Consider the following 205,000-nt stretch of genomic DNA (forward strand, 5'->3'; position numbering starts at 1 on the left):
AAAACGAGCTCCTCGGTCAGAGCAAGACGTTTATCCGTCGTGTTTACAGAACCTTTTGTGGTCCACTGAACAGAATTGTGGGATGGCCTACACGGCGAACGGGGGACGCGGGCCGAATAACGCGCATCCCCCTGCGTTTTCTGTTGAAGCCCAGCTCACACACCGCTCTCTCTCCTCCCTGCAGATTACCTGGTCCCACTGCTGTGTGTGCTGTTCTCCGTGTTGTGGATCTCCTGCACGGTGGTGTGTGTCTGCTGGTTCCGCAAGCGCAGGAAAGACCGAGAACGCGTCGACGCGCCGGTGGAGGAGAGCATCAATAACCAGCGAGGGGCGTTCCTGAGAATCCAGTCCTCTTGCAGGGAGGACAGGAGGAGCGTGACGTATCCGCTGGACCGGATCGGAGACGGAGCGGAGAAACAGGACGAAGACGAGGAGGAGGACGACGACAGAGAGGAGGACTGCAGCCCAGGGCTGGTGGTGGATAAGTGCCCCTCCTTAACGTACGCTAAAGGGGAGGTAGTGTACAGCGTTTGCACCGCAGCCCCGCCACATCCTTTAAGGACGCACTACAGCACCAAAGACAACCGTTGCAAAGACGTGAACCGGAGTGAGCGAATCAACGATCGCTACGTATGAGCAGAACCGTCTGGAGCTAGTCCGGATCCTTCACCCTCTTCTGTTTCTGTTTACACTTGCCTTATTGTTTGTTTTCTTTTTTTTTTGTAAAAATAAAGGACCTGTCTTTAGGGGCGCGACGGGGAATTTGGTCGGAGGTGAATCTAGAGACGGCAGCTCGGATCTCGATTAGTAGTTTTGGGTTTTCTTTGAGTCGTGACGTGCGTGAAACGTGCGTCATACGACACGTGACGTCGGCGTATATCCCGGACGATAAGATGCGTTTATTCCTCTGCTGGTGCAACACTTACAGCAAAGTCATGTTTATATTGTTATTTTTACCGTTAAATCGAACTACAGTGAAACGCAACGTTTTATTATCCATTCATCCTTTATTTCATAAACTGCAGATCGAAGATTTTATCTTCCGTTCTTATGTCGATTTTTTTTCCCCCTCCAAGGTGGCAACATCTGTATTCTCGCAAATATGTTCTTTAAAAAGAAACAACACTGTCTTAAGGGGGGTGGGGTGGGGTGGGGTGGGGCGGGGGGGACAAACAAAACAAATATTTCCAGCTGTAAACAATGACTCGAATGTTTGGTCAGTTTAAGCAATTAAACTTCAAATAAAAAGTCGTTTTACTAAGTTTAGGGGGTTTTTTTTTGTTTTTTTTTCCCCCCTCTATAAAACTGACAAAAAAAAATTCCCAGCGATATAAAGTGACACCAATTTCTAAATTAAACAATTAAAACAATCATAAAACTTTAATAAGAAACTGAAGGCCTAAAAAAAAAAAAAAAAGAAAAAAAAAAGATCTGTAATAGAGAACCGTACAAAACATTACTGTGTGGTTTATTTGTGTGTGTGATTGTTTTTTTTTTTTTTTTTTAAAGTAACAGAAGGTTGTTTAGGGGGTGTAGAAGAATCATCGCCGCATTAGGTTTAGGAAAATGGTTCGTGGGGTTGTAATATTGATGCATCGTCGCATCGTCTTCCACCGAGCGGTGAGTCGGGTGAAATCAGACGCTTCAGTAATCATGACGACTGCAAAAAAAAAAAAAAAAAATTTTTTAAAATACAGAAATCACCAAACTGAATCGAGATCGGTAAAACAGGAGTTAAACGCAGTCCGTTTCTACACTGTATCACGTTTCGTTTCTTTTCTCTTTTTTTCCCCACGTTCGCCGCCGGTTTTGACAGGAAGTGGAAAACCTTTCCACTTCTTTACAGATTCACAGAGAATTCAAAGAGACTAACGAAGAGACTAAGAGTATTAGAGACTAAATAAATGTCAAAAAATAGAAAAAGTCTTTAAAAAAAAAGAAAAAAAGAAAAAAAAAATGTGTACATGTGTAAATAGGAAAGAGTTATAGCTGTGTATATTTGAGTTTAGTAACTTAAAGAGACTTTTATTTGTATTATTATTATTATTAATAATAATAATATTAATAATAATAATAATAATATTGCTGTCAAATATTTGTTGCTCCATTTTTCTTTTTTTAATATTGTCATTCCTATTATTTATGTTGGCTCGATGCTTTTTATTTTGAAATTGATATATAAACCCCTGGAGCGCTTACGAGCATGAAGTTTGTGTTCTTTGTTTTGCTCTGATGTCCGTAGGACTTTTACTTCACACATCAGTCTGTTTCCTGTTTTCACAGGATGTATTGCTTCGAGTCAGTGATGACTTCTTTTTACTCCTGGGCGGGTGACTTTTTTTTTTTCTTCTTCTTCTTCTTCTAGAAACGATGGAGCTGTTGGGGTTTACTTTTTTATTTTGTAAGACATTTTGGAACCATAAGTGGATCCGCCATGACGTGACATTAAAAGAGCTTGTAATAATAATAAAGACAGGCAGAATTTTCTTTCTACACACACACACACACACACACACACACACACACACACACACACACACACACACACACCTGAGTTTGTACAAGATGATGGGTAAAACATCTCAAACCTAAATTCCTTTTTAAAAAATGCAAATAAAAATGTTACAGAATGATTTTAGTTGTTTTTGTGATTTGATTTTAGCTGTATTTAAAATATACAGTATATTATTTAAAAAAAAGAAAAGAAAAAAAAAGAATAATAATACTGCCATTACAGCAGTAAGCAATGAAAATGATCATAATTAGAGTGGCAGGCAATATTATAAAATATATTTTTCTTCTTTTTCTTTTGCTTCTTCTTCTTCTTCTTATTATTATTATTATTATTATTATTATTATGGAGCAGATTTCTTTCTTGCATGATGAGTTTTTAGCACATTTTAGTTTGTTACAGTTCGGTGATTTTCCTGCTCTCGCGCAGCTAATTCACTCCATCAGTTCATGAGCAGGTTTAGTAAGTGTGCTAGAGCAGTAGTGTTGATGCTTGGATAATGTGGCTCAGTGGTTTGCACATTTGGCTCGCACCGCCAGGGGCGGGGGTTCGATTCCCGCCTCCGCTGGGTGCACGGAGTTTGCGTGTTCTCCCTGTGCTTCAGGGTTTTCCTCCAGGTACTCAGGTTTCCTCCCTCAGTTCAAAGACGTGCCTTGACCGGCATCGCTAAATTGTCCGTAGTGTGTGTGCGTGTGTTTGGTCGCGCCCCGCCTTGTGCCCCGAGTTCCTTGGGATAGGCTCCGGTCTCCCTGTGTAAAGGTGCAGAAACTGGCTGGATGCATGGATAATGTGGGTTGTGATTTCCACCACTGTAACAAGATAATATTTCTTTAAAAAAAGAAAAAAAGTCTTGCCTGAATGCTTCACGGACCCCTGGGGGTTCCCGGGAACCTCTGAGAACTTCTCTGCCTGTGCTAAACTTTCTAAAAGTGACTCCTCGAACCGTAAGAACGAATACATATCCGTATGATCCACTTTTACGCTAACGATGTCCGTAATGTGAATGGAGACGGGAGCGGTCTCTGGTTAGGCTGAGTGTGTGTGTTTTTCTGACTGGATGTTTTATTCGCCTTAACGTTAAGTGCATGTGGGATGTTTAAAAGCGTAATCCCCTTTCCCCCTGGAGTTATGAACAGGATTTTCCCCCCCGGAGTCTGGGATTCTTCAGAAAGCTCTTCCATTCCATCACTGAGTCTGGCCTTGCAGTGGGATTCGTGACTCAACCGTTACTTTGAAGGATTAAACAACGACCCAGAAAGGTTGACGTAAGCACTTTTAAAGTGCCACCTTCTCACGGGGAGCTCGCATCACATTTACGTCCACTCATTTGGCTTCGTACACGTCAGGCAGAATGCGACCCAGCCGTACGAGTTACGGGTTTACCGCAAGGACCTCGAGGGTCTTATCGCCGGACTTCGTTACGAGACCCTTCTTAATAAACGACGGTTCACTTCAATTTATACCACAATTCTGCTGACACAGGTTCATATTCACCGGCTCGTTCTGAGGCATTCTCGTATCTAATCTAAGCCTATTAATAAACCGATTAAAAACACGTGTAGTTGTTGATATGAAGTTTCCTGTGAAGAGGCGTTCATGTGAACATTTACAGAAGGGGTCTTGAGCGTCGGTGCTTTGTGACGGTCGGAGGTAAAGCTTTAACTTTACGTTTCCCGCCACGGGAATGTCTTCAGGGCGAAAGCATTTACGCTTTGTGGTTTCTTGGTAAGCGGTGCGTTTGTTATGAACTTCAAGAGAGAGGGAAAAAAAGAGGCTGGTGAAGGAACGACTGTTTATAGGTGCTATAATCTAAGGGATAACTTGTTTCGTGTACGTTCCACGATGAATGTAACCATAAACAGATAAAAAAAAAAAAAGACATGTCCTTTAATGATTGGAAATTTCCTGTGGTGTAAGAGAAATAAAACACTACAGGATGGGACGTTATAGGAAAATAATCAACGTGCGGATGATAAGTCATTCTGCTTCATTACACAGAGCGGTTTATTCCTTACATAACATACTGACAAAAAAAAAACTTCATATAGGGGGACGGAGCGGGGCAGAAATATTTGGACGAACCCGTTCGTCAGCTTTTAGAAAACACATGGCTCCTCTAAAGTGTTCTTTAACAAAGAAGCTTTCTGTAAGGAGATTTATTTATTTATTTTGTTTGTTTATTTATAGCACACTCACTTGTCCCGTTCACAGGTAAAGCTGTAACTCCTGACACAGGAGAGTCATCAAGACAGACGGGTGTATGGGTTGTGGTTTCTTGGTAAGCTTTTTTTCTTTTATGCGTGTGTGTGTGTATTGTTTAAAAAATAAAAATAAAAATCCAACGCAGAGAGCAAGAGTTTAGTGAGGAATCGAACGTCGGTAGCTGCTATAACGTAAGCGAGAACCGGAACTAACGCGTCGTTTCGTGGACGTTCCACAGCATTAAATGTAAAGACGTATGACACGTCCAACTTGAATAAATAGAAAACTCTCATCCCTGGCAAATTTCTGTGGTATAAGAGGAACAAAAGCAGGTCCTGGAGTGTTTCATTCCTCTTATACCACAGCGCCGACTGGTCACGAGGTGTTGGTTATTTTTCTTTAACAGCACCCTGCTGAAAAGAAAACAAACAGCGGGAACCATCAGAGAATTGGTAATGGTTTTAATGCGTATAATTCGAATTGTATTGGTTTTTAATGGAAACTCTAAAAGTCCCTGTGGGTCTCTACTGGTAATTTGTTGCCGGTATATTAGTGGCATGTTATGTCTAGTGGACACCATCACTGACCAATGATAGTAATGGCTTTAATGCTTAGCTGATGGTTTGTAATGACATTCGTAGTGGAAACCGTTCGAATTTCATGTTAAGAAGACAGATTTGTAATGGAGGAAGAAGAAGACAGGCAGAAAGCCGGCAGCTAAAGAAAATGAGTGGGCGGAGAAAATGAGTGGGCGGAGAAAATGAGTGGGCGGAGCCTCGGGCGAGTAGGTTGTTCGAGTCTGTGGAGTGAGCGTCGATGCTAACCGGGCTAGCTGTGCGTCAAATGGATATCGGGGGAAATATATGTAATAAAACTAACGCCGCGGTGAAATGCAAGTCGACAGTTTCCCTTCAGCAATCGGGGGAGAAAAAAAGAAAGAAAGAAAAAAAAAAGTCCGGGGAGTTACCACACACCCGAAGTTTTCCTCTCCATCTCACCCACTATCACAAGTCCGCCATTTTCTTTTCCCTATCACCCGTCCGCCATTTTACCTTCCCTCTCACCCGCCGAACAGGCTCCTCCAGCCTCAAACTCCTCTCACAGGTCAGAAAAGTTTGTTTTCCTCTCTCTGCACATTGTAATATATCACATGGACCAGTAATACAGTCTTCCTTTTAATCCAGAGTTGATTGGAAGGGTCTTAACGGCGGTGAAGTGGGATAATTAGACAGCATGTGGCGTTAATCCGCTGTAGGTCTCAGTGACACGTCTGTAGGTTAAATGCTAATCTCCGAGGGCAATGTTTATGATTTAAGTATACCTAAAACCCTGAACCAAGCCGAGTTGTGTACGGTCGAGTTCTGTTGTGCTGTTTTTCGCACTTTCCGACATGTCCGTGAGTGTAGGCCAAGACCTGTAGAAATCTCTAAATAAATAAATAAACATTTTTCTGCTATTTATTTATTTATTTATTATCTGTACTGCACTTTGGCTATTTAGAGTCACAGTTCTGTGTAGGGGCAGACTATTTTCAGGGGAAAGTAATTAGTTTGCTTGGAAAGTGAGGAGCAGTCACCAAGTGACGTCACGCGTGTAGATGATATATTTGCATATTCATCGATCTTTCATGGTCATTTGCATATCGAAGCCAGGGAAAGGCTGATGCCGAGCTCTCGGGGCGGATACGTCAAACGGAAATCCTAATTTTGTTACCTCAAACTCGCTTTGACGGACGTTTGTGCTTACGCCCGAGCCGATCTCCGAATCGCGCTGATCGACGGTGTACGAACGTACGGCGCGGTGATTTTCTTTCATCGCCGGTTTATCGTCTGTCGCGAGACTGGACCGCGATCTCGTACGGTCTTGAACGACGACCGATAGCACGCAGTGTCCCTGCAAGGGGCTTTCTGTTTCCACGAGGCTCCGCGTGTTACGGCGTTGAACGGAGTTTGGACATGCAGAGACTAAAGAATCTGCAGAGAGCGGCTTTTGAAAAGAATTCGGCCGTGCAGCCGTGCTTCTGCCGGTTCAGCTTATCACACCTAAATCCAGATGTGCGTGTGTTCGTGCAGGAATCTGTACTTCACAGAGAAAGAAAGAGAGAGAGAACACACCTCGATCCTAACAGTAAATCTTCCTGAGCCTGTCGAGCTGATGTACAGGAAAAATATACGTGTGTGTGTGTGTGTAGTTTTTTTTGAAGCTGTAGCTTTAAACCTGTAATGATAGACTCGTGACTTGCGCGACCCGCTCTCGCTGGATCTCTGTGGATTTCCTGTTATCTCCTGCTACACAGATGAATCAGCCTTTTTCCCTCCGCTCCAACAACACTGCAGCCTCTCAGTGCGTTAATCGTGGAAGGAAACAGCTGCTGAGCGCAGCATCTGTAGGATTAAGAAACCCGGCTTGTGTTGACATTTGCTCCCGTAGCGAATAAATGCCGGCGGTGTGTAAACGCCGAACAGCTGCTTAGCAACGGGAACTAACCATGCGTTTTTGATGTTTGGTTTATATATCCGCGAGTAAAACTGCGAATGGAAGATCCGAATACGCCACAAAAATCGAACGGTGTTCGTTTGCATTCGCCGTTCTGTCGCAGATCTGTCGTGTGGGCGGGGCTAAACAGCGATTTACTCTCATTGACTGGCGAGATTTGGATGGACGCACCTCGTGGCTTTATTTAATAGACTTCACGGCGCTGCACTCGGTAGCTACAGGCACGTGAAGCGACTCTCTCAGGAAGTGAGCATGCTAATCAGCGATTACAAGCCACGTTTTTCGCATAACTAAAGAAGTGAAACGTGCGTCTTGCCGTATCCTCACGCTAGGCCTGACTCAACGGCTTCTGACATGGTTTTCGCCGTCATTTCCTCTCTCTCGCCTCCTAGTCGATGCCGTTATGTTTATTGTGTGGAAAGTGAAAGCCTCGAGTGGAAAAAAAAACCCCAAAAATGGGCATGTTGTGATCTGCCTCGCCACACACACACACACCGCCCACGCCAATGTAACTGCACACACACACTCTGTACTCACGACACACACATCTGCTACGCCGCGCACCCTGTCAGTCAGTTTTACTGCGGATAATCTCTGTTTAGAAATGATTAGGATTAATATCTAACAACGTCTGATGTGTATTTTTCCTGACTCCTATAAGCGAGCTCTTAGTTTGGGTAAAGAAAACCCCGAGCCGCTGCTTTATAATTACAATAACACAGTTATTTTCATCCGCATAACCGAATATTTAAATACGTGTGAGCATATATTTATTTACCAGCCCCTGCAGAATTTTTATTCCTGAACCTTCCGTCATTATTTATACTTGGCGACCCGTTCGGTGTCTGTTGCTCAGTACACCAGCGGTTTCTTTCTTTTCCAGGGCGTTCCAGATTGTTCTGTTTGCCCTACCTGACGTTTGTGCAACGCCCCTGATTGATTCTCGCTCTTCTCTCAGCTTCGGAACGGCTCGCTTTTCTCCCGTAGACAGCTCTCTGATCTTCATGTTGGTTTATCCTTTTTAACAACGAATGCCGTGTGCACGGCTGAAACTGAAGGCTCAGACCGAGAGTAGATGTTCAGAGCTGTTTATTCTTTAAACAGTCAATCTACCAGGACACACCTGGGGAAGAAGAAACCCGTCGTTTAACACGTCTACATATAAATACCAGGAAATTATAGACTCTCTTCTCGTATTCATCAAACCCAGATGTCTTCAGTCTACAGCGAAAAAAAACCCACCAAATGAGTTGGGTTTGCAGTTCCGGTACTTTCGGAGGGGACTGTGCACAGTGCTGTAGGATCTGACAAATGATTTTTGAAAAAATATTTGTTTATGTTTTTAGATCATACAGTCAAGTGTAAGAGAAACAAGTCTGTTAGAATGAACAGGACTTTTAGGACTTCACACCGTGTGTGTGTGTGTGTGTGTGTGTGTGTGTGTGTGTGTGTGTATGAGTGTAATGCGAGACTCATGGTGTCACATGATTTCCATGCATGTGCACACACATGCACACAAAAACACACACACAAGGTATTAAGACTCTGTGCTACAAGAGAGAACTATTCAGGCACCACTGGAGATTTTCCCTTTGATGTCTGGGACGTGAAAAAGCCTGCGTGTTTAACACACACACACACACACACATCTGTGCATTCCTACACAAACACACTCGCGCACACACATACACATATGTGTGTTTACACACACACACACACATATACACGTGTACACACACATATACACGTGTACACACGCACATACACGTGTACACACACACACTCATACATGTGTGTTCCCACATACACACACATACATGCACATATATACATGTGTGTGTTCCCACACACACTCATGCACACACACACACACATATATACATATATACATATATATATATACATATACATATACGTGTGTTCCCACACACACAATGTAAGGGTTCACTGATATAAAGGATATTATGACCTGAATTCTTCAAGTGTGGATCCATTGTGATAAGGTCACTGTGACCCGTGTGTGTGTGTGTGAGTGTGTGTGTGTGTGAGTGTGTGTGTGTGTGAGTGTGGGTCCAGGTCAGGGTTGTGTGCAGGACCAGTTGCTGTTCCTCAGACAACTGTCCGAATCTGGGTTGGCAGCTGTCGCTACGCAGCTATCAATGAGGCATTACACTTCTGGTTAAACAGAATTGTGTGTGTGTGTGTGCGTGTGTGTGTGTGTGTGTGTGTGTGTGTGTGTGTGTGTGCGCGCTTCTTCTTTAGTTTTGCACTGGCGCGATGATGTAATGAGAAGTTTACGTGGATTATTTTCTGTTCTAGAGGCGGCCATCTTGGACAATCGCGTTCTCTTCTCACTCGGAGCACTTTGCCGTCATCTGACCGCCTCTAGAGCTTAAAAGAGGCTCTGCGGCGACAAGCGCTACCGTCGTTCGTCCTTCAAAACATAATTGATGCTTCTCAGAGCTCCTCTTGACTAAGCGCTCGATCGTGGTCAGGGCCGAGGTGAAGTGTTTTTATTATACGCACTTTAAACCCAGTAATTCTGACTCTGTAATATTCAGATCAGGTCTGAGCCTCGCTCAGAGAAGCTCTCATTAAATGACCAGGACCGTAATGCACTGTGTGTGTGTGTGTGTGTGTGTGTGGTGGTGTTCGGACGCGTGTGTCCGAGGCCGACGTGGTGTTTACGCGTCCTGGGGTTAATCAGCGCTATGGTGATACGTACACGCGCTGTAATTGTAGTTAGATGCCGTGATCAGGTGTCTCGATTTACTAAGGGAGCCAACGGTGTCGCCAACGAATAATGTGAGTCATGTAAATGGAGGTGCGCTCGAAAGTTTACGCCTTGCAGACTCGGCGAAATGTTAATCGCGCCTATTAAAAAAAAGGTGCAAACGTCGCCCGATGCCCGTGAAGGCGACGCCAGGGGGTTGAGAGCCAGGGGGTGTAAACTTTTGAGCAGGACGATAGGTGTCGACTATTTTGTTTGGAGATCTTTTTTCCGTTCAGTGCTGCCCTTCAGAAGTTCCCCAAAAGACAAAATAATAACAATTATTATAACACCGATCGCCCTGTTTAAAAGTTTACACCCCCCCCCCCAAGAGTTTCACCAGTTTTATCCCTCAGCGTGATTGTTTTCCTTAAAACCCCCCCCCCCCCCCCCCCCCGCCGTCTAATTCTGACTCTCCTGATGATCGCTGACGTCTTGACATTAACATTCGTGAAAGATCATCGTCACGATTCCTCCATATTTAACCGCCCCGCTCGTCCTTTGATCTGTTTAACTCCGTTTTTCCGGCTGCCGGTTGCCTTGAACGGGATTAACCAATCAGGAGCGTGCGTCGTTTTCCTCATCTGTGTTCGAGAGCTGCGTTATCGATCCGGCGGGAAAATCGGCAGAACCGGGAAGCAAGAAAATTTACTGGAAACCGTTCACCCGGTGTTGTTCTGTTGGGAAAAACCTGTGGGGTGGGGGCAGCTTTTTATTTATCGGTTAAATGAAACGGATTAACACGGAATTAAATCCGAGTCCGTCCCACAGCTGGAGCCTACAGTCCCCGGTGATAACGACCGGGAACGTGCGCGTTAGGACCCTCTGTGTCTCACGTGCCCGTGTACGCGTGAAACACGCCGCCTTTTGCGAACGCGTCGATTTAAACACGCGTCTAAATCCCGCAGCGTTTCCACGATGAAGGCGAGACGCGCCGGAGTCTGCAGTGCGTTATGGGAATTTTCCCGAGCAGCTGTTGCTGAGATTTGGGGATCGGCTCGCGAGGAAAATAAGCAAACACTTTGTCTTACGCAAATAAATATCTTGAAGTCGGCGGGTCAGTGGGTTGAGTTTGCTTTTCCGAGCAGAAAAAAGACTGAAGTGTGAAGCATCGTCGTGTTTGCAGGTAGAAATGACGACTAGTTAATTCAGCATTCATTAAACATCACTAGCGGTTTAACGTTAACCTTGTTGTCTGCGGCCTGGCCGGGGTTCTCGCCGTTTCTCTCGCTCTGATGTAACAGCTAGGGCACACACACACACACACACACACACACACCCCGTCGCGTCTCAAAGTGTTTCCACAGCTGTCGCAAACAGTTGCTTGTGGTGTTTTGTTTTCTCGCGGCTCACGCTTTCAGCGCCTTGGGGACTGACCACGGTCACGGACACAGCCGCCTCCTGGCCTCCAGAGACTAATACCGATCTCTGTGTGTGTGTGTGTGTAGTACAATATTCTATGGCCAGTACAGGAATCCTTGCGATTGCGTTTTCGCCAGTTCGAGTAGTTTCCACTAAATGAATGAATAAATAAATAAATAAATAAATAGGCACAAACTCGGCAAGTCGCTTCGAAAATTTTTGAAAAAACGCCGCAGCAAAATCGAGCGTCTTTGGCCGCAGCTCCGCGCAATCCTGTACGGATAACGTCTTTCGACTTCATGCTTATAAATATGGACGATAAAAAAAAAAAAAAGCACGTATTTCTGAACGTAAGCGAAATTGGTGAGAGGGAAAAAGATTATTCAGACGCCACAGATGACCGACTTTAGTACTTTGTCGTGAAGCTGTTGTCGGCGAGTGCAGCTCCAAGACGCCTACGGTAAGACGTAATTAGCTTTTTTTTCCCGCGGCATCGCGGTACGGTTTTGTCCCGCTCCTCACGGCAAAAAAGGTTGAAGAGGAGATCCCTCTGATGGAATTTCAACATCCTCCGAGTCAGACGATGGGCTAGACCCCTGCAAGGCTTTCTTGAGTTGTTTTGGGTGTACGTTTGGGATCTCTGTCTCGTTGAGAAGTCCGTCTCGTCCTCAGTTTCTTGACCGACGAGATGAGATCCTCCTCGATTGTATCCTGGTACGTCTCTCCACTCGCGTCTCCTTTCGGTTACGTTCCCGTCCCCTGCGCCTCCATGAAGCGGCTCCATGACGGTGATGCTCCCACCACCGCGCTTCACTGCGCTACGGTCACTTCTGTCTTGTGTTGCAAAACATACACGATCCGTCTAAATCTCCGTGCTGTAGAAACCTCCACCTGCGTGTCATCGGACCGTCCGTCCCGACGAGGTCTTCGTCACGCCTTTGACCGAGTAAAGGATTTTTCGGGTCGGTTTTGCGCGTACATGTTGTTCTGCTTCTGCACCTCCAGGAGCGTTTCTCCTTTCACCACGTCGTCATTTACACACCTTTTCAGTCAGTAGGTGCGACGGCGTGTTATTGTGAACGCACAGCCTGTGGAATGCCCCGGCTTTGGATCCTCTTGCCAGATCGCACCCGCATGGTGCACACGCATCCCCCGGAGAGACTCCAAGAGGTCATGTCTGGACTCGCAGAGTCCCATTAAAACACACGCAGCTCTTTAGGTGTGTGTCTATTCAAGGCTGAAGGCTGCAAATCCAGGTAGAATCTCCCGGGATCACGAGCTCCGTGTGCATGTGTGTGTGTGCGCGCGTTTGTGTGTGTGTGTGTGTGTGTGTTTGTGGCTCCGAAAGAAACGCAACGTGGAAGTTTTTTGTCATAACTGCTTTGGATAATTTTGGCAAGTCGTGAATACTAGGATAGGGTTTATTTTGTGTGTGTGTGTGTGTGGATGTATGTGGGTGGCTGGTTGTGTGTGTGTGTGTGTGTGTGTGTGTGTGAGAGAGAGAGAGAGAGGAAGAAAACCTTAGCCATTAATCAATGTCTCAGACTGTCATAAACAAGAATTATTCAGCTGAAGACTGTACTTACACAAGGTCCAGTTTTGTGTGTGTGTGTGTGTGTGTGTGTGTGTGTTCTTTCCCCACCCGATAATAAACTTTAGAGAGGCCCTTGGGCTGTGCTTTTCTCCTTCGCTGATGAACAAGGACAGCTGAGTGTTTCATCTCTCTCGCCGTGATTGTCGCTGACACCAGCGCCCCCCGGTGGACAAAATAACAGCAGGCTACAGTAGACACGCTGACCGTGAAAACTGCAGAGCTTTAAACTGTGACATGAGCTTTACAACTGCACAAACAGGAATTTGGAAGAAAGTCGGCGTTCGGGTCAAACGATAACGCCTCCATGACGTGTCTATACGTTTGAGCGGCTGCATATCGTGGAGCCGTAATACGTTTAAAGCGTTTGATGGTTTATCAGACGTGATACGTTTGACAGAACGTTGTAGCGGGATTAGAGTTACCCCTGCCGGAGTTGATTATTTTCCTAGAACAGCGCAGCGTGAAAGTGTTTTATTTTCTCTTATGGTTAAAGAACGACGTGTAATATTTTTGTCACATTTGACGTTACTGCTAGTTCTGACTTACCTTATAGCAGCTGTAAACAGTCCTTCTTTCGCTCTTTTTTCCCTGTAAGGCAAAACATCGATACATAAATACTCAAGGTCGCCGAAACTGTCGCCTATCCGCGCTAATCCACACCGATGAGGAGGAGGAGGGTCCGCTGTCGTCATCCAGTACGAGAGCGGCCTCTAGAGGCGAAATAAAAACCATCGCTGAGTAATTTTGTCGTGTTATTTGAAGTGTTTTTTGATTCATTTTGGGCGTCTCTGTTTTTATTTGTTATCCGGAGCGTTAATTTTTGGTTCACTTTGAATGTGTGTATTTTATTTATTCATAGTTAATATATATTAATGTTTTTCATTAAAAAAAAAAAAAGTACAGTACATTTTCATGGTACGGTCAGGACTGTTTATTTTTGTAGTAAAGTTCAGCAGTGTATTATTTTGAGTGTTATGTTTTAAATTTGTATCAACTTTAAAAAGTATCGTTGATTAATCGGTACGTCTCGACGTCGGCGTCGGCGACCGTTATATCTGCAGCGGCCAAAAGCACCATTCACAGATCGGCGCTGAAGCAACCGTAGACGAACGTACCGTAGCGTTTGTTAGCTTTAGGACAGGACTCTAGAAGCAAATGTTTGACAGCGAGCCTGTCTGTGCTCGTCAGATCCATTTCGAGTAAAAGAGATGTGTAAGTTTTTAAAGCGTTTCCCTTTCAAGTGTAAACCGCCGACAGGTCTTTGACGATGATTTATTGCGGTCGGGTGGATTTACACAAGTCCGAGCCAGAAAGAGCCAGCCTGAGAGACCTGGTGGCGTCATCAGAGATTTATTAACGATCTCCGCGGCGTTTGTTGTCCTCCTGATCGTTCTGAGCGTTCAGCGGCGCAGTAAATCAGCAGCTCTGCTACTGTAGCGTCTGCACTTCACTTCCCTCTGCTCCGCAACCACAGCACACTTTCCTTTAACACGCGCTGAACTCGGTCCTCAGGCGTCGGGAAATATCGCCCACACACACACACACACACACACACACACACACACACACACACACACACAGACTCGCTACTGAACACACATACCTGAATGCAGGTGTGGATCACACATCACACACACACGTTCTTCTTGGTTTAATTGATATCAGATGCAGTGTGACGACAGCGCTGGGGTTTCATACACTGTCTGTCTGTCTGTCTGACATTATCTATCTGTCTGACACTATCTATCTGTCTGTCTGTCTGACACCATCTGTATCTATCTGTCTGTCTGTCTCACTGACACTTTCTGTATCTATCTATATGTCTGTCTGTCTATTTATCTGACACTTTCTATATCTATCTATCTATCTATCCATATGTCTTTCTGTCTGTCTATTTATCTGTCTGTCTATCTGACACTTTCTATATCTGTCTGTCTATCTATCTATCCATATGTCTTTGTCTGTCTATCTGTCTGTCTATCTATCTGACACTGTCTCTATCTGTCTATCCATATGTCTTTCTATTTATCTGTCTATCTGTCTGTCTATCTATCTATCCATATGTCTGTCTGTCTATTTATCTGTCTGTCTATCTGTCTGTCTATCTGTCTGACACTGTCTATATCTGTCTATCTATCTATCTATCTATCTATCTATCTATCTATCCATATGTCTTTGTCTGTCTATTTATCTGTCTCTGTCTGTCTATCTGTCTGACACTGTCTATATCTGTCTATCTATCCATATGTCTTTCTGTCTATTTTTCTGTCTGTCTGACACTTTCTCTATCTATCTATCTATCTATCTATCTATCTATGTCTTTCTGTCTGTCTATCTATCTGACAGTGTCTATATCTATCTATCTATCTATCTATCTGTCTGACACTTTCTATATCTGTCTATCTATCTATCCATATGTCTTTCTGTCTGTCTATTTATCTGTCTATCTGTCTGACAGTGTCTATATCTATCTGTCTATCTATCTGTCTGACAGTGTCTATATCTGTCTATCTGTCTGTGACACTTTCTGTATCGTCTGTCTCTCTCTCTGTCTCAGTGAACAATCAGTGAATATAAATATTAATTCAAGTTTTTAAAATGTATTTATTAATTGATTTACAGGCAGTATTTCTAGGTTGTGTGTGTATGATGTGTGTCTGAGTGTGTGAGTGTGTGTGTGTGTTCTGTTGAGAGTTCTTAGGTGAGTTTAGTTTGGGTTAACTGGATTATTATTATTATTATTATTGTTATTATTGTTATTGTTATGATCACACAGCCCTGCGGTCCGGATTGTGTTATTCCGCATAAACCGACGTTTTTTATTTGTTACCGATCGACAGGTCATGCTCTATAACTGTTTCTCATAAAGATTTAATGTTGTGGAAACGTTGCTGAATTGTAAAATAAAAACGTCGACCCCGTTACGGTCGGTCTGATTCCTGGCCGCAGGACTCTGGGGTTTTTAACCGCGCCGATCATTTCCCTTTATTTACCGTGAGAGGTGTTTGTTTCAGCTGGACCGAGGGAGCGTGCGCTGGAACGCACCGCGGCGTGTCTGGGCCATTATTCCCGTGTCGATTGTTCCTCTGCTTCCGACGGAGCGTAATACGCCGGTTTCTAATAACGCTCTCTTTGTTTTATAAGCACGAGCCGCTTTATAATAATGAGTTTCTCTTTTTCTGACGTCTGCAGGGATTAAAGCCCGTTTGCGTGTAAGTTATTAAATCCGAGAGAGAGGAACAAATAACACCAGGTCGCGAATCACTGTGATGAGAAGAGAATCGTTTTATTTAACGAGGGTTTTAGTCTCAATATGAGGAGAAAAGATCAAACGGGAAAGTTCATCATGGAAACTTCACGCAGTTTTCTGACATTTGACTGCAGTGACATTTGAATTTATTATAATGTTGTTGTTTTTTTTTTTCTTTCTTTCTGTTGATCTATTCGCTTTTATTTTATTTTGGTGGAAGCTTTGATTCCTGTAGATCTGGTGAATTTACAGTTTCTGAGTTTTTACTGTAAACGTTCCACACGCTGTTTTAAACCACCAACAGGTGGTGCTGATGCTCTGTGATGAGGATTTAGAACTGCATCGACAGCGAAACACACCGTACGCTGCGTGTGTGTGTGTGTTCGGTTGTGCGTCCTGTGGTGGTGGTGATGTAGATCAGGCACTGCGAGGAGCGACGGTTCCTTGGAGGGTTCCTCCAGAGCTCTGTGTCGGCTGTTAGTCCCCGAGATGCTTCCACGGTCCTGCTGCTAATAGACCTGTGGTGTATTATACAGGGCTGTGCTTTCAGGACGTTGTATCAAAAGCTAAAATCACATATAATAATAATAATAATAATAATAATAATAATAATAATAATTTGCACAAATTCTAAACCTTATTACAGTGCTTATTTGTAATCCATGACAAAGTTTAAAAAACACGTCTTGTACTTATCCGTCTATCTCTCTGTCTGTCTGTCTGTCTGTCTGTCTGTCTGTCTGCCTGCCTGTCTGCCTGCCTGTCTGTCGATTTATCTGTCTATCTAGATCTCTGTCTGTGTATAGCTTTCTATAGATTTCAGTGAAAACAAAAACATCTTGCATTGATCTGTTTCTCTCTGTTTGTCTGTCTGTCTCTCCATCTGTCTCTCTCTCTCAATCGATTTGTCTGTCTGTCTGTCTGTCTGTCTCTCGATTGATCCGTTTGTCTAACTCTTTAATTCATTCTGTCTGTCTAACTCTGTTTTTGTCTCTGTCTAAATCTTTCTGTCTGTCTCTGTTTATCTGTCTGTCTAACTCGTTCTGTCTGTCTGTCTGTCTGTCTGTCTGTCTATTAATCTATCTGTCTAACTCTTTGTTTTTTCTGTGCGTCTGTCTCTATGCATCCATCTCTCTATCTTGCTCGGTTTGTCTGTCTATCGATCTATCTGTCTAACTCTTTCTGTCTGTCTGTCAGCCAGTCTGTCTGTCTATCTATGTTACTCTGTCTGTCTGTCTGTCTGTCTCTCTCCGGGTCAGTGACTGTAATCCGTGAAGTGATGATTCCAGATGAATGGTGCTCAGGTCAGTAGTGAACTTATTTCAGTGTGTGATTAAAAACGGTCCGTTCTTTTTGCTGGAACAAACTCGTACCTATGAAATCCCTAACTGTGATGTCAGGAGATCTAACTTTAGCTCCGCCCCCTTACTGACCCAGCGTCACCCGGCAAAATCAGGACGTTGGCAAACCCTTTTGAAAAATAAATTAAAAACACAGGAAATTGAAACTCGGATGAGGACCGAAACTCTCCGGCGACCAAATTAATGTGTTGTTATTATTATTATTATTATTATTATTTTTTTTTTTTAAAAGACGCAAATTTACAGGAAGAAGAAAGAAGTCAAAATTGCGAAAGTGGAAGATGCCGAGGTCCGTTTTCTCTCCCAGCCTTTTGTGTTCGGTGTGATTTATGATTACAACATCTGGCCTGCAGAAAGAAGCTCGTACAAGGATGATGGAGAGGAGATAAAAGGAGATGAGGAGGAAGGGAGAGAGATGGAGAGAGAGAGAGCAACAAAAGAGAGCGGGATAATCTGGAACATTTTGCTGGCTTGTATTAACCTTTTTCCTCATCGGGTATTGTCGCCATGATGGAGAGATGAAAAGAGGTGGGAGGAGGAGAAACCCATTAGAGTGTCACCTGATCTCCCTCTCGCTCTCTCTCTCTCTCTCTCTCTCTCTCTCTCTCTCATACACACGCTTTCACTCCCTTATACTCTCTCTCTCTCTCTCTCTCTCTCTCTCTCTCACTCTCTCTCATACACACGCTTTCACTCCCTTATACTCTCTCTCTCTCTCTCTCTCTCTCTCTCTCACTCTCTCTCTCTCTCTCTCTCTCGTACACACGCTTTCACTCCCTTATACTCTCTCTCTCTCTCTCTCTCTCTCTCACTCTCTCTCTCTCTCTCTCTCTCATACACACGCTTTCACTCCCTTATACTCTCTCTCTCTCTCTCTCTCTCTCTCTCTCTCTCTCTCTCTCTCATACACACGCTTTCACTCCCTTATACTCTCTCTCTCTCTCACTCTCTCTCTCTCTCTCTCTCTCTCTCTCTCTCACTCTCTCTCTCTCTCTCTCTCTCTCTCTCATACACACGCTTTCACTCCCTTATACTCTCTCTCTCTCTCTCTCTCTCTCTCTCTCTCTCTCTCTCTCGTACACACGCTTTCACTCCCTTATACTCTCTCTCTCTCTCTCTCACTCTCTCTCTCTCTCTCTCTCTCTCTCTCTCATACACACGCTTTCACTCCCTTATACTCTCTCTCTCACTCTCTCTCTCTCTCTCTCTCTCTCTCTCTCTCTCTCATACACACACACGCTTTCACTCCCTTATACTCTCTCTCTCTCTCTCTCTCTCTCTCACTCTCTCTCTCTCTCTCACTCTCTCTCTCTCTCTCTCTCTCTCATACACACGCTTTCACTCCCTTATACTCTCTCTCTCTCTCTCTCTCTCTCTCTCTCTCTCTCGTACACACGCTTTCACTCCCTTATACTCTCTCTCTCTCTCTCTCTCTCTCTCACTCTCTCTCTCTCTCTCTCGTACACACGCTTTCACTCCCTTATACTCTCTCTCTCTCTGTCTCTCTCTCTCTCTCTCTCTCTTACACTCTCTCTCGCTCTCTCTTGTACACACGCTTTCACTCCCTTACACTCTCTCTCTTACACTCTCTCTCTCTCTCTCTCTCTCTCTCTCTCTCTCATACACACGCTTTCACTCCCTTATACACTCTCTCTCTCTCTCTCTCTCTCTCTCTCTCTCATACACGCTTACACTCCCTTATACACTTTCTCTATCTCTCTTACTCTCTCTCTCGTACACTCTCTCTGTCTCTCTCTCGTACACTCTCTCTATCTCTTTGTCTCGTACACACACTCACTCTCATACACTTTATCTCTCTTGTACACTCTCTCTATCTCTCTCTCTCTCTCTCTCTCTCTCTCGTACACTCACTTTCACTCTCTTACACACTTTCTCCATCTCTTACACTCTCTCTCTGTCTGCCTTTCTCCCTCTCTCTGTCTTTCTCTCTCTCTATTCTTGCTTTCACTCTTCTTTACACTTATGCACAGACACACACTCTGTGCTCTCTCTCTCTCGCTCTCTCTCTCTCTCTCTCACACACACACACGCACCCTCTCTCGTGTCTTTTCTTCACTGTCGTTTGTCAGAACTGAAGATCCGAGCACGCCTCCTCCCTTCGTGTCTGTGTGTAAATGTGACCTCGCCACTTTTTATCCTCTTCAGACGATCAAACGGAGGGAAAAGATCATTTCCTCCATTTCAGGTGTGAATCGTGTCATAAGTGTTCAAGCAGATGAAGGAAGGAAAGAGAAGAATGAGCATTGAGAGAGAGAGAGAGAGAGAGAGAGAGAGAGACGCGTATGATAGCCTCCCGCTTTAAATCATGTTCTCTCTCTCTCACACACACACACACACACACACACACACACACTCCTCCCTGTTACACAGTGTTCTCAGGGCAGTAAACATTCTAAATGACGCTGATGAGGAAACCGTTCCATTCTCACCTCCTCTCGCTCTCTCTCTCTCTCTCTCGCTCTCTCTCTCTCTCTCTGACATTACTGCGGCTCATCAAAGCCTCAGACTCGCACCCTCTTTGTCCTGTTCCTCAAACCGTTCCTGAGCAATTTTGTCAGTGTGTAAGGGAGCATTATCCTGTGGAAAGAGGCCACTGCCGTTAGGGAACACCAGTGCTCTGAAGGTGTGTACTCCGGTTTCGGCAGGTGGTACGTGTCGAAGTAAAATCCACATGAGTGCCAGGACCCAGGGCTTCCCAGCAGAACATGTCCACATGATGTAAAAGAAAACCTGACTCATCAGACCAGGCGACCTTCTTCCATTGCTCCACGGTCCGGTTCCGATGCTCACGTGCCCAATAATGCGCGGGCGCTCTGACCGGTCTGCAGCTACGCAGCTCCATGCGCAGCTCCATGCGCAGCAAGCTGTGATGCTCTGTGAGTTCCGACTTGTTTTTATCCGAGCCAGCGTGAGCTTTTTCAGCAGTCTGTGTTACAGGAGCTCTTCTGTAAGATCGGACCAGACGCTCTAGCCTTCTCTCCGCACGTGCATCAAAAGCCTCGGGTGCCCACGAACCCTGTCTCCGGTTCACCGGTCGTCCTTCCATGGACACCTTTTGGTAGGTACTAACCCCTGCGCACCGGGAACACCCTGAACACCGGGAGCTCTGACCCAGACGTCTAGACATCACAATTTGTCCCTTGTCAAAGTCGCTGAGATCCTCACGCTTGCCCATTGTTCCTGCTTCCGGCACGTCAACTTCGAGGCCTGGCTGGCATCATCTGGAGCCGATCTTTCAAGTACATTATGTGCTAGAATAACGTGTAATTAACACACACACACACACACACACACACACACACACACACACTATCAGTGTTTATTGGGTGTGTATCTTTTGTTAATATTTGAGAACAAATAGGATATTAAATTTTTTTGCCGTTCACGTTCAAGGACAGTGGGAGAAGGAGGTGTGTGTGATGAGGTGTGTGTGCATGCAAAGGTGTGTCTCTGTGCGCGTGTGACGATGATTTAATCTCGAGCAGATGCAACCGACATGAGGGTGTAATTACTTTTGGCACACCTCGGGTGCACACGACCCTTTCGCCGGTCGTTCTTCCTTGGACCATTTTTGGTAGGTACCAACCCCTGCACACCGGGAACACCCCACAAGACCTGCGCTTTTTGCAGACTCTCTGACCCAGTCGTCTAGACATCCCAGTCTGGCGCCGGTCAGAGTCACTCAGATCCTCGCGCTTGCCCGTTTTTCCCTGCTTCCAACACGTCGACTCCCAGAACTGACCTTTCACCCGCTGCCTCAATACACAGCGCTGGGTCCGAGTCCACCTCCGTCGGCCTCGGATCGAGACCGAGTCCCCAACCAGTCGGGTCCGAGTCCGAACGGGGAATTCAGGATGTAAACGGATTTTTAAAAGAGTGGTTAATAAGGAATAATTCAACCTTCACAAACCAATGGCAACGTCACCGTGACGAGAATCCCCACGGTTACATCTCGCCGTCGCCGTTCGATGTTTTCATATCGACTAGTTTGAGCAGGTTTATTACACTGCTGTCGCTTCAAGACCGAACACACACATCCAATATACTGTACTGGCACACCTCCCTTTTCCCCCCACTGTTTACACTCACTTAAGACATAACCCACTGTGTTGGCGTGAAAAGTCAGCCAGGCCTGCATTTCGACATGATGTGGGTGTAGTGTGTGCGTGTGTGTGCGTGTTTATTTATTTGACTGCCCAGGCGTAATACACCACCAAAGAGAACTCGGTAGTCTCTACGCACGAATGCTGCTTATGTGTTTCCAGTAGAATCTCAGCCAGCGACTGACGTTACTCAGTGCTCACGTTGTCATGGGCCGGAGGAGGAGGAGGAGGAGGAGGAGGATGATGAGGAGGAGGAGGAGGAGGAGGAGGATGATGAGGAGGAGGAGGAGGAGGAGGAGGAGGAGGAGGATGATGAGGAGGAGGATGATGAGGAGGAGGATGATGAGGAGGAGGATGATGATGATGATGATGATGAGGAGGAGGATGATGAGGAGGAGGAGGAGGAGGATGATGATGAGGAGGAGGAGGAGGAGGAGGAGGAGGATGCAAGTGCAGGTCATTTATTGTATAAAGTCAATTTTAATTCTATAAATAAACACAAGTAACGCAAAAGAAGGGTACGAAGTGACGGAATCAGAGACACGGGTAGATTCGCTAGTCCTGTGTATGTTATATAGCATATATATACATAACATATAGCCTTCTGAGTTGTTGATTTAACTCGAAATATATCATTCGAAGCACTTCTCGTCCTTACCGTCGGGCGTAACCGCGGACTGCCTCACACGGCGGTTAACGTCGTCCGGGGTAATCTCTCATAAACAGCGAGTGTAATATCTTCACACGGATATCGCCCGTAGCGAAAACGGCTTCCGGCGCGGCGCCGGATGTGACCGAGCCGGCCGAGACGAGACACGGACGCGGGCGTGGGACGCGGGTTACTTAAAAAAAATAAAAAATAAATAAGAATTCTTTCTGTTCACGTTACGCATGACGCAGGCTCGACCGTACTCGGGAAAGGTTCCGAGTCCAAAACGTCCGAGTCCTGGTCTAGTTTGGGTACAAAATTACCCGAGTTCATTCATAATTGGACTGGGGTCCGGGTTCAAGTACCCTAACTCTACTAATATATCTCACCCCTTGACAGGTTTCCACTGTAACAAGATCATCAGCGTTATTCACGTCACCTGTCAGTGGTTTTAATCTTATGGCTGATTGGTGTGTGTGTGTGTGTGTGTGTGTGTGTGTGTGTGTGTGTGTGTGTGTGTGTGTGTGTGTGTGTGAGACTTTACTGTCTTCTAAATGTTTTTTTCTTTGTGTTTTTTTTTTTTTTTTAGGATGATTAAAAGCACAAATTGTCTACGGCTACAGAAAGCCGAAACACTGGTAAGTACAATGCACACACACACACACACACACGAGCATCTTAAATACTCTGTAAAAACTCCACACACACACTTTATACACACTCCGCTCATCCTTCTCAGAGATCAGGTTGAGTTTCAAGGTCGGATCAGTCTCGGTCACGTGACCTCCGCAGTCCAGGTAAACAACATGCATGTTGCCATGGCAGCAAGGTCCCTGTTTCCGCGTAAACAACGTCCATGTTGCCATGGTAGAGAGGTCCTTGTGTCCGGGGGCACACACTGTGGACACGGGGGCACCCAGAGTCGCCGCAAAAGAACGAGCAGACGTGTTCAGAAATTTAGTAAACAGCCAAAAACTTCACCAACAGTTTCACTCGCAAACAAGAGGGTTTTTTTTTTTTCAGTAATAAATTCAACACATTCGCAAGCTTTGTGCACATTTTGGGGGAGAAAAAACATCTCTCTCTCCCTCTCTCTCTCTCTCTCTCTCTCTGAATGAAACTTTAAAAAAAAAAAAAAAAAAAAGTTTTTCATTTAACACAAAGTATGTCCCAGTGAGTCAACTCTGCGGTTTGAGTGCAGCCGTAAATAGCGCAATTTTTTTTCTCGAACGGATTGAAAGTGTTTACACAGAAGCGAGGAAAGAGAACTTTCCGGAAAATCATCCAGTAAATCGTACCCAAAAAAAAAAAGGTTACCAGAATGTTCCCTAAAAGGCGCATCTAATCCGATTTGTGAGACAGTGGTGGTGACTCTTCAGTAATAATAATAATAATAATAATGCTAACGATGGGCCTCATTCATCCGTCTTTTAGAAAAGTTGTGCGTAAACCGGATGACACAACCCTCTGCGGGATTTTATAAGCGTGCGTAAATATGTCGACGAGCGCCGCTCGCTTGTAAATTACCGGGCGTGTGCAGAGCACGGCTGATTTGCATGTGGTGACGCCCAGAAATCTCCACGAAGGAAAAGCTTTAGCGAGACTTTCTCGGAGGTAGAAGTGAAAGTTATTTAGACTCACGTGGATGCCAATTAAAACGCTAATATTTATCTAACAGGGTAGCAACGTCTAGGCCGGAAATCCCTCGTGTGATCTTTGATGCCGCCTTAGAAAAGCAGAGGGGCGTGTTCCAATTAATCAGATTTTTTGCGCCATCTTGGATTTTTTGTCATAGACTGGGCCAACAAATCTCACAGCGAAGTGAGGCTGTGTCTCGGCAACGACCTTGTGCACTGATCTCGGTAGGCGGCTTCAGGACCGTGACCTGAGGTTACGCAACCAGATTTCACGACAGCGGCACCTACTGGTCAAAAGTTACAATAACATGCCTAAAATGTGCCCTTTTTTTTTTTTTTTTTTTTTTTTTTTTTTGCTGCTCCTTCTTTCCGATCTTCACCAAATTTGCCACACGTCATCTTGAGACCTGTCTGAGCAAAAGTCATCAAAAGAACTCTGATATTCAAAACGGTTCTCCAGCGACATACTGGCGAATACGTGAGACTACAAATCATCCGTGAGCCCCTTTGCCTGTGATCACGGCTCTGCTTTCCTCTCATTGCTTATGCAAGAGTTGTAGCGTGTCCGTGAGCGTGCGCGTCACTGGGTCCGGGTGCTTGGCCCCCGAAAATGCTGCTTGCACCTTTAATTATTATTATTACTGTTTTTATTTATTATTACATGAATGTCAGCGCATCTACAGTTTATCTGATGGCCTTGTGCCCACTTTGTGTAAAATCCGCACCTTGCAAAGCCGTCGTGTCTCTCTGAGTGTTTTCTTTTTCAGAGTTACTTCGATTTATTTATTTATTTATTTTTAAACAGCCCTGTGCTCAGATTGGATTCTGCCTCACTTACTCCATTACTTTTGATAAAAGAGCACATCAAGTGAATTAATGTACTTGAATGGAGCGGTGAAAGTGGTCAGGACACCATTCGCCCTGTTCCTTGGCAACTGACTGCGGAAAGAAAACGTCGGGAATACCGACACATTCCTTCAGACGTGTCGGTCGGTCACTAGCGAGCAGTATTTCAGGTGTCCGTTTGTTTAACGCTAGCGAGCCTGCCGGCGAACGTGACCCGCAGTGCCGGTTTAAAGACCCGCAAATGCCGAAAAGGTAACGTTGCTGATAGCCGGCGGATGCTAGCGCGGTGATGTCAATGCTGTGCACAGCGCTAGATAACGTCCGTGAGCTCCTCCGAGTCATCCATTTCACGCCGGCACCTGTAGTTCGGATCAGATTTGATCAGCGTTCGAGTCGGAAATGTTCACGCCGTCATGGAGCGAAGGTGCGCTCTTCGCAGCAGCCAGAAGACACTCGGTTCACGGCCGCTTGCTTCAGCCTCGATTAATCCTCCCGTCCTCGGTACACGACCGAAAGTATCTTCCTGTCTGAAAGAAGAAGCAGGACTGCTTCAGGCTATTACGGTCTGTAATGGATGTTACTCACGTCACAGCGTTGATGGTCACTGAACCCGGAGAGGAAGACGAATGGAATCGCTAATGCTGCAGTAATTATTCTGAACGTTCCGTCCAAAAGAGCAAAGTCTACTGCTTTCATTGATCAGATTTACAGACGGAGGAAAGGAGCGATGAGATGGAGCAAGACAGAAACAGAGCGTAAGATGGCTGTATATATATCCATCTTATATATATATATATACACACACACACACACACATATATATATATATATATATATAGATGGATAGATAGAGAGAAAGAGAAGCGCAGTCTTGACTCCTTGGAGGCTGTTTATTTCCTCCTCGTAGCCTTCATGTCGCCTTCAAGGATTGTGGGAAATCCATTCAGACTAGTTAGCTGGAATCAAAGAGGGGAAATCTCTAATGTGTGCATGAGAACGAGAGAGTGTTTTGTCAGTTCAGTTCAGAATTGAATTGACAGCAATGGGGAGTGACGGGAGACAGAGGTAGAGAATGAGAGGGGGGACCGAGAGAGGGAAAACGGGGGGCGGGGGACTGAGAGAGAGAGAGATGGGAGGAAGGAAATCGTGATGTTTGTGCGTGCGAGAGAGCGGGAGAGAGATTTCAGTCTTGAAATGTCGGAATCGGATTGACGGAGATGGAGGAAGAGACGGAGAAGGAAAGACGAAAAGGGAGAGGGGGAGAGAGGGAGAGAACGAGAGAAAAATAAACGTTACAGCTCGACCGTTAGGACGCGCCGACACTGGAGACTCCTTCTGCAAGTGCTAAATGAGCGCCTCCTGACAAAACGTCAACGAATGCACGCGTTTCTTTTTAAATCCGTCCCCGTCCCCGTGACTCGGCTGTTGCCATAGAAACGATAACGCGTTAGGGAAAACGAATCGCCCGCTGCTGACCGGGCTTCTGAAAGGAGCAGAGATCAGCTTGGAAGTGAAAAATTGAGCTCTCCCTCGAGTGACTGTACAGGCGTTCGGCCTGCTGGCTCTGATTTTTCGGTTTTAGGGAGCTTATTTCCCCTGAAATCCTTTCCAGGAAGTGCTTTCCAATCCTCTGGAGGCCTGTTAGGAAAAAAGCACGTTCTACATCAGGCTTTTTTTTCTTTCTTTTTTTTCCCCTCTTTCAAAAGTCATTCTTCTACATGATGGGGGGAAAAAAGCATTTCTCAAAGAAAAAGAGAGTCAAAAAGGCCTCGCAGTCAGAGATTTTTCAGCCACCTCTTTACTTCTTTCCCTTTGTCACATCCAGAAAGCTGCAGGTCTAAATCTAAAGTCCTCACCAAATCAAAATGGAAGTTTTGTGTGTTTTTTTTTTTAGCGTGAATACGTCCGTCTTAAGCTTATCTATAAGCTACTGCGCTCCAAAACAATGTAGATGATACACGCATTCAAAATGTACAGTCTTTCTCTACCACCGATACGGATCGACAGTTTTGATGACATCATTCTGCACTTCAGCTTCTCTTCACGTTTCCCGTCCAATCAAACGCTCGCTAGAATCCGAAGCGTCCCGCCTCCGACGTTGTAATAATCCGCGGTACTAACCGTCAAGTACGGCTTAGCGCGGGCTGTGAGGTAAGCTTCGACAGGGGGAGGAGCCACTCGAAATGTCCCGCCCTGACTTCCTGTTTCGGTGGAAATCACGTCAACACACGGGGACTTTAAACGCTATGCCGTAGTCGTATCATTTTCGCAGGGATGTCGAGTTTAGCGCTGTCAGGAAACCGGTTTGGAGCTTTGAGTGAATGCGTGACTGCGCTAGCTAGCTAGCTGAGATTAGCTTAAATTAAGCCGGAAGTAGAAGATTGTCAAATCCCTCCCTCTGACCTTAAACCTTCTGTCAATCACGGTATATTAAACAAGTGGTCAGAAGAATGGGATACATGTATAAACAACAAATCACATGGAATCCATCTTAAAATCCCCAACAGGCTAAAAGTGAAATCTCTTCTAAAGCACGATTCGATGTCACTCAAGAAGTCGTGCATTTCTGCAAGTCCCCACGTTCAATACATTAAAGGGATTTTATTGGACTGTCCTGCTTTTAATGCAAGTAGACAACTTTTTTTTTTTTTTTTTTTTTTTTTATGTAGGAAGCTCACTTAAGGACTTTTTTAGTATGTAAATATAAAACATCTCGTATAATCTTAACGGCTGTATTTTCCTTTCGTTTGGTTTTTACTTTTATTGTATTTATGCGACGCTTGTAATTTTCGTAAGTCCGTTTTTGCCTTGAAGATAGCCACAGATGCGGACATGGCGTTAAGAGCTAAACTCCTACGACGACGACGACTACTGACGTTAGCTTATCCATCATGCTAGTTAAAGTAATAAGAACGAGAAGCTGATGTAACCTACCAAATGAAACAATTTTTTTTTTTTGCAGAGAAAGTCTCCAGGATTTTCATCTTCAGTAAGTTCTGCCTGTGGAGTTGGTGTAAAAAGCGGCGATTAGCTAACCTTACCAAGCTGTTTCCAGTGTTCGCTGTCTAACTGTAGATCTACTGTTACCTGCCTGGGTTTAATGCCGTCACTTCGTTTACTCACGTTGGTTTGCTAGTTATGACATCAGTATCACAGCGAGCTAGCTTACACATCAAAATGTGCAAACCACCCCCCCCCCCCCCCCAAAAAAAAAAAAAAAAAAAACAACAAACAGCTCCTTGTTTAGGGTCTGTTTACACAGACGAGTTCACGGAAGAACCAGACGTGGCTCAGCTACAGAAATGTCAAGAGTTTTAGGTGCGTGTTGGAAAACGCGCACACGTCCACGAGGCTCGACTGTCCTGAACGAAACCGTCAATCCTCTCATCGACAAAGCGTCGAATCACTCCCGTGAAACACGACGGAACGCCGTAGCCGGAAACAATCTGTCGAGATGTAACTTTAAGTCTCTCTCGTTTTCTGTTTACGCTAACGCGCGAATGGCCGGGGTTAATATTGTACCGCAGTCAGCCACTAGAGGGACTCTGGGACATTTTGGCTTCACTTTTCAATCCCTCTTATTTCACACAGAGTCCGCTCTGGTAATCGATCCAACGCAACTGTCAAGATTTTCAGTGCAAAATAAACGTTGAGGGGAAAAACGTTGTGCTTGTTTTCAGGTGCTCACAGGACGTGACTTTAGTACTGATCGTGTTGTCTTTGTGCTCAAAATACTCAACACGACCCCGGTGAACTGAAGCCCTCAACTTTTTTGTTTGCAGGCAGAGCGTGGATGAGTGAACACTCGGAACACCCAGTCCAGGTCAAAGTCTACACCTAGCACCAGACATGCCCTTTGGATACGGTGTGGCAAGCAGGCGCACGTTTAAATACGCCATAAATCCGCTCCAGCACGCACAGAGTTAATATTCAATTGATTAAAGCCGTCCCGTAGGGTGAAGTACAGTTACACCACTCCGTGCTGGCTGTCCTGCGCTGGATTGACCGTTCGTTCGCTTTCTGTAACAGAGGTGCTGGCCGTAAGTCAAATCGCAGGTCGACGCTAACGCGCCCGCTCTGACGCGTTATCGTTTCTATAGCGACAACTCGTTCGCGCACGTGATCTCGGGCTGATTGTACGCCGGTTTAAAAATGTCTCACTTAACGAAGAGGAACGTGCGTGCAAGTAAGTGTCGCCGCGGTGACGTTTTCAGTAAGGAGATGTTTGTTTAACGTTTTTACGGAAAGAAGGAGTCTCCAGTGTCAGCACGTTCTTTTCATGACGAGCTGCGTTTTTTTTTTTCTTTTCTTTTTCTTATTAATGTCGAGAGAGAGAGGAAAAACGCCAGCTGGTGAGGGAAGAGTGTTTATACTGTAGCTGCTACGACGTGACTTGTGTCGCGGACCTTCTACAGCAACGATGAACTGTAACTATAAGCGGATAAAAAGTATGATGTGAAATACTCAACTTCAGGGCGGTAAGAGTTGATTCATTTCCTGTAACGGCATGTCAGAGGTTTTTTAGTCCTTACACACGGTACAGAGAGTCGCCAGGTTATTCGGAACACCTACGTTTTTGCGGTGCAAAAAAGTATTGGCGCCCTCTCTACTCTATTAGAGCTTACTACTGAGCAGGTTATATGCGGTCCTGTCGCAGACAGGTTTATATAAATTGCGACTCCAAACTACGGAAAGCCAACTGGCATCACAAATCGTGATGTTTAGACTCGTGATGTTTAGAATTGGGAGCCTTAAAAAATGTTTTCAACCTCCTTCAGCACCGTTTCCTCCCGTAGGCACATGCTGTTCTTGTTTGTTCTCACTATCGGGCCGTATCTGAAAACATCTTCTTCCTAACGCTAACGCTCGAAACGGCTTACTCCGTCTCGACCCGTCACGCTCGCACGCTGTTGTGAGAAGCCGTGCTGTTTTTGAGGAAAAGAGGGGGGGGGATGAAAAAGTTTTCAACATCAAGTTTAGCGCGAGCGTTTAAATGTCAAATCTGGTGTTGAGAAACACCATGCAGTCGGTCTCTCGAACGTCGGATCCCTGCTATGAAGCGTGTGTTTCTGAGGGCCGGCGATTAAAGTGCGCGCTCGTCCCGGCTTTTAGTGGAGTTCACCGGGAACGAGGTTCGTTTGAGTCAGGGCGCTTTTACGATTCGTCAGCGGAGCAGTAAACAGATAGTCATCCTATTTTCACCGCCGGGGAAGACGGATTCTCATCAGGGGAGAGATTAGCGCACACTGAGCTCTGAAAATGCGCACTTAAAGCCCTTTCAGTTTGACCGCTCCAGCAGGGAGGTGTAGACCCGGCCGCAAAGTGGGAACGTGCGAATGCGTAGAATTATGGAGGAGCGCACTGGAAGAGCACACGGCCATGTATAATTTCACATAATTCTGGCTGACCGGCAGGTCGACTAGATCCACACTTCCGGACTGGAGAATATTATTTACCGTGCGATGATTCAGATGGCTCTCTTCTATCACTCGAAATCTTTCATTATCTTTAAAATAAAATAATAAAAAAATTTAATAGGTGCGAATTAATGTAAAATAAATGTGTTAAAATTCAATACATATATTTTAAGCTTATTCTATTGTTTATGTTTTTACTTTCTGTGTATTAAACAGATGAATTATTTTAAAAAGATGACCGCATCCAGTAATATGTTGTTGTATGTATTCAGTGCGTGTTTCTGTGGCAACGGTGGGTCGAATAACCGGACTAACCTTTATAATATCAGTCTAAAACTGGATTTAAAGAGAAGCGAATCAGTAAATGAATCACATGAAAATGAATCACATGAAAATGAATCACATGGAAATGCATCACTCGAATAACCGGACTAACCAGCGGAGCGTTGTCCTGAAATGTCAGAGCCGAAGTCTATCATCGAAATGATTTGATATAATTACGACCCGGAAGCGCCTCGCACGATTCCTTTCCCAAATATCAGGCCAGTTTCCCCGGAAGTGACGATTTTGTCGAAACGGTGCTCTATTCGCAAATGTTTTACGCGATATTCCAATTTTTCACGTAAGTTAAATTCCCAACTTGGATGGAAACGTAGCTACTGTGTGCTTCCGGCGTTCTGTACGATATGACCCCGGTAAAACCCTGCCGGAATTCAATAACAGGCCGTACTGTGCCGTTAGTGTCCGATTATACAACGGAGATCCTAGACTTGCGATTAAAGAAAATCGCTACGTCCTGCTGTACGCGGTACGCGGCCATGCGGCACGGGTTTGTAGCTCCTCGAGTAGAAAGCCTGAAATTGTTTCACGTTGTTATAATCGTAAATACACTCGGCGAACAGGGCGTCTGCGTGGAAATGACCTGAAAGCTGTAAATCATCCTCTAGCTTCTTTCCATCACAATTCACCCTTCAATAAACCTCTCTTCTTTTAAATCTGAAGAATGTATATATAGATGAGCGTATCTGTAGCTATCCTGTCCAAGACCGCCGCCGATCTCGACTCCCGACCAAAGGCTAAAATCGGGCTGAAAAATGCAGTGTTAAGCTGGCATTATACATTTTATAATTGCATGAACTATTTACATGCTGTATTACTAAACATGTACTAAGCAATACACAATTCTCTCTCTCTCTCTCTCTCTCTCTCGCTCTCTCTCTCTCTCTCTCTCTCATACGTAGCCTAACTTGTACTTTAAAGTTCTAAACAAGGGACAACCTTCCCCACAAGGACAGTTACTCTGTAAGAGCATGATAATGACCTCCACATTTATAAGAAATTAAAAAAAAACAACAATGTACTTTGCCTGTTTAAAAAAAAAGAAAAGAAAAAAAACATCCGACTGGAACATGGTATAACAAACAGCTAGGGAGAAGCTGGCAACTTTTTAAAAAAAAAACCCCTTGAGGCTTAAAATATATAACTGATAACATGAGTAAAGAAAAAAACATTATACATACATTATTATTATTTTTTTTTTTTTACATTATTTACAAATAATTAATTTTAATAGTAATTGCTGTACAAAATGTATGCAGTTTAGGATTGTTGCATCATACAGGCTGATTTTAGAGGTACAAATTTATCTCCAATAAAAAGCTAGTTTTAAAAACAGCCAAGACGTATTTCTTTCATTTGGGATTTTGTAGACACCTGACCATCACACACACACTCGTTTGTTCTTTTTGAACATCCCAGTCCAATGGTGTTGAGGTAAGGACTCAGTGTAGGACACACAAGTTCTTCCAGTTCATGCTGGAACAGGTTTGGGTATCTTGGTTCTCAGTGAAGAGAAATTGTCATGCTACAGCACACGGAGACATTCTATACAAGTGTGTGCGTCCAGCTTTGTGGTAACAGTTTGGGGAAGAAGCACGTCTGGGTGTGATGGTCAGGGGTGCACATACTTTTGGCTTTATAGTATATGGTGCACATAGTGGGAGTTGCAGATAGACTAGAGAGCACTTAAACAGCACCCCGTCATAATCTAAATAATTATTACATATAATTCATTAATAATTTATTAACACGCCGTCCATATCACGGTAAAGAAGGTGGTACGGTGTACAGCGCGCTCCCGCCGTGCGCGCTCTCGCCGCGCAGGGCACGTCGCCCCGCCCCCTTCTGCTGTCCTCTCCTGTCCACGAGCGCGCGCCCGCTCTCTCGCAAATCAGCAGTTGATCAGAGTAGAAGAGTGAAACCCGCACGCGCGTCTGTTCCCATTTACCGGGTGAGTCTCGATAAATAATTTCGCGTTTTTAAATTAACATTAAAAAAAAAATCCTCATTGGTTTTTATTAACACAGATTACCTCGCTTTATTTCAGTTTTTAACTTATTTCCGAAAGTTACTGATACGAATACGTTTTGTGAGCGGGGTTTATTTTTTTTTCTGTGCAGTCGCGCGCACCAGCCGTTAAACTGTCACCTTCTGACTGAGATTCTGAGGCGAGGGAGAGAAAACAAAACTTTAGCATCGATGCTAACTCATTCACGAGATACTTATAACTCGTGTTCAGAACAAAACAACAACAAATTTTTGTACATGTAAAACATGGACTAATTAACTTAATTATGCTCAAGTAAAATATGATTTTGTTCTAATTGACTAATAGCCTACAATTACCCTAATGAATATGGCTCATCGTGACGTCACGTGCAAATACTGACTTGAATACAGTTTTGTAGTGTTTATAAATCTTTGACAGTGTTCCCCCTCCACCCCAACCAAAAAAATATCAATTTTAAGCATATTTGATATAATTGTATTTTATTGGATTTGCTCCAAATTTGCCAGATTATTTATATATATATATATATATATATATATATATATATATATATATATATATATATACATACACACTTTTTGTTTCCTTGCAAAAACATCAGTGTTGTGGTGCTGTGTACAGCAAACAAGCTTCCCAAATAAAGAAAATGTAATCATAAATATGACATAATGTCATGAACGTATCGTAAAATGCGATAAGACGGCCAGGAATTGTCGTGATTTGATAATTAGTTATCTCGTAAGTATTATGCACGGTCTTGACGATCGATTAAAGGTACGAGGTCGTTAACAGCTTTGAAATGGCGGTGTATGGGTTGTTGTTTTGTTATTTTGTTGTAGTAAGTAATTGTAGTTTTAAATAAAACATGTAAAACTGGTCAATCTGGTAGTCAGGGAGCGGACGGTTATGTTCTGGATCACGAAATAGGAATTTCAAACAATTGCCGATAATTAGCTAAACACCTGTTGTTGTTGTTGTTATTATTGTGGATGCTTCAGAGTGTCTGATAGAGACACACACACTCCCTCTCCCTCTCTCTGAGGGATAACCGTAACGAGTGCAGCAGGCGGAGTGTGAGCGTTCAGGAGATACACACTTATCACTCGGTGATAAAGGACGAGGTGATAAAGAGGAGAAGGAAGAGGTTAAATGCAGTAAAGCCCTCGGTGCTGGATTAACACACACACACACACACACACACCTAGACATCATGCATGTGTGAAAGTTGTTCGTCTTTAGGTGGCAGAATGTTAACGTTTCGGTGTATGTTGTGGCTTTGATGTCTCTGTGCTGTGTGTGTAAACAGGTGTAGTGTGTTATTAGTAAGGAAGAACACATGACGGACCACGCTGTTATATGAAAGTAATGCACGTCGGCGTGGTGTGATGTGGCACGACACGCGGCGGAGTGCTGCTACCCCTATAAGTAGTGTGTTATTTTCGTCAGTATGGAGTGTGTTGTTCCACTTATACCGCAGTGATTTACCACGATTACAGCATTTCAGTTATTAATGAGTGACACGTCGCACATTTTAACAGTTTATAGTTAGAGGTAATCTTGTGGAACAAGAGACAAGTTAGTTTCTTCCTCAATCGCGATAAACGTTCGTTCGCTCGCCTATCTCCTCTGTCCTGAAGACGTACCCAGGCTGAGAAACTGTGTCTGAAACTGGAGACGCCTTCCATAAACTTTAAATAAATAAATGTTTCCTAAAAAAAAAAAAAAAAAAAAGTCATGTGCATCATAGATTATAGGTTTTACTGTGTTAAACACCACCGGGTTTTAATTTTTTTTAATTTATTATTATTTTAGGATTATGTGGAGCGTCCTCTGTACATTTCCCCGTGTATGAGCTGTTACTATAGAAACAATAATGTAACCTGACGTCCATGTTACAGCCGGACCGTTGTATTTAAAAAATGATGCGCACTTTCTGACCAGTCAGATTCCAGAATTCAAACACACAGTGGTATAAAATATATTTGATGTCCGTTGTTTTATATGCTGCTATCCAAAGCCATATATATATATATATATATATATATATATATATATATATATGTGTGTGTGTGTGTGTGTGTGTGTATATATGTATATGTGTATATATATATGTATATGTGTGTGTGTATGTATGTATGTATGTATGTGTATATATATATGTATATGTGTGTATGTATGTATGTGTATGTGTATATATGTATATATATATATATATATATATATATATATATATAAAGGGTATTCACTTATTTATTAATGCACCATTATTTATTATTATAAAGTTTCCTTTGGCAGGGTGCATTTTCTCTCTCTATCTTTCCAGAATCCTGATTTGTAAAAGATATTAATTTGGGCTGAGAAAATGAGATTATCTCACATGATAGTTAATGGTCTGTGTGTGATTGGTCGTCTTCCACGTCAGTCACATTGTATTTTTACATGAAAGTAGGCGGGTCTTGGCCGTACTTATTAAAGAAACATACTGAGACTAATAGTCCAGTCTATGAACAGCGCTAGGTGGCGGAGAGTGATTTCTCTCTCTCTCTCTCTCTCTCTCTTTCTCTCTCTCACACTTGTTTTTCACTCTATATTCGTCCTGTTCTGTTATATCAGTATATCTCTCTCGCCGTCTTCCTCTATCTGTCCGTTTTTTTGTGCTTATTTAAAAATATATATATATATTTCTGTCAGCAGGACACCCATTTCACCTCCTTCTTCATCTCGGGGCTTTTTTTCTCCCTCTTTTTTGTCCTTCTCATCTTCTTTTACCTCGTCACCCACAAAGAGACAGGCGCCTTCTCAAGTGCTGCTCTCGTGCCTTAATTAAGAGAGAGGGACAGAACCGGGCCAAGGACTGGACAGATTAAGTGTGAAAGGGGAAAAGCTGAGTAAACGTGTGTGTGAGAGAGAGAGAGAGAGAGAGAGAGTTTTATGTGCTTGTATCTATGTATAAGTAGGGACTGTAAGGAACAGTATTGTTGAATCGCCCTTGAGTTTGTAATGAGGCCTTATTAGGATGGTGTGTGTGTGTGTGTGTGTAGGGGCTCTTCATCCTGTCCTTGGCCCCTTGTTCACCGCTGGCATGCGTATCTGGCGTCCCAGTCTGTTTTTTTTTATTATTATTATTCAATTAAAGGAAATGTGCTCATAAAATAAAGTCTGTCTGTTATTTTAGACACAAGCGAAGATGGTCTGATCAAAGGGATAAAGGAGAGGATGTAGCTCTCGCGTATCACGATACTTCTCCACGTTTGTGTGATTAGCTTTTAGCTTCGCTAAGTCATAAAGTGCTGCATTAAAACGGCAGAAAAGGAGAATGGTTAAAGCAAGTTTGATGATGCGTTTACGCAACGCTTACGAAAGCTACTTTTGTTCAGTGTGGTTGAAGTCAGGGTTCTGCTCAGGGTCCTTCTGACCTCCGTCGGTTTCCTGGAAGAAACGTGTGCAGCGTCGTTACTCGAAGAGTCGCACCGCCGTCAAGTTTAAACATCGCAAACGCAACAATAGTTAAAGGTGGTGTGTGTGTGCGCGGTTGAATTCATGACCCTGATCGGTCAGGAGGTGCGGATTAATCCTATATAACCGCACGGCTCTAACCGTATAACGACAGTTCAAATTACGTTATTGTTTCTGTGGTAACAGATCATAAACAAGGGCTTGCGCAGTGTGCGCGCTACTTAATCTAAGACTAGATAATAATGGCTTTGTGGTGTCCTGAGTGTTCAAGGTGTCAATCAAGTGTGGCCTTAGGCCACGCTCGTCCCGATTATTTTTAGCTGCGTTGGATAAAAAAAAGTGTCCGAAAAAGTAAAGCGTGCATTATGATAGATGGGTTTTAACTGTAACATGCAGAATAAACTGCTTCCTCGCAAATTAATAATCATCATAATAATAAAATATCATAAAGTAATAGTGTTTAGTCATGTGGAATGTGTTCAGGCGTCAACTCCGTGCCGTGAGCGAAGAAGATGCCTTGGCTGTATCTTCCAGCGCTGTACACAGGTAGGTAGGGGTGTGTGTGTGTGCGTGTTTTGTGTGTGCATGCTCCACTTTAAAGGAACAGCTTGTCTCGGATACCGTCTCATTAACAGAGTTGGCAGCGAGCCCTTTCACCTTTACCTCTGCTGTATTTGCCATGGCAACCATCCAGGACACACACAGACAAATCAAAGAACACCGACACACTAAGCTGTTTGTGTTTCAAAACTGTACTAAAGATGCTGCATCGTTTAATATTTATTTTTGTGTCGTGAAAGAAGAGTTTGTTGAGAACGTAACTTTAGGGACAAGTCAGTTTTTATTCTATTACAGTAAACTAAAATGGACGCTAACGAAGAGCGACGAGAAAAATACCTTTTAATAAAAATCAGAACAAAGCGAAAGTTGGATTGAGATCAGAAACGAAAAATAGAGTGAGATGATGAATATATTTTTAAAAACGTTTATGCGGACGAGCGATACGTCAGAATGTACCGTTTTGTTGTCTGTAGCACGTTTATCCTCTTTGGTGTTTTGAAACTAGTGTGAAAAATTTCAGTCTAAAAAAAACAAAAACAAAAGACGCATCAGGACTAAACAATTCCCCTGAAAGTCGACTCGAGCTAAACAGCGTTTCACTGGGACCATGAGTAGAATATTATAAAGCTGTGAAGATGATGACGGTAAACACGAGGAAGAAGGAAAGGAGGATAAAAAGATGGCGTTGGGGCTTAAAAAAGGAGGAAATGATGAAATTGTAAGGAAAATAAATCTGTGATACAGAACTAGAAATTTCTTGGCAGGTCTTTGTGTGTTCTGCTTGCCACGATGATGTCGGGGGAATTTAACAGCGCTCTGTAATGGTAGCAGTCGTGTGTGTGTGTGTCTGTCCCTATTTATTTATTTATTTATTTATTTATTTATTTAACCTTAGTTTCCTCTTCTGCTTTTGGTCACGGCCAGTTCTGAACTCGTGTAATGAGATTTGATTGTCCGGCGTGTTAACAAATTTAAGAGTGGAAAAGCACCTTTACAACCTTGAAAGAAAACGACTGCAGACTCCCATGATTCACCTCTAGCAGTTATACGTTTCAGTTTGTACTGCAGAGCCCGTGTTCGGTTTTCTATTTTAAAAATAAACAACTAAATAAATCTGCGTGTTCTCCGGATGTTTGCACCCAGGCTTTTTAATCTGATATTTTCAGTGAAAAGGTCAAAGATACTGCGAGATTTCAGACTCTTTTCTTCTCGCTCATTAATCAAAACTGTAAACTCCTTGCGCGTAATTAAAAAGAAACTCATTAAAGAAAAATTCTTTGTATCAAGTGAGAGCACTTTTAATGTGGTGATATTCACGTCTTGTGTTCTTGATACAATGAGTTAATAATATCATTCATATTTAACGTAACATGACGTCTTAATATTAACGAACGTTTCTTTTAACCGTTGAACGGTGTGGTGTTGTTATAGTGGATTCAGAAAGTATTCATACCCCTTCAGGTTTTAATCGATTTAATATAAAATGGATTCAATCGACTGAAAAGCACTCCAGATTGAGCTCAGGTCCAATAATGTTTTCAGATGTCTGTAGAACTTGACCGGAGTCTACCTGTGGCACATTCCGTTGATGATTAAGACATGATTAGGGATGGCACACACCTTTGTGTTGAAAGTTTGACCGTGCACGTGAGACCAAAATCCAAACCGTGAAGGATCCCAGAGAAACTCTGCGTAGACCTCAGAGATCTGGGCGAGGGTACAAAACCACTTCTGAAGCTGTCCTTGTTCCCAGGAACACGACAGAGTGCACTGTGAGGTAGAAAAACCACCAGGACCCTGCCTGGGCCAGAAAGGCCTAGAAGCTACTCTTAGTCCCTGTTCTACCGAACCAACAATCATGAGGATGCGCTTTCAATGGAGACTGGAGCTTCTGAAAGGTGGCGCTAGACTCGTCTATCTTTGTAAACATCTGGAATATGGTCAGGTTGGTGACCGAGAACCCAGCGGGCGCACTCTAACAGAACTTCAGAAGTCCTCCACGGAGATAGGAGAACCCGCCAGAAAGGACGACCATCTCAGGAGTCCTCCATCTTTATGGTACAGCGGCTAGACAGATCAGTAAAAGGCACTTGGAGAGCATGAGAAAACAACATTCTGGTCTAATGAGAGAAAAATGGAAGACTTTGGCCTGGTCGGCAGCAGAAGGTCGGTCAAACTTGACAGAAGGACACGCTTAATACATCTGGTTAAAATTGTCGGCTAACTTATCATGCTTTATTGGGTTATAATTAGTGGTGTAACGATACACGGGATTGAAATCCTGTACCATACGTAACGAGGAGGAGGCGTGGCCTTGATTAAGTTTAAACGCTTTTCACATCACGCTACACTGTCACGTTATAATGCGTGCGTTGGCGTGTGTATGACTCAAATCATCAGCTTCTCAACAAGCCCATACTGAATTATTCTGACGTGTGTGTGTTTGGACAAATGTGAAACTCAGTCAGAGCTCCAAATCCAAGGTCACTTGGCTCGAGTGGCTTTCCTGGGCTGCTGACGTGTCTCTTCTCTCCGTTTCCTCTTTTTTTTTTACTTTCTTCCCTCTGCTGTCTCACATCATCTTCACACTCGGTGTTCAGAACGGTCTTTTCACGCACACTGAATTTCACATCCAATTTAGAAAGGAACACCCCCCCCCCCCCCCCCCCCGATTCTCAAGGTTAGTTTCAGATCATTCTCCTCCAGTCGTAGGATCTGCAGTCTTCTCACGAATTTAGCGATGTTATTGTACTCATAAGCACAACGGTGACGTTTCTGTTTCTTTCAGACGTTAATAACACGCCGGTCGTGTGCTCGCTTTGATCTTTTACGAGACTTAGAACGCCTTTATCTCCTATATAAGGAAGTGGAAAAAAGTCTAAGGAAGGAAACTCACGGGGGATGAGAGTGCAGATGCGGTGACGGGAAAACGTTTATCAGATGCTTTGACGTCCTCTGAAAGTGTATTTTATTTAAACACTACGGTAAGTAAAGACGTGATGTTTCGTCCCCAGTCTTTCAGACTGACGTGATTAGTGCCATAGCAGCTAATTTACGCGAGACTTTACCTAACTTAATTCCTAGCCTTGGTCTTGTCTTTGCTGTTAGAGCTTTCTTCACGTTCTCAGGTCGTGGAGACGTAAATCATGACGATGAAGGAAGGCAGCAGAGCTCAGCGGGAGCAGCGTATTGAGTACTTTTCCATTCCTCCTTCAGTAAGCTCTTTATCCTGGTCAGGGTCACGTTAATGTTTTCGAGTCTTTTTACCGAAACGATACGTTCGAGTCTCGGTGTCACTTTACAGACCTCTCCTGTTTCCCCGCCACTCAGAGGAGACACGATGATATTCCAGCGTCTGTTTGTAATAATAGCGTTATACACACGGACGGCATTTTGCGGTTTACGGCCGTGCTATTTTTTGCCGTTTTTAATTGAATGGATAAGACCGTGGAGTAAATCCGAGGCAGAACGTCCCCCGGGTTCTCTCGGTAACCCCGTGAATCTGACTCTGTGCACGAACATGACCGCAGAGCCCAATGATCCGCCTCGACTGGCTCTGCCAGGATTACACGCTCGACTACGTGCCTGTCGTTAAAAAGGTCAGGAATGATTTTTCGCAACAGGTGGATGGATGTGAGAAAAGGCGGCTCTGTCCAGAAGATCTTTAAAAGAATCGCTCAGACCAGACTTTATCCAGCAGTCGATAGAGGAGAGTAGTCGTGTATTTCCGCAGGGTGTCCCAGAAGTCTCGGAACGTGGGGGGCGGTGTTCTCCGGCACCACGGCGGTTGTGCCTTCGTCAGAGGATGTTTGTGGACGTCCACGACGCTCACAGAATTTGTTAACAAGTTGTGCAGCAGTTTCGTGTGATGTTCTCGCCGTGTTTACCGTGGAAGTCCAGCGGAACGTTCTCCAGTACGTTCTTCTTTTGTCAAAGGCGTTCAGAAAATATATATAATATAAACTAAGTTTGAAAAATCTCAGAAGACGTTTTGCTAAGAAGTTTTTCTCCTTTTGGGACACGCTGTATCTCGTAGTCTTGTGCGATACTTTGTGAAAGATTTAATAATCCAGTCATCGAATTCAAAAAATTCGAAGCGTTCTCCATGTACACTAACCTTCTCCAGGTACACCAACCTTCTACAACCTTCTCCGTGTACACTAACCTTCTCCACATACACTAACCTTCTCCAACCTTCTCCACGTGCACTAACCTTCTCCAGGTACACCAACCTTCTACAACCTTCTCCACGTACACTAACGTTCTCCAACCTTCTCCATGTACACTAATCTTCTCCAACCTTCTCCACGTACACTAACCTTCTCCATGTACACCAACCTTCTACAACCTTCTCCACGTACACTAACGTTCTCCAACCTTCTCCATGTACACTAATCTTCTCCAACCTTCTCCATGTACACTAACCTTCTCCATGTACACTAACCTTCTCCAACCTTCTCCACGTACACTAACCTTCTCCATGTACACTAACCTTCTCCAACCTTCTCCACGTACACTAACCTTCTCCATGTACACTAACCTTCTCCAACCTTCTCCACGTACACTAATCTTCTCCAACCTTCTCCATGTACACTAACCTTCTCCGTGTACACTAACGTTCTCCATGTACACTAATCTTCTCCACCCTTCTCCATGTACACTAACCTTCTCCAACCTTGTCCGTGTACACGAACCTTCTCCACGTACACTAACTTTCTCCCAACGTTCTCCACGTACACTAACCTTCTCCAACGTTCTCCACGTACACTAACCTTCTGCACATACACCAACCTTCTCCATGTACACCAACCTTCTCCATGTACATTAACCCTCTCCAACATCCTCCAACTACACTAATGTTCTCCAACGTTCTCCATGTACACTGACCTTCTCCATGTACACTGACAGAAAGCGACACCTAGGCTATCTTGTATATTTTGGCAGATTCACAGCAAGAGCTTTGTTCCTGAAGTATGTTTCGGTAGGAATAGGGAGCTTTTTCACTTTTAGAGAGGGTCGATGTCCCAAAGCAACTTTAAAACAAATAATAAACATCTGGGAGAGATTTTCATTTCTTTAAAAAAAAAAAAGAACCAAAAAAAAAAATCCAGCACATGGTTCATGCTGTAAAACCTCAACTGAATAAACGATACAGTCAGTAGTTACTTCTGCCCAGTTATTTCTGGAATAAGACACAGAAATTTGAGAACTTTTTTTTATATTATTTATTTATTTTTTTAAAATCCATACACGTGTTATTTATTTCTGGGTTTGACTCCTAAATCTCTTCCTATGAGAATCTTTTAGCCAAAAACAGTAATTTATTGGGCTGGGGAAAAAAAAGTAGTATCTTGGCCAACTGGGTATGAGGGAATTATAAAATAATAATAAAAATACTCCCATTGGAAATTGATTAGTGTTTGTTGGACTTGAGTGGGTCTGAAAACAATTTCAGGCATGTAGTGTGCTTCCACAGAGAAGGCGGCGAATTCTTTGCGTTTTAAAACTTGTTTTTTTTGTAACGTTCGTACCGCGGGCCAAAAGGGAAACTAAAACACGCTGCAACTCAAACATCTTTAGCAGCGTGAGACTAATTGCTCGTTTCTACTCCACCGGGTTCAGCTCGTGAGGCAGCGTGCAGGGAAAAGTCTCCGATTGCATCAAGCGTCGGAACACGTGACCGTTGATACGCTGCTTTCGTTTAACGCAAAAAAAAAAAAAAAAAGTGCATGGATGCGTGAGTGTAGGCAGTCAACATGACCTGTGGGGGTTTCACACCTGATCTGAGAACATGGCGGTCCGACCGACCTGAACTGAACTGGAAATCACTTATTAAAAGGTTTGATCAATGAATCAGATATTTACAGAACTCGATGCGTCCACCTTTTTTTCCCCTCAATACGTCGATTCGTCTTTGTGGAATTATTTGGATTCTTGGTTCTTCCTTGCTTTCCGTGCTCGGATACATCACGTCAGTTATAGAATATAAACACGTACGTCAGCGTTATGATGCTGGACTTGGGTGGATGGTGTTCATTCGGTATCGAGTGTTAGTCAGCAAGAAGCAGCATCAATGGTTACGTTTCCGTACAGAGTTTTGGTTACGAACGTTACAATCAACATAGCGAGACTTTTGTGCCGAGACTTTTGTACAGGAATAGACGGATCATAAATTCTTCATGTTCCGCTTTATACTGCGGCGATTTACTGACGATTACCGGGTTCGGTTTGTTAATGAACAACACGACGCTTATTTTAACGGTTCGTAGTCAGTCGTGGAACGTCCGAGACACCAGATCGTCCCTGCTCTCGCTCCAGACTCTCTCACGAGTATCCGTTAACAGGTGAAGATCTTCCATTACGCCAAAGTCCAATATCTCCGAGGCATATTTCATCGGACTGTGATGGTGTGGTCTCCTCTCGGACGCTTTTTATTCAGTCGATTCTTAACGAAGCGAGGCCAGGTTTAGTTTTCATTTGTACTGTGTGTTAATGTTAACTGTGTTGTTGTGCTTAGCCTCACAGAAACAAAGACATTTCTACGCACACACACACACACAGTCTGGCTCTCTCGGAGTGTTTCCCAGATATAGACAGATCGTTCTTCTTCATTCCATGCTTTGTTGTGTTCTGCTCCGGATTGTGATAAGTGCGGTTCAGTTTGTTCTTTCTGTCACAGGCCCGTAGCGGTGTTGACCCTCGGCCTACGTGTCCGTGTCTGTTGACACTGTTACGCAAAAATGCAAAAAAAATTTTATAAATAGCCAGGACCTTTAGCAAAGTTTTTTTGTGTGTGTTTTTTTCCCCCTCCTCGTAGTTCAAGGACATTATCTCATCCGTCTAATGAAAGCGTCACGTCTCTCGTCGACGTGCTGGCATTTTAAAGACAGGGAAAAAGTCCAGTGATGGATTCTAAAATGTTCAGGGGGAAAAAAAAGAGAAAAGATTATATCTATCGATCTGGGACTCGATAGTAGTAAATGGACTTCAGACCACGTCGACGCGACATAACAAGCGGTGAAATAAGTGTGTTATCGACCAGTTATCCTGTCTGGGACAGATTTTCTCTGAAAAAGAGCACTTAAAGTAACGGTAATCTTTCGAGGATACGTCCACCCAGGATCCGTTTCACAGAACTACCCCGAGACCTGAAACAAAAAGTAGCACTCGTCATTATCGTTATTATTATTATTATTTTAACTGAGATGACGGCGCTTGTGTGTCATTTTTATTTCAGCAGGGAAAGGCAGCATTCGGTTTATTCATTGCACGTTTTTATCAGTCTCTCCTACTGGAGAAGGAATTTGGGGGCAAGGGGAACTTTTACAGAACCGTCTGCCTTTACTGCCAAAGAGAAGAGACTGGAGATATGAGGCTAACGTTTTTCCAACTGCGTTTCTTATCGTGCAAATCCGTGGCGTTGACATTTAAATTATTCTATCCTTCAAGCCTCCCCAGCATTCGGTCTTCGTCGGTGAACGCGCCAGGGGTTGTAGAAGACAGCCGCTCCAGCTCATTTACACCCCGCGTTCACGTCCTCGACCCTGTTGACAATTCCGTCCCGAATATCGGGATTATATCGGGATACGGATTAGCGGCGTAAAAAAGCGTAAAGGCACACGAGATTCGTTTAGCTTTTTGCTCTCTTGGACCGTATAATAATAGTGATTTCTGTATGACTTTATACCACGTTTCAGGTCATTTTAATTCAGACCATGCTGTATATGTTTATTGCATAAAAATGAATCATAATGAATATTTGTGTTTATGATTTTTCAGCTCCGTGATGGTTACAGGCTCTTAAGGACCTGGTTTGAATTCTCCACCCCACGATGAGCTCCTCGTTGTCCCCAACCCTGCAGACAGTAAACGGCATGGATCAGGACGAGCCGTTGCCACTCTTTCCATCCCACTATCCTACGGCTCTAGGGGTGGACCGAGGAACCGTCTGTATCCCTTCTCCGTACGCAGATAACGGCCACGCCGAGATGTCCTTCTGCGGTCCGTCTGCGCCTGAGAACCCGGCCATCGCACCTCCGCTCAGCCCGTCGCTCTTCTGGTCCTCGCACAACCCCCACGCCATGCCCGCTCTGCCCCTGCATTGCCCGCCTGCTCTGCCATACAGCGAGCCACATATACACACCGCCTGGGTCGACACCAAGCCACACACCTCGGGCCGCCACAGGTGAAGGGGGCGGGGCTTAATGAATTGTCCATTTTCCTTTTCTTACATCACAGGAATTCTCATCAGTTCAGAATGTTTCCTGTTTGAATTTATACCACAGCGTTGTATGAGTTCTCGAACCCGATTGGCCGGAAGGTGTTGATTAGTGTTATATAGCGTTACCATTTCCATAGTAACAGCCCATTCACCGGGAAGTACAGTATACACACAGTGGTGAAGTTTATGGAAGGAAGTTTTCCATCTTCTTTCTTTTTTTTTTTTATGGACAGGGGAGTTTACGCTTTTTTGCGGTTTCTCGGTAAACGGATAAAATTACGGATTGTAATGGCTGATGAATTGCTGTGGTGTAAGAGGAATAAAACACTCATGGACCTGCTGTCGCAGGAAAATAATCGATATCGGAGCGGTAACCGTGACTCCGTCGTCGATTATTTTCCTGTAGGTCTGCGTTTCATGTGACGCTTTCTGTCTCTCCACAGCTCTTTCCTGTCTCGTCCGAAGTTGTTTGGAAAGCGGCCGGAAGACGGCGACGGCGACGAAGCTCTGGACGACGACGACTCCTCTTCGTCGTCGTCAGGCGCCGTGGTCAAACGCGACATGCACTTCTGTGTGGTGTGTCACGACTACGCGTCAGGCTACCACTACGGCGTCTGGTCCTGTGAGGGCTGTAAGGCTTTCTTCAAGAGGAGCATTCAAGGTACCGAAATTTTCTACCATTTCCTACCCATCTTTTCCAACGGTCTGCATTTGACCCATTTAAACACCCACACACTTTGAGAAATTGCAGGTCCTCATTGAGTGCATGCTGTTCTCTGCTGAGTTTACAGCCCGCCTGTGTCGTGATATTGTGACGTTCTACTCAATTAGGCGAAACAACAATAAGTGACTCACCTTAGGTGCTTGTTTTGTTATATAAATGGATATTATTACTTTTCTCTGATTCCACGTTTTCACCCTAATTTACTTCTTTACTAGAGGCATAGTGATCTAATCTATTTTTATTTTTACATTATTTAAGTGTGTTTTTATATATATATATATATATATATATATATATATATATATATATATATATATACTGAAATAATGTAAAAATAATTAGATCACGATGCCGCCACATGTACTTGACCTATTCGAGCTATGGATAGCTGCTTACACTCATTTTTAATGATTTTACACGAAATTTCTGCGTTTTCTGCGAATCGCATCGCCATAAATGAACTTTAAACTTCAGCCAATGAAATTCTGTCTCCTGTTCTGGATCAGCCCGTAGTTTCTCAATACTAGTGACCGCTAGAAAGGAAATGAGCGTGTTTAGACCAGCTGTCATGACTCTAGAGGAAACGAGCGTTCCAATGATGCCAAACGTTATTTCTTTTTGTTCCTCGTCGGAGACCCTGAAACCAAATCGTTTCCAAACATCTGAAACAGTTTTATCTTTCTTGTCGACCAAAGGCTCTTTCCATCATTTTGGCTCGAGCTGAATTAGAAACTCCACAGCCTGGCGCGAAGCGAGTTTGGCATTCAAAGCTGTAAAGAAAAATGGCGCGCGGTTTTTAAAAAGACAAAGACGAGACGGATTTTTTTTGCGAAACAGAATGCGGCACAATGATCGCTTTATCTCGATTATTTTGTTTTCGTAATCGAATTGAAAATGCGATCAATCACGCAGTCCTAACTCTCACTCGCGCGCGAAATCCGCGAGTATCTTCAAGTAGAACTGCGAAATGTTTCGCTACTTTATCTACACTGAACCACGTTAAACACGCCCACGAGCTCTGTCCGTCTGTCTTTATCGCTTTCCGCAGTCGTCGAGATTGTTGTCATGAGCCGCGTCTGGAACAGAAATCTCGCGTTCAGAAGTAGCCAATTCAGACGACCGGTCCGCACAGCGGAGTGTTCAGTAGGTTTTGAAGGTGACGCGGGAGGTTTTTAAAATTCAAACGCTAACCGTAACAGGAAACCTGTAACAGGTTAGCGTTAAGATACTCCAGGGCGGCATGTCGGGAGAGTGAAACGGGCTAAAGTGTCGCTCTGTATTCACTTCAGGACACAACGACTACATCTGTCCTGCCACCAACCAGTGCACGATCGACAAGAACCGCCGCAAGAGCTGCCAAGCCTGCCGTCTACGCAAGTGCTACGAGATGGGCATGATGAAGTGCGGTAGGCGGTGCCAAATTTTATTTGCACACTTGTGATGTTTTGGCCAGTGTTTGAAAGCGGTACTCACGCAGGGCTTTGTTTCTTTCTTTCTTTTTTATTAAAAAAAAATCGCAGGTGCACGACGTGAGCGATGTGGATATCGAGCCTCCCGCCGGACCGCCCCGATGAGAGATGGCTCGGCCAGGCCTGTTGGTGTCAGAGGTCAGTCCCAGAGACTTCCTCACACCCCGCTCCATGTCTCGCTCTCCATCCCGGTCTCCAGAGCGTCGGCGGAGAGCGGGTTTTCGGGTTTGTCCCCCGAGCAGCTGGTGTACTGCATCCTAGAGGCAGAGCCGCCGCAGATCTACCTGAAGCAGCAGATGAAGAAACCGTACACAGAGAGCACGGTGATGATGTCACTCACGCAGCTCGCCGACAAGGAGCTCGTCCTCATGATCAGCTGGGCCAAGAAGATCCCAGGTCTGTCCGTGTGTGTGTGTGAGAATACTACAGGATGCGTGCACTGAACGTGATATCTGTGGATGGTAACCTGCTGTGTGTGTGTGTGTGCGCGCTCATCAGGTTTCGTGGAGCTGAGCTTGGCCCATCAGGTACAGCTGTTAGAGTGCTGCTGGTTGGAGGTGCTCATGCTGGGCCTGATGTGGAGGTCTATCGATCATCCTGGAAAACTCATCTTCTCTCTGGACCTCAAACTCAACAGGTAGACGTTCTGCTTACAGAAAACTTCACCGTGTCAAGCATCACACACATTCACCAACACCTTCTGACCAATCAGAATCCAGAATTCAGTAGTGCTGTGGTTTAAAGCATTTTATTATCTAGTTCACAGATATTGTAGTAATTGTAAAAAAACAAACAAAAACCCCCACAGCTTCACTCTTTAACGGTACTCTTGATGTGTGTGTGTGTGTGGTTGGAATTTAATCCCACACTTCCACGGTGATTATCGCTAAGGTCTTAACTAACCTTGGAATGTTCCCATAACACGGGCTTATTTGCCAACACTACTCTTAGTGTACTTTCATAGTTAGTGTACTCCTATCAATGTGTGTGTGTGTGTGTGTGGTTTGGAGGATTTTCAATGCCACAATGGAAATAGAGCTGTTTTATATAGAAACCTGTGGACCTTCTGTGTAAATGTTGCAGTGTGTATCAGCCTTGAAGTTTAAAAAAATTTTTTTTTTTTTAAATGTTAATTGGTTTCTTGATATTTCTTAACAATAAAGTCTGACTCACACACTGCACATGAGTTTTTCTAAATTTACAGCCAAATTAACATAGATATAATATTCCCTTTCTTTTTCTGTCTCTCCTTCTCCCTCTGTCTCTCTAAATTTATATCTGTCTATGTACATATATATTCTGTCTTGTTTTTCCTCCGTTTTTCTTAATCTGTCTCTATATTTATATCTCTCTCTTTCCATCTGTCTCTCCTCCCTGTCCTTCTCAAACGTTCTCTTTCGCTCTCATACTTTCTCTCTTTCTCCGTCTGTTCTCTCCCTCAGGGATGAGGGAAACTGTGTTGAGGGGATCATGGAGATCTTTGATATGCTCCTGGCAGGCTCCTCCAGGTTCAGAGAGCTGAAGCTACAGAAGGAAGAGTACGTGTGTCTCAAAGCGCTCATCCTGCTCAACTCCAGTATGTGTGAGTGTGTGTACGTGTGTTGGGGTTTTGTACCTGCACGTCGGGGGCAGTGACTGATTGGTCTCGGTGCCGACTCGGGTCAGTTCTGAGCTATGTCGATCAAGCATGCTCATTATAATATTAGGCCACACCCACCAGATCAGAGAGCTCAAGTGTATTTTCAGATTTTTTTATTATTTAAACAGAACATTTTTACTGGTCATGCTGCCGCAGCTGTGCGTGCCGTGTCTTAATTATTTAAAAGTCAGACATCTAGCTTTCGATCCTCTTTTTTTGTTTTAAAATGAAAACCCCTTCAGGACTCCAAACAGGAAAGTAGTAGAAAGTATTGTTTCTATAGTAACAGCTCCATTCACAGGGACTGTTTTTTTTTTTTCTTTTCCCCAAGGAGACATTTATTTAACATTTATGGAAGGAATGTGTGTTCCTCCTCAGACATGACGTCATCGGCGTGTGAGAAGGACCTGGAGAGCAGGACGAAGTTGCTGCGTCTGCTGGACGCCGTGACGGACGCGCTGGTGTGGGCCATCTCGCGAACGGGTTTATCCACGCAGCAGCAGTCCACTCGCCTCGCTCACCTACTCATGCTGCTCTCGCATATTCGACATCTCAGGTACTGCCAAACACCGGTTCAAGATCCTAATCAGATGTGTCGTCGTAGTACTGTCCCAAGTTAAATCCTTTAGACAGCCTTGTGTGTGTGTGTGTTACCCATAATCCTCTCTGCCCCGCAGTAACAAAGGCATGGAGCACCTTTCCAGTATGAAGCGGAAGAACGTGGTGCTGCTGTATGACCTGTTGCTGGAGATGCTTGACGCCAACACGGCTCAAAGCAGGCACGTGTCCACTAGTGTATGCACCGACCCCGTGACCCCAGCGACCTCACCAAACACACCCCTGCCCCCTCAGCTCCACAGTCCCGTCGCTCATCATGTCACACAGGTGAACGAGTCACAGTGCAGCCAGGAGTGAGTCCTTTCCCAGTCTCTCTCTCTCTCACACACAGACTCATCCACGGATACACACATCCCTCTGGCTACCAGAACAATTTGACATTTAAGTTGCCAAAGTTTACTCCATCAGCAAACCTAGTGAGATTAGGTGACCCAGAATGCATTTCCTTTTCACACTGTGGTGAAGGTTCTTCACAGTTACTGTATTTTCCAGACTATAAGATATGGAAATTTCGTCGTGGCAGTAGAACAGCTGTAACCTACCTGGTGTTGACAGTACGCATGCTACTCTAGCACCTATGCTAGATTGGCCAATAATAATAATAATAATAATAATAATAAAAAATAGTAGCGCAGCAACAACAAATCGATTATTATCGTTGTCAACGAATCTCATTATGGATTAGTCGTTCTGCGCACGGTAAATTTACTCATTACGTTACTTCTGAGTAAGTACTAAAGTTGTGTCCCAAATGATGTACACTATGCACTGTGTACTCTACCGTCTACTGTGTGGATTTTAGAAAGTTAATATCATCTCAAATATAACACTAGCGTTTTTTTTTACTATCCCGAAGTTTAAGCTGCTTCTAGGTGACGGTGCATGACGTCATATGCACGCTAGCATTAGCAAACACCCAGAGGCACCCATAATGACTTTCTTCAGTCTACTGTTTATCAACGTTACCTTTAAATCCCAACGTGGCCTCAGTCTCCATCAGACTGAGGAAGAAAGTCCTCTAAGGCAGGGAGCCTTTTATATTAAACACGCGGAGATCAAACTGATGCACGAGCACAAAATGCACTGTGTGTACGGGAAACTGGTGCGAGTTGCTTAAAAGGTTTAGTTTAATTTAAGTTTCTTGTCATTATATGTTGTATTTGCGCGCTTGCAGTGTAAATTCTGTAGTTTATTAGAACGGAAGCGATGTGTTAGTAACGAGGCCGCGTTGCCGATCACACCTGTTTTAATTAGACGTTACAGATCTTACTCAGGCTACACTCTGTATCAGCGCAAGTAAGATCTGTAACGACTAATTAAAACACTGTGATCAAAAGTAAACCAGTGAAATAATATGTCTGAAGACAGCGAGTAACACAAACCATAAGGTGCAGTGAAAGGGAGTTTTTATTATTCATTTAGGACTGTACATTAATTCAGTGCTTTTTGTGCAGCCATAAAAAATAATGCATAAATACTTATAAGTATTTATGCATGCACTGAATTAATGTACAGTCCTAAATTAATAATATATATTATTGTATGTGTGTGTGTATTGGGTTCTTTTCTGTTTTGGACAAACAGATGTGTAAAGTTTTAGCCTGAATTCATATTTGTAACATTCGGTTTGTGGATTTTATTGTAAATAAAGAAAAAAAATAACGGTGCTGAAAGTTTGCCCCGCCCCCATCCGATTAATCGTTTATGAAAATAACGGTTAGTTGCAGCCCTAGTAAATAGTATTGAAGACTTGAAGATTTTTATCTAATAGGCATATTTTGATCAATTAATTATGACTGAAAAGTATTTCATGTCGTGCACTTTAAACATATCAAAGCACAATGTCCGTCAGAAGCAGTTGAATCCTATTGGAGCTAACCCCCCCCTTAAAATTTTTACACAATTTATCTGAACATAAATACATATGCACATTGTTTGTGCGTCCATAGTGAGAAAGCAGGTGGAGTAATGAGAACCCTATTTATTATTATTATTATTAGTAGTTGTATCTTAAAGCTCAGGAAACAATACAGCGATGAACTTACTGCAACACTAACGGGACAAAAGCTAAGCTACAGCGGTATTACACCATTATATAGAGAAGGACTTATTTGGGTGTGTCTGGTAGTCCAGAAAATACAGTACAACCTTCTACAATCCAAATACCTACACCCTGTGTATTTCTGACTTGCACTACTAATCCCTCCATCCCTTCTTCTTCTCCTGCCCTGTGGTGCTGCGTACGTCTGAACTGAGAGGACACGTGTTTAACCAAAAAAAAAAAAAAACAGTGCTAAATACAAGCGGACTCTTTGAACTGTTCGCTTCCTGCGCCAACTACGGAAACCCCGGAACGACCCCGGACTTTATATGGACATTACGTCTGAGGTAATGCACAACTTTTTCAGGCGTCACGGTTTCACTCAGTAGATCATGACCAAGTCTCAAAATATTCATAAAAATAAAAGGGTTTTTTGTGTTAAATTTCTAAAGCCAAGGTACGGAAATGTCAACACCAAATCAGTGATGACTTTTTTTTTTTGTGATTGTGCTGCCGTCTCATCCTCTGTAAATGACCTGATTGTATCGCAGAATTCGTTGATGCAGCGAAAACAAACATAAATGCAATGAAGACTTGTATAGTTTTCACATCTTTCCTGTTTTTTTTTTTTTTTTAAATGGTTGTTTGTTTATTTTTGCAAACTTGCACAGGAGCATGCGAAACGTTTTAAGTCCTTGATCCCGATGTATTTTCTGTCTTTCTTAATCTGTCCTTATCAAACTTTCTCTCATTCTCCGAAGTTAATCCACATTAGAACAACATTTCGTGTACATGATTTAACATACGGCAGTGTTAAAACAGTAAAGAACTAAATTTACTCTCGGGTTGTTAACGTAATGCCAGCTACGAGGTGGTACTCTAACGAGCTCGTTTATTACTCTGTGTAGAACTAATCAAATGCGTAAATTCATTTCAGGTACCCTAGTTCAGTCAGAGGCAGAGAGCTTGAAATGAAACTAGCCGACACTTATTGTTCCACGAGTCGTTTGTCGACATGTAATTCACCGTGTTGTAAAAAATACCAGTTGTTTAACACACTTCAGGCAAACCGCTTTATTTGTCAAGAAGTACAAATCGACTTTAAACTATACATCGTGAACATAAATAACACTCTCTTCGTGTGTGCGTCTGTACTATGGCTTTTGTTAGGTGCCAGAAATAAATAAAATATAATAATTTTTGAATTATTGTTAAATAAGTCTATAACAAGCAGACAGTTTAACGACGACCCTCGTGTGTGGATTATCCTACACAGTATCCAAATATATTCTTCATCTAATAAACGCAAACCGGTTCACAGAGTACGCCAAGTCAGGAGTTTGTACAGGATTTTAAAATATCACTCATCAAACTGAAAATCGACGCAACGTTAATTTAATGGCTTCTGTGATTAAAGACGATACCATAACGAGGTTAGCGACTGTGAGGTTGTGTTTAAATCCCACAGGGCCTCCACACTGAGCGACGTTGTTTTTTTTTTTTTACTGGTTCTTTTTGAAAATAGGGGACAAAAAATTCCTTCTTCATAGATTAAACCCAAGTGTGTGTGTAAATAGTTTTTTTTGTATGCTGACTCACAAAATGACTGAGCAGTGCAGAGATGTTAAAGATCACAAGGGTTGGTGGCAGCTCATGTAGGAGGAGGGCCATTGGTGTAGCGCAGCATGGGGTAGAAGGAGCGGGCGAAGTTGTTGGAGAGGGCACAGCTGTAATCGTCCTCGGATGCGGGAACCAGGCAGGTCAGCGCCAACAGCAGCAGGAAGAGCAGGTGCAGGGGAAACGCGGCTCGCAGAACCCGGTACAGGAACCGCCTGCCTCCGGAAACTTCTCTGCAAAAAAAAAAAAAGTGTGTTTGACGCGCTAGCTCTTTGTAAGTATTAGCAAATTATGCTTAAATGTTTAGGACAGGTTGATTTATTTTTTCTAATCAGATCTGTGACACTTAACAGGTTGTCCTTTTACTTGTTACATACTTAGCGCTCGCGGAAGGTCTTCTCTTGACAGCTCCCGGCCCCTACAGGTAAAAGGTAAGGGAGTGAAAATCAGCAATGTTTGTTTTTTTAAACAGAAAGCAGCTGTGTGTTTATGCTCTGCACTGTTACCTTGTCTGTTAGTGACTGACAGTCTGCTGAAGAACCTTCGCTCTTCTGCAGTGTGGAGAGAAATTTCAGCAGCTGAGTTATTAGGTTATTTAAAAAAAGACACTGAATGCTTCCTGAGTCCAAGAGCGGAGAAAATGCTCATTTCTGTAGGACAGGGTAAGTAAGGGGGTGGGGGGTGTACCTATGCTGTACACACACACCCTGTGTGTGTGTGTGTACAGCATAGGTACAAAAGCCTTTTTCCACCCCCTAGGGGTGGAGGGGGTGTATAATAGATAAGGGAGGGGCACCCCATGCCTGTTCCCATTAGGTGTGGGATGGGTGGGAGATTACAGGTGTCTAAATATGTGAGAAACACAGTTGAACCCTCGACATCCCACCCGTCCAGCGGGTGGGAAGAGGTGCGTTTTGACTGAGTTTTTATGCAGATGTCAAACCTGTCCATGCCCACCCGTGCAGAAGTTAACAAAAGCTACATCCCACCCCCTCCTCTTATGTATGCCTACACACAGGTGGGTGTGTATATACACTTGTGTGCTTAGACACACATGGGTAAGCCCATGTGTGTCTAAACACACAAGTGAACATAGACACCCAACCTACAAAATAGAAAGGCTTGTACTTACCAGTCTGGTCTTCAGAGTGTTGAGGTCATGGCTGATCTGTCTGAGAAGGAGGCGGAGCTTGTTGTTAATGACGTGCACCTTCTCTTTGGCCTCCATGCTCTCCTCACCCTGATGCACATGCAGGACATGGGAGGAGATCTGCTGCAGTGACTGCACTTCTGTTTCCCTGGCCAGGAGCTCGTGCTGCACTGCCTGTACACACACACACATACACACTTACTTCATGTCCACTTTGTCAAATAAAAGAAAGAACGAAAGCGTTTGCACACACCTCAAGTGAATCTCTGTGCTCCTGCAGTACATCAACATCCACATCAAGGTTATGAATGTTCACCATGTAGCGCTGGCTCTCCACTTGAGCCAACCACAGCAATAGAGAGTGCAGCGTCTCATGGAACTCCTGAAAGAGGGGTTAAGGGTCAGTTATAAGAAGTTTTTATAGCTTGTGTATTTTTATATAACGTGTGTGTTATGTCTGTCCACCTGACACCGCAAGAGCTCAAGGTGCAATCGGTTCTCCCAGGAGTCCAGCACAGCACAGGCACGTGCCCATTTCTGATTGGCTGCCTGCAGCTCTGTCTGCATTTCTCCTTGGGGGAGGCTCCACCCATTCAGGTTCACACCAATCATCAGAGCCTTGTAGCTACAGAATGTCCTCTGGATCTCCTTTGGAGTTAAAGAAAAAAACATTCACACAATCGTCTTTCCTTTCTACATCCAGGTTGGGGAAAAATGTCACAGTCGTCACCTTGAGCTTGCGGATGCTGCTTTCTACATCTTGAATGCTCGGGCGGTCATCCTTCCCTCTCTGAAGCCTCTCCAGTTCTGGAAGCACACAGTCGAGCCAGGTCGTGAGCTCCCCAAGGTCAGAGGTCAGCTTGCGCTGAGCACCGTGAGCCTGGAGGATCTCCCATCTCTCAATCACAGCTAATAAAAGGAGCATGTGTTATTTTTATGAACTAAGAGCAACATTTCTACTGAAACGGCTTGAGACACACACACACACCTGTCTGTCTGTCTGCAGACGAAAGTACGGTCAGACCCTCACAGTCAAGCATCTCATCGCGGCTCAGGATGTGCTCGACTCGCTTCAAGTCGTCTATGCTCTCCGTGCACTCAGACATGAGCTTAGCCTGCGAACGCAAAAGACGTGGAATCAAACATCGCACACGTGTCTGAGATAGCTGCATGTTCCTCACAGAGATGTGAACATTCTGTAATACTAACTGATAAAGAGGAGTGTGTGTGTGTTCTCGAATATCCTCTCAAGTTAACTCCCGTTATACAAACACAGGAAGCGTCACTACGATAAAATCCTGATTAAAGATGATGAGCACTCATGGAATCTAAGGCCCTGCTGTTTGTGTGTGTACGTACATATCCCCCAGGATGATGAGAAGCACCCGTGTGTGTAGGTGTGGAGGTCAGGCTGTGGATGATGCGTTTCCTGTCCTGCCAGCTGGGCTCCGTCACTGAGAGAGGCGAGATACGTTACCGTTAATGAATGACACACAATTCCCTGGGTGCATTAACAAACACACGGAAAGCATGCGAAACAAAAACGCTCACCACAGTCGAGTCGATCAGCCCAGAGGTTTCCTAGTCTTGCACCAAGCTAATAATCAGCATTCGGGTGAGACTCTGATGCGTTAGATTAAATTTGAACTCCTGCTGTCATATGTGTTGCTTAGCCAAATAATGTCAGCTGACAATTTCAAGCCTGATGCTAACTGGTGGTCATAAACACCTTTACTTGTTTTGTTAGCCGCATAGAGCACAGTGCTCTAAACTATAGAAGCACCTTGGCAGATTGACTCTGTTATTAAACAAACAACTTAAACAGGATACACTGAGGGCTTGCAGGTTATAAATCAGACATAATTCATGCCTAACACTCAGAAGCACGTGTGTGTGTGTGTGTGTAGCATGCAGCAGGCTGGAGCCTACCGGACACAGCACTCAGAGCTCGAGCTGTAGCTTTAATAAAGGACTCGGAGCTCTCAGTGACCTCTACATCTGTAACAGAGGAGCGGCACAGACCCGGTCCGGTCACAAAGACCTTTAAACCTTTACACACTACTGCGGCGTAATTCAGGAGATAATCTGCTGTTTCAGCACAAAAACATAGTGATGCACTCAGAGGACCGCTTTTAAATGCATCTTTCTCATCATAACATTATCATGATGATTCAGTACACTACAGGTCAAAAGTTTGTGGACACGTGACTGAAATATTCTGAAAAGCAGATAAGTGTGCAGCATTACATATGAACTCCTTTAATACTGTTAAAAAACTGAATGGATTTATCATCACATGATTTGCATTACTCCAGAGTTTGATGACTTTATTATTATTGTAAAATGTGGGGAAAATAATGAGTGAGGGTGTAAACTTTTGACCAGTAGTACATGTAATTATTTGGGGGTTTCTCTTTTCACATTTCTAAAAAGGTTTCCACATATCTAAATGATCATCTAGTATATTTACAGAATTGTGCGTTTTTTTTAAGTTTAAAAAGTCGTAAATGGTTGTAAACAGAGCGCGGTCACTGTACCTGAGAGCGCGCTGTAGTACGTGGCCTCGTCTTCGTCCTCGGGCGATGAAGATCCACCCACGTCCACCGTGTGGTCCCACTCCAGCGGTATGGAGTCCACGCTGACCGGCGTCTCTCGGCCAGACGGCTCCAGTGAAGGAGGCAGCAGGAGACACGCCGAGGGCTGGACGGACACCAGCGTCACCGCGTCCTCTTCTCTCTCCCACACGCCGGACAGCTCTAACGAGTCCTCCATATCCGGGTCTCTGTCTGAGAAATCGCGCTCGTCGTCCAAGACCTGACCGAGGAAACACGGAAGGTTAAAACAGAGAAACACGTCTCGCGTGTATCATACCGCCTGAGACGTGCGAGACGGACCGGTCGCGTGTAGACGAGGCGATGGTGGAAGCGTGCGACTCGGCTGAACACCTCCTGGCAGTAAGAGTGCAACTCCTCCAGCTCGTCCTCGATCAGCACAGCGTCCAGCGGCGAACTCTTCTGGATCAGTTTCTCTCCAAACACGATCAGAGAATCGATCTTATTGGTGTTGAGCGTGATCTCCTGCTGGAACGCCTACGCGGACAGGGACGCAAACTCCTCAGTATAGCGCATGGTATCTGCAGGTACCAGCACTTCAAATCACCATACTCGACACCTAACGCGTCCATTTCTGGGTTTAAGTGAACTATCGCAGAGTAAACATCCTTTCTGCACTGACATTTGTTCCAACAGTGAAAGAATAAAATCCATTATTTCCTTCACACGACTTTCCAAGAGCAGAAAAAAAATGTCATTTACCCTCAGCAGCTCTATTAGAAATCCCCTCACAGCAGTGTCTTATTTGGGGTACAAATAGTAATATATTTCTGACTTGATTCACTTCTTGTTACCAATCTGGTGAAATGTTGTAAATCTGGGTTTACCATATCACAGCAACGAGCGAAAATAAAATCGTAAATCTGCTTTACGTTGTGGTTTCAGTGATGTGATATTTAACTAAGAAGGTAAAGTGTGTGTGTGTGTGACTCTGAGCGCTGACCTTGAGTTGTCTCATCTTGTCGTGGACGTCACTTTCGGAGAAGTGCTCGACGTTGGTGAGCTGCAGGTCCATCTCGGTGAGCCACACCAGAACGGCGTCCCTCGTTCCCTCAAACTCCTCCCTCTGAGACGTGAAGTGCTGCGGAGAGCAGAACGGAGACGGGTCAGCAGACCGCGTTACGTTAACAGACATCTGGTATTATAAGATATTACGTGTTGAAATTGGCACCTTGAGTCTGCGGATGATGGCGCTGACTCTCCTGTGCAGCTCGTCCCAGCGCCGGTTCCCTTCGTTCACCATCGTCTTTAGTTTGCAGGCGGCGTCCGTGCGGTTCTCACGGGCCAGGCGGCGGTACTGTTTGTTCACCAGCTCCAGCTGCGTCAGGCGCTCATGAACCTGCCGTTGGAACGCCTGCGCGTGTGTGTGAGAGAGACGAGAACTGATCTACGACACTGCTCGTTAGTAAAATAAATTCACCTCATCAAACCGATAACGTGAGTAAAGTGAGTCCGACACTCACCTCGAACTTTTTGAGCTCCTCCTTGGCGCATGTGTAGAGGACGTCTGTGCTGGCCGGGTTCGCCGCCTTGCGCTCTGCGGTGCTCAGCCAGTCCTCGAAAGCGGAGTAATCTTCCAGAAACTTACACCAGAGACGCCATGTCTCCTCGATCCTGCAGGGGGCGACACACACAGCATTAGTAAAATAACTGATGGGAAGGCAGTTTCAGAACCTCACTCTGTACGTGTGTGAAACACTCCCTCACTTCATCCTCCTCTCCATGGACAAGGCGCAGATGTTTCTCCAGCGGCGGTCCAGGCTGTGTGTGGTCTGTTGGATGGAGTCATTCTCCACGTCGCTGCTGCAGGCGTCGGCGTCGTGCAGTAACATGTCGCACAGCGTGAGCACCGACGCCACGCCCTCCGTGTGTTGCTCGATGTCCTTCTGCAGCTCCTGGACAATCGGATATAAATCAGACACGGTTTGGCCGTGACAAGTTTATGAAATCAGGAAGAGAGGTGTGTGTGTGTACCTGGTGTTCGGTGAGTTTGCACTGGATTTCGTCATCGTGACACACTCCGAACACTATGGGTTTGGTGAGCTCCCCCTCGATACGCGACAGCCACGTACGCAGGTTGCTCATGTTCTTGTCCAGCTGCTGCACCATCACCAGAGTCTCCTTCAGCTTCCTCACCCTGAAACATCAATCAAATCGTTTATAGAAAAGGAAGAAGACTTGGTGTGTGGCTGTGGGACGCTGCAACAGCTGAGAGTGTACGGATAATTGGTGATGACTGACACACGAGGAAAATATCTAACTATTCGAAAGTGTTTACATTCGACAGTTAAACACTCTCACTCTTTTCAAAAATGATTTACACTGTGTGTGTGGTGGGATATCACGTAGGTGCTCCTCGGTCACCTGACTCCACTTATTGGCTGATTCTCAAACACTTAATGAGCTGAAGCAGGAGGAAATTAAGCTGCAACAAAAGCCTCTCGCTGCTCGCATCACGAGTCCGTTCACAGTCGCGGCTCAAAGCCGTACGGTGTCTGAACTCCAGTCGAGTCGAGACGTCACGTCACGAGGAACCAAAACAAATCAATGTTTATGTGGGGGGGAACAAAACCATCAGTAATACTGCAGGAAATCTTGTGCAACAGAATCAGCAATCAAACTGACTCCATGTGCATGCACTTACAATGCACTGAAATTTTTATTTTTTTGGTTTCCTGGTGCACAGCAACATCCTCTTTGCCTCATACATGCTAGTACACCATTAAGCTCTGAGGTTAGCATTAGCCAGCTTGTTGAGTGTGTGTGGGGCTGCTGTTAAAAAAAAAAACCCACACACAACACATCCCCCCACCCAAGTACACCCTGCTGATGCCGCATATATAAGTCATGATGGCGAGCAGGTGGTACGTACTCACAGACCGATGAGGCAACATCATGGCTCTCTCTCGTGAGCGTTAGCATTTTCTGGACAATCTGCTGCAGATGGTCTGTCACTTTCCCTCTCTCTCTCCCTCCCTCCCTCTCTGTGTGCAGTGTGTTCAAGAATGCGTAAGGAAGCATACGTCATCTTTTTAAAAGCGTGCACGGATTCTCACACACACACACACACACAGCTCTGTATGGATGAAACCACTAAAGTGTGCAGCGGGTTTAAGACGCATATCCAATCCAGTTTGTAAATCCGGCGGGTAAAAAGACAAAAACAACACACTTCTGCTTCTACACATCTGTATATGCACACAATAGTAGTAAGAGCTCAGGGGTCATGTTACTTAGTACAATAAAAAAAAAAAAAATTTAGGACTGAAACAGTTAAAATGAATAAATAAATCCAAGCCAACTGTTCAGTGTGTGTGTGTGTGTGTGTGTGTGAGAGAGAAAGACTGTGGTGAGCAGATGGCCTTACCACAACATCTGCCTCACTCCAATAATGATGAATAAAGTGTGCTGGACACCCCAGGTTCACAACGGCTGCTCCGCCTCAACCAATAAGAGGAGAGTTTTAAAACACAACAACGAAGCCGATTGGTGGAGAGACACAATGGTGTTAGACAAGAGGACTTACGGGACACGGGGTGGACACAAAAGCCCGAGGCAGCTGCCCGGTGTGTCACAGACATTCACTGTGATTTGAGGTGACAAAAGAAGCCAACAGGAATGAGTCAAGTCCTCTAATCCAAACACACGGGTCAGATATGTCCGGTCTGTACACACTACCACGCAGAGAGGAGTCCAGCGACTCAACAACAAATTCAGAGTAAATCAAACTCTCTCGTAAGCTCGAGTGCTGTAGAGTAGTAAAATAGGACGGGTGGGTTTTGTTTTGTTTCGTTTTCATTTCAGATATGTAGCTCTAACCGACCGACCGACCTGCTTTCACTAGATTACACCGCTGCAGAGAACGATGGGGAAGGACGAGCGTTCGCTCCCGGGTCACGTGCCGCCTCACCCGCTGATCCACAAAGCTACTTTTAACTTCTCTCTGCACCGGGAAAGCCTGCGTTAAGGTCCTACGACTAAAACAAACAAAAAAAAAAACGTGACCAGATTCGTCTGCGCCTCTTTCGGGTAGAGGATCAGCAGGTCACACGTTCGGACGCAGTTCCCCCGGCTGATCCGGGACACACTGCACACTCTTAACTATGAGCAATAGAAGAAGAATTACCCGTCTGAAATACTTCCCTGACTTACCTTTTCCCTCTCTTTGTCCTGCTTTTGTTTGAATGTGTGCGTTCTGTGACCCCGAGTCTCAGAAAGGCGCTATATAAATAGAAGAAATGATCATTTTACATTTTTTGAGTTACTATTTCCTGTAATATGACTCTTATTACACCCCTAATATGAAACCTGCTGGGTTTAATAGTGGTTACATGTTTATTTACAAAGCCCGGTTGTACAGGATTTATGGTGCACTGTGGAAACGAGGACTTGTCTCAGTATCGCATGTGCGATGCTGAACTTCACGTCTCCACGCAATACTGCATAACGGCATGATCACGACTGTACGACAACGTTTAGAAAGCCTTCTGTGACATTTTAAAGGATTAATGATGATCTCCGGCAGACGTTTTCTGTCGTGTTATTACACAAACGAAACGCTCCAAGAGAATTAAGTTGTACTGAGGTTACAAACCTCAGCTCTGAGAGCCCAAGTGTTATAAATAAACAGGATGAAGAAAGAAAGATGGGTGAGGTCTGTTGAGACAGACTTCTACACTGAGCCAAGGCGCAAAAAAAAAAAAAAAGAGCAAGGGTAAAGCTGAGGGAACAATTCAGATCAGCCTCTGGATGTTAAAACTTAATTAAAGTGATTTTAATGGATTGATTTTTTTGTGGTCAGGGTTCTGGTACTTTTCTATTACACGATTGAGGGGCGGTTCCAGTTTGTCCCTCTGGATTCTACAAAGAAACTTTAACTTATAACTTACTCTTTAAATAGTAAAGCAGAAGAAGGACGAGGAGGTTTAATGGTGGTGGTAGACGTTAATGACCCGCTGCACATGTTGGTTATATCACGCTTAATACATGGCCGTACACAAGCCTGTTATATCATGTAGGAAAACTTGATGCAGTGGAACAGCTAAGCTTGAGAACAGCCATTTCAGCTTTTCCTACTGGGTGTGTGTGTACGACGGGGATTAGTCGAGTTAACGTGTTCACTCCTCCCACAGATACGTATTTCTTCCGACACTCTTTCAAAAGTTATACTGAGGACACGATGATGTAGTGTTATAAAGGGATGAACTATTCAAATCGATTCCCTTCTTCCTAACCTTTAGTCGCTAATCCCGACCCTGCACCGTCAGGACAACGCCGCAGCTCACTGACACAGGGAAAGGACTGGGTGACTTAATGAGTTTATGCTTCCACTCTCGATCTGTGTCCTGAGTTGCACCCTGTTCACCAGCTCAGCCAGATGAACATCGCTAATGTCTCAGCTTCATCACCTGACTGTGAGAGAGAGACAGGAGTACAGGTGCATCCCCTCTCACCTGGCCTTGATGAGATAGTATCTATAGTAATAGCAGTAATGGCAGTAATAACAGTAGTAGTAACCATAGTAATAGCTGTAGTAGTAGGCATAGTAGTAACTAGAGTAATAGCAGTAGTAATAAGCATAGTAATAACAGTTGTAGTAGTAGGCATAGTAGTAACCATAGTAATAGGCATAGTAGTAGCAGTAGTAATGGTGTCGTACACCGTACACAAGCCTGTTATATCATGTAGGAAAACTTGATGCAGTGGAACAGCTAAGCTTGACAACAGCCATTTCAGCTTTTCCTACTGGGTGTGTTTGTATGAAGGGGATTAGTCGAGTTAACGTGTTCACTCCTCCCACAGATACACATTTCTTCTGACACATTTTCATTTTCAGTAGCATATAGGGATGAACTTATTCAAAATCATTCCCTACTCCCGAATCCTTAGTCCTATCTAGAAATGAAGCAAGACCTCGGCCAGAGAGTTAAAACTTCGTCACAACTGGGTCTTCCAGCAGGACGACGATCCTAAACACATACGTAAAGTTATTTTAAAGAAACGCTTAAAGACAACAAAACAAAGTGAAAGTACTGGAGTGGAAATCACAAAGCCCTGACCTGAATCCTGTTGTGGGATTAGTTGTGGCCTGAGCAAGAGGCTCACTGACCAAGTTACACCAGTTCTGTCAGGAGCAAAGGGCAAGGATTCCGGCAAAGTATCCCAAGTAGCTTGTGGAAGGCTACGCCAAGGGTTTGATTCAAATTCAAGCATTTAAAAAAAAAAAAAAAAAGCTAATGCGACTAAATACTAACAAGGGGTATGTAAACTTTCGTCCCACTGAAAATCCAATATAGGAAATAAAATCTGAAACAAATTTGCTATTATTTTAAATTAACCATTCTTTTAAAAATGACCTCGTGGAAAAAACAGATACACTACTTGACTTAACACAAGAAACATGTGGAGTTGGGGGAAAAAACGGTGTCTGTAAAAATTGTAGTAATAGCATTAGTCGTAACCATAGTGATAACTGTAGTAGCAGGAGTGGAAATGCTGGTAGTAGTAGTAGTAGGATGAGGAGGTTTAAAGGGTGGTGGTTGTAGTCACTATAGTAGTAGTTGTAATGGTGGTGGTGGTGGTGGTTGTAATACTAGTACTAGGTTTAACGGTGGTAGTATCAGCAGCAATAGTACCAGTAAGTCTACTAGCAGGATTAGCAGTGGTAGTAATGGTGTCGGTGGTAGTAGAAGAAGGACGAGGAGGTTTAATGGTGGTAGTAGACGTTAATGACCCGCTGCACATGTTGGTTATATCACGCTTAATACATGGCCGTACACAAGCCTGTTATATCATGTAGGAAAACTTGATGCAGTGGAACAGCTAACCTTGAGAACAGCCATTTCAGCTTTTCCTACTGTGTGTGTGTGTGTGTGTGTGTGTGTGTGTGTGGATGACGTATAGTATTATATAGGGATAAACTTTTCAAAATGATTCCCTAATCCTTAGTCTCTAATCCCTACCCTGCACAATCAGGACAACTCTGTAGCACAACACAATGTGTGTGTGAGAGAGCGAGAGAGCCTGATCGAGATATAGGCGTGTCCTCTCTCACCTGGCCTCGATGTGGTTGAACAGGTGCTGCCAGCGTTCGTTGATGCCCTTGATCTTGTCATTGATCTCGCTCTCCTTGGTCTTGTTGCTGGCCGTGATGAGCTGCTCTCCCAGCTGCTTCAGGTGAGTCTTGTTCTCACTGAACAGGTTGATCTCCTCCATGCAGTCCTACACAGACAGGGGGACGGAAAAGACGCAAATTCAGCATCGCTTGACTTTTTAGACGGCGTCCTCTGGATTCAACAAAAACCTCGTAGTCCGCTTTGGAACGTTTATAAAAAAAATATTTAAAAAAGTGAAATAGACCCATGAATTACTATGAAAACCGATCAACAGAACACTTCAGCGATGTCGTGTCGTTATGTAGCCTCTAATACGATATTATTATATTGAGGTTTTTGGGAGGAAAAATAACCAATGAATAGGGGGGGGGGGGGGTTATTTTATTTTTTTAAAGTGTACATCTAATGAATGTTTTTTTTCCCTCTTGACTTAAACGAGCTTTTGATGCCAAGTTCTCACTGGGATACAAGCTTCACATGGGCTTTCTCATGACGCTGGCCAAATGCTCCCCTGTGGTGTGGGTCGGGCAAGTGTGAGAATCAAATCCCATCTTGCTTCTTTAACATTTTTTTTTTTTTTTTTTTTAAAGAAGCGTCCACAAAAAAAATGACTGCACTTCATCCTTTTCTTCTACATCATCTGTTATTATTATTATTAGTAGTAGTAGTAGTAGGTTCATACATGTACCATTTCTACTGTAATTGGTGTTCACTTTATTGGCTGTGCTTTTCAATAAACACTGACGAATCAGCATGGTTTTGGTTCGAGGTCAGCAGCATTTACAGGCCTGCTGTTGTTTACTTTCCAAAAGTAAACACGTACCAGTGAAACACATTTCACTTCCACAATGCCTGTTCACTAATCGAGTCAGCAAGCATTCCAAAGCTTCTGACCCGAGTCTGAGGGCAGTGTGTATGTGCATATGTGTGTGTGTGTGTGTGTGTGTGTGTGTGAGAGAAAGAGAGAGAGATTGTGCAAATAACGACGAACCCGGCAGGAGTCCTTGGGGTCTGGTTACACTTTGCTCCTTTTTCATCACAGAAGACAAACCAAGAATGATTTATGCAGAGTTCGTTCATGAACTCACACACACTCTCACACACACATTTTGAAGTAATAGCAATGTGATATTCAGTCAAATATTGCTATAAGCTCTATTTAACTAAAGACAAACTGTTTTAGGAGCGTTTCAGTGTCTCGTACAGACTTGCTGGTGTTTTCCGACTCCTTATGAATCACCTCAGCGCAATCTGGGGGCGTGGCCTCGAGTTTGAAGGTGGAATTGTAAATAAACCGGTAGCTATAAGCCACCACTGCCTATTAGCTTCAGTATACCCTGGTATATGATGACAGAATAACCAAAATTCTGACACTAAACAAGGCTCGGCTCGACAGACTAAAATTAGGCTTAAGGTTAGTTACGACTCCGTAATTACTACGTAGTTAACAACTCCAAATGTAATTACTGAGTAATTAACTAATATTCCTCAGTAGTTAATAGTAATAACTATTAGTGAGTGTTGATGAAGGGCTCTTCATTTATTCCTGCTTAGTGCATGCACACTCGGTTATCAGATACATTGTTCTAAATTGTTACCCGACGTGTACATTATTACTCCCTTACATTTAGGTTATTAACCCCTTGCTCCCTTCTATACACCAAAAAGAAACGACACATAAACTGTGTACTCTCCGTAATAGTTCATGCTGATTTTCTAGTAGGACTGACTGAAAAACATAAATGAATAAAAAAAAGAAACACAGCGTACAGTCTCTATTTTAAAAAAGGGGGCATTTTTTCCCCGATGATTAAACGTATCAAAGGGCCAAAGTGGACATGGACCTCTGAGGGTTAATAGAGTCCATCTGATCCTCAGTGCTACATTACTACATTGCACTGTTCTCAGTTACTATCGTCAGTTTCTCTCGTTAGACCTTGAGCATTTAAATAAAAACATCACTCTGTCCCCGTGCCCCAGAAATAAATCGGACGTTTACGTTTCAGGCAGCGAGGCGCTGGAACAGGCCGAGTACATTAGATAGTAGATCTCGAGAAGGAAATGAAAGCTTAATAAGGCTTTTAGGAATTAATGTCCATGTGAACAGTAATTAATCAGTAGTTACTACTGAACTACTCCAGCCATGCTTACTGAATAATTAACTAGTATTCCTTAGTAATTAATAGTAAGCCATGTGTTCTTCATCTGAAGAGCTATTATTCTGATCCTGCTTATTACATTTTGGTTTCATTACCCCCTCAAGGCGGCGCGTGTGTGTCTTTAGGACCGTAGTGTGAATGTGTTTAAGACCGGAGCGTCTATTTACCTTCTTCAGCTTCTCCACCATCTCCTCGATGCTGAGCTCGGCACTGTGCGCCATCTTGTTCTCCATCTGCGTAAGCCACTCACACAGCTCCTTGTTCTTCTCATTGAAGATGATCCACGCATTCAGCCGGTCAGCGATCTCCTGTTTACGCAGCGAGACCTGCACACACACACGCACGCACAGATTTTTCTATTAGTACCTTCATTAGGGCTGGACAATACGAAGGTATGATTATTGCGATATATTAGCATCATGATACGTTCTTCTTCACCGTATTACGGATGTTGTCAGGTGTTTCTTTCTCTTTCAATCTGTTATTGTATTTGAACATCTTGTAAAACAGTGGTGCTTTCATTAGCGAAAACTTGGCGAAAGTAAATCTCTAAAGTTTGCAATTATAAGATCCTGAGCCTTAGAGACTTCATTTTTTTCACCCTCGATGAGGTCGAAGCACATCCCAATTTATTTATTTATTTATTTATTTATGATACTTTTACTCAGTATTTTGCAGTAAAACCTCCACAACTTCAGTGGGAGGAAAATAAGATATTTATAACCAGCACATCAGCACATCATAAAATATCGCCCAGCCCTAATCTTCATATGGTATTTCCACCGGTGTGTGTGTGTGTGTGTAGCTGTATAATGCTATATCTGAGCCTGAGCTAATACAAAAAAAAATATTATTATGATTTTTTTTTAAGTATCACACTTGATATGCTTTCTAATCTCAGTGCTCTTAACAGTTTATAATTAGGACTCGATTCTAAAATTTATGAATCATTCTGATATATGTGTGTGTGTGTAATTGCTCACTTGCTCAAGCGCCTCTTTAAATTGAATCACTCATCTGTGCACCTCAAGACATTCGACATTTTGTCTTTAGAGTAAAATCGCCTCTTTCGGTTTATCTTCCAGACAAACGCCTCCACGTGGAGCATTTACTCCTATCCTTATAAGTTTCAACAACACCGAAACTCCAAAGCGCTACATCAATACACCACTTTCAAACTTGTTTGTGTGTGTGTTGCCTAGCAACGCCCCCCCCCCCCCACACACACACACACGCGCACGCTCACACACTTCGGTGTGCAGCGGCGACTCAGAGTGTGTGATTTCCTACACAAAAGGGCTGTGAACTCCTGCCCCTATTCATCCCTCTCTCCTACTTTATGAGTCTTTCTAACTCTCTCCGTACCATCTGTTCGTCCATTGCGATGCTAATGACTCCTCCCCCTCGCCGTCGGGCCCCAAACACACAACCTGCCGTGTCTCTCGATAACTCAAATCTATTCGTAGCAAAAAGTTATGAATTTTTGTGCATTTTTTTGTGCTTATGAGAAAAGTTAGACTTGGAAAGAACAGGGGGGGGGGGGGGGGGGGGGGGTGAAATGTTTTTGATGTGTATAATAAAAATAGAAAATAAAAAATTCTCCTCAGCTATAATGAGTTGAGGCTTAGAGCACACACACACTTCATCAAAAAGTTATCTAACATGCATTCCATTGTTTCCAAGGCAAAAGAAAATCATGGCCTGCATCTCCTTTTCTCTGTAACATCTATCATCTTCCTCATGCAGTTACACACACACACACACACACACACACGAACAAGTCCTGTCATGTTGTAGTCCTGTGTATCCCCCCATTTTAGACATGAGAGAGATTAGTGAGACATACAGAGAGAGATGGATGTAAATTTAACTGTGCCGTAAGCCACAGTGTGTGTGTGTGTGTGTGTGTGTGTGTGTGTGTGTGTGTGTGTGTGCATGTCTCACCTTAAGGCACAGTTCCTCCCACTGGCTGTGCAGATGCTCCTCTTGCTCCTGTAGCATCAGCACGTCCTCGGTGATGATGTACTGAGACACGTCCGTCTTCATGCTGCTCGCTTCACACAGACTCACAGCCCAGTCCTCCAGAGAGTCCTGCAGCTCCTGCATAACATCACACACCACTTAGCTCGGGCAACAACTTGCGTCCACGCTCGATCGGGCTCTCTCTCGCACTCACTCACTCACACTCTTTCACACGGACTCACTGCTGCCGGCCCTCTCTCGCTAATCCCCTCCTCCATCACTCTGCCTCTCTCTCTCTCTCTCTCTCTCTCTCTCAGGATTAAAGGTTCCCAGACAGTTGGGGGAGGAGAACAGTACTGAGACAGCAAGAGATTAGCGTGCTATATTTATATACATATATAAAATTAGGGCCTGGTGGGATGACGACTTTATGGCTGACCTGAGACCAGTGTTGCATTTCTGCTCACTCTGGTTAAGACTGTGACACCTGATGAAACTGGTCCTGAATCAGTTTACAGTTCATAAAAAGTTTCTAAAGTGTGCAAATTTTAATTACGACAAAATACAAATGCTGAGCCGTCGATTGATTTGAAGCCTTCTTTTCATTCAGCTATAGAAGGAATTATAGCGTTGTCTCACCAGCTAACATTTATCCATTGTTTAACATTTTCGAAGCACGTTACTGCTAGTTACTAAACCTGCTTCGGCTTTAGATACAAAGCACCGCAGCGAGACAGGAAGGAGGGTCAGATTTTATCAGCTGTTCCACCAGCCCAGCTGATTTTAACAGACTGACTTACTAACCCTCCACACACACACACACACACACACACACACACACCAATCGTCTGAGCTTCACAGTTCCCCTTTATACTCATATGACTTCTCAGCAGGTAAATCAAATTCACACCCTTTACCCCAAATGTTCTGGAGCTATGACGCTAAAGTATCTAAGCAATTCATAAATAACATCTTTTCAGTATATACAGGCCCAGATCTTCTCAAACAGGGGTCAGAGAGAATGCAGATAAAACTCAATTACAGACGAGTATAATAGGGTTTAATAGGAAAGGGCATTCGTGTGAATACTGTAAATTTATATCTAAAAAAATCCGGCGTCACCCGCAAGAGTTCCTTGTTGCTGTTGTCTGCCACCTCCTCGTTGTTCCTAATCACTGTCACCTCTGAATTGCTCACTAGGGATCTTAATCTACATCTAGATTTCTGCAAAGCTGCTTGCACTACACAAAACACAGCGTTTAATTCAGTCACTAAGGCAAACTTCAAACCCATGGATGCTGCATCTGTTAATATCTTAACGTCACTCATAGTCGCACAAAAAGTAAAAAAAAAATAGCTAGTTAGCCTAAATAAACACCTACGTTCCCTCTAAAAACAAACATCACACTAGGATGGCCTTTATACTCGCCCCAAATGCCTAAAATCTCTCAGTTTTAAGTTAAAAGTATGACTTTTCCCACATCCAGCTTTGGTATGCGGGGCCTAAGGAGGAACCGATGTGCTGAAAGATTATTATACGATTAAACGTTGGCTCATTAGTTAGTTAAGAACTTCCTGGATAATGTTCACTATCTGGTTGTGTGAAGAAATGTCTTGTTTGGTGGGGAAAAGAAAAGAAAAAAAGTGTAATAAGGAGAAAAGCGTCCAGGACGGCCACCTCGATAACCTTCCAAAATCCTCATAGCTCCAGTGTAAAAAGCAAACTTCAGACACCGGACACATCTGGAGTTCGGTGCGTACGTTTTTAATATCAATAAAAAAGATATGCTTTTTATTTACTATTTAATTACCTTGATCAGCACTTCCTCCATCTCCTGGATCGGCTGCTTTTCCAGTCTGACCTTGAGTTCCTCCAGACGCTGTGCCAGATCGGCTAGCCGGCTCGTACAGCTCTCCCACGTCTGAGACACAGACAGGGTCAGTACGACACGCATTTAAAAATAAATAAATAAATAAAGATCATGTAGTCGTGGTATAGAAAGGGTCAAAGCACAGGCAGACACAATGTGTGTGTGTGTGTGGGGGGGGGGGGGGGGGGGGGGATCCATAATCCAAGGTCTAAACTCAGGGTATCAGAGTGAACACCATAAACACAACTAAAAAAAAAAAAACACAGGGAGAGAGTTTGGACCGAGGCAAAAAAGACAAACCAAGCTAAACCACAGAGCACGTGACCACACGCTAACGAGGATTACACCACGCTCCGTTTGAATCCTCAAATCTGATCGCTCCAAAGGTGTTACGAAGTTATAAAGTGATTAAAAAGTGCACGTGTTGTTCCTTCATCATTTCATAATTAATATTTCTCACTTGCTGCAGTCACTGGAGGGTTTTTCATAACCTGCCTTCTCAGAAATCTGCTTGTAGACGTTGACAGCTTCCTTTTTCTGCCCAGTTCAGGTATTTCATACATTTTCTGCCCCTAGCCAGTTCAGGTATTTCATGTGTTCCAGCTCAAGCGCACCTTCTGCAGCTAATGAAGCCCTTGATTAGTTGCGTCAGGCGTGCTTGAGACAACACCTGTTCTGCATATTTGAGCTGTCGTGAGGGACTCTATTCGGGGGGTCATTATAAGTTGCATTTTCAGTTGAATTTGGGGAAACCACGTGAAGATTTCGTCGTGTTGAACTATTTCAGTCGCTTTTGTTTGATGTGTTCATCGCAAACAGCTGAAAGTCTGTACGTTTTGACAATAAAACTGATTTGCAATGTGGGTCGAATCATTTCGATTGCAACTGTACTTTTTTTTTTTTTTTTTTTAATCTACAAATACAAAAAAAAAAATCGTCGCACATCTTTAGAAGATTATTATACAGCAAATCTAAGATTAAACCCATTTCTAGACATTTTCACTCATTTCAAGCTTAAAAATGGCCTGTTCTTGGGGCAGACATTTTTTTGTTATATGAAGCATTTATTTCTGCTTAATAGAACAAAACAATTTTTGGACTAAAATTAGAAACAACATCTATAAATAGGCTTAATGAGCTTAGATCTGTTGCATCATAATGTAAGAAAGATGAAAGAAATATTAACTAAAAGTGACTTTAGTTACAAGGATATACGCACACCTGTCAGCCAATCAGAAAGAAGGATCAGTTGTGGCTGGGGTTCATATAGATTATACACTATAATAAGTATATAAATCATTACTTTTGTCATTTGTTTTTCCGACGCATTACTACAGGAGATTGATAATGTAGTAAGCTACGCTGTTGTAGAATGCTGGATTGAGATTTTCCATGTCTGACCTCATCAGAGGTCGGATAAACGGCAGGAGAGATTACCCCTAATCTGGTGATCTAATTTCTCAGAAATCTGCTCTCTATAAGCTGTTGACTGGAAATATTGGTGTCTTTATTTGGCATACAGCTACTAGAGCTTTCCAGGGAAAGAGACACTTGAGATACTGAAAAACATTTGCATCCCACGTTTCACTCCTGAGTTTGTGTAAATTTAACACGAACCTCAACTGGCTGGCTTCAAATGATATAACCGATGATGAGTTACTATGATTTACAAGTATAAATCCAAACAAAGCGAGTCGAGACGCGCTGCAGCGGCACAAGCCGAGCTTAGGAGGAGCTCTTTCGCCGTTTAGTCGTCAGTTTGTCATTTTCAGCTCTCTGAGACATTGCCTTTTATGGTGTTTTTGGGGGCGTGTCTAAATGTGAATCAGCTGATCTGTGAATATGCTTAATGACTTACGGTTGATTGGCATTGAACATGCAGTACACACACGAGCACAAAGACTATCGGCACAACTTTAACTTTATTAAATGATCGATAATTAAATGACCCCCGATGATTGGGAACACTCGGCCCACAGTGGGTCATCGTAGCATGAGCGTTGGATATATATTTAATAAAGCAATAGTGGAGGATTTTTGAAAGGATTATGTCAAAACCTGTGTAAGAAATGTTTTTCTGAAGTATGTTGTTTTGTAGGAACAACCCTTAATTATCATAAAGTCTGTTTTTGACTGTAGACCATGTACTTATCCTAAAGTTATTATTTTGTCTTTAGTAGCATCACATTCATAAAGGACTGAGAAATTTCCTACAAAGTGTACACCTGACATTTTAGCAGCTGTATTTCCTGCATTTACCTCCGACACGAACGCGGACGTGAAGGCTTTTCAGCTCAAGTGCTGTTAGTTTTGCCCACCTTGATGACGCCGACAGTGAGAGTCCTCCTTTTACCCAGCATGCACTGGGAGCGCTCCCAGTCCTCCTGCAGGGTGGCGAGGTCCGTCTGTAGCCTCGTCTGCGTTTCCTCATCGCTGACGGAGAAGAGCTGACGACCCACGTCCAACAGGAGCAGGTAGGAGGAGTGGGACCTTTGGAAGAGAAGGTCGGTGTGCTGGAGAGAGAGAGAGAGAGGGAGGGTAAAATATATATGTACACACAGGGGGAAAGAGAGAGACCGAAAAACAATTAGCCATGACGAGACAGAGAAAGACCAAAGATGACAGATAAGATGTAGAGTGAAGTAAACAAGTCAACATTCAAAAAGAGAAAACAAAAAAGAAAGATAAAATCATGTGAACATGGGGAGAGAGAGAGAAGTCAATGCGAACTTATTAAACAGCACGACTAATGAATGTGGTTATAAATATAGGACTCGTGGTGGTCTAATACACACACACACCTCAAGCTGTTTGAGCGAGCGGCGGAGCTGTGTCACGCTGTAGTGCGTGAGGCTGGCCGGAGACAGGAGTGTGTGCGCGAGTGTGAGCAGTGTGTTGAGTTTGCGCAGTGTGTGTGTGTAAAGGTGCCAGTGGCGTATCAGCCCGTCCACCAGGGTGCGCCGCTGAGCCGCTCTCTGTACAGCGCCCTGCCAGTGCTCTCTGAGCTGAGCCAGCTTCAACAGGAAATCACTCCTGAACACACACACACAGATGATTTGTACACAAAACAGAACAATTCCTCTTCATCACTGTCTTATTATTATTATTATTATTATTACCTGTCCTCCACCTCTCCCCTCTGTAACAGGTGCAGAGCCTCTGTGATCACCGAGTGTAGAATCTGATGGCCGAGAGACAGCTCGGCCTGGAACCTCTGAGAGAGAGAGAGGTAGCGGGTTAATCGTTAGGGTTAGGAGTGTGTATCTCACCTTCTGAGACAACATGATCCAGCACTCCGTGTGTTTGTGTGTGTGTCGTACCTGGTGTGTGCGTAGCTGCTCTCGGAGACCGGGGTAAGTGGATGCTATCTCTCCCGCTAGACTGTCCTCCATCCTCTGCAGGAACGACATCCACGTCTCACACCTCTCCTCAAACACCTGCTGCTGGAGAGACACGCCCTGCAGCTCACTACACACACACACACACACACACGGTAGGACATAGAAGAAACAGTAGGACATACATACATTAGAAACAGTAGGACATACACGTGCGTAGAGCCGGACAGAAAACTCTAGCCTCTAACCTGCATCTATCCTGAGCGTGTGCAGACGCCTGAGCCCACTTCCTGTTCAGGCTCTGCAGTCTTCGGGTCACGGGGTCACTCAGGGTCAACCTGTAACCGAGTTCATTCAGCATCTCCACATCAGCCGAGCAACGGCTCAACTCCAGCGGATCAGACTGCAGAGAAACACACACCGAACACCACTTACTTATTTACGTTAAACATAATAAATAAACATAATAAATAATTAACAATTAGAAATGAAGGTAATTTCCCCCCCTATTCAAGACATGAAACTAATAAATAAATAAATAAATAAATACATAAAACTAACGGGACAAAAATACGCCTAATAAAAACAATTATTCATATTTTTAAGTGCAAAAAATGAGTAAACTGAGAAAATTAATATTACTGTTGTATGTTATTTAAAATATCATTTTTAATAGATACAGAAACGTAAAATAATAAAAATTTTAAGAAAGACAAACGAAATGAAACTAATCCTAATTTTAAAATGTCATTAAACGTAACGAGAACGATATAAATAAATCTTACTCGGAAAACTGAAAGTGAAAAGAATAAAACCTATTACAAATAAAAACATGTAGAAGAAAGATTTAAAATAATTTTTCTTATTAACATTCTTCTTCGTGTGTGTGTGTGTCTGACCTTTGATACGTCCGTGTCTGCGAGTCTCTGGCGGCTCGTCCACTCCTTTAAGTGCGTCTCTAGCGATTCCAGAAGCTGCTCGAACTCCTGAAGCTGCCTGACGTCCTCCTACACACACACGACTCGGACTTTAGTCCCCTACACTGCTTCATTTAACCCCGTCACACACATTTACTTCACACCTCGTACCTGCACCTCTCCCAGCTTCCTCTTCACGGCCTGCTCGAACTGATGAAGCCCACGTATCAGCATCCGACACTCTGACTGGACGAAGGCGGCTGCCGTCGGCTCCGTCTGTCCGATCAGCTCTCTGGAAGCCTCGAGCGCTCGTTCCGAGTCCGTCCGGAGAGTGTGTGTGTTCTCCAGTAGGTCCTGAACATCAGGTTGAGAGTCGTGGTCAACAGTGAAATGCGACTGGGCCATGTGACGAAATAATACTGAGACTGTGATAAAGTATGTGCAATGTGGGTATAACCTAATATAATATTATATGTACTGAATCACTTTATTTATGTCTTTAAAATGGATTTCTGTACAAGTATGAACGTAAGAACTGGAGCATCACTGCTCTTTTATTCAACTTCTGCTAGAATTTTACTAATAAATTCATTGTGAGTGCACAATTATAATGGACTGTTTATGTGTTTATCATAAACTTGGATAAAAACATTTTGTAAATGTTCATTTACACTAAAGCTACGTGGAACCCGCCATCATTTTAAACAGCAGCACAGGACTATCAGTGTTGCCATGACAGCAAGAGTACCGAAGGCATTTGATTAGCATGCTAGCTGACTTTCCGGTCGACTTACTTATCTCACACACTTGCCGTTTCCCCCTCATTAGCCAGTGCATGTTTTACATGTAGTACTAAAACAAAAGACGTTTTATTTCAGGTTTTTTGGTCAATAATAATTTTTTTTTTAAAAAAAAAGCTTCAACGTTTCAGACACGCGAGTGACTGCACGCGCACGGAAGCGGGAAAATTCAAAATGGAGGACAGAAAGTCGGTGGAGAAAATAGTTTCATTAGGGGGCGAATACACGGAGGTTCACGAGTATCAGAGATACTTCAACGCGGAACACAAACCTTCCTCGACACGCTCACGATAAATACCAAGAAACGAGTTTAATATCAGCTTTTCCGCTAAAGTTTGATAGATATTCTAGCTAATTAGCCTCTACATCCTTGCTCCGTTAACAGGGCGCGCGTCACGTGACCACGAGGGAGGGGGGAGGTTATCGTTCCCTAAAAACAAATAATAATAATAAAAAACTTTAGGAGAACTTTTACTTTTCTTTTTAAAAATCAGTTTATATTGCAATAATAATAATAAAGAGAGTAATTAAAATACATTGTATACGAAACAAAATCTTTCGAAATTAAAGGTTGTTATGGTAACACGGTGCATCACCTGACCACAAAGAGCGAAAAGTATATTTACTTTTCATTCAAAATGAAATCTTTACAATTATGAGAATTAATGAAGAAATTGTTCATTTTAAAAATATATTTTATTCATTAAAATCATCTTTTTAAAAAATAAACCACTGTGGTTATCATGGTAACAATGTGCTCATCACACGACCACCATCACTGTTTGTTATTAGAAATATTATCAACATCGTCGCAAATTATTCTACTCTAAACAAATACTGAAAGTCCACACAGAAATTTAAGATCGATAAATACATTTTCAATAAAGGGGTGGGTAGAAAGAATTCAGCCCCAGAGTCTTCTTCAGACCATTCGGTGTATTTTTATTTTTAACGACTGCTTCTTCTTCTTCTATTTGTTTTAATGGCGGTTGGCAAACCACTAAAGGTGCCACATTACCGCCACCTACTGGACTGGAGTGTGGGCCGTAGATTGGCAGGAAAATCAATCAATCAATTAATTAAATAAAATAAAAATAAAAAAAACTAATAATAATAATAACACCAAAACAATAATACATAAATACAAGAAAATAAAGAGATAAATAACTATATACTAGATATTCCTACTAGATTACTTAAGTCTCTCACTTATTCCAGCATTTTTTAGATAGTTTAATAGGGGGCGGTGCATTTTCCCAGATGTTTTCCCCAGTAAGTTCTCTAGTGTCATGTTTTGTTTTCCAATCTGCATCTCTAGCTCCAGTTCTTTCCTCCTCATACCTTTTGCAGTCTAACAGAATGTGTTTTACCGTCTCTTGCTGTTTGCATTGTTCAACAGCAATCTAGTTTAAGACGTCTGTGGACTACTGGCAATGTTTCCGATTGTGAAAGTAATCTGAGCGAAAGGTAGAAAATGGTAATCTCTGTGAAACGGCCACGCATTTGGCATCACATTTACAGGAAGTTGTAATAGTTTGAACCATCTCAGTCAAAAAGGGAACACATTACAATATGTTTTGCATACAGATCATAAGAGTGGTGATATGAGTGGGTAGACAGGGTTCAGTCTCGCACGTGCTTTGTTATTCCTTTTGCTTTATCTCTTAGAATTCACATGGAAATTATTAGCCTATTTAACAGATTATTAATCTGATTAGATTACATTACATTTAGATTACAAAAGCAAAAATGTGTTCGACTACACTTGAGGCGAATGGAATATTGCGTACAGGCTGTTTCTTGACATGACTCACGTGTAAACGCTGTACACAGGTCGCGAGGGTTTCCGTGTCGTGGTGGTGCTCGGACGCCGTCTTCGAGACGTCACGGAGTCGATCCTTCTCCTGTTGTAGCTTCTCTGAGCAGGAAGACAACAAATCCGAGTACCGTTTCCATGCCTGCAGCAGAGAGTGTAACCTCACTGAGGTGTGTGTGAGATCTTGCTTCACCTCAGACCACCTGGATAACAATACATACACACACACGCGCGTGCACTGTATGAGCTTCATGGTTCTTTGGTTTAGTGTGGGTTTGTTTTTCAGGTAATCAGTGACATCAGACTGACCGTAATCTCTCCTTCTCCAGCTGTTCAGATAATAAGTGGGAGGTGCCTGTATGGATCCAACCATTAAGACTGGAGAATGCCTGGTTAAGCTCCTCCCACTTTGTGTCTACTTCCTCAGATTCGGATTGCAATGCCTGAGAAATACAATTAGCCATTTGACATAGTCACAATGAAAGTGTATAGATGTGTAACCCAATCGTTTATAAATGAAAGCAGGGTCCAAAAATCTTATTTTACAGAATGTAAAATAATTTGCGCACTGATGTTGACCATTTAATTGTAAATAAAGTACCTGTAGCTTATCGATGCTCTTCTGGAGCGCTGTGAAGGAGGTGTGAGGGGCGTGGCAACGTACAAGGGATTGACATATTTCCAAGGTGCTTTGAGCAACTTGACTCCGCCCACTTTCGAACGCCGCCCACAAATCCCCTGCGTGCTGCAGAGTTTGTTTCAGAGCGCAGTTCTGCAGTAAATAAATAACATTAGCCTTGAAAATTTTAAATGAGAAATTAATATTTCAACTGCACATAATAATTCGTAAATAAAAAGCCATTAATAGTAAAAAAGTAGTGGATGCTGTTTGACCAATCAGAATTTAATCATGCTGCGCTATAATAGCTATTATACGGTAATGTTCTGTGACGTGTGTGTACCTGCTCGGTTAAAGCGGTTAATGCCTGGGAGGTGGTGTTAACGTGACTGATGAAGCCTGTCTCTGTGTGTTCTTCATCGTCGCTCAGCCTCGTCTTCCTCAACTCGTTCAGCTTAGCGGTCTTGGCCTTTAGCTCCTCCTCCAATTCCTGAGAAAGGGAAAACGGAAGAGATAAAATATATAACGCAACAGAGCACTCGGGCCGCAGCAGAGGAGCAGCAAATCCGTAACTATGCTCTGACCTCGCAATCTTTCAGGTGCTTTTCTGCTGCGCTTTGACTGACGGGCCTCTCAGCCAGTCGCATCCATGCCTCGTGACCTTTGACCCAGGCACGCAGGAGTCGCAGTTTGCCGTCTCGATCTGCGCAGACGCTCAGCCGCTGCTCGACGTACCGCGTCTACGAGAAATATGCGGGTTTTACGCTCTCACATCTTTACGTGTGTACTTGCGTAAGTGTGTATGAGAGGAAGAATGTGTGTGTGTGTGTGTGTGTGTGTGTTTACCTGTGTGTAGAGGTGTGTTTGCAGCGTGGTCCAGCGCAGGTTCATCTCCCCGAGCTGTTCGGCGAATGCTGTGTTTTTGTACCTGAGGTACGGCTCGGTGTGTTTCAGCAGCGTCCGGTTCAGGAAGTCCACTGACATCTGCACACACACCTGTGATCGTTTCAGCTTCTACACAAACACACACACAATTACTTGTTAATGCAGAAACAATAATGTATGAATTAAATGAATTAAGTAAAAACGAATTACTCAGAATCCAGAATCCAGTAAAATGCCAGTGTGTGTACCTTGTACGTGTCGAGTTGGTGCGTGAGCTGTGCTGCTGTGTTTGAGGACCGAACGTTTTTCTCTGCATCCTGCAGGCTTCCTTCAGCTCCACTGATCCATTTGCACACCTCTGAGAGCAGGGACTGAGGACACACACTCTCCACCACGCGCTAGAGAGAGAGAGAGAGAGAGAGACAATCATTGTGAAATACGGAGAGAGAATCACAAAACTCCAGTGTAGAGATACAGAAGGATAAAAAGAGATGAGCGGGGAATACAATTTCAGTTTGATTTAATTCAACTGCATCGTGTCAGTTTAAAATTCTAATAAAAGTGTGAACATTTAGATTCGCACAGATTTTAAACCCAGGTTGAAGAGGCACATTGCGGAAGGAGAAAAGGGTCAGAATCTGGGTGGATGTGACAGCGGGGTGTTCGAGACGTTAATGATGTTTTGAGAAATGGGATTAATAAATAAAAGCATATTGTGACGTTTGGAAGGAGACATACGGCAAAAAACACTGGTGTTTTTTTTTTTTTACCTGATGTAGCTTCTGTTGTACTGCAGCGATGTCGGCGTGCAGCTCCACCCAGCTATTCTCCACCTCAGTCAGGTGATCTTTCAGAGCGAGCAGGACAGGAGGCAACGCCGTCACCTGGACCATATTGCTGGCATCCTCTGACGTCTCCGCGGAAGCGTTTCCATTCGGAGGAACGTCAGACGAGCTGCTGGCTTCAAACATTTCGTCAGGAGACTCATCCTGGACGTTAGCATCGCCCCCATTCCACAGGTCCGAGCGTGTGCTTTCAGGAGGGAGAGCTTCGTTGTTCGAGGAATCTTCTTCCTTAACTTCGGCACCGGGATCATCCTTAACTGAAGAAGCATCTCCGCGGGTGGCCTTCTCTTCTGACTGCGAGTTATGATGAGTGGATCCGGATGATGGCATGTGTGTGTCTGCGTGTTCTCTCTCGCTTAGCACCAGGATCTCAGTGCTGGCGCTGATCACCGAAGCCTTCAGCGCTGATTTTACCTCCATCTCTTTACACAGCTCCTGAAAACAACAAGATCGAGTTCATGGATGTCAGCAGGGACGAGTGGCAATTTTTTCCCACTAATTAATTTTCTGACACAGACAGACATAGACAAACGCAAAGAAGTAAAAGAAGAGTTTAATTTCTATTGTCCATGTGGTCAAGGTTGATACGGATTTTAAGAAGTAATTAGTAATGATTAATGCAATTACTTTACAAACAGAAAAAAATTAGACGGTAATTCAAATAAAATGTTGCCGATATAATTAGTCATTAGTAATTCATTAACTCGTGCAACACTGCTCCTGGGGGTGGTTTCATATTAATGAACGGGTTGACAGAAAGATAGGAGTGTTGATGAAAACATACACTGTTTTTAATTCCATCATTTTATCACAAACTTTTATGAGTTTGGTTAAGTTACACAGAAATAATAAGCGGCACTATTTTTTTTTTTTTACTGACAACAGCTCCGCCCACTGGTTTCCTATTGTCTCACGATTACAGTCATGAATTTGCATGTCAAAGCGGTATGAACTCACTATAAACTCGTTGAGGTCAGAGATGACTTGCCCAGAGGTGGTCATGTGACCTTTCCAGCCGTTCAGACGTTCTCTGGCTTTGTTCATCCACTCCGTCGTCGCTGTGGAGTCACGACGATACCTGTGGAGGGTATTCTCTCCATCATCCACTCTTTCAGTTTTACCGCCGTCGTCTACTTACATTTTTTTGTACTTCTAATCTAAAAATTATTACGAACTGTATTTAAGACATTTGTCTAGTTTTACCTCTTCCAGAGTTTTATCAGGTGGTGGGCGGAGTCTCGTCCGTTTTCCATTTTCCTTCGCAGAGCAGCTAAACGCCGTTTAAGCCTCAGATTAGCCACGCCCACTCTGCACACAAGACCATCCATCGAGTGACCGGACACGCCCACCTTCCGCAATCTGCTGGCCTGATCTAAAACCAGACCGATCTGCGCACCATTCGCCTCCAGAGTCGCCTGCAGTGTCTGACAGAAAGGAAATGTTTTGAAAAAACTGGACTATTTGCAATATATATCGTAATAATGATATGCATCATGGACACTCTTTGAGATATTATATTTATGTAATAAGTACTGTGCGAGAGTTATCGCTACACTTTGGCTGTTCAACTCGACGTACTTCATAGGTCGAGAGACTCCTCTGTAGCGCCTCCTCCGTTTGCTCCTCCGAGTGCATGCTGGGAAGCCGATGTTCCAGACCTTGGAGAAGGTTCTCCAACCAGGACTGACCCTCCTCCCACTGAGTCCACACCTTAAACATACACGTTATTAACACTTAACACCACAACGCTGCTGATTTCTCGATTCTAACTGCACCTCTGAAAGTAGCGCAGCTTCAAATCACAGGTTTATAATAAAGCGCCCGTTCCAAAACGTTATCCTTTTTTAAAAAAAAAAAAAATATATATATATATATATACAGTATCGAACTGTATGCTGGATGCTCAATGTAAACAAATAAAAAAAAATATATATATATATATATAAAGAGTCTGTGTGTTATGATTTATTTCACATCTGTGGAAAGAGTCTCAAATGTCAGTGCTTTGTAACATCCAGAGATAAAGCTGTTACTCTGAGTTGGTGAGGGAACGACGGTTTATAGCTGCTATAACGTAAGCGAGAACGGGTACTGACTTGTCCCGTGGGCTGTAAATTATAAACTAGGTGAGGAGCGATATGACAAAACTATCGTATCACGACTCTCGAAGCCATTTCTACAGTGTGCTGTATGCATCACAATGTGTTGCATTCGATCACTTATTTAATACCTGCAAACATTTTTATATTGTTTATATATTAAAAAAAACAAATATGTTTATCCCCGTATAGCCATAAAAATGTTCACTATATTATAATTTAATAAAAAGATATCATGATATCCACAATATCTCCAGTAACTACAAAGGAAATAAATACATTTTTGGCAAATCGCTGTGGTGTAAGTGGAGCAAAACACTTCGTGATGTGATGTTACAGGTGTGTGTGCTCCTACCTGTAGTGTCACCTGCAAAGCAGTTCCAGTCTTCTGAGCCTGACACTGAAGCTCATCCACCTGATCCTCTACCTCTGACAAAGCAGTGCCCCACCTACAGAGGGCGCCATCGGGCATCCGGGCAGTCAGACGCTGCAGAGCTTGCAGGTGAGAGTCCAGAGACAGGAAGAACTTCTGCAAATATAGAGGAGATATAACATTTATTATATCCTCTCTGACCCTGTCCTACTGAACATTATATTCTATACACCATCTGTCCTGCCCTTTACTTCCCTTATATGGTCAATGTTTCCTGTTTTTGCTGTCATTTGTCATAAATGCTCTTCAAGCCTGTCTGTCTGTCTGTCTGTCTGACAGGGTTGCATGTATATATAATGCAGTAATCATCCATCCATCCATCTCTAACATTAGTTGCATCACCGTGTGTGTGCTGAGGAGTGTGTGTAGCTGTTCCGTGGTGTGCGGCTCCAGTTGTGTGGTGTGTGTGAGTCTCTGTTTGCCGAGCTCCAGCAGGTCCTGCAGTCCTTTCAGTACGCGCTCACACTGCTGCTGCTGCTCCACACTGCACTGCAGATCAGCAGCACGCTGACCCACACCGCCGTACACGCTGTCCAACACACTCTACACACACAAAGAGAGAGAGAGTGTTACAAACACACACCACCGTACACACTGTCCAACACACTCTACACAGAGAGTGAGAGAGTAACACACACACTGCTGTATACACACTCCAAGACACACACACACCTCCAGCGTGGTGACGTCCTGCGGTAACCCCGTCACTCGACCCTGTCTCTCTGTCTCGTCTCTCAGCTCGGCCAGCTCTCTCTCTCGCTGCTGAAGCTCCTGCTGTAACCCGGCAACAGCCTGCCCAGGTAACCATGGAGACAAAAAGGGTCGGAGGTCAGAAATCGCAAGTCCAAAGTCATGATGAGTCCTGCCTTCAGACCTTTAGTGCACAGTGTATGGTGTACGTGTGTGTAGACATTTTAACTCTGTTTTAGGATGATATACACATCACAACAATCTGGGGGGGGAAAAAAAGAAGACAGGACTGGATCATCAGGATATCAATGAAGTGTTTACCTGTAGCTGTGCATGAGGATCGCAGCGTGAATCGTCATTAGTCAGTGTTTTCAGGGTTGAGGTGTTAGCAAGCAAGGCAGCATGCATGTGTTTAATCCTGCTCTGTGAGAAACACACACACACACAGGAAGTTTATTCGACAAATCATCAAAATGTAAAAACGTAGCATAAAGGCTGATGTAGTCTGTTTTGACGTCTGTCAAAAACTGCAAGCGTGTTCGACACTTGCGAGGGCGAGAAGTTCGAGGTGTCGGCGGAGGACGACAAAATGCTGACAAGTTCCCGCCATCGTCGTTTAGCACGAGCCAAGAGAGCGCTAAACATGTTTATACCACAGCGCTGCGGAGTGCTCAAATATGATTGGTCAGAACTTTCTATAACAGCAGCCCTGGCAGTAGCACAGTAATGCGCTCGTTATAATACGTTACGGTTGCTATAGTAACAGCTCATTCACTCGGTGCTTTGTAACAGTCAGAGGTAAAGCTGTAGCTTTACGTCTTTCGACAAGGGTGAGTCTTCGCGGTTTCTCGGTAACACGTCAGGCTGGGTTTTTTCGTCTTCTTAACTTCAAGAAAGAGAAAAAGTTAGAAATACCAGGAACTCACTTGTTTCACAGTCGTCCCACGACATTACATGTAACTATAAACGGATAAAAAAGAGCGATGCGGTGTTCTTTAACGAATAAAAAAAATTGCAATTATTGGTAAACGACTGTGTTATAAGGGGAATAAATTTCAGGACGTGTTGTTATAGGAAAATCATCAACGCCGGGTTGGTAACACTAACTCCGCTTCATGACGCCATCCTGTCATTGATTATTTTCCTACATCAGCATGACACAGTGTTTTATTCCTTAAATATATTAATATCACTCTCGTTAGTTTCAAATGGAAAAAAAAAAGACTGAGATTATGCAATTTTGTATAAATATTTTGTTCTCATATATTCATATTAACTTGTAGAAGTGTATAGACATATGTTGTCTGTGTGTGTGTGTGTGTGTGTGTGTGTGAGTGAGAGAGAGAATAAATGTACACATTCCTCTGTGTTCTCTCGCTGACCTCTTTCTGCAGAGTATGATCCAGCTGTTTCTGCAGCTGCTTCTGTTTCTCTGAGAGAACGTTCTGGAGCTCGCACACACGGTCCTGCAGGAGATCCACACACACACCGGCTGCAGGAGCCACGGAACCTAACGACCTGACGACCTCTGACCCCTGAGAGGTCAACTCGGCACTCAAAGAGCTGAGCTCTGCAGACAGACTCTACCAATCACACACAGACAGGAAGTGGGGAACGAGTTAATCTACAGGAATTAGTAGGATGGATAAATCAATATGGATGAACGGATGGATGACGTATGGATGCTTGGTAGTGTTGTGGATTGATGGATGGAAGGATGAATGGATGAATAGATGGATGGATGGATACATGAATAGGAATGATAGATGGATTGTTAGATGGTTCGTGATGGATGAATGAGTGGAGGGATCAGAGGTCAATACTGATGGATGGATGGATAAACCAATAGGATGGATGTATGGATTAGTGGGTCTATGCATAAGTCAACAGAACGATGGATAGATGGTTGGTTGGGTTGTGGCTGGATGGATGGAAGGATGGATGGATGGATGGACAAACAGATGGCTACTGTAAATCTGATATGATTTTGATAGGACTGATTGGATGAGTGAATGGATGGATAGACGGATGGATGAATCAGTAGGATGGATGGATGAGTGGATGTATGCATAAGTCAACAGAAATGATGTAGAGATGGTTGGAGCAACGGGATGATGGATTGGATGGAAGAATCGGTAGGAACGATAGATCGATATGTGGATGGATGGATGAGTTGATTAATGGATGGATGGATGGATGGATGGATGTGTACCTGTAGCTGCTGGGTGTGTGCGTCGGTGTGTAACCCTCCTGGCTGAGAGACGAGTGTGTGTGAGAGAGTGGAGAGAGAGAGTGTGATTCCACTCAGCACCTCAAACAAACCCTCATCCACCGCCTGCACGTCCTGCAAAGGAGGGAGAGGGAGAGAGAATGCGACACTTAGAGCATTAGCATGAGTGTGTGTGTGTGTGATCATGTGTGTAAGATACTCACAGGTGCTGACGTTGCTGTGTGTCCCAGCTCTCGCAGGTGTGTGAGGTGGGACTGGAGCTCCTGTAGACACGCAGCTCCATCAGTGCTGCTCCATACACAGACAGGTGGAGGAGATATCTGCAAAAAAAAACACACACACACACACACACTTATAAACTGACAATATATTTAATATATTATATAATTTGCCATTAATATAAGTTTAGTTGTGCAGGAACCTCCTCTTCCTGGTGCTCTTCTGCTCTCTGGCTGAGTCGCCTGTGGAGGTGAGTCCACTTCCTGTGCACTGACTCCGCCCCTTCCTGTCTCTGCTCCTCCACTGTCAACGCTACTGCAGGTACAAGGAGCCTGAAGAAAACGTTCAGAGACGTTCAAAAACTCAGGCATGATTTCACCGGACGGACCAGGGCTGATTCTCATTCACGGATGAATGGGAGGAACCTTTACGGGAACCTTTTTTTTTTTTCTTTTTTTTTACGGATCTCAAGAACCTTAGCTGCGTTACGACCGGAAGACCCAGGGCTGATTTTATTTCCTGAGCCGTAGTTACAGGGAAGCTTTGAGCTCCTGCTAAATGAGATATTTTTCTGTGCAGGAGGAACTACTGAGGAAAAAACTTGCTGTACTGCACATCAGAAATGTTCAAATGTAAATTTTAACGCCTTCCGCAACACACCGAAATGTCATATTTACTTTTAAATAACAAGAACTTGTTAGTGCCTCATTCCCGAAGAGGATGTGTAACTCCAGAAGGGGAAGTGTGTGTGTGTGTGTGTGTGTATGTGTGTGTTACCTCATGTGTTCCTCTGCAGTTTGACTTTGCAGTCTGACTCTGCTTCCCCGTGCTGCAATGACCTTCATCAGATCTCTCTGTTCGATTAGACCCTGCTCCAACTCCTACAATACACACAGAGAGAGAGAAATCTAAAACCCGAAAGGGATGTCTTTATTTTGCACCTTTTGGTGATAATCTCAGATGTAATGACATTATTACACCCCCCCCCTTTCCCACCCCCCTTCCCGAGTGCAGGTAAAACCTAGATGGAACCATAACAAATCTCACATCTTATGTAGTTCGCTTATGTGGCTATCTAGCCTGTGAGGTTGTGCTCTGAGCTAGTTTATATTATTATTTAGCAAACAAGTACTACAAAAGCTAGTCTAGATTAGATTTCATCATCGAGTAAACCAGGCAATGAACTAGTGATGATAAACAGACACACGGTGCGCTACAAGCTGACACGCAGAAATCTATATCTGATGACGTCCTTTTTCCATTTACGGCATTTTGGCGTACGCGCTTACCCAGAGCGACATACAGAAGGCTTTTATCATTTCCGTTATAAAATGCTGCCCAATGAGAGTGGATGCAACTTCACAGCTATTGTAACTGAAAGTGTGTGTAGGTGTGTGTGTTGCCTTCTGCTGTTGCAGGCTGCTCTGTCTGAAGAGTTTGACCCTCCTTGAGCTCAGCATCTCTTGCACACTGGCGCTGCGCTTCAGCCGAGCCTGCAGGGGGCGCTCGCTCTCCGCACACACCTGCAATCCACAGGTATAACGTTAAAACGCATCACTACACGACTGCTGATAAACGTACAATCTTCGCTAAGTCCTCGTCAAAAGTGAGGAGAGGTTTGTTGAACGTTCATGGAAGGAGTCTCCAGTGTCAGCGCTTTGTAACAGTGTATCTTTAAGTTTTACGACACCTGCAGGACAGAGGAGTTTTTTTTTGCTTTTGCGGGTTTCTTGGCAACATGACAAGCTTCGTTTTATTAAATTCAAGAGAGAGAAGAGAGAGAGAGAGAGAGAGAGAGAGGGAGAGAGAGAGAGATGCTGATGAAGCACAGCGACTGTTTGTAGCCACTGAGAATGAGAACAGGAACGATAATAAATGGATTAAAAGTACAAGGTGTCATTCTTTAATTATGAGTAAATCGCCAAATCACTGTGGTGTAAGGGGGATAACACACTCGGGGACATGCTGTTATAGGAAAATAATCACACACACACACACACACACACATTCAACAGTTTGCTACTGGACAGCTGTTGATGGCAAAGAAAAGTTTGAGACATTTAGCTGGTTAAATGATCTGTTATAACAATCTGCTGTGTGTTTCTGCTGAATACGTGAATGTGTGTGTGTGTGTGTGTGTGTGTGTGTGCGTGTGTACCTTCTCCTCGCTGTGTCTCTCCTGCAGCAGGACCTGAAAGGTCACCAGCCTGTTCTTCAGGAGCTGCAGTTTGGCGCGGAGTGCTTTCTGCTCCTCTTCATCATGACCTGGTGCAGACACACTGGCCACCTTCTGCTCAATCTCCATAAACATCTCCTGGTCTCACACACACACACACACACACACACACACGGATAAATAGAAAGCTTACCTCGGTTCACCTAATTTGCATATGCAAATTTTCACCTGAGCTGCTTACTGTACATTCACTTTCTATGAGCAACACACACACACACACACACACACACAATTCTAACATAACATAAATAAATAAATAATATTACACCTGAGTGACCCGAGTTATGCCTTGAAGTCAACTAAGTGAAGAATAACAGATCGAATGTTTTTAAAAAAATTTAAGTTAAAGGGAAAAAAAAACCCTTTTTATTTATCGCTGAATGGAAGGGAGAAAAAGATCAGAGTCCACTCTGAAGATTTATACAAAGTCACGTATGGCACGCACCGTGTGTGTGTGTGTATGTATGTGTGTGTGAATAAACTCTCACTTTCTCACTGCTCAGTGAAGTGAACGTATAAAAGCTTTCTCACTGCTCTCTGTTGGCTTTTGAGTCATCATAACCCGGGTCACCAGGTCACCTGATCTTTATCCACCATCTCAAACTTTAATGCAGGTGTCAGATTACACACACACGCACACACAAGCCACTTCCACTTACACAATGATTATACCCTATACCTAAACCTGCTCCTAACTCTAACCTCAGTAAAGAGAAGAAAATGTTTTTGCTCTGTAGTTTTTCCTAATAAAAGTTGCAAGATTTATTTTATGAGGACCAGGTGACTGTGACACTCCCCTATCATTACGAGGACTTTTAGGTCCTCACAAAGAGCTAAACACATGGTCACACATCCACAAAAAAAGGTCTATAGTCTAATATACTGTACTAGGACACACACACACACACACAGGAGAAGTGCACTAGTACTGTAAGTAAATGTCTATAGTGTAATATACAAGGACGCGCACGCTCTCTCACACGCACACACACGGAATGCCTATATAGTGCAAAACACAGGAACGTGTGCACACACTTCTGAGAAAAGGAAAGTATATACTGAATGTACTGAGTGTTTATGGTGTACTTCTCGAGTGATAAAAATGACCCGCGTGAACGTGTACTAATTTTAAGCCCACTTTGAAACTTACTGAAAAACAATTCGCTCACACTCAACAATTACTGAACAGATTTATAACCTTATAAAAGAAAACGACAAGACTACACATTCAGTTGCCTTGGTTACGGCCGCTCGAAGTTATTTACAAAACGTAAACAGTCTACCGTCAGAAGTAAACAAAATCAGAAATGCACTCTCTCACGGCTACTGTTATGCCGTTTTAAAGTACACTATGTATTCACACACACACAGAGTACATTTTATCCAACAGTAATAAGATTTATAAGGTGTGCTAGCATTCTTCCCATCACTGTTTAATGAGGACGCGTGTTAGAGGATTGGAGAGCTTCGTATTCTCCCATCACGCAAACAAACATCCTGTAACGCAAAACCAGCTTTTACTCACCCGTAAATCTGAGATTACGAGTAAGTTTCGATTCAGAAGCTACACACTCAACACGCGGCCACACACTCATCACATCAATGTGGTGGTGAGCGTAAGAGGACAGAGGAAGTGTCTGTTTCCTTCACATTACAGAGAGTTTCTCAATGCACTGACTCACTCGTTTCTTCACAGCTATTGATTATGTGTGTGTGTGTGTGTGTTGTATATATTCTATGATTGTGTGTTGTGTGTGTGTGTGTGTGTGTGTGTTGTATGTACTGTGTGTGTGGCAGGTGAGAAAGAGAGGCAGAGACATGTCACTGTTGCACTCTGAAGACAGACAGCAAATCCACAATAGCGTGTCCATTATGTCTTAATCCATCCAGGAAACCTCTGGTGCTGAACTTACTCTTACACTACTGAGTTAACCCTTACAGTGCTGAACTTACTCTTACACTACTGAATTAACCCTTACAGTGCTGAACTTACTCTTACACTACTGAGTTAACCCTTACAGTGCTGAACTTACTCTTACACTACTGAGTTAACCCTTACAGTGCTGAACTTACTCTTACACTACTGAGTTAACCCTTACAGTGCTGAACTTACTCTTACACTACTGAGTTAACCCTTACAGTGCTGAACTTACTCTTACACTACTGAGTTAACCCTTACAGTGCTGAACTTACTCTTACACTACTGAGTTAACCCTTACAGTGCTGAACTTACTCTTACACTACTGAGTTAACCCTTACAGTGCTGAACTTACTCTTACACTACTGAATTAACCCTTACAGTGCTGAACTTACTCTTACACTACTGAGTTAACCCTTACAGTGCTGAACTTACTCTTACACTACTGAGTTAACCCTTACAGTGCTGAACTTACTCTTACACTACTGAGTTAACCCTTACAGTGCTGAACTTACTCTTACACTACTGAGTTAACCCTTACAGTGCTGAACTTACTCTTACACTACTGAGTTAACCCTTACAGTGCTGAACTTACTCTTACACTACTGAGTTAACCCTTACAGTGCTGAACTTACTCTTACACTACTGAGTTAACCCTTACAGTGCTGAACTTACTCTTACACTACTGAGTTAACCCTTACAGTGCTGAACTTACTCTTACACTACTGAATTAACCCTTACAGTGCTGAACTTACTCTTACACTACTGAGTTAACCCTTACAGTGCTGAACTTACTCTCACACTACTGAATTATGTCTTACAGTGCTGAACTTACTCTTACACTACTGAATTATGTCTTGCAGGGCTGAAACCTTTTACCCCACTGATGAACTCTTACAGTACTGAATTAACTCAATATAACCCCCCCCGCCTAAAACCTTCACCACACGCATATTTCCGCTCTGCTGGATTCGTTTTCTCTGTGAACGAGTGGTTAGTATATAAACAATGACACATTAAAACGATGGCGTTAATATAAAGGTGCGGCCGGAACTATCGTCTGAACTGCTGTTCTAGAAAATAAATAATCATCTTCAACATCTTCTGACCAATCAGAAAGGAAAACAACACATTATAACCTGCAAGACCAGAGCCGGATCTATTTACCGACTGTGTGTTAAAGAACTGTTTGCACTAATAACTCTTGTCAACACATCCGAATCTGATCAAACACACACACACACACCTGTCTACAGACTACGAGCTCATACTTCCACATCACAACTGCTCCAGATTTTAATAGTATGCACTGTGATTATTTTGTGAGATTAAACTCAATATGAGTTCTTTTATTAATACGATTGCACGTCACTTTATGAATAAAAATAAATAAATAAACGAATCTGCCAGCAAGAAACTATACTTCTGGCCCCCCTGGGTTGTTTATATACAAGCCGTCAAAGGAAAAAATGAAATATCCTGTAACACAGGGGACAGAAGACGTCCTCTTGAAAGCACCGACCCAGAGGCAAATATTTGCTCTTGAAATGTGTTCTTTCCTACTAACCAGTAAGTATGAGAACTCATTTATATCGCTTTTTTTTTTTGTCCTCGTCATAAACCCGGCCACTGGGTCACGGCTCCGGAACACTAAAATACTCAGCCCCAAATCTGATTATCAAGCTGAAAGCTGCTGGATAATCATCAACCAAAAACTGGCAATCAGCCACCACTAACAACAATTTAAAAGGTTATATGGGAAGGTACACCTTTGTAATTTTTTTTTGCTAAAACAGCTTTCCACTGTAGGCTATTTACAACCTCGGGAGAAAAAAAACAAACCCAGAAACACTTAAAAGCTCAAATCTGAAAAAAACTATTAAGAAAGTGAAAATAAACAAAAAGTTGTAATAAATAAACAAACAAACAAACAAACAAACAAACAGATAAATATATATAAATAAGCATGCAAGCAACAAAAAAACAAAACAAAATGGAAAAAACCCAACAACATTTAAACAAATGTGCATGAACGAATAAATCACGAGCATAAAAAAACAAACGAGCGAATAAATAAAAAGACCAAGAAATGAAAAAAATAAATAAAATAAAATCACCAAAAGAAATACAAAAGGTAAAATGTTTAAAATGTGAATGAAAGAAGAAATAAATTATAAAATGATAATGATAATAAATACAGTACATCAATTAAGAAACAAGATAAATAAATAAGAATTAATCTAAAGGTGTGACTGGGCTACTCTGGAAACTATTCGTATGCCACCAGTAATTTTCATAAAAACTGAGCGGAAATTAAACGAGCGACACAGTTTTAGTTCATCATTAACATGTATATCGGAATGTAAGGGAAAAAAACTGCAATATCCTCTTTTCTTTGACAGTATCTGTGAAATCTGCAGGATTTCGAGTTGTGCAGACACACGCACACGGAATGTAAGGCGGTAGCAATATATGAGTGAAACGTGTAAGAGGCTGGAACGGAGCCAAACCCAGGCGCCAGTGTTAAACGCCACAACACACTTTAACTAGCTGAAGTTTCCCCAGAACCTGTACGAGGTAACGTGCGTCTCGGCCGCTCACCTGGCAGGTGTGCAGCTGTTCCTCTACGCTGTGCTGCACGTCGCTGTGCAGACTCAGCTGGGCTTTTTCCAGCCAGAGCTCCATCTGCGTGGCTCGCTCATGGCAGGAATGGAGCGACCCATCCGGGGGAGGAGTTTCACCCGAGTGACAGGATCCACCTGCAGCCTAGAGGGTCGGACACGACAGGTAATGTACAGAAAGAGGGTGAGAGAAGAGAGAGAAGGCGAGAGGCGAGGCAGGAAACACAGGTAGTTTGTGCGTGTGTGTAGAAATGTCTAAACCACTGGGTGTGTCTCTTGACCCTGAGAGGACCAGAAATACTGCTTCGTACTTGCTCCTAGAGCTTGAGTTAAGATTAGCGCACACACACACACACACACAAGTGTTAGCCCTAGTCTAGTCTAGTGTCTGTCTCTCTGGTCCACACAATGAATGACGGTGTTCCTAATCGGTCCTCAGTGACTGACATATATATATACCAACACACAAACACATACATACGCAGTCCTTACATCTCTCTCGTTCTCCCTCATGTTTTGACTCTTTCACTTATGCTGTCTCTCTTTTCACCCCCTCAGCATGCCCCGCCCACCTGTGGCTAAAATTACTTCCTGAAAGCGGCAGTCGGGTTTTACAGTCAGATCGAGTGACAAGGAAGGAAGAAAAAAAAAAAAAACACACACACACACACACACACACACACACACACACACACACACACCTAACCCTGGGCAAATAAAAAAGTCTATTGTGCGTGCGAGAAGTTTTCACTTCTCCAATTTGCCAACATCCTCATAGAATTTTGCACCATCCCTGAATTACTCCACACATTTTTCTCATCATGTACAATTTCATAATATATTGTTATATGAATTAGACCCATTAGAGTGTGAGTTGATTCAGGAACTAAGGCTCTAATGTTTTAACCCGATGAGTCTATAGGATTAGTTCCAAAACCAATGCTGGAAGGGGAATAATGGTTAACAATTAATAAAACGATTGGCACAAAGGGCATTCCCGGTTCATGGGACTACACGTGAATACACTCCTGAGGAAAAAGGGTTCACGCACAGGGTGAAAGATCTGGCTAGGTGAACTGCTGGAGTACTCCATCGAACAGATTATGAATATAAATGTAAAAACAACTTGCGTCAAAATCTACACGACAATAGAACGGTGCTAACGGTGTGTCGTGTTACGACGAAGAGATGATGATACTCTGAGCACTGGTTCCGGCTGGTAAAAATCATCCTGATACATGCAAGCTTTCATGTTTTACTCCTTTGTACCTTCTCAGAAGCTCGAGCGTGTTGAGATGTCTAAAATAGAAGACCCGGCCGTAACGGCGAAAAGGTTCCTGACGTTTACAGCGGTGCCGCTGTGAGATATTTCCGACGCGAGGCCAGAACCGATCCCTCACCCCCAATCAAGCGGCGCCTGTGCTGTATCGCCAGCTTAAGAAGCTGCCCGAGACGTCATGCCCATGCTGTATCTTGACCCTGAGGAGGTGATCCTAGTTTGAGCCCACCTAAAATATTCCAGAATGGTTCCAAACGCTTATTCGTGGGTGTTTAACACGGCACACGTAATTATCAATGCGTCAAACATCATGTTCTGCGTAGTAACTATGATGATGTTCAGTGAAGGTCATCCAAGTCATTAAGATGGTTCCTTTGTATTTATTCACCCCCAACATCAAACGAGCGCATACCTTAGCTCGTTTACATTTTATTGGTTTTACAAGGTAAGATATTTTTTCCATTGTTATTTTAACCGTTTTGAAATATCGTCTTGGTCTTAAAGCTTGGCCTTTAAGGATTTGACGGTTTTCAATCCCGACCTTGATTCATCTGGAGCTGTTCTGCATTCCTTACCACTCCGTATTGACTTGATCTCGCCTATTCAAGGTTTTGACCTTATCCTAGACTTGACGACGGCGGTCTTGCCTACAGCCTAACGTTTTCAGTGGACATGTCATCAAGTTAACGTCATAAACATGTCAGGATTGTTCGACAGTAGAGAGAAATTTGGATCACCGCTCCTACTTCTGTAAAAATGCACGAGCGCGTAGCATTTACAGACATAATTGAACATTATTCATAAATAATGATATTGTCTCATCCTGCCCTGAAATTAATTCATGACTACACCCTTAAACACCCCCCTGGACAATGACACCGATAAGGCGACGCCCATGTCACATCATGGTACACGTTGATTATAGTCCTAAACTCCCAGACTTTCATTCCTCACTGTCAGCGGCTGCGGCTTATGATACTAATAATGACATAACCTCAAACAAAGCAGTGAGAAATCGAGTCGAGAGGCAATCACACTGGACTTATGCGTTTGGCTACTCTCTAGTTGTTTTGAGTGCGTTTAGACGCGCCTTTGTTCAACTGTGCTCGAGGTGATCGCGTTAACCAGGGTTGCCAGATAAATCTCAAAAACTACACTGAAATGTGGCTACAAATTTGCACTGGAAAAGGGAGACATCCCCCCCCAACGTATTTCTGACGTACGGATGTTCTCCACTCCATAATCCCCCTTTCCCTTTACCAATCTTTGCAATATATCTTGCGCAAGAAACGGTCTAGTAAATCATAGACACACTGTCTATGCTTACACTTTGCCTGTTTGCTTAAAAGTATTCGACATTGTCAAACATTGTCCGTCATGCCTGCTGCTCCTCCCCCGAGCATGGAGCGCCGTCATTCCTTCCCCAACGGGGCTTCGGTTAGTGCTTGTTATACTGTACTTTGACCACTAGTTGCAATAAAAGGTCAACAGAAACTAAGTGGGGCCACAGTGAGAAATCAATAGATCATTGCCTTACGAGATGTTTTTAAAAGCTGCCTCTATAAATTTCACTGTAGTAACCTTTAGCAGTAATTGATCATCATCATCATATGCGTTACGATGAATAAGTTGCGATTTTAAGGGGTTAACGGATCTGGCGGCTTATTCCTAGTTTAATTTTTGTTTTTTTCCAGCGTGGGGCTTAGTCGTGTCTCTGAGTTACGGTCACCGCTAAACTGGATCGAGGAAGCATAACGAAAGTGAAAGCGTGTGAGATTCACACTCGTCTTTTTCCAGGGTAATTAAGGGTAATAAAGTAGTGTTCACACTTTGACCTCGTACAGGGCTGTAAAGTGTTAGCATGTGAGTTGAACATGTGAGTATGGTAGGTTTTGGAGGAGATACACGGGGTGAGATTCTGGGGACTACACACTGAGAACGAAGACACCTGCTTACCAGGTTGTCGGCTGTCTTCTCACGACGCCGTGTAAACGTCGGCCTTAACGCCGGAGCAGAAAGGACTGGCGTCTGTGGCCCCTGATCTGACCTTATAACACCGTGTGTATCTTTGGAGCCCGAGACGGGAGACGTTAACTCCTCTCGCCTGAACGCCTCCTCGGCTGAATTGCTCATGACCTGGAGTGGAGTTACGGTTTCCTGAGAGTCTGTGGTTTCTACGTGTGTGTGTGTGACCTCTCTAAACATGGGCGGTGTGCTGCAGGTGTGTGTCTTCAGCCTCTCTGACTCGATTTGCTTCCCCTTCCACGCACCACGCTCCTGACACACAGAAAGAGAAAAAGAGACGACGGAGGGGTAGATTTTAAGGGGGTTTATTTTTTATTTGTTTCTTTTTTAAAAAATTCTTTCATTTATTTATTCATTTCTTCAAAATCAGACAGAATCGTTCACAAAAGGTAAGAGATGGGATGAAGAAACAGAGAGCATGCGCAGTGTTAAGAGCTACATCAGTGCATTTACATGGAAAAGAGATGAGAATAAAAAGGATAAATTTAAAAAAAAAAAAAAAAAAAACTACAACAAAAAAAAAAAGCACTTTATTCTTCTGAATGCATTTCAGAAAAAAAGAGAATGTGTAATTGTACACTAGGCACATTGAAGTAGTTCGTTATGTAAACACGTTCTGGTGGGGGGGGGGGGGGGGGGTGTCAATACTTTAACTTTCATCAGCATCAGGCAACGTGAGGAAATTTTTACCTCACAGAAATTCTCATATAATACACACTGCTGTATTATACTTCACATAATACAATCTGTAACTCTAGTCATGGTCTTAGTACATCTTAAGCGAAACACAAAAGTAAAACACATGCTATAGAATGGATTTAGGAGAGCACTGACAATGTGTTTAGTAAACTGAACACAATGCTCAAAGTAGCATGCAATTATGTCAGACTTTCCCTGCTGGAGTCTCACACATCATCAAAATCAAGGCACGTGCCTACCTATAAATATTCTGTATGTGTCACACAGGTCAATGCATTATTAGCTTGATAAAGTGCTTAGGAAGCATAAAATTATCCAAAATGTGGCAACAAAGAGGCATTGATATTTCCAAAATCCGTTTGAATATTTTCTCAGGTTCAGTATAATTTAAGGAGTTTAAAACAAGTGTTAAATATTAATTCAAAACATTTAAAATGTCCAAAAATCCAATTTGGGGAAATTAAGTATTTTTTATACCACAGCGTTGGTGATGGCTCTATTCTGATTGGTCAGAAGGGTGTTGATTAATTTTCTATAACAGTAGCTCTGAGAGTAGAGCAGCTGAAAATGAGTGGTTTGTATGGAAGGGGTCTCCGTGTCGGGGCTCTGTTTAAGTTAAAGAGAAAGGCTGGTGAGGGAACGACTCTTTATAGCTGCTATAACATAAGCTAGTTTCACAGATACGCCACAATTTAACTTTAAATGGGTTAAAAAAATTATTTTTTTTAAAAAGTACAAGGTGTCATTCATTAAATTAGGAGGATCAAAAATGATCAAAATCATTGGCACATTGCTGTGGTATAAGAGGAATAAAACACTCCAACAAAAAGATTATGAGAATGTCCAGGATGTAAACATGTCAGAAATAAATCCTTGGCTCTGTTCGATTTTCATAAGCGTCATTAATAATACCGCCGATTTAAAGAGAAAAAATAATTAAAAAAAAAAAAGAATTTCCAAAGGCTCCATGTAAATGCACTGCACTTAAAAGCCATTAGGGTCCTAATTCTAGAACGTTTCAGGTGTACAGGTTCTGGAAGGCGAGTCTCGTTCTAGAACGTTTCAGGTGTACGGGTTCTAGAAGGCGAGTCTCGTTCTAGAACGTTTCAGGTGTACAGGTTCTAGAAGGCGAGTTTAGTTCTCGAAGGGCGAGAAGTCCCGTAAAACGGGAGCTCTAGCACTAGGAGACCACACACTTCTGCTGGCCTCTGGGAGGAGACTTGGAGAGTTCTCTAACGAACGGGGTTTTGGTTACCAGCTCTCTGGGGGGAGACTGCGTTCTCACAGTGGCCGCCGGTTTAGACGAGGCGTCGGGATCGCTCGGCTCCTGGGTGACACGCTCGCCTTGGCCCGCCTGGAAAAAGCAACAGGGAAAAAGTTAGCCACGGCCAGAAGGAATTCTGTTTTCTTTTCCGCCGTCGCGCGTTACGTCCACGACGAAGCATCACACCACTCAGCCGTCACTCGACGCTAAAACTGTCCGTGTGCTGGTTTTGATGATCACGAAATTAATTAGCAATGGCTCACACAAATGACGTTCCAGACCTTTTTTCTCCCCATTAATTAGGTAAATTTACCCACTTAGACATACACAAGCACTTCACGACACCAGTAATGTCAACTTGGCATCAAAATAAAAGCCAGTAATCTGGAAACTGTTGCAAAGTGACTTCGTAAGTGTTTATATACGCTTATGGTAGGCGTCATGAAAGGCTTATGTAGGTATAATGTACAGCATAGCTATATACTTATCGCTATTTATAATCGATTTATTTGTCATACTAGCTATTGAAATTATTTAGTTCTGTCACTCCTGATGCTTTTGCAGCACATTGGTTAAATTATTTTTTACTCTACTTTTTTTTTTTTTTTTTTTTAATGATACAAGGACAAACCCAAGTGAATACTTTTATGCTTAGGTTTTAAAGGGTTACCTCTGTGTCCGATTCGTTCCTATCCCGCTCTGCCGAGTCAGCAGCAGCAGTCGGTCCTCCGCTCTCTGTGCCCTGCGCAATAAAACACGAGTCAGTATGAAGTTTGGATTTCTAATTCAGAGAAGGGTTAAAAACCCAGCAGGCTCGGTGGGCAAATATACACGAGCTTTATTTGCATGTGCATTTCAAAGCTCTCGAGTACACACTGCAACCGTGAGGGTGGGGGGTGTGTGTGTGTGGGGGGGGGGGGGGGGGGGGGGGGGGGCTGTGGAGTGAGCAGTCACCGAGACAGAGGATGACGCCGAGAGTGTGACTACGGCGCCACCTACAGGCGGAAGAGAAAACACATGCACACGGGTAGCGCAGAAAACCAAAAAATCTCAAATCTGTGCTTCCAAATGTGAAAGGACCCAAAAAAAACCCCCATTTCTGTTAAGAAAGCTGGCATTAAGTGAGCAAACATTAAACAAAAATAAAACACCAGATCCAAGCAGAGGAGACACGAGAAGACGTGATGAAGAGCGAGAAAGAAGAGGTGAACTCCAGCGAATAAAGTCGAACGGAAAAGGATGGACCGAAGCAAACAGAGATGACTAATCTTTTGACTGATGTCCAGATCGCGACCCCTTAAGGTTGGGTTGATAATATAATTTTACCCAGACGCAAAATCACCACCAGAATCGGTGCACGCATGAAAAACCTGCATTTCTTCTTCTTTTATTAATCGTGATTAAATGCTAGTTAAATATCATGCTAGCAACTGCGTAATACAGCTAGGCAACATAAGCAGTGGAAAGGATGCGGTTTAGCCAAAGACTAAATTACACCAATAATAAACTTAATATATAACAATAAACCTTTTTTGTTGTTGTTTGTTTTTAATCCAGAATGTTCACTTGGATAATGCATCAATTATTAATATCTCTCTTTCTTCCTGTGAACATTTAAAGGTATGGGGAGACGTTACGTCTTAAACATGATTAAAGGCAGGTTCTTCATATTCATGGTTTTGGATCCTATCATTATAATCTTTCAAAAGGCTAAAAGTGTCACGTTTAAGTGTTTAAAAACAAACAAACAAACAAACAAACAACAACAACAACCAAAAAACCCTAATTCTAGAAAGTCCCATTACAAAAGAACAATTTCACAGTCTTAGAAGTATAAATGTTAAACAACTGATCATAGATTTTGATCGTTTAAACGTTCTAACTTTCTCGGTTAGTCCGCAGGAAATCGGTTAGTTGCTCTTTATTAGTGACAACAGCAATAAAGACAGAAGACAGGAAGTGGTCTAGAGCGAGACGGTGCTCTGGATGGAGAAATGCGTGATGAGGAATACGGGATAAAGAATCGTAAGGCGATGAAGAAGCGGCGTTGAGAGGAGACACGGAAGGAGAACGAACGGGTGAGGAGAAATGGAAGAGGATTATTTTCTTTCCTCCTGGAGAATCCATCTTTTACCTCCATGTTACAACTCATCGCTCTCTCACAGCCTGCAGCGCCAGGAGATCCTCTCACCCCTGCACTGTCTTCCCTTGCATCTTCATAGCAATCATCGTCAATGTCTTCTCTTACATCCACATATATTTCCTCCTGCTCCTCCTCCTCCTCCTCTTCATCACACCCTAGCTGCTGTCATGTTAAACACACACATACAGTACACAGACATACAAGAACAACAAGAACACCCTGTGCTTGTTTTTATACAGGTTTTTTAAATTAAAACCTAGGAAACTCAACACAAACCGAAATCCTTCTGAGATGCTCCTCTATTCATATTAGGGCATCGTTTTGTTTTGGGGGGTTTTTCCCAGGAGGAATTCCTCATGAGATTCTCACACATTTCACTTTCATCCCAAAGTACACTACGGGTCAAAAGTTTGCAGACACTCGACTGAAATGATTCTCATGATCGTCAGACCATTTTGACCTGAAGGTGTGTGATTAAACGTTTGATATCGGTGTGAACTCCTTTAATACTGTTTAAAAATCATCTCAGGGAAATTCCTCAAGAAATCGCGCGAGAAAAACGCCAAGAATACATTCCTGGAAATTCTCTGCAAAAAAGGGGGGCCTACTTTAAAGATGCTAAAATATTAAATTACTTTTTGCTTTGTTTTGGATTCTTTTTTTTTTTTATCACAACATAATTCCCATAGTCCCATTTGTATTACTACAGAGTTTTGATGACTTTAGTATTATTCTAAAATGTGGGGGAAATAATAAAAATAAAGGATGAGTGTGCCTAAACTTTTGACTGGTTGGTGTACATCCTGTTTGAAGATGGTGATTAATGAGATGGTGAGTTATCAGGTATCGAAAAAGATATGAGAGTGTGAATATCTCGGATAAAGATTAAAAATGCTTGGGTGATACGTGATATGATCGAACACTGGATCGGGATCAGTATTTAAGGAGTAAAGTTAACTTTTTAATATAAAATGCCCTTTTAAATAAAAGTCAGTAAAACCGGATATGAGCTGTTTTGTGTTTATCTTAAATATAAGTGTTGGATGTGTTAGATTTGAAATTAAATGTTACACACACACACACACACTACAGTTAATATAATTAACCTTAACATTACCATACAATATGAACACACCCACCTGTATATGCACAATACTAACACATTTAAAAGCAGATAAAAGCAGACACTGTTGACAATTCATCTGATTTAATGCAAATTTGTATGTCAAGGTGTGTGTGTGTGTTGTAACCTGTGTGTGGGCTGGTGATTCGAGTCTCTGCTCCAGCGTCGCTTCCGTTATGGTCATCAGCATGGCTCCAGATCGCGTCAACACGTCCTCCGTAATGCGGGCGATCTCCACCTGCCCCTGATCCAAAACACTGTCCTAAACACACACACACACACACACACCTTTGTTCTTTTTATTTGTTCTTGAAATAAATGACTTTTTTCTGCACATACACAGATATTTTTAATTGTCAAAAAATGTGTAATTATGATGATTTACTGTAATTATTATCATAATTATTTATCATGTGCAATCACGTATTTTTTTATTCTTTATTCAGTCTGTGCTACACTTAATACTAATTTGTTTAATTTGGTTCTTTCTTGAGGTAAATTAAATGACAAGGCGATTTTTTAAAAATCTTCCTGCACATATAAATCTTTTAAATACTGAAATAATACTGAATTATAATCACAGTTTAGTTATTTTTCATTCTGTACTTAGTTTGTTCTATACATTATGCATTATATATACACACAGGTTATACATTTTATATATACATTGATCTGATTTCACTCTCGAGTTCTTTAAATAAAATGAAAATAACCAATAATAAAAAATTAAACAGTTAGTTCTTCAAACAAAAATAACAAACCTTAAAAAAAAACAACTTATTTTTAATGATCAAAAGTCTATAATTATTAGAACACTCCCCCCCCCCCATTTATTTATTCAGTTAGGTTCTTTTTCTTTTTAAAATAAAAAACGTTAAAAAATTAAACCAAAGATGCATTTCCTGAATTTTTTTTTTTTTTTTTTTTTAAACGATCGAAGAACCTAAAATTTTAATATCACTCCCGAGTTACGTTTTATTCTTTATTTACTCTGTACTAAGGAAGCGTAACCCCTGTGTTGGTACCTGAGGCTCTTCTTCTGTGATGGTAGGAGGAACGCGGAGCGCGGAGGACGTCTCGCACGGCTCTGATACCACAACGGCGTGCTCCAGCGCCAGCTAGTAGGAGAAACGGCGAATCACCGCAAAGTTAAACCTTAGTGGAGAGGGACACTGTGTGCATGTGTGCACTTCTCTGGGCACAAGCTTCAGAATCCTCAACTCGCTGAAATTCGCCATATCAGTCAATTTAGACCTTTCTGTGAAAGCAGGCAGGTTTCTGGCCACGAAAAATTCTTCTAACATCCCACACTCTTTGGACCACACCCTCGCTGACCCACAGATCACAAAATCGGGAGGTGTGTATGTACGTGTGTGTCAGTGTGTGCTTACCTGCTCTAGCTCCAACAGTTTATTCAGTAGCGAGTCAGCGTTACTGAACACGGCGAGTGTGTTTTCTGCTCCTTCTGGCAAACGCAGTCCGGCCTTGCAGCTCTTCAGTTCGTCCACTGTCCTCTTCATCAGCTCGATCCTGTTTTCAGCAGCCTGATTAAAATAAATTAAAATAAATACAGATACTGAAATGGTGATTGTGCACTTTTCATTTCAACAGGAAAAGCCTTCTATAATAACAAACTTAAAAACACCCACACACCCTGAATTTGTCCTGGCTGATGCCTTGCTTTGAGGTGAGCGCTGATCTGAGCTCAGTCACGTCCTTCTCCATGATCCTCAGCTCAGACTCCATGGCATCCACTTCCTGTGGAGGAAGTACGGCAGCAGAGCTTTACACACATCATATGAGGAAAAAATATACATTAACCGTATGAAGCCTGTAGATAGCAAGCAAGGGAAGCTTATAGTACAGTTTAGCTTAAACAGTGTGTGTATTTCTGACATTGTGGGTTACTAATGCTTCTGGAATGCACTTTGCGCAGTGCTAAACTAACAGTTAAACTAAAGTGCACTTAATTCTATCTATATTAAAGACCCTCTGCTGCTCTGAAACTCACAGCTGCAGCATGCTCTAACGTTTTTAGAGGCTCCAGCAGGCCGCTCTGCATGTCCGCCACGTGCCGGTCCGCTTCACACAGCTCCTGCTGAAGCCCGCTCACATCACACACACTCGCCATCTCCTTCAACGCGCTCTCAAATCCCTGCAAAGTCCGGCGAATCTGCTCCGAGTCGTCAAGAACCAACTGCAAAAGGACATTATGGCTAATTAATAACAAATAAAATGGAAGCTTGGCATATTATAACTGTGTGGGGTTGCTAGAATTTTAACAGTCATGGTATAGCTACAGGATGTAGCATTGTCAGTTCTGAAATCCTGCATGGGATAGGAAATGCGGACCGATAATGGAAATTGTTAAAAAAAAAATAATTTAAGATTAAAACGATGATAAATGAGTCAGAAGGTAGCGAGCATTGAGTCTAGTATATTGCAATACAATACATATATATATATAGCTTTATGAATAGTCCTAGTTGTAATTATAACATTAATTTAAGACCCTCATTATTAATCATTATTAAATAAATATATATCATCATTATATGATCATAAAATAACCATTATTCGGCAGGCTATAAAATAGCACTTGATCCAGCACATCATGTTATTTGTCAGTAACAGTTACTTGTGTGTTTAACAGAGTCGTGAGATGCTACAAAGTAAAAATGGTAACGTGGGATGTGTGTCTGTTTGTAGATATCTCCCAGTCATTAGTGTGTTCTTTAATCTCGAAAAAAAAATCTACAAATGAGCGTTAAACTGCGAAGGTGTAGAAGACCCAGTCCTTTCATAATCTGTTAGGATTACAAAGTATAGTAGCGCATCCAGTGCTTCACCTGCAGCGCGTTAGCATGGCTGTCCAGACATTTCGCAGTAGTGTAGGTGTATGGTGCGGTCAACCATGACTGAGATTCAGTAATCCAGCTCTCAGATCCTTTCACCATCTCCTCATGCTCCTGCAGCCAACCATGTATCTACACACACACACACAGGAAAACACACCAAGATCAGAATAAAAACCAGTGTGCATTATACGTACAGTTCCCTCCGAAACTATTGGAACGGCCAGGTCAATTTGTTTCTATTTGCTGTAGACTGAAAACATCTGAGTTGCAGATCAAAAGATGAATACGAGAGTTTTCAGCTTTGTACCAGATCGGAATTTTTAAGGCGAGCAAAAACACTGGAACACGTGACTGACAGGTGTTTCTTGTTACCCAGGTGTGCCCTGGTAGATTGATTGTTTAAATACTAAACAGCTCTGAACATCTACTCTCGGTCTGAGCCTTCAGTTTCAGCCGTACAGACGGCATTCGTTGTTAAAAAGGATAAACCAACATGAAGATCAGAGAGCTGTCTACGGGAGAATAGCGAGCCGTTCCGAAGCTGAGAAAAGAGGGGAAAATCAATCAGAGGCTTTTCACAAACGTCGGGTATAGCAAATAGAACAATCTGGAACGTCCTGGAAAAGAAAGAAACCGCTGTTGTACCGAGCAACAGACACCGAACGGGTCGGCCAAGCTTTCGGTTTTTACTTTTTATTCATTTTTTTTCCCCTCACTGTTTATTGTATCGGGGTTACTGTGTTATCTGGTCTATTTTTTTGTTGTTGCTGTTTTAGGGGTCTTTAACAACATAGAAATGGAACAAACATGAATGTACAGTTCATATAGAATTAGCTCATTTTTTATTTAATGTTGCTACACTATTTTTTTTTGTTGTTGGTCTAATTCAAATGATAACACACACACACACACAAAAATCAGGTACTTCACAATTGACACCTGATACTGAGTACATTAGTACTCACACTAGTTTTAAAAAAACAACAACTAATGTGTACTTCTGTGAGTCAGGCTGGATAAGAGTGTCTGTTGAATACTGTAAATGTAAACTCATATCAGCCGTGCCTTGTTGAGGAAGGCTGTTCTGTCCTCGGCTTGTTTGGAAAGGCGTGTGTGCAGTAGCTGGGTCTGAGAAAGTTTCTCCGCGAGAGCCTGCGCCTCCTCCGGTTTCCCCTCACTGAAGGCCTGGAGCTCCACCTCGACCGCTGCGAGACGCGAACGTAAGCCGTCCAACTCGTCCCACACACGCTACAGGAGAAGATACGCGTGTTCAAGCACAGCAAATTACAATCACTAGACTAGCCTTGTGTTTTTAAGTGTTTAATTGCGTAACTACTTCACCCTAGGGTAGCGAAGTCAGAAAAAAAGCAACAAGTGATTCAAGCATGTTATAAGCAGTACTGGAACAGCGCCTTAAAGATATTCATCTATTTGACTTTGAATCATTCTGAATGCAGGACCTCCTCTCTATATACTGACAGATCTGGAATAAAAACGACAAAGTGCTCTTTATGCCAGGACTGCATGACAACGGTTAAAATAACAGCAGCAGAAGGTTTTCTCAGTTTTAAAATCATGATTATTTATCACAAATATTCAGCTGATTTAGGAACAAAATACTTTGCACTTTTAACTAAACTCATATTGTGCATTACATGCCGTTGGATCAAAATGACATATAACTATATTTAGACTTTATTATTATAGATATTATTCGGACAGGAAGTTGCGATATAATGAGTCAATAAACACTGACATCTAATCTCAACCTGATTGTGATTAAATTATGATGAATTGTGGAGTGTGAGTGTATATGTGTGTGTGTCTGAAATCTCTCCGCAGTCCCAGTGAGTGAGTCGAACCTTCTGTACGCTCTCGGCTTCAGCGACGTTAGGACACTTTTTATTTAGTCTGCCCTGTACGCCATCCAGACCTGTGTTGATCTCTGAAAGTTGAGCATCTAGCCTGTGTAACGGCCCGCTCTTCTGCACGGCCACCTCCACCTGGCAGAGGGAGGGGGGGTGATCAGTAAAAACGTATGTATGTAGGTAAAAAATAAAATATTCAAATGCAACATTTTTCATCACATAGTTTCCTCAAAGCCAGGTGTGGAATTAACCCTTTTTCCTCCAGTCTTATTATTTATATTCATCGTAAAGCAGGTTGTTTGGTAATTAGGGTAAATAATTCAATAAATAGAATGAGATTTAAAAGTAAAGATACATAGTTACAATGATTATGTTCCTCGTGTCGTATATGAGGATTACATTTCTGAACTCGACTCAGGCAAGGCTGGATTTAAAAGCTTCAAATTTTCCCTGGAGACCCATTTTCTACTAATTTAGTAGGGCAACAGGTGGTGGAAGTGCAGAGATAAGGAGTAACTCTCTCACACACACACACACACACACACACACACACACAGACACACACACAGCCACTAGTAGCATGAACTGCAGGAGGTCCAAGCCATAATGAGCACGATGGAGCGTACAAGCTGCAGGTGGCTAATCTAACACATCTAGTGTCTGTGTGTGTGTGTGTGTGTGTGTGTGTGTGTGTGTGTGACAGCAGGTACAAGGACCTGCCTGTTTATGAGTGAGAAGCCCCTGCCTCTAATTCAGCAGTCACGAAAAACAACATTAGAGAACTTCAGTGACCTTTCAAAGTTTCAAAGGCTTATCAAGATACGTGTCTTGTTACTTAAAGTAAATTAACTAATTGTTACTTAAAGTAATAATGTAAAGTAACGCAAAAGTAAATTGACTTCACTCCAAGCATACAGATGAGATATGGACACACCGATATGAAAATAAATAAATAAATAAATTAAGGTTTGTAAATACTCCACACCTGCTTTACCACTTCCTGTAGTGAGAGAGAGACTTCCTGTAGTGGGCCGTCTATCTCCACGGGAACCAGAGTGTACATATCTGAATATTTCATCCTAAGGCCCTCCATGATGCGCTGCAGCAAAGCCTTCTGGGTACACAGTTCGGAATGAAGCTCCTACAGGGACAAGGACAGGATCTATTTATTTATTTCGGTCATTATTAATTGAATGATCTACGAGACGACACGCTGAATCTTTGGAAGCTGATCTGTCTGAGCAGAGTGTACAGATGAGAGAACTGGACAAATAAAGGACTAAAGCGCTGTTGCATCACTCGCGTTAGAATCAAAGGCTAAATCCAACTGCACCGCGATCACTATTCTATTTTTTTCTTGAAATCAGGCCTTGTTTTCAGTTCTGACACAGACATAATTATATACACATGATTTCATAATCCGACATGCAGACAGTACATGTGGGACGTGTTTTCTACGTTACTATTCGACTTAATTTTATTTGTATATAGCTTCGCTTCCCCCTCCATCTTCTCAACTTGGTCTTGGCCGATTCCCACGCACCAGCCGACTTTCCCCTATCATACGACAGCTACCAGCTGGGAATGGTGCTTCCTCTGGGTCACGTAAAGCCACACAACTGCATCTTTACAAACTGTTGCACATGCTGAGTCACAGGGCAATGCAACATACTCTGAAGGAAGTGCTAGCTACCCTCTTCCACATACATGAGCTCACAGACGCCCGTGATTGAAAGAGAGACAGTATGCCCCTCCCACTCAGAGAGCACGGCCAATTTGGCTCTCTTGGGCACCTGCGTCCTGGTTGGGATTCGAACACGCATTCGCCTGACAATTTGTGTTATGCCACTCGGGAAGCTCTACAGAAATCCAGCTCTAGATGTAATGTAGTAATATTTATACCAGTGTGGGTAGAGAAACAAACCAAAAATTACCGGTTCAATCATAGTGTAATTTAGAAAGAAAAAAAAAAACCTGCACGGATGATATCGAGGAAACAAAAAGGTTAGGATGCTGCAAACATATTTAATGACAGATCTGGCGAAATAAGTCAAAATTAAGTCTGAAACAAACAGCACTGCAATTTTTCATCCTTCATTTAACCGTTGAAGATCATCTAATCTCAGTCTGTGCTGGTGCGTCTTACCGGTTTAGCCGCTTAGCCGTTTACAGTTTTCCTTGCAGACCCTCCACAGGAATGAATCCCACGCAGTGTACTCTAAACCGCTCTGCGTTTCCCTTTCTCTGCGCTGCTAAGCATCAACCCGCTTCACCTTTCAGCCCCCGGGCAGCAGATAATACTCGGCTCCCTCTATTCATATTGTAATGAGTTATCTGAGTCCGAGTCGGAAATAAAGGATACGAGACACAAACGGTTATATCACTGTATTCCCATGGCGGATTTTCGGCCATGAATGATAAAAGACACGTCAAGTGTACGTTAGATCCGTTTGGACGTGTGTAAGGATGACGACATCACTCTCGGCCTTAGGGTCAGGCTTGAAAATCCGCTTGTAAGGTAAAACACAAAGGTGTGGGAGATAGTGTGTGTGTGGATACCGATCTCTAATATTTGTAACGGCTCATTCTTGGTGCACATGAAGGGAACAGTGAGAACATAACGACCAGGCTGTTTAGCCTGTGGGACTTAGGAAGGAACTTTGAGAGGGGGATAGACTGGGAACGAAACTGTGACAGACAGCGAGACAGAGAGGACTGAGACGTGAGTAGGGGGAAGAAACGCAAGGAAATTAAATACAAAGTTGCGTATTTCTGCTGCCGGTGAGGTGATCATCGTGACCAGAGCTGGCATGCAGCCTAAGAGTCAGAATAACCTTTACTTGAAAACAAGCAAGCCCTACTCAGACCAAACAACGCCTCGGCCATTACTGAAACCGTGAAACGTAAAACTAACTGCGACGATGGCTTCCAGGAGCACGTCTCCAAACAAGCTAAATGTCAGAAGCAGTATGAATGTTCCTTTCAATTCGGTTTTACCTGTTCAGTGCTTAGATATCGCTAGGAAGCAGCTTTACAGAAAAACCGTCCTGAGATGACACAAGGAAGAAGCCAGATTCAAAACATTCAGTGTGAGCAGATACGAGTGAATAAGAGTCCTACAGTATACAGGTGAAGTAAGGGTGAGACTTGGGCCTGTTTTTTTGTGAAGTGCAAATCTTTAGAGTACAGCAACAATGAAAAAGAAGTAAATTATAGCAGATTTAGGATATTCTAACCCCAACTTCTGGATATTGGGTGCTAGCTTTTTTTTTTCTTTTTTTTTAAAGAAAAAAACAAAACATTGTGCCCACTTCCGTCTCTCCTCAGTAGCGTTATTCCAGGTAACACCGGAAAAGATGGAAGTTGCCAACCTAACAGATGGCCTTACTTTATTACTCATTCAACTGCTGCTAACAGCTTTTTTTTTTTTTTTTTTGGAGATAAACCCACCTGGAGCCGTTCTGTGCCGGGCGCTTGCTCCAGCTCTGACAGCACAGTCCCTGCAGCTACGAGCCATTTCCGGATCCCCTGCAGCTCCTCACACACCTTCGTCCTCTCTTCCATCTCCGCCTGAACTACCTTACGGCCCTGGGTACTCCTGGACTTTAGTCTGCAAGACGTAAAGGTCAAAGGTTTTTCAATACCTGGGAAGATTCTCTCAGAACACACCTGGCTAAATTTGGCAGTGTGACTGGAGCTTGGTGCGTGCATTTGAGTTTGGTGCATGCGTTACTATTGTCCTAGTGGGCAAGACAGTAAAGAAAACCAAAGTAACTAATTTTTTTTACCAACCAAAGTAACCACAGCCAAACCCAACTGGTTTCTACTGGCTCAAGTTCGACACTATTGAATCTTCCAAAAAAAAAACCTGTCACAGAGATAAAGTCGGCATGAAGTGACGCAAATGCACATCTTTTTTAGCCCCCCTCGTCCTTTCCCCTTCAGTGAATCAATTTTTTTCCTCAAGGAAAATATTACTGATGTTTGCTCCAACCAGTGCTTTAACTGAAAAAATCAGGTTTTCAGGTGTCTCCCGTATCGCCTAGCAAGTAATAAATCTAAACCATACGTTAGCACCTCTCCCTTTGTGTAGGGGTAATATACCACACATCAGAACCCTCATCCTAAAAGCGTACATATCAGAATGTTTCAAAACAGATAATAGAGTATGTAGAGAAGAACAGCATCATCATTTTGGATAAAAACAGAATTTACATTGAAATTAAAAACATTAAAAAAAAAGAAAGACACAAACCCATACTTACACAGCCACACTAACTGCAACCGAGTCCTCGTTTGTTCCCTCTGGAATGTAATAACGAGGTCCGAATCTGACCCAGTTTTGACCGTTAAGCCCAGAGTGGCAGTAATTTCACGACATGAACTTCGCAGGACGTGAAAAAATATTTCTACCGCTCTACAACGAGTAAACCAACCGTGCGGTGAATAAATCCGATAATATTATTAACAACACATAAAATGGATGGAGACCTCTAACCTGTGATAGCGCTCTTGCATGGTTTGCAGCTCCTGGCACAGTGGAATGGGCGGGGCTTGTTCCAAGTGGGAGGGGACTCTCAGAAGCCTAGCGACTCGCAGTTCCAGTGCAGACAGAGCTCGATGCTCGCAGTCCAGTCTGTCCTGGTATGGTGACCAGAACTGCAGCAGTTCCTGAAGCTCCTCAGCAGTAGCCTTCTCTCTGCTGCTCTCTGGCAACTCAGCCTCCATCTGCTCCAGGACAGACGATGCTTCCTCCATCTGTGAGGCAAAAATCCAGCGTACAAGCTCACAGGCAAACTCGTTATTGGTCCTTGTTTTACGTAAATGCGAATTAATAAAATGTGGGAACGAATTCTTAATTCGTGGCCACGATATTATAGTTAATTTTACCCGCTTGTCACGTGCAGGGCACCCGGTTTAAAAGGTTTTTGCCATATATTTTGTATAATGTCAATAAATATATTGCAGTAACAAGTTTATGAACTTATATACAGTCGTGTGAAAAAATAAGTAAACCCAATGAAAATGTTCGGCTTTTTTGACATATTTAGTCGAACAAACCTTTGATAGAATGTACCACCTTTATTAATAGGCATTGTTTCAAAGAGGGTCAAATGTTTGCTTGCCCGAATACATTAAAAAAATTTTTTTTTTTAAAAATCAACAATCTCCATGAGGTGTACTTGTTTTTTTCACATGACTGTGCATATTGTTATGAACACCGTATACTATACAAATATTCCAAAGGCTAAGGCTTAGGAGAAGGGGGATACATTTGTAACTTCCTTGTATCAAATCACATTAAAGCCGGTCGAGATGCGATGTAACTTACACTCTTCCCGATGCGTATCCATTCCTCTCCCCTCCACACCGAGTGTGCGAGCAGATCTCTGGCGCATTGCCGCAGTCTGGCCGCCTGACCCCAGAGCGAGTTTACAGCATCGTCCCTGTTGCCACGGCAACCCTGTACTGGACACCACTCTCTCAGCTCATCCAGTTTGCCAGGCAGGGTGTCGATCTCTTTAACCAGTGTCTGAACAACCAAGGGGATAAAACTCGTTTGCTTTTTAACACCAAAATAATACCTTACCTACAGGATGCATGCCGTAAACACTTTCCTTACTCTAAGTTTCTCTTGCTGGTCACGGCAGTCCGTCTGAGAGGTGATTTTTTTAGAGGCGCACTCCGCCAGGGTTGTTTCCGAGTCCCGGACACGTCGGCACAGCTCTTCGTAGCGCACACGGGTGTTTCTCTGGCTGTTTACACACCTTAGGGAGGCGGGAACAATTACAATAACTGTATAAACTACTGATCGAGGACAAAAAAAAAAAAAGAACCGTTTCAATGACTACGTACCTCTCTAAAGCTTCCAGTCTCAGCTGGGCCTGGGCTTTAAGAGTGGACATCCGAACCAAGAGGCAACCTAGAATCTTAACTTGTAATTCTTCAACCTTCTGCACCGAAAATAAGGGACTGAAGGGCGCAAGAGTCTGAATTTCGGCAAGATGGGATTGGAACTCTTTGTGCGAAGTTAACAGGGCGTGTTGGACGTCCTTCAGCCTTTCTGAACAGCTCCTCGGTGAGCAGAGAGACGGGAGAAGAACGGATTCAGTCCTCTGGAGGAACTCACCGGCACTTCTGACTCCTCTAGAATAGTTTTTCAACGACTCCTTTGCTTTGGACAGGTCCACCTAGGAAGAGAACGTGAAAATTAACTTACAATTCATATTTCAAATTCGTATAGTTTGGATTCTGTACAGTTCTTACTTACTAATCTTCGTTCACAGTTGTCTAAGACCATTTTAGCCAAGTCTGCAATGTCCTTAGCATGTCGAGAGCCCTGCTGGTGTCCGTTTCTGATTTCCAAAACCTCCAGAACCTGCATTCTAGCTTCGATGTTCTTCTTAACTTTAAGGAACTTTCTGAGCTCGTCTTCAACGGCTCCCTGGTTAGACTCCACCTCATAAGTCTTCTCCAGCACCTGATTAACCTCTTTGAGGAAACGGCGTACCACTCTTTGCTCCGAGAGGTAATTTATTTCTTTCAGAATGTCCCATTCCACAATGTGAAGGTTATTTCGGATAGCCGTCTCCCAAGCGTTAAGACTGTCAAGGTTTTGTTTGAGCCTCTCTTGTTCGGTAGTTAGCTGAGACGGATAAAGGTCCTTTGAGATGTTTGTAAGCTCATCCGAGGCCTCCTTGTACATAAGTTTGATTAGAGGAATCTGGATAAGAAGAGACTGACAGATCTTATAGCGTTCCTCTTTGCCAATGCTTTCATCTTTCGTCTTTGGGACGTAGACCTCGACGTTTTCCCGAAGATCCTCCGCACGCTGCTTGAGGCTGAGGAACCTTTCGTGGATTTGAGATTTAATATGAAAAGCCTTCATTTTATGATGAAGCTCAGAGATCACACATAGCAGCTCTCTCCTCTTGCCTTCTGCAGAGGTGTTTATTTGTTCAAGCTGAAACTTGTGCTCTACGAGCACGCGTTTGATTGGCTCAATGGCAGACAGAGTGTCCTTAGTGATGGGAAATGTGTGTCCATTCATGTCCATCATTATCTCTCTCAGTTTCTGCTCCAAAGAAGCCATTTTCTGTTCTGATGACTCCTGGGTCTGTAATATATCTGTTATCTCCAGGATGGAGGATTTCTCATAACTGATGACGCCCTTTATATCTTCCTCAAGCTTGGTGAGTTTCTCATACAGCCATGCGTTCTCAGAGATACTAAGCTCAGAGGTAATGTCTTTACTCTTCATCAGCAAAGCCTCCACGATCCCGGAGTGTTTTTCCGCCTCACCGAGTGTATCCTGACTCTGCCGTAACCTTCGATCGAGATCTGCTGCGCTCAAGCTTTGGAAATCCTCTCGGATCAGAGATTCCTTATGGAGGTGGCGCAGAATCCAGGAATCCACATCAGCTATCTGCTCCGAAATCTTCTCCCGAGTCTGAAGACTCAACTGTATTTCTTCCATAGCAGTGGCTAGTTTTTCTGCTGTCGATTTCGACAAACCTGCCAACAGTTCCAAAAAGGAAGTGACCACAGGAACATCCGGCTCGTCAAGATCCGGGATCAACTCGGTTACCTCCTCGGTCAGAGTGGTTAACTGTATCTGCTTAGAGGTCACCTCTGAATGCAGCTTCTTCAAATCCTTGATTTGTCGATGGACTTCTTCTGGAAGCAGAGAAACCTTCCTTTGCCTATTATTAATGTCGTACTCCGTCTTCTTGGCCCAAGCTAGGGCTTCCGTTATCACGTTGATGATTCTGACCATAGCTGGGCTGTTGCTGGTCGGGATTGAAAAAGCCAACTCCTCACCAATCAGATCCAGGTGATCTTTGATACTCCATAAGCCCCGCTGTATGTTATACACCTCACTGACGAAATGACATCCTTGGGAGAAAGCTTCAAAGCTTTGCTGGAGATCAGAATATCTTTGTTTGGCAGCTGTGAGCTCAGCGCAGAGTTTAATCGTCTCTTGCGCTCTCTTGCCATCCCAACCAGCAGACGAAATCCGAGGTGATCCCAAGATCTTATGGAAGTTCTCCATATGATCTTTTAAGGTATCGATATCCTCTAGAAGGTCGAAACTCTCTCTGGTGTAAGCGCTGACATTATGCAAGGTTCTCTCAGCAGATCTCTGCAGCGCCTTCCATTCGCACTGAAAGATGCTCTGTTGCGACTGTGCTGCTGCTCCCTCAGGCTGGCTGAGGTGCGGTGATAGCTGGGAATGTATTTGGATCAGCTCTCCAAGAACCGTCCTCTCCTGTTCCATAGTCCTCAGGAAGGAGCGCAGTCTCTGCTCCTCAACAAAGCTGCTTTCGACCGGACACCTTCAGATGTACGGTACGAAAGGAGAAAACAATTAGGAAGTTCAGTAATGTTTGGGCCAAAATGAAATGATGTAATGAAGGTGAATTCCAATGGAGAATAAAACAAAAGAAAAGATAAGGTAGCTTCATACGTCTCAGTTGGTAGCTGTCGTTTGAATGCATAGAGCTAGGCTAGTACGAGTGAATACATAACATTATATAGAAAGCAACTAAAGCGCTTCTCGAATACTTACATTTTCAAGGAGTCCAGTTCACTTGCCAGTTTCTCAAGAGTAGCTTTGGCTTTCTCCATTTGTCTGTCATAGTCAATCACCAGCTGCAATTGTGCCTCCTTGGTGTATACAGTGCCAGATGCATCCCACAATGCCTCTGTCCACTGGCAGCTCAGTCGCTGCATAGACTCAGGGTCGTTGGATGAGCCAGCGGCAAGAGCGCTAACATCACCGTTAACGTGATCTTGCTTTGAGATTGAGGAAACTTGCTTCTGAGCACTCTGCCTGCAAGACTGATCAATAAAACGTTTCATTTAGAGACCACGTCCAAGTATGTGAATTAAAAAAAAAGACTTTCTTGCTAACTCACCTCAGCCTCTTCTACTTGTTTGGCCATATCTGTGGGGTTGAGCACTGCAGGACAGTTACGGCAGCTCAGTATACAGAACGCCAATCTGTTCAACTGGGCCTCAAGGTCGGCATCAGAGGTGTTGAGAATGTCCAGAGGATCTACATAAGGCCTGCTCTGTGGTCACAAAAAACATAGAGGCAGGGTTACGTGGCTGACTCTGAAAGTGATCGGATTGCATACGTGTAATATTAGTTGGGTGGTCTTGTCGATCCACCAATTACACAAATATAGCAGCTCTGAGTAGTACCTCAATCAGCAGGCTATTTGGTCGTGTCTTAGACATCTTTTCAATCTCAGTGAAAATATTATTCATCGTAGCACCAAGTGGTTCTTCTTCTTCTTTTTCTTCTAACGCCTCGGACACGTGAATACTTTTGGGAACTGAAGCATCCTGACTGGGGACTTCTGATTTGTCTGCATCTTGTACTTGTGCCTACAATTTAAAGATACGACGTGTTAAAAACCATGCAGTGATTGGTGAACTTGTGCAACACTGTTGACGATGTTTAGGCTTAGTTAGTCACTAAATAGAACTCATTCAAGACATTCAAACGCCGGGTATTGTGGTATTCTAGCTATGCCGAAGGTGCCCCAAAATTAGAAAAATTGATTTCTTTTAAAGGGATCAAGAATTAATAGATAGAGAAGCTCATCCATTTTTGCCAGTGGGTTTCCTAAGGCCTGCTCTCTCAACATGTCCCCTATCTGTCTGCCCAAACATCTTGAGCGATCGTCATCTATCCGTGACCTCGGCCACTTGCTATGCCATCGAACCTCATTAAATAGCATTTTAATCCAATTCCTGGACATTAATATCTTATACAAGACTTTGGTGCCCTTCAAGAAGGCTCAAGATTGGTGGGTAGGCTTTGGTCGCTGGGACTCTATAAAAGAAATGGTCATACAGGCACTACTGAACCTATTTCAGACTAAAAACATTGCATGCGTTATATAAATATATTCACAACGAAATCCTACCAGATTCCAGAGTATGTTTATATTCACATGGAACACTAAGCGATGTGATTTAACAGTCTCATCGCAAATATCTCAACTACACTCCTTGAATCTTTGGTAAAGGATATCTATTTATGTTACTAAATCTGTGGTAAACATCATGCAGAATATGTGCATCATGCAACAAAGTCAAGTAGATCTTTCACAGACAAGCGATTTCCTGTTACCTCAGCAAAACTGATGCTTTCAATCCCAATCAAGCCCTCTGTAGATTCCATGCAGAGAGCAGCGCATGGCTCTTTCTCAGGCTGATCAACTTTAATGATTGGTTGGCTCTCAGCACTCTTCGTTTTTTCTATGTTCCCGGTTGGTGGGATTGGTTGGATCAGTGGCTCTTCTATTTTAATTGGAATGATATCAAGATCAGTTGTAGTTGTATCCTTCTGGCCTATTGGTGTGGTTGGTTTAGGTAGAGCTTCATCAGGTTCTATGCTAAGAGATGATACTTTGATACTTTCACGCTCTACTTCGCTATCACCTTCTCTCAGAGTTGGTTCAATCATACCCCCCTCCTGTACATCAGATTGAGAAACTTCAGTAACTGTATCACTCTTAATTTTGCTACCTGTCCTATTTGGAGGTGTGGGCTTCACCGGTATTTCCTCTGGCTCCTGGGGTTTGGAAACCACCGAAGAAATGTCGCTTTCAGCTTGGCTTGCTTCTTGCCCCACTGGAGTACTCGGTTTTATAAGATCCTCCACATCAGCCCTCTCTTGTGTCATGGTCTTGTCCAAATGAGTGCTACTTGGGAATTCACCCTCTGTTTGTTTAGGTACTATTTCATCCACATTTCTGCTATCTCTCCTGCATGTCGGCGGTGTGAGCTTCACCGGTGCTTCTTTTGGCTCCTGGGGTTTGGAAACCACCGAAGAAATGTCGCCTTCAGCTTGGCTTGCTTCTCGTCCCACCGGAGGAGTCGGTTTTACAAGATCCTCCACATCAGCACTCTCTTGCATCATGGTATTAGCCAAATCAGTACTGCTGGAAATTTCATTCTCCATTTGTTTAGGTACAGCTTCCTGAACATTTATGCTATCTCTCCTTCTTGTTGGAGGTGTGGGTTTTACCGGTGTCTCCTCTATTTTTTGTGCTTTATCTATGATGGAAGAGTCACTTTCAGCTTGGCTTGCTTCTTGTCCCACTGGAGGAGTCGGTTTTACAAGATCCTCCACATCAGCCCTCTCTTGTGACATGGTATTGTCCAAATGAGTGCTACTTGGGAATTCACCCTCTGTTTGTTGAGGTACTATTTCATCCACATTTCTGCCATCTCTCCTGCATGTCGGAGGTGTGGTCTTCACCAGTGCTTCTTTTGGCTCCTGGGGTTTGAAAACCACTGAAGAAATGTCACTTTCAGCTTGGCTTAGTTCTTGTCCCAACGGAGGAGTCGGTTTTACAAGATCCTCCACATCAGCACTCTCATGTGTCACGGTCTTGTCCAAATCAGAGCTACTTGGGAATTCACTCTCCATTTGTTTAGGTACTATTTCATCCACGTTTCTGCTATCTCCCGCTCTTGTTGGAGTCGTAGGTTTTACTGGTGTCTCCTCTATTTCTTGGGTTTTATCTATGATGGAAGAGTCACTTTCAGCTTGGCTTGCTTCTTGTCCCAACTGAGGAGTCGGTTTTACAAGAACCTCCACATCAGCCCTCTCTTGTGTCGCAGTCTTGTCCAAATCAGTGCTACTTGAAAATTCACCCTCTATTTGTCTAGGTACAATTTCATCAACATTTCTGCTATCCCTCCTGCGTGTCGGAGGTGTGGGTTTCACCAGTGATTCCTCTGGTGGAGGTGGTTTTACAAGAGCCTCTTCGGCAGCTCTGTCTCGTGCCACAGACTTCTCCGAATCACTGCTGACAAAAATGTCACAGGCCACTGAGTCACTCACATTTCTGCCATCTCTTCTTGTTGTTGGAGGTGTGGGTTCCACCAAAGTCTCCTCCATTTCTTGGGTTTTAAAAACCATGGAACGGTCACTTTCGACTGGGCTTGTTTTTCGTCTCACTGGTTGAGTTGGTTTAATAAGGGGCTCCTCAAGAGATTTCTCTTGCGTCAACTGATTCTCCAAATCAGTGCTGCTGGAAATTTTGATGGCTACGTCACTCACATTCCTGCTATCTCTCCTTCTTGATGGAGGTGTGGGTTTCACTGAAGTCTCCTCCATTTCTTTGATTTTATCAACAATGGAAATGTCGCTTTCAGCTTGACTTGTTTTTCTTCTCATTGGTGGAGTTGGTTTTACAAGAGTCTCTTCAGCAGCTCTTTCTGGTGTCACCACAGATGAATTCTCCAAATCACAGCTGCCAGAGATTCTACTGACCGCTGTGTCAGTCATATTTCCACTACTTCTCCTTCTTACCGGTGGTGTGGGTTTCAACAGCGTAGCCTCTATTTCTTGGGCTTTTGACCCCAATGAGATAACATTGATTTCAACTTGACTTGCTTTTCGTCTCCCTGGTGGAGTTGGTTTTACAAGAGGCTCCGCAAGAGCTTTCTCTTGTGTAAGTGTCTTCTCCAAATCAGCGCTGCTGGAAATGTTGATGGCTACCGGGTCGCTCACATTTCTGCTATCTCTCCTTCTTGCCGGAGGTGTGGGTTTCACTACATTTTCCCCGACTTCTTGGATTTTAGAAAGCACCGAAACGACGTCACTTTCAATTTGACCTGACACTTTTCGTCTCACTGGTGGAGTCGATTTAATAATTGACTCCTCAAGAGCTCTCTCTTGTGTCACTGTCTTCTCCAAATCAGTGCTACTGGAAATTCGGCTGGCGAATTCTTCATAGGCCCCATCACTGACATTTCTCTCTCTCCTTCTTGTTGGAGGTGTGGGTTTCACTAATTTCTCCTCCATTTCTTGGATTTGACTTATTTGGCTCCCTTTTCGTCTTACTGGTGGGGTTGGTTTTACAAAAAGTTCCTCAACAGCTCTCCCTTGCATCACTGTGTTTTCCAATTCAGCGCTCTTAGAAATTTGACATTCCATTTCTTTAGATATGGTGTCTCTTACACTTCTGCTATCTTTTCTCCTTGTTGGAGGTGTGGGCTTCACCGGTAAATCCTCTGTTCCTTGGGGTTTGGAGACCAGTGGAGTGATGAAGGGACTTACATCTGAGCTTGTTTTTCGTCTCACAGGTGGAGTTGGTTTTTCAAGAGATTCCTCAAGAGCTATTTCTTTTGTCATTGTTTTGTCCAAATCACTGCTGTCAGACACCGGGTCAGTCAAAGTTTTGCTATCTCTCCTTCTTGTTGGAGGTGTGGGTTTCACCAGTGTCTCCTCCACTTTTTGGGTTTTGGAAACCACTGAGGTGCTGTCACTTATAACCTGACTTTCTTTTCGCCTGACTGGTGGAGTTGATTTTACATGAGGTTCCTCGACAGATGTTGTTTTACTCGCCTTCTCCTGTTCAAGTTGTTGATTCTCTGCCTTCTCTTTTTGTCTTCTTTCTGGTGGGGGTGGAGAATCGAGATCCAGGGAAAGCCTTTCATCTCCTAACTTGTCCTTATGTCTTCTGTTCGGGAGAGTTGGAAGAACCTCTGTAGGTGGTAATTGGGTTCGATCATGTTTGTATTGCTGACTGGTTGGTATGGGAAGATTAGGGGAAGATTCTTCAGACTGGACCTCTGAACTGACTGATAACCTTTCACTTTCCTGAGATTGTCTGGTTGGTGGGGTTGGTTTAGTCTCACCTTTCACTGTTGTCGTTTTTGTGCTCTCAACTTCCAGAATTACTTTACCCACTTCATCCACTAGCTTGTCTTCACTACTGAAGGATAACCTCTCTAGTTTCCTTCTAGCTGGTGGAGCTGGTAATGTCCTTGTGATCTCTAATGTCTCAGATTGTTTCTCTGCATTCAATACTACGCTCTGTGTGTCTTCAGTTTCAACTGATTTTTTACCAACTTCTTGTTCAACGTTTTCTGCAACTTCAAGTTCAGAAACGTCGGTTGCTACTCTGCCAGGTTTACTTGTAGCAGCATCAAGTGCTGGAACGTTTGTCTCGGCAACTGGTTCTCGACGGATCTCTAGTCCTCCTTGTCTTTCCAGAATGATGCATCTATGTTGGATTTCTCGAGGACCATTATTTACATTCCAGTGTTCAAGTGGTTCCATCACTCTCTGGACCTCCTGTGGACCATTGTTTGTTGTCCAGGTTCCTTCTCTCTCAACGTGTGTGGTATTTGGTTCACTGTTCCTGGTGAAGATTTGGGTCTCAGATGTTTGCCCAGAGATTAATAGAGTTCTATCAGTGTTTTCCTCAGAGGGTTGACTTGATTTAGGGGAATCGACATTCCCAGCATTTTCCAGTTCTTTTTGATCGGGAGAGAGACTGCCAAATTGTTTTCTCATTTCTTCTGATGTATCCAACCTTTCCATTTGTTGAGACCAAGTGATATCATAGCCAGTGGTTGAAGCAGAATCAATTCTCCCTGCATTATGCTCAATTGAACCAGGGACCACAGTAGTATGAATACGTACTGTGTCTGCATCCAGAATTAGTGCAGCTATTTTCTTTTGTGGCATTTTACTATCTTCGCTCACGAGTTCACAGGTATCAGAAGTCAATGACCGCTTCCTATGTGCTTCATCAACTGCATCAGATTCTCCTTCAAGACTCTGAACATATATCATCCTCTTGTCGCTTCCAATTGAGTCCTTATGTTTTCCTTCCACGGATATCTCGGCATCAAGGAGTTCGTCACACGAGGCAGGTAGTACCTTTTCCCTTCCCTTCATCTGAATTTTCCCTTCACCGTCTGCTGGACCAATTGCAAATTCATCAACTTCTGGTACTCTGTCAGACCGCACAGGTAACGCTGTGGTAGACAAACCATCAGTTTTAAGTTCACTTGAGTCGAAATGCAGGGCTGCCAGTGACCAGTCTGCTGTTGGAAAGTCTATCACTTCTGAAATCTCCTCAGTGAGTTCTGTAGGTATCTCTCTGTCAATGATTGTGGAGACAGGTGTGTTCAGTGGAAGTGCTCTTTCCTCCAACTCTTCACATGGTTTTATTCTCTCTGTGACAGCTTCTAAGACATGAAGATCAGCATGAAGAGACTGAATCTCTGTTTCAGATACAGTGACATCAGTGGGTTCTTCTTGTTTAGGGGTTATAGATAATGTTGTGGCTGGGAGATCATCGGTTTTGAATTCAGCCCGGTACTCATCTACCGCAGACACCAGCGGTGGTTCTGCAGTTGGAGATTCTGGCAAGAATTCCTCATTAACCGTCATGGAAACCTCAAAGACTCCTGATTTTTGTTCGGATGCCGTAGTCAGAGTGTCATCTGAGTCATCGTCAGCTAGAACATCATCTTGCACTAACGTTTCCAGTGGCTGTTCTGCCTTTGCTGGAGTCTCTTCAATAATTGTCATGGCAACATCTCTATGCATCATTTCAAAAGGCTCAACCACTGAACTTTCAGCACTGGCCACCGGAGCAGAGGAAATATCTTGAGGCTTTGACCGATCAAACTCAACCTTTTTGGTAGCATCCAGTGTGCTGGGCCATTCACAGGAAACCTGCCAGGATGCCATGACAAAGAGAAAGCTTAAAACAAAGACTAAACGTTTAAATAATGACCCTGATCCTGGCAATTTAAGACGAAGAAGCTACAGAAGTCAAAGCTAGACAAGTTAAAGACCAAAAATGCATGAACATCTAATTGCATAATTTGTTCTGTGAAACTAATCGTCAAATGAGTTTTCATAAAAGAAGGAGGAAATCATGCTGTTTTACCTCTGGGACCACATGACTGGGTTGCGTTTCCAGTGAGAATGTAAGAGCTTTGTTTTTCATCCTTTCCTCCTCAAGATCCTGAGTCGCAAGAAGTAAGATAAGTGAATCATACACACTTACAATGATACTTAAAGTTATCATTATAAACCAGAATAAAAGACTGATAACACTTCCTATGAATTCTATATCCATGATGTATTACGTTATACGGCACACATTATGCTTTATGATGCCTAATGTAAGGCTGTATAATTGTTCATAAGTAGTTAGTTAATTAATTACACCCATAACCGTGCATGAACCTTGCACATGACTTCATAAACTTAAGTGTATAGCATTCCGAAATCGGTTCACAAAAGCGCTATACACACTCGTGTCGTAGTGCATCGTTTCTGTACCCAAAGTTGTAATGCATTATAATGCATCATAACATGCACATTTACAATATGTTTAAAAAGTTCCCTTCACTTAAATCTGTAATGACTCGGCACAGTGCACTTTTACGGCATGCGATGTACGGCATGACGACCTGTGTGAGACGTAACATACACGTCTCGGTTATAGAGCATCACAACATTAGCGACCACAATATTCTTATGAACAGATACTATGATATGTTGTGCAACCTGATATTATGAAGTCATGTACTCACGCTTAGTAAAATGTTACGCAAGTACAATTACATACAAGTGTATTCCAGGAATTATGAGATATTCTGCATTCTATATTGCACAGTATGATGACCTGTGATTACAGAATTTACATTACAACACTATGAATAGAAATTATAATGTGTTAACGCACCTTATATTATGAGATCACATACATATGCCAGGAATTATTAGATATTATGCTTGCTACAGTATTTAAGACATTATAACCTGTCGTACAGACACTATAGCTTATGCTATAGTGCATGTGAGCATTTATGCACATGCATCCCAGGCATTACAAGAAGTTGCCTATAGTATGCAAGACTTTATAATGAATTATAACCTATGGTAGAGATGCTATACTAGAGCATCTGGTATAGTGTTTGCAACTATAAATGCATATGAGTATTTATACAAGTGTATGCCAGGTATAATAAGGTATTATGTATGCTATATAACATTATAAATGCACTGTGTATACCTGATTCATTAATCAAACTGAATTCAAATCGTCACCTGCAGTCTCTGCTGAAGTTGATTAACGAGCGTCTCTGCATCCTTTAACGCATTCGATCCGTCTTTCTCCAGCTTGTCGGCGAGTTCTTGACCCAGACAGTCTCTGAGCAGCTGCTTGTGTGACACTGCCACCTGCAGGTTCTTATGCAGCACTGCACCTTCATCTAGCATCGCCTGAGGAAAAATGACATGAAATGTCTTGGACCTTTTTAATTACGAAACATCCTAGCTCCGAAGCAGCGTAGTGTAGCGCACAAACCGCGCGTACGAACCTGAACGGCGGAAGCCGAGTCGGAAGGAGGTTGTGCGTGTGTTGACTGGGCCCAGGAACGCAGGGCCTGCAGTGTATCTCTCAAACACCGCACAGCGCTATCAGAACAGACGTCCTGTCGTTCAGACAGCTTGGACTGCGATCTAAAAGTGAAGCGAAACAAAATTATACACATTTTTTTGTATATGGTACAATAAGATGACTGGAAAACGAATTCTTGTACCTGCAGTACTGCTGGGTCACTGTGTCTACGAGAGAAATGATATTAGAAGGAAGATTCTCATCAGGGGGAATCATGCGGATGGCCTGGCCCAGATCACAAACTTTGACCTCTATTGCCTCGAGCTCCTTCTCACAGGTCTTATAAAAAAATAAAAATAAAAAATAAAAAAAAAGCAATGAAGGTGAGACTTTTAAGAAAAAAAAGAAAAAAAAAAGGTTTATTGTAATATCGATAAATGCTAAGATATATTCAGTACCTTCAGGATATTCCAGTTTTCCTGTAGTTGGCTAATATTCTTGCTTCCTTCTACAAATCCTAGATATTCATGTGCTCTGAGATCATTCAGAATGCACTCAGCCTGTGCTCGGAGTCTCTCTGCTCTTTCAGCTATCTTCAAGTCGATGTCAGTCAATCTAGTCTCACACACAACAAGCCTCTCCTTTATTTCCCTCTCAGAGGCGGCACAAAGGTCATGGAGGTGGCCGGTTTCTAAAGACAGAGCATCACGTCCACCTGGGGTGCACAAGTTGATCAGGGCGTCCTTAGCCGCGTCTAGCTCTCTCATTTCTCTCTCCTCCCGCTCCACCGTCTGAAGAAGAGCCTGAAGACACAGAATCATGATCTTTCATTAAAAACATAGCAGTTTAGTGTGTCAAAATGGATGAAAAATTAAATGGAAAAAAAAAAAAAAATAGTAATAACCAACTCTGAATTACTTGTTCATGGACAAGTTTTTCTATTTTCACGACAACAGATTTCTACATTACCCACAATGCCATTTGACTGCTTATAGTCAATTATGTTTATAAGTGTTCTCCTATTAAGTACCAATGTAACTGCACAAGCAATAACAATGACAATAACAATGTCCCCTGTGACTTCAGCAAGATACACAACAGCTAACTTCATACAGGAAAATCAAACGAACATTAGAAACAACAGATACCAACAACGCTTTTGATAACAAGCGTAAACATATTTAAAGATTTGTGGCGTAACCTTTGATCTTCCCTACATTTTCATCTTATACAAACCTTTAAAGTATTAATAGATCCCTGTAAGCCATGGCGATCACTGGGCAGGTCTCCAAAACCTTTGATTTGCTCTCTCAGCCAGTCCTGTGCGGCACTGTGCTGCTCCACCAGCTGAGCGCAGTTTCTTTCTATGCGGATGCCCTCCTCTAGGCGCTCGCACAATTCCTGTACGTACAAAAAACCCAAACAACAAATTGTTCTCAACGACACAGACACAGTCAACTAAACGCTTCACGAAACTTACCGTTAAATCTTTGATTAACCCCGGGACGCACTCCTCGATGGTTTGCCAAGACGGATCCGTCCAGCTCGGGTCCCGTGTGAGCTGGCTCATCTCTCGGCCCAGGGCTCTGAGAGCGGACAGGGTAGGGCTCAGAGACCTCGCCTTGTCCAGAAGAGCCGTAGCCTGCTCCACTGCATGCCTGCGGTCCCCGAATCCGGGCCAGGGGAAGTGGTGAGGAAGCGCTGCCGTCTGTTGCATCAGTTGCTCCACACGAGACTGGGTCTGCTGTCTTTGGCACTGACACGAAACCAGACGCTCCACTACGCTCCTCAAGAGACTGAAGGCATATATTAAACAATACGTATTTAAAACAAAAACTGATGGACATTTTAAAGAAAGGTACTCTGCATTTTTTAAATAAATATTTAAAACATTAATAAAACCTCAACAGCGCTTAGAAAACAGAAAACATTATGTCTGTCCCAGGTCACTACAATTAGAACTGGTATGGGGGCGTGCCAGTACCCATGGTATGGGGGTGTGTCAGTGCCCATGGCATGGGTAACTTGCACATCTGTGAGGGCATCATTAATGCAGAAAGATATGTACACATTTTGGAGCAATGCATGCTGCCATCCAGAGCAGGACAACACCAAACCACTGCGCGGATTACAAGCGCACGGTTGCGTAAGCAGAGAGTGCGGGTGCTAGCATGGCCTGCTGCAGTGCTGACCTGTCTCCCGTTGAGAACGTGTGGCGCATTTCAAATGACTCTCTGTGGTTTTTTGCATTTTCAATACTGTCCCAACTTTTTTCGGAATTGGGGTTATAAATCAATATAACATCCTTAATGTCATCATGAAGTTAGCACAGATGCTAGTCAACCACGTTTTTTTTTATTATTATTATTATTTGCTAGTTATGTGCTAAATACTCAATCGTGATAGTCATTTAAGAGCAAAATGCAGCCATCGTTCTGTCTGAAGTGGATATTTTGAATGCATAAATGCATGTTTTCTTAGATTTGATGTTAAAAAGTTATGAAAGAAAAATAAGGTAAAAATAAATTACATGCCACCCTAGACGTGGAATCATACACATATTTTATATAATTATTAATGTGTGCTTTTGGTTTGCAGACCTGTGTAGCTCTTGGGCATTCTGGAGAACTCCTTTCCATTCTTCTTCTAAGGACTTCTGGTTCTGCACAAGAGCGCGTCTTATTTGTCCATCAAGATCTTCCTGACCGCACAGACTCTCTGCTTTTCTTTTTAAGGAGGACATCTTGGAGTTTCCTTCAGTTCGAAGGCTCAGAACAGCCTGAGAGATATTAGAGATATATCAGTCGATATTACTCTGAGACAATCTGCTCACGATTTATCGTGTTTAACCGAGACATATCCAGTGCACACTCACTTGAGCTTTGTTGAGCCGTTCCTCTATTTGCTCTTGGGTGCCATGAGTGCTTCTGCCCAGTGAAACCAAGTCTTGCTTTAACTCTTCAACCCAGGACCGTATCATCTTTTCCTCCGACTGGAAAGCTTGAAGCTCCTTGGAGAGAGAATCCTGGAGCTCGGCCTGATTTCTGTGCTCTTGGGCGATTTCCATCAATGTTCTCAGTTTCTCCTGAACATCCGTGAGGATCTGCCGGATCGATTCCTTCCTGCTTTCATCCAGCTTTGTGGACAGATTCTCTCCTTTACTCTTCAGAGCAGCCATCTTCAAGTCTGCCTCTGGCTGCAAGTTCAAGACGGTCTGACGGTAACGATAAAAAAAGAAACTCGAGTGAAACTATACATTTCGGACCTCAGTGTACTTCCTGTAACATCCACTGTACATTACCTGTGATATAACAAGCATCTCCTGTAGAGGAGCGTCTTTGTCCAGAGGTTCAAACAGCTTCTGATGATCCATGACCCAGGTTCGAAAGATTTCTTCTTGGGAATTAAAATCCTGAAGCTCCTTATCAAGAGCGACCTGGATTTCCGCTTCGTTCCTCAGGATTTGAGCAAAATCAAGCACTTCTCTCCAGTCTTGCTCTAAGGCTCGCTGAGTTTGCTGGATGGACTGCCTTGTGTCTTCTTCAAGCCCTTCACGAGTACACACACACTCACCTGTATGCTTAAGAGCAGCAAGTTTTGAGTCACCCTCTGGACCATGGACCAAGACAGTCTGCGTTTTATAAAAATAAAAAAAATTAAAAATCGACTATTTATCTCTTTCGTGTATCGAGTTTTAAACATATAAACAACATAGAAAAAGTTGAAGATGCAAAATATATTTAATAATATATTAAATCCTTTCTTTACCTGAGCCTGGGTAATTATCTCCTCAGCTGGAGAGGCTTTATCCATGGACTGCAGGGTCACTTTCAGCTTTCTAATCCAAACTTGTGTGCTTTCCAGCTGGTCTTGGAAGCGCTTTAGTTCCTTGGAGAGAGAATCTTCACGCTCAATCTGGTTCGTCATCTCCCATGCAGTTTGCAGAACCCTTGCCCACTCCTCCTCCAACTCTCTCTGTCTTTCTTCAACGCTGTGTCTCTTCCTCTCCTTACGAGCACATATGCTCTCTCCCTTTTTTCTTAAAGTCGCCATTTTTGATTCGCCTTCACGTTTCAGACTCAGGACCTCCTGAATAAAATAGAGAGTAGGCATTCCGAACTTCCAGATATCTCGAACATCTTCAGTCACCCTATGATTTCAGACTTTGAACCTACCTGCAGCTGCTTGTGTCTTTCCTGTACCGAAGTGTCTTTGTCCAGGAAGTCCAACTTTCGCATTTGTTCATCTACCCATGACCGGGTATTCGTCACATCATCTTGGAGAGCTTCTAGCTCCTTGAAAAGAGTTCGCTGGAGCTCGGCCTGAGCTTTAAGCTGCCGCGCCGAATCCAGAACTCTTCTCCATTCGTCGTCTAGATTCCTCAGGGTACGGATTATTTCCTGCCGCACGCTTTCCTCCAACTCTTCACGAGCACACAGGCTCTCGCCATCCATCTTCAAAGCGGCCATCCTGGAGTCGCCCTCGCCGTGCAGGTCTAAAACGACCTGGTAACACAACACGAATTTATCTACATGTTCTACACGAGATTTCAGTAGATGCCGGACCTCAGATATCGAACAACTGCGTTTATATACCTGAATCTTCGGGAACTTTTCCTCTGTTGGAATGTCTTCGTCTTTGTCCAGTGTTTCCAGACCGTGTTTTACGTTTCTCACCCACGTCCTGGTGTTTTCCTCCTCAATATGGAACGTTTCTACCGCCTTCTCCAAGGATTTATAGATTTGAGACTGATTCTCCAGACGAATTCCAAGACTGTGGTACTGGTCCACCAGGGACTCGCTGTCTCTTAGCAAGGGGTCTCCTCTTAAGCCTTTCAATCTTACAGAAGCTAGCAAGTCACTGAACGCCTCAACACGTCCACTAGACAGGAAAGAAGTATGGTGTAAGATGTCTAGAAAGGTATATTACTGCGCTTAGTAATACTTGTTAAAGTACTGATGAATTACTTTTTTTAAATGCTGTAAATCCTTCTCCTGATATTTTCAGATATTTAAATTGATCGATTAAATTGAAAAAAGAAATTCGATAGGTAAATTGAGTTACCTTTCTTTAAGAAAATCCTCATGGAGGTGTCTCAGCTTTTCCCTTCGCTCTGGTAGCTTCTCTCTCCGTCGTAACCAATCTTGGAAATGGTCATGCTCAGCTTGCAAGCTGTTTTAAAAAAAAAAAAAGTTATTTAAAGCAATTTTATTTCATGGAATTACTGAACGACAGACAGAAATGGTAAGAACCTGACCTGTTGAGTTTGCTTAGGATGTCCTCCAGCTGTTTGTGGCGTCCTTGGCTGTGAGCTCGGAGGGCCGTCAGCTCTGCCTCCTGCTCCTGCTGCCAGCCACAAAGTTCAGCCTGGGTTTCGGCAGGGACTTCCTCCTGATCTCTCTTCTCCAACGCCTTCTTCACCTGGGCAAGTTGCTGCTCACCTTCTTCAGAAGCTAGGAAATCCTGCACAACACACACGTGGAATTATTATTATTTTTAATTATATCATGAATCTGATTGGTCAGACAGCGTTGATTAATTTTCTATAACATCAGCTCTGACAGCAGTTTCAGCTGTAAGGCGAATCGCAGGTTTGCTCACTTGAAGCCTCTGCATGGACGCCTCCACATCCTCCCTTGTCTCCGGGTTCTCAAAGCACTCGTTGACAGCAAGCTGCGCATCCTGTAGCCAGTCCTCAAACATCTGGCACTCATCTGAAAGGAAAGGACAGGAAAGGAAGATGATAATAATAATTTAAAAAAAAAAGAAAATACCCATCACTCAAAATAAATATAAATAACGTGCACCTTTAATTGACTGGACGAGAACGCTTTTCTCTCCCTGTTCTTTCTTTTGACCAATGAGCTCCCGAGTCACCTCGATGCTATATTTGAGGCGCTTGCTTTTATTGGACGGTTCCTCTAGGGCCTCGGGTGCAGCAGTCACACTGGACATGAGCTCGACTTCCTTCATCAGAGAGTCAGCCTCTTCTTCCTGATCCAGCAACTGATCAGAAAGATCCTAGAGTAACAGAGAAGAGTAACAAAGGTTGAATAGTAACAGTCTATAGCTATACGGTTAGGGCTTCTGTGTAGATGGTTCAAACCAGCTAAAATTAACCTTGGAGAAAAGAAGACCACGTGGCTAGAGTTTCTATTCTCAAAAAATTGGACACTTAACCCTCTAATTCCCCTTCCACCCAGAAAGGATTATAAATAAAAATGTAATCCAAATGCATTTGAAAGAAAGATAGAAAGAAAGAAAGACAAACATGATACTTTGAGAAAACTCTACTAAGTTCTCAGTCAATAATTTGCTTAGGATTTTACTGAATGAAGCAGACGAATCAAATCAAAACCGAAATCAAATTCGATATATCCGGAGACTAGAAAAGTGTGCATAAATTCCACTACCTGTAGATGCTGCTGCAGCAGATCTTTGCTGTCAGGACAGAGCATTCTCACTGAGGAGTGTATTCTCTGGATGGATGTTTGACAGGTGTCAATCCTCTGCAGGAGGTGGGCTCGGACACTCAGCAGCTCCCGGAAGACTTCGGTGCGGCTGTCGAAAAGCTCCTTCACCTGCTCCATCTTCTTCTTCAGAACAGTCTCCACGACCTTGAGGACACGTATGAGAAACAGTAATGACAAGTGGCAAGGCAAGATACCGAGCACCAAGAGAAGAAAAAAAATATTAGGAAGACTCCGGAAGGACGAATAACCTGTAGCTCCAGTGGAGCCTCTTTGCTCTGCAGCAGCTCCTGGATCTCCAGCGTCTTCCTGCCGAACTGTTCGACGCTCCGTTCCTGATTCTGGATCTCATCCTGACGCCATTGAAACCCAAAAACAACGTTAAAAAAGTATTAGTGACGAATGCGTTACCGTAAACAATTTCCCTCAACAGGAAGTAGATCTCCAAACCTTCATTTCGAAGACCTCTTTCTCGCTGCTGAACGGGTGAGACTCGGCGAAAATACCGAGTTTAGCGGCAGCCCAAACGTCCAACTCTTCACCAAGCATCAGCTGCTTCTCCCACACTTCCAAACCCAGGCGCAGGCTGTCCACATAGCTGTCTGTCTTCTCTGAGACCTTTGAAGGCAGCAGGGTACACACAAAAAACACTCGGGAAAATTCATTAAGGACTGCGGAGACTTTCACATATTCTAAATTTTAATATTTAACTATCTAGAGAGAGAGAGAAAGAGAGAGAGAGAGAGAGAGAACTGTAAAGGAAAACAGACTTGTGTTAAAAGCCTCTTACATCCAGCCAGGAGTCCACCAGAGCATCTGCCTCGGCTTCAAATGGAGTTTCTGAGCAGTCTGGGAGTTTCTTTAGTTGAGACTGCAGCTGCCTGCACACAGCCCTGAACTCCTCGATCTTAGGTCCGAGGCCATTCAGGTCCTCCTTTATCCCGTAAACCTGATATGAGCAAATAAAATTATTCCATTTATTAGTCCACACACCTGGTTATGAGCCTGAACACAACCTGCTTATGTATGATTTTTCTTATTTAACTGATTTAAAACGTATGAAATGATGGCACGACCAACATGTTAAACAAGTATATTATAGATTATTTAAAGCTTAATTTGTGCTTTTAATGAGGAAAAAAAAAATAGGGGTAAGGTAAACATAGTATTATACGTTAATTATATAAAAAAGACCAGCCTCTGCGAATGCTGACCCACCCTGGCTATGAGGCGTTGGAGGTTGTCTTTACTCATGTACGAGGCCTGCTCGCTGATGGTTTGCTCCGCCCTCTGGAGGATGTTGCCCAGGAAAGCACGGCAGCTCTGAAACTTCTTCAGCAGTTCCATTAGAGTGCTGCACTGCTCTTGCCTGTCACACACACACAAACACACAACATGTGCCAGCTGTCAGGGGATCGTTCGCTTCGCACTGCACATTCAGAAGTAATAAACCTTTCTCTAGCTCCCTCCTCTTTTAAGGGTTTAAGGAGTAACTTTTTTTCCATACCACCACAAATTACTTGTTCTACCTGTTTTACGTCTGGAATAAAACATTCCAGGTCATGCCGTTATAGCGGAATGATCAACGATGGGGCGGTGTGAAGAGGTGGTTTTACTGTCACCGCCCCAAAGTTAATTATTTTCCTATAACAGAATGTCCCCAAGTGTTTATACCTCTTATATCACAGCAGTTTGCCAACTTTTTTACTTTAATTTCTTTACTTATTATATATTTTTTTTACTTGTTTGTAGTTACATTTAAAGTTGTGGAACTTCCATGGAACAAATCGGATTTGTATGGCGGATGCACCATAAAATCTAAGGCAAAAAAAAAAAAAAAAATCATTTATGGAAGGAGTCTCCAGCGTGAGCACTTTATAACAAGTCAGTGGTAAAGCTGTAACATGACAAGCCGCGCTTTTTTCTCATTAATTTCAAGATCCATAAAAAGAGGCTGATGGGTGAACAACTGTTTATAGCTGTAAATAACGATGTAAATAACGACGCGATGTTGGTTAATGAAATCGCTGGCAAAATGCTGGAGGAAAATAATCAACTTTGTGGTATTAAGATATTCCTTACATTTTAGATGAACATCTATCGGTTGCCTACTGACATTTAAACCCTTAAATTGCAGGTCATTGTTATTAAACTGTAAACAGAATTTACGCTAGTTATTGAGTCGTTCCTCGTCACTACGTCATTGGTGTCACCTTTCAGCAACGGCTCTCTCGGTCTCCTCCCAAACGGACTCCACCTCATCACGCCGCTCTGTGACTGTAGAAAGCTTTGAAGCGGTTTCTCTGATACTCTCGTACTCCGGACGCAGCGAGCTCATCTGCGTCTCCAGATCCGACAAGGCGCGAATCCTACCGAATGCACCAAACAAACATGAGGCGCATGCTTAGATTGATAAAACCATAAACATCTTCATAAACAGCCTACATATGTAGTCCTCACCTGTGCTGCACAGACGGCATGGTGGGTTCCTTGAGGCCCTGCTTCTCTGCCACACCCTTCACCTTCCTCAGCTCCGCCAGCAGAGTCTTCTTCCTCATCCCGAGTCCCTTGCTCTGCTGCTCTTTCTGAAGCTCTTCCTGTCTGATAATGAGCTTGTCGTCGGCGTCTTCCACCTTCCGCACCAGCACCTCCACCATATCCAGACACGTCACAGAGCTTCCCTCTTCGGTCACCTCCATCTTGGCTCCACCAAGGAGCTGATCCAACTGTGGTGCTTTATCGCTCAGGCTTGCTGCTCCCTTCCTGATCAGAGCTAGCTTGGACCTGCTGTCTTGCAGCGCAGTCACGTCGGCGCAGGGGGCGCTCTGCGCAAACAAGACATCCTGATCCAAAGTGCGCAGTGAGACGAGGAAGCGGTCCAGGGCACGAGCTGCCGCCTCGCTCTTGCGGACTTGCTGCCGGAGCCGATCCAGGCTGGATCGGTGCTTCATTACCAGCTGGGTGAGAGGAGAGCGGTCACGCAGGTCCAGGTGGCTCGGTTCCGAGTCAAACCGAGAGAGGTGGTCCATCTGCGTTTGGATGCCCTCATCCAAGTCCTATTGAAAAACACAATTACACAACATTCTCAGTAGATCGTCAGTTAGATCCACCAGCAACGTGCAGTGATTCGAGCTTTTCTTAAAAATAAATATGAAAAGCTCTAAGTGTCCAAGTCTCAACTCATTTCCTACCTTAACATCTTTCAGGATGTTTGCATCGATCAGCGTGTATGCTCGAACATCTTTGGGTTCCTTGATGAACTTGTCGAGACGCTCGGAAATCTCTGCAACGCGGCGCTCGACGGAATCCATGAGCTCCAGAGCCGAGCCGAGAGAATCGACCCTGAGACAGAAACAAAGCGCAGGCACATGATGCGTGCAGCAAAGCACGGTTCTGGAGGCAAAACTTCGAGGACTGAAATAATGTTGAAAATGACAGTTTCTCATGCACTCTTTAAAAATAGGACGGAAGAACATAAAAACTTTTGACCGAAACGTGTGGGTCAGAAAGTAATTTATATATTATTGCTGGTGATGATTTTAAAGTGTTATATATCTACCATGCATACTAAATCCACCCATGGAGATTATAACTACAACAGCACTAAACATTAATCACTAGTCTACATAGTAGTTTTTCTGCGACTACAAGATTAAAGAAATGACGATTAAATCTGTATGCACTGAAATATTTTGCGTGCACCTCCTCTGTAGCTGCGCTCTCTGCTCATTCCACTTGACCGTGAGCTCGGCTCGGTCTTGCTCCACCGATCTCTCGTTGATCTGAGAACACTGTGCGCACTGCACCTCGTACTCCGACCATAAAGACTCCGTCTCGTCCTGCAAAGCCTGAAACGTCAAAACACACACGGCGAGGCGCTGCGTTTGAGTCGTCGTAATTTGGCATAATCATGAGAGTTATGTCTCACCGCTACTCCTTTGCTGTATGAACACTGTATGAACATTCTTTTCTCTGATACTATGTGTGTTTTCATAGAGCGCTTACGATTACGCATGCTAGCATAAACCGTAGACGCATCTGCCATCCGGCTGGCAGTTGGCTAGCGTTAGCTTCAAAACAGACAGGGTACAAGCTAATGCTAACATTTAAGCACCAACACACTCACCGTATTTTTGCAAAAAGAAAATTCCATGTATTACTGTGCGTACAAAATGAAGAGTCACACTCTTGGACACTGCTAGTACGAGCATCTAATTTATGTTTGCTATTTATTTTTTTAATGTTTCAAGTTCGCCACGACGAACACCAATCCACCCAGGCCTGATAAGATAAATAAGTGTATGTGATTAGATAAGGATCTGCTAAAAGTTCGCTGAAATCCCGAACCTCGGCTCGCCACTTGACGACCCCTGGTGAACGGCGACTCTACCTTTAGCTCTCGGAGCCTCTTTTGCAGGTCTGTGGCCGTGGCTGACCCAGAGGGACGATCTCCCAGCATGTTCTGCTCGTTCCTATTCAGCTGAGCTTGCAGGGCGAACCTTGAACTTCTGTACCTGAAAGAAAAAATAAATAAATATATAAAGGATCTTTTTGACACATCTTCAATGTGTTAATTAGATATTTTCATCTTTTGATGATGTGACCAGTAACAAATTGCCCATGGCAAATTAAATATATATATATATATATATATATATATATATATATATATATATATATATATATCACACACACACACATACACATACAATCCACCACTACTAATCTAAGTGTATTGATTCATCAAGATGAACAAATGACACCAAGAACATCTAATCAACTTCGAAGTAAACGTCAAAGGATTCACTTGGATCTACCTGTCCTCCTCCGTGCTTATCTGCTTTAGTATCTCTTTCTTCTCCACGGTTTTTGGCCGGTGAGCTGTGACAGGGGAGGTCTACAACACAAACATGTTTCTACAGTATGTTTAAGTACACTTGGGGGAATTCATCCACGATGAGGTATAATATGGAGTTAGCAAACAGAGTCTCCAATATAAAGACCAAAACACTACAAATCTATCGTACACTTAGGCAGCATCCAACATTATCATCTCTTCACACGTACCTCTGTAGTGATTTCCACAGGTTTCTCTGGATGGGCAGTTTTCTGTAGTGATGTCTCTTTTGCCTGCTCTACAAGCACACTAATGAATCGTAGGAGAGAATACAATGTCATGGAGAAACATGCAAATAAATGAAAGAATGTCAGCTCAGCAATTTTCATGAAAAAAATCTAATCTGAATGATACTGCCAATATGAAAGATTAAAAAAAATTAATTCTCTGTTCCCTTCTAGATCCCTCGTATTAAATCCCTTGTTTTTCTTACCCAGAGTCTGTTGGTGTCATTTCACCATCTCCACTGGACTGACGCTGGATGGCAGCGAGTGTCGTCTCACATTCCTGGAGCTGAGCCCGTTCCAGCCTGTTGGCATCTTCTGGACTCAACGTCTCACACAGCTGCTTTAGGGCGTCCAGCTGCTGGTCAGCCGGAACGAGAATGTTCTCAGAGAAGCAGGCCTGGAGGTGTGGTGGTACAAACAAATAACTTCAACACAAGAGTGTAAAGTCATCTGATGAAGAACTTCTTCTGCATGTAATGTGCTAGAAGTGATTAAAAAAAAAAGACGAATAAAATTCTATTCTAAACGGCTTCCCCCCGGGTCATAAGTGGAATATAACAATTTGGGATGTTACTGGAAACAGGTCATTGGAAAATAATCAACACTGCGGTGGTAACTGTAACTTTGTTTTTTTTTTGTTGTTTTTTTTAAACATCACACTCCCAAGTGTTTTATTACTTTGTGAATTCCCAGAAACAGGTTAGTTAGAGTAAAAGTTTTAGAGTTGAGGTTGTTGTTTGTTAAAATGTGCTGGTTCCCACGGCTGTGAAATGTGGTTAGAGTGCGGGTAATTCTTTTACACACCAGGCAATTTAATACTTTACATTATAAAGGCTAATAAAAGTATCATGAAGTATAACCTAATCCTGGCATTAAATTAACAAAATCGATATCACGGTGCAAACACTAAGGATAATTAAATTGCATTTTTCACACCATTACATTGTATAGATGTAATGCTAAACTGTATACAGAAGACAAAAGTGCACCCTACCTCCCACTGAGTTCTGACAGACTGGGTAAGGAGCTCCATGTCTCGGAGCTGAGATGGGGTGCAGAAAGCCTCCATTCCTTGTACAGCCATCAGGAATTCTTTCAGGAGTTCAAGATCCACAGATTCCTAGAAATCATTTATACACGTCATTCAAGATCTGGTCCACAAGTGCATGAAGGATGAATCACATATACATGTTGGCATGCAACTGTATTGTAACTGCAATCGGTATTATTCTGATGTTGGGATAAACGCAATGTGTCTCAAACCTAATCAACCTCTTTCATTTAAGGATGGTCTATAAAACATACTTCTTTGAAAAGCAGCTGGTCCTGAGTTATCTTCTTGCTCTTTAATATGTTGATAGTCTCTAGAATGCGCTCTTGAAGGCAGTGCTTGGCATCCTCAAACTTTTTCCTTGCCAGGGAAGGATCCTGGGCCTGAGCTGGAGGTTTGAGCTGAGCAACTAAGTTCTGTTGGAGTTGCTCCTGCACCGGGGACTGTGGCTTTTCTAAAACCTCTACCTGAGGCTGTGTATGAGGAGTTTGGCTCTGAATCTGAACTTGATATGGAGCCTCAGATCTTTTTTGTGGGCACTGCTGCTGTTGAGTTTGTGGTTGTTGTGAAGCAGAACCTTGAAGTATGACAAGAGCCTGAGCTGGTGGTTTGACTTGAGCAAGTGACTGCTGTCGGGGTTGCTCCTGTTCTGGTGACTGTGGCGTTTGTAAAACCTGGAATTGAGGCTGTGTCTGAAGAACTGAACTCTGAATCTGGCTCTGAATCTGAACTTGAAATGGGGCCTCAGTCCTGTCTTGTGGCCATTGTTGCTGTTGAGTTGGGGGCTGCTGTTGAGCAGGGCCTTGGGGTCTTACTGGAGCAAGGGATGAAGGTTTGACCTGAGCAACTGACTGCGGTTGGGGTTGCTCCTGTTCTGGCGACTGTGGCTTTTGCAAAACTTGGAACTGAGACGGTGACTGCAATGTTTGGCTCTGAATCTGAACTTGAAATCGAACCTCGGGCTTGTTTTGTGGCCACTGCTGCTGTTGAGTTTGGGGCTGCTGTGGAGCAGGACCTTGAGGGCTTACTGGGGCTTGGGATGGTGGTTGGAAACAATGTGTGTTGGTTGGTTGAGAAACCATTTTCAGAAATGCAACTTTGGATTGTGGTTCTGGCTGCGTAAGCCATTGCTGAGGAGGGCTCTGCGGTCTTGGAGTGACTTGATGTTGGACTTGTGGGTATTCAGACATCTGCAGCTGCAGGTAACTGTGTCTGACCATGTCAGATTGTCTTACTGGTTGCCAGTGCTGTGATGGTACAAATGACTGAACTGGGCTTTGAGGGCTTATTTGTGAATAAGGCTGCACTGTTGGTTCAGATCTAAATTGGCCCCACTGCTGACTCTGTGGCTGGGGACTGGGGTAACCCTGAGACTGGGCATAAGACTGAACATGATATGAACCCTGGACATTGGGGTAATTCTGTGTCACCAGACCTCCTCCTAATGGCGCCCATTGCTGAGGCTGGGTTTGGGAGACACCTTCTGAACGTGGATGGCTCTGGCTCTGAAACTGCACCTGGGGTGACATATGGTATGGCATGAAAGCCTGGTGGAGGGTCTCATGATAACCTTGTGTCGTTATGTCAGGCATGACTGGTCTCCACTGAGGCTGCTGGATGTGGGGTTGTGGTCTTAGCTGAATGTTGTCATGAGTTTGACCCATGCCCATACCCTGAGGTGGGGATTGAGGTGATTTATAGAATTGTGGTTGATTCTGGGGCATGGTGATTATTCGTGGTTGGATAGGAGCTGTACTTTTGGGCTGGGCTGGTGTTATTGAAACACCTTGAGATTGATTGGGAGATACTGCTTGCTGGGGTGGAGACTGGGCTGCAACTGGGTGTGGCTGCCTTTGAGTTATTATTTGAGCATAGAGTGGTGTTGGGGGATGTCTCATGGGTTGACTTTCTTCCTGCATAGCTGGCAGATATTGAGAGGTTTGAGACATAATTGGGGGTTGAGCCTGAGCCATAACCGGTCGTTGCATTAGAGTCATGACTGGTGGTTGCATTTGAGTCATGACTGGTGGCTGCATCTCTGATTGCTTTGTTGGTGGCTGAGTAATTGTGGTGGCTGTGAATAGTCGTGGATGCTGTTGGACAGTCGGAGCCTGAGGTTGTTTTTGTGAAGTAACTGGCACCATAGCTCCTACTGGTTCTTTTGCTGGTATTTGGGAGAGAGGGGCTTGTTGGTGTACTTTACCCAAATTAACGTGCGTTACAGGCTGCTGTTGTCGGACCTGGCCCACTTTGGTTTCTATCACTTGTTGGGTATGACCCATTTTGGCTTGCAAGACAGACTGCTTTTGCTGTACTTGAATCACTTGGAATTGTGTCTGTACGACACTCTTTGGTTCAGACTGGACTGGGTCCAGTGCAGATACCGTAGGTTTAGATGCAACATTGGCAGTGAACGTCGTAGGCTGTTGTTGCTGGGCCTGAATCACTTTGGCATGTGTCTGTGTAACCCTCTCGGCTTGGTTTGTGTCTGTTGTAGAAACCTGAGTTTGAGATACAACAGTGGCAGTAACAGTGATAGGCTGCTGTTGCTCGATCCAAGTCACTCTGGCTTGTGCCTGGAGTGTGTCTGATGTAGACACCGGAGGTTGAGACACAGCAGTGGCAATAACCTTTGGCTGTGTCGGTACTTCTGAACTTACTTTACCCGATTGTTCAGAGGCCAAAACGTCTGCTTGGGCATTCTGTTGTAGCCAAGGCCTATTCTCTGCACGTTTCTGAAATTTCCTTACCTTTACTGACTGTTGAAATAAGGTTTGCTGTTGGCTTGTACCTTGTTTCTGTATTTGCACCTGCTGCTGAGTTTGTTGCTGAGTGTCTAATTGCAAATGTAGTTGTGTTGGTTCCTGTTGCACAGACAGAGGTTGTTGCCTTGTGGGTGCTTGCTGAATTTGCTCTGGTGTTTGTTTCGTATCCAGATGATGTGGCTGAGATTCCATGGTTTCTTTATCGTCACCTCTTTTTTGTCTCTTCGGTTCCCCCAGTGCCACAACACCTACCAGATCACCCTGTGGCTCGACTTCAGGTAGAACCTGTGGTTGTGCAAGTTCTTCAGGTTTACTCTGGGGTGGACGGTCTCCTACCGATTCGTTCTTTAACCGTGGTTCTGCTACTGCTTGGATTTGACTCTTCTCCAATTGGTATTCCTGCACAACAATCATAGGCACTGGCTGAGGTTGCGTTCCGGGTTTCGAAACCTCTCGTTCCTGGACGAAGACCTTTTGTGGAGGCTGATGTCCTGTAGGGCTTCGCTCTCTGCGAGCGCCCAAGGAGCTGAGCATCCCAACGGCTTCCTACAGAAAAACGTACATGAACGATGGTATATTTTATCTCTCATAATCAGTTACGAAGGGACATTTTAGAAGTGACGTATTGGATGGCTTAAAGTAAAACTTCAAAGAACTAAACACAAAATAATGCAAAGTGCTAAAAGACCTGTGATTGTGCGACAGTGGCACGGACTCTGTCCTGCATGGTAGAGGCAATGAGGTACTGCAGAGGTGAGTTCTTCTGACGTGACATCACCATCTCCTGAAGGTCTTGCTCCTCCATCACCACCTGGCCTTCTAACTGCAGACCTCTAGAAATCAGTGACTACAGGGGAGGAAAAGAAAAGAAAGAAATATATGAACAGTTTATTCACTCAGTTTCCAAATAAAACAGAGATGATGTCTGTGAGGGAAAAAAACAAAACAACACAGAAAATGTGAAATCATAATAACTACCCGGGTCCTAGAGTCCTGCCCCCTTTGGTGTCGGTGTGATTTTTCCTTTAGGAGGTCATAAAACTCTCTGACTTCAGTCTCCCAGTGTATAAGTTCGGCCAGACGACCATCCAGGCCCGAAACGCTCTCTTGCAATTCTTCACACACTTGCACGGCCTCGCCGAGTGTCTCCAGCACCTGTTCATGCAAATATCAACACAATCATGCTCAAAAACAGATAAATACATATCACAAATTAATTTTTTTAAAAAAGATTTAAAAAGTTCTGTCACTGGTGTGTGATTGTTTGAAAGATGCCATGCCGTCATCACCTCTGGAACGGCCTGTTTGAGTTTATTTAGCGTTTCAGCTGAGCACTCAAGTGTTGGAGAGAGAGAATCCAGATCGACATCTTGTATTTTCTTCATCACAAACTAAGTATCAAACAGTTTTGGATCAATATTTCAACAACGACTGACAGACACTGAGAGACTACAATTCCATAATTATTGTATAACGACAGGCGATAAAAGTTGGAAATATTACAAATAGATGATTAATCGTACCTGCAGTCTCTTCCTGTACGTATGAAGTGATCCTGATACCACCTCCACTGGTTCTGTCAGAAGCTGTGTGGCCTCTCTAATCAAACCCTGGAGAGTCTGAGGACTCGGTGGAGTTACACTCTGCTCTTCAACGAGTTCCTAGGACAGGGACCATGATATAAAACATCTTTGTTACCATCAATGATATTTTTCTAAATAGCCTGACTAGGTTATGTCGGACGCTTGAAAAGCGACTCACAAACTGGGCTCTTCTGACGAAGTCAGCCCACATCAGATTAATCCTGCAGAGATCGTCAGAAACCGAGCGACTGGTCTGTGGATCCGTGACGTCCTTCAGATAGCTTCCGACTTCGTTCAGACGCTCCCTGCAAGAGCTCCACTCGGACATCATCCCTATCGTCACCTAGAGCGAGAGGCCACGTAATCACATCCGGAATAATAATCATAATCAATAATGCGAAATACGCAGTGTTTTTGAACACGTGACATGTGGCAAGCTGTAGATGTGTACTTCAGCTCGCTGTCCGTGTCTGGTCGTCTGAGTTCCCTGCTCCAGCCAGGCGTGTAGCGAGCTGTAAGTGTCGCAGTAGGACTCCCATGCGGTCAGCGTGCGCGATATAGTGCCTTTTACCATCTTCACCTCCTCGAGTATCGCCGCAGTCTCGGCCTCCGTTTCCTTCATCTGAGTACTGACACGGTTTGAGTCACCCGCTGGCACAGAGGAGGGGAAAGCAATTATCAAACACCCGCACGTTTAGTGGTTTAATCCTGTAATGCAATATCGATTATACATCATAACGGATTTCATCTTGATGTACTCAGGCTTTTAATTTTTTGGCTTTTACTTCATCTGGACAGAAAACACTTACTCACCCAGAGCAGACTTGCTGGTGTATTTGTTAGCAATGTGTCTGAGCTTGCAAAGAGTTCCTTCCAGCTTAGAAGTCAATTCCTGCTTGCTGACTGTCTCCTACATGACCAAACAAACACTTTCATTCCCATCGCAAACATCTACGCGCACGTTAATTTTACAGGACACAGTGAATATGCTGTTATGGATTTCAGACCGAATGGCATTTCTTAACTTATTATACTCTCTTACATTCCAGTCCTTCATCAGGACCCGCACAGCCTCCTGGGAAATGTAGCCTCTTTTCCAAGTACGTAGCTTGAGGGTAAGCTGAGCCAGCAGATCTAGCACTGTGTGTCTGTGCTCCTGGTACTCCAGTCTAATGCCATGATACTTAGCGCTGACACGCACACTAGTGAACCTAATATACACGTGAACACACAGCAATAAGATTCAAACATTAGTTCTGACAAAACCTAAGAAATTAACTAAATATTAAAAATCATTCCACCATCATAGCTCTATTAAAGTGATGGATTTTTATTTATTAAAGAACAGCATGCTGTACTTTTTATCCTTTTATAATTACATTTGATGTCCCTCCCCAGCCTCATTTTTATCTCTCTCTTGAAGTTAACAAGGCAAACGCAGCTCGTCATGATCCCAAGAAAGCGCAAACTCATCTTTCTGACTCTTACACAGCACTGAAAACATGACCTCACAGACAGCGTCACAGTTTCAACAACTGCACCGCTTTTATCTTTACCCCGCTCACGTGGCGTGTCTGCCGTACAAATCCCTGTGAATGAGAGGTTACTACGGAAACGATAACGTATTAGAACGAGTGGGTTAATATAATATAAACCTGTGATATGCAGCAGTGCTACTGTCCAAGTTGCTGTAATAATCGGCACCTTCTGACCAATCTAAATTCAGAATTAGAGATCGACCGATATTTAAGCATGTTTCCATAATCGGTTATCAGTTTTGAAATATCGGATCTACCGATAAATGGCGTTTTGAGAATTGCGCACAGGGCCGGCATTTTTGTTGGCAGTCGGGGTTTTTTTTTTTGTTAGAATTATTTTTTTTTACCTGTTTGTTAACGTCATCAAAGCTTTTAATTAAAAAAAAAAAAAAAAAGACCAGTAACAGTGCACTTTTTTTTGCACTCTTCAGACCCCTCTATTGGTGCATAAATAAGAATTGTTTTGTTTTGTATGCAAGGATGTGAAATTGACAAGATTGTTCAAATAAAACGGTTTGTTCAGTTCAGTGGTGGTGTTATCACTGTGTCAAAAACAGAAGTAAAACAACGAAAAATATCGTTTCTGCATATCGGTTATCGGGCACATAAACATGCAAATAATCTATATCGGTTATTTAAAAAATCAATATCGGTCATCTCTATTCAGAATCCAATAACACTGCAGTACAACAGCAAGTATTCTAATCTCAGGTCCCGCTTTTGGTTGATGGAATCTAACGCTGGAAATACTGAAACCTGTCCTCGATTTGCTTGTGCCCGAAAATCACAAATTATCCCAAAGAAGAGTTTAGATTTTTAATTCACCCACCTTCGCTTTATCTCCTCCAGCTTGTCAGTAGGAACCACCATTTCTCCGTACTCATCCATATTCTGGAAAATCTGGAAAGTCTTCATGTGATGAGGCATCTCCTCTAGACATGACTGAACACAAACCCAGGCCAAAAAAATACTAATAATTTTTTATTATTATTATGCACGATCGCTTCTTTCATTGTTTTTTAACATGTATTAACAAAATAGAGTATTTAACTTCATACACCATTCATCTAAACGGATCAAATATTTAATCTGACCAATTATGATGAGACTATAAGAACCTGTATGAGGGTATAACCTCCGTAATTACAGACCAACCGCATCTGAAAAGAATCAATATCTAGTGATTACTTCAGCTGCTACAGTTATTAGAAGCACCTTAAACAGCTCGTGTTTCTCGCGGGCCTCCTGAGCAGCTCGCGCATGGTCCTGACGATCATCACCACCATCTGCCAAGGCCTCCTCGGCCCTCAGTAACCAGCGGCCCACCGTGTCCAGAGGAGTGGGCAGACTCAGGTCTAGCTCTGTCTTATACTCGCGCAGCTAAATCCAACAAATAAAACGATGAATACACGAATGAAATTCATCTGAATCATTCCGATGCATAATTCACTAACATATATAAAAGCACGGTTCTTTAAAGTTCTTTAAGGTTCTTCAGTGAACACAATGATGGTGTGACCTATGACCTTTTCAGCCAAGGAATCCCAGGTGCGTCGGAGAGCCCGCTGCTCGTCGCTCAGCTTCACAGTCCTCTTCATCGCAGTCAGCAGCGGCATCACGGGCCGGCGCTGCTCGTTAAAGGACACCACAAAAGTCTGGAACACCTGAAATAAGGAATGTTTGAGACAGATGACAAAAAATTCAAATTCATCATGCTTTATTGTTTTGTAAAATAGTTTTTTTCACCATCGTTTGCTTTTAAACCATTAGTTCTGTCAGGTACATCCTCGTGCATTCCAAAGTTACTTCCTTTTAACCCCATACTAACATTTCTTTGGAAGTGTTTTTTTGATCAGTTCTTACGTGGTATCTCTCAGCGTAGCTCTCACCCTCGGTGGACTCCCATCCCTCCAGCAGCTCCTGATAGGCCTGCTCCAGCCAACACGTCACCTCCTGGACTTTCTGAGTGGGCGAGGTCTAAACATATTTTTAAGAACGTATTATAAAAATACGTACCTAAAACTAAAAATGTGAACGGAATTTATTGTTCTTTATATCGCAGCTCTGTTGAGTTTTCGTTACCGATTAGTCACAAGGTGTTGATTAAATTTCTATATCGGACCAGTTCCGGACACAAGGTTTATATATTTAAAGTGAGTGCTGTAATAAGTTATCGTTTCCATAGTAACAGCTTACACAGAGACTTGTATAGGGGACGCTTCACACGAATGGACTGAGTGTCCGTGCTTAGTAGCAGTCAGAGGTAAAGCTGTACACTTTGTGTTTTCTGGCACAGGAAAGCCTTCAAGAAAGAGGAATTTGCGCTTTGTGGTTCCTCTAAGACACCGTGCTGCCAGTTTTAGTCAAGTTTAGAATCAAGAGCCCTGACCATGAGGTATACAGTAAGTGCAGACATACAGGGGTTTGTATTACTTCCTCATAGAATAATCTAACTACTAGGAAAGCGGAGTTAGTCAACTCGGATGGTTACAGACAGTCACTGAGGCCGAACTTGGACAGGGGAAAAAGATAAAAACTCTTTGGTCTAAATAAATTAGAAATCAAGATTTCTAAGGTGCTGAGGATTACTGGACAGCCGTATTCTATTCCGTGTGAAGCATTTCGCTCGACCACAGGAGTACGGTTTCGTGTAATTTGAGGAAAGTGACGCAGTCAGAATGTCAGTGCTGTTTTAAGTTCTCTGGCACTCGTTCATTCAGTCCTTGCCCAGGTTTAATGGAAGGAATTAATGACACCGTTATAGAGGTCACCTCTTTTCATCAAGCCCCACGCCTCCCACACACTCAAACGGCAAAACAAACATAAACAAACAACCACTGGTATGCCTGCTACTGCTGTGTGAAGCTAATCAAGACATTGTTAATCTCATATACGAATGATACAGGTGTCTGTATTTTGATGAATAAAATTACTACCAGCTTTTCTACCACAGTGCTGCTAGTGAACGCTCGATTCCGATTGGACACAAGGTGTCGATGGCGTTTCTGTGACGCAGGACAGACAGACGAGCGCAAAGACAATAAGGCATAGATAGAGGGAGAGGATAAAAGGGGTGAACGTACCTGTCGGAGTGGAGAGGCTGCAACAGCAGGAGTGAAGTTACAGGGCAGGTTCACAGGCGTAGTCGGAGCGAGATATTGAACCTTGGGTAGAAATGAAGCTTCAAATTAAACGTTAAAGCGACAGTCTGGTCAAAAGTGGCATTTATACAAATCCATTTTTACCGCAAATGTAGGCTAGAATCACCAGTGTAGCTCGAAGCCACCAGTTTAGCATCAAACAAAAAACTTTAATATGTAAATAATCTGGGACTATAATAATCACTTCCTCTGCAGGATTCTGCCTTCAAACCTCGGACCACACCCTCTACCAGAGTCTGAGGCTGGTGTGGAGTGAGCGCAAACTCTAAACCTGGAGCTACGACAGTTTTAAGCTCTGCAACATTCCATCGCAATAGATATCTGTGTCGTACAGTGTCCGAATTTAGTAATCTGGTCATATAACATAACGATCATTTAGTAATCTGGTAGCTAGTGTTATCCACTTGTTGATCTATTGCAAAAATACAAAGTGTCACGATGGGGATAATTATGCGGGGATGAAAATGTTTCAGTATTCTTAAATGAATTCTTGCACCCCCAAAATCAAACTGAGCCCAGAATCCATAAGAACTGTACCTGCATGTCCTCTTCGGAAGCAGGCGTGTCTTTGGAGTATTGGAGAAACTGAGCCACATACGTCATTATGGACTTCTCATCCGGGTCTCTCACATCGACATCTGCCACACACAAACAATAATTCATATATTTATAAAAAGGAAGGTCTTTTTTATTTGGAAAAGCCAAAATAATCACTGCTGGAACAAACAGGTTCAAGAAACGCATAGGCGGATATGATTACCATAGGCGTTGTAAAAAAAAAAAAAAAAAAATTTATTCCATTGTACAGTATAAAAACACACACACCTGCTGGATCCAGTAAGCGGGGTATATGTAACTCTCTCTCAGCGATCTGGAACGCCTCCTCCAGGTTCTGTCGGTTGCTTCTGGTTCTAGCCTTGGATAAGCTCACCACATCCGGCCTCAGAGCGCAGAGGATGGCCAAGAACACCACGCCGCTCCTCCAACTCGCCTTAAAGTCCTTCACGTTCAGAGTACAGCCGGCCCTGAGAGCGAACGACAGACGGACATACACAAGAGAAAGATGCGGATCAGACTCTGAAACAGACCCGAATAATAAACAGAGGACAGATGAGTGACTATCAAAAGAGAGAATATGCTTTTAAAATATTGACACCGGAGAAAAAAACCCAACCAAACAAGCAAGTTAATGAAAGTACAGAAAATCTTTCATTTGGAATCTCATTTATTTGTATTTAATTATACTGTAAACGCATCCTATTAGTGCTAGCAGATCATTTTTACACGCTTCTTTACATGATAGCGCTAATGCACAGACATTTCTATTACAGTTAGCACTGGTGGGCGTGTCCAGTTCACCAGGTAAAATACTGAGGATATGCAATATGAACATATAACTTCTTTCCCCGTCATCGAACAAACTGATCATCGTTTTTTCTCAATCAAAACTTTTTTTAAACAGTGTCCTCGATGCGGCCCAGGGCGACGTCGATTATTTTCCTACGACAGCGCGTCCTGAGGTATTCCTGCAACATTATAAATATTTTATTCATTAAAGAATGCCTACTATGTACGTTGTTATGTACGTACATACGTACTATGTACGTATACCAGCTATAAACAGTCGTTCCCTCACCGGCCTCTCTTTCTTTCTCTCACTCTCATCATATTACAGAAAAACCACAAAGCATAAAACCTTGTCCTGAAGACCTCCCTGTGTCTGAAAACTGACACTGGAGACTCCTTATATGAATGCGAAATAAACATCTTCCTACAGAAAACCTCGCTTTTACAACAATTACGCACATTTTAATACGCTTATGTCGACCGTCCTTGTACTGGTTAGTGGTATAAGACAATGTATAGTCCTCATACTGTTCTGTGTATGTACTGACTTGTAGTCGAAATAAAAATTAGTCTAGTTGAAGTATTAAACAAAAGTGTCTTGTCTCTCACTTGTGGCACTGCTCTCTGACCCAGAGCAGCAAAGCTTTTTTAGCGGAGATCCTGAAGCGGGTGTGTAGCGGTGACCCGCGAGGTGGCACCGGGCTACCACGTGCACTGCTGCTCGTCGAACGCGTGTCCAGACTGGTCAACGACTCCAGAGACGACTGGCGAGAACTGAAGGACAGCGTGCTCGCCAGCTCCTCTATCTGGATGAGGACGGAATAAGAAACGAAGACGTAAGACTAAACCGTGAGTGGATCTGACGTTTTATATATAAGTGACTCTCTAACCCAAATTGTAAAAATTTATACTTGGACACTTTTTCCATCCATCTGCTTAAAAATAATAAAAGGTCACTAATTTCAGTAATCTACAGTAATATTAAACTCACATGGAAGTGCATGATGATGGTCCAGATCAGCCCCAGGATGATGGAGGGTTTGCCGTCCATGATGTCAGGAACATTTATGTTGACCAGTTTGATCTGGCAGGACAAAACAGCAAGATTACCACATTTCTATCTCTCTAATGTGACACAGGGTGCGAATGAGCGTTAAAGGCTTACCGATTTCCCCCTGAGGAAGGCCAGGGCTTTCTCGATGTTCGTCCTGTGCTGGAACACGCCTCTGCCTTTCTCTCGGCTCTGAAAACAATAAGGACGGGTCAGCTAGCAAAAGTAAAAAGCTTAATTCTTATCTCCTTTAAATACCGAATGGGAACACGCGAGGCTTCATGACAACACGGCAAGGATTACATGCTTGTATGGCTCTTTTATGCCGACACATTGCACATCTTGATGTGTAATCGACAATCCAATACATTTAATACAATAAAGTTTTACGTTTTGAGGAGTAAAAGGACACACCTCTTGCTTGCTTCTGCAGTTGTACAGAAGATGGTCCCACATGGACACCCTAAAGGGTAGCTCTTCCTAAAACAGTTTATGCCCGGGTCACCCTTGCCCCAGTGGATGCTAGACCCGGATATGTACCTGCTGTCATATCATATCATATCATATCATATCTAAAGCCCTGTGTTCATCCCAGGAAGTCTTATTCACAATATGCTACACACTCAGTACTGTTTGTCTTTACACTTCTACACGTTTACTGTAATGATTTCCAATCGCATCTATATCTGGCTTACTATAGAGCCGCTTTGTGCCAATGTCGATATGAATAAAACTGAATTGAACTAAAACTCCTTCACTGGGAATGACAGGCAGACAGGCCACACCCCCTTTTACTTTTATTGACTAACACATTGCTGAACACTTAAACATCACTACAGAGATGATTTAACACTTGGTTACACTGACATTAACTCAGTCACGATCATTTCCAGTGGTACAAAGTCCCAAACCATCAGCTTCCAGCATGTTTAATGTTAAAAATTGGGTTCAAGAAACACAACTGCTTGCAAACATCAGTAACAAAGATACACCACCGAGAGAAACACCCGACTTTTGTTTCTATTTACGACGCGGTTCTCGACATGATCGTATCGTAGCGCAGGAAATGCCGGCTCGGCGTTTGAGCAGATATTTTCAATATTTGCATGCACAGATTTCAGGAACACGCTCACCATCCTCTGGCTGCACATCACCTCCAGCAGGTCCAGTAGTCTGGATCCATCTCTGAAATCGCTAAACAGGTCCAGCACGGCCACTGGAGGCCTCCTCTGAGGGGGGGATAAAAAGGTACACCAGGTTAAAACTAAATGGAGAGACTAACTCTAGATTTAGGGCAGTCATGTTGAGACCAAAATCTCTTTTACAAGCGAGCCTTGGTCAAGAAGACAGCACGACAGTTCAGAAGCAGGACATAAACAATACAGCAACCACACTGAAACCGTTCCGTTATAAATCCATTTGAGTCTAGATGTGATTAAACGCACAAGAAATTCCTGTAAGTCATTCCATGAAAATGAAGGTCACGACAAGAACAAAGTGCATTTCATGTTTTTATCTTGTTTTGCAGCTCAGAGAGAGAATACTCCACTGTGTCTCACTGAAATTACGAAATAGTGAAATTTCACACTGGAATAAATAAATATAACCATGACATTTCTGACATCATGTGTATATTTATACACCTCAAGAAAGACATGCTGCTTTGCTGAGATCAAGGTTTGGTGTGGGATTGAGTGTAGCTAACTCCAGAATTATTGGCACCCTTCATTATAATAAATAAATAAATAAACAACACAATAAGTGATATTCAGGCTCTTTCCAACTTTACTACAGATTTTTATAAAACTTGTTTACTATGATCCTGATTGTTGATCCTTATTTTCTCAAGAATGATCAGTTGTTTGCATTTATTTGACATATTTACAGTCAATAATTGCTATGTTTCTTTAAAAAGGAGGAAGGCAATACAATCTTTTTTTCCATTATCATGAAGAGTGCCAATAATTCAGGAGTTAACTGTAGGTTAATATAACACTGAAGTAGTGTGTGTGTGTGTGTGTGTGTGTGTGTGTGTGTGTGTGTGTGTCTAACTCCTGTTGCTGTCCGTCTCTATATTTCATTAGGTTATATTTACCCTCTCCTTCCCCCCGACACTCCATGCAGTAATGACCTTTACTTTAGAGAGCAGGAAACAAGACATTACACTTAGAATTGTTACAAACGGGGGGAAAAAATCTGAAAATGTTTGAAAGTAACGTTAGAGTCATTTAGAGACCTACTTAAAAAATACCACTTAGATATTATACTCTTTTTTTTTTTTTTTTTAATATATCACAGAGCACTCCAGACACGGTGCTCCCTTCTGTATTGACTTACTAGGAAATATGACCCCCCCCCCCCCCCCACACACACACACACACACTCTCACTTCAGTGTAATGAGGTTTGGGATAACGTGTTTGAACTTTCACCCCCTGACCTCACCTTTGATAACTGTGCATTTACCCAGTTGGTGAAGGTTCTCTTCTGAATCTGTTCCTGCTCCACTGAGGAAAGAAAATGAAAAAAAGTTTGCACATTAAAACAACTGTAACACAAAAAGGGTGTTCCTGGGAATTATATTATTTGCATGACTAACTAACTTACAAACAAATAAATACTGCCAACTAAATAATACAAATTTTTTAAATATGTTTTATTTATTCGGTTTCTTAATTTCGAAACCATGAAAAACCCTTTTTTTTTTTTTCAGTCCTTGTTCCACCTGTAAAATTAATTTGCTCAGCATCCACAAATATGGAAGTTTCCCCAACTGAGAAATAAATAAATAAAAACGTTAACTGAGACTTTATCTCTCACAATTGCGTCTTCTCACAATTCTCACTTTTTTCTTCGCATTTTTGAGTCAACGTCTCACAATTCACACTTTCTTCCCTCCTAACTGCAAGTTCATGTCACACAATTTGGACTTTATTTCTCGCAATTTGGACATGAACTGGACATCTAGTGAGTTACAAAGAAAGCATTCATCGTTCTCTATAAGCAGGCTATATAAGCAGACACTCGTCAGCTAGGCAAGACAAGGAAAACCAGACACTAGCACGCTCATAACCTCCTAAGTTAGTCACAATATAAATACTGCGTCAAGTGCGAGTAAAAACGTCGCAATTACCTTACCTTACTAACCCCGATTTAAATAAATGGATTAGTTAGAAATTGAATATGTCCTATTTTTCCCCGTTAAATGTAATCAATCAGTCAAGAAGCATCTGAAATTTGCTTCTTTATTTTGCATTGCAGTCTCAGAAATAAAAGCACCAAGCTGTACTTTTTCCTTGTCTCTGGAGCACTGGAGCATCCGGGGATTACCCTGTGTACCTTTAATATGAGAAGACACACTCTGTGTATCTTTAACTGTTTTTTAAAGTAAGACTTTAAAAGGTACATCAGTAGTCCTTAAGGTCCGATTATTCAATGTTTTTAAGGAAACAAAGAATGACCTGGATGGGTCGCCGAACCATCGCAAGGCACCATGCACAAGCGCACACACACACACACCCACCCACATTCGCACTGTGTAACTTTTAGAGTGCAGAACAACTCTGTATTCGAATCCTTCCTCTTTTCATCTTGCACAGAATGATACCACATTGTTCAAATCATGCCGTTTTTGTTTCTTTCCTAATCCACTTTACCCTCATAAATCTCTGCAAAATCAGTCAAGTCCTGAGCCAGGTGCAGCTTCTCCTTCACAAGTTCATCGGCTTCCATCTTCCCAAAATCCACTTCCTGTCCTTACTGAAGCTCTTTAACATGCTCAGCTGTAATCCTAGACGTGTAAACCTGTCTCCTTCCGGCTTTCCAGACTCTCACGCAGGGTTGCTCTCGAAGCGCTCCACCGAACTCAAGGCTTCTGGTAAAGAAACTCACAAAATGCTCTGATCACTTAAGAACTCACTATACTTCAGGACTGATCTTTTCCTCTCTGTTACACTGAGAGAACTCTGAAAGCATCTCTCTCTCAGTGCTGATATACATGACCACCCTCCCTATGAATAACACTCCCCAGATTTAATCCAGGAGGTGCCGCTTACACCCGAGGGATTCGTGGTGTGGGAACTAAGCCGTAAGGGCTAATTTATTTCATTTAGGAACTGCACCAGAAATTTATCCACGGCAAGTTAGCTTTCACTTCGCATTTAAACAGAAGAGAAGAAGGTCAGCGTTGCTAACTGTGTCAAACCATATCCTCCTGTTTGCTTTTTTTAAAGCCCTTGGCTCGAGCGATGCTGTCTCACGATAGCAAGCGGGCCGTGCTCCAAGTAACTCGAGCGTGAGAGAAGAGACGAAGCAGAGATGCACAAACTCGTCCGCACAATGAAATCCAGTTTTCCTGTGTATGCTGAAGATGTCTAAACCACTGGTAGTCCATCTGTGAGCATAAAAAAATAAAATAACCAAAACAGGTATATGAACTGACCTTGTAGCAGTACATGGACGTCATCAATGTCCAGCGGGAGAGAACCGCGCTCCACGACTGGGTCCTCCGAGGTCCTCTCTGATGCCATGGTGACCTCAAAGGGACAGACCGAATAGGATCTCCGCTAACACATGGCCTTAATCTGAGGAGATGATTCAGAAAACGGTCAATAGTGGACTTATTCTCACTTCTATCCATGTAACGATAATTATTTAATCTTTTATTGTGGGCCATGAATCAGCAACGCAGCATGTAAGGAATAAAAGGCATCAGGGCGAGCTATTAAAGGAAAATAATCCACGACAGGGTGGTGTGATGCAGCCTGACGCATAATTAAGCTACTCTTGCCACCCTGAAGTGTTATCCCTCTTATACGGCGGAAATTTCCCAACGATTACGATTTTTTTTAATGTATTAATGAATAAACACAGGATGCTTTTTATCCATTTAATGGTACATTTAACGCTGAGAAACATCCATGAAACAAGTTAGTTCCTGTCATCTCTTACATTACAGCAGCTATAAACAGCCATTTACAGCTTATAACCGTTTATTCAGAACGCCCGAGGTCGTCCGTTACTACAGAAAAGACATCGCATCGAATCAAGCTCATGAACATAAACCCGCAGAGCTACTCCGTGAGCCATGCTGTGGCAGAAAGTTGACCGACACGTTCTGACCAATCAGATTTGGGAACTCAACAGGGCTGTGGTTCAAACCGTACATCCAGCATTTCCAGTGTATTCGATCGTTGAAACTTTGAACGTAGACTCTTCATAAATAATGCTTAAATAAATATCGCACTAGCTCACAATTATCATCGTTTTTAAAAAGTCTTACAATGTTTTAATTCATTTTAGTTCATACATCGCAAGAATTCACCCCTACGGATTAGCCAGCTAGCATCACATGACCTGAGGACATATTTGCCTTTCGCTGACGGTTAACCAGAAATTACGGCGTTTCTCCACTCACCACCCGCAATTAGTTGCTGTTTACTGTTTGGAAGAAAAACGAACCATGGTTTCATCGTATCCTGTCACACACGACCTCTCGTTAAACATGTACAGAGACATCACGAAGAAAAAAAAAAAGTGCGTAAGGAAGTACGTAGCTAGTAGACTTACAGCGGTTAAATGCCAACGAAGCTAGTACGAAGACGAGCACATGACGCGTAAATCAAATCCGAATACTTTTTTTTTTTTTAATGATGTGCATAAATCGTAACTACAAACGAAACGAGTGACTCGCTAGCGTGTCTCTGCTAAATGAACATGGAGGGAAAAAGGTCAGAAATATATTTATCTGTGCTGGAAGATGAACAAGAGAGGTGACCACATTAGCAGCTGTGGCATCTAGAACATCGAGGACAGTACACAATAATCTGTCACGCACGCACACACACACACAACGATGCAGTAGTCTGACTGAAATACATTTTAATTACCTTTTAAATATCCATCGTATTAATTGTCAAAATATACGCATACTACTGGTCGCTTTTTTCCTTCTTTCTTTTCTGTTTTTTGTTGTCTTCTTGTGTCGTATACGGTACGTGTTGCACTTCACGCTGTTTGTTTTTTTACTGTTTTGAATTGATTTGTGTTTGGTTCAAGCATCTACAGAGTCTCAAAAAAAAAACAAAAAAAAAAACACTTTTGATTTACAAGTGTACAAAAATAAGAAAAAAATCTTTTATTTGTAATCTGTAAAAAAATTTTTTTTTTTAAATTATACAATTTAATATCAAATCAGCTTCTTCCTGTCAGCTTGTAATTAAATAAAAAAAATTAAAAACCGACAACATGAAGTGATCTCTCGATCTCGCTCAGAAAATCTGAAAAGTGTATTGGTTAAAACTCATCACAATATCAATATGATTTTTTACAATCAGTACAACACAATAGTACACAACACGACAAATAATTAAACATTCCGTTTTTAAACATAGATTACACAATTAACCCTTAAAAAGGCACAAGAATCTGTTTTATTTACATACTTTCAAATTCAAATAAACTACTCCACTATTATTTTTTCAATTAGGAACCTAAAGCGACATCTGGATTTCTGTAAAGCGTCTTCGCGCCAGTGTCTGTGGCTAAAAAAAACAACAAAACCTCCATACAAACAAAACTGAGCAGAATTCACAAATTAACGACAGAAGAGTAAATTTTTTCCAAACTTATTAACTCTCACACTGAATCATGAGACACCAGGGAATAAAACAAATACATAATCGATGCGATAATAACGTTCTCGGCTTTATTATATCCAACAACGGATAACTGTTCGTCTGTAAAGTATGGTTTCCTTAAAGCGACAACTCCAATGGCGATCTGTCAGATCACAAACACCTGACGCGTAGCAGAGGGCCAGAAAAAGCCACGTGACCTCTGACCCTGCAGAATGCCAGGAGAGCAAAGGCCCAAAATAGCAGCAACAGCGAGATGAGAAGAACGGGCAAACGAAAAGTCACAACATAGCAAACGTTACCTGTTCTCCAGAAATTAATACTGCACGTGATAAACACTGCGTCTGACGATAGAAAACACACACATTTATTATTATTATCGTTATTTATATTATAAGAATCGCATTGAAATATATGAAAGGTCCAATATAATTACGTTTATCGTCTTTATCATACTGTATATAAGATATACATTATGATCTAGTGCATATATAATATTATGAGTTTATTATTACTATTATTAGCAGTACTATAGATTGAGGACTTGTTTTACTCCCTGGTGTCACGTGATTCAATGTCACAGTGAACATCATAGAATCATTCAGCATAAAACTATTCAGAGCTCAAATTAAAAGTCTAAATCCAAACCAGTCCGAATTAACACCTTACAGAATAACAACAAATAAGTTTCCTGGCAAATTACTGTAAAAACTTCTTTAATTTTTAAACGCCACTCATTATAACACGACTTGTTTGTTTGTCTTAATATACTCACAGGTCGTGAAAATAAAGTCCGATTAAAGTTTCCAATTTCCAATAAACATGAACTGCAATTGCTGCTGTGCGCGTGACACCCGGCCCCCTTTTTGCCCGCAGCCGCGCGCTCACAGCGACTGACTCACTAAAAGATGAATCGATTCCATGAGAGTCGATTCGGGAAAAGAATCATTCTAAAGTTGCGCCCTGTTTTATTGAAGCCGCTTTTTGCCACTTTAATAACAATAAGTATGGAAAAATAACGACAAACATGTTTTTGAATGAATGAGTTCATCCAATAAATGATAATAAATTGATCTCGTAACGATATTTATTCAAAATTATGGTTGCAGAAGAATACACAAACATACACAATTCTAAACACAAAAGTTAGATTTAATACATCACAGCACTCAAAAGTTTCTCAAATGACAGTCTTATAATAGGTTATATTTCTGTGGTCATTATTATTATTATTATTATTATTATTATTATTATTATTATGTTCTCTATAACTGTTAGGCGTCTAAATTAATTAACAATATATTAATTTAAACTTAATTGTCGGTTGTAAGTTTTTGTTTTAGCTTTCTGCACACTCAACGTTTTTTCATTCAAAATGACACCTCATATTATTACTATAAAGCAAATGTGTGTGTGTGGGGGGGGGGGGGGGGGGGGGGTATATATTTGTTTTATTTGTGTATATTTGTACCAACAAATAATCCACTTAAACACTCAGTCCCTCGCCCGCTGTGTTTATGCTAAGCTAACTTCACAAACGAACACTATTTCGCTAAAAAAATTCTTCTCGAAACTCTTACTTACATGAGATACACGGGCAGCGTGGATAAGCAGGTGTTAATTATAAAGCTGCAGGGGTTTACCGGGTTCAACATGTTGAATTTTGTGTAAAAATTCGTTAATTCCTGTTTTATTTTTGAATTCTTTCACACCAACAAACAAACACAGGCGCGCGCGAGGAAAGAGTGAGCCGTAACTGCAAGCAGCCTCGAGAGGGCAGCGCGCGCGTGTACAGCCCTGCGCGAAAGTTTACACACCCGTCGGTTTTTGAGTGGAGAATGTCAGAGATATCTAGACCTCTTTCTTTCTTTATTACGCTTTTTTTTTTTAAATAAAACGATGGGATTTCACGAAGTTAAAAATGAAACCTCGATGTGTTCTGCAACAAGACAACAACACATAAGTGTGTTATAGAGTCAAAGGGCGGGGAATTATTCACATAATTCATTAAAAAAAAGACATCTATATAGTTTTTATATATTCATATATACAATTCGAGCTGCAAAAGTAATCAAATAAAAATGTAAATATTAATATTTGAGGTTAAAGTATATAATGATTAATAAACATCAAAACTATCGCAACTTGATTCATTTAACAGGTTTGGTTCAAAGATCCGAATCAGTAAAGTGAATCATTCGTCACTTCCGCTTTTGGGGTGGTTCGTGTTGGAGGATGAAACTCGAAGCGCTCTTTTCTAAATATAACATCAAACATTTTTAACTTGTTTGAGTTAATTTTTTTTTAAGAGTCCATGATTACAATAATAATAATAAGTGATTAATGTTGTTGAATATTAATTGTGAACCACAGTGACACATTCACAATAATGCAAAAATGTTCAGATAAAATGTAATTTTTTTTTTCTAAAACAACTCATAATTGTCCTTTACTAAGACGAATAGCCTCTTGTTTGATTTTAGACTATGCATGTTATAAATATTACATGAAAAAATACAGATGTTTTGTAAGTCCCTGGGGGAAGGGAGGATGCTTGTGAAAGAAACAAAAGAAAGTGATGTACATGCTAAGTTTTGCACTCAGTGTAAATTACTATAACGACCGGAGATATTTAGTGATTTCATGTGTTGGTGCAAGTCCTGCTTCAGGACTCCTGTTTGTTTCAAATTCCAGATGCGTTATATCACACGAACAGCAAATTCATCCAGTCCAGTGCTAATTCAGTTTGACTTTAACGACGCCTCTTGGTAATTCTAAGACTGACAGAGATATTAATTTAGCCGGATATGTCTTAGCTCGTCTGAGTCCTGAGGTAGGATAATAAAATTGGTACCAATATCTCTGTCTCCGAGCGTGTCTCACTCTGTGTAGACGGACGGATGGATCAAAGTATACGACGACGTCTCTTCATTTTTCATGCTGTTAACTCAGAACACAAATTGGGTTTCTTTTTCCTGTTCACTAAGCCAACGGGCGAGGCCCCAGTACCTGAGACAGACGCCAGTAATAATGCCAAAGGGGAGGATTAATCCACAATCCCCCACTCACACACACGCACATACATCTAATTGCTTGGAAACACATTACACCATGATGTAATGCCATTGATGAGACTGAGACAGCCCTTGTTATAGTTTGGACGTGAATATTAGTCTCATTTTATATAAATTGCAGCTCTGTCAGGTTTCTGAGTCAGATGCAGTCATCTAAAGCGAGTGTAGACAGCTTAAAATATCCACGAGAAGCCGAGCAGATTGATCAGAAGAAAAGCGAGTGTCAACTTTCATCCAGGACTTCATTGGCCTTCGTAAGATTTCAAACTCCACGGTAAGAAGATGATCTTTATTTCTCAACTTAAATCATCTGTAATGCCAAAGTACATATTTAGGAAATAATGCACAATCGGGCATGCTGTTATAGGAAAACAATCAACGACGGGATGAAGTGTCTGATCCTGAAGTGTGAAATTATTCCTCGTATACAACAGCAATTTGCCGACTCTAACAGATCGTTTTTTATCCCTTTATAGTTATGTTTAAAGTTGTGGAATATCCATGAAACAAGTTAGTCCCTGTTCTTACTTGCGTTATAGCAGCTATAAACAGTCGTTCCTTCACCAGCCTTGTCTCTTGAAGTTGATAAGACAAAAAAATAATAATTCAGCTCGTCAGATTACAGAGAAACCGCAAGGCGTAAACTCCCCTGTCCTGAAAACTGACACTGGAGACTCCTTCCATAAATGTCTCCTTACAGAAACCTTCAGCATACCACACTTTTCTTCACTACTTGTTTAATCATACATCCATTCGTTTCCTATACCGCTTATCCTACAGGGTCGAGGGGAACCGGGAGCTGGTCCTAGGGAGCATGGGGCACAAGGCGAGGTACACATCCGTCACACAATCACACACATTCACACGCCAATCAGCCTACCGTGCACGTCTTTGGACTGGGGGAGGAAACCGGAGTACCCGGAGGAAACCCCCGCAGCACGGGGAGAACACGTAAACTCCGCACACACAGGGCAGCGGTGGGAATCGAACCGCTGAATTTTTTTTTGTTCAATTGCTAAATCTGTAACAATTTAGTGTGTACACTTGTCATGTGACAAGTTTGTGCTTTATCTGACTTCATGCAGTGAAATTAACACCACATATTCTCTCTCTCTCTCCCTGTGTGTGTGTGTGTGTGTGTTTACAGGCTCTCTGCCATGTCTCTAAGCTGTGCCGTGGTGTGTGTTTTGTTGTGTTTTTCTCACTCGAGTCACGCGCCTGCTGTGAATCTCCAGCGTTTTATCGGCTGTGCTGTCAGAGAGTTCACCTTCCTGGCCCAGAAACCAGGATGTGGGAGACTGCAGATCATCACCGACGCCTGCTGGGGGCGCTGTGAGACCTGGGAGGTGAGAAACCACACACACAGTTATAGGATAGACCTGACATAACCTCAGTAATGTGAGTTTCCAATTTCCTAATCATGTCCTAATAGTACACACGGTTAGTTAAACAATCTTAAATCTATTTCATATTTTTGACCTGATGATGATCTGAAGCGCAGGATCGCAGGATCGCAGGATAGCGGACTTGTCCTCCGGATCCATCATTAAAACGGCACATTATCACAAGGGCACCGTTATATAATTCCGCACTCTTGTAGAAAACCATTAAGCGTGTCTAGAATCGGTTCCTCGTCACCCGTTAAGCTATTAGGAACGTTTATATGGTTTAATTAACACCAAATACCATCAATACAAAACCCCCAGAGACCGGGAGAACCCTGTTATGACTTCCGGATCACTTCTATCTCGACTATTTGCATGTATCGGATCATAATAAAAGCCGGGACTCATCTAAACATCTGGATATTTCAGAAACACACTACTTCAATTGCTTTATTTATTCACGCCCTTTCACAAGAATAATTCCAGGGTTGTGCGTTAATATTTTCATCGCGTAATTCGTGGTTGTCGCGATACATAAATCAGCTCTCAAAGAAATCTCAAAGCATATATTTGCGTATCTGCCTACGGTACTTATCTAGTGTAAGATTCACCATGAAAGGTGCAGATTAGTGTACCGTATTTAACGCATCAGTGCTGGGTCGACTGAAGCTGAAGTGTAATTTACACTCGCATCCGAGCAAAGGAAGAAAAAGCCCCGTCTTCGAATCGTCCATCGCTTCTGAATCACCGACCGCGATCGTAATTTCACGAGATCGCGATTAAAAGTTTTTCCTTTAAAAAACTTAAAAAAAAAAAAAAAAAAAAAAAAAAAAAAAAAGTCTAACTCAGTTAGCGGTGGAGCTATTTTCATCTATATAAATATTCCCGGAAAATTTTTACTCGGTAAAGTTAACAAGCCGTGGAAATTCTGATCCAGACCTCCTCATACGTAATGTTCTCACATCTCAGAGAGCGCAGTAATTACCTTTAAATGACTGCGTTAACTGAAGAGATTACTCGGAAACGGTAAGCCACGTTCTTCGTTAAAGTGACCGGTACTGGAATAAGAGAAACAGCACATGTGTATAAAGTGCCAGTATTGGAAGTCTGTAAGGCACAGAGCCATCCTTAATCGCAATTTGGTGTACTCGTGCGTGTTATTGTGCTTTCCAAGAAGTGAAGTGCCCCCCATTTCTCAAACACTACAGCCCTATTCAGACCGGGTTAGTTTCACTGTAGAACCTGGTGTATCTCTGGAACTGTAGCTTCACCCAAATCCGTCATGTCAGGATGGTTTGCAAAGATGACGTCATCTTTTACCTACTATTAAGCAAACTGTATAATAATAATAATAATAATAATAATAATAATAATATAGAGTGTATCGCACCTGAATTGGCGCATTGACAAAGATTCAGTTACATTCTGTGGGAAAAGAGGTTCTGTTTTCCATCGTCTCTCGCCAAAACCAAACCAAACCAACACCAAGGCCGACGCCACGTCGAGTTTACAACGCGGGACGATAAGACCCAAACGACGCTAGCATTAGAGACGCGACATATTCAGGGATGTTAAAGTTATTGAGTTCCTAGGACAGGTACGGGCTACGGGACATGTTTACGGTCACGTGACGTTCTACGGTCGCGTGGCTGCTCGGACAACGCAGTCCGATCGTCTGATTCAGCTCAGACGATCGGACTGCGTTGCCCGAGCAGTCACGCGACCGTAGTTCCACCTCTCGTGTCTGTCTCTGTAGAAACCGATCCTGGACCCGCCCTTCATCGAGTCCCGTCAGCGAGTGTGCACTTACAACCAGACCCGATTCATCACCGTGCAGCTGCCCAACTGCTCGGCCGGCGTGGATCCGTACTACACCTACCCCGTGGCCCTGAGGTGTGAGTGTGGCGTGTGTGTGACCAGCACCACCGAGTGTATCACCTCCGTCTGAGACAGACAGCCAGGAGACTCGCGTTCCGTCTCTCTTTTCCATCTTTCCGTACCTGCTAAACCAGCGACGTGAATGAAAATATATCATTATGATTGAAAGTGAATCATCATGGTGCTGTGTGTTGATGAGAGAGAGAGAGAGAGAGAGAGAGAGAGAGAGAGAGAGAGAGAGAGCGATAGAGAGCGATCCCATCGAGTCTATCATCAAATACTTTACTAGACAACATTACAGGCAGGATGTATTAAAGGTGCGGTATGTCATATTTAAAAGTATTTCAAGACCTGTAACAGTCTTCCCATTTTAAAGACACCTTAGCGAGTGTGTGATTAACGAAATTAGATTTCAATGCATCGTTCTAGATACTTCATTATAGGCTTCTGTTTACATCCTTGACGTTCTGGCCCTGAAATTAGCTTCACCTCCGACCAGAGCAAGCAAAGGCACAAGCTGTATGTAGTGCGAACCGAGCAGACCAGATCAGCTGGAGCGATCGTGAAGGCTGCTCAATGTCTCCTTCAAAGTTGCAGTTCTCCTCGCAGGCACTAGAGGGCTCAAAAATAATTACAAACAGCTCCTTTAATACATTTTGTATCATGTACTGCTATCAAAATGGCAGAAATCCAGACCTAAAACTTGCACTAATGGAAAGCTTTAAAACTATTAAAACATTTTGACCCCCAAGTTTATGTTACTTTATTTGCAGTGCTTTTCGGTGTTTGTGTCAAAATTCGTATAAGACATTAAATAAATGCTTTTTGTTTGCTCACGTCTAGAGTCATGAGCATGAAACAATACACACACACACACACACACACACACACAAGCAGTTGAAAGACCAAATATAAAAGCGTGTTTTTGTAGCAAATCTAAAAATAACAGTGTTTTCTCGCCTGATGTTGAGAGAGGTAATGAGTGATATTAGTGAGAAAGAAGAGAATAATGCGCATTAGACAGAAGCTGGTGTTTAATTACGTACTTAAATAAAGCACGAGAGCTGGCGAGCTCACGCAGTGACACAGAAACGCAGCCAGTGCTTCATCTCCTCGTGCTTTAGGTGAAAAATATCACTGATCAAATCACTCATGACAGTGCTGTCTCCTTAGGCAAGCAAGCTCGAGTTTATTTTTTGCATGCGCACACACACACACACACACACACACACACACACACACACGAAAAGATCTGTCAAGAAAAATAAAACAAGAGCCATGAAAAGAATCAGCTTTGAGCCATTTTGATCACTATTTTTCACACACTCACTGCCATTTTAACTGCTCGTCCGCTCGCTCACTCGTTCACTTATTCGCTCGTTCATCAGTTCATACGCCTGCGTAACTCGCTCGCTCGCTCGCTCAGCAGTTTCTTCCCTCACCGGGCCGAACTCTCACTACGTCACTTATTCCGTCATTCACTCGCTCACTCAACTATATATCCACTCATACATCCCCCTCGACTCACTCACTCCTTCACCCATTCCGTCACTTATACTTCCGCTTGTTCACCAACTCATCCACTCACTCACTCACTCACTCACCCTCTCACTCACTCACTCACCCTCTCACTCACTCACCCTCTCACTCGCCCTCTCACTCGCCCTCTCACTCACTCACTCACTCACCCTCTCACTCACCCTCTCACTCGCCCTCTCACTCGCCCTCTCACTCACCCTCTCACTCGCCCTCTCACTCACTCACTCGCCCTCTCACTCACTCACTCACCCTCTCACTCACTCACTCGCCCTCTCACTCACTCACTCGCCCTCTCACTCACTCACTCACCCTCTCACTCGCCCTCTCACTCGCCCTCTCACTCACTCACCCTCTCACTCACCCTCTCACTCACCCTCTCACTCACCCTCTCACTCACTCACCCTCTCACTCGCCCTCTCACTCACTCACTCACCCTCTCACTCGCCCTCTCACTCGCCCTCTCACTCACTCACTCGCCCTCTCACTCGCCCTCTCACTCGCCCTCTCACTCACTCACTCACCCTCTCACTCGCCCTCTCACTCGCCCTCTCACTCACTCACTCACCCTCTCACTCGCCCTCTCACTCGCCCTCTCACTCACTCACTCACTCACCCTCTCACTCACCCTCTCACTCGCCCTCTCACTCGCCCTCTCACTCGCCCTCTCACTCACTCACTCACTCACCCTCTCACTCACCCTCTCACTCGCCCTCTCACTCGCCCTCTCACTCACTCACTCACCCTCTCACTCGCCCTCTCACTCACTCACTCACTCACCCTCTCACTCGCCCTCTCACTCGCCCTCTCACTCACCGTCTCACTCACTCACCCTCTCACTCGCCCTCTCACTCACCCTCTCACTCACCGTCTCACTCACTCACCCTCTCACTCGCCCTCTCACTCACTCACTCACTCACCCTCTCACTCGCGCTCTCACTCGCCCTCTCACTCACCGTCTCACTCACTCACCCTCTCACTCGCCCTCTCACTCACCGTCTCACTCACTCACCCTCTCACTCGCCCTCTCACTCACCGTCTCACTCACTCACCCTCTCACTCACCGTCTCACTCACTCACCCTCTCACTCGCCCTCTCACTCACCCTCTCACTCACCGTCTCACTCACTCACCCTCTCACTCGCCCTCTCACTCACTCACTCACTCACCCTCTCACTCGCCCTCTCACTCACCGTCTCACTCACTCACCCTCTCACTCACCCTCTCACTCGCCCTCTCACTCGCCCTCTCACTCACTCACTCACTCACCCTCTCACTCACCCTCTCACTCGCCCTCTCACTCGCCCTCTCACTCACTCACTCACCCTCTCACTCGCCCTCTCACTCACTCACTCACTCACCCTCTCACTCGCCCTCTCACTCGCCCTCTCACTCACCGTCTCACTCACTCACCCTCTCACTCGCCCTCTCACTCGCCCTCTCACTCACCGTCTCACTCACTCACCCTCTCACTCGCCCTCTCACTCACCGTCTCACTCACTCACCCTCTCACTCACCCTCTCACTCGCCCTCTCACTCGCCCTCTCACTCACCCTCTCACTCACCCTCTCACTCGCCCTCTCACTCGCCCTCTCACTCACTCACTCACTCACCCTCTCACTCACCCTCTCACTCGCCCTCTCACTCGCCCTCTCACTCACTCACTCACCCTCTCACTCGCCCTCTCACTCACTCACTCACTCACCCTCTCACTCGCCCTCTCACTCGCCCTCTCACTCACCGTCTCACTCACTCACCCTCTCACTCGCCCTCTCACTCGCCCTCTCACTCACCGTCTCACTCACTCACCCTCTCACTCGCCCTCTCACTCACCCTCTCACTCACCGTCTCACTCACTCACCCTCTCACTCGCCCTCTCACTCACCGTCTCACTCACCGTCTCACTCACTCACCCTCTCACTCACCCTCTCACTCACCGTCTCACTCACTCACCCTCTCACTCGCCCTCTCACTCACTCACTCACTCACCCTCTCACTCGCCCTCTCACTCACCGTCTCACTCACTCACCCTCTCACTCGCCCTCTCACTCACTCACTCACTCACCCTCTCACTCGCGCTCTCACTCGCCCTCTCACTCACCGTCTCACTCACTCACCCTCTCACTCGCCCTCTCACTCACCGTCTCACTCACTCACCCTCTCACTCGCCCTCTCACTCACCCTCTCACTCACCGTCTCACTCACTCACCCTCTCACTCGCCCTCTCACTCACCCTCTCACTCACCGTCTCACTCACTCACCCTCTCACTCGCCCTCTCACTCACTCACTCACTCACTGTCTCACTCACTCACCCTCTCACTCACCGTCTCACTCACTCACCCTCTCACTCACCCTCTCACTCGCCCTCTCACTCACTGTCTCACTCACTCACCCTCTCACTCACCCTCTCACTCGCCCTCTCACTCACCGTCTCACTCACTCACCCTCTCACTCGCCCTCTCACTCACCGTCTCACTCTCAATCGCCCTCTCAATCGCCCTCTCACTCGCCCTCTCACTCGCATACTTGCCACTTCATTCACTCAATTATTCACCCATTCAGTCTCCTATATGTGGACACACTCATTTATTTCCTTACTAATTCATTGATTCACTCACCCAATCATACCCCCACACTTTAACCCCCTCATTCACCCCTCCCTCCCTCCCTCGCTCCCTCCCTCAGTCACTCACTCATACCCCCACACTTTAACCCCCTCATTCATTCACCCCTCCCTCCCTCCCTCCCTCCCTCAGTCACTCACTCATACCCCCACACTTTAACCCCCTCATTCATTCACTCCTCCCTCCCTCCCTCCCTCACTCACTCACACCCCCACACTTTAACCCCCTCATTCATTCACCCCTCCCTCCCTCCCTCCCTCAGTCACTCACACCCCCACACTTTAACCCCCTCATTCATTCACTCCTCCCTCCCTCCCTCCCTCAGTCACTCACTCATACCCCCACACTTTAACCCCCTCATTCATTCACCCCTCCCTCCCTCCCTCCCTCAGTCACTCACACCCCCACACTTTAACCCCCTCATTCATTCACTCCTCCCTCCCTCCCTCCCTCAGTCACTCACACCCCCACACTTTAACCCCCTCATTCATTCACCCCTCCCTCCCTCCCTCCCTCAGTCACTCATACCCCCACACTTTAACCCCCTCATTCATTCACTCCTCCCTCCCTCCCTCCCTCCCTCCCTCACTCATACCCCCACACTTTAACCCCCTCATTCATTCACTCCTCCCTCCCTCCCTCCCTCACTCACACCCCCACACTTTAACCCCCTCATTCATTCACCCCTCCCTCCCTCCCTCCCTCAGTCACTCACACCCCCACACTTTAACCCCCTCATTCATTCACTCCTCCCTCCCTCCCTCAGTCACTCACTCACTCATACCCCCACACTTTAACCCCCTCATTCATTCACCCCTCCCTCCCTCCCTCAGTCACTCACTCACTCATACCCCCACACTTTAACCCCCTCATTCATTCACCCCTCCCTCCCTCCCTCAGTCACTCACTCACTCATACCCCCACACTTTAACCCCCTCATTCATTCACCCCTCCCTCCCTCCCTCCCTCCCTCCCTCCCTCAGTCGCCAATCATACTCCCAGATTTTTACTACCTTACTAATTCACTCACTCACTCTCTCACTTCTTCTCTTACTCACACACTCGTCACGTCACTGATCCCAACATTACTGTAACTTAAAATGGAAAAAAAAAGTAGTGTCTTTGAAATTGTGTGCACACTGCTGCTGAATAAGAGGAGTAAAAGAGAATAATAAAGTTGGACACGGTAACAGTGACTGCACTTCACGACACCGCCCCGTCATGGATTAGTTCCCTATAGCGGCGTGACACTGAGTGTGTTGTATACGAATGCTTCACTTGCGCTGCTCTGTAAGCTGAAGAGGAGACAGAAGAGAACATTGCTATTCACTAATCAGAACCGGAGGGTGAAATACCTGCACAGGCGCGACGCAGTCAGCTAACACAGGACCGCGGGATATTTTTCTGGTTTAATACTGTTTAAATAAACCCAAGCCGTCTTTCGAGTCCTGCGCCGTTTTGCTTGAAAGCTGTCCAAATGCTTCTCATTGCTAAACCTTACCTCTGGCTGCATTCAGGCACGGCGTAAGTGACAAAAGTACGCCGTCTCTGTCGGATCAGTTCCACGCAATTAAGCGTTAAATGAAAAATAAATTCACCAAGTTTGGAATGACACGTGGCGAAGGAGACGGAGGAGAAAACCTGATTACTGCAGAAAGAGCAGCTGGGCGCTAACGACTCACATACACACACAGACAGAGAGAGAGAGAGGGGGGGGGGCAGAGAGAGAGAGGCAGAGAGAGACAGATAGAGATAGCGAGAGAGGGAGAGAGAGAGAGGCAGAGAGACAGATAGAGAGAGAGAGAGCAAGAGAGAGAAAGAGGCAGAGAGAGACAGATAGAGAGAGAGAGACAGGCAGAGAGAGACAGATTGAGATAGAGAGAGAGAGAGAGCGAGAGAGAGAGAGGCAGAGAGAGCAAGAGAGAGAGAGAGCGAGAGAGAGAAAGAGGCAGAGAGAGACAGATAGAGAGAGAGACAGGCAGAGAGAGACAGATTGAGATAGAGAGAAAGAGAGAGAGCGAGAGAGAGAGAGGCAGAGAGAGACAGATAGAGAGAGATTGAGATAGCGAGAGAGAGGGGCAGAGAGAGCGAGAGAGACAAAGAGAGAGAGAGAGAGGGGGGGGGGGGCAGAGAGAGAGAGGCAGAGAGAGACAGATAGAGAATGAGAGACAGATAGAGATAGCGACAGAGGGAGTGAGAGAGAGGCAGAGAGAGCGAGAGAGAGAGAGGCAGAGAGACAGATAGAGAGAGAGAGAGCGAGAGAGAGAAAGAGGCAGAGAGAGACAGATAGAGAGAGAGAGACGGGCAGAGAGAGACAGATTGAGATAGAGAGAGAGAGAGAGCGAGAGAGAGAGAGAGAGGCAGAGAGAGACAGATAGAGAGAGATTGAGATAGCGAGAGAGAGGGGCAGAGAGAGCGAGAGAGACAAAGAGAGAGAGAGAGAGAGAGAGAGACAGATTGCGATAGCGAGAGAGAGAGAGAGAGAGAGAGAGACAGAGAGAGGGGCAGAGAGAGTGAGTGAGTAAGTGAGACAGATTGAGATAGCGAGAGAGAGACAGAGTGAGAGAGAGACAGAGGGAGAGAGAGAGAGACAGAGAACAAAACATACAATGCCAAAAATAACATCGGACAACTAAAGATAGAAAGATTCAATCTCTTCTACGACTGTATTTCCTGGAATACGTGATCTTTTGGTCTTCTAGGAGCGGCTCTATATAATATCATCCATCCATCTTCCGTACCCCTTATCCACATGGGCCTGTGTGTGGGAGGCGCGAGGCAAATGTGCTAATGTGCTACGCCACCGCGTCGATAATTCTGCAGTTAGAGAATATTAAGAGAGGTCACACTCTTCTCTTCTTATCAAGTCAATCACAGTGTTTCAGCGTTAAACGCCGCTGTGTAGAGACGGACGGGTAAAGACGAACTTCTGGATTCTTTATGCACCTAAACACACACACACACACACACACACACACACACACACACACACACACACACGAACCCTCGAACCGTTTGTCACAGAAGACCCGAGGTTCTCACGTTCTCCTTCCTCCCGCCCACACGCCCTGTGACGAGACTTCTCCGGGAGTTTCCGAACTAATTTCTATCTCGTCTTCATTATGAGGCAGGAGGGACGACGTTTTGCTGCAGGAGAAGCTGCGGAATTAATCCGCTAATGAGACGAGCTGCAGCAGATGAGTAACTCCGTCTATCCGCTCGGCTCCTCGCGCTCGTTTAAATGTTTCCTAACGAGTAAGAAACATCAGGGGGAAACGAAATAAAGCAAAAAAAAAAATAAAAAATGATAGCGTTACACGGGAAACGGGTGCTATGGGGCAGGAAGTGATTTTTTGCTCTCAAATACTCGAGTGTCGTTCCGTTTACACACGATATATACACAAAAAACTAAATACATTATCAGCGTACAAATTACAAACGAATCAGAATGTAAAACTGAAAAAAAGACCGTACAGCACGGTTTAGTCTCGGATTGACAGTGCGAGAAGGTTTGCGGGACAGTGATAGCATAGAAGTAGACACGGAGAGAGACAGACAGCAGAGAGGACCAGCGCGCACTGGGCTGCTGCCATGGACGGGAAGAGAGAGGACGTGTAAGAGACAGGAAGAGAAGGAGATGGACGCAGTGAGGGGGACAGATAAAGAAAGGAGAAACAGTCGGAAAACATGAATCTGACGAGACGGACAGAAGAAAGAGAGACGGGGGGGTAAAGAAAGGAGAGAGAAGATAAAGGAGAGAAGATGGAGGAGACAAAGGGAGAGAAGGGGGGAAATGACAGACCAAAAAAAATAGAGAGGGAAGAGAGATAGTGGCACGAAAGAAGAGAGACAGAGAGGCAAGACAGGGAGAAAAAGAACGACGGAGTAGGGGGAGAGAGAGAGAGAGAGAGAGAGAGAGAGAGAGAGAGATGGAGAACTGGCAAAGAAAGGAAAGAGAAGACAGGAAAAATACAAAGGGTATAAGAGTATATTGGAGTGGTGTGTGTGTGTGTGTGTGTGTGAGAGAGAGAGAGAGAGAGAGAGACGTCGAAAATACAGAGGACATAAGAATATATTCCACTGCTGAGTCAGACAGGGAGGGACATGAAGAGGGAGGAAGGACAGACAGAGAGAGAACAAGGAAGGGCGAAGGGGAGAAGGGAGAAAGACAGCGCGGGAGACACAGAGGGAGCGAAGAAATGGGGAGACGAGGAGGATGAGAGGAAGAGAAGAAGAAGAGAAGAAGGACAGACAGGAAGATGGAGAAGGAAGAGAGAAAACAGAAGGAAAGGAGGGGAAATGACTGGGATAGGAAAAAATGAGGGAAAGGAAATAAAGAGATGACAGCAGGGGCAGAGAGACAGAGGGAAAAGAGAGTCGGGGAAAAGAGAGAGAAGACAGGAAGAGGGAGGAGGAAAGAAGGGACAGTGTAATAGAAGAGAAAGATGATGAACAGACGGAGGACAGAGAGAGAGAGAGAGAGAGAGAGAGAGAGAGAGAGAGAGAGAGACGTGATATGAAAGAGGGAGGAGGGAGGGGACAGTGTAGTAGAAGAGAGAGACGATGAAGAGACAGAGAGAGAAGACAGGTAGACGAAGGACAGACAGAGAGAGAGAGAGAGAGAGAGAGAGAGAGAGAGAGAGAGAGAGGCAGTAACGGACTCAGCGATACTGAGCATTCTCCTTCACCCTGAGGAGAGAGAACAGAACCAGACAGGAGGAAAGGTCACGTCCTCTAGTTGGACTGAAATTACAGAGACACAGAGGACTGCAGTGTAAGACAGTCTGACTGACACGGACACGTCACGAAAACACGACAGGACGTGACGAGACCGATACCGCGGACCAAATCGCCGCGTGTGTACCCGGCCCGGGAAACCCGTCTCCTGCGTGAAATACTAGTGAATATGAGTGCATGTAAATCTCTCTCGCGTCGACAGCGGTGCGGTCCGTTATCGTTTCTATAGCAACGGCCCGTCCCCCTCATTCCTCTCTCCTCATAAACGGGTTAGAAAACCGTCGATACGGTGAAGTTTCCGGTAAGCCGAGGCTTATTTAACGGTAAAGGAAGGAGTCTCCAGCGTCAGCGGCGAAGGCTGTTTACGTTCTGTGGTTTCCAGCGGACAGGACAAGCTAACGGACATTCGACGACATCAAACCGATCAGAAGTACAGCGAGTCCTTCGAAGAATAGAAACAGCGATCCGTAACAAACCGCTTCAGTAGGAGAGGACTACAACACTTCAGGACGCAACTTTGTTGCGGTAGCCGTGACTCCGCTTCGTCACACCGTGCTCTCGTTGATTGTTTTCCTGTAACAACATGCCCCCAAGGGTTTTATTCCTGACGTATGCTTGACCGCTCCGTGTCCTCTGATCTTCATCCAATGTTCTCGCTTTCAATCCAGACTAAAAGCAAAAAAAAAAAAAAAACGATCAAACCCCGACCGGTCTCTCAAACTTCCCTGGCAGACGACAATAAATAGATTACATTCATAAATGGCAAGAAATCTGACACCATGTGAGTAAAAAAAAACAAAAAGTAAATGAAGACAGTTTACTGCTGCTGATGTGGGAGTTACTGTGGGCAGTACTGCATTAAAATAACTCTCCTCGCTCGAGGCTTCTCTCGGCGGAGAAGAAACTTCTGGATCTTTTCTGAAATCGGGGTCGTTTCAGAAGTTATCCAGTCGCTCGGAGGTCCAGGACCAGCAGTCGTATGTGCAAGCATTTTTCCTCGAAGGAGGTCGTTAGCGCGACGGTACGGAAGCTCACCGCGTCTCGCGCTTCGGCGTCGCACCTCTGAAGCGGATCGGACCTGAATCTTTCCAAACCGGAGACGTGTTTTATCAGACGGAATGATTACACCTCCGGGTGGTCCGGTGGGGAAAATCCCAACCGGGTTCGTGATGGACTACCTCCAGCTTGTCCGACGTAGCATGAAGTTACCGCCTGCGTGTATAGCGTGTATATATATATATAAATAAAACATACTACTCTGAGAACAAAGGTTCTCAGAGAGTTCGAGAACCTTTCTGGTGTACAGTCAAATCAACAATCAAAACGAAAACGGTGAATTTAACCTCAAAGGTATAATTGGTCCAATTTTGTTCATTCTACAACGATCTTTCTCTGACTAAAGATACAAAAGATGTATGGTTGAGGACGCGCCCATTCACGGGGGCATTTGGTTGAGGATCTGAACTGGATCCTGGTGCGTTCTCCCACTCGGTGCGCTTCTTTAGTCAGGCGGGATCACAGGAATCGGACTCGCGTGCGGTCCGAGAGCGTCCGGGAGAGGTGTTCTCGATTCGGTCCCGAGCGGAATCGAGCGCAGGAAAACGGCGACTCCGCTCTGAATCGACTCGACTCGACTCGACTCGCGGGAAGTGAATCGAACACGTCCACGTGTTTTGGGTTGTAATATTTGTAACTTTGTTTTGTAGATGCGAGCTGATAAACCGAAGCGAAGGACAGAGCTGTAAGCACTGAAGAAATGCCACGTGTTCTGGAATAAACACACGAACCCCCCCCCCCCCCCCCCCCCCCAATCTGTATCGCTGGATGTGACACATGATTTAAAAATAGTTATTTATATAAGTATGTAATCATTCATTTAGCGCCAACAAAATTTTTGTGATTTGTCTGTGCACTTGTCTTTTTTTTGGGGGGGGTTTCTTCAACCTTTTTTCTGGCGCCAAGTTTCTGACCGACGGACGTATCGGTACATTTTCGTTCACTTACGTATTAATTAAGCGCAAAAATCGAAAATCAAAGCAAACGGCAAATGAATCAAATGTATCAGTTTTGCGAGAGATCACATCTTCGGCTGTCCAAGGCAGTAAAACTGGCTGTGCTCTCTTGGTGGGAGGAGCATACTCTCTCTCCCATGTCAATCACACGGGTCACTAGCCAATCGCAAGAGTCTATAAGCTGATGTATGCGTGATAGGGTGGACAGCGCTTCTCCTCTACCCTGTGACACAGAATGAACAACGGTTTTGAAAAGATGCGGTTGGCTAGCGTCACTTGTCTCGGTGGAAGCACGTGTCGTCCTTCAGGAGAGGAATTTTGGAAGGCAAACGAGGGGAATATAATAATTCTATGATGATTGATTTCATCTTAACCAGACTTATCGGGATTGGTTAATCTTACCTTGGAGTTGTGTGCTCATCCTGAAGTCTCGCTATTTACCTGAGCTAAGGGGGTCTACCTGTGCCTGCGCTATAGAGCAACGTTGTGTTCACATCTTCCTCCTAAAAACAAACAAACAAACAAAAAATATCCATCCAAACGAAATTCTTTCACTCTAGCTGCTTCTACAATCCTACCAATCGAATCTTCGTTAGCCGTTCTCTTGTAGGTTTACGAGAAGACATTTCGGGGGTTTTTTGTTTTGTTTTTTCAGGCGCATCGTGCCACTTTTAATCAAAACGCTCCATGTTCTGAATAAATATCATCCAGATAATCAGAGTGAATAAGCAAACGTCATCTGCATGCAGTCATCTGCATAATGTACAAGCATGTACCGTATAACATCGTACAAATACGATCGACATTTGATAGGCGTTTTTGTCTTTGGCAAACCAGAACCCGGCTGTACATGCGGAGTTAAAAAAAAAAAACGACAACAACAACAACAACAACAAAAAATCAGAAAATAGCTTCTCGGTAGTTTCTCCATGAGTGTCTCCATCGTAAAGAGTAGCCGTCGGGCAAAGTTGTCTAACAAAGTGAGTACACAGTGCTCCTTCCGTCCGACCTACCACCGGCCAAGCACTCACGTTTGAAAAACCGTCGAGGGTCTCAACACGTTTCAATGAAAACTGACGTTTTCGAGAATCTCCGAACAAACCTGGTCCTATTCACATACGGACCAGGGCTTCAGGGGTTGTTTTTTCTTCCGGTTCAGCATTCATTTTTGCTTTTGCTCAGATCACAGCTTCATCGCTGTCTGAGTCAGGACTACGCGGTGTAGAGACGGTGAAAGGTTCTTCTGTTCTGGGTTTGGGTCTGTGTATTTGAGGCGTACAGGTCTGACCCGGTGGATCGTTCTGTTCTGAGAGCAGTCTGAGGATCTGGCCTATTTGTTCCTCTAAAACAGCCATCCTGGAACCCAAAGCTTGGATCTCCGCCCGTAGCTCCAGCCTTGCTTCCTGAAGCGTGGTATGAAACGACAGCCCATGGTGTGAGAACACATCCCTAGAAGGTTGTCCTTCTCCTCCGGAACAGCTGCTATCGCCCGGTTCGGGACTCTGCACTTCTTCTACGTTATCTAGTCTCTGATCGCTTTGGGTTAACCCGCTATCTAACGAGTCTGTTTTTCGGAGCGAGTTCTTTCTGGACCTGGTGACGTCCACGACGCCTTCGATCTGCACCTTGACCTCGGGCGAGAGCCGTTCTATAGACGCCATGTTGTTCAGCCCTTCCTTCCTGCTCTCCTGTGGTGGCGAATCCGGTAGGGCCACGTTGTTTTTCAGCCGCATCCAACCACGACCGGTCGCGACCGGTTTGGCGCGCGCGGTGTTGCTCAGCTTCAAGCGGGTCATGCTCGGGGTCTGATCTCCAGCGGGCTTCAGTTCCATGACGTTGTTTTGTTTGAGCAGGTCACCAGGTTTGGAGAAGGACAGAGAGTTCTGGATCGGTGTGATCTGCGAGATGGTGACCACGCTGCTACAGGAACCTATGCTAGATCTCCCATTCTGCACTGCATGGAGTGTGCTCTGCGGGATGGATGTGTGTGTGTGTTGCAGCTGAGTGTTTGAACATAGCTGGAAGCTATGCGTGTGAAGTTGCTGCTGGTTCTTCTCCACGTCGATCTGGACCGAGGCCTCCTGGTTGCGGAGCTCCTTCTGCTGTTTGAATTTCTGCAAGAGTTTTCGGACCGGGTGGTCCACGGGGATAGTCAGCGGAACCTCGTTCTTCGAGCGCTGACGTTCCTCTTCCTCCTTCTTCACGTCGCTGATCTTACGGAAGACTATCTAAAAAAAAAAAAAAAAAAAAGAAGACGACATATTTATGCACGAGGGCCTTTGGGATATACACAGACTGTTAGAAGAAAAAAAAAAGAAAAAAAAAAGGGTTCCTTACGGGTTCTTAGGAAAATTAAGGCTTCATAGCATCCTAAAGAGGTTCTCCTTAGAACTCACTCTGAAATCTTCTTCTTAGTGCCTAGAAAATGTCATTTGAAATCTAGCTCAACCCTAACTAGGGTTTTAAAAGGTTCTTTAAGGGTTCTTTAAGGAACATCTAAGGTTCTTAGCCTCCTACTTGGACCCATCTATGATGGTTATACAAACTGTTACGGGAACAAACTTAAACTTTCTGCAGAGCCCTACGAAATTGGTTTTAGAATCAGACAGGATTCCTAGTAGGACCGTTCTTTGGAAGACAAGAACCCATAATTATTCAAAGAACCCGCAGAGATCCCTCTGAGAATGCTTGTTGTACGAGCATTATTGCTCTTTATTTAGAATTTAGCTAAAAATTTACCCAAACTGCTTTGTTACTTGGTACACCCTTACACAGAACGGTTCCTCAAGGGTTCATTAAGGGTTCGCCGGATCATTTAGGGTTCTTCGCCCTTAAAAACATTGTACCTGGAACACTCTGATGGTTATATACACCGTTAAGGCAACAAACTTAAACTTTCTGCAGATCCCTACATAAATTAATAAATTCTTTGGAAGCTAAGAACCAATAATAAACCAAACAACCCATCAAGAACCCTCAGAGAAGGTTGTTGTTTGTTTTTATTTTCTTTTTTAATTAGGTAAGTGTTCGGTACAAACTTCAAAATGACTGCTCAGTATTTTCTTCTTAATACCCAGAACCTTCCAGGAGTGTAACATTGAACTAAACTGTCCTTATATCTTCTTTAGAAATAAATAAACAAATCACATCGGATGATTAAAGGCGCCCTGAAATGGTTCTACTCCTTTCTAACACTCTGTAGGGGTGTGTAAGGGTTCCCCCAGACGGACCACCGAAGAACCCTTCAGGGGTGTACATTTAACCTTATTTTTCTTAAACGGTATACGTATAGAAGGTCCGAACGCTTGTTATGAACAGTTAAGAGGAAAGGTTTGCATCCCTCATGCTGTCTGGGTGGAAATCAAAAAAAAAAAGAAGAAATCTAACCCCTGTTGTACAGTTTATCTACGAAAAATTTCATTCAAGGGTGTTACTAAGACAACAATCCCCCCCCCCCCCCCCCCCCCCCCCCCACCGAAAAAAAAAAAAACTCTTGAAAACAAAAGTGCTTTACCACGAGGCTCTCGGTCTCCAGAGCGGATTCGAAGAAGGAAGCGTATGACATCTGGCAGAGTTTTAACAGAAATGTCAAGACAGATGTGCAAAGATTTGCCAGACAGTCTGGCAGCGTCAGAGCAGATGTCAGGAGGAACGTGCCGAGCGACGGGAACGAGAGAACCCGATATTACACCCGGATACGACGCAGGTTTGAGGCAGTCATGAAGGCAATACAAATGAATAGAGAATATTTACAGCATGTATTAAATAAGGAATAAAATACTTGCTGTTAAGGGAAGATCCTCAGCCACAGGACGGTGAGATTAAGTGATGTTCCTCTCACCGTTCTGCTGTACAGACGTGTCTGGCTCCTGTTCTACGGCAACAGTCGTCCGTTTGACAGTTTTCTAATCATTAACGAATGAGACGTGCAACCTTTTATCCGTGTAGTTACGTTTATGCTGTGGAATACCCGTGAAACAAGTCTCGCATTCCGCATGATAAGGACGTAGGCGTACATGCAGCGGTATCGCGTTACGTTATTTCTGTCGTGAAGTTAATGAGGTAAAAAAAAACAAAAAAAACAAACAACAACCCCGAAACAAAACGAGGACGTCTCGTTACCCGGAAACTGCGAAGAGCGCAAAGTCCTTCGTCCTGGAGACGTCGGAAAACTTAAAAGTCAGAGATTTACCTCTGACACTGGAGACTCCTTCCGTAAACGTTAAAGAAACGTCTCCTTACAGAAAACTGTACCGCACTGACATGAGCCCGCTGTTGCTATAGAAACGATAATGCATTTGGACGAGCGTGTGGGCTGGAAATGATTTCAGCTGCACTACTGTCAGATCTTCTGACCAATCAGACCTGACCAATCAGATCTTCTGACCAATCAGACCTGACCAATCAGACCTTCTGACCAATCAGACCTGACCAATCAGATCTTCTGACCAATCAGACCTTCTGACCAATCAGACCTTCTGATCTGACGTACACTTTATCCAGCTGTAATATCTTCGTCGGAACGATTTCACCTCACGCGCTCTCTCTCGCTCTTGGTCTCTCTCTCTCTCACTCTCTTGTGCTCTCTCTCTCTTTCGCTCACTCTCTCTCTTTCTCTCTCTCTCTCAACTCTGAATCTCTCTCTCTCTCTCTCTCTCTCACTCTCTTGTGCTCTCTCACTCTCGCTGACTCTCTCTTACTCTCTTGTGCTCTCTCTCTCTTTCGCTCACTCTCTCTCTTTCTCTCTCACTCTCTCTCTTTCTCTCTCACTCTCTCTGTCTCTCTCACTCTCTCTCTCACTCACTCTCTCTCTGTCTCTCTCTCTCACTCACTCTCTCTCTTTCTCTCTCTCGCTCACTCTCTCTCTCTCTCTCACTCTCTCTCTCTCACTCTCTTGTGCTCTCTCTCTCTTTCTCGCTCACTCTCTCTCTCTCTCTCTCACTCTGCTCATGATCTGGCATTAACAATGCGGTGAGTGATCGCTGTTCGTAAAACATATATAAAAAAAGATATTTTCACAACACAATCCCCGTCTTCGCCGCACGGGCAGGCGGATTAAAATCACATTTTCTCTGAGCGCTTTCTACGCTTGCTACTCATTGTGTCAAGAAATACATTATTTAAGAAATCCTGACTCTTCAGTTCAGACATTCCGTACATAATTACATTAATACTGAGCTGCGCTGTAAAAAAACAAACAAACAAAAAACCAAAGCAGTCTCTGCGTGTAATCTGTGTGTTTGCAGATCGGTGTGTAGGACACTTCGATAAGGAGTCCGTCATGACGGTGACACTAATAACCAAAGACTGTACATTTTTCTTTCCTTTTCTAAATTAAGCACCAACATCTACTGTCTCTTTTCGACGGTCCTTTGGAGATCTCCCTCCCTCTTGATTTATTTATTTCCACTGATTCTTGTCCTTTTATTTCCCATCTGTCTCTCCTCCTTTCCTCTCCCGCCTGCAGCTCTCCTAAGGCTCGGTGATGGGAAAGACGGCTTAGGCGACTTGCTCCATGTTAAATTATTTATCCTGTCCTTTAGCTTCATCGCAGTGCTTCTGATAGTCTCCAGATTCAAAAAATAAATAAATAAATAAAACGCAGCAGGCACTCACTGTACGTGTCTGACTCTAAAGCGATACAGTAGTTCTGAAGAAACCGAAGAACCTCTTACTTCCTGTATGACTTTCTTTCTTCTTCCTCATTTACCCGATTCTCTAACCTGAACTCACTCACTCCTGTGGGATGTTCGGGACAGGAAGTTGCATCATCATCGTCATCATCATCATCATCATCGTCATCATTTCCAAGTTCCCGGGATGAAGAAAAACGACGTTCTCCCTTTTTACCAACGATGCAGCGATTTTCGTCTTTAAAAGTACAACCCCGTGTCGTAAATCATCGACCGGCCGTGAATTATTAATTAATTAAAAAAAATCAATCAAATTAGCTAACGTCTTTGTGTCAGTAGATCGGACACCGACGAACCACATTTTGTGCATCTGTGTCACTCTATGATTGAAAAACTGAACCGCGGTATTTGAAGGCGCAATGCCGCCACTTGTAAAGAGATATACACGTAAACTCACATTTTATAAGATTCAATGCTAACAAACAAAAGCAAAACTATTTTTAAAAGGTTACACAGGATAAACGGTACCACGTGGTACCGAGTACCAATGGTTGTGGATTCGTCCGGACGACTGATCTTTCTTTGTGTTGTTTAAGAGGACTACGAGGGCCTCTAAATAGCACAGATACCACATTTCGGGTCCACTTTGGCTGTTTGTTTCTAAAATTCTGTGTATTAGCGCCACGTGTAGGGACTAAATAGAGCGCAGAGGCAGTTGTGTCGACGTCGACGTCCCACGCACTGCCTGCATTTATCTTTCAGCGCCAGCAGCCAGACAGCAGGACACACGGAGAATAATATTTTTGTCTCTCCCTCTCAAACACACACACACACACACACACACACACACACACACACACAGATTCCACTCTACCTCCTTCCAGTAAGCCATAATGAATTAACTGAGATATTTCCATCACCAGTGGGAGATTCTGAATTTTCTATTCTCTTATAATCTAATAATGTGAAGTAATGAATACTCATTACACACTCGACAGTGCTGAGGCCTCCGGGCTGTTCCCGTGTGATTCATTGCTTATTTATAGCCAGAAACTAATCTCAAAAGTCCGAACGGACATGATAATACCGTACATATACTTTTTTTTTTTTTTTTAACCAAAAGCGGCCCTGACAGATTTAATCCCTTTCATCATTCGTCTTTCCCGCTACCTTCCTTCCAAGAAGAAGTCCGTTTGAATAATTCGCTACGCCGGATGAATAATTAAAACAAGTCGTTTTAAGCGTGAAGATGGCACGCGCGTTTATACGCACGTGGAAAAAAAAAAAAAAAAAACAGCGTCAGACACTTGTGGCTGGCGTGAAGACAAACGTAACGCGCTCGGTTTCAGAAATAACGGGCGAGCTGGAACCGATTTACGTCGCACGCGTCGATACATTAGGGACAAATGAGCGTTCAGTCTTCTACGTGGGGTTTGTTGAGGGTTCTCAAACTATTTATTTTTGGGAGGGGACAAAGAAACAAAGAAATGTTCGATATCTTGAATATTCGACAATCTAGATTCAGTGTGAAGAAATAGATTTATACTGACGGGTTTACTTCCTTTGTGTGAAAGTCCTGTCTCTTTCGCTGAAGCACGTGCTCATACAACATTCTAATGGATTCGCTCTGACACGTATCGTCAGGTTTTACACACCGTACAGCTCGGATCAGCCAACCAGGACACACACAAACCTAAATGTTAGGTCACCTGCTGTTAGTGTTAGTGTTAGTGTTAGTGATAGTGTTAGTGATAGTGTTAGTGATAGTGTGCGTGTTAGTGTTAGTGTCAGTGTTAGTGTCAGTGTTAGTGATAGTGTTAGTGATAGTGTTAGTGATAGTGTTAGTGATAGTGTGCGTGTTAGTGTTAGTGTTAGTGTCAGTGTTAGTGTCAGTGATAGTGTTAGTGATAGTGTTAGTGATAGTGTTTGTGTCAGTGTTAGTGATAGTGTCAGTGTTAATGTTAATGATAGTGTTAGTGATAGTGATAGTGTCAGTGTTAGTGATAGTGTTAGTGATAGTGTTAGTGATAGTGTTAGCGATAGTGTGCGGGTTGTGTTAGTGTTAGTGATAGTGTCAGTGTTAGTGTCAGTGTTAGTGTTAGTGATAGTGTTAGTGATAGTGTTTGTGTCAGTGTTAGTGATAGTGTCAGTGTTAATGTTAATGATAGTGTTAGTGATAGTGTTAGTGATAGTGTCAGTGTTAGTGATAGTGTTTGTGATAGTGATAGTGTTAGTGATAGTGTTAGTGATAGTGTTAGTGATAGTGTGCATGTTAGTGTTAGTGATAGTGTCAGTGTTAGTGATAGTGTTAGTGATAGTGTTAGTGATAGTGTCAGTGTTAGTGTCAGTGTTAGTGATAGTGTCAGTGTTAATGTTAATGATAGTGTTAGTGATAGTGTTAGTGATAGTGTTAGTGTTAGTGATAGTGTTAGTGATAGTGTTAGTGATAGTGTTAGTGATAGTGATAGTGTTAGTGATAGTGTTAGTGATAGTGTTAGTGAGAGTGTTAATGATAGTGTTAGTGATAGTGTTAGTGATAGTGTCAGTGTTAGTGTTAGTGATAGTGTTTGTGATAGTGTGCGTGTTAGTGATAGTGTTAGTGATAGTGATAGTGTTAGTGATAGTGTTAGTGATAGTGTGCGTGTTAGTGATAGTGTTAGTGATAGTGATAGTGTTAGTGATAGTGTTAGTGATAGTGTTAGTGTTAGTGATAGTGTTAGTGATAGTGTTAGTGATAGTGTTAGTGAGAGTGTTAATGATAGTGTTAGTGATAGTGTTAGTGATAGTGTCAGTGTTAGTGTTAGTGATAGTGTTTGTGATAGTGTGCGTGTTAGTGTCAGTGTTAGTGTGCGTGTCAGTGATAGTGATAGTGTTAGTGATAGTGTTAGTGATAGTGATACTGTTAGTGTTAGTGATAGTGTTAGTGTTAGTGATAGTGTTAGTGATAGTGATACTGTTAGTGTTAGTGATAGTGTTAGTGATAGTGTTAGTGTTAATGATAGTGTTAGTGATAGTGTTAGTGTTAGTGATAGTGTTAGTGATAGTGTTAGTGTGCGTGTTAGTGATAGTGATAGTGTTAGTGATAGTGTTAGTGATAGTGTTAGTGTTAGTGAGAGTGTTAGTGATAGTGTTAGTGATAGTGTTTGTGATAGTGTCAGTGTTAGTGATAGTGTTTGTGATAGTGTCAGTGTTAGTGTTAGTGATAGTGTTAGTGATAGTGTCAGTGTTAGTGTCAGTGTTAGTGATAGTGTCAGTGTTAATGTTAATGATAGTGTTAGTGATAGTGTTAGTGATAGTGATAGTGTTAGTGATAGTGTGCGTGTTAGTGTTAGTGATAGTGTCAGTGTTAGTGTTAGTGATAGTGTTAGTGATAGTGATAGTGTCAGTGTTAATGTTAATGATAGTGTTAGTGATAGTGTTAGTGATAGTGATAGTGATAGTGTTAGTGATAGTGTGCGTGTTAGTGTTAGTGTTAGTGATAGTGTTAGTGATAGTGTGCGTGTTAGTGTTAGTGATAGTGTTAGTGTTAGTGTCAGTGTTAGTGTTAGTGATAGTGTTAGTGATAGTGATAGTGTCAGTGTTAGTGTCAGTGTTAGTGATAGTGTCAGTGTTAATGTTAATGATAGTGTTAGTGATAGTGTTAGTGATAGTGTCAGTGTTAGTGATAGTGTTTGTGATAGTGTTAGTGATAGTGTTAGTGATAGTGTCAGTGTTAGTGATAGTGTTAGTGTTAGTGATAGTGTTAGTGATAGTGTGCGTGTTAGTGTTAGTGATAGTGTCAGTGTTACTGTTAGTGTTAGTGATAGTGTTAGTGATAGTGTTAGTGATAGTGTCAGTGTTAGTGATAGTGTGCGTGTTAGTGTCAGTGTTAGTGTGCGTGTCAGTGATAGTGATAGTGTTAGTGATAGTGTTAGTGATAGTGATACTGTTAGTGTTAGTGATAGTGTTAGTGTTAGTGATAGTGTTAGTGATAGTGTTAGTGTGCGTGTTAGTGATAGTGTTAGTGTTAGTGATAGTGTTAGTGTTAGTGATAGTGTCAGTGATAGTGATAGTGTGCGTGTTAGTGATAGTGTTAGTGATAGTGTTAGTGATAGTGTTAGTGATAGTGTTAGTGATAGTGTTAGTGTGCGTGTTAGTGATAGTGTTAGTGTTAGTGATAGTGTGCGTGTTAGTGATAGTGTTAGTGATAGTGTTAGTGATAGTGTTACTGTTAGTGATAGTGTTAGTGATAGTGTTAGTGATAGTGTTAGTGTGCGTGTCAGTGATAGTGTTAGTGTTAGTGATAGTGTTAGTGTTAGTGATAGTGTTAGTGATAGTGTGCGTGTTAGTGATAGTGTTAGTGATAGTGATAGTGTTAGTGATACTGTTAGTGTTAGTGATAGTGTTAGTGATAGTGTTAGTGATAGTGTGCGTGTTAGTGTTAGTGATAGTGTTAGTGATAGTGTTAGTGATAGTGTTAGTGTTAGTGATAGTGTTAGTGATAGTGTTAGTGATAGTGTTAGTGTTAGTGATAGTGTGCGTGTTAGTGTGCGTGTTAGTGATAGTGTTAGTGATAGTGATAGTGTTAGTGATAGTGTTAGTGATAGTGTTAGTGATAGTGTTAGTGTTAGTGATAGTGTTAGTGTTAGTGATAGTGTTAGTGTTAGTGATAGTGTTAGTGATAGTGTTAGTGATAGTGTTAGTGTTAGTGATAGTGTGCGTGTTAGTGATAGTGTTAGTGATAGTGTGCGTGTTAGTGATAGTGTTAGTGATAGTGATAGTGTTAGTGATAGTGTTAGTGATAGTGTGCGTGTTAGTGTTAGTGATAGTGTTAGTGATAGTGTTAGTGATAGTGTTAGTGATAGTGTGCGTGTTAGTGTTAGTGATAGTGTTAGTGATAGTGTTAGTGTCAGTGTTAGTGTCAGTGTTAGTGTCAGTGTTAGTGTCAGTGTTAGTGTGCGTGTCAGTGATAGTGTTAGTGTCAGTGATAGTGTCAGTGTTAGTGTCAGTGTTAGTGTGCGTGTCAGTGATAGTGTTAGTGTGCGTGTTAGTGTCAGTGATAGTGTTAGTGTGCGTGTTAGTGATAGTGTTAGTGATAGTGCTAGTGATAGTGTCAGTGTTAGTGTCAGTGTTAGTGTGCGTGTCAGTGATAGTGTTAGTGTGCATGTTAGTGTCAGTGATAGTGTTAGTGTGCGTGTTAGTGATAGTGTTAGTGATAGTGTTAGTGATAGTGTTAGTGATAGTGTGCGTGTTAGTGTTAATGATAGTGTTAGTGATAGTGTTAGTGATAGTGTTAGTGATAGTGATAGTGTTAGTGATAGTGTTAGTGATAGTGTGCGTGTTAGTGTTAGTGATAGTGTCAGTGATAGTGTCAGTGTTAGTGTCAGTGTTAGTGTGCATGTCAGTGATAGTGTTAGTGTGCGTGATAGTGTTAGTGATAGTGTTAGTGTCAGTGATAGTATTAGTGATAGTGTTAGTGTGCATGTTAGTGTGCGTGTTAGTGTGCGTGTTAGTGTCAGTGTTAGTGTGCGTGTTAGTGATAGTGTTAGTGTGCGTGTTAGTGTGCGTGTTAGTGTCCGTGTTAGTGTGCCTGTTAGTGATAGTGTTAGTGTGCGCGTTAGTGTGCGTGTCAGTGATAGTGTTAGTGTGCGCGTTAGTGTGCGTGTCAGTGATAGTGTTAGTGTGCGCGTTAGTGTGCGTGTCAGTGATAGTGATAGTGTGCGTGTTAGTGTCAGTGTTAGTGTGCGTGTCAGTGATAGTGTTAGTGTGCGCGTTAGTGTTAGTGGGTTTTCATCGTAATTTCAAAGACAGTTCGAACACTCCACCTTTCCTCGGAGCCGTCCGTCCTAACGCGCAGACGGAGGGAAGTATTGGGTCGATGGAAATGCGGATCAGAAGGAGGAAACGGCGTACGGAGAAGCCTGATCAACATGTCTCATGAACCAGTTTCCGTGCCAACTGGGTTAATATTGTGCAGCGAGGTGTGAGTCAGGGGAAGCGACATCTATGACATGTTTACCATAAACTGAGTGTGTCTGAGAACATCGGGCGGTGTGTGTGAACAAAATTCTTCATGTGTGTAAGTCACGGGTCCTAATTACATGGGAAAGGAAGACTAATCGTCAAGATGCGTTCACTCTTATTATTATTATTATTATTATTATTATTATTATTATTATTATTGATGTTGTTGTTATTAGTATTATTGTTGTTCTAATCATAATTATTGTCATTATTATTGCTATTGTTGTTATTGTTATCAATGTTATTATTACTGTTGTTGTTATTATTGTTATTGCTGTTATTATTATTGTTGTTGTTGTTGTTATTTATTATTATTAATGAAATGATTGTTGAAAGCGTTTGATACTATTATAGTGCATGAAGTTTTGTGAAATCTAAAAGCAGCTGACTTTTCTTATGCAGTACACACAAAAGCATGTGTGTGTGTGTGTGTGTGTGTGTGTGTGAGAGAGAGAGAGAGAGAGAGAGAGAGAGAAGCCAGAGGCATTTCTGTTTCATGCTAATCACTGTAGAGCAGTGCAGCCTTGCTGACTGTCAGAGGATAATTAGGAGGCTTGCAGGTGTGTACACGCACACACACACACACACACACACACACACACACACACACACTCCTCATTAGTTAATAATGGAAGACTCCACCTTGCAGTTATTCCAACACAGCTGGAGAAAGTAATGTAATTACCTGATATCACTGCTGTGGCGACCTTCTTTTGTCGCATTTTTTCTGTGTATGTGTGCGTGAGAGCGTGTGTATGTGTGCGTGAGAGCGTGTGTGTGTGTGTGTGTGTGTGTGTGTGTGTGTGTGTGTTGCATCAGCACTTGGACATGGTTTAGAAACTTCTAGACGCCTCACTGGACCAGAACAGCCATTATGGCATAATTCCATAAGACGAGTGACGAGCAAAGGAGACTCGCTTTCTCATCCGCAGGGTGTGTGTGTGTGTGTGTGTGTGTGTGTGTGTGTGTGTGTGTGTGTGTGGGGCACTTCGCTTGGTTTCTCATCAAGCGTTTGCAGTGACATTATGCACTGCATGGATGTTACAGAAACACACAGAGAGGCAGAATGAGAAAAAAGAAAGACAGTGTGAGTAAAACAATGAGGCGCACACACACACACACACACACACACACACACACACACACACACACACACACACTCATTAGAAGCATCCATCTCCTCAAGCATTTCTGGGTCATATTATATATGTATTAGCTGTTGTGTGTGTGTGTGTGTGTGTGTGTGTGTGTGTGTGTGTGTGTGTGTGTGTGTGTCTTTCCACTCAGGTTCACAAGCTAACAAGCACAAGGAAAAAGCACTTGACAACTCTCTCTCTCTCTCGCACACACACACACCTACACACCACACACACACACACAGCACACACACCTACACACACCACACACACACCTACACACACACACCTACACACACCACACACACACCTACACACACACACACACACACCACACCACATCTCTCCTGCTGTCCTTTTTGCCTGACAGGTACAAGCTCAAATCCTAAATCTTTTATTCTGTACATAAAAACTCACTCGAGTGTGAAATTCTCTCTGAACACACTGCTTCGAGTTCCTCACTCTCCTCGCGAGAGCTTCACAGCCAAGAAATATTCTCCTCCGTAACCGCAGATGAGTGCATTCTCACGGACACGAACGCTTTGTTTTTAAATAAAATGCTATTTTAGGGATGGAGGGAGAGAAAGAGAAAGAGAGAAAGAGAGAGAAAGAGAGAGGGAGAGAGAGAGGAGGGGGAAAGAGAGAGGGGGGGGGGAAGAGAGAGAGAGAGAGAGAGAGAGAGAGAGAGAGAGAGAGGGAAAGAGAGAGAGAGAGAGAGGGGGGAAAGAGAGAGGGGGGGAAGAGAGAGAGAGAGAGAGAGAGAGGGGGGAAAGAGAGAGAGAGAGGGGGGGGGGGGGAAGAGAGAGAGAGAGAGAGAGAGAGAGAGAGAGAGGGGGGAAAGAGAGAGAGAGGGGGGGGGGAGAGAGAGAGGGGGGGGGGAGAGAGGGGGGGAAGAGAGAGAGAGAGAGAGGGGGGGGGGGGAAGAGAGAGAGAGAGAGAGGGAGAGAGAGAGAGGGGGGAAAGAGAGAGAGAGGGAAAGAGAGGGAGAGAGGGAGAGAGGGAAAGAGAGAGAGAGAGGGAAAGAGAGAGAGAGAGGGAAAGAGAGGGAGAGAGAGAAAGAGAGAGAGAGAGAGGGAGAGAGAGAGGGGGGGAAAGAGAGAGAGAGAGAGAGAGAGAGGGAAAGAGAGAGAGAGAGGGAAAGAGAGGGAAAGAGAGAGAGAGAGAGAGAGAGAGAGAGATGAAAGCTTGAAATTCTGATCATTGTTTGTTATCCTACATGCAAAATTTCCATCAGTTAGGATGCATTATTCAGCTTTTAAAACCGAAGACTTAAACCGAAGGGAATCATTAATCAACTAATCAATCAGATCAATCAGAAAGAAAGAGAAAGAAAGAAAGAAAGAAAGAAAGAAAGAAAGAAAGTGGATGGTTGAATGAATGAGCGGACGGATGGACAGATGGACGGGGGAATGTATGAATGGATGGATAGAGATGATTTGATAAATGGTAGTACTTAAAGAAAAAGAAAATAGAAAACTAAGAAATATAGATAGATGGATGGATGGATGGATGAAAGGATGGTGAATATATGATGGATGGATGAAAGGATGGTGAATATATGATGGATGGATGAAAGGATGGTGAATATATGATGGATGGATGAAAGGATGGATAAATGGGTGGATGATAGTAATAAAAAAAAAAAAGAAGAAGAAAGAAAACAGAAACAAAACCAAGACGTCTGAATGCATGTCTGGATGGATGGATAAATGGATGCACGGAAGGATGAAAGGATGGTTAAAATATGATGGATGGATGATGGATGGATTGATTAAAGGATGGTTAATATATGATGGATGGATGGATGGATAGATGATATTAGTTTAAAAAAAAAATTAAAATTAAAATAAAACCGTGACATATGAATGCATGTCTGGATGTCTGGATAGACAGACAGACAGACAGACAGATAGATAGATAGACAGATTGACAGACAGTAGTAGAGAATGAAAAAGAAAGCGGATAAAACACAAGACCAAGACGTCTGAATGCATGCCTGATAGACGGATAAAAGGATGGATGGGAAAATGTATAAATAGATAGCTGGAAGGATGGATGTATGAATGGATCCGCGGGTCAGTGTACGGATGGATGGGTGAACAGGTGGGTTTTCTCTGGATGGAGCGAGAAGAAGAAAGGAAGTGTATATCTAATGACGGGCTGGGCTGGTTGGAGGGCTGTCCTGCTGCAGCATATCTCACCGCTAATTGCTAATTACTGCTTTCAGGTTGGGTTTCAGCCTCAGGTGCGAACTGCAGGAACAACGGGGATAAATTATAACTGTATTCTCTCCAGCATTCGGGGAACTCGTGTTCCGTCTCCGACTAGATTTACTACGCTGATTACTCCAAGTCTGTTAGTTGAGAGATTCAGGGCTTTGTAAGAAGAAAGAGAGAGAGAGCGATTATAGAAAGGTACAAAAAGTGAGACTGAGAAAGTGACGGGAAGAGACAGAGGAGCAGAGCAGACAGAGCGAAACAAAGAGCGAGAGAAAGATGCTTTGAACCAACCAATGGGGATTGGAGACCCAGACTTCCTCTTCGTCACTACTGATTTTACTACACATTTTACCCATAATCCTCCTGGTGCCCGTTCGCTCTAGACGGTGGTCAATAAGATTAGTGCAGTGAGGGCCGAGACACAAAGAGATTCTTGCTTTCATGACGAAAGAAGGCGACATGCGAGTGCTTCTGAGGCACAGTCGGGAACGGATGAAGGTTTTCATGGGAATTATTACAATTCTTTTGGATTAGTATACAACGAAAAGGTGTCTATAAAAAGCAGGAGGATGAAACTTCAAAACATGAAAAATACAAGAAGATGATGCGAAAGTGTGTGTGTGTGTGTGTGTGTGTGTGTGTGTGTGTGTCGTACCCGTTTGCGCAGGTTGCAGGTGAGGATGAGATTGCGGGAGAAGGAGTTGGCGAACGCCGTGTAGAAGTCGAGCACTTTTAGCAGAGCGTCTCTGTGAATGATGTGCAAATCGCAGTAGGTTAGCGCTCTGACGTTAGCGCACGAGTGAGCTAGCGTCGTCTCCTTCCAGAACACGTCGCCGAACACATCACCTTTACCTGAGAGAGAGAGAAAGAGAGAGAGAGAGAGAGAGAGAGAGAGAGAGAGAAGGGCACTCAGACAAGGGCAAGAATTTCTGTGTGAGTGACAAACTCTTGAATTCAAATCTTCACAAGATCAATTTTTGAAAGAAAGATAGAAGGAAAGAAAGAAAAAAGAAAGAAAGGTTAAAGGGTTTTTTTGGTGAATGAATGAGTGGACAAATGAATGGAAGGATGGATGAATGGAAGGATGGATGGATGGATGGATGGATGGATGGATTGATGAATGGATAGACGAATGGGTAAACGGATAGGTGGATGGATGGAAGAAAGGGCAGAAGGATGAACGTGTAGACAGATGGAAGATGGATAGGTGTGTGCATGGATGGATGGATGAATGGATGGGAGTGTAGACAGTTGGGTAGCTGGACGGATGTATGGAGGAATAGATGGATGGGTGGATATATGGATGGAAGAATGGGGAGAAAAATAGGCATGTAGACAGATGGATAGGTATATGGAAGGAAAGATAGTGGACTGAAGGACAGATGGATGGATGGATCGATAGAAGGAAGGAAGAATGGATGCTCTGACAAATAGGTAAATAGACGGATGGAGCGATAAACCAACTGATAGACAGATGGATGCACAGATGGGTAGATGAATAGGTAGAAGAATGGATGTCTAGACAGATGGGTAAATGGATGGATGGATGACAGGATGGGGTAAAAGAATGGAAGTGTAGACAGATGGGTAAACTGTTTGAGATTTTAACATGAGAGCTCTTTCACACGTAGGAACCCCGATCTGATCTGAAGCTCAGCTCATCGCTGATTGCTTCACCTTGTTCCAATGAACAAATTTGTCAGTAAGTGGCGGAGCACGCGAGGCCAATTAAATACAAATTAGCCAGGACAACGAGCACACGAGGCGTGTGTTTCATAAGGAATCGTATTATTAACAAAGCACACTGTACAGTACGCCCCAACGCGTTCACCAACGAGACGACCGCAACGCACTGCGTGTCTGAAATCACAACGTGGCACTTTACAGTGAAGAGTTGGACGCTATTTCACTTCAGTACGGACCGGTTCTCTGCTAAAAGTACAAACGGAAGAATGGTCATGTGATATCATGCAAAAACATGTGGTCATCACTGGAGTTCATATCAAAAAGAAGGAAAACGGAAATAAGACAAAGCCTAAATTCCATAAACTGAACACTACTCTGACAAATAGTATGTGTACTATAAAAGTACTGAAAAAAGTTCCAGTATGAGTATCTGTACTTGTGTACTATTTAGAGCAGTAGTACACTGATTTCAGTGTGGCCAAGAGTTTAAACAGTCTACTCGATCTTTTTGTTGGACGGTGAATATATGATGGATGGATAGATGGATGGATGGATGGATGGTAAATGGCGCACTTATATAGCGCTTTTATCCAAAGCGCTTTACACTGTGTCTCATTCACCCGTTCACACACACACCAATGGTAGCAGAGCTGCCATGCGAGGCGCTAACTTGCCATCGGGAGCAACTTGGGGTTCAGTGTCTTGCCCAAGGACACTTCGGTATGTGGATTAGTGCGATTAGTGGACGACCCGCTCTACCACCTGATCCACAGCCACCCCATGGTGTCATATATTCATCATATATCATATATATGATGGATGGATGGATGGGTGGTTGGTGGATATGTAATGGATGGATGGATGGATGGATGGATGGTGAATATATGATGGATGGATGGATGGATGGTGAATATATGATGGATGGATGGATGGTGAATATATGATGGATGGATGGTGAATATATGATGGATGGATGGTGAATATATGATGGATGGATGGATGGATGGTGAATATATGATGGATGGATGGATGGATGGTGAATATATGATGGATGGATGGATGGTGAATATATGATGGATGGATGGTGAATATATGATGGATGAATGGTGAATATATGATGGATGGATGGATGGTGAATATATGATGGATGGATGGTGAATATATGATGGATGGATGGTGAATATATGATGGATGGATGGTGAATATATGATGGATGGATGGATGGTGAATATATGATGGATGGATGGATGGATGGATGGATGGATGGTGAATATATGATGGATGGATGGATGGTGAATATATGATGGATGGATGGATGGATGGTGAATATATGATGGATGGATGGATGGTGAATATATGATGGATGGATGGTGAATATATGATGGATGGATGGTGAATATATGATGGATGGATGGTGAATATATGATGGATGGATGGATGGTGAATATATGATGGATGGATGGATGGATGGATGGATGGATGGTGAATATATGATGGATGGATGGATGGTGAATATATGATGGATGGATGGATGGATGGTGAATATATGATGGATGGATGGTGAATATATGATGGATGGATGGTGAATATATGATGGATGGATGGATGGTGAATATATGATGGATGGATGGATGGATGGTGAATATATGATGGATGGATGGTGAATATATGATGGATGGATGGTGAATATATGATGGATGGATGGTGAATATATGATGGATGGATGATGAATATATGATGGATGGTGAATACATGATGGATGGATGGATGGATGGATGGTGAATATATGATGGATGGATGGATGGATGGATGGTGAATATATGATGGATGGATGGTGAATATATGATGGATGGATGGATGGTGAATACATGATGGATGGATGGATGGTGAATATATGATGGATGGATGGATGGATGGTGAATATATGATGGATGAATGGTGAATATATGATGGATGGATGGATGGTGAATATATGATGGATGGATGGATGGTGAATATATGATGGATGGATGGTGAATATATGATGGATGGATGGTGAATATATGATGGATGGATGGTGAATATATGATGGATGGATGGATGGTGAATATATGATGGATGGATGGATGGATGGATGGATGGATGGATGGTGAATATATGATGGATGGATGGATGGTGAATATATGATGGATGGATGGATGGATGGTGAATATATGATGGATGGATGGTGAATATATGATGGATGGATGGTGAATATATGATGGATGGATGGATGATGAATATATGATGGATGGTGAATACATGATGGATGGATGGATGGATGGATGGTGAATATATGATGGATGGATGGTGAATATATGATGGATGGATGGATGATGAATATATGATGGATGGTGAATACATGATGGATGGATGGATGGATGGATGGTGAATATATGATGGATGGATGGATGGATGGATGGTGAATATATGATGGATGGATGGTGAATATATGATGGATGGATGGACGGTGAATACATGATGGATGGATGGATGGATGCAAATCAGCAATGGCTGTAGTTAAATGTCGGAAAGTAACCCTGACACAAGCAGCCGGGTGGCGAAACCGCTGAGACGCGGCAGGTGTCGATGAGACATAACTGAATATAAGCGGCCGAGACAAGCGAGCAGACTTCTTGCCATTTCAGCCCCTGCTGTGACGCTCCCCGCAGAGCCGTTCTGCTGTTCTCTCCATCATCACGGCAGGAGTTATTGTCTCTCCTGCCTCCTCCTGAGGCCCCGGGCCTCCCGTGGGAAGTGATTAACGCTCTATACGACTCCGTCCCCATGACGACTCGAGTTAACGCTTACGGTGTCGGTTTCAATGAGGTTTCTGATTGGAAGTGGGGTCGCCTTTAACGGGGAAGAGAACTATCAAATGGAAATGCAATCAATGCGACATTAACGGTTGGGGGGAAAGAAAGTCCAGAAATAAAATCCATTAAGAATCCTGCGACTTTCTCTCGTTCTCTTTTCAGACCGACCAGAGGCGTACTCACCTAGTATGGCGATGACCTCGTCGTCCTGGATGACCTCCAGTGACCCGGACACTACGAAGCACAGCGTGTCGACGCTTTCCCCGGCGTGGAATATGAGGTCACCGGGAGCCGAATGGATGGTCTGGAACTCCACGGCTAACGAGCGCAGGCATCCGTCGCTGGCCAATCGGAACGCGGGGTGCTCGTTAAACACCTTCCTGTTCAGGTGGACGCAGATGTCCGCACGCATGTCCTTGGGGCAGATGGACAGCACCTGTGGACGTGTGGACAGGTCTGCTAACACCACCGAGAGAAGTTATTTCTCACTAGGCTACAACATTTTGGAACTATGAAAAGTTTCCGGAGAATATCAGTACCAGACATTTATTCACACAACGGAGACCTTCCACGATCTGCAGAACCTCGACAGCTCTGCAGTCTATGTTTAATGGCTTTAATTTCATCGCTCAGCCCCCGCGTCTCACCTTCTCGGTGTCTATGCCTTTGGTCATGGACCACGTGGAGACGATGTAGTCCATCACCCGCTCGCTCAGGCCTTTGGGGACCTGATAAAGTTTCAGGAAGTCCCTCACGTTGTTCAGCATCTCGTGGTAGCGGTTGGTGTTGGCGTACATCTGCTGGAAGATGGTGGTCACGTTTCCGAAGATCGTGGCGTAGAGAAGAGCTGAAGGACAGATGAATTTTAAGACTTCAATGGAGCAAAAAAATGATCATTTCTCTTCTCAAATATTCATACCAAAGTCCTCTGAAGAAGAGGGTGGGTTTAAAAAAAAAAAAAAAAAACCCCAAACAAACAGGACATCTCGAATGATATGAGGTAAAACGTTTACGGCGTTAACATTCCAACCCTCACAAAAAGCTTCCACGCGCGGTTCCTGAGACGTTCTTCTGGGAAAATAAAACGTGAAGACGTGACTTGTGCACAGAGCTTTCTGAAAACTTCGTCTCCACGGGAAACTTTACTGCCTCGCATTAATCATCATCATCATCATCACCATCACGCTCCACTTCACCATAGCAACCTTACCTGAAATAGTTCTGCAAACACTCCAGCGCCACTCGAGACAAATAAAGACAGAAGAAAGAAGTGATTTAAAATAAAAAAATTTAATTAAAAAAAAAAAAAAGAGCACACTAGAAAAGAAATGAGAGAGCGGAGCGATTCAGTTATCAGACTCCTCGGGATCATTCTTCACAACTGCTCCTCGTTAATCCTCACATTAGGACCCATTAAACAAAGTTCCTATCGCGTCTCTGCGAGGCAATGAACGTATTTATGCCCCAGTGTTGTTGTATTCTCCGGTTAAGATGTACTTTGTGTTTCGCAGAAATGTTCTGCAGGAATCTCGGTAAGCTTCTCTGTGCCCTCGATCACGGTGAAACGGATACAGACTGCGACGTGTAGTTGGTTAATGATCATAAAAGCGTTAGCCTGGGAAAACTGTTGCGGTATAAAAGGAATGAAACACTTCAGGATGTGCAGTTGTAGGAAAACGATCCGTGGCAGGTCGGTGTGATGAAGCGGTGTCACTGTTAAAACCCTCTAATATGCCCAGCGTTTGCTTTGAAGACTGTCTTCACGACCTTTTTAAACTATTTTCCTGCTGATTTTGCCTTAAATCTTACATTCCGGTGTTGTAAAATAGCTGCATGTGAGCATTTTCCCCCGTGCCCTTCTGTTCCGCACCCTCTCGACGTACACCAGTGAAGTAAAACGAGGTACTTCGGCTTCTGTACAGGACAAAAATAATATCACTGCGCTTCGAAATCAACCGTCATAAACACGTCCGCACGTTGCTATGAGACTGACTCACACATGACGATGTCTCACACTACGCACGACACTAAAATATGATTACTGCCATGTTGTCTAATGAAAAGAAAACAGAATGTTTGATCATCAAACCACACCGGTGACAAGAACATGTGAAGCTCTATCGGAGATCAATAAACCGCAATAACTGCACTCATGACCTACAGCATGTCGGACGAGTTTGTTGTTGTTGCTGTTGTTTTGTGTCATTAGGCCCAAATCTGGAACTGATTTCCTCACTAACAGACCCGTTTACCCTCAGAGACATACAAACACACTGACAACATGGAGCTGTGTGCAAATCAGTGCACTTTTAAAGCCACCTGTTGGATGTTCAGGGTTTTTAAGACCCTAAAATCATGTGGAGTGGGTGTGGCCTTTATTTCTGTTAGTCCCGGTGAAAGAGGCGTGGCCTCTGATTCTGTTAGTCCCAGAGAAGGAGGTGTGGCCTCTGTTTCTGTTAGTCCCAGTAAAGGAGGCGTGGCCTTTGATTCTGTTCGTCCCAGTGAAGGAGGTGTGGCCTCTGTTTCTGTTATTCCCAGTGAAGGAGGTGTGGCCTCTGTGTCTGTCAGTCCCAATGAAGGAGGCGTGGCCTCTGTGTCTGTCAGTCCCAATGAAGGAGGCGTGGCCTCTGTGTCATTCAGTCCCAATGAAGGAGGCGTGGCCTCTGTGTCTTTCAATCCCAATGAAGGAGGCGTGGCCTCTGTGTCTGTCGATCCCAATGAAGGAGGCGTGGCCTCTGTGTCTTTCAATCCCAATGAAGGAGGCGTGGCCTCTGTCTTTCAATCCCAATGAAGGAGGCGTGGCCTCTGTGTCTGTCGATCCCAATGAAGGAGGCGTGGCCTCTGTGTCATTCAGTCCCAATGAAGGAGGCGTGGCCTCTGTGTCTTTCAATCCCAATGAAGGAGGCGTGGCCTCTGTCTTTCAATCCCAATGAAGGAGGCGTGGCCTCTGTGTCTGTCGATCCCAATGAAGGAGGCGTGGCCTCTGTGTCTTTCAATCCCAATGAAGGAGGCGTGGCCTCTGTGTCTGTCGATCCCAATGAAGGAGGCGTGGCCTCTGTGTCTGTCGATCCCAATGAAGGAGGCGTGGCCTCTGTGTCTGTCGATCCCAATGAAGGAAGGATTCCAGTTCTAAATGAGAGATAATTATCCGGGACGTAGTTAGTCGGAGGGTGGAAGAAGAATAGCGCGACTGAGACGATCTCGAAGCTTCTCAGAAGAAACGAAAGAGGCTGAAGGCACCAATAAAATATTCAGAGATACATTCAGAATTAAACAGAGCATTTTTAAACTATTTTGTTACTTGTGGCGATGAAAGAAACCCGCTCGATGTCTCGTCGATCCTAAGGGTATGCAGTCTTTTGCACTCAGCCAAATAACAAGTACAATTACTGTATTTGCAGTGTATATAGAAACGAGTAAACAGAGCCCAAAGCAGTGTGATACATTCTTAGTCTGGCTTCTGGTTTTTGTGTTTGTTGTTGTATTAAAATAAACCAAAAACTTATCAAAAGAGCACACGACTGACAGTTGGTCTATTCATCACAATCACTTTTCAGTAGTGACAAAATAGTCCCTGGAGTCAGAGAGAGCACTGTGTGTGCTGACGGGTTAATAATCAGTACGCTGTGTGTGTGTGTGTGTGTGTGTGTGTGCGTGTGTGTGTGTGCAGGAACGTCGTTTCGGTGTTCGGTGGAGGTTTTAGCGTGCCGTTAATGACAGACCGTGCTTGTTGAGAAGAAATGATGAGTGGGAAAGCCATTAGGAGGACACAGAGTCACTCTGTAGAGAATTTGTGTAAACAGCATCAGCTGATCATGAGGCCTAAAAGGACCTCGTCGCCGTCCTGACAAACAACGCACAGCTGCAGGGGTACGATAGCGACAGCAATTTGTACTCCGTCGCTTAAAAGATGCTTGAAATCGCCGTACAGCTTCGTGCATTCGGAAGCGATCCGGTCCACAGCAGCGCGGACCTCATTTATATCCTCCTTATCTGCCTTTCCACTAAAGAGGCTAAGAGAAGAGAGTTCAAGGGATCAGATAGATGGAGGCTCCATTCCTGCTTCTCATTCCCAGCATTAACAGTGCGGAACCTGGACTGGAGATCTATGAAACCTCCTAGTGTGCTTCACCACTTATGCTATAGCAGCTATCATCAGTCTTTCCCCTCACCAGCCTCTCTTTTTTCTCTTTCTTGAAGTTAATAAAATGAACGAAACAAAACAAAACAAGACGCCACAAAACTCAAAGAGACGTCATAATCATGACATGAGGTGTTGATGTGGTGGGAAACACAGAGCTGAGACTGGAAGGGATTTCATTACGATTTTAGTTATTATACCACGGTGCTGCTGAAATCTTCAACCTGATTGGTCAGAAGGTCGTGGACTAATCTTCAATAAATAATCAACTTTGTGCAATACTAATTACGTAAACTATTCTTATTTAAATGACATCTTTATGTCTGTTTTTAAGGATAGCCATTTATATATAAGTTACAAAGGTTAGGGGTGGAGTTTGCATCTTTTCTTACGACTATTGGTATGAAATGGAACCATATCTGATCACACTGACCTCTTTTGTTCAAATTAGAATAGAGAGAATACATGAAACTGTGTTTACTTAAGTATAGTATGAATTACTGTATGTGTGTGTGTGTGTGTGTGTGTGTGTGTGTATATATATATATATATATATATATATAGACCAATATGAATGAGAATTTATACCTGTTTATCAATGCGTTTTTATGTAAATGTATGCAAATTTCCTAAACAAACAAACAAACCAACCCATCCTACATTTCTGCATTCGACGCAGGGAAAAGGAAACGTGCCGGACGTGCATATCCGTCCGGATACAAGAGTTTTAATCGGAGCGCAGACATGCGGATATTTTATTACAGACTTCATCCTCAAAATCTAATACTGTGTGAATAAACTTGCATCATGCAGCCTACGCCTGCAGCGTGTTACAAAATCGAATAATCTCCGGCTAAAAATGGCCGCGGCTCGATGCGAGGCCGCGGCCGAGAAACGCTCGGCTTTACAAATGGCTCGGTAATGTAAGCGGGCTGAGATTCGCTCGCTCAGCACACCGCCCCGTTCTCCGCTATCAGCCGCCGATTGAATTAAACGTCCGATCGACCGGAGCCGTGGAACCTGATGTTTTGTGGGTGTGTCTGAGAGAAAAATAGAAAGAAACGGGTGCTGGAAGAGAGTAGATCGATCTGATCTGGGAATGAAAAGACACCTCGATGCCTCATCGCAGAGGAAAGAAAAGACTAAGAGAAATGTCTCGGTGTTAAATATTTCAACCACAGCGCTGCTGAACTCTCGGTTCTGGTTGGTCAGAACGTGTTGATTCATTTTCTGCTAAGAGTGACTCCGCTTCATCACACCACCCTGTTGTTCCTATAACAGCGCGACGCGACCGGGAGTGTTTTATTCCTTCTATATACTGTGGGAATATGTATAGAAGAAGGAGTAACCTGAGATGCACACTCACATCCGCCCATCATCATGGCCACAGAGAAGATCTTCTCGGCGTCGGTGGTGGGAGCGATGTTCCCGAATCCGATGGTTGTCAGACTCGTCATGGTGAAATACAGGGACGTGATGTAGAGCGTGTGTTTACCAGGGCCGCCTTCCAATTGGCCAGAGCCGCTGGTGTTGTAGCGGTACGGAGAGCCGGTGGTCGTGGCTAACTGGTAGAGCCAGCTGTCCGTCTTGATGGTGTTACTGAGCTTGTCAATGACCTCGTAATCTCCAATGCTGTACCAGATACAGGCCAGCCAGTGGGCCACCAATCCGAACACGCACACCAGCAGGACCAGCACGGCCGCGCCGTATTCCAGATAGTGGTCCAGCTTTCGCGCCACGCGTCCCAAACGCAGCAGACGCACCACCTTCAGAGAGCTGAACAAACTGCTGATGCCCTGGAAGAGAGGATGAAGGAGGAACTGATCATTATCCTCGACTCGTTTATTTCCGATCGCTCCAAACGGACGCAGCTGTCATTTGAACGGATACCTGACCGACAAAACATGGTCTCGCGGCCAGCGGATCGAGCTTCGCGCCGTCCGATTCCACCGGGGAGGGAATCGATTTCTCGATTTTAATCGGAATGTAAAGCGGAAGTGCAAAAGTTTGCGCACCCTCGGGACAAAGTGTAGGAGAACAGTCTACCGCGGCAAGACATACCTGCGTTGGGTGTCATCACAAGTAACAAAAGTGGGTCAATAATACATTTTAAGATACGTGTAAATCGTCATTGAACACGTCACTTCAAAAGCCTGCGCCTCGTGACTTGTAAAAACAGACGTCTGGGTCGTTTTGTAACAACTTGAAATAAAATTGCTCGTGTATCTGAAACGGAACAGATTTTAAACGCCGCATATTTCCTCCGTGATCTATCCTCACTCCTGGGAAATCATTTCCGTGCCTACTGTTTATTGATTATTTGTGATAAAATAATAATCTAACGTGATACGGGACGTCCAGAGAGCGCAGGGAGTTTCGAAACATTTCATAAAATGCAGCATGGAGGCTGTTCTGAAGACTTCTAGCACGCGGTATCATCACGGAGAATCCGGGAGACGCTGACGCACGCGGTTTTACACAATAATCGACAAGCAGGCGAAGCGCTACGGACGCGCGCTATCACTCTGCTGTTCGTTCTGCCTGGTAAATTGCATCTGATTGCAATCATCCCTTTAAGAAGCAGTTTAATAGCTGCGCGTTTTTTTAAAAGCATTTACTGAACTGAGGATGGAAGAACCGTAATTATACCAAATAAAGCCAGGAGTTGCATGTTTTATTTCCTAACGGCCTCCTACACGTGAACGATGACATCTATTCGAGTTACTTCTTTTTATTTAGTCATTTGGCTGAAGCTTTTCATCTAAACAGACCTGTAGATGAAGCAGAAAACAATGTCTGAGGTGTTGATTCATTTTCTATACCAGCAGCTCTGACAGTAGCACTCTGACCGCGCGCTCGTTCTAACACGGTACGTTATCGTTTCTATAGCAACGTCTCCCGGACCGAGGAGTTTACGCTTTCTCGGAAACATGAAACGACGCACTTTTTTTGTCTATTAACATCGAGAGAGAGAGAAAATAAAAAGCGTTTATAGCTGCTATAAGTGATAGCAGGAACTAACTTGCTTCACGAACGCTAAATGTAACTATAAACGAAGAAAAAGTATGACGTGCCGTTGTTCGATAAATCGAAAATGGTCATCGTCGGCAAACTGCGGTGTCGGAAGCGGAATTAAACACTTCGGGCCGTGCGGTCGGAGGAAAATAATCGACGTACCGTGGCTTACGGTGGTACCGGTGACTCGACTTCTTCACACCACTGTACACTACTCACGCTGTAGTCCAGGGAATGTAGAGAGTCGAGCAATGTGCCTGAAAGGAAAAACGGTGGCGCGATACGAACTATTTAAAACGCCCCCGATTTACTGCTCCAAACGTCATGGTTTTATATACCGTTCGTACGTTTCTAGAAACATTTGTTTTCTTTCTTTCTTCATTTATTTTCGTCTGCTGGAAGCCACACGGCTCATTACGCTGACAACGGGATCGGTGAGATTTATAGCTTAGCTTTGTGCGGATGAAATAATTCCATTAATCAAGGAGCTAAGGAGCGTCTTTGGGAGATAAACGACTGAAATGTCTCTCAGACGTACTCCCGGGAACGAATGCACGAATACGCCACATCTGGGCAGTATTTAAGTTGCATTAAAAGGATGCGGATTTTACTCAACAGCCTCTTATCCAACAGATCTGACTTAATCATTTGATGAAGAAATATTTCCGTTCGGATTGCAAGTGAGGTGAAAATACCAAACCCACGTACGGCTCCATTCGAGGGTTAAAGGTCTTGGGCTTAACAGACTCAACAGTCTGGGGTTTGAATTCAACCTTCCAGTCATTGCCACGTTAACCTTGACCCCTGTTGATTTGGCTGTAATGTAGCGCTTAGCCTTTGGCCTTTCAGAAATCTCACAACTGCCTTCACTATTATAAGAATCCACAGACGATTCCACTCCTAGACTTATCCCCTAAAAACGCTTAATTATCTTAGGTCTCAGTAATATGTGGATAATATGTGGCAGCACCCCACCGTTTGAGTGGTCACAGCTGTAACGACACCAACGATGCGAGAAAAGTGAGGAAAGTGATCACTTCAACTGTTATCCTTGATTCACATCGAGAGCGAGACTTCATTTACATTAAGCGGGCGGGGGGGGTCTAAAATGTCTGAGCTGATGTTGTTCACGTTGACTCCGATGAACCTGAAGCCCTTCCTGTCACTGCTATTGTGATATTTGACGTCCTGATCATTTTTTTTCCCCCCTCTCACGCTATACAGTAAAATGATTAAAACCAGTTCAAATATAATACAGTGACACAACTAAGCTCATCACAGGTGTGAAGAAGAAGCGCTACGGATTTTATTATATAATATGAATAATAATGCTTGTGTTACACCTTTAGGGATTAAATACATTCCCTTCCAACTTTGTAAGGCAAAATGGGAAGCCTGCAGGGGGGAAATAGAAAAAAAGAAAAGAAAAGAAGAGTTTCTTACTGTGATCGTGTGATCTTACATGAGAGTGAACATTAAAGGGTTTCGCTTTGGGAGTTAAACAGTGTGTTTTTTTCCGCACACTTTGCCTGTTCCTCCGATACGAACGCACGGTTTATAGAGCTGGACTAAACTCAAACGTCCCTCAGTTAGAACGTGACTTGCTGATTATCTATTAGTTGTTTATTATCTAAACTTCAAATGATTTTTTGAACGGCAAACATTTCTGGCTCTCTAACTGTCATTTCATACGCAAAAACAAAGTCAGAACTCTTCCAAAGGAACTGCGGTAAAAAATCAAATCAAATAAATAAATAAATAAGATAAGATAAGATATGCATTCTGTATGCGATTTTGCAATTTATCTAGATTATATATATTTTAGAGAGAGGCGCAAACTTTTAATTCACGTAACTGGATTTTCTTCACCGTTAATATCGTGAAACACACTATTTTACCATATTTGTCCAAATCCAATACATAAATGTCTTTCTGCTATAAATCTGCTTCGTCTTAATTGTGTCCTAAGGGTGTGCAAACTTTTGCACTTCCACTTTACATGTGATTAAAAAATAAACAAATAGAGAATTTAGAAGAAGAGCAGAGGGACTAATCGTTTTTTTTAATTATTATTATTATTATTATTTTTAAGAATTCCTAAGAGCTTAGGACATGAACCTTGATGATGAAAAACCAACATTTTCGGTATTATTTGTAGTAGAAATGCGTCATTTTGAAGCAAACCTAATTACCATTTTGTTCTACTTGTGATAACGAAGGAACATTTCGTCATGAGGTTGCGTTAACTTCTGCACTTACCTTCCGCAGTAAGACTTTAGCTAACGAGTGCTACGGCTAACGCGACACCCCAGGAGTGCTCACCTACAGCTACAGAAATGTCACAATCAGTGGAAGCTGAGCTCGTTAAGGGGAAAGATGTGGGCTGAAAGCGCTCTGGCTCTGAGGGTCTTGTGTGAGGGATTTCAGTCACCCAGATCGTTGAACTACCGAATATCAGTAAATCAAAGCTACCAGACTGGTGCTTTAGTCCTCGAAGGCGATTCTCTGCTCGTCCACGGGGCTCTTGAATAGCCGTCATGCTCTGAATGCTAATATATTTGAGATGCTTTAGAAAACCTTAACGAAGTCTGTCTGCAACTCTCCGCTGTTAGTCCACCTCTTATAAAAATCCGTGAATTATCAACATTTCGGTGTGCGTTCAAAAGAAATGTACACTCACAGGAACACCTGTACACTGGCTAATTCGTGCAATTATCCAGTCAGCCAATGATGTGGCGGCATGAAATCATGCAGATACGGGTCGAGACGCTTCAGTTAATGTTCACATCAACAGTCAGAACGGTGCTGGGGGTGGGGGTGGGGGTGAATCTCAGTTATTTTAGTGACTTCGACAGTGGTATGGTTGTTGGAGCCAAACGGGCTGGTTTGCCACCAACAAGGCTAATCCTTCCTTCTTGTTACCGATTCTTACGCTAGAAAGACCCTTAAAATATACTTCAAACAGGAAGGAAGCAAATTATCATGCGTTACTTGGGATCTTATTAATTCAGGGCATCGGCGTGGCTCCGTTTTCCTCTCTCTACATTAATCTCAAAATACCGATCACTCCAGAGTGAAGAATAGAAGCTCTGACGCTTCTATTCCGTTTGAAAAGCCGGTCTGAGAGGACCGGCAGCCTCACAACAGGGATGACCTTATCATCTTTGTGTTTTCGAGAAGATCATTTCACAGCACGACGTCACTTTAAAGGAACGACGCACCAAATTACTGGACCAACTGGATGGACGGGTCGATTTGCAGACAGGCACAGCTCGTCAGCCTTAGTCTGACTATCACGTTCTCGCGCAATCTTGAGATTCTGTTGATTTAAGAGACCCTGCTGGGGCAAACCTACTAATACTGACCTCGTCCACGTTCTCGAAAGCGTTGATGATGTCATACGGCAAGCAGGAGAGCAGGTCTATCACAAACCAGGTCTTGAGATAATTCATCCGGATCAGCTTGGGATCGGAGATGACCTCGCCTCCGGGCCCGACGAACGTGGTGTGGAAGTTGAGCACGATGTCCACCAGGAAGATGACGTCCACGACGCTGTCCAGCACCAGCCAGGTGATGTTGTTCTGCTTGGTCTTGAAGGAGACGTTGTAGGGCACCATGATGGCCGTGTAGAAGGTGAGGATGAGGATCACCCAGTCCCACGTGGTCTTGAAGGTGCAGTAGTGGAGGATGATGTGAGGAGGCGTCTTGGGAGCTTCCTGCTTGTACTGCGGCAGGATTTCTGAACCGAGCTGAAGCACCTGAGAGCAGAGAGGATTCTTAACACAAATGCACACAAATTATTAACTGAACAGATGGAGCGTAGGAGAAGCATGTGTTATGGACAGAGATGCAGTGTGAGCATCAAACCATTGTAACACGCCAAAGGATTTGTGAACCTAATCTCCATTAAATAAGAGATAAAAAAAAAACCGTTACAACAAGATAATAAGCACTAAACATCAAATCACCCTCCCTCATTAGACCCTCATTAAAAGGGTCTGAAAGATAACACCCAGAGCTGACACAACCCACACACATCAAACAAGAATTCAAATCCAGCCCGTCCTTTTTTGGGACAGAGAGGGACGGAGAAGACAAAGTGTAAATTATTAACGACACTATCTGCCAGCGAGGCTCAGGAGATGGAGATGGTGTAGGCAAACTGCGAGCTGGGGAAGGCGTGCGATATGGTTACAGTAATGTCCTTGTGTGTATGTCTTTGAATGTCTGTGGTTCTGTTACATCTTTGTCCTTTGTAACTTTGCTTGTGTGCAAGGGTGTAAGACTATGCTGTCTTGCCGGTATGTATGTCAGTAGTACTCGTTGCATGAATAAGAAAGTTGATTATTTTCTTCTAAGTGCAAACACAAGCTTCCTCTGAACTGCCGCCCATGCACCATTACAGGAGGAGAGCATCATTTTCCCTATTTGGAAGAAGATAAAGAGGACCTATTATGCCCCTTTTTATAAGATGTAATAGAAGTCTCAGGTGTCCCCAGAACGTGACGTTTCAGCTCAAAATACCCCACGGATCATTTATTATACCATGCTGTAAATGCCCCTTTTTGGGTTGAAAGAAAAAAACAAACGCGCTGTTTTCGTGTGTGTCTCTTTAAATAAATGCAAATGAGCTGCTCCCCGCCCCCTTTCCAGAAGAGGGCTGTGTCTTTACAGCTCGTGCTTCGGATACTACAACAACAACAAATGCTGTTCGGGCTGTACACGCTGTTCGCGAGCAGCCTATGAAGACTAGAGGCGGGGTTTTTTTTTTTTTGTTACAAACCTACGTCGGTGTGTACAGGAAGTAAGGCTGGAATTACTGAGGACTCGTTTCAGCTGTTCAGAATCTGTTCTTTCTTTTGGGAGTCGATAACTCCATTTGTCGTGCACTCTGCTTTTTGAAAAGGCTTAATAGCTTTTTCTGCGCTTTAACTGAGGTGTCCATGATGGCTAAAATCACTATAGGTGACATGGAATCGACAATGGTGCAATCCCTTTTCAGAGTCATGAATGGCTCGGAGGGAACACTTAGTTGTAACTAATCTAAGCATAGACCTAAAGTGTTGAGGATTAAGCACCTCGGTCGAGGGGAGTTCTGGCATTTGATCGCAGATCCATTAGCTCACTTAATTTTTAGCTCTATATTTCATGAGCCAAGGTCGGGAGTAAGTCGTTTCTGATGGCGTAGATCCGTGTGTGCACACACTCTCACCTCGGCGAGTCGGGAGGTTTTGTGGGAGCTGACGTCAGGCTTGCTCATAGGAGTCAGCTGCTGGTTGGTGATCCGGCTGTTGGTCAGGGCACGAGTCAGCCTGGCGAACTTACCCCAGCCTGCAGGAGGACACGAAATATAACATCGGTCAACGTCGGCAGTTCTCAGACGGACTCTAGAGTGACTTAAATGTTTGTTCTTTCGGTTTGTGCTGAAGGCGGCCATTATGGCTGAGCAAACGAGAAGAAGCTGTTGTTTAGATGAAACCAAGGAAAGTTTTTCCTACAACGTTACTCTGTATAATAAAGCAAAACTGCTCTCGCGTGTTACAATCCCGACAATCATTTCGGAGATTTTTGGGTACTCAACGTTGCACCAAATCGACCCATGGATATCCCGGCACGTCGTACTTTTTTTACTTCACCTTCAGACCTTTCCCAATGACCACCTCATTCTATTTATTTATTTATTTATCACACTTTTCTGACTTTTGTTTTTGGCCGGCTGAAGTAGACGCACCTTGGCACTGAGTCAGTAATAAGGCATAAAGCTCTCATCTTTATCTAGAAGCAGCAGAACAAAGAAGTCCTGCCTTTTGATGTAGCCCTCCAACACTTCATACTTCATCAAAGAAGAAGTTCTTCAAAAGAACTTATGAGGGGACAGAGAGAAATTGCAAGTGAGTAAGCGTACTTGACTTCCACTAGAAGCAGGAAAAACGCACGTCGTTGGCTGGACTGGATTTTATTTTTCAAATATTTTTTTTTTCACGTTGGTTCTAAGATTCATACGAGCCATCTGCTTTGTTAGAGCTAAATTTGTGCATATCGATAAGGTCCAATATGGCTTTGTTTGGTAGCTAACGAAGCTGCTAGTCATTTCATTGGTTAAATGTAGTCATTATTAATCGACGCTATGCTAGTTACAGCCTAAATAAAGTCAATAAATTATGCCTTGGCTTACTTTCCTTGGTAAGGATGAGGGCTGTTGCATTTTAAACTAGCTGAAAAGAGACAGCAGGGCAGTCCGCCAGCGACGCTTCACGTTAGTTCAATCTAAAATCTTTTCTAAAATTCTACCCACAGCTCTTGGTTGCAGAGAACAGCTTTAGGGTTAATTAGCGATCTACTGCAGGCAAACTTGAGCACCGGACATCAGTGTATATAATTCAATTCAATGCAATTTGATTTGTACAGCACTTTTTACAATGGACATTGAGTCTCAAAGCAGCTTTACGGAAACATATAAACACAGGATACGGATTTGAAGCGTGTGAGTTTATCCCTATTGGGCGAGACGGTGGTGACGGTGGTGAGGAAAAACTCCCCGAGATGATACGAGGAAGAAACCTCGAGAGGAACCGGACTCAGAAGGAACCCGTCCTCATCTGGGTCACGACGGATAGTGTGAACGTAAAGGGAAGGTCATTATGGTTTTTATATCAGGTCTGTTTTGTTGAGCTAATACACTGTTCACTAAAGGAGACTTGAGTGCAAAATTGTATGTAGTAATTGCAGTCCTAAGTCCAACTGTTCATGTGAAATTGAGGTCCAGAACCATTTCCAAAACATACAGTATGACTTGATCCGAATTTAAGGAAAGAAGCTTTTGTGTCTTTGACATTTCGTACATTTCCAATGCAACCGTATATAACGGAAAACGAAAGCGGCCTAAACGAGAACCTTGGAGCGGAGCGTGAAGTATGTTGGTGAGAAAGGTCTGGGTTAACATTTTTACCCTTTTTGGTGATGCACTGAGGCAATGAAACTTACGGTTCAATGCCGGATGGCTATCTAGCAAGGGATATGTCAGAGTTTTCTATTTTTCAATCCCTCATTCCGTATTCTAACTTTCTCCTGAGAGAACTCATCGCTGGCCACTAGTGTGCGTTCACGTTGAGCAATGATCCCTCATTCCCCAGCACTCTGGCTTCCTGTGCAAAAACCCACATCATTAAAAAAACAAAAAAACAAAACCTCAACGAATCACAAGGGAGCCTGCAGTGTTTCATCTTCAGGGAATGTCTGATCTGAACTTTAAACCTGACTTAGTATTAGTCTATTAAGCACAGTTCAGTTGTAAGTGTGTTAATGTACATTGATTTGGCGCTGTATTAAAGATTTATAAAACCCCATTAAATCCTCCCTTCCCTACAGATAGTCTCTTGTTTATGTGCACATAAATCCACCACTCCAAGTCTAGCAAGTCTGCTAAATGTTCTGAGAACAGAGCAATGATGCCACTATTGCAAGAGCTTTTTAAAAAAAAAAAAAAAAAAAAAAAAAAAAAAACACACAAGACACAATATTTATAAGAATGCTTGTCGGTTTCTGGGATTAAACAGTGATACTAATTTTCTGTTGTAAATCCAAAGGTTAATATGAGAATCGAAATCATTATACATTCGGGTTGCTCAAAAAAAAAAAAAAAGAAAGCCTCTAAAAACAATTTAAAAAAAAAACGTTAAAAGTAAAACCAAAAAAAAAGAGAGAAGGCAGTGCTGTGCTTCACAAGGAAGTACAATAACTGTCATTCGACTCATCAAAAGGACAGAGAGATTTGCGACAAAAGTCCTGAGGCGTGTAGGTTGCACTGGACCAAGCGAACCATGTACACACACACACACACACACACACACACACACACTCAACTGTATCCCGGAACACAGATCTACGCTGACGGATTATGTAACTGAAGGTAAAACAGCAGAGTCTGCGACTGCCTCAGGCTCGTGGACTACGCGATTCATTCACACACGTCCCCACACACACACACACACGGTACACACTCGCACGGGCGCTAATAAAAATGTATCCCCTTTACTTTCACACCCTCACATGCTTTAAAAAAGGAAAAAATGAGTGACTCTTGTGCACATCGACATCACTTTTGTATGGAACGGAAAGTCCGGGGTTCACGCTGGACGATTTTGGCCACGATTTGGTCGTCTGAGACAAATTTCGAGAATCCTAAAAGATTCCTGTAATCCTAGGCCAAAATCTGTAGTCTTTGACGGCTAGTTTGACGCGTTCCCCGACAGCCGATTAACGGCCGGTGCGGAAGATTTCAGGCGCAGTCCTTCTCCGGTGTGGCTTCTCCTAGTCCGTACGAGTCTTCTTGCGCGCGTGCTGGATGCCTATTTGTGGAAGGTGCTTACATGCGCTCGTCGGTCCGAGATTATCACGAGGCTTCGACTCTAAAAACCTCACGACTTGGTGCCGTGACCCGCACGCTGCACCCACACCTTCTTCCCAGCAGTGC

General features: G+C 43.5%; 5 protein-coding genes across 17 annotated transcripts in view; 3 read left to right on the forward strand and 2 right to left on the reverse strand.

The window, feature by feature from the left end:
* jag2a (jagged canonical Notch ligand 2a) overlaps positions 1-1,684 on the forward strand; it is a 32,233-nt gene extending 30,549 nt beyond the window's left edge. For both annotated transcript variants that reach the window (XM_053679362.1, XM_053679363.1), the window contains one exon: positions 185-1,684. In XM_053679362.1, coding sequence (XP_053535337.1) covers positions 185-636 — 452 coding nt within the window. In that variant the 3' untranslated portion in view covers positions 637-1,684. The remainder of the gene's footprint in view (positions 1-184) is intronic.
* Positions 1,685-22,938: 21,254 nt separating this feature from the next.
* On the forward strand, positions 22,939-51,898 carry esr2b (estrogen receptor 2b). 6 transcript variants are annotated; one of them, XM_017462395.3, is made up of 9 exons: positions 22,939-22,958; positions 44,367-44,772; positions 45,252-45,469; positions 46,822-46,938; positions 47,053-47,397; positions 47,500-47,638; positions 48,444-48,583; positions 49,019-49,196; positions 49,318-51,898. In XM_017462395.3, exons 2-9 carry the CDS (start codon positions 44,420-44,422, stop codon positions 49,553-49,555), a joined length of 1,728 nt encoding a protein of 575 aa, XP_017317884.1. In that variant the 5' UTR covers positions 22,939-22,958; positions 44,367-44,419; the 3' UTR covers positions 49,556-51,898.
* Positions 51,899-52,358: 460 nt separating this feature from the next.
* syne2b (spectrin repeat containing, nuclear envelope 2b) lies at positions 52,359-153,553 on the reverse strand. Of its 7 annotated transcripts, none has more exons than XM_047154441.2 (128): positions 153,390-153,553; positions 150,421-150,562; positions 148,425-148,486; positions 147,114-147,209; positions 146,095-146,172; positions 145,921-146,013; positions 145,539-145,735; positions 144,408-144,607; positions 144,120-144,220; positions 143,505-143,585; positions 142,285-142,398; positions 141,948-142,085; positions 141,637-141,801; positions 141,251-141,363; positions 139,926-140,094; positions 139,697-139,793; positions 139,335-139,534; positions 139,062-139,226; positions 138,824-138,961; positions 138,590-138,691; positions 138,279-138,455; positions 137,989-138,147; positions 134,790-137,846; positions 134,479-134,604; positions 133,691-133,881; positions 133,428-133,506; positions 133,178-133,257; positions 132,751-132,874; positions 132,063-132,208; positions 131,552-131,702; positions 130,821-131,416; positions 130,574-130,729; positions 129,579-129,729; positions 129,151-129,309; positions 128,811-128,978; positions 128,612-128,713; positions 128,304-128,507; positions 127,698-127,911; positions 127,492-127,604; positions 127,148-127,353; positions 126,955-127,062; positions 126,486-126,771; positions 126,066-126,395; positions 125,659-125,979; positions 125,192-125,521; positions 124,766-125,104; positions 124,491-124,669; positions 123,371-123,686; positions 123,127-123,291; positions 122,349-122,693; positions 122,093-122,229; positions 121,871-122,012; positions 121,599-121,772; positions 120,430-120,507; positions 114,855-120,212; positions 113,918-114,103; positions 113,629-113,784; positions 113,280-113,551; positions 110,982-113,046; positions 110,567-110,901; positions 110,334-110,478; positions 110,043-110,243; positions 109,209-109,468; positions 108,161-108,320; positions 105,696-105,851; positions 104,705-104,845; positions 103,908-104,090; positions 102,834-102,971; positions 101,996-102,181; positions 101,638-101,742; positions 101,376-101,528; positions 101,010-101,102; positions 100,112-100,246; positions 98,853-99,020; positions 97,389-97,460; positions 96,710-96,808; positions 94,687-95,007; positions 91,432-91,596; positions 86,835-86,990; positions 86,080-86,199; positions 85,454-85,557; positions 84,879-85,008; positions 84,661-84,777; positions 84,440-84,571; positions 83,610-83,810; positions 82,549-82,650; positions 82,210-82,329; positions 81,880-82,080; positions 81,460-81,633; positions 80,584-80,715; positions 80,209-80,429; positions 79,963-80,083; positions 78,931-79,440; positions 78,409-78,558; positions 78,122-78,289; positions 77,860-78,015; positions 77,619-77,765; positions 77,258-77,428; positions 76,966-77,099; positions 76,655-76,859; positions 74,212-74,394; positions 74,023-74,130; positions 73,372-73,526; positions 73,106-73,253; positions 72,905-72,999; positions 72,587-72,818; positions 72,104-72,298; positions 69,726-69,836; positions 67,897-68,052; positions 66,120-66,278; positions 63,733-63,899; positions 58,653-58,815; positions 58,386-58,573; positions 58,142-58,292; positions 57,850-58,032; positions 57,622-57,759; positions 56,961-57,155; positions 56,604-56,880; positions 55,996-56,151; positions 55,426-55,520; positions 55,055-55,181; positions 54,797-54,975; positions 54,532-54,714; positions 54,320-54,448; positions 54,049-54,240; positions 53,423-53,467; positions 53,294-53,334; positions 52,359-53,149 (listed from the first exon to the last, which is right to left on the reverse strand). In XM_047154441.2, exons 2-128 carry the CDS (start codon positions 150,506-150,508, stop codon positions 52,951-52,953), a joined length of 31,281 nt encoding a protein of 10,426 aa, XP_047010397.2. In that variant the 5' UTR covers positions 150,509-150,562; positions 153,390-153,553; the 3' UTR covers positions 52,359-52,950. The 7 variants fall into 7 exon arrangements, with proteins under 7 accessions (XP_047010397.2, XP_017318971.2, XP_047010396.2 ...); XM_017463482.3 differs by having other exon boundaries at positions 55,996-56,064; positions 98,853-99,023; XM_047154440.2 differs by having other exon boundaries at positions 98,853-99,023.
* Positions 153,554-156,845: 3,292 nt separating this feature from the next.
* gphb5 (glycoprotein hormone subunit beta 5) lies at positions 156,846-159,694 on the forward strand. Its single transcript, XM_017463490.3, has 2 exons — positions 156,846-157,034; positions 158,830-159,694. The coding sequence occupies exons 1-2, from the start codon at positions 156,846-156,848 to the stop codon at positions 159,019-159,021; spliced, it is 381 nt and encodes a 126-aa protein (XP_017318979.2). The 3' UTR covers positions 159,022-159,694.
* A 10,466-nt stretch (positions 159,695-170,160) lies between these two features.
* Positions 170,161-205,000, reverse strand: part of kcnh5b (potassium voltage-gated channel, subfamily H (eag-related), member 5b) — a 42,655-nt gene continuing 7,815 nt past the window's right edge. Inside the window, exons 5-11 of the mRNA XM_017464720.3 lie at positions 201,740-201,858; positions 199,893-200,285; positions 194,879-195,308; positions 190,019-190,218; positions 189,555-189,807; positions 185,507-185,703; positions 170,161-172,088 (exon numbers count right to left, since the gene is read on the reverse strand). Of these exons, the coding sequence (XP_017320209.1) occupies positions 171,039-172,088; positions 185,507-185,703; positions 189,555-189,807; positions 190,019-190,218; positions 194,879-195,308; positions 199,893-200,285; positions 201,740-201,858 (2,642 nt within the window). The 3' untranslated portion in view covers positions 170,161-171,038. The remainder of the gene's footprint in view (positions 172,089-185,506; positions 185,704-189,554; positions 189,808-190,018; positions 190,219-194,878; positions 195,309-199,892; positions 200,286-201,739; positions 201,859-205,000) is intronic.

Source organism: Ictalurus punctatus, chromosome 3 (genome assembly GCF_001660625.3).
Source record: "Ictalurus punctatus breed USDA103 chromosome 3, Coco_2.0, whole genome shotgun sequence".
NCBI lineage: Eukaryota > Metazoa > Chordata > Actinopteri > Siluriformes > Ictaluridae > Ictalurus > Ictalurus punctatus.

What these genes read in the sequence shown, in the direction of transcription:
- gphb5 (XM_017463490.3), top strand. Translation starts at nt 156,846, where the DNA reads ATGTCTCTAAGCTGTGCCGTGGTGTGTGTTTTGTTGTGTTTTTCTCAC. An exon ending in GGCGCTGTGAGACCTGGGAG is followed by an intron (nt 157,035 to 158,829) that starts GTGAGAAACCAC and finishes CTGTCTCTGTAG; the next exon opens with AAACCGATCCTGGACCCGCC.
- esr2b (XM_017462395.3), top strand. Translation starts at nt 44,420, where the DNA reads ATGAGCTCCTCGTTGTCCCCAACCCTGCAGACAGTAAACGGCATGGAT. An exon ending in GATGGGCATGATGAAGTGCG is followed by an intron (nt 46,939 to 47,052) that starts GTAGGCGGTGCC and finishes AAAAAATCGCAG; the next exon opens with GTGCACGACGTGAGCGATGT. An exon ending in CTGGGCCAAGAAGATCCCAG is followed by an intron (nt 47,398 to 47,499) that starts GTCTGTCCGTGT and finishes CGCGCTCATCAG; the next exon opens with GTTTCGTGGAGCTGAGCTTG.
- syne2b (XM_047154440.2), bottom strand. Translation starts at nt 150,508, where the DNA reads ATGGCATCAGAGAGGACCTCGGAGGACCCAGTCGTGGAGCGCGGTTCT. An exon ending in ACATCCTGAAAGATGTTAAG is followed by an intron (nt 131,417 to 131,551) that starts GTAGGAAATGAG and finishes GTTTTTCAATAG; the next exon opens with GACTTGGATGAGGGCATCCA. An exon ending in AAAACTGGAATATCCTGAAG is followed by an intron (nt 122,230 to 122,348) that starts GTACTGAATATA and finishes TTTTTTTATAAG; the next exon opens with ACCTGTGAGAAGGAGCTCGA.